Genomic DNA, 288,358 nt, shown 5'->3' on the forward strand with positions numbered 1-288,358 from the left:
GATGCTGCATCCAGTCTCCACCAGTTTATTCCCCACCCCCATCCCACTCCTCAGTCCCAGAGCAGTTCAGGACAAGCGCGGTCCCGGCGCGACCCGGAGCCAGGCTGCGGACCCAGGACCAGTGCAGCAAGGGAGCCCAGGACACCGCCTCGGGCGTTCCCCTCCCGGCCGCCTGCGGGACTCCATGGCAACTGGAGACCCAGGGAGGTGCTTGCAGCTGAGGCCGAGTCGCGCCTTCCATATATGGGAGCCGGCCCTGGCCCCGTTAGAAGTCTGAAAAAAACGACATTAATAATGCAGGGCTTCCATGGTGAATGATTCATGTTCTCTGTCCTCTGGCTTTGCCACACACGTGCCACTGGCACCTGTTAAGGCCTGGTTAGGCAGCCGCTGTGTCGACCCAATCTTGGCAAGCAGGGCAGTGATGTCCACAGTCACTTGGTCTTTCCCTGAGCCAGCACTACGATAAGTACTCAAGTTCGCATCTCCTTTCTCCTCATAACTGAAACATTTTGCAGATAAGGAAAGTGAGGCTTTCCAGGTTTATGTGATCTCAATATCGGACACACAAGCAGGTGAATGGGGTAGCTGGGACGCCTACACAGGTGGCAAATACCAGCTATTCCCTAACTTCCTGAGATGGATAGACGGTATCTGGCAAAAGCCACCCAGGGAGGTTTGTCTTGCAGCCAGGTTATGCTAATGGAGTGGGTACAGGGCTGCTGGGAGAGCCCAGACACTGGGCTCTGCTCAGAAGATGAAACTTGGTCTGGGGACACACACCTCAATGGTACACTGTCTGCCTAGCATTCACCAGGCCCTGGGCACAATCCTCAGCACCAAGCACCAAAAAAAAAAAAAAAAGAGAGAGAGAGAGAGAGAGAGAGAGAGAGAGAGAAAAGAAAAGAAAAAGAAAAAAGAAACATCTTCTATTTGTTGCATTAATAGTCCTAAATATCAGGGCTAGATTTGTGGCTTAGTGGTAGAGCACTTGCCTGGCATGTGTGAGACCCTGGGTTTGATCTTCAGCACCAAATAAATAAATAAAAAAGATCCATTGACAATAAAAAAAAAAAGTTCTAAATACCCACTGTATGTAAGTCCATAGTCAAGTTGTATAACCAATCTGAGCTTTAATACCCCCATCATTGAAATGGGTATAACAGGAGAATCCATTCAAAAGACTGAAGAGGATTAGATGGTATGCTTAGGTTGGGATCTAGCACATGGTAAGCAGTTCAAAACACATTACATCGAGGAACCTTTTAATGACAGACCATGGCCAGCTGTGCAGGGCATTGGAGGAGGTACATGGAAGGCACTCCCAGGGTGGACGGTGAATTCCCACAGAGCGCACTTTCTCTACCAAGACTGCTTGCTGGTTGAGGTAATACCTGCCATGTCAGGCAGAACCCACAGCGGGCTCCCAGTGAGGGTCCTGGAGACCAGGAGCCTATGGCACCCAAATGCAGACAGCAGGAAGGGTGGAGGCAGTTATGCTGGGCATAGGTTGGCCCAGCAGGCTGAGAACAAAGAGACAAAGAGGGGGAAGGACTGGCCCTGGCCCTTCATCCACATGCCACAGCGGCCTCCGGGTTCTGCTCCTATGTCCCCACTGAGAAAATCTGGCTGCGCTGAGTCTACATGAGTTGGAATGTAAGAGGGCAGGGACAGCCACCTGCACTCTGTCCACTGAGTACCAGTGTCCCATGGCCATATGTCTGGACATGGTTGCCCAACAGAGTTGGCTATTCAACGTGGTCCGATTGAGTCTTTCTTGTGTCAAACTCCTGCTGAGCTCCCCCCTCCCCCCCCCACACACAGGAAAAAGCTCTCACTCTTTGGTGACATACTGAACACCTTTGACACCCACAGCCCCAAACTTCCTCATCCGTAGTGTCTCCCAGGAAGTCTTCCTCCCCACCCTTCCTTGTCAGGTTTACAAGCTGCTTCTGTTTCTTATCTCCTTCACTTCCCTCCCTTAGCAGCCTGCATCTGGGCATCCTTCGGGGTCCTAGTCCTGTGCACCCATCCCCAGGCTCCTGTGGTACTCTGCACACCCACACACCTCTGTTGAGCTCCATCCTCCACTCTGTCAGCTCGGCACTCAGGAGGTTCCTCTGTCCATCTGTAGGGATGCCCACCTCTACACCCAGGGCTAGACCTTTCCCTAGGACTCCAGACCTACTGAGCAACTCCCAAGGGTATTACCCAGGGTGCTCATACTAGAGGAAAGCCCAGGCCATCCTCTCCTGCCCTCTCTCCTGGGGGTAGCATCTCTGTAAAAGTGGCACCACCCACCAGGGGCCAGGTCAGACACCTGGGCATCCACTAACTCTCCTCCCTCAGGTTTATCCAAGTTCAGTCAATCCCCAAGTCAAGAGTGGCCCTGTGGCTTCTGAAACCTTCTCTCCATCCTCCCTAACCTCTTTGTCCAGGTCCCCAGCTGCCTATGACCTGCAGGAGCCTTCTCAGTGGTCTCCTCTTCTGCCCCTGTGACTACTCCCTGTGACTCTGCCCTGCCCTGCTGCAGCTCCCCATCATGGATCCCGTCCCTGCCTCTCTTTTGCTGGGATTTCAAAGATATGGAAGTGTGTTGGATGCCTGGATTACAGGTTCCCTCACCCCCCACCACCACCAGCAACCTTTCCTGGCATGGACCTCCCAACTTCAGGAAGCCCTCTCCGCACCCCTGGGCTGGCCAGTGTGCCCCTCTCCAGCACCTGCATGGGACCCCGTCCCTCCTCATCAGGAACCTGGCCTGGCATCAGGACATTGGCCTTGGCAGCCTGTCAGAACCAGCAGGAACCATGCAGCACTCCCCCATCTGTCTCCTGCTGCGGAAAGGCCTTGGGCTCCATCTGCCCTCAGCAGCAACCCAGTCATCGCAGTGATGTGAGGGCGCATGAAGAGGATGGGAGATGACATGCAGGCCTCAGTGCTGGGGGCAGAGAGCAGGCGGTTTTGATATTCAGGGGAGCATAAAGGCAGTGTATGCTCTGCCTCATGTTTGCCTTTAAAATCCATCATGGAGGGCTGGGGTTGTGGCTCAGTAGTAGAGTGCTCGCCTAGCATGTGTGAGGCACTGTGTTCAATCCTCAGCACCATGTAAAAATGAAATAAAAACATTGTGTTTCCACCCACAACTAAAAAATAAATATATATAAAAAATTCATCTTGGAAATGAAGACGCACCCTGGTGAGCACAGGGTCCCCTGGCCAGGGGCTCTCGATCTCTCACCTAATTCTCCTGGTAGTCCTTGCTGTTTTCACAGGACAGGAAAGGGAAGGAGCCAAAGGCTGAGGTCACACAACATCAAGAAGGGCTCCCACCTTCTTCCCTTGATCCTGTGGTTTCTTCCCTAAGAGCTGACCGAGTGAGGTCACATCACTCTTCTGCTACCAGGTCCTACAGGAATTGGTCTCCTGATGCTTCCATGACTAAATGCCCCCACCCAGATGCACACAGACATCCCTGATTTGAATATAGCAAATCTGCTCCCAGGTCCCAGGAGGGAACCACAGACCTCCCTAAGCTATGGCCTCGCCCTAATGGAAATCTAGCCAGAAGCCCAGACTACAGCCCAACTAGAGCAGCACCTGGCATAGGAGGCCTGTTATCCACTCTTCCCCTAAGGTCTCAGTGTGGACATCACTTCCCCCAGGACACCACCTGGCCCTCCAAGACAGCAAGAGACCCCTCCTCTGTCCTCTGTGCCCAATCCCCAGTGCAATCCTGTCATTGCACGTATCACAACAACTCTGAGGTCAGGGTCACTATTAACTACATTGTACAGATAACAAAATGAAGGCCCTAAAAGACCCCTGAGCCCAGAAGCTGCAGAGCTTTGAGACTAGAACTCAGGTCTTTCCAACTTCAGGTTGCCCATCCCTTCTCCAGATGCGAACTCCTCAAGAGGACATCAGCTGTATCCACAGCCAGACCCTCAACAGTGCCTGGCACAGAGATCCAAATAGTCGAGGAAACAGCCCCCTCAGCACGGGTTTTTCCTATTCTCTCCACGCTCCTCTTTGCCAGCCTGCCCACAGACACTTCTAACCAATGACATCCCCTCCCCCACCACACCAACTCATGTGCAGAGATGCCAGAACCCAGAGGCAGGCCCAGCTAACTCCACCAGGCAGCCTGGACACCCTGTCACCAGGCAGCCTGGACACCCTGTCACCAGGCAGTGGGGACCTGGGAACCCAGGAATACACCTCGCTGAATCTGTTTCTTCACCTGTAGAAAGGGCATGATGGCTACAGGGAGGATCATTGTGGGAGACACACATGTAGAACCTTAGCTGAGGGCTAGACTACATACAGCCTACAGTGTTATATAATTTTCATATTTGGACCACAAAATGCCTTTTCCTTGTAAAGGTTACAGAATGGATTGAGGCAAAATGTCCTCGCCTGATGAGAACACACGGAAGATATGGTCGGGGTAAGTCACTTTTTTTTTTTTATGTTTATCAAAGTATTTTTTTTTAAGTTTAAGAAACACTAAGACTAATTCAAACCTGAACTTTTACATAGGAAGCATCCAGGAAAAAAAAGCCGCTTTGGAGTTTATGATATGCCTCTAGAATTATGTCTAAAAACAATATCATAAAAGCAACTCCTTTGTAACAGGACCAAGACTCGGATGTCCAAGGAAACAAATTGCAGGAAAAGTCTGGGCATGTGTCACACTCCTTGTCCTCTGACCTTCAGCACATTCTGAAAATCCAATCTCAGAACCAAATCCTGGTGGCCAGTGTATACATCCTTTCCCCCTGGTCTCCCACCCCATCTGGTGTGAGTCAGCCTCTCCATTAACATTCCAAAACACCCTTCACATATACAACATGTGCTGCCACATGACCCTTCCAGGGCAAAAATTCAAGGACCAGAGGAAATTATTTCTCTAAATATCACAATCACTTGGGCCTGCAATGTAAACTTTTGAAATGCCTGCTCAGGTGATAGAGGGTTATCCAAATATTTTTCAGAAGTATTTCAAACAGCAGAGGGATCTGTGGTTACTTTCTCAGCAGCCTGCTCAGAACTGCTCAGACCCTGGCCCTGCAGAACTCCTTGTTCACAATAAAATGGGGCATTCTGAAAGCCACATCTCAAGGAAGAGAGAGCAAATGAAAGACAAGGTTGAGAGAAGGAAAACTGAGATGATTGCATGGCTGGGAGACCTTCCACCAGGGCTGCCAGGACCCAAGATGACTACAGCCAAAGGTTTCAGGCATGAAGCACAGCTACTGTGACCCTCTCTAGCTCACAGTCCATGCCTGGCTTGCAATGGGTGCTCAGTAAGAGTTTGTGGAAGAAATAAATGGATGATCCAGTACACAAATAATGGAATGAAAACCAGAAGCCAGAGAAGCTAAATCTCTTGTCTAGGGTCAAGCCCTCCACTTTCCAGCTTAGCTTGAATCTCATTGACCCTCTCTGTGAAGTGCTGAATGGGAGAATCCTCACGCCCAGAGGAAGCACTCAGCTGCAGTCACCAAGGAGTAAGTGGCAGAGAAACAATTTGTCCCTCATCAGTCTGCTTTTAGTAGAGTGTCCTGGTCTATCCTCCTGCACTGAGGAATCTGTGCAGGGCTGTGTCTCCAACATCTGGCACAGCACCTGGAAGGGCCCCCAAGGAACGTGTCAAATAAGCAAATGATTCCACTGGAAGAGAGAGTGACAGTTTACAAAGCACCCTCACATCGCCTCTTGCTCAAATCCTACCATCCTACCGCAGCACAGGGAGGGAAGCATCCTTATTCCCAAATTTTTTAAGATGAAAAAGCAGCAGACCCAGTGAGATCAAGAGCAAGCTGGGCTTGCAGTCATGATTCTAAAGAGCTGCTTTGAACCATTTGTTTCTTTCAAACCTTGTGCTTTATTTAAAAGTTGCATTATATTTTGCCTTCTATTGCGCTCCATGTCTATGTTTTCTAAGCAAAAACTAACATCTCAAATTGCTATCAATTGCTTATAGAATGTTTTACTGTGAAAAATTTCAAACATCCACAAAAGCAGAGATATTGCTATCATGAGCCCCCAGGTACCATCACCCAAATTACTTAATTTTAAAAAACCAACTTGTTATGGTTTAGTTATGAGGTGTCCCCCAAAGCTCCTGTGTTACTGTGGAAGGTGAAATTACTACATTATGAGAGCTGTAACCTAATCAGTGGATTAATCCACTTTCTGGATTCATAATTTGAATGGACTAACTGGGTGGGAACTGTAGGCAGGTAGAGCATGGGTGGAAAAAGTGGGTCACTGGGACATGTCTTGAGGATTGGTCCTGTTGGCTCCTCCTCCTTCTCCTCCCCCTCTCTGTTTCTGGCTGCCATGGCTTGAGCCTCACTTTGGGCTCAGAGCAATGGAGTTGGTAGTTCATGGACTGAAACTTCTGAAATCATGAGCCAAAATAAACCTTTCCTCCTCTAGGTTGTTCCAGTTCAGGTATTTTGGTCACAGCAACAAAAAGCTGACTAAGACACAACTTCTTAAGTAAATTGACTCCCAGGAAGAAATCACAGCAGCTGCCATTCACACTTTACATGCAAACATGATCATTTAATTGTCACGGTCCTCTAAGAAGTGCCTACCTCTACTACAGCAGTGGCAGAGCTGAGAGTCACCCTAGGCAGTCTGCTTCACCACCATGGGGCTGGGCCAAAAGCCTTGGAGGCAAAGTCTCTAAGACAAGGCAACAGGATGGGTGCAGGTCCTCTTTCTTTTAAACCTAAAGCTTCCATTAAAACTGCTTGGTTTCTAGAAGCAGCCCACTCCCCATCAGCCAAGCACATGGATCCTCTCCCTCGCCATTGTCTCTCACCCTCTTCTCCATCAGACTCAGGCAGAAACATAAAGTCCACCCAGACACAGACCCAGCCCTCCAGGAGCATGGAGCCTTAGTTAAAAGAGAGACAGATGTAACCAAAATCCCTAGCAGAGTTGGTGAGCATCCTAGAATGTGAAATTTACAAGGATATTGCTCCAGGCCTTGCCCACCTTCTGTCTCCTCCATCAGGAAGCAAGGGCAGGCTCAGAGAGCAGAGAGGGTAAGGGTGTGGGTTGCAGAGTTAGATTATACCTGGGTTTGAATCCTGGCTCCTTCCCTTCCCTGCTTTGCTGCCTTGAATGAGTCACTGACCCTCTCTGATTCACTTATTTGAAAAAAAAAAAAAGTTGATAAGACCCCCAGATGTTATAGCCGTTGGGATATTACATGATAATGTATGACCCGGTGTCTGCAGCAAAGCCAGGTCTTCATCCATGTTGCCATTATAATTGGCTATTACCCATAACCAGTACTCACTACTCACTACTCACTACTCTCAGTAACAAAAGTGAGCTTGCCTAAGTGAAGCAGAAGTTTGTAGGAGGGCACACATCTGCATGTCCTCTAGGGACACAGTGCTAGGGACCAAACCCAGGGCTCACACAGGCCACACAAGTGCTGGACCACTGAGCAACATTCTCAGCTCCCAGGGTGTTTTTCTTGACCAGCTCCCTTAGGAAAGTCTACAAGTTTGGAAAATAAATAAAATAAAACCCAGCCTTCCCCACTCGGCTGGCAAGGGATGTCGGCCACGTGTGAGAACAACAATCTGGCAGTGAGTGGGGCTAGGACAAAGATACCCTGTTGTTTCCCAGGCTGGTGCTGGCACTTTGGCACACTGGCATGCCAGCAGGCACATTCCATGATCCTGCTGGGCAAACCCACGCACAGTAGAGCTGGAACACCCAGAGTGAGGGTGTCAGGCGTGGGCAAGCCCAGGTCCCCTGTAGCCTCTCTCCAGGACCTCCTGTGGGTGGATAAGGACCAAGAGCTTGCAAACAGCAAGCACTCATAACTCAATCATCACTATGAACCCTGGTGACAGGGCCTCAGTCCTGGCCTCAGGACACCTGGCTCCAAGACCAGACTCTGTCATGCATTTGCTGTGTGTCTTTAGACAGTCACCTAGCTTCTGATGTCTGGGCATATTATTGTATAATGCTGTAAAACTGTGCCTTTTAGGGGTAGCTACTGCCCACAGAAAAATCAGGCAGTCATGCTAAGGTGTGGGGAGAGTGAGGGGGCCCTTGTCCTTTCCAGGCTTCCTTTAGGACTTTATCATTCTCCCGGCCCCTTCTCTAAATGTTCTCCAGAAACCAAGGCCTCACTTCCGGGCGGGGCCTGTATCCCGCCTCCATGACTCCTCTTGCACCAAGCTCTGGAAACAAACTGGCCAGCAGGCATGTGAGAGCAGACAAGGGATCTCCTGCAAAGATCTTCAGTCGGAGCCAACACACTGCAGGGAAAGCTGCGGGGGCCCAGGACTGTGAAATGTCAGTCCCCAAGAAGGCCTTCTGAGGCCCCCAGAATGAGCTCAGAAGGGCTGCCCTTCCCCAAGCTTCCTGCCAGGGCAGGCGCACAGGCTGGGCCCATGCCAGGGGAGGCTCACTCCACCTCTATCTCCACAGGCCCGTGGCCACCTCTCAGCCTAGACTGGAATGACAGGAGCTCACACTGTGCCAGCCATTCTGAGGGGCTTGGGCTACATGGTGGGGGTCCTTCATTCATCCACTCATTTATGCTCTCCAATAAGCATATATTGGGGAACCTATTATGGGCCAGGCCCTGAGGATAAATACGACAGTGGGAAAAAGGGCCCCTGCCCTGAAGGAGCTCTTGGTCTCAGGGAGAGACAGAAAACAAAAAGATACAGCTCCCAGTGGATCGAGGTGGGGCCAGTCCGGGTGTAAAGCTGAGCCAATATCAGAAGCCAGTATCTACTGAGCACTGACTAGATACTGGACAAGGTCCTAGGGCTTCACAGAGTAGATAACTCTTTGTAGATCACTTACTCTCTCAATGACCCTAGAGATAGGTCACAGGGTTATTCTCAAGTTACAGATAAGGTCTCGGAGGGTCAGAAAGGTTTGACAATTTCTTCAAGGCTGGTCCGTGAAATCTGAGGCCTGGGGCCCTGAGCAGGACTGTCCACTCCAGCACTCAGTGGATCGAGGTGGGGCCAGTCTGGGTGTAAAGCTGAGCCAATATCAGAAACCAGTATTTATTGAGCAGTATTTATTTACTGACTAGGCGGGGAACCAGGCAGCCTCGGCCACAGTATGGCTTATCAGGGGGAAAAGGGGTGATCTGGAAAAAGAAAGAGCCCCCGCCCCCGACGGGTTCTGGGGTTCTCTGTGTGCTATGGTTCAAATATGATTTGAAATCATGTTGAAGTCTAATCCCCATTGTGAGGCTGAAAGGTGGAAACTTGATCAGATATGGCATTTAAAGGTGGGCTTTGGGGAGGTGTTAGGATAAGGTCAAAACCCCGACCCCATCCTATTCAGTCCTAATGGTTTTATAGGAAGAGAGAGACCAAAACACAGCTATGCACTCCTTGTGGGGTGGCATACGATGCCCTGCCCTGCCTCTGGACTGTGCCAGCAAGAAGGCCATCCTCCAAAGTGGCCCCTTGCCCTTCCACCAAAACTATGAGCCCAAATAAACCTCTTTTCTTTAAAAATTTCCCAGTCTGGGGTGCTGCGTTATTAACAACTGAAAACAGGCTAAACACCGTGAGGACTGTACACCGGTGTCCTGAATCCTAAATCCTGCGAGTTGGGTTAACCACATGAGTCTGCAGATCAAGCAGACCTCAAGTGGGCTAAGTCCCCCCGACCCGAGCAACAAGACTAAGGATCAGGCCCAGACATTAGGAATCGCCCACCTGTGTAGACAGCCACACCTGTCTCCCAGATCACCTGACCTCCCTGCAAATGCCCTCTCCCTTCAGCAGGAAGGGTGACAGGTTAGTTTCACCGAGTCCACGTGAGCCTGGAGACACACTGCATCACATAAAAAGACAGAATGTCTTCTGGGCTGACACGAGGGCAGTAGAGAGGCAGGGCAGGGTCAAGAGCACCAGCCTGGGTTTCATTCCTGGCTGCATCCGTAAATAACGACTGCACCTGCTGCCCAGGGACGGGTGTGAAGAGTATGCGAGCGCATACCTGTGCACAGAGCAGCGCTGACGCCAAGCCAGTGCCAATAAATGTTAGCTTCTATTGACTCTGGATTGAAAGAGCAGAGCCACTGGCTAGATAAGTTCAAATGCCATTGATCTATCTATTTTTCTGTCCATCTACTAATAATCATACAGCGTATGCGTTTAATAAAAGACTGGAAAGAATGCACTGACATATTGAGTAGTCATCTATCTCTGCATACTGAGATTATGAGTGATTTTTATTTTGTTCTTTTCACTTCCCCCTTGTACAATATTTTCAACACAGAGCATGTTTTTCTTTTGTAACCAGAACAGAATACAGAAAGCATTCTTTAACATCTAACCCCCTCTAAAAAGGGGAACAGGTGGCTTAGAAACAAAGAGTGGATCCAAAGGTCTGCTTCAGTGCTCCGTGCCTAACATCATCCGAGGAAGGGACCTCTAGGCAAGGATTTCAGTCCCCTTAGAATCTTCCACATCACCCCTCCATTGACCCCCACCCCCTGCCTTCCAAGAAGCATTGCCAACTCTGCCCACCCCATTCACACTAGCTCTCCTTCCACCCTGCAGATTCCATACCTCCCGTAGACAATGCCTGTGACTTCTGGTGGCTGTTTATGGACTACCTGATATATGCCAAGCTCAAGGACAGTTACCATGATGGTCACCTCTGAGCTGAGGTTCAGAGAGCAAACAATTTGCCCAGGACCACCCAGCCAGGAGGTGACACAGCTGGAATTCAAATTCAGATCCTCTCACTCTGAGTCCAGGGCTCATCATTCTGGGCAGCCCCACGATCTGGAGAAGTCAGGAGCTACAGGAATATGGTCCAGGGCCAGAGGGTGTGGTGCCTGTTTCCTGCTTAGAATCCTTGCCTGGGATCATTTGGGTGTTAACTGTGCACAAGTGTGCTTGTGTACATGCATACGTATGTGTGATCTTGTGTGTGTCTTAGAGAGAATATATTTATCAAATGTTTTTCAAAGACTCTAAGAATAGATAGCAACACAAGCAGTTTGCTCAGGTTTTTCAAAGAATCAGAGAAACTGAATTTAAAGCCAAGAAAATAAAGAAGATGGACTCCAGTGAGTAGAAAATGGAAAAATCTGACCCTGAGAAATTCTTCAGGGAGGAGGCAGGCTTGGGCTGACTTTAGATCCTTGTTCCTGACCGCAGAATCCTGGAGGTTCAAGGTCATAAGGAACCTCCCTGGTTGATGTTGTGGGATCCAGCTCATGCAGAAATTCCTCCTGCCACACCTCTGACAGCCAGTTTGCTTCCATGTCTCCCTTGAAGGGAACTGAGTACCTGAAGGTGTAGCACGTCCCTTCATCTCAGAGTGATGACAGTGGCTCTCCTCTCATAGCTGTCTTTCCTTTGATCTATTAGCTCCATCCTCTGAAGTAATGTAGAATAACTCTGTCCCTGTAACCAAGACAGTTTCTGTATCCATTAGGATATCTCTAGCTGCTGGTAATGAGGAGTCCTGAGGCAATAACAAGCAATTCAGAAGTAGTTCTGGGCTCTGCCCAGTTCCACTGTTGGCTTGGCCTCAGGGGGCAGCAAGATGGCTGCTGCAGAGCCATGGTCCTGCTGAGCCACAGTGTCCAGAGGAAGAAGGCAGTGTGTCGTCTTGTGGGTCTTTCTTCCCAGAAGCCCCCTAGCCGGCCTCTCCTTACTTCTCAATAGGCAGCACTAAACCACATGACCACTCTGGAGTCACAGCCATCCATGGCCAAGGACAACAGGAATACCTTAGTTGGCTAAGATGGACCTGGGTTTACCCCTGAGCTGAGGACAGGCTCACTTTCCATGGGGAAGAACAAAACCAGGGTTCTTTCACTAAAGAACAAGTGGGAATTAACATTGAGTGAATAAGGGTAGCTTTGATCACTTCGATACTTGGTTTGCAGAATGAAAGACGTCTCCAAGGGTGACATTGATGCTTTGTGCCCACCCAAGATCCATTCCCTGTCTGCTGTTGGCAGCACCTTTTGTGGCTCTGAGGAATCACCTCTCCTGAGACCAGCAGCCCATCCTCTCCAAGGGACTGATGAGATTTTCTTGTTTTTCTATGAGCTGCCCATATCCTTCTAGTATGTTCATTTTTAGCTTCAATACCCAGATCCAGTCTCTGTTGCTTGCAGCCAAAGAACTCTAACCAGACCACCAGGTTCAAAGACCCTGAGAGCTCCTTGATCCATTTTTTCTGGGCTGGTGGCAGTCTAGAACAATGAGCAGATCCCTGGAGATTAGAACCTGGGATCAAGAGTCTGGATCTGGATTCTCAACAATCTCTGACTAGCTGTGTGACCACAGAGAAGACCACAAGGCATCCCCTTGTCTCCAGCAGGAATTGGTTAAAAAAAAAAAAAAGCACATGAATATTCTCATCCAACTCAAGAAATCTCACTGTAGTCAGAGCTCCTAATAATAAGCCACAAATCTCCATCTACTTGTTCAGTGAATTATCAAATTCCAAATCACATCACCTCTCTGTGCCTCAGCTTTTTCACTGGTGAAGCAAGGATACAAATAAAATCACAGGGTTTTTTTTTTTTTGATAAATACTTGGAATATTTATAAAAAACTCATTCCAAGTATGTGTTGGAAACATCAGCTTATTTATTCACATAATAACTAAATAATCAATATTAAGTGATAAATGTGTTCAGTGTCTCCCCGCCCTGGTTCTAAAAGGATGCTTTTTGCATATTTTCCTGGTGCTTGGGTTCCTAGGCTATTCGTGGAGATAAAGGGTAAGATACCTGCAAACATGTACACAGCTGGAGAAACCAGGGATGGGGAGGGACTGGAATGCAGGGGGAGAGAACTGCAATTCTCAAGTGTTAAAAAATAAAATTAAAATAAATGTTTAAAAACAGCCTTGATCGGGGCTGGGTTGTGGCTCAGTGGTAGAGCGCTTGCCTAGCACATGTGAGACACTGGGTTTGATCCTCGGCACCACATAAAAATAAAATAAAGGTTATTAAAAAAAAAATCCTTGATCAAAGAGGTGAAAGTGGAAAGTGAAAAAAGAAAAAACAGGTCTTAAGAGGCAAGTCTGCAAATTGGGAACGAGAGGAGAGGTGTCGGAAGCGGTTGTCATGAATATGAGAAGCAAGAGGTGGGGTGCGGGCAGGCAATGATCATTTAAAAAAAATGATTTATAAAAGTTTTTCCGGATGGTGCCCCTTGGCATTTTCGTGAGAAACTGCAGGAGAGTTTTAATTTGCTCTCTACTATTTTGGAATACTGCACTGATGCCTATTTGAACATACATGGTGCTAAGCTGGTTTGAGTGGCAGCCCAGTTTTTTATGGATTACATACAAATATTCTCCAAGCTCCTCAAATGTGCCAGACATTGTGCCAGCTCCAAACCCACCATGGCTCTGTGTTTGGGGGGCTTAGGGTGCAGCCCAAGCATCTTGGGCCCTCCCTGCCTCACCTTTCTCTCCTAGGTGTCGCCTGCAGATCTCCACAACTGTTCCTCTGCAGCCCCATAGGCATGTCTTCCAATCAGGCCCTTGTCATTTCTCACCTGATTACTCAGTCAATTTGTCTCCCTGGCTCTTGTCCCAACCCCTCACCCCTAATCCATTTTCTACACTGCTGCCAAAGTGTTTTTTAATAAGATGCAAATCCGACCATGGCTTGCTTCTATTTTAAATCTTGACTTCATCTTTGTCCCTTACAGGATGAAGTCATAATGCCCAAGCTCTTGGCATCTGGGCCTGGACTAGCCCATGACCCCTCCTCCTCCTTATCCGCTATGTCTCATGTGCATGAATTTTCTCATGCCTGGAATCCCTCTGTCCCACCAAAATCTTCCTTTTCACCTTAAAATCTCCTCTTGCTCCTTCAAAACCCAGCTCGACATTGCCAACCTCCTCTGGGAAGCCATCCTTCACCCTCACCCCTACCTCAGGCAAAGCTCACCTTCCCTGTCTAGGGCATTTCTCGCTGAACACCCGCAGTTGCCTGACTCTGACACCAACTGCCACCATGGTCACCTCTATTACAGCTCCGGGCATGTGTAGATGCACAAAGTAGTGTGTGGCTCACCGTGACAGAGCTGTCAGGGTATAAGGAGGGAGCTTAGCATTCACCTTGAACTCATGTCTGGTGGAAACTTGCTGAATGAATCTTGTTTTCCCCCATCTCATGGTGCATGTGGGCCAGGAGAAGGAAAATAAACTTTTAGCTAAAATTCTTAAAGAAAATATTTTCAAATGACACCATTGAAACACCATTATTTTCAAACACTAACCAAATAACAATAAATGTAAAGACAAAAATAGAAATCTCTATGAACATACCACCCAAAGACACCACTGTGACATTCTGATGGTGGTCTCTGCAGACCTCCTTCCTGTGCAGGTCATACGTCTGTATAATGTGACACGATCTAGTCTTTCCATGCCCACAGGGCCTCAGCTTCCCAGAATCTGGGTGGAACTGCCTCCAGCAGGGTGGGGCCAGGAGACCCTCTCTTAGGGGCCTTGGCCCTGGGCAAAGCCACAGCTGGCCCAAGTCCCAACTTGGGGCTTTCTCCAGGCAGACACAAAGGGGTCATTTTTCTTTCTCTTGGGTACAAAATGTGCTCTGGGCTGGAAGTTTTCCTGGGTTACGAGATTCAGCTCAGTAAGAAAAGATCATCTGAGGTTTTCCAAGAAAGTCAGATTTAAAGACAGCATAGACTCGAGCTTTACTTTTGTCCAAAATAACCATGAATTATGAAAGCTATTGGAAGCTGGGAAACAGCAGGCCTTTGTAGGGTATAATTTAGGGGCTGGTAGGAACCAAATTACCAGAGGCTCTGCTGAGCCCCTCACTTCCTTCTCTGCCTCCTTGGGTGGGGGACTGCAGGCTACAGGTAAGTTAGTGTTGGGAATCTCCCAGTGCCAGGGCTGAGTCTCAGAGGACTCAGGGGTGGGCCTCTGTCATGTTGAAGTCCTTTATAACCAGCTTCAGGGGGAGCCCATCCACTGGCACTACCCTGTTGTACAGTTATGACTGTATGTGAATTTACTCTTTGATCTGGTAGGTCCCACAGCTAGGAATCTACCTACAAATAGGAGTGACAAGGCAAAAGGTTATCGTCATAGAATGATTTGTCATTGCAAAATATTGGAAACAACACAGATGGTCATTCATAGGCAAGGTCAATCTAAACCACGGTACATTCACTCAATGAAATTCTATACTTCCATAGAAATGAACGAAGAAAATCTCTATGAATTGACACAGTACAATTCCCAAGATCTAAATCATTAAAGACAAGCAAAGTACAAAAGACTGGATAGAAAGAGTATTCTACATTGGTCACTCTGTCTTGGAGGGAGGCAAAATGTGTTCCTAGGGGATGTCAATCCTCTCCAGAAAGCTTCTGGGGATGCCCCTGCCCAAGCCTTAGCATCTGACAGACAGTAAGTGACAAAGTAGGTTTCCTGCCTCCTCAGACAAGGCTGTCCCTGACCTCAGGTCCCCCATGATGGCCTGATTCCCTTCTCAGGAGCATTCAGGACAAAGTCCTTTGCTTCCTCTGTGATTTAAATGCCGTAAAAAATTAACCCAGATTGTGATTTTTCTCCCCACAAGTCAGTCAGCGTGCCCTGGCTGTTGGGAATCCCATTCATTTAATCATGTTTCTCTTCAAAATCACTCTAGCTAGGAGCAAGGTACTCCATCCCTGTATCTATAGTTCAAATTGTCTCTCATCTGTTCTGACCTCATAATTTAATAAACCACCAATTCATACAGCAACTTCCTGTAGATAAAATGCCAGGGATTTAAAAAGAAAAAGCTAACATGAGCACCTGCAAGTTCCGGGAGCTCTGGGTTAGTGTCTACAATCATCCCCAGGCAGATCTGTCAGGCTGGTGGGAGCAGAGGGCTGCAGTCCCCTGGTGCCTGCTGTGGCTGCTGCAGTCTGCTCCTGGCTCAGGACCCTCAGGTGGGCCAGCTGAGGGATGGGGTAAGGGCTGCAGACCTCCTGGGGTTGCAGGAGGGGCCCCGGGCTGGCCCTGGCAGGTCTGATGAATTGGTTCCATAGTGCTGCCTTCTCTCCTGATGGACTGGGAGGGACAACTGGCCCAGGGACACAGGCCTTAGGAGGGGGCAGCAAAGGTGATCAGAGGGCAAAGACCTGGGACACTCAAGTTGGAAGAAGCAAAGGGCTGCATGAGAGAGGGGGATGTGCTGACTCCCCTGCACCCCGCTCCAGGTTCAGGGCTGTGAGTGACCCCACCCATAAAACTCCCCTACCAGGGATGGGGAGGAGACCAGCCCTGCTCTAGCAGGGTACCTCTCCCAAGGAAGGGCAGACAGGACACCAGGACCCCGCTCTGGGAACTCTCGTGGAGGCTCAGCCCTGGGACCTAGGGAGCCTCCCCAATATTCCTCACCACCACCCTGCCATGGTTTCCAGCCTCAGCCCTTCATTCCTGCCACAAACAGCCTGCGGGGAGGCATGGGATTCAGCCAGCTCTAGGTTCTTCTCCTAGGGCTCCATGCAGTCTCTCTTGGCTCTGTGTTCCCTCATGGTACCCTCTCTCAATAGGGAGTAATTACCTCTTCTATACCTCAGACCCCCAAATCTCACAAAGGCAGCCTTGAAAACAGTGAGGTAGTTCCTCAAAAGTTAGACTAGAATTATCAGTAATTCTGCAGTCCCACTCCTAGCTGTGTTTCTAAGAAACCGGAAAACCTAACTTTACCAAATACCTTTACATAAGTGTTCCCAGCAGTCCTATTCACAATAGCCAAAAGGTGTGTACGACCCAAATGTCCACCAGCAGATGAATGGGCAGATGCAACGTGGCAAGTCCCTATGATGGAATATTACTCATAAAAGGAATGGAGTACTGACACATGCTACAACATGCATGAACTTTGAAAATGGTGTGCTAAATGGAAGAATCCAGACACAAAAGTCTACATGTTGTATGGTCTCATTTATGTGAAACGGGCAGGGTAGGCAAATCCATAGAAACAGAAAATGGATTAGTGGTTGCCAAGGGGCTGGGGAGGGAGTAGGAGCAGGAAGGATGGCTAATAGGGATGCAGTTTCTCTTTGGGGTGATGGAAATGTTCTAAAGTTAGATAGTGGTGATGGTTGCAAAATATCATGAACTATATAGAAACCCCACTTTAAATTATACATGTTAAAATGGTGAAATTTATGCCATATAAATTATGTCTTTATTTTTAAAAGCAGCCTGCTGGAGGCCCCTGACTTGGACCTCAGCACAGTCCCACCCACCTGGGCCAAGGTTGCTCATCTAGGTCACCCTTAACTCCAAGTCCCTGCTTTCCCAGACTCCCCCAGCCCTATGTGTCCCCAGGAACACACTCTCTGATCGGCACTTGGGTTGAGCCACAGGATTGGACACGGAGATTGTCCCAGGCCCAAACATCCTCAGTGCATGAGAGCAAACTTTCAGGGCAGGTTTGGAGAGAAGAAGGGAGTGACATTCAGCACAGCCCGGTGAGATGTGAAAATCAGACCACTCAACTCCTCCTTGTCCTTGGAAGTCCCTTGGTCAAGCCATCACCAGTTCTCCTCAATGACCAATGGTGGCCTGGGCCTCCCATTCCTCCAGCCACAATCTCCCCCCTTTCAGTTAAATAGGCCTAAGGTGCGGCCTCTCTGGGAATTTTCTACAAATGCTTTCCTCCCCTCTCTGCTCCAGCTGAGGAAGCAGGAGGCAGCCATGCAGAGGTGGGGCCCGGCCTCCAACATGGAGCCCGGTCATCTCCAGGGAGAGACGCGGCCAAAGCAGGAGGAGCTTGCCCACAGGAGCTGTGTCCTCCTCTCTGGTCGTTACTTTTACCTGGAATGATGCTGTCATTAAGATTTGCATATCTGCCCCCATTGCCACCCCCACACCAGTCCCGGACATTTTCTTGGCCCAGGGAAGCCTCACCATCAATTTCCTCATCTAAGAGCAGGACTGGAGCCCCGCGTGGCTCAGAAACATGCTAATTAGGTTTAGGCAATAGAGCTCAATAAATTAGAGCAAAACAGCTATTGATTCTGTTATCAACTCCCCTGGAGATGCAGAAAGCCGTGCTCCAAAGACCACAGAGAAACAAACAAACACTCAGAGGCCTGTTTACTCTCCAAAGCTTTGGTCTTCACAGTAAATTTGCTTTTTTTTTTAAGAAAATGCAGGCCAAGGAAGACACCTTAACAAGTGCAGGCCTTGCTTTCTCCTGCTTAAAATTCCTCCCATCTTCCACCTGAGGCCCCCTCACTCGAGCACCAGCTCTATGGGATAAGGCTGCCAGAGGCCAATGGGTGCAGAGCTCCAAGGTCACCGGGGCCATTGTCCTGCCTTGGAGTGGCTCTGGGCTCCAGCCCTCCTCCATCGTTCAGAGAGAGGGACACCAACCGGCAGAGGTGTCCTGCTCTTACTCGGTGGTTCCTCACACCAGGCACTCAGCAAGGCCTATCTTGGCCCATCCTCCAAAGAGCCTAATGGAGGAGGTACAACAATGTGTGCTCCTCATGTTGTGGTTGAGCAATTCAGGGCTCAGAGAGGGTGTCCAGTCACACAGCTGCAGAGCAAAGAGCAGGGACCCTTAGCTGTCATGTAACTACCAAGAGTTTCCTTCTGTAAACCCCATGAGCCCTGTTGGTGAGGTTCAGAGCAAGTCCCCAGAGGAAAGGCCTCCTGCAGCTCTGTCCACAGAGGCAGAAGGTGCAGACACAGGGAGTCCCTCCCAGAACCACTCTTGTAGGCTTGTATGCCCTCTGTTTTAGTTGGGCATGTTTAAGAAGCTCAGAAAAGGGTGCAGAATGGTTCAGGACCATGACTCAGAGCCAGGAGATACTGAGGACAGCAGGAAGTGGACCGGGAGGCAGCAAGGTATGGGAAAGTGAGAGGTGACTGAGGTTAGGCAGGAGGAAGAAGGGCCACCTGAATGTGGATGCAGCCAGAGGTTGTCCTGGGCTCAACATAACCCACAGGCCTCCCATTTCCACAGTCCCGAGGCCCCACCAATTTTGCCCCCACCCTGAGTCTGAGTGGGCTGCCCCAGCGTCCTTGAGGTAAAGGAGGACAAGGACGCTCACTGGGAGCTGGTGCCCTCAGCAACCTTGGCTGAGGAGGACAAGCAAGGGATGGGGAGGACTGAGATCAAACCTGGAAACCTAGGAATGAGCCAAGCAGCAGGACAACCAGAGGCCGGATGGGGACATGCCTCCTGTGGGAGACAACTCGGGAACTGCTGGAGGAAGGGGGTCACCAGAATAGTTTGAGCTGTGCAAGAGGCCAGGGCAGGCCTGGGTCTGAATCATTTCCAGGTTGTGGACAGAGGGACCCTGGGAGGATGTTTCCGGAATGAATAAATCCAAAAGGATGGAATGGCAATTGCGAAATCCCAGCCTGGGGACTCCCAGTCTGCCAGCATTTTAAAAAGGGGTCACAGCAAGAAAAGGGGGAGGCTGGCGGCGTCTCCCTGCAGCGATGGAGGTTTCTCTCCCAATCAAAGGGAACTTCCCTGTCGACCCACAGGGTGGCCCAGGGAGCCTTGGATGGCACAAACAGAGCTGGGGAGGGGGCAGCTGTTCTACCCACACCGATACCAAGTCCAGTCCAGACAGGCTGCCCCAGGAGTTGGGCCCAACCAGCCCAGGACACGCTTGGACAGTCCCCACCTTATTTTCCTTTTCTCACACTTTCAGGTGAGCTACACTTGATGATCATGGTGACAGGTGACATGGGAGAGGGACAAGCACAGGGAAGAGGCTTGGGCAAATGGGCAGATAGCAGGGCATTCCCAGAGATGAGGGCACAGGAAGGCAGGAGTGGCAATGAGGACGATGGCGGTTCTACCTCGAGACAAACCAACCTGGGCATCTCTGGGATGTTCAAGCGGACATGTGTAGACAAGGCTGGGTCACAGGGGACGGTCAGCACAGGGGTGGGGGAGAACTTGACGTCAGCAAATGGAAGAGCTGATCTTGGAGCCACAGACACCCTGCCAGTTATGACTCTCCCACCACTCAGCGGAATGCCTTGGGAAGGTGACTTATCCTCTCTGATCTTCAGTATCGTTAGTGGTGGCATGCGGGTGTCTGTGATATCTGCCACTGAGCCCACTGTGAAGATCCAGGAGAAACAGGGCCAAGACCTAGGTCAGTAGCTCTCTGAGTGTGGTCCCCGACCACCAGCATACCGCGACCTTAATAGAAATGCAAGTTCTCGGGCCTATCTCAGATCTACTGAACCAGAAACTCTGGGTGAGGCCCAGAGATGTGCTTCCCACTGTCCCCAAGGTTTGAGAACCTCAGAGAAGGAGAAATGCCAGCAATATACTTCACACTCTTCAAAGATGTGGCCCTGCCAGCGAATATGCCTTTGAAGCAGGAGTTTGTGGCCAGACACAGCTCTTAGGAAAAAATACTACAGGGGAGATTGAGGGGATTTCTATGCACCCCTAATCCCTGCCACAGGAAAAACCCAAGGGTGCCATGTAAGAAGCTCCTCCCCTGTGGTGTGCCTTGCCCCTGAGCCCCTGGCCTGATTCCTCCCTGCAGACCTCTGGATCCCTGAGATCCCCCTGTCCTGGTCCCCAGCCTCTGCAGGTCCCACTCCTCCTGTCTCACAGCCTCCAGCTGGCATGTCATGTTGGTAGCACTGCCCAAGGCTTAGCAGGTCCAGCTGCTGCCCTGTCATTCCCTCCTCCCTCCTTCAGGCTTCCGGTCACCCCACTCCCCAGCTGACTGTGCAGCATGATCCCCTCAACAGGCTCCTTCTGCTGGACATGGCTTAGAGCTCTCCCCACCCACCATACCTCCTCCCAGCTGCACTACTGCTTTGGGGGACCCCAGCATTCCTTGCTCCCTCCTCCAGTCCATCCTGTGGCCTCTCTCTGCCCTCTTATTCTTTATTGATGCCCAACCATAAGCCCGGCATGGGTCCTCCCAAGGGACAGTGCCAGAAACCGATAACAGCAATTGCTGTCATTGACTCAGTAATTACCAGGTGCCAAGAAAATGTGTCCTCACGCTCATTATCTCCACGACTCACAAACCAGAAAGGGGGCACCAGGACCCCCACCTATATGTGGATGAACTGAAGCTCAGGAAGGAGACCCAGGGTCACAGAGCCATCAAGATGGGAGCTGGCATTTGAATTTCTGCCCATCTGGCTCCAGAGCCAGCTCTGTCACCCCATGGCAGCTTTTAGGAACCCTGCAGAGTGAGTGGGGGCCATCAAGTGGCAGCCTGAGGAGGCAGTCTTCTAGAAGCAGGAAATCTAACATTGACTGTGAACTTGCTTCCTGCCCTTCCTGTGTTACAACACCTTTCCTCCTAATCTTGAGGATGCGTCTGTTCCTGCTAACAACCTCATGGTACTGGACATGCAGAGCACCTGGGAGCCCTGGGAGGAGGCGCTTCCTTCTCTCCCCAACAGAGACGCTGGGGTAAGTGCTGCCTTCCCCCGGGGGTGGGTGGAATGGCACTGGGACCATTGCATTTGCTTTTAAGGGAGAGACAACACCCAGAAGGCCAGAGAACTTGGAGGTGTTGAGCAGGGAAGGAAGGTGGGAGATTCTGAGCCCTTTCCCAACTCCTCATGGATGGAAGAGCCTGGCCCAACCCTCAGCTCCAAGGGCTTCATCCAGGACATCCACGCCAGATACTTCCCCAAAGGTGGACGCACCCTGCTGCTTGGTGTGGAGCTACTGTGGCACATGGCTCTGGCCCCCTGCAGTTCCTCACAGCCCCAGAACACAGCCAGCCTGGAACAGACCTGCCCTCGTATGTGCTGCTTCAAGGACCAGCCTGAGCTGAGGGTAGCGAGTACCATCAAGGACATCAACGCAGCCTCAGGGTGGTGATAGGTGAGAGGGTTCAGGTCCTCTCTGGCTTCTAGTTAAGTCATCTGTCCTGCTCACATCTGCTCTGCTGCATTGACTACCAACCCCTACACCACACACACACACACACACACACACACACACACACACACACTTTGACTCTCCCCCACAACCCAGGGCGAGCTTCATTGCTTCTGGTTCCCTGGTCATGTCCTCAGGGGCCACCTTGCCCCAACCTGTCTCAGCATCTTCATGCCCCTCTCCTGGGTCTTCTGTGGCACATACGCAGGTTTCAGGGGTGAACACTGGAGCACGTATACATGGACACTTCCTCATCTCGGGATTTCTTTCACAGTGGCTGGGGTCGTGGTCCCTCAGCCCCTGTCTTGTCCCTCTCCCAGCCAGGGTAGAACACTGTACCCTCCACCAAGCCTGGGAACTTCACTTTCATCGCATGTTTTGTTGTAAAACCCTGTGATCAAAGTCTGCCAGTGTTGACTTTTCATATTCAGAGGGAAGCTTTGGAATTTAGAAAAATTTCCTATTTCTTAACAAAGCCCGGCGTTCAACACTATGGTTTTGCCAAGGAGACAAAACGGAATCAAGTCTAATTTGATTGTCAAAGCTGAGCGATGGCTTTATTATTATTCTAGCAGAAACCTACCCATTCCCGGAAGTACTTAAGTCATTGATTCAATGAATGTACAGAGCATCAAAATGTAAGGACAATTAAAAATAGATGATTTTTTAAAAAAATATTATTTCTGCATATGTTCAAACTCCAAAAACTGGTAATAGCACAGACTTAATGTAATCTCATTTAGCTAGAATTATAAACACTATTTAGAAATGTATTTTTTTGTGCAGGTATCTTTAAAAAGGTGATGTACATAAGATAAGTTAGGAATGGCGAGCATCTTATAAATTGGTTAACGGCTGTACTGGGAACCCGGACTAGGTTCAAGAATGGGAGATATTGACAACTTGGCCTCCGTTCAAGTTTGCTTTTAATTTGATTTACTCTTAAAGCATCAAAGAAGCAATACAAAGGAGAAATAGAAGCAAAGAAAGCTTCTGGGTGCACCGTGGTTCCGATGTATCCCACTGACTGCTGAGAGGTGATGGCCAGGCTGGAGGGGTACCAAGCTGCAGACTCTCCTTTTGTCCCACAGCCTCACCACCACCAGGGTGTTAAAGTCTTGCTGAGTGGCAATGGGCACTCGCCCCACATCTGAGACTGCACTGCAGTCTTTTCCAATTTTCTCTCTCAGGAACTTTCTGTGGGCAGCTCAGGAATGGCCTCCCACACTGACAAGTGACGGAAATAATCTAAATAATAAAAGAAGTAGTTTAAAATAGTATTTTTGGAATAATGATCACCTGTTTCTTTGCAAACTCCACATTTACCAAGAATTAGGAGTCCTCCGGTGAACAGAGCCACAGGGCAGCCACCTCTCCTTCCTCCCTATCTACTGTCTCCACCCTCACACCCTGTCAGTTCCAAGGAGCCCACACTCAAGCTTCCTCTTACCCAAACTGGACAGGGACATCTGCTGCAGAATGGGGCATGCCCAGAAGCATGTTTGCAAATGTTTAAAACTGGCTCTCTCGTGGCTTATTTCTGCATAGGGTTTGCAGATTTCTGGGGCATACATATTCCCACGATGGCAAATTTTAAGCTATGAACATGCTGTCACTGAAAAAGGAGCTGGCAGAGAGGCAGCACATGATTAATGCTACGGTACTACTACAGGAATGGTGTCATGCACCATTACAGCTCAATTACAGTAGCGTTTCCATCATTTAGCTACAATACAAATAACAAGTGCATAGATGATAAAATGTACGACATTAATTAGGATTGAGTTTTTGTTATTACCTTTGGTTTTAATAAAATTTATTTAATTGTAATATTCTTTCATTTAATTTTTAATAATGGCTGTATTTAAAAACTGGCTCACAAACTTTCTGCAAATTTAACATTATCATCTCTTAGGAGCTGCTTTGGGCTGACTCCAAGCCATCACTGGGCTATGGCCTCCGTGGGCAGGTTGGGGAAAGAAAAGGAAGAGCATGCCTCTGCCACTAGACACAAGATGACATTTACAAAACAATAGAGCTTTTAAATATGCACATTCTTGCTGATCTCTAGTAGGTTTTTCTCCTGGCAAATTCACTTAACATTGTGTAGCTGTTAATTCACAAAACAATGGCGCTGACTATGCACACTACAACCTCAAGGTGGCGCTCTAACAGCAGACCCTGAACAGAAGGATCAGAGAGGGAGCCAGTTCTCTGTGTTCCCGAGAAGGCTCAGTGCCCTGAGAAGCTAGTTCAAAAGGCGCTGCATGCAGACAGGAGCTTTGTGTGGTTTGTCCTGTCAACACAGGGACGGGAGAGTCTTCTTTCTTGTCCGTAGTTCTCATTACCCAAGCCTGGCTTCATCAGGAAGGCCATGGTAGAGTGGAAGGGTCCATCTGCCCTTCCTTGGGTGGCAAAGACACTGAATTTGGTTAATTCCTTTCAAGTGAGGCAACAAAACATCCTTCTTAAATTCTCAGCATCACTCATGGGGCGGGATTCAAAGCCAGCCCAGGCCTTCAGCTGCTGGCGCTCTTTGCTGCCTCACACATCACAGAATCATGGATGGACTTGGGCAGAAGGCCTTAGAACAGCTGCAGTGGGGACCTGTCAACACCAAAGGGCCAGCACAATTGAGGTCTGCAGTACTCTCAGGTACACAAACCAAGCATGAGAGTCTGAGAGTGAGACAAGTCCCCACTGACGGACCAGGCCAGGGGGTCTCAGGCGGGTCTGGGGGGATGATCAGGGATGGGACAATGAAGGTACAGCACCTCAAGGTCACAGTTCCCTCCTTCCGATAATGACATCCCTGGCCTGATGACCTCAAATGTGGTCACACGACTCTCTGTCCTAAGAGATGTGAGGGGAAGTGATACTCAATGCCTGGCTGCCATCTTCCTGGTCCCCTGCTAGGGGGCAGGGTCAGTCGATACTGGGTAAAAGCTGCTCTGTCCACCTCAGTCCCTGAATGAAGTCTACCTGGAGCACAGCTGCACCCAGCCCAGGAAGGGATCTGGGGTGTTTTGTTCCCAAAGCTATTGTTTGTCCATCCTGCCCCATATAGGAGCAGATGGAGCAAAGTTTGGCAGTGGAGGAATGCAGGGCAGGCTGGGGAACAGCACAGAGCCCAGTGTGGGTGGAAAACAGGGTGAGGCTTCTGTGGCCATGGAGGAGGAGGTAGAAGGAGGAGCAGGGCCAGGGAGCAGGGCTAGGAAGCCGGAAGGGCTGAGCACTGCATTCCCACAGTCCACCACCCCTCTGCACCCTGTGGGCCCTCAGCAACCCGGACTCAGAGGCTGCAACAGCCCAATTGCTTAGAACATGAACAGGTGCCAGTCTGGACGCAAGGACTTTAGATCTACTGAGATAAGGTGGACACCAGAGGAGCCACTATGAGAGACCAGAGCAAACTGCTGGTCAGCACCAACCCATTCTCAGCCAAAGAGCAGGGGCCTGCTGTCATCCACAGGGACAGTCCAGCAGGGAGCAATAAGGAACAGCAGTAATTGCCTGACAAGCTCTGTCTTCGACCTCCATCCTCCCCCTGAGCTGATCTGAGTGTCCTCCTTGTGGGAGAAGGGTCCTCACCCCAGAGTCTGATCCTCAGCTTACCACTGGAGAAAACCTAGGGAGCCATCCTCAGAATAATACATTTAAATACATAAAATACATCACAGGATTACCAGGGAACCTAATTATTTTGTCAATGAGAATACCAAATTCTTTTAAAAATTCTATAACAACCATAATCTCTAAGTAGGGTTTTTCAAAACATCGCCCAAAACAATAATGCCAGGGTGAAAGTATCTGTGACATCTATAGGTGACACTGCTGACACTGGTTTGTTGCCACACTCATAATTGGTAGGTAATGCTCAATTTCGGCCAGAGACTAATGAAAATAAGATCATAAATTTATTCGTACTCAATTTACTGATCGCTGGAGTGGAGCCTAGAGGCCCCTGCCTGGGGCTGTCTGCCCCCCACGCCCCCCCATCAGTGAGACCCGTCCATCATTGTTAGATCCACGCGGCCCAGCCAGCCCCAGGGCTTTCGCATCGCGCAGGCGCAGACGCTCTCCTGGGCGCTTAGCGTCCCCTCTTCCCGGGGAGAAGCACTGGCTCCAGGAAGGGGCTCAGTCTAGGCGGCGGCAGGCGTGGGGGAGGGGTGGCAGTGGGAGCCACGTGGCCGCGGGTCCAAGGTGAGGCCAAGGGTGCCCGCTCCTCCGCCTGGCTGCGGTGCTCAGGAAGTCTCTTCCCCTGCCTGCCCACGGTGATTGCTTAATTGTTGCTAAAAGGATCAAATTCAAAGCACTCAGCCTCCCTCTCCCTTCCCGGGTCATTCTCTCGCCTCGCTCCAGTTTTTAATCAATCTCCCAGCTGTCAGTCAGCTGTCAATCTCCCAGCTGAGAGCCCCAGGGGTGGCCGGCGGCTCTGCCTTCCCTGGGGGTCCTGGCCACCTGAGCTGCTCCGGTTCCTGGGTCCCTGGGTCCAGTTATTTAACCTGAGTCAATACAAAAAGGATTTCTCAGCACACGCATACCCTGACGGAGAAGATTGACTCATTCTAGTGGGTAAAATTAAGAACACAATGCTCATCAAAAGATGCCAAAAAGACAGTAAAAAGAAAAGTCCTGGACACGGAGGCGGGATTCATTACACGCGTAACTTACAAAGGACAGGGTGAATAAAAACGCCTACAGATCAATATTCAGAAGACACCGCACGTGAAACACAATGAAAAATAGTAACCACTTCCAAAGGGCACACAAAGGGCAAAGAGGCATTTGTAGAGATGCTCAATCTCAGTTGTGACCAGAAAAATGCAAAGACCACAACAGGCGACGTTTCTGTACCCCCTAGATGATCCATAGCAATTAATGTGATGATCTCAAGGGTGGTGAAGTTGTGGGTGCTCGTTAGGAATCCTTAGGCAGAGTTGGTGAGAGGGTAATTGATTCCAACCTTAGGAGAGAAAATTGACAGAGTCTGGAAAAGTTAAAGCTACCTGAACTTTTACACAGTAATTCCACTCTTGGCATATCCTAGCACCCGCACCTTTCATAATAGCCAAAATGCCGGGGGTCAGGTGGGGGGCAGCAAAACACAAAAACAAGATATCCTTTGAATGGAGAATAGATAAATACATTGGCATCGGCATTCCCATGGAATACTATATAGCACTACAAAGGGTACCCTGGCAGGTGTACATGGCCACAGGATGTCTCAAGATGGTAATGGCCGACAACGGAAAGAGCAAGTCGCTGAGGGACACCCGCAGTGGTCCCACTTTTATGAAGCTCAAAGCCAAGCAGACTGAACAGATTGCTCAGGTGAGGCTGGATACATGTGCTGTGAACTGCTTTTTAAGTAATAAGGAAATAAATAACAGATCATTGGGGTGGTGGCTCGTGGTGGGTGGGGGAGGGAAGCACTTGCATGGATAGAGTCCCAGGTATGGCGAGGGATCACTCCTTGGGCTGGGCAGTGGACTTCCAATGCTTGTTTCACAAAATCACTGAGTGACCCCCAGGCAAGGTGCCAGGCAACCTGCAAAGTCCAAGAGGACACAGGGCCACTCTGGTGGGGTTGGCACTGCAAGTCTTGGAAATAACCCAGAGCAGCAGAGAACAGCCAGTGCTCAAGGTGGGGAAGGGAACCCACAAATACCCAAGAGGTGATATGTCCCTTTACATGTGAGAGAGAGAGAGAGAGAGAGAGAGAAGAGAGAGAGAGAGAGAGAGAGAGAGAAACGTGTGAAACGAGTGCCGATCACACCCAGTGCAAAGATGGGCAAACTGAGGCTCAGAAAGGTTGAGGCACTTCTGGAGGAAGAACGGCTGAGAAGTACTGAGGCCGGGTCTCCTGCAACCCAGGTCCCTATGACTGCGTGGGCTCTTCTCTTCCCACACCACCCACATGGCCCTGGGCTGATCTGAAGAAGCTCGTGAGGAGGTGGCTCTGGAGACGGGCCTGGAAGGACATGGGCGTAGCAGCCAGCAGAGGAGCCTCATGGGAGGGAGGCCTGGCCTGGACCAGGTGCAGCAGGCATCAGTAAGGTCCGGGACACAGAGAGCAGGGACAGCAACGGGGTCTGGTTTATGGGGCCAGCCTGGGGCCCAGGGTCTGCACATGATTAATGACCATCAAACATTGAGTATGAGCATGTGGGTAGACTTGGCCTGAGCACAGGCTGCACGTGGACGGAGAGCCACAGCCCACCCAGAGGCAGCTGCGGCAGCCACCTAAGCAACGTCCTGCTTCCCTTGTGCCCTCTCATCCCACCAGCCAGAGTGAGCTTTATCAGGTGTAAACTGGAGCACATTTTCCCCCAGACTATAAACCTCCAATGGTGTTCGTGAGATTTTTTTAATTATTATTTTGATTTTTTTTTCTTTCGTGATACATTCTTCAGTGAAAAAAAATGTGCAGAATAGTGTGAATAGTGAGCACAGTGCACCACCGTTTATTGTTTTTTGAATTTCGCACGTGTAGGTATGTACTTATATATCCACGAGAGCTCTCGGGAGCAGCATAGAGGGGCCTGGTTACAGTGGTGACCTCTCAGGGAACCAGGTGGCTGAGTGGGATGGAGACTGGCCATGTGTTCCTGGCCAGTCTCATTTCCTCTGCCTGCTCACACAGGAAGTCCACATTTCCCAGCTAACCTTGTGGTTCCAAGGGGGCCATGTGACTAATGCTGGGCAACGGACAGTGGTGGAAGTGATGCCTGTCCCTGCAGGCCAGGCCACTCCTGAAAGATTCTCTGCTTCCTGTCCCCCTCCCACAAAGCTGGAGGTGATGCACTCCAGGGCAGAAGAGGTGCTTGATGGAAGGAGATGGATCTCTGGGAACCATTTAGGGGCTGGAGGCAGTGAAGAGGAAGAGGATGCCATCCAGGGAGCCTGTGAACTGTCTTGAACAAGATGTGCTGCTGGTGTGCCATGTCATTGAGATTGGGGCATGTTTGTTATAGCTCAGGGGAATTTCCCTGACCGATACAAGAGGAAAACTTCACCACATACTTTCATGTATTTTAAATTTTGTGCCATCTGCATACATTATATATTTTTTAAAAAACCAAATACAGCTGAAAGAAAATAACTTTCCACAGGCTCCTCATATGCTCATAATGAAATCCAAACTCCACCCTAAGCCATGTCCTAGCCACGTGGCCCCACATGCCCTCCTGCTGGTCTCCCAACACTGCAAGCTTGACCCCCACTCCCTCAGACCCCGTTCTCACTGTACTCTTGCCTGTGGTGTTCTGCATGTGATCTTAACCCAGGTGACTCCTTGCAATTCAGGTGCCAATGTCAAGGGTCTCTGGCCAGTGTCTGTAGCACACTGCCCTGTCTCCCTGTCCTGCTGGGCCTTTCTCCTGTCCTGATAATTTTCTTTTTTTTCTTCTTCTTCTTCCTCTTCCTCTTTCCTCTTCCTCTTCCTCTTCCTCTTCTTCTTCTTTCTCCCTTCTCCCTTCTTTCTTCTTTCTTCTTTTTTTTTAATGGCCTTTCTCTTCCAGTGCAGCAAGAACCTTATCTGTCTTGGTCACTCTGTAAGCCCAGCACTTAGAGTAGTGCCTGGACTCTAGGTATTCAGTGAAGCCTTGTGGATGAACAGATGGATTAATGGATGGACAGATGGATGGATACAGGATGGATGGATGGATGGATGGATGGATAAATGAATGGACAGATGGATGGATGGATGGATAGATGGATACATGGATGGATGGATGGAGGATGGATAGATGGATGGACAAATGGATGGATACATGAATGGATGAATGGATGGATGGATGGATGGATGGACAGATGGATGGATACGTAGATGGATGGATGGATGGATGGGTGGAAAGATGGATAGATACATGGATGGATGGATGGATGGATGGATGGATGGGTAGATGGATGGATTTCTAACAACCAAGTTTCAAAAGTCAAGCTGGCTTATGTTTGTCCCTGTGAGGTCAGCTGCCCAGCCCCTCCTTAGGAAAGACTCTTCCTGTTCCTGCTGCATGTGGCTGCCCTTGGAGTTACCATGTTCTTAAAAGGGTCTGTGCCTCTGGGCCCATCTGATTGAAGAGTGAGTCCCTTCCCTGGGATCTCTGAATTGAGATGAGATGGGTAGAAATCCACATAGACAGAGTCTCTGTGTGTGCTGAACCTGCGCCACTAGATCCTGAGCTGTGTCTGGCTGGTGAGGCTGAGCGTCCTCCTGCACAGGGCCAGGGGAGGAGCCAGGAACCAACGGAAGGGCCAGGCCTGCTGCCCAGGGCTGTGCTGCGTCCCGCCGGGGGGCATCTGGGAGCACCGTGATCTAATCACAAGACCCACTGGCAGGGGAGTTCTGGTCCTCACACCCAAGTGAGTCCTGAGCACCAAGGGCCAGCAGCAGGCCCTGGGGCTGGATTCCAGAGGACACTTTCCTGGAACCCTCACAGTGCCCACCTCTCAGCTGGCCCAGAGCCCTCCATTTCCGCTCCTGACGCCTTTCCTTCCTCATCCTCGCCCTGCCATGGTTAGAATGCTAAAGCCTGGGGTGGGGGATGTGATTTCTAGAAAACAGGCAGCCGCTGATTCCTTGTTTGGGTCCCATCAGAGCCTCGGGCCACTGTGGGAGGAAAGGCTGGGCCCAGACCTGCAGCAGAGGGGCAGCATGAGCACCCTGAGCCATGGGCACAGGGCAGTCCTGGCACCAGGGAGGCAGCCAGAGAAGCAACCTGGCTCAGGCCCTGCCCTGAACTCAGGACCCAAGTCCTTTCCTGCCCCTGCCCCTCCCTCCACAGAGTTGTCTACAGGTGTCCGTGGCAAACACCTGCTCCTCTCCTGGTGCAGGGGTACAGTATATGCTCTGCTGTCCACCCCTACCCTGTTGTTTATGACCTCCTGATGCATGCCCTAAATGTCCACTTGCTCTCTTAGGGCCTCTGTCACCTGTTCCCAAAGGTCCCAACCATCCGCTGGTTACCTCAGCCAGTAGCCAGGTGTCCAGCTGGTCCTCCCACTAGCCCACTGAACTCTGCTCTCCTCATCCTAAAACCCCAAGAAATAGGCTGTTCCTTCCCTTGTCCCTCCCACCACACAGACTGCTGGTCCCTCCCATGGCCCTGCCTAGACCCTGACAGAGTGGCCCAACACAACTCCCCTTTTCTCCTCCCCCTGTGGCCCAGAGACATCCCAGCTAATCCGCCAGTCATGAGTCTCTCAGCAGAGAATCAGCCCACACATGGGCTACGAGTCTCTGCTGTCCCTCGAAGTTCACCTGCAAGGCTGGCATCAGAGGAGTCCCCTGGAGCATCTTGGGCTATTCTGCAGGTGACAGAGGGGGCTCTGGAAAGGAGCCTTCAGAAGATCTCAGCAATGGGACACAAGTTAGGCCAGGTCTATGTAGGGCCCCAGGGAGAGTGTCCTGGGCCTGGGCACAATGGGGTGGGAAAGGCCAGGCCCACCCACCGGGCCCTGCCTGTATTCTGGGCCTATGTCTTCAGGAGGTCAGCTTAAATCACACGTACACGCCTGCACACATTTTCCTGGACATTAAGATTCAGTGCCTTTGTATGCTTACGTCTATGATCCAAGCAAGATCTAAATCACTGTTCTCAAAGAAAAATGTTCATCTTCATTTATAATTAAAGAAATGTAAATTTAAATCAACGAGATATTTTTCATCTGGTTCAGCGGTGTTCAGCCATGCCTGCCCCTTAGGATCTCCTGGGAAAAAAACATTTAAAGGCCAACGTCCAGCTCCCTCTTCCTCAGAGATACCCCCCCCCGCCACACACACACACACACACACACACACACACACACAGAGTCAGATTCTGCTTTGATCCATCCATCCGGCATATAGAGCAGGGCACAGGAACTGGCCGTTTTCCGAAAGCTCCCTGGGTAATTCTGATTGGGATCAAGATTGAGAACTAGCGGCCCCTCCATTTGGTAAAGTGTGAAAACTTCAATGGCATCTCATGCATTCCGGGTGAGAGTGCAAACCAGTTAGAAAGTTCTTTGGAGAGCAGTTGGCAATGCCTACTAAAGCTGAAAGTTCTGGCAACCTCTGACCAGCAATCCCACTCCTAAGAATTCAGTAGATCTTGCTCCAGTGCTTCATGCTCTGTACACGGGATACCCCTTGCCCCCTGCTCCTAATAAGCAAAGATTGGAAAGGGCCCAAATGCCGCCCAGTAGGGGATGGTTAAATCAAGCGTGGCACATCCACATAATAGAATACTCTGTAGCCAGCAAGAAGCCCCCCCCCCCCCCCCCCGCAGGCAGCTCCCTGTGGACTCCCGCAGTTTCCAACATCCCTGGGAAATGCTGGGAGCTGCGTGGGAGTGGGGTGTGGTTTTTGAACACAGACGTGCGCATCTATATTTGGATATGCACTCAGAATCTCTGAAAAGGTATGCCTTTCTAAAAGCACTTAATGGTTATTGCCTTTGGGGAGAAAACCAGCAAGTTGGGGAGGGGGGAAGGGGGGACTTGGTTTTCACCCAGTACCCTCTTTCACACTGCTTGACTTTTTGTCATGAATATGTACTATTTTTTCAAAAGAAAAAATTTAGAAGGTGAAGAAGAAGAGAAGGGAGGACAGAAGGGAAGGGGAGGCCTGGCAGCTTTGGCACAGGAACTAAGATGACAAGGACCAAGTGACAGAGCTCCAAAGGGGCCTCAGCCTAGGGGCAAGGGACACCGTAAGGGCCCCCTGTTCAAGTCAGGTCCCGGGGGTAGGAGAAGTGCAGTGACACTCCTGTGGAGCCAGAGGGGTGGGTCCTGAGGGCAAATCCCTTCCTCAGGTCACCTCCGTGGGACGCCATCGAAGTACATTTTAAATTGCAACCCCGAAAGTAGAAGTAGGAAAAATATCTGTGTCACGGCGCAAAAATGGAAGGCAAAGGACGTACATCCCGTCTTTGCTCTGGCGCTGCCCAAAGCACACCCTGCAAAATCTAGACCCCTGAGAGCAGCGGGAGGCGGCCGGGCGCTGAACGTCCTGCAAACACCGCCCTCTTGTGGTGCGGCCGGCGAACTGCGCACAGGTCCACAATCTTGCGGCTTATGCGTTCAGACCTGGAGAAGAAAAAAGTACCTTCTGACGGGAGAAGCACCCAGCAGCAAGGAAAGTACAGACTCCATTCAAAATGCACATCTTAAGAGTGGTTCATGGACTGACTTTCAACTAACTCTCCTACCAAAATAAAATAAAAGAACTTGTTTTTTTTTCTCCAAAAAATCTGTGTTCTTGTGGAAAAAATAATGCTGAAAGAGAAGAGACACCTGTGATCACCAGACTGTGAGCATTTTGGTGCACAGTCACCCAGACCCTCTATCAGTATGGATGCTCAGACATGCATGCGAATTTACAGCAACGGGCCGTGCAGTACACACTGCTTTTTAGAATACTTTTTTTCCCTGTCTCAATAATATACTGTGGACATCTGAACATTAAACACGTTATAGCCTCATTTTAATGTCTTAAATTGTAAAAGTTATATTTGTGTAAATATATGGAGAGATCAACTCCCACAGATGAGTGGCTTATAGTGTAGCCAGGTGGGAGAAAGAGCTAGGACAGACAGACAGAAACCCCTCCGAGGCCAGGGTTTCTGGATAATAGGGCTCAGAGACCACAGACACAAACCAGGCCTCATCAAAGTCAGGCCAGATCCTGTGTAAGCAGAAAAACTGATTGGACCAAAGGGCATATGAAGAGGTCAGAGACACCGAGTGCCTTACCCGGGGTTGAGTTGGAGGTTAACTTCCTAAACCCTGTAGATTCATATAAACCCGGAGACAGCACACACCCACTGGCAACCCTCCCAGGAAACCCCTCCTGCTTTGGGAGCTTGGCTGACTTGCTTTCTCTTACTCTAATAAATCCTGGTACTTTGGTCTCACCCTTGTGTCCGTGGATTTCATTCCAAGAATTTTTGAGATAGAACCCACCACCCATGCTCCCTGCACCATAGTAAATACATTCACTAAGCAACTACTGATCTAATGTGCTGGTGTGGAAATGTGTCTGATACATCACATGATAAAATAAAATTGTACCATGAAATTATGTGTGTTCAAGTATCCTGCTTTAGCTTACAAAGATTATTCAAATATTGTCTAGTATTATATTACATATAGAAAGAAAAATATGCCTGTATCCGAGGAGAAAGTGTTTCTTGAAGGATACTCCAGAAACTCTCTAAGGAAATAGGATGGAGAGCTGAGTACAAATTTCACTCACCTCTGAGTGATTTTAGGAAAAAATATTATCCTTTATATTATTTCGATGCTGGAGGCTCTGTTCTTCTAGCCCAACTGTCCCCTACCAAACTGCTGCTATGTGTGCCTACATCTCCCTGTCTGCTGTCACCCGAGTCTAGTTTCCCTGCAACAGCCCGTGGAAGCCTTCTACAACAGAACCTGCTCAGGGGCTTTATTCCACAACGCCAATCAACCCGAGGTCCAAGGTCCATGAAGCCAGGCACAATGTCTCCCAATGACTCTTCCAGCTTCATGTGTTCTTCCTCTTCCTGCCTTCACTCTGCTTGGGCCAGATACGGACCAGCTTGCTGTTCCTGGAACTCCAAGCATTCTCTAGCCACAGGGCCTTTGCACTTGCTCTTCCCTCTTCCCACAATGCCAGTCTCTTTAAAGAGTCACAGTCTCTTTCCCTTGCTGTGTCGCCATCCCAGCTCAAGTGCTTCTTCCCCTGAGAAGCTGTCCTGACCACTTGGCCATGAAGGGCACTCTCCCTTCCCAGACTAACCAGATTGCTTTCTCTTCACAGCCCTGAGATTACAGTCAACACCTCTGTGTTTACTGGTCTTTGAAGTTCCTCTCTAAGTTAGAAATGATCAACCTCCCAAGAGCAGGAGACAGTCTTGTGGTGCCAATGCACCCAGACAAGGCTGGTGCACACAGGCCCTCTGTAAGTGTATGGTACTGGAGCCACTGGGAAGCTGTCACCCCCTGGGTGGCCGTCGCTTGAAAAGCCTAAATCTGCCACTTTTCTCGACTGCCCCAGAATGAGGTCAGGCGTGTTGAAATCATCTCTTCCCTTTATCAGGAAGACCTGACAGAACCTTTTTAATGCAACAATTTGGGAGAAAATTTGCAAATAGGTTATTACAGGGGGAAAAAAAAAAAAAAAAAAAAAAAAAAAAAACACCTTTCCTCTAAACCCAAGCAGCACATCTACCCAACGCACTGACTTCTTTAGAGAGAAGCAGAAAGGTTAATATCGCCCCGTCAGAGTAAAGGAGCCAATTAGTGCAACTGTGATTCAGAAGAAGAATAGAGGTTAATTGCTTGGCGTCCACATGTCTCAAACGCCTAATGCTATCTCATTATTTTTTAGCTACATATTATTCACTTCATACACCTAAGTCTTCCGCCTTATTACTAATTAGTGATTCCTTATCCTCCAATCTTACCCAATTCAGGCTGTCATCATAGGGCCCTCCTCAGCCCTCATTCTCCCCAAGATGGAACAAAACTGTTGGGGAGACGTTGGCACCTCCTGTTCCCGGCTCCCACCTCCGGCTCCCACCAGCATCTCCTGGGTTCCCCTCTCCCCTCCCTGGGGTCCGCAGTTCCCCTGGCCGCCGAATGCCCGGATGTTCTGTCTCTGCACCCAGCCTCACTCTTGCCCTGGTTCTCAGCATCTGCCCGTGTCCAGGCGTGGTTCCAAGCTTATCTCTCAGGTAGACAAAAGATGCAAATTATTATTGTCTTTTTTCCCCCTCAGGTGACCTTGTTCTTTTGAAAAGACCCACAAACTTGTTGCCTTGGAAATGGTTAATTCAACGAATCAGTATCTCCTGGGAGTGTAATGATAACATTAGCAAGAAGCACCATGGCCAGACAGACCTTTGGAACCTCTTAGGTCCTGGCAGGGCACTAGGAACTCCACATGTGTGATGTGACCCATGCGGGCCGTGCGCATGCTCGGCAGATCTGTGCACCCACCCAAGGGTGGCAGCCTGGAGTCCAGCCCCAGATCTGCAACTGTGGGGCCTGACAGAGCCACGGGAAAGCTGCTCTCTTGTTCAGGTCCCACTTCTGTTATTTGAAGTCTGTGGCCTTTGCCAAACCTCACATCTTAAGAGGCTGCCGGGTGGGTAGGAGCTTTTCGGGGCACCTGTCCTCTTTTGGACTGGTCTCTCTCGGGGATTAACACCATGCTCTTCCTTCTCCTCATCAGAGAGACATGGGTAAGGAGAGGCAGGATGCAACCCCAGCCAGAATCCCAGTCCCACCTTGGCCTTGCTGGAAGGCGGCAATTCTGCCCTAGGAAATGGTGGATCTTCAAAGTTGTCTGTGGAACCAGAGTTGCAAATTGAGGAACCTGGGGTGGAGGCCCGAGCTGCCTCTCCTCTTCCTGGGGAAGGATGCTTCTGATAAAACGAGGGGGGCAGTGGTCCCTCCTTTTCTGGAATTAACAGTCGTAGATTGCAAATCAATGATGTTTACCCAGAGACAGGCTTAGATGTATGGGCAGGGAACAAAAAACTCTAAAGAGAGACCAAGTTGACTTGGGAAAGAACAAAGGTTTTCTAGCCCTGCAGGGTAGGAGGAGTACTGGCACACCTCCTGGGTAAGAGAATCAGTGACTGGGAGGTACATCCCAGCGGATTATCCATCGAAGAACAAGAACCAGACAGCGTGAGAGGAGGTGAAGAGACACAGTATAGATCAGGGCTCTAGGAGGAAAGTGGTGAAAGAAACAGAGGTGATGTGAGAGGAGAAAAGGGTGAGAACTTTCCGGAACTGACTAAAACTATCAATGTCTGAATTTAAAAAACCAATAAATGCCAACCAAGAAGAACAGAAAGATGGGCTGGGGATAGAGCTCAGTGGGTAGAGTGCTGGCCTCACGTGCACAAGGCCCTGGGTTCGATCCCCAGCACCACACACACACACACACACACACACACACAAGAACAGAAAGAAATCCATGCTTGACACATCACAGTAAGACTACTGAACACCAAAGACAGAGGGGAGATTCTAAATGCAATCAGAAGAAAAGCTAGCCACCAACAGAGGAGTAGCAGCCTGACAGCTGGCCCCTAACGGGCAAGAATGGGAGTCAGAAGAATGCTATGGAACATTCAGCGTGTAGTGCAGAGATAACCGCACCTGGAACTCTGTGCCCGTGAAACCATTTCAGAACAAGGCCAAATAGAGGCATTTTCAAAGCAATAAAAGAATCTGCTGCCATCCCACCACAGTAAAGGAAACGCTGAAGGATGGATTTCAGGCAGAAGGAAAGTGATCTCATTCTGAAGACTAAAATGTAAGAAGGAATAAAATGCACAGAATTTAAATAAGCATTAATTGCATAAAATAACAATGATTACTGTGGAATTAAAGAAATACAAAACAAAAATTTACAACACAACAATAGCCTGCAAATCAGAAGAGGGAGACTGAAACCAGAGTGTTCTGAGATCCTTGGACTGAGCAGAAGGAAGGCAGAGTGTTGATTATCCTCACATTTTGATAAGTTAATATGATGATTTCTAGGATAACCACTAAAATAACAGAGACACAATATATAGCTTTCAATCTACTAGAGGAGGAAAATAAAATGGGAAAGAATAATCCAAAAGATAATGAGAAAAGAATAGGAAGGAAAAAAATCATACAGCACAAAATGAGATGGCAGGTAAAAGTTTGAATATATTAATAATTACAATAAATGTAAAGGGACCAAATCCTCCTGGTAAAAGATAAAGATTATAAGTTTTTTTAATCTACATACTTTCCACTTATCAGAATCATAACAAAAACTTAAAGATATAAAAAGGTAGAAAGTAAAAGAGTGAGAAAACATATACAAGGAAAACAAACATAATACTAACAAAAATGATCATAGAGTGTACTTTAAGCCATTCCCAACAAATCTCAAAGGCTTGAACACACACAGGTCACATTCTCTGATCACAATTTGTGAGCCCAGAAATCTATATCCAAAAGATAATTATTTTAAAATTCATGTCTGAAATTGAGAAATACATTTTAAATAACAATTTTACCAAAGAAGAAATCATAAGTGAAATTAAGAAAAATATTTAGAATTAAGCAATAATGAAATAAATACTCTGTATCAAAACTTATGGCAAACAGAGCACAGAGTAAACTATAGCATTAACTGCTTGTATTTCATAAAAAAATAAAAGGAAGAAAAGGTGAAGAATTAATGAATTAAGTACCATCTTTGAACTTGGACAAAGAAAAGCAAATTCAAACGTTTTCAAAGGTCTGTGAGGGGAATTCAGTTCACCTTCACACCTGAAAATGGAGGATGGCCTCTCCCACCTGCAAGAGTCTTTTCCACTGGGAAGGGGGTGTTCCCCCCATCCCAGTAGGCTGTCTGCTGGCAGCACACAAGATGATTTTCAATGATACTTGGGCTCATGGTTATTTTAATAGATTTTTTTTGAATCAATTTTTCCTACTTAAGATGGGTTTTCCATTTATAACAGTGAAACAGCTTTCCTTTAAACATAGTTATTTGGGCTGGCGTTGTGGCTCAGAGGTAGAGTGCTTGTCTAGCAGGCGTGAGGTCCTGAGTTCCATCCTCAGCACCACATAAAAATAAATAAATAAAATAAAGGCATCCTGTCCAACTACAACTAAAAAAATATTTTTTAAAAAATATAGTTATTTACCAAGATGATGAAATTAAAAGGAACCTATTAAATAAATAACAATATAGTATTGTTTGGCAAAAAAAAAAAAAAAAAAAAAGCTCTTTTCTAAAGTGGAAGCAACAGTTCTTGTCTCATAGCATTGCTACTGGGATAAGTTATAGGATAAGTTTACAACATAAAACCAAACGTCACCAATTATTACTTGTACAGCAGTCGAACAGTCCCTGGTACTTAGTGAGAACTCAGTATTTTTAGCTGTTATCCTAATAATAACTTGAGTGATTAAAATTTGAGAAATGCTATTCCAACTAAGGCTCCAAAAATGAACTTTAGATCAGAAATGAAACCTGCAGAGCGAGAGGAGGAGGCTGGTCTGGTCTCCCGACACACACTCTCTCCCCTTCCCCTCCCCAGGGTGTGGGGCTGGCTGCCCCGGGGATCCGCCATCCTCCGACTGTCCTGGCCCCGGGCTGCTCCTGGCCGACCAGCTGTGTTCATACCACGGGGCCCAGTGCAGGACTGACGGGGCCTAGAATGTTGCCCCTTCTAAAGAGCCTCACTTCAGAGGGCAAGAGCAATCCCCAGTTGGGGCTCTGAACAGCTGAGCCGCAGGGCAGAGATCTGGGGGCAAGGTGTCCGGTCCTGGGACATCTCCTAGAGCCGAGATCCTCAGTCCAGCCTGCCCTCTGCTTGGAGGCAAACCGTGTCCTGGGAGCAGCCCGGTGCTGAGGGCAACTGGCCCGTATACTTTGGCAAGAGTGATTTCTTGAGATGGTTGCAGCCCTTTTCGCACCAGGAAAACTTCCAAACTTCCCTTTTGCGGGGAGGGGGTGCTACTGCGGATGGAAGGGGTGGGGCTCTTTTCCATTGACCTACATCTTCATCCCATTTCACATCTTATTTTGAGACAGGATCTCGCTAAATTGCTTGGGGCCTCGCTAATTGCTAAAGGTGACCTCAGCCTCCGGAGTCTCCGGGATTAGAGGTGCACTCTGGCTCTCAGGCCAATCTTTCGTTTTCCAATACGCTCTATATGATTTTTCCGCATCGTTCCAAGATGATTAGCAGAGACAGTCCGTGGGTCCTTCCTTTGCAACATTTCCCCTTTCCCTTAATTATTGTTCCTGCCCTTGGCGGCGTTCTTGAGGTCCTCCCGGGAAACCCCACTGAGCGAAACTCACCACCCTGGAATGCGCTTCCCATCCCAGCAGCTGGCTGGGAGCACCGACTCTCTGCAGCCGCCAGGGGGAGCTATAGCTTTCTCTTTGGAGCCCCTGAACTCAGCAGCCTTAGTTTCTTGTCATTTTGCTAAGCAGAGAGGTTCCTGGGACACCAAGAGACTCACGAGGGGACACGTCTTTATGAACCCGATCTACTCCGGGGGCGGAGGCACAGAGCAGGCAGTTTCGCTAAGGGCTGCTTCCTCATTGGGGAGACTTAGATTGTGGGCCAGGGTCCTTGATCCCACAGGACCCAGCGACCAGGAGTCAGACACTAATGATTTTCAAATGCCTGTCATGAATAGGTATTCTGCTCGCCCAGGGAGCCTAAGGGAACGACAGTCGTGAACATGTCACTTGTAATTAAAAGCACAGGGAGAACACACACCACACCCTGGAGCCACCAAGGAGGAAAATACATCGGCTCCCTCTAAAGACTGGGCCTGGGGACCAGAGGGCACAGCAGGCTTTACCAGAAGCCCAGACAGAAGGACATCCCAGCAGAGGGTAATTTGGGCAAAGACACAGCAGTGGAAATTATGCAGTTTCCATTTGGGGGAAATAGGGGCTTTGGAGGGATGGTAGAGGCCAGGACTCGACATGCAGGACCTTCCAGGCCAGGCTGGAGGGACTGGCTCCGTTGCTGCAGTGACCATGTGGGCTTTTGGAAGGGGAGGGACATGATCAGGTTACTCGCTGGCAGTGTGGATGACAGGGGACAGGATGGGAGGCAGGGGGAGAGGCAGGAAGCTCCTATAATCTTCTAGAAGCCCTCTGAGATTATGTGGCCACCAAGGTGACCAGCTGTTCTGACTTCCCTGGGATGAAGGGGGACTTCCAGGATGCAGCTTTAAAATCTGGAAAGTGCTGGGCAAACTGGGGCACGTTGGTCCCCTGGCTAGCCACTGTCAAAGCTGTGCCCCTCACTCAGCAATGGTGGAGGGAGTTTAGTAGCACGGCACCATCTTTAGACACAGTCTTACTAAGAAACAACACAGAAAACACAAAAGTGCAGCCACTTGGGCTGAAGAGGAGGATGGAACAGGATGGGAGAAGATGGACCTGCCATCCCGGGGCCCCAGCTCACCTCTGCAAACCCCCAGTGAGTGTGACAGTCACTGACCTAGACAGCAGAGGGTTCCACCTGCTTCATGCCTACAACCATTTGTTGAACTGAAAACCCAGTTGATTCAAACCGATGTTCTGGTCCAATAGCAGGCCAAGGAGTAAAATTTAAACCCACTCCAATATTTGGCCCACCTCTTTGAACTGGAACTAAATCCATATTGCGTCTCCGATTATTGTCTGGGACTTAGCTCCAATCCCCCTGTGAACTGACCTTGAACCAAATGATCAGTTCCTCTGCTTGAGTTGCTGACAGCACACGGCCCAGCCAGCTCCATCCATGAGCATTGTCTTCAACCTGGGCCATGGTCAGAGAGGGCAGAGAAGGACCAATGATGAGACGCTCCTGGTGTCCCTGACACTCATTGAGCCTTATGCCACCCCTAGGGGCCCACTCCTACAGCCTGGTCAGTTTGCCAGGTTCAGAGGCATCTTCTGCCCCTGGACATGGAATCAATTTTCTTTGCCCTGACCCTCAGCCACAAGCAAGGGGCCATCTCTGAACCCTGACCTGTCCTTTCCCCCCACCCCCAGCCATGTGCACAGTTCTTAGCACAGTCTCCGCACAGAGCTTCCTGTGCTCACTTCCAACCTGTTCAGGGCTGTTCCCTGAAAACAGGGGCTTCTGTGGCTTCATCCACTGGACAGCATCTTGGGGCCCAGCTTGTGAATCAAACAGCACGTCTGGAGGCAGGAGAGATGCGGGCAGTTCTAGCTTCCCACATACTGCTGGGTGACACACCCACAGACACACTGGGGTTATTCTTCTGTTCTTACAAGGACTGACCCAGTGGAAATGGACTGGAAGATCCTAATAGAAACCTCGTAGCTTTAGGAGATCTCAGAACATGCTGTGCGGTCTCCTGAGAGGTCCCTGCTGAGCCCACACCCACACGGGATCACTGCCTGTCTCCTCGAACTGCAAGCTCACTATGGGTTGGGCATGGCAGCCTCCTGGTGCCCCACATGGAACTGGTGCTTAGCACCTGCCTGGTGAACAACTCACTTCCCTTCATGCAGAATCACATGTGGGAACTTACAGGCCAGGCCCTGCACCCGGGGCCAAAAATACAGCCGTGGAGAGAGCAGGAAACCCCCTCCTCAGTGGTGCTTAGAATTCAGCCAGCAAATGAACAAGTGGGCAGGTGAAGGATATTTGATGCTGTGGTTTGGTTTTTTCCAGGAAAATCCATTAGGAAAACCCACTTCCTCTTACAGGAATTCCATCTCACCCGCCTAATACCCAAAATGGAAAAGGATGAAATAGAAACCCTCTTCTCCCAGAGAATGAAAGCCAAGAAAGCTGACACCCGGGAGCCTGATCCTCGCTCGCAGAGAGTTCCCGGTGAAAGCCATGGCTTCAGTGAGAGCAAGTGCGTCCCTTCAGTGACAAGACGGCCCGGTCTTGTAGGGAAACAAACGCTTTCTTGGTGGCCTCAGCCTTGCCACCCACTCATCCCAGCTCCCAGAGCTGATGACCTCCGACCCCAAACCTTCCCTATCACAGGACAGCTTGGTGTGTCACCATGTCCCGGGCCACCTTATGAGTGGGTTAGCCTGCATGGGTTCTCAAGTCCAATTCAGCTCCTAGATCCCACTGTGTCCCGAGGGCAGGGGTTGCAGCTCTGTATGAAACCCTGTCACTCCCTTGTGGGTACAGAGGCTGGTGCATGGGCGAGCAGGAGCCCCCAGCTGCCCAGCACTGCCTGGCTTTGCAATCACCATGCTAAACCCAGGGGCGCCTGCAGTGCCTCACAGCCTGTCTCTTGTCATCTGAGTGCCAGCTGACCACAAGAAGCCCAAAGGGGCCTTGGACTTTGTCTCCCAGGGGGAAGGAAGTGGGGTAACTTAGAGGGTGCACCTTGCCTTGCTGTCCAGGGCAGGCTGGGCTCTGAGGCACTGTCCTTACAGGTCTCGAGGCGACACCAACACTTTCTACATTCAGACGAAGCCCCTCATCAACAGCCTTTCTGAATCAAACAGCAAAACAGTCATCCAAAGACGCAGCCGTGAGCAATTCTCATTTCACCCTTAATGTACCACAACTGCAGTGGGGGCAGGGCAGAGGCCAGGTGGCAGCGCACATGTGCACAAAAATCTCATTTCTTGGCCCAGGACACTGCTTGCCTGCAATTTGCTCTGACTCTCTGATGCAGAAGGATATGAATCACAGTTAAATTCTGCCCAATAAACAAGCTACGTTTTAAAGTTCTGTAAAACCTACAATTTTAGAAAAGCTCGATGGAGTTGACCCTAAATTGAATCCAACATGTCCTATTTCTGGTCTAATGCCGGGTTCCTTTCATCAAGAACAAACATACCCACAATGGCTTGATTCTGCGAATGGACTCTGTATAAATATGCAGAAAGCGCACGCACTCACGTTAGTCCCCTGCCCCTCGCCGTTTTTTTTTTTTTTTTTTTAATAATAATAATAAAAAAAAGATGGTGTGCTTTGCTTCTCAGAGGTTATTTCCCACCAAGTTTCCCTGGCATGCCCATCTGAGGTTTTCAGGTGTCACCGTCAATCACGCTGCAAACTGGAAGCCCACTTTGGGATTTTCATTTTAGTGCTTGCTAAGGTCAGAAGGTGTCCTGAGTGTCAAGAGACCCTGTCCTGAAGGTGACTGAGGGAACATTGGAGAAAGTGAATTCTTGGTACCTGGGCACCATACTGAAAAACTGGACAGCCTGCTTTGTCCTGGATCTAAATTCAAGCAAGAACTCGGAGGAAGGGCGTGGCAAACAAAAATACATAAGGGGGGGGGGCGGGGCGGAGTTATTTCTTATGAATATACCTAACATGTTTTAAGTTTTAAAAGCTTTGTGGCAAATTTATAGATGTGATAAAATCTTATAGAACTATTCACCAAAAGGGAAAAAAAAGAGTGCTTATAAAACTGATGAAAAACAATTGAGGCGTAATTCATAGTATGGTAGCAAAGTCAATTTCCTGGTCCGGGTCACTGAGCTGAGGTCATGTGAGAGGCTGTCTTTGGAGGGTGCTGGGTGAAGAGTACACTGATTAGGCTAATTTTTCTGTATAAAAGAGTACAACCATGGGTTGTTCCATGCTTGTGGCCTCTAAAATTATTTCAAAAATTATTTCAAAATGAAAAAAAAAAAAAAAAAAAAAAGAAATCATATGGGCTGGGTAGAGAGAGAGAGGCATGCTCACTCACCACGCTGGCTGTGGGCACAAACCAGCACAGTCTTTCAGGAGAACAATCAGACAATATCCATCTAAAGGTAAAATATACTAATCTGGCCATCCCACTTCTAGGAATCCAGCGTTATCAAACTACGTGTACGCGTGCATGTGAAATATTCTTCGCAGCATTGTTATCACACGGCAAAAGATGGAAGCCAACTCAATCTCGAGGAGTAGGGAAAGACAAGCGTGGAACACCAAGGAAACAGGCACCCAGAGAGCCCAGGGAGCTCCGCGGGAAGATACCTCTGATTCACTACCATCCACACAATGTGGTCACAAAGCCCGCATAGCTGTGGGTGTTGCCCCCATCTCCATGGAGCCTTAGATATGTGATGCACTGATGTAGTTCTGCGAGCATGGAAACATCTGGAAGGCACACCCTCGACAGGCCAGAGCGATTGCTTCTGGGATAAGATGTTCTTCACAGCTATGATAAAGGTCACTTTGACTTTGTTTGAAATATATGACAGTGAGAATGTGTTACTTTCAAAATTAGACAACAGAACAGAGAAATAAGAAAGATAATGGCGGCGTGGTGGGAGACCATGAAAAGTGTGCAGAGACTTGACCTGAGAACCCAGGCAAGGCTGACCCACCAGGCCACAAGAAGGAGATGGTGTAGCCCAAGTGGCTGCGCACCAGAGGCAGGCTGAGCCCATCCTGGCTCACTTGCCCTTGTCCCTGTGCAAAGCGAGAAGCTACAGATGTCCCCATCTATGGCCATGAGAGATGCAGAGGCCTTCTCAAGGGAGGAATCTCCTTCCCTGCCCTGCTGTTAGGTTTGCATGCATGACTGGCTTCTGCCAGTGGGATGTGAGCAATGGAGAAGTGTCGAGTCTGAGCAGAAGTTTTAAGAGCTATTGCTTGGGTCCACCAGCTCTGGGCCTCTTGTCCCTTTGCATGTCCCTGAAGGGAGATGCCCCTTTGGTCTGGGCCCTACAAGGAAGGAGACTCAAGTTGCAGACTGACAGGCAGCTGCCAATGGCCATGTAATGAAGGCAAGAAATAAAGCACAGTTGCCACAAGCCACTGAGGGGGGGATGTCTGTTCTTGGATGCACTGGCATGGAGCTTCTGGGGTGCATGGGGAGAGAGGGATGGTGGGACTGGAGAGAGACACCCTGAGGAGGAGGAAGAGCCCACGTCCCAGGCCCAGCACCCTTTGTGTGTCTGTATCTGACACCACAGGCACTGGCCAGGCTGAATGAGGGCACTAATAAGACATAAAAGCAATCAGACAGGTTAACCCTCTGCCCTTCAAATCAAAGCTCCCGGGGGGGAATGCTCAGCACTGGAGATTCTGGGTGGGCCCTATGTTCCAGGGAAATGGACTGACTACGCAAGAGCCCTCTGGGTGATTATGTTCTGTCTTGGAAACGACCAGAGTGTGACTTGTTTCCAGAAACCAGCTGTTTCTCCTTAGGACAAGGTGCACCTTTCTACGGAAGCCATTCTCTTACAGGAGACAGAGGGAGGGGAGCCCCACAGAGGGTGTGAACTCCAAGTGTCCCCTCGTCTCCCTTCACTGTGTTATCATGGTTCATTCATAATCTGTTTCCGACCAACGGGCTACTTGTAACGCTGTCCTCCAAACCTGGACATTTCTGCTTAGACTTTCCCCACTCCTGCTCCTTTCCAGTAATGTCACAGGTAGGCCACTAGCAGGTTCCTCTGTAAAGAACCGTCCAGTGAATACACAGAGCAAAACCTGAGCCTCCCCACCCAGCCTCCTTCCCCGCCCCACTCCCCACTCTCTCGGCCTCCTTCCTGAATGTCTCCTTTGTGGGGAGGTGAGAGGTACCTTTGCAGCCCGTTTCCCCTTCCTTCCCGTGTTTCCTCTTCCTCTCAGAAGTGCACACTTTTCTTTCACACCGTTTGTTCCTGATTCTCTTCCTGGACGTGTCTAGGGCTGATTCCTGAAGCTCTGAGTGTCTGTTTGCTCGTGAGCAGTTTGGGCGGCTGTCAGCTACTACACTCACAAAACACCCAGATGCACTCGGTTCTGCAGGGAGATGCCAAAGGAAAGGAGAACAGAAGCTGGGTTTGCCATGAAGTTATCCAGGTCACCTTCAGGCAGAGGTGGCACCAAACTTCCTTGGCATCCTGCTATGTCTGAGGGGTTGGGCCTTAGAAAGCAAAAAATCGGGGCGACCTCTGAGTCTCAAGCTCCAGAAGGGGCTGAAGAGTCTTCGCCCTGGGCCGGCTGTGCCCTCCCTGAGTCCCTAGTTCCCAGCTGAGTGGGCCGCAGTCTGACCTCTCACCTTCCCAGCCCTGCCCAGGCCACCGCAGGACCACTCAGCAGAGGTTTGTGAGAAGAAATGTTCCCGTGTGTTCCTATGCAACAAAATCGAGGGTATGTGTAGGGTTCTGTTTTTACAAACTCTCCTCCTTGGTTGTTATAAGATTAAAACAATTTTCTCCCTCAGTAAATGCTTCCCTTCAAAACCACTGGAAGCACATAATTCGCCAGCCCATTTGCAGCTCCTATTTTCTTGGGGCTGGGAGGAGATCGCAATTGTGGGGCCCGTTTCCTCAGAAGAGGCCAGGTTGGAGCGAGTGACGGACATGAAGAAGTAATGTTTCCATGACAGCTCTGATCAATGTTTCATTTATTTCTGAAGTTCAAAAAAGATAGGTGAGCATCTCAGGGCCTGTGGGAAGGCACGGAGAGTGGATTTGGAGGTAAATTACTCTTTTATCCTCACTAAATTTAATGGACACTTTCATTAAAACTGCAGGGAATTTTAAGGTAGTTCAGTGCCTATTTTAAAACTACAGTTGAGGATTTTTCTCCTTTTTTTTTTTTTCTTTTTCCCTTTAAACTCCTGGATCGTTTCTGCTGCTGAGAAATCTAAACATTTTAGCCACGCAGCCCATTTTATTTTCTTTCACAATGGTGAGAGATTCACACATACCGGAGGACATGGAAACACTATTTAAAACCACAACAGATTTCAAGGGAAAAATGTATACAAAGGAGAAAATGGAAAAGCTGGCCCGGCTGATGTGGGGTGGGGGAGACACCAACTTATGTTTGTCCTTGAAAAAAAAAAAATACATTCACCTGTCACCGTGCAGCTGAAAGTATGCCTGCCGACTGCAAACGGCTCCGTTGTGTGACTGTTTACATAATTACACGGCAAAACATTGCAATCTTTCTGATTTAATACGTGTTTTAACAAGCCCTTCAACTCTGGTGTAGGCTTCTATAATCAAATCAAGTCTTTTCAATTAAAACACAATTAGAAAAGGTGTCATGGTGTCACTGCTACACTTGGTTGCATGAAAGGATTCAAGAATCACTTGGCTGGAAATCTGAGCTAACCGGGTTGCCTGCGCTGGAACACTGCTTTGGACCACCTGGGAGGGCACCCAGGCTGGGATGTCAGTCCCCGGGGAGATGCGGAATGTCATCTTTGGTCTCTGTGTGATCAACCAAAGGCAGCAGATGAAAACCCACGTGGCCCTAGAGGGCCTGAAGATGTCTATGACTCGGAACTTGAGCTCCGGGTGCCAGCAGTGTGTCTGGTGGGTACCAAGCCACCAGAGAGATAACCCACCTCGCCCTGGCACGGGTAAACCGCCCAGTGGGGTTGTAGGGGAGTAAGCTATTTTAGACATCCTTGATCTCACCGCTTCATTTTAAAGATTGTCAAATAAGCCTCATAGACGACACCTGATTTGCCAAAGGCCGTCATGCGAATGATTTTGAGAAGCAAAGGAAAATGTGCAACCCCTCTGCGCCCCCCCCCAATTGAAGGATCATCATTTAAAGCAGACATGCAATAGAGCTCTCGCCCCAGCCCAGTTCTCAGAGGCCTTCAGGTGACAGATGGCCCCTCCATCTCCACACCTCAGTAACCAAGGTCGGATGCGGAAGTTCGGTGCAGCGGTGGGAACAGTGGTTTCCAACATGGATGTGCTTATGTCAAACCCTTGAACCTGGGAATGTCATGGTGTGGGGAGAAAGGACCTTTGGAGAGGTGATTAAATTGAGGACCTTGAGACGAGGAGATCAGCCTGGACTACCTGGTCATGAATCCAACGAAGCGTCTTTAGAAGAGACGGACACACAGACCCAGAGGAGAAGGTAACGTGAAGATGGAGGTGGAGATCCGAGAAACACACAGGAAACCAGAAGAGGCAGATTCTCCCCTGGAGCCTTCAGAGGGATCGTGACTCTGTCAACACCCCGATCTTGAACTTTTGGTCACCAGACTGTGAGAGAATAGATTCCTGTTGCTTTAAGCCACCAGCAGTGGTTATTTGTTATGAGAATCACAGGAAACTAATAGGGTGGGCAGCACCCAGTGACCCCATGCCCGCTCTGCCCTCCATCCAGGGAAGCTGACTTGAAGAGTCACTCGGTGGGCCCACCTAGCTTCCGGCTGGGCTCCTAGAGATGTGAAATGTGTCTCCTCAGGGAAGTGAGCCGCGACGGCCTTCAGCCCAAGGGTCCTAGCTCCCCTCAGCGCAGCTGTCTCAAGGGATTCCCAGCTCCTGGACCACTGGACTGGCCCCTTCCTCTCACCTTCCAGCTTATCAGCTCTGCTGCTCATCCGGGTCTTACCTGCTGTTCTGCCCATTCCTTTCTGAACAGTCCCTTTATCAGAACATCCTCAAGTTAATTGAGTTGAGTTCTTCACGAGCATCCTGCCAAGAGCCTGGTTCATATGGTTTACTGAAGTAGCAGTACTTCTTATTTTATGGTGCATTTTATCTGTTTATGCCATATTTTATCTATTTTATGGCACGTGTGATTTATTGTACAGTACACCTACTTCTGGATGTTTCACTCAGCACAGGTCAGTAGATCATTCAGTCTGTTTCTCTGTGAAATAGGGGTGGTGGGTGCCTCAGTGAGGATCACAGAGGTGAAGTGTCTCCGCGACTGTTGTGCTGCAGGTGTGGAGCAAAGCAGGTCACAATGCAGCCGCAACCCCCATTGCCAGGGTCTTTCCCAGACTAGGTTGTAGTCCAGGAATGGCGGCACATCCCGGGTCTGCTGCCTGCTAGATCCTCACATCACTACCAGGGCAACATCGCTAATCAATCATGACATTTGCTCAGACTGAGACCAGGCTTGTCATTCTGTAGCGCTCTGGGAGGCCAGATAATAGATCAACATTGCTACACAAGGATGCCCTCTCTGCTCCTATCCAGTGGGCTTCCCTAAATGCCCTCTGGATCCCCCACAGATGTCTACAGGGTAGGATTTCCCAAGGACACTAGTTTTCTAGGTTCCAAGGCAATGCCATCTTTTTCTTTGGAGAGAGCTGTGGGTATATGGATTATCTGAGGGCCACCAGGCTTGAGGGGCATCAAAGGGCACTCAGAAGACTGGCTAAGGAGCCTTCTGGGGCTGGAGAGGACCATCGGCCGAGGGGCTCACAAGGTAGAGAAAGGAGCTTGGCTAGTGGTCGCTCTGAGATGGAAAAGAAATGCCTGCAGCCACTTGGGAGGGAGCTTTGGGGGAGCATCTGGAGAGCCCAAAAAAGGGAATTTTAGGAAGTTTAGAAGCAAGCAGGATGATGTGACTACCTCCTCCTTTGGTTACCCCTAGAAACCTTTGGTAAGAAACCACCTTACTGTGATTCCTTTGCCATCTGATATGTGTGCTCATGGATGTGCCATGGTACGAGGTGGACTTCCAGGCTGAGCTCTACAATAACCCGTGAGCACATCAAGGGCTCCGTGAGTCCTGCGGTCAAGGGCCTGCGAGGCTTCAACACAGCATTTCCCTGCACCAGCATATTTCCAGAACCTACTTTTTTGTCATTCAATGGATTCATGTCCAGTGTGCATCCTATTCCACTGAACAGCCTGATGTGATTATGACAGGATCCACAATGCTGCTGCCTTCTTTCTTTATTTGAATTATGATTTAAGAGTTCTTTGGAGGACAAATGACTTTCAAATCCAGGTGGCCCTTGACTTTTGCAGCTCATACTCTTGTACAGTGTTTATTTATGGATATCCCTGCGCTGCCTGCCCTGTGTCCTGGTCAGACCTGACCAAGGTAGGGCTAGGGCATGGTGGCGCCAGCACCAGGCAATGATTCAGTGTCAGTCCCCCAGCCTGGTGCGGAGGGGGAGAGAGGCCAGGAGGAGCTTCCTTCCCTAGTTTTCCTCCTCCTTTAATGATTGCCATCCCCAACTCCATTGCCCCCAGCTCCAGAAGAAACCAGTCTTGGCTCCTGCTTCCCAGGATGCTTGCCCATCTCTGGAGAAAGGGAAGACCTGTGATCATCAAATATCCCCTGCAGCTCTGCTCATTTAAAAGACTAGAAAACTGAGACCCATGGTAATGTGGTCTAGCTCATTTGTTTATTCACCCAAGTATGCAACACCATGCTAGGGATTAGAAATCTATGCATGAAAAAGACAGATGTCAATGTGGCCCTGTCCCCATGGAATTCAAAACAAACAAACAACAAAAAACAGCAAAAAAACAAAACACTAAACAAAGAAGATCACCACAGGGTGTGATTAGCGCCAGCAGGGAAATAAGCACAGGGATAAATCTGAGATGAACTGAGAAAGAGCTTCCTGGGACCAGGTGGTCAGGGATGCCTTCCTGGAGGAAGCGGCACTTCCACTGGAGCTCCTTTACAGGAGGCAGAGGCCAGAGCTTAGGCAAAGGCCTTGGAAAAGGCTTGGCCTCTTCCAGAAAAGGAAAACGCCACTGGGACTTGGTGAGCAAGGAAGGGACAGACAGACAGACAGACATGGAGGAGGAGGTCATCTAGGGCCTCTGGGCCACACACTCAGTTCCCAACAGAGCCACACTAGGAGCCTTGGCCCTCAGGTCACCTCCTCAGGACCCTGCTACCTGCCCTCAGACTCCACCTGTTGGAAGGGCCTTGGGTCCAAAACACCAGTCTATCTCACCTGGAGGAAAGGCAGCCGGTCAAGCTCTGGACAGTTCTCCTGTTCTCCCTCCGTGGGTCTGACTGGGATTTCTCTCTTTTGGATATTCAAAGAAGTGATCAGCTTCGTCCTTCCCACCATCTCTTAATGCAGGCTGGACATCTCCATGTCCATCACAAGATGGTGTGACAGTGTGGTGAAGAAAGTGAGTCCCACAATCAAACTGCCTGTGCCTCAGTTTCCCCAAGTGTAAAATGGACTTACTGGTACTAACCCTCGTGCTGTCACTCTATTGTGATGTTTAAATGTCCTGATGGGATCCAGTAGGCATCCGGTGGGGGTTGGTCACTACTGAAGTGCTCAAAGGCTGCTTCCCATTCACCGCACCCCACTGTTGGGCACCATGGATCAGCAGTCACTCCCAGGTGGCGAGGCCAGGCCAGAATATGTTGGGACTATTCCTGCTCCCTCTGGCCATGTGCATTCTGGAATAAAACCAGAGTCTGACTGAGAGAGAAAGAAGGGTTGCCACTATATTCCTTCAGGGAAATGACCCCTTTTCCAGAGGCTGTGACATAAACACATTTTGTATATATTTGCTCCTTGTTCTGATGAAAGAGCTGGACCCCCACAGCACTCGGGGAAACTGGCTTTGTCCTCTGTGTGAGATGGAGTGGCTCGCAGCAGACCTTCACCGTGATTCACACCAGCAAGCAAAGCTGAGGTCAAATCCAGGAATCTTTGCACAATGCAACTGGAGAATGCAGCAGCAACCTGGGCTTACGGGGACAAAAAGTCTCAGAGGAGGGGCGAATGGCTGGTGAGATGAGCTGACACTCTGCTGCTGTTTTCTACTGCAGGGAATTTGCTAATCCTGGGTATGAAGCAAGACGCTGAGGAGCTGGCAGTGTCATGGGAATGAGACCCCCAAATTAGGGATGTGTGGGGTTCAGATTTCTCCGAAAAGGCAGGGCAGATAAGTTATCCCTACTTGCTCCCCCTTTCCCTGTGAGATGTTTGCCAAGTTCTAAAACTAGCGCAGGTGGGAGACGGCTAAGATGCTAAGCGGGACATTTTTGAAAAGCCAGAGAGGAGTTTCCACCTGTCTTGGGATGCTAAAATGATAAGGACCTGTTAGAGAAGAGGGGCCCTGTGAGCACTCTAGGCTCAGTTGTAGCACCTGTAAGTATGACCATCCAACAACAGCAAGCTAAACACAGAAAGAGCTAAGACCTTGACAGGGTTATAGTCCCCAGCTGCCACTTCATCTGCCACAAAGGACAGAGGCCCCTTCAGAGTTCTTCACATTTTTATACACAATGTATAAAAATTCATATTAAAAAAAAAAAAATCTAAAAACATCTAGTAGCAGACTAGACAAGCACTCAAACAGAACAGAATCATCAAAATCAGCCAGGGGAAAAGACAATAGAAACTCACAGGCAATCCAGACGCTGGCATTAGCATACATAGGTTTTAAAGTAGCTCTGATGAGAATGTTCAAGAAAACCGAAAAACAGATGGAGGAAATAGATGGAGAATTTCAGCAGAGTGTTAATACAAGTGTTTAAAAAAGAGCTAAAGGGAAATTCAAAACATGAAAATATAATAAGTAAAATTAAGAAGTCAAAAGATGGTTTTAAGGGCAGATTAGACCCAATAGGAGAGAAGATCAGTGAATGTGAAGATGTGAGAAGAAAATATTCGGGGAAAAAAGGCGCACAAGGAAAAAATAGGAAGAGCCAGAGAAGATTATAAGAGACTTATGAAAACTTGTGAAAAGGTGTAAAATGTAAGTGAGGTTACCAAGACAGAGGACCAGCTGCCAATGGGTGTCCTTACAGAGACCCTTCTTTTTGCCTCCTAGCCATTCCCTTATCTTGCTCACCTGTGACATATCTCAGCAAGTAAAAAGCCACATTTGTTATCTACACCATAGGTGTATGTTTTGCAACCATAGGTGAATGTTTTTCCCATTTGACTTGGTTCCAAATTCCAGTCAAAGGTGGGCTTCAAAATTTTTGCTAAATTGGAAAAATTGGAAATTCTCTGCTAGAAACACATCCCTCTTTTAGCTGTGTCCTAATGAAAGGGCCACGCCAGACTACTTAATGCCAAAAGGGGAAGGACATTTCTGGGACCACTGAGCCACCTCTAGGTAGGGACAAGGGAATAAATGCCACAAAACAGCGAAAAACTGGTATCATACCTCATTAGACTCCCACCTTCCTGTTACAACCTAGTAACGCTCCTGTCCTCTACAGAAATGATGATTGGTGGTAATTCTTTTTTTCAGAATAGAGCCTGTGCTACAGAGGGGAAAGGAAGTCCCAGAGCTATAATTTAATTTCCTAAAATCCATCAGATGAGGAAGAAACCTTTCAGATGGCCCCCTCATTGTGTAGCTATGCAGTGGCTTTATGCTGTTGGCTTTGGAACCCAAACACGGAACTCTAAATTTATCCAAACCCAAAATGTTTTTTGTTTTACTAGCATCATCAACTCTTTTCAATCAGCCAGCCATCCTCTCCCAACTCTGAGTCACACAAATCTGGCTAAAGTAGTGGATTCCATTTGCCTCCGGTCCAACATACAAAAATAAAATAAAACAAACAAACAAAAATCCTGGAAAGGAGCTAGGAGATTGTTGCCATTTCACAAAATTGTGCGGATTACCCAGGATAATGCAGGCAGAGCCAGGGAACCGCCATTTTCCTTTGGACCTGCTCACCTCCACCCCCACCCTGAAGCTGCCAGTCACAACTTCTCCCTGTGTTCTGCCAGCTGCTCAACTCCTGCTGTTGACAAGGCTCAAAAACAGAAAGATGCAGCTGGGGTTGAGGCTCAGGGGTGGAGCGCTTCCCTAGCACGCCTGAGGCACTGGGTCCAATTCTCAGCACCACATATAAGTAAATAAAATAAAGGTCCACTGACAACTAAAAACAAACAAACAGAACGATGGTGGGTGGTTGGAATTGTTGCACTCCTCTCAGACACAATATGCATCTACCAAGGATTCGTGTTTCTGCTCTGGATCTCAGCTTCCTCCTCAGCCTTGGGCTCTTATTATAGGAACAAATGTTATTTGAGCATTTATTTAGTGTGGCCAGGTGCTATGCCAAGCTCCACAGTCTTTGTCAGGCCTCCTACACACTCTCTCAGGTGAGGACATTATTTCCCCATTTTAGGAAGGAGGAAACCAAGGCCTGAGAAGTCAAGGAAGAAACAAATGCTGGGGAGGGTGTGGAGAAAAAGGATCCCTTATGCACTGTTGATGGGAATGTAAATTAGTTCAGCCGCTTGGAAATTGGCAGAAAACTAAAAATAGTACTACCATCTGGTCCAGCTCTCCGGTTCTTGGGTGTGTACTTGAAGGAAAAGAAGTCCGCATGCAAGAGACACCTGCATGCCCATGTTTATTGCAGCACTATTCACAACACCCGAGACATGGAATTAGCATGGGTACCTGTCAACAGATGAATGAGTTAAAAATTAAAAACCAAACAAAATCCTTAAAGTCGAAAAGAAGGTAAACGCAATCAAAGCACGGATATTAGCACGGATGGAGATGCCCAATGAAACCCATTACCTTGTACGATTAATACATGATAATAAACATTCAAAAAGAAAAAGTCAAGGCAAGTGCAGGCGCGTGGCAGTTAGTGCGCGCACCTCCCATCCTGGGTCCTCCCCATCTGAGTCACCGCCCTGAAGCCTGAAGCCACCGGTGTACCCTTTCTGCACCACCTCTGCAGCCCCTTCCAGCTCCAGATCATCTATTCTTTCTGCAACATTTGTATCCCCCGGCCCCCGACAGAGGAGCGACTGCAGACATCCCAGAAACCATTGTTCTCCAGCTCGGCTGCCACCTCCAGAGGCAGAGGACGCCGGCGGGTCTCCGCACCGGCACCCGGAGCACAGAATGTTGGCCAGGTGCCAGGCTGACGAGGCTCCAAATTAGAGTTTGATCAATGCACTCACGACCTCTTCCCCAGGCCCCGGAGTTCTCAATAGCGCCCACCCCCGACTCCGCGGCGCCCAGATCCTTGCTCTGAAGGAGCGCGGAGGAGGCGCTTGACGGCTCCGCAGACTTCCCCACCCGGGCTGGCTGACACGCTGGCAGCGACGGGAGGCACGAAAGGTGCCACCTGGCTCCAGAGAAGCAGCGCCCAAGTGGAACTCAAGGCCTGAGCCGCCCATTCCCCAGAAATGTGTTGCTGCAAAAAAAAAAAAAAAAAAAAAAAAAAAAAAAAAAAAAGCCTTAAATCAGGGGTCTCCTTCTTTTCAGGGAGATGTCATCTTTCTCCTGAGAGACCTCACAAGGTCTAAAATGAATCCTCAACAGTTGCGGGGATTATAGCCTAAGAGGCTCCTTTTCCTGCTGTGGGTTACAAAATGCTTCCAACGACACATTTGCTTAGCCATTGTATCGTGATGGCGTTGATTTTTCTGATGGGGAAATTCACTGTTGGGGTGTGTGAGAATAATTCCAATGAGGTGGGGCGGGGGGGATAACCAGTCACCCAAAGAAAACAGAGACACAATTTCAACAACTGAAGTCATGACATCCATGATTAGTATCGTCCTTCGTTTAGACGTATCAACTGTACTGTGGAATATTGAAAAAGGAAACCTGCAGTTTGCCAGAATCATCTGGATTGTTAATTTTAAACTGTATTCTTTAGTCAGATGGGAATAGTATTTATTGCAGCCTATACCCCTTCCCTCTGATCAGACTTAGTTCATATTTTTATCATTATTATTATTTTACAATTAACAAAAGGAGAAGCCCAATATGCTATTGGGGGGGTGGTCTGGGTATCGAATTGAAACTTCTGCTAGTGGCTTATGATTTTCTCTGGCTCTTTTGAAGCCTCTGAGATCAGTTTTTTTGTGTGGGTTTGTTTTTTTGTTTGTTTGGTTGGTTTTTTTTGTCTTTTTTTTTTCCCCAAACAGAGGCTTTGTCTGTAGTGAATGAACCCTGGCCACAGAGTCAGCTTTCTTAAAACAATGGTGTTCTGGAGACAACCTGAAACAAGGTGCTGCTTAATGTGCTGGGCACTAGCCTCATGCAGCCATCTCAGCCCAACTGATGATGCAAGTTCAGGAATGGGCTCTTCTTCCCTGGGCTCCTCTACAGCTTTGGCAGAGGAAGTCCAATGCAGCATTCTCATTTCTACGCATAACGAGTCTCTGTTCAATATTTCTTTGTGCTCCATCACCCTAGCAACTTATCACTGATGGTTCTTGGGATTGTATTTTAAAAGGGATGTGAAATGAACAACCCAAAAATGAAAATAAGAAAACAATTACATGCTGGGTACGTGGTGTGCACCTGTAATCCCAGTGACTCTGGAGGCTAAGATAAGAGTATCACAAGTTTGAGGCCAGCCTCAGCAATTTAGAGAGGCCCTAAGCAACTAAGGGAGACCCTGTTTCAAAATAAAAAATAAAAAGGACTGGTTATGTAGCTCAGTGGTAAAGTGCCCCTCGATTCAATCTGCAGTACCATAAAAAAAAGAAAAAAATACAATTCATTTAATAATATCAACAAGAAAAAAATATATTAGGAATAAATTTAACAAAAATGCAGAACTCTGAAAACTACAAAACACTGTTGAAAAAGAACTAAGGAAAAAGAAGGATATTTCATATTCATGGATCAGAAGATTTTTTTTTTTTTTTAAAGAGAGAGTGAGAGAGAGAGAATTTTTTTATATTTATTTTTTTTTTAGTCTTGGCGTACACAACATCTTTGTTTGTATGTGGTGCTGAGGATCGAACCCGGGCCGCACGCATGCCAAGCGAGCGTGCTACCACTTGAGCCACATCCCCAGCCCCAGAAGATTTTTTAATATGATTAAAATATCAATATTCTCCAAATTGACCTATGGTTTCAACACAATCCCTAAATTTATAAGGAAATGTAAGGGATCAAGAATAGTGACAACAATCTTTAAAAATCAGAAGAGAGTTGGAAACTTACTTTCTGATTTCAAAACCTACTACAGAGTTTCAATCATCAAGATAGTGTTGTACCTGCATAAGGCTGGAAAATAGATCAAGGCAACAGAATGGAGAGTCCAGAAATAAAGCTTCCCTGTTATAGCCAGTTGAATTGTGTCTCTGTGTGTGTGAGTGTGTGCGCGCGCACACACACAGGTGCATGTATACTGGGGATTGAACACAGGGCCACTTTACCAGAGCTGCATCTCCAGTCTTTTTTCTTTTTTTTTTAATCTATTTAAGGTAACGTCTCTCTAAGTTGCCAAGCCTGGCCTCAAACTTGCCATTCTCCTGCCTCAGCCTCCCAGGAGTTGAAATTTCAGGCATGTGCCTTAGTGCCTGGCATAGAGTCAATTGATTTTTGACAAAAGAATGTTAAGATAATTTAATAGGTGAGAGAATAGTATTTTAAATAAATGGTACATGGACAACCAGATAGCACATCTACTTGCTGGAACAAAACTGTATGAAGAAAAAGTGGAACTGGACTCCTACATCACACCATACGCAGACATCACCTGAACCTATTGTGCTTCCATTTATTGTGCTTCGCTGATTTTTCAGTTTTTACGAATTAAAAGAGTGTGGCAACCCTTTGCCAAGTAAGTTTATCAATGCCATTTTTCCAACAGCTCAGATCATTGTTAGTATTTTTTAGCAATAGTTTTAACTCAGACATATTTTTAAAATGATGTTATTGCACACTTAACAACAGACTGCAGAGTAGTGTAAACAGACTTTTATATATACAGAGAAACCAAAATTTCACATTACTAGATATATTGAGATATTCACTCTGTTGTGGAGATCTGAAATTGAATGGCAATATTTCCAAGGTGTGCCTGTATAAAAAAGAACTCAAAATGGGTGAAAAAGGCTGAATGTAAGAATGTGAAGTCACAAAACTCTCATTAGAAGAAAGGGAAAAGACATAGATAAAATTTTGTGACCCTATTATTATACAATGGTTTCTTAGAACATGATACCAAAAGCACCAGCCACAACCAGGAAAAGATGGATACTCTGGATTTAACTGAAACTGAAAGCTTTTGTGTTTTTAAAAAACATCATCAAGAAAGTGAAAAGACAACCCACAGAATAGGAAAAAATTACAAATAATATATATTACAAGGAAATTGTATTTAGTATATATAAAGAACTCTTACAAATCAATAGTGGAAAGACATAACCCAATTTAACATTCGACAAAGGATTTGAATAGGTATTCCTCCAAAGAAGAAATACAAATGTCTACTAAGTACATGATGAGATGCCAATATCATAAAGTATCAGTGAAATGCAAATCAATGAGCTATCACTTTGCATCCATGAGGATGATAATAACCAAAACCACAGATAACATAAAATATTGGCAAGGACATGGAGACGTCAGGACCCTCAGACACTGCTGGTGGGAATATAAAATGGTGCAGACACTAAGGAAAATGGTCTGGCAGTTTCTCAAAAGGTTGAACGTAGAATTACTATATGACCCAGCAATTCCACTCCTATGGATAGACCCATGAGAAGTGAAAAGATATGTCCACATAAAAACTTATACATGAATGTTCACATCAGCGTTCTTCATAATAGTTTTTAAATGGAAACAACTCAAATGTCCATCAACTGATAACAAAATATGATATACACATCCATCCATATATATATGAAAACAAGATATATATATAATTTTATATACATGCATATATATATATATATATATATATATATATATATATATATAAAAAATATCTCCAAACATACAACGGAATACCATTCAGTAATAAAAAGAAGTTCTGATATATACTATAATATGAAAAAACTTTAAAACATTATGCTGATTGGAAGAAATACAGCCTATAGTTTAATTCCATTTATATGAAATGTCAAGAATAAACAGATCTATTGCAGTAGGAAGCAGCAATTAGTGGCTTCCCAGGGCTAGCGTTTTGAGGGGAAATGAAGGAAGAGTGACTGTTAATGGGTGTGGGGCTTCTTGCGGGAGGATGAAATGTTCTAGAGCTGCCTGTGGTGATGGCTGCCCGACTGTGGCCTGCTCAAACTCCCTGAGTGGTACCTTTGAAGCAGTGGACTGTGCAGTCTGTGCATGAAGCTCACTGAAGTCAGAATTCTTAAAAAGGGAGGGGGTGTGAACACATGGGGTCTCAGAAGGTTGGAATCCCGTTCCAGGAAGAAAAGCTGAGGAGGCTGTAAGGGAAATGGAAAGCCTCCGGGGAAGAGGCCACCTTCAGGGAGCTGCAGCTCCATCATGTGGGAAGGGAAGTGGATCTCTGTGGCCGGGAGGCAGCCTCTGCTTCCCCGTCTACACTGATTGCCACCCCACACACCCAAGAGCCCTGAGGCACCAGTCACGTCTCGGCCTGGCTGTCACCTCCCGGAAAGCCTCCCTTTGCGCCCTTGGCCCTCAGTTTTGCTGCACGTTGCCCATGCTCCTCACCTTCAGAGCGCTTCCCCCTTGTGATGACAAATTCACAGAATTATTAGATGACAGCCTGAGAACCCCATTAAATAACCAGCCCCTTCAAGGGACCCTGGTGTTCCCATGTCATTCATCTCCCCAAAACTTATCCCCATGCCTGGCATGTAGGAGGTACTCAAGCGTTTGTAACTGAGTGGATGAATGAAGCCTAGATGTCGTAAACAGCCTCCTGAGAGCCAGCGCTGCCCACAGGTGCGATGCACTGTCCCATACAGCTGCACCTCCCTGCCCTGGAGCCACTTGAGCACACAGGGCCAGAGGTGTCACCTACCGAGCTGAGGAAAGCACCAAAGAGATGATCAGATGGGATCAGATGATCAGATGGGTAGCATGGGACGGCCTGGCTTTCATCTATGCAACAGCATCCCATTATACACATGACCAATACTTCAGTTAACTGGGGATTATGTCACTGGTTGCTTAGTTTGTGCCAGGCACTGTGTTCCACACTCCAAGTGCACTCGATTCTCCTAAAACCCTCATATTATCCATATTTCATATTACAGACAGGGAAACTGGGGATTGGAGAAATGTGCTCAAGATCATAGACTAGTGAGTGGCAGAACTGGACTTTGACCCCAGCCATCACTCACTCATGAATGAATGTGCACTCAATTGCCCCATCAGGGCTTCTCTTAGTCCCTTATTAAAGCTCTGAATTTCATGTCACTCGTATCTTCTGGGTCACAGTATCCTGAGGCTAACAACGGATAATTCTGATAGTACCAAGAGCTTTTCTTTGGCTCCTGCTCCCCAGTTACTGGAGAAGTCTTCCTTGAGAGGAACCTCAAATATCTCCTGGAGTAAGACTCTCCATGCCTCCCACTGTCCAGACCACTGGCACCCACAGAGCCATTCACAGGCCTCCTCTGCTGGTAAAGGCCATGTTTGGCCACTTCTGGCCACTCCCCACCCTCCACTTCTTGCTGCTGCTACGTTGCTGTGTCCACTTCAAAGATGCTGGGGCCACCTTTCCTGCTGGTACAGGTGCTGTTAGTGCTGGTGCCACCGCCACCGCCAGTGCTGGTGCCACTGCCGCCACGCAAGTGCCACCAACACTGCCAGCGCCGGGCTCACCGCTGCTGCTGCTAGGTGGCGTAGAGGAGCGAGGAGCTTTTGTGTGCTGTTTGCTCAAGTTTGCAGGCAGATGGGGGCAGACTGAGTGACAGGACACCATGAAGCACAGTCATCCCTCGTTATCCAGGTGGGACTGGTTCTAGGACCAATGCAGTTACCAAAATCTACAGGAGCTCAAGTTCCTTTACAGAATGTCCCAGTGTTTTTATGTGACCTGTAATCCCCTCCTTCATATTTGAAATCCCTTGAGATGACTTACAATACTTAATACAGTGTAGGTAACTGCTATGCCAGATTTAGAGGAAATGACAAGAACAAAAGGAGTATAGGTGTCGAAGGACGATGCACATTTTCCCACAAAATATTTTCCATCCATGCTTCAGTTGATCAAATCCATGGATACGGACTAGAGGATGCTAGGGACCCGCTGTACTCAAATAAAGCTTCACTGGGGACTCTCTTGGGATTTTCAAGAGACAGATTACTTAGTCCCCCAGGCAAACAGATTCCTAGAATGCCCAACTCACTTCCAAGACATCTGTACAGGTGGGGGAGACAGTGAGGGCCAAGTTGAGACCTGCTTCCTGCCCCTCCACTCCCCCACCCCCACCCCCACCCCCCTCCCAGGTGCAGCCCATCAGGTGTCTCTTTGTTATGCTGTTAGGAAGCTGAGGACACATTGGTGGCCCACCTTTTAAGAGTCAACAGGACCTCATGGCAGTCAAGCTTACCCTTGACTTTGCCCAGTTCTCCTGTCAGTCCTGTTTCTCAACAGTATCTGTATCATTTTATTGTAGTGTATGTCTAGAAAGTCCCTTGTGGAATAATACAGAAGGCTACATAAGCAAAAGAAAATTAAAAACAAAGAGCTGGAGTAAGAATGTATGTTACACATTTTAAAAAGAAAAGCCCATTTCTAAATTTGTTGTGTTTCATTAGGGATTTTTTTTTTTTTTTTTTTTTTTCCTGTAGGCTTCAAATAAGCTGAAAATCTTGGCCAACTGACTTGGTATTTCCAGATAGAACACAGAGCTCTGGGACGCTTACTGCACCAGAATTACAGGTGACCGTTCACCTCTACGCCCTTGATGGAGAGTCATCAAGACCACCGCTGGGCCTGGCTGGCACAGCCCCACTTTCCACCTCTTCCACCCAGACTCCTTTCCTCAAGTCCTGCAGCCCAGGTGGGCTGGAATAACTAATTCACGGTTAGGTTTTAAAGCTGCAATTCCACACCTTGCCGGCAGACAGGTGGCACAATCCCCAAAGGGGGGGTCACATAATTCATAGAACTCAATGTAAAATGAAAATGCAGGACCCCTCATTCGAGGGGCTGCAGGTGTACCTAAGTGGTAGGGACATGTCTAGAGTGTACAAGGCCCTGGATTTCATTCCCAGAGTCACAAAACAAATACATCAAATTCAAGATGACAACAATAGACCATTAGACCTCCAAAGGGCCTTGTGTGACCACACAGGCAGGTGTCCAGACAGCCTTGCATATATACCATACATAAAGGTGGACTTCAGGAAGTTATTTTTATATAAAACCACAAGTTCTGATCTTCATGGAAGAATGTTGAATATTTGCAAGTATTTAAAAAAATTGAACAGAAAACCTTGCAGTCATGCCATTCCTACAGAGGTACCAGTTGGCTCAGCACTGCCATCTGGATTCTTTGGGTGCCAAAGCATGAGGAACTCCATCATACCTCTTACCATGTTTTCATCCAAGCCTCCATACCCTTCCAGAGTGCTGCAGGGAGGGCAGGGGTGAGGCCCCTGTTCCCGCCAGAGACCATCAACAGAGGTGAAGGAGAGGGTGCTGTCCTGGAACTCTACCCGACTCTCCAGATCTCATGTGAGTGTCATATACACATACATACACATATGCAGTAATTAATTTCAACTTTCTAAAATTTGACCAACATTGACTTGTTTTGTACTCAGGCTGTCCTCGGTACTTGGTCATTAGTCAGCCTGGCCATTACAGTGGGTGTTTGTGGCAGACACTGTGGGTGTTTGTGGCAGACAATGGCACCCGTGCCCACCATCATTAACAAGGGCAGGCTCCGGGAACTAAACGATGGGAGGAAATGCTTGAACAAAGGAGGACTTGTCACTACCTGTGACAGTGCAGGGAGAAACCTCTAGATTACTGTCCCACCTGGGCCTCCTCTTCCTCTGCTGAGCTTTGTGACCCACACATATCATGATGCACTTGGGCAGAGCTTGGGCCAGGGTCACACTGCATCATCCCAGCTACCAGGCAGCCAGAGGAAAGCAGGATGCAAAGTCAAAGAGATCAGGTAACACAGGTAAATTCCAAAAGGCTGCAACTGCTTTTGTCTCCCCACCTCTCTTGCTCTCTTTATAGATACAAATACATGAGCATGTTAATTTATATATATAGCTATATGTGTAAATTTTGGTACATGTATCTCTATGTGTTTGGTATATATGTTATATATGTGTATATTAAATATTAAATATGCATCTATGTGCATATATAATAAATGCATACATAAGGCAAGAAAACAGGAATATATATGTATGCATATATGTGTAGATATAAAATATGCATATGTGTATATATGTGTATAGAAATACATAATAAACATGAATATGTTATATTATGCATATATGCACATCTATGTGTATATATAAAGAGCATGGGAGGCTGAGGGAGAATGTGAGTATGATATACACATACATACACATATACAGTACAATTAATTTCAATTTTCTAAAATTTGACCAACATTAAGAGTCTCTGCCATGTCTAGGCCTTATCCTGGGCACAAGAACACAAACTTCAATGAGTGTCACCCACCTCAAGGAGCTCACCATCCAGAGAGGAGACAGACTAAAACCCCTAATACCTAATCTATCAGCATGGTGGCATTTAAGGCAGCATAACTTGGTGGATCTGTGTTGAGGGTGGTTGATGACAAGGACTTCAATCAGCCACGCTGGCTGGTCCAGCTCCTGGCCCACCACTTTGAACCAGTGCAACATCAAACATGCAGCTTGAGCTGCAGGATCTTCATCATCAACATAAAGATCCATAATAGTGCCTTTGTCACACCGGCTTCAATGGCATACCAGTGGAAAGCCCTGATGCTTCCTGGCATCCAGAGGCCCTCAATAAAAAGAAGCTGTCATGATTACTATGATTATTGTTACAATGATTAAGGACATAAGGTTGTGTAGGGGCACCAAAGAGAGAAAGGTCAATCTCACTTGGGAGGGATCGGGAGCAGCTTCATGGCAGAGGTGAGATGGAGGTGAATCTTCCCTAGGAACAGGTGCTTGTCAGGAGAACAAAAGGGAAAAGGGCTCATTCTGAGGATAAGGAAGAGCTTGTTCAAGGGCTCTGAGGCATGAAACATCCCAGCATGTCCAGAGAACTGCAGGCAGATCAGGACCAGAGTAAGAGTTCACAGACAAAGAGAGGCTAGAGCCAGCTCTGGAAGGGCCACCCCAAACCCCTTCACAATGGAATAACAACTCAGATGTGCCTGTCAGAAGGTTTAGGAGATAGTCACCAGAATGTGATTTCACTTTAGGAAGGCAGGCTCCCCCCTGGGATCAGGTATCCTGAATACCCCAGGAGGACATTATGCCTTAAGGCAGAGGACTGTTCATCTGCTCCATCCTCCTCTGCTCACAAATCTTCAAAAGCTTTTTGTTTTAGTTTTTGTAACTAATTAGCTTATTTTTCCATGCTCATCTGGATGCTGTTGAGGGCTTTCATTACAACTAATCCTTTCCAGAATGATTTTTAAATACTCATCTTCCCAACCACAAGGAGAGTCGTAAGTGGCCACTTTTTAGCTCTTATGAGAGCCACCCAAATCGTTTGCCCTCGGAGAACAAGCAGCAGTTGCAGTTCTGCAGGTCAGGACTCAGAGACAGAGGTGGGTGTGGGGGGCAGAGCCAAGACAGGAGTGAGAACGGGTTCCTAGGAGCAAACAATGCCCCAGACAAAACCAGCATGAGAAAACAACAGTCCATGCACAGGAGCAGCCGAGAGACCAGGAGGTCACCCAGAAAGAGGAACAAGAACCTGTGCTGTGGACGGGAAAGGGGCGGACCCAACAGGACAGGGCAAATGGGCAAAGTAGATCTTTACAGGGAAGTTGGTGACAAAGGAGGTCCCTGGTGGTGGGGACTTTGAGACAGTCAATGAAACCGTTGGACCCTGTCTCCATCAATCTGTTCACTCATCATTCATGAGGTCAGCCGATTAGTCAATTCTATTTATTTCTCTTTGTTCAAACGTGTCCCAGACTCTGAAGCTGCGGAGCCCAATCAGCCTCTGGTCTGTGTCCTGGAGCTCCCCCGCTGGCAGATGGAAAAGGTAACTCCACACCACAGGACTTGGGGGCGACCACGAGGGTCTGTGAGGGCGGGGAGGGGGTCACCTGGCGTGTCCCAGGTGTCGTCCTAGGTGTGCTTACCTCATTTCATCTTCTTCACTCTCCTTTGTCAAAAATAGACAATCTACTTTTCCTGGCCCCAATTTACACTGTGTCATATTGGAGAACAGAGAAGCAGTAAGTGGGAAAGGGGTGCTCAGACAAGGAAAGGAAGAAGAGAGCCCAGAGCTCCCGAATGCCTTCATGTTAGACCTCCCCTCCTTCCCAGGACTGCCTCTGGATTTGGGCTTAGATTTTCATAAAACAAACATTGACTTTTCCATTTCATGCTTTCCTTCAATTTTAATGCAGCATCCCTCCCCAGATGCCCTTGTGTGAATCCTGTCATTGTGTGACAGGCCCTGTGTGAATTCAGTGGTTCACAGACCCACTGAATGTACTCGTGAATTTGCTCAGACCCAGCAAAGGAGAGCCATCATCCCTGCAGGACCCGCCGAAGCATGGAGTCCGAGAGCTGGCACAGGTGTCCCATCACCGTCATGGGACCATCTCCTTGTGTTGTAGTTGCTGCAGCCTGGGGGTGACATTATGCTTGTTTTGTGATATTATCAAAACAAAACAGAAAGCAAGAGCATATCAGCCCATAATGTGGGACTCCACCTCTGCAGGTACTTTATGGTCAAGTAAGAAATTCAAAGAGCACTTTACAATATTTATTAGAAGTTACCAGGAGAACCTCATCTCTAACAATCATCATTTGTCTCTCAGGCATCATTTTTCTCCTGAAAAATCAAATCAAACAAGAAACTATTTAGTGAGCACCTACTATGAGACAGGTACTGTCCAATCCAGCAAACCTTCTAGGATGTTTTTTTCATTATCATCTTTTCTTTCTTCAGATATTTAAGGTAGAGATCAGAATACTTCAGTTTTCCCTTTAAGCAGTTTTATTATTTGCAATGTCTTCAGAAGTTTAACACTTTAATGGGTACCAAGAGCTTTCTGTGGAGATTTTTGTTTTGTTTTTTCTTCCTGCTGTTGTTTATTACCCAAAGCATTCCTTTTCTTTTCCTGCTCTCTGATTTTTAGGGAGAAAAAAAAATCTAGCATCTGGGGTCTGAGACCACTTGAAACAGTCTGGGCTGGGACTGCTAATGACCTCCCAGAGATAACCCAAATTGCTGATTTAGCAAAGCCCATTCTTGACCTTGACACAAGACAAGACAGGCAAAGGGGAAGGACTTGGGAGGGGGTCGTGAAAGAAAAAGGATCATAGAAGCGCTCAGATCTCGCCAAGCCCCCTCCCCCATTCAGCAAACACCTGGCTGAGTTGGAAAACATGACCGGTCCAACCTTCCTATTGGCACCAATTGAAGCTGTCAGCTCTCGCTTGTCACCAGTTGCACTGGGAGGCCCCGGGCAGCCACAAGAGCCCTAATTAGGCAGAAATGACACTTCTACAACTGACCTGCCAGGACCTTTGGCAAACCATTTAACATCATTAGTTAACATTTTTTAAAAGTGTGAATGTAAATGAACAGCCAGTGGCTTTCAATGGAGTTTGTCGGTGGCATCTCCCCCCTCCTTACTCTTTCTCTTTTTACATGAATAGTCCACTTGTTTTCTCCAGAATTGGAGGGAGGCACCGAGGAAGAAGGAGGAAGAGGACTGGTCCTCTGAGCTCAGAGACATGTTAGAGCATAAACAAGCTCAGAACAGCAGAGAGACCACCTCTTCCTGCCTTTATAAGGGCTTGAACAGAGACAATCTCCCAGGGCCACCTGAGCAGAGCAGGGAGACGGCATGACACTCCCCCACCCCACCCCCGAGGCCAGGCTGCAGCCAGGTGCCCTCCAGTACTTGAGTGTGGCCAGCTACAGCCCCAAGAGTCATCTCCTGGCTCAAGGGTAACTCTGAAATACCCTCTTCCAAACCCCTTCTGACTCGTTGGCATTCTGAACAGCAGACTATGTGGCCGTGACTTAGCAAATGTCTTGCGTGTGACAGTTCTTATGTACCTAGTCCCTCTGGAAAGGTGCACAGTTCTGGGGGTGGTTTTCTCAGACACCAGTTGGATACTTACACAAATAAGCTCATTTCCTACCTGCAGCCGTTATTTCCCACCTCGAATCACACTTCATTTTGTTCTTTGCTTTACACCCACAGAATCCGTACACGCCAACACTCTCCATCTGTGGGAGGGGAAAAGAGTTTCACTGTGAACAGGTCGTTTTGTCGGTTTCCCCCATGGCTCAAAAGTCGCCCACTCCTGCTGGCTGACAGTAGGGAGAGGTAGAGAAGAGTGAAGTTGAGGGGGACCGCAGAGGAGGTGGGCTTCTGGGGGCCTTTGCACTTACCACCCACTTGTTGTTGTGTGGCCTTGGGCAAAGTGTTTGGCCCTGAGTCTCAGATGTTTTCATCTGTAAGACAGAGATAATGCCTCACTGTGTCAAGTGAGAAGAGAATAGATGAGTACCACAAGAACCGGAAAGCACAGTGTACCCATAAGGACTCAGTCGATGGATAAGAGCTGCTAAAACCAAGGAACCGCACCAGGCTCTTGTCACTCTCTTATCCTGGAGAGGTGGCATGGAGAAAGTGTCCCCTTGCTTCCCCAGGCACACTCCTCCAAGTCACCAGCACATCCATCCCAGGCCCCCACCTGTCCTGTCCTCCCCCCTACTCTACTTATTCTCAAAAGGGCTATAAATACACCGAGACAAGCGCAGCTGGGTAAAACAAATGCCTCAACACCAGGGACCCCTTAGTTATCACAGGGCGGAGGCAGAAGCCCTGCACACAGCGGCGGGCCCATTCAGACGCACAGTGGATGTTTAACCAAGTTCAAATGCAAGAACGCAGCTGCCAGATGTGGCTCTGCAAGGGCGGCCCAGGTCCTAAATTGGGAGTTGGACTTGTCCCTGAACTGAAGATGAGTAAAACCAAGCAGGCAGTGTGTGCTGAATGCCTGTGACTAGCCGTGAGAGCCAAGCCAAAGAAAACAATCTGAGTTTGGGGCAGAAAGAGGGAAAATACTGAAAAACGTCCTTAATAACAGCAAATGGAGAGGGGGAAACTGCTCATCACGATGGAGCGTTTAGTGCTTTTAAGCTAAATACCTCAGCATATTAAGCAAATAGAGAAAAGCCAGCCAGAAGATGTCATCAAATTGAACCGCGCAGTGCTCAGAAAGCCTCTAGGAGGTGTCTGCTTTGACCCCTTTTCCCGTCACATGCCTGGTCCCAGCCTGCTTGTTTAGTATTGCCGCTCCCCTCCAGCTGCGGGGCTTATTGAAAAGCTCTCACTCCCTGCCTGGTTTTGGCACATTTTCCGCAGGTGCCTCCTACTGCGGCCACAATGGGCTGCTCGGGAGGTTTAGACCTGTCAACAGCTACGGGGGAGGCGGGCAGGAGTGGAGGGGGCACAGTCATTGTCTTAAAGGGCCAGTGACATTGTGTGCCGCCACCGCAGAGCCTGCAGCACTGGCACCTGCTAATGAGATGAATCCTTTCTCCCGCTCCGTCTTTCTCTCTTTAATGATTTAACTTGATCGCTTTGGTTCCTTTCTGGAAGGGGAATTGCTCCATTGATCATATAAAGTAATTGCCTGTAAAACACTGCTCTGCAGCAACTACGACTACTTCCCTGGCTGAAAATGTCACAGCAATTGAAAAGCTCTTAGCCCAGTTCAAGAATGAGGTTGCTGAAGAGAACAGTCTGCATTCAGCCCCCAAGTATTCGTGTGTTCGGAGAGTTACAAGTTTTGGGGTGTGACGGATTTTTTTTTTTTTTTTTTTTTTTGAAGACAGAGGATTTACCTCTGGTGGTAGGGTGTGATTTTTGCACGAGATTGTGGGAAACTTACCAGACACATCAAAACCAAAAGCGAAAACTAACAACACTAAAAATCAGATATTTTCATTCAGGAAAAGAAATTGTTTTCTTAATTTCCCATGGGTTCAGAAAGACACCCCATGACCCAGGGCGGGTTAGGAGGAGAGAGAAGAAAACAAGACCCTTGCCCAGGAGGGGGCGGGGCCTTGGTTTTGGAAGCAGGGAATGATGCTCTAGTTGTCTAGGGTTGATGCTTCTGACCTGTCACTTGGCGGCAGCAGCGACACACTGTGGGAACGGGGACCACACACTTGAGGAGTTCTCATAAATAGCTTTATTAAATAGTCGTTGCCACACCAATGTGAGGGAGTAATTCACCTGGGGGAAAAATCACTTTGTGATGGGAGGAAACTGCCAGGGAAATAAACATGAAGCCTATTAGTGATGGTGTCATTTTCCTCTGACAGGTGAAAGCCTCAGTTTGTATCTGCATAAGAGAGACTTTTTCAAGGTAATTGGTGGGAAGCACCACTTGCTGCATGTCAGGCTGCCAGTGACCAATTTAGGAACAAAGCTTCAGGTGAATCACCTTTCATCTGCACGAGCCAAGGATTTTTTTTATTTTTGGTAGCTGATGAACTAAGGCAGTAGATGTGCTTATTACTGTACTTTCTTAAAAAGGCAAAAACATCCACCTGCTTATTGACAAAGAGAACTGAGCTATAAAAAGACTGTCTACAATTATGAATCTGAAAAACCTGTAGGACTTTTTACATTGAAACTTTGTGAAAGGTCATGGTACAAGTTCCATAATTGTACATAGATTTTTACATTTTATTTTCTTGGAATTTAGGGACTTGGGATCTTACATTTTAAAGTCTTTTAATATTGTAAGATTATATAGGATACTCAGGGCAATTGCACGTACAATACCAAAATATACAACATACACTAAAATGTATTTTTTTTTCTCATATAGTGAGAATTCAAAAGGAGGGCGAGGTATCTTTAAATTTAAGTCCATTAAGTAAACTAATTCCTGGATATGTAAAATTAGGTTGAAACCAAAAGCTTAAATTTTAACTGTTATTGGAAGATCTTTTATTTTTGTCTGTAAAATGAAATAATAAGATATATAATTAGACAATTACTATAGAACTAGATAAAATATAGAACTAAATGACTTCAAAAGTTCTGCCTGGCTTTGAGTCCCTTATCTAAAAAACAGTTTAGATAGCCTCTTATCGAAAAAAATATATTATGGGAAATAGATGAGTGGTAAATACGATCACAAGATTATTCTTAGCAACTTTGCCTATTAGGAAATCAGGAGAGGAAAGTGGGTTGAGGTTAGCTCAAGAACAGGGGATCCTGGAAGATCCTGGGGTAAAACCAAAGCCCCACTGGCTTGAGAACAGCTCAGGCAGCTGGAATGCACAGGGGAGGCCCGGGAAGATGGCTCTCTGGCTGGGAAGGAGCCCAGGGTGGCCTGCCTGCTGCTGGTCCTTGGGCTGGGGCTGCATCCTCTGCAGGACTCTGGGAGAGAGAGTGCGTGTAAAGAGGAGAAAATCAAGCCACACAAGCTCCACATCAGAGGAATGACTGTCAAATCTGACGGATGGGCTCCACTTCTGCATCATCTTCTGCTTTATTTGTGCATTAAAAGGTCTGACTGGCATCCAAAGTTCCGCAACATGAGATCCTGCTTTACAGCCTGCTCTTCACGGGACCTCTGCAGCACATTTTAGACCACCTGACTCCACAAGGCTGAAATTAACCTTTAGCTATGGAGGTTTTAACTTCATACTAAACAGGGCTTGTAAAGATAAAAGAATGCATTTTCAAATGTTACGTTATTCCTGTGCCCATGTACACCTAACTGATTAAATGTACCCAGAGTGATGAGAATTCTATCCCAGGCTAATATGGGATTGGCCTGAGTGGTAACTGCTAACTCTTCCTAACTCAGACCTGTAAGTTTGCTCTGTAGTAAGAGTCACAGACACTTCACCCTGAACACTTTATTTACTTGGTATATCCATGTGTTAACATTTATTACAGACAAGGATCTCATCCACCAAAAGTTAACACATAGAAATGCTAAGATCCTTTATATAAGAAATAAAAAGCTAACTTCAGGCCGATGGGTAAGGGTACCTATCCAGACATTTGTATCCAGTATAGAAGGTACATGTGTTTTCCAGTTAGAGATGATGTCAGTCTGAGCTTTGCTTTGTAGCTCCTGAATGAACACAGAACCACCAGCTCAGGGGAGAAAAAGACTGTACAGTGTTATGCCTCTGCAGAATGCATGGGATTGTTCTAGATGAAGATTTCAACACGATGTGTGTGCTGCAGGCAGACATCACTGAGGTTGTGGGAGCTCAGGCCACTCCCTCCTTCAGGAGCAGGCTTGCTCCACGTTTCTGTTCCCTACTTTTTTTTTTTTTTTTTTTTTTTTTTTAGTATTCCATCAGCAAAGCTTCCATTCTTTCAAAAGTCAGAGAGCACTGAGTAACCCAAGGAATTTCCATACTCCTGGTTTTCTCAGCTTGAAGCAGATCACAGCTTCCTCCTCCAATCAGATCCTTCCAGAGTTACAGCTTACTTAAAAATATCCACTTAAAATGGATGCACTTTACGAGTAACACAAATGTGGCTGATTCCCAGGACCAGTTACAGATGCCTCCTCTAAACAAAGCCTAAAATCTTATTTACATGTTTTGTCAAAAACAGATGAGACAGCAGGATGTAATGAGCTACGTAATCCCCAAGCCCAAATTTAAAGAGCCAGGTAAATCTGTCATAAACGAAAGAATCATAATATGGATCAATCTGGATGTGACTGCTAAGCCTTAACCCCAGAGGACACGGGCAAGTGTATGACATATCTGACCACCAGCCAGGGTCTAGTTTGTGCCAAGGATAGTGCTTTTTTTTTCTTTTTTCCCTTGGCATTAAGGCTTGAAAAAGAATGTGAAAAGTTCAAGGCAGGCCCTTAGTGAATCTGAGTCAAACACACACACACACACACACACACACACTCTCTTTTTGTTCTTATACAACAAATAATATTCAGGGATAAAGTCTATTGTACACATAAATCAAAAAAGTTCATATAATTCAGAATTCTTTGTTTTGATTCCATCTCTGGCTTTTGCAGATTTATAATTATCTCTCCCCAAAAGGCAACTAATTTTCCGTGTGTCTGAAGCACAGAAAAATATTAATTGAACGAATAATATTTTCTTTGCAAACATCTTCCTTAAGATTTTTAGGGCTGGGATGTAGCTCAGTGGCAAAGCGTCTGCCTTGCATTCGCAAAGCCCTGGGTTCACCCCTCAGTTCCAAAAAAAAAAAAGAGACAAAAAAAAAAAAAGATTTTTAAATGGCTGTATTTGTGGTAAAACAATAAATAATGATACACAGAACACAGATGATACTTTAGAACACTATTTATTCTAAAGCTTATAAAGTGATAAACATAGTTTATTTATTTTAATATTCTTTAAAATGAAAAAAAGTAACAATTGTAACTTTGTTCTTATCTTAAAAATTATGGCCTTTGATTCTGACTTTTTAAAATTAGTACAGGAACTCTATTTTCCTGACAGTTTGGCTATAAAGAAAAACATTTAAGATCAGGCAAGAAGTTCAGATTAGATCCACAAATTAAGTCCCAGAAATTGTTGGCATGAAATAATTCTATACCAAAAAAGAAATGTTAGTAGTTACCTCAAACAGGAATTCTGCTTTAAAAATTCTAAAGGTAGAAAATTCCCGTAGGAGGAACAGAGATCTGAGCTTAACTGAGATGGCTCTTCTCTACAAAATGCCCTGCTTTGGGAGTTTGTTTCAAATCTTGTCTATTTTCAAACTCTCGTCAAGGTTAAAAGATTAGAGTGCAAATATCTGGATGTTAACTCTGAGAAGGACGATCACCTAGGAGAGCTTGGTGATACTATAGATCGGACTGTTCTTCTGTCTGACAAGGGAGGCGGCTGCTGGAGTTCAGAGGGAGAATGTAGACCTGGGTTGCTTCCCCAGCTCACCTTGGCCCCATTTACAGGCACAACAGAAGAAATGGGATCAAGGCAGGCACCCAGAAATTTCTACTGCAAACCTCAGCTGTGTCTCAATATTTATTTCAAGTCAAAGTACCTTCTCATAAAAACCTCCTCCCACCATCGACTCAGTTTTCCACCCTGAGCACCACTGCATTAAACCCCTTGGACTTTCCTATCTGCAAACTGCAGCAGTTGAAAGAGCAATGCAATGACAGTCCAGGCCAAACGTGAGCATTGTTAGTGGCGTGTTAAAAGCACTTCCACTTGAGCAACATCTCAGTCTTTCATCTCAACAAACTTTTCTCCTTCAAGTATTAATGGAAATACCATTTTTTGAAAAAGCGATTCTGATCACACTACTATTTCTATAATATCCACTTAAGGTTTTGAATGCACGATCACAAAATATAACTATTTTGCCACTGAATCATACATTATCAGGATCAATCACATTCTCCTTTGCTAGAATATAACATAATTAGGTGCATTTTCAAAATTTCATTATGGAAATTTAACCAAATGCATTCAAGATTCATTTACATGTCACCTTAAATGGGTCCAATGATGATAATTTATATGACAGTCATATATGAAAAAGATGCAGTTAAATCAGAATTGAGAAATTTGCTTAAAATGATCTTATTTGCTACAAGTCCTGGGAATGTACTCCCCCAAATCATAATTCTTCAAGAAACATAATTCTCATTCTGCATTGTGGCCGGTCTTAAAAAAAAAAAAATACTGAAAGAACTAGAATTCTCAGATTGCTTAAACAGAACAAAATAGGTGTCATTTCCAAAGGGCAAATCAAAGCAGAAAAAAAGAGAAAACAACAATCATGACACAAAACAACCACCATCCTATAGTTGGCTAATAATTAATGTTAAAAGTCTTGTCTCAATTTTTTGACAACTGATTTTTTTAAATGCATAATAATTTGGGGGGAGCTTTAATACCGCCATGAGATTCATGGCCAGGCCTGTAGAAATCATCAGATATAAAGGCAGAGACAGTCTTTTGATTTTGCTAAGAAGAAACAGATAATTCCTCTTAAGCAGATTAACTTAAAGTACATTTTCAGGGAAGTTAAAATCCCCTTCAATCAGGTTCTTAAGTTTAATTACGAAAGTCAAACAATTTGTTAACTCTCATTCAAGCACAACAAGACAGAGAGGCGCGCAGCTCCCAGGGGCTGGGACACCAACCCAATCGATATTCGCAACAGTAACAGTGGAAACACTTTCAGCCACAACTTGATGAAACGTCTAACTGGTCCTCTTCATTCAAATTCTTTCTCTTCTCTGCTGCCCCTATGTAGAAAATATGTCTAACATTTTCTTCACCCACAATAAGTTAATAGCCATCTTTATTTTGCTACTTGTATATGAAGAAAAGAAGTACAGACAAAAAAACTTGGGCTTTACAGGACATTTCATGAGCAATTCTTTTCTTTGTCCAGCACTTACGCCATGAAAACACCAGTAAGTTGTACCTACTTCTATGAGGTTAAAAAATCATCTACTTAAAAATGGCCAAATAGCTTGCTTAAAGAATGTCTTTGCCTGATCTCTTCCTCTTCTCTCTACTGTCTGAATTCACTGGATAATTGCCCTACTTCCAGTTTCACTCTGCCCATACAGAAATCGTGTGTCTGTTCCCTGAAAAATACCAATTAAACTGCCAGCGTAGCATCTCCAGCAGTATCTTTGGGTCTTCAGTGTCAAAGGCCTTTGAACAAATGACCGGAAGGCTGAATCTAAAACAGCCTTTGATGGGATGCCAGCTCAAACACTCACTTCATGATGATGGGCTCCAGCTCTCTGCTTTACTTGGGAAGCCAAGACAGAAATAACACATCAACTTCATAATTCTGCATGAATGTAAAAGGTTAAAATAAAAGTGTTAGATTGCCAGCAAATTTAATCCCACCTGAAAGGTCACAAATGTTGTTTTTAAAAGGAGGCCCTCTTTATTCAATTAAATCTGGATTCCTGTACAAAACTAAATAAAGGTTTTAAAAAATACTATAAAATGAATAAAAATGTCACATCTCCTTTTCCTTTATTTTTTGTTATTATTTTCAATAATAACATTGTTTACTCTGTGTAAGGCACAATAGGAAGAAGGAAGCCTGCATGGATTTTTATTTAATCTCATAATGATTCTATGAAATGGAAATAATTCAACGAAAGTCATCTAGGAATTGGGTTCAGAGAGGTTAAGTAATTTGGTCACACAGCTGGAAACTCAAAAGAACCAGGATTTGAACCCATGACATATGATTCCAAGATTCAACACTTCTAGGCTTTCTTGGCTGCATCCATTAGCAAATCATTCCCAGGTGAAGGCTTGGTCCATCTTTTAGAAGAGTGGTTCTCAACCTTGGCTGCATGTTAATAGTAATACAAACACCACACAAATATGTGTGGGCCCCATCCTTTAGAGATTCTGATTTAACAGGCCTAGAAAAGGCCCAGGCATTGGTATTTTGCAACATGATAGCGGTGAATAAAATCAATGTGTGTCTTTATGGTGCTAAACTTCTAGTGGTGCTTTGATTCCAGTAAAATCTAGAATAGAATCCCTAGGTAATCTAATGTGCAGACTGGGAACGGTGATGGAGAGAGTTAACACCACTTACTCAGAGTCCTTTCTCTAAGACCTCAAGGTGACCAACTTTGGTTCCTCCAGACAAGGGCACAAGAGTCTAGAAACAGCAGAACCTAAGAGAATTCTAGCTTGCAGAACCTGTGGAGCAGGATGGGAAGGCAACCCACAGGCATCGGTGCTGGAATCAGCTAGACCTGGGTTCAAGTTCTACCTCTGCTATTTATTAATAGTGTTAGCTTGGCCCGTGACTTACCTTTGGCAGTGGCTCTACAGATTCAGAGGGACGGTGGAAGTAAAGTTCCAGGCTTATGAAAAAGCTCAAAAGCAGCTGCTGTGTGTGTTTGTGTTTTTGTATATAGTATTACTACCACAGGGGTATTGACTACTGTCAGGAGATATCAGCAATTAAACAACAAAGGTTTAAAAAAAACTACTTTTTTAAAAATTGTTCAAACCATCCTAATACTTTTACTTAGCACCATTTGTTTTACAGGGACCCCTGGTTGGCGATCCTGTTTCCCATTCTACTGGGCGGGGAAGGTTAGCACATCATCACTTCCATCTTCTGGATGAGCAAAGGCAGAATTTTCTGTCTGTTCTGTCTCCAATTTCTATGATTCTGTGATTAAAGGCACCTGCAATCATGCTCATTGGTTCCCTATGAAAATGATATTCAACACAGACGTCAAATGCAGGGAAGAAGAATTAATAAGCACTTGATGACAACCCCAAAATAACATCCAAATAATCACTTCTGAACATTAAAGTTGTGGCAAACAAGTTCCAATTTAAATGAAGGTATTGGGTAGGAATAAGGGAAAATGAATAAATATATCTCCCTTTATCCTTGTTCATTTAGGAAATGTCTGATAGAGTTAGCAATTATTTTTGAATAAAGAATGATTAATTTCCTCTAAGAAGGGTCTTCCAGTAGCAAGTTGGAATAGACTAATATATCCTGATATTTTATCATGGATCAGAGCTACAAAGGAGAAGAGATCCAAGATGGAAAGACCCAATTCAGTGGTTCTCAACCAAAGTCACAGAGAATATCCTGGACTCTGAGGAAGGGGCCCCCAATTCCATACATTTACCAAACAACAACCCCCAACACTGAGTAAGGGCTTATTGGTACATGTGTTCTTTTTCATGTGTATAGAGTTTCCTTAAATGAAATACAAAGGCGTCTAGAAGTACTACTGAATTTATGGTCATTGTATGAAACTCCTGTGAAATGTTGGGAGTGGTGGATGCTTCATTTTTGTTGTTAAAAAGGAGACTTCATATCTGAAAAGTTACAAAACCTGATCAGTCCAAACATCCTCCCTCTTTACTGAGAAGTCAAGATCTTTGAGATGACTGGGATCCCATTCCAGGGTTTCTCATTCCCAAATTGTCCCTGCCTCACATCATGCACGCCTTCCTGAGCAGGCACCAACTCACAGGATGGCAACAGTTGGGCCTCTATCCTCTCCCCACTTTCTCTTTCTGAATGAGGATAGCTCAGTCCCACCCTCTCTACTTGGATAAGTTCTAGGAACTTTCTAGATCTACCAAGCCTCTCCAGACTGATTCTTTATTTTCCTTTCTTCCCATCCCCAACTCCCAGGTTGATAATTTAAGGCTTAGCAACACCCTCAACCCCTTTCATGCTTTGGAACTGTTCCAGGACATTGAGTATCGGTGTGAAATGGAAATTTGATCAGCAAGATGGTAAAACAAGGAATATGTGATGTTAAAAAAAAAAAAAAAAAAGCACAGGTACAAGCAAAACTGCTGGTGCTTCTAATAACTATGGAAAATAAGAAAATGAGAATACTCAAGAATCATCATTTTATTGACTCTGGATCTGTCAACACTAACAGGCTGCTAATAAGTCCATGCAAACAAACTTCCAAAAGGCTTTCACTCTATTATTTCAGTTTATTGCATAATGTGCGTGCTACTAGACCACCAGAACTTGTAGTGTCACTAAGTCTCTAAGTGTCATTGCTCTTTTATCAGTGCCTAGGACAGTGCCTGGCACATGGCAGGCATTTAATGAGTATTTGTTAATTGAACGATGAAAGAAGAACAGGATGGCAGCTCACCATTATCACTGTTTATCTTCAAATAGTCTCTTCTCAGTCTTCAATCCTCCTATAAAATTTGACTTAACATCCTTCCCTCAATGTTTTTTAATAACTTCTTTTGGTACTGGAGATTGAAACTCAGGGATGCTCTACCATTGAGCTACATTTCCAGCCCTTTTCATTTTGAGACAGGATTTCAATAAGTTGCCCAGGCTCCCTCAAATATTTTTAATGGAATTTTTTAAAGTTACACGAGAAACTCATTCATTTTAGGAAAACTAGATATGACCCATATATAAAAAGAAACTAAAAGTTCCCTACGATCCTATCCCCCAAGGGCCACAAAATTAACTTGCTCAGATCCAGCCTTTCAGACTTTGTTCTACGCATATGCACCCACACAAACACCCACTCAACATGTTCCCAAAAGTCTTTGCCCTGGACTTTGAGATTTAGAGTTTTTCCATTCTCCTTCTGTCTTTTTTTGTTCATTTCCCAGTAAGGCTCCTTGTCCTTCTCCTACAACCTAAATCTACTCCTTCTCTAATATTTATATCCTTACTTCAAGAGGATTCTTCCCCCCTCCCATTACCCTCCAGAGCATTCATCTGTCCTTATTCCAACTTGAAACCCATTAGGATGACTTTGATCAGCAACTTGGGTCCTCCCATTGCACTGCGATGCCAGTGCTCCTCAAGTCCCACCTATCTTTAACCCAGTGCAGCATGTTCCATGGAGACAACTCATTTAACCCATTTCGGACAAATGCAGAGAACTAAACCCTACCTCAGGAGTCTTTGGTTTCCCATCCCCATCCAATCACACAGAGCCTTTTACATCCTTCCTTCCTGTTCTGGCTCATCCATCTATTCTCATTCCTACCATTATCATTTAGACCCTTATACCTATATTATTTTCTACCTGGGTCTCCTACTTTCTGTACAACCAAACTCCCATCAATCCTACCTATCACCGCCAGTTAACTGCTTCTATCTTGTCCATCCAGTATTCAGATATTTGTGCTTCTCTCTCCTACTGAATGGGACTTTAATTCCTACATAATCTCCCCAGACAATTTTATCATCCTAATTTTCATTATTCCTCAAAACAAACCCTTTGCTCCAAACCAGGTTGGTGTATCATCCAACTCCAAAACACTTGTGAGTTAAGCATTTATTAACCAATTATAGGTAAAACTCATTAATTCATCCATCAAATATTTACTGAGCACCTGTTCTGTCAAGTGATGTACCGATGCTGTAGACACAATGGTGAAAGAGACTCACCAGGTCTCTGTCATCAAAAAACTTAGAGGTCAATGGGTTATGAGGGCAGCCCCTGAGACTTGATGGTCCTAGCCCAGGACACTTTCCACTCTTCCATTAAAATGTCAAATAAGTCAATATATCCGTGAAGACTGAAATTTGTGATTTAGGCTGAAATTGGGGAAAGAGTTCAGAAGAAAGGAAGGGCTGGCCAGAGGGAGAGTTGTGGCTTGCAGCTTCTTTAAAGATGTGGGATTCAACCTAGATCTTCAAAGATGGGTGTAGGAGAGTTCTGGGTATCGTCCATCTGGGGACAGAGGAAAGGCTCAAAGGTGGAATGGAAACAAGGGCAACAATATTGGCTCCATTGGTATAAAAAGTTCCCTGGGCCCCTAGTCAGCAGATCACAGACTCTTTCTTGGCAGGGCCCCAGGCTCTGCAGTGGAGGAGCAGATGACTCAGCATCAGCTCCTAGCATCAAGGGATTTCCATCCAGCAAGGAGGATGAGGCAGGTCGGTGATGCTCTCACACCACAGAGAGGGAGACATTTCATGAGAGATTCAGAGAAAATACAGAGGGAGCATATCTGTGGGTAGGTGCATAACTGTGTTTGTATACAATATTTATAGTCGCTTAGTTTTATTCATCTACCTTCCAGGTGCTTTCTAAGTTGATTCCTCATTTTATGCTAAGTGACTTATGAAGCAGGCAGAGTAGGTAAGATAATATTTTCCAGACTAACAAGAGCAATGTAGATGTTTTAAGTGAACTGCGTAAGTTGGGAAAGTAAACAGGCAAAAGTAGAACAAGTACACCCTGTCCATCTCAGCCCGTTTTTGCAGCAGTGGAAATATCTAGAGCAGAAGGCGCACTTTAGGAAGGCCTGCAACCTCATGAATGATACCTGTGTAAGGTACTCAGTGAGGTGTAAGGAAGCCAGGCTGGTAGTTTGGACTTAAAAAGGAAGGAAGTAGGCAGCCTCCCAGAAAGAGAACATGACCCAAGGCCCTTCTTCCATTCCCCTTCATCTTCCAAAGTCCTGCCTGCATTACCCCACTCCTAGGCCTATCCTAACCATAACCATCATTTAAGGTCCATTGCCCCCCAACCATTTTTCAGCTCACACTGTGCTTTCCTCGCATTGCTTTCACTCCCACTAACCTCCCCGGGGAGAGTGCATAACCGTTTCTCTCCTGGGCATCACAGTATGTGCAGCCAGCACATTGCTCGGCTCAGAGCAGGTTGTTTACAAATATCAGCTGATTGAACGAATTTTTGGGACCGCCACAGTTGCGTACCGACAGCCTGGGTTCTCATGTCCCTGCTCCCAGGGGACCAGGCCTGCCTGGCGCGGGCCGCCCTCGAAACCAGAGGAGCTCGCTGGCCTCGAGGAGGCGAATGGCAAAGGCTGCACCGCCGAGTCCCAGGGCCACTGGGAAGCCGACGCGCCATCCGGGGTTCGTGCCCGAAGTGGAAGGGGGTCAACGCTCCCCTGCTCCTGCAAAACGCCCTTCAGGGAATGGTTAAATGTTTCCCCCATCTGGAAAATCGTCGGGGAGAAGTGGTGAAAACGAAGCTGGGAGAGTCTCAGAGCCCAACCCCTGAATCAACCCCTCAGGAGAGGGAGGGAGCGGGGCGCCAGGGGGTCGGGAAGGAGTGAAAGGTCCCAGCTGCAGGTGGAACCTACGGCTGGAAACCTCGCGAGATCTGGGGTCGGGATCTCGTTGCGTTGCCTAGCGACGAAAGGACGCTCGCGGGCCCCCAGGCTAAACCCCGCTGTAGCCTTAAATCTCCTACCATGGGGGAAGAACGCGGCGGCGGCAGCTGTGGGATCACTAGGGAGCTGCAGAAGCTGAAGCAGCAGGCGATGGAGTACTACCGGGAGAACGACGTCCCGCGCAAGCTGGAAGAGCTGCTCAACTCCACCTTCTACCTCCAGCCTGCCGACGTCTACGGACACCTGGTAGGGACCTGGGACGCGCACCCTCCTCCCTCCAGCCCCTCTCCCCCCGCCCCACGCTGCGGCAACGCGCTGCGCTTGCGCCAAGAGCCGCGCATGCGCGGCGGCGCCGGGGCTGGTGGTAGGGGTTCAGAGACGTTGGAGGCGGCGAGAGAACGTGGCTACGACCTCTGGGGCGAAGGGCTCTCCACAGGGAAAGTGCTGGAAAGGAGGCCGCCAGAGCACAAAGGACTGTATACAGATTTGTAGCTCCGGCGACAGCTCAGAGCCTGGCTGCCCCTGTGCCTTCCTGCCCCGTGGTCTTTTACATGCGGACTTGAGTGGCTCCTTCTCAGTCATCAACCTTCAATGGCCCCATTTCGACCATGGGACCAACGTCCTGGCATTTGCTAGGATTTGGCCTCAACCCATCCAGGGCCTCATCCAGCTGGCTCCCCTTGCTTCCAAGTGTCACTCGAATTTCAGGCCTATGCTCTTTGGCTTGTGCCAACTCCTCTATCAGGGCCAGCTACTCCTTAAACTTCACCTTTCGCGCAGAAGCCTTGTCCACATTTTCCTGCACCAGGAGTCTTTGGGTGGATCTATCGCATTTCCTATGTGTACTGTATTCCTTTGCATCAGCTCTAGAGAACTGAGCACAGGGACCTTTTCTTACCATGTCCCACAGTCCTCTGCCCAACCCTGAAATCTGGCACATGCCTTAGCCTTCCTTAAGTGGTGAGCAGTTGAAAGGAAGGCATGTGTTTACAGATCCCTAACTACTAGGCAACACAGCATCTGGAAGGCAGTGTGGTTGGGCTGGTGGAAGTTTGGAAGGAGGTGGCAGAAGGACAAGCAAAGTGTGCAAGTGCTGCGATGGAGCATGATGTGCTGTGAGCGTACAAACCTATGTCTGAGCAGTTGGCAGAACACCGTGAATGTTCCTTCCCTCCATGGTGTATACATCAAAGGTTTTTGGAGGGTCCAGGTGCCTTATGTTTACTGAGACCCTGTGCTTTGTGCTGAATGTTATCTCACTAATCCTTAGAACCACAGTGAGGTAAAAATGATTCTCCTTTTCCAAACAAAGAGCCTGTGATCCTTGAATTTAAATTATTTTCTCAGTGATGAGGGGAAAAAAATCAAGCCAGCTCTGCGTCCTTTTATCTAGCAGAGTACAGGTATCTGGCAGCTTATAAACTGTTTAGGGACACTAGTCACTGATATAATAAATGGAGTAAAAGCTATGGTGATAAAGGATTGTGTGCTAGATTGAGGAATAGCTCACTTTGTCTATTAAAGGAATTCTGGGATGGGGAAGATCCCTGTAGTCTATTGGCCAAGAGAGCTTTGAAAGATGTTCAGGAATTGCAATGGCAAAAACACAGCCTCCTTTCATTTTCTTAGTCATTCCCTAGTTTGGGCCATCCCTATTTCATCTAGTCTTTCAAGTCCATTCTTCACAGTGCTGCCTGAGTTCCTCACACTCTCTCACCCTAATTCTCTTGCTCAGAAACCTCCAGAGAGTTCCCTTTCCTTGCTAAATAAGATCACACACTGTGGTACATGGTGTTTAGCCGCTCCCTCCAATAACAGGCTTATCTTCTACTCCCCAATCCCTGCTCCTCTACACTGGACTGCTGTCCCCTACTGCCTGAAGTTTCACCTGCTTCCTCTTGCTCATCTGCCTGAAGTATCTATCCTCCACTTTCCTGCATGTCTGCCTGTTGAAATACTATCCATCATCTAAGTGTTCACCTCAATTATCATTTCTCCTGTTTCTCAGGCTTCATAGGAATTCAGGGATGGAGAAGATCCCTGCAGGCAACAGCAATATAGTGTGTTTCCTCATCATAAAACTCATGAATGAAGGAGCCTTGGTTGGAAATCAGGCAGATCTGGGTTTGATCCTTAGCTCCAGCACTTACTAGCTGTGGGGGATTATTACATTTCTGGGCCCCCAATGGACACATCTCCAGTGTGAACCCTCTGATGGAAGTCCCTTCCACATTGACTCTAGGCTCAGCCATGTGACTGGCTTTGATCAATAGGACCTTGGCAGGCATGTCCAGAGGCTTGGTAAGTGCTGGCATATTTAGACTTGTCTTCTTGGAAGCTAGTCCTCATGCTGTGAGGAAGTCCAATTATCCTGCTGGAGAGAGAGATCATACAAAGAGGCCTTGGCAGATGTCAGGCAGCCAGGGTCCCTGTGAGAAAGACGGCTGCCCAGCCAGCCCCTGGCTATTCTGGCCCTTGTCAAGCTTCCAGGTGATTTCATCTGCATAGGAGAACCCAGACACAACCAGTGAAAGAATGCCCCAGTTGAGTGCAACTCAGCAGAATTCTGAGCCAATAAATGGTTTCTGCCACTAAGTTCCAAGGAGGACTGTTTAAAGCTTTAGATCATTAAAACATGGGAATGCGATCTTGGACATTTTCTCTGGAGCTCAATTTGCTCCTCTGTGGAATGGAGATGATACCACCTACCTTAACCAGATTGGGAATCTGGTAATAAAATATACACAGAGTGCCCAGGGATGGGTCTGATAATCATTAATTTAAATAATAATTCTATTTAAGCCAAGCACTATGGTGTGTGATACCATAGTAAAAGGAAGACATAGTCACTTTGAGGTCCATAAGAATGCTTGCCAGAGCTGGTGGAAGCAGAGGAGGTGGAAAGGCCTGGCAGTGAGCATGGCCATATAGTGGGTCAATGAAAAGTATTAAGCACTTGGAAATGTTAGTTCCCTTCCTGTCCAAACGCAATATGATACATTGAAGGTCCTAGGCACTTGGTACTTGTTGAACACAAATTATATAAGCTTAGTAACATTTTTCATCTCTTAAGTATATCCACATTCATTTAGGCACTTACTTTGTAGCACACAAACCACCATCCTTAAATGCTCAGATGGCTGGAAATTGCTTCTGCTTCAGGTCTGCAAGGCCCCACCTGTGAGCTGGCTTGTTGCTGTGGGTGTTAGAATACCGGTTGTCTAGGCTGAAGCCACTGACTCTTGAAATGAATGATCAGAGACCTAATCTGCTAAATGGAAATAAAGAGAGTGAGGATGGTGCAGCTTCGCTTTCCTTGCTTCTATCCTCTCCTCACCCCAGTTCCTCTGCAGTAAACCACCACCTGGAGATTTTTCACTCAGGGTCCTGGAGAGGGCTTTCCACCTTAGCTTCCTTCTCTTTCCTCACCCTCTTCCTTGGATCACTTCCAGTTGGCTTCTGCTTTTCCATCTCAATCACATGACTAGTTCTAAGTTCCCTATGAGCTTTTTTGCCCACGTGGGACTACGCATGAGCTAGTGAGATGCAGTGACCGCAACAGTCTTCATCCTTTAAAGATCAGGTGCCTTGCTAGGAGGGATAAAATTCAGTCCTCCTCAGGGTTATTAAATTTGAACGTGTCACAGAGTTCTAGAGATATATTAGGGAATTGAGTTGACTATCAGAAGGCTTTCAGGAATGACATGAGACCTAAAAGTTTAAATTAAGAAAAGTATCATGGTTTCCATTGAGATTTCGAATGACAACACATTGCCCCATGTGCCAGGGACTTATCGTCGGGTAGAATCCAAATCTCGATGATGGGAGAGCAGGGCTGTTCCCGTGGAGCTGTAGCCCTACCCTGGTGCCAGGAAGGACATTAATGGAGAGGTTTTGTTAAACTAGTGTAAATGTGAACAATCTTTTGAAGATAAATTAGATGTGCTATTCTGATTTTTGTTTTTGTGTGTCTGTGTGTGTTGAAGGCAAACTATTTTTCTAAACTTGCAAAGCCTCCCACCCTATGCAAAATAGTGGGGAAAAATGTACTGGATGGATTGGGGCTTCCAACCCTACAAGTGGAAATATTCTGCACCATTCAAAATCTTCCCAAGGTATGAGCCAGTTTAAAATGTGTTCTTTAACACATCTTGAATCCACTGCATTTATTAGCAACTTTTGTCTAAACTGTAGAAAATTAATGCTTTGAAATTCTGTGTTTGTAAAAAATATAGTTCATAGCTAGTCGTGTAAATGTGAGTCAACCAACCATGATTTATATTTTTGTTATGTTTAAGTGTAATTTTGATACAAATGTGACATGCTAACCTGAGGAATATCCAAGGTGAACAACAAAAATGAGGTAAAAATAGTTTTAAAACTCTGAATTACTAATGTGATGAGTTTAATAAATCAACATACAGGTTTATAGGTCTGTATATTTATATATAGATTTATAGATATGTAGATTGATTTAAATGACTCATTTAAATAATTTCAGAAATTCATTTTAATTCACCTTAATTGCACCATATTTGTTAGAAATTAATTTTGCTACAAACTTGAGGAGAATAATTATGATTAAACATGTTTATATCCTTATAGCTATTTATTGAAGAGGTAGTGATAAAAAATAAAGTTCAGTGTAGGGTTTACTACATTTTAAGAAGTAGTAATTTTAAATGTTTCATGAAGTCAGGTTTTACAGTTTCAACAACTATAAAAATATCTCAAAGAAAATTATACATATTCTCATTTCCTTTGGAATTGGTGATAAAGACCATGCACGTTAAAAGATGGATTAATCCAATTTTCTATTTTCTGTGAGAGATAGGGAAACCATAGATCACATTCATGTTATTTTCAGAACATCTGCTCCGTCATGATCCCCACTCACTTTGAGGTCCACGAGAATGCTTTGTCAGAGGTGGTGGAGGCAGAGGAGGTGGAAAGGGGCCTGGCAGTGAGCACAGCCATACAATGGGTCAATGAGACCATCACCGAGGAGTTGCGGGGCCTGGTGCCCTCCAACCAGGCCCAGGTGGATCACATGCTCAGGTACAGCCTCCATTGAAGTAGAAACCATCAAGAATATATAGAGTCTATTGTCTACATTTCTCCTGCCAATAAGTCAGAAATTTACAGAGTTGGGAAGTCAATTTAAAAAGCATATATTAAGGCAGCAAAATTTAACATAAAATATTGTCTTTCTGCTGAAAATACTGCTATTAAAATCTTACTATGTAAGGTTACATAGGGCCTTTTTGTCTTTTTTCAGGCGTAGAGCATCCCTAGGATTCAGCACAAGTTTTCTCAGGGAAGGATCAAGTTACAAATCCAGATAATGTTCTCCCTCTTCTCACCCCTTCAGGGGCCACCTTTTGAGCTGCTCATGTCCCTCCATGTAGTCACAATGGCTATTGCTTATCCCTGTCCTCCAACAACCAAGTCTTTCATGCTTAGCTCATGGGTTGACTCTAAAATTCAAAAACCAAGGAAGCATTTTTCAGAAAGGGCTGGGTAAGTATGGCTCGGTACTGCACCAAGTAACGGGTTAATCACTTTTCCTGTTGTGCAGTCCTAAGGCCTCAACCCCCTTGGCCAAGCAAAGGCCAACTGGATTCTCTTTCCTTAAGCTTTATCGCTTTTTAAATTGTGTATAATGTTTTAGTTTGCCTCAGAGTCTTAAAAGACTTGGTAAAGTAGTTTTTGGTTCTCTTGGAGGTTTTGAATGCCATTCCACATATTATTTGGGGGAGGGGGGCTTGCTCCTGGACTGGTTCCTCTCTGGGTCTACCACAGAGATATCATAAAGATTTATGTTCTCCTATTTCTGGATTCCATATTTTCCTTTTTTGACTTGATGGAGTCTATTCTTGGAAAGTACAGGTGAGAGAGGGTATATGCGAAGTAAGGTTGTTGAGTTCTGATATATGTGGAAATGTTAGTACTTTGTTTTCATGATTGATAGTTTGGCTGAGTATAGAATTCTATGCCCAAATCAATTTCTCTCGGTCCATTAAAGGCACTGCCTCACTAGCATCTAGATTATTCACAAATATAATGTAAATCCGATTCCCATGTCTTTTTTATTTGCTTGCTTTTTGTCTATGGAAATTTTTAGTCTCTTTTTTAAAAAATTTATTTATTTTGGGGGAGTGAAATTGTTGCATAGTTGTACTTAAGTAGCATTCCCCAAACTTTTTTAAAGTATTCCCTTTAAAGACCCCCAGTTTCCTCTTCCAAAAATAAGACATTAGCCACATATTGCTCTTTGTGTATTCCATTGTGTATTCTTGAAGGATTTGTCTTCTGAATGTCATTTATACAAAAATAATTGAGTAGCCCTTCATCAAATTAGGTCTTTAAATTTTTTTATATTTATTTTTTAGTTTTAGGTGGACATAATATTTTTAATTTTATTTTTACGTGATGCTGAGGGTCGAACCCAGTGCCTCACGCATGCCAAGTGAGTGTGCTACCACTTGAGCCACATCCCAGCCCCAGGTCTTTAAATTTTACTTTGAAATTGCAAACAGAGGGCTGGGGTTGTGGTTCAGCGGTAGAGCCCTTGCCTAGCATATGTGACGCCCTGGGTTCAATTCTCAGCACCATGTATAAATAAATGAATAAAATAAAGGTCCATTGACAACTAAAATGTGTGTGTGTGTGTGTGTGTGTGTGTGTGTGTGTAATTTTTAAAAATGCAAACAGAACTCAAGTAATTTAAAAAATGAGCCCCTGAAAATCATTAAACATTTCTTTCTAGGCCAAAATGAATCTCAGTTCTTGAACACAGTTTTATTACAGTGGCATTCTTTTTAGGTCTTGGAAATTAAAGCTGATTTGTCCTTAAGTTGCCACAGAGCATATTATTGAAGCACACTGGGGTCAGGTCAACTCTAAAACTCAACCAAAAGCACAGAGTGGTATTCCTAAATGTCACTGTAAAGCTGTGTTTTCTCGCCATTAAGGTTATTCTTCGTGAATAAAGTACAAGAAGACAAGGAGAGGAAAGAACTAGAGAAGAGCCTGGAAGAGTCAATAGTGCCAGTACCTCCACCTGTAATGCCACCACCACCTCCTCCACCTCCTGCCAAAAAGAAAGGGCAGAAGCCAGGTTGGTGGCCAGACATCTTCAGAACCTTTAGTGACAAACATGAGGAAGAAAGGCTGGCTGGCTCCCAGCCAAGTGCCACCCACCCTCCATGCCATGTCCCTGCTTGAAGCTGCTGTGCTAAGTCGGACCCACATTACCCTCCATTTTTATTTTTGAGAAAAAATGATTAGTTTTTCACTTAGAAGTGAGCACTTGGTAAATAAAGTGCATTGAGGACTGTGGGTGAAGGTCAGTGTAGAGGTTTGATCCCCAGCACTACAAAAAATAAAGAAAGAAAGAAGTTAAAGTACATTGAACAGTGGCAATGAGTGGTAGGGTGGGGATGGGATGACACTGGGGAACTTTCACCTCCTCAGTAAATTGCCATTAAGTAATCAAAGGGCCACTCCATATTTTAGAATACTGAATCCTTTGATATAATGTAAATCCGACACTTTCCGAAACCAACACTTTCTCGGGCTTATGTCACACATAAATAAACATTTTCTTTAAGCAACTTTAGTATTTTAAAGCAAATTATACAGGGTATAGCCCTTTGCTTCCTGTCTTCCAATAGGTAGCTAACATTAGCCCCTCCGGTGTGTTAGTGCTGGAACTTCTGGTGTAATTGTGCTTTTATGTCTCCTAAACTGAGGGTTCCCTGCAGGGATGAGTGACTCCTGCCTCATTCAGCTTGCCATTGCTAAAATCTAGCATGATGCCAGGCACAGCCAACCACCCAGTAAATGTGGGTACCGATGAATAAGAGAGCACCAGACCAAAAAGTGACCAAAGAGACCATGGAGACAGGTCCTTTATTTCATTAATAGCAGCTGCTGAGGTCCAGCAAAGGGAAGAGAATTGACCAAGGCAAAATGTTCCTGGGACCCAGGCCAGAGGCCTCCCGGGGTCCCGACTGACTAGATTCAATCACCCACCCAAATCTGAAATGAGAGAAAATGATACAAAAAGAAAAATGAATTTAATCATAATTTGGCCCAAACTGGAAAGACAGCTAATCTGCCTTCTGAATATTATGATTTATAGGAACAAAGCCAGGAAATATACATATGTAGATTCAGCCAGGCTGTGCTAGCTGAAAGATTATGTTATGATTCTGATTTTCCAAATTGTGCTGGTGCCAGGGATTTGGGGGCAGGGGTAGTTTAGCTTCCATTCTCAGTGTGAGACTATCACCTATAAGAAGCTGTGACGGAGAAAATAGCTTAATGAATAGGTTAAGGGGAAATGGCTGAGGCTAAGAAGGAAAAAACAATTTGGGGCTTTTAATTTTAAATGGGCCCCATTACGAACAGAATCATGCTAGACCTGTCTTCTGTCCCAAAAGTGAGATGGTCACTATTGAGTTACAATACAGGCCACCAATGGATGTTCATTTGGCAGCTGCTTTTGACTGAAAGAACTTAGACTTTATGAGAGGAGAAAATGTAGGAGGGGACAGTAACTTGCTAGGCACTAGATATCTAGGTATCTGGATATCTGCTGGCTGCTTAGGCATCTCATCTCCACTGGGGACCTGAGCCAGGGTCAGTAGCTGTCGTGGGGAGGACAAGAGAACATTACAGGTTGATGATGAATTCTGTGGTACCTGATCAGATAGCATGGCTGAGAACCTGTGAAAGATGGCAAAGATTCTGGGTAGACTATTGGGCCTAAGGCATTTCTAGAGATGGTACACGGAAGCAAACATGAGTTTAGGATTGGTGAAGAAGGTGGCAAGTTAGGTATACACATTGACTAGATGCTTAACAGAAGGTGGGGTATGCAGCAGCTCAAAGAAATTCAGAGAAGCAAAGGAGTTAGAATTCAAAAGACCATCCAAATCCTTTCTTCATTCACTTTTTGTAACATATTGCACAAGTTTTTTCATCTCTTGAAGCCCCAGCTCACGTAGGATGCTGGATAACAAACATCTACCTCATTTGACAACTGAAGGAGTTGATATTGCATTGGCCTCAAATTGCTTAGACAAAATTCACAGTTCAGAATTTTGGGGGGATCAGTAAGTGAAATCAAACAGAAAACTTCTGGGCACTTGAAGTGGAGAACAGGTTCTTCCTAGCCTGTTTTCAACCTTCATTTTTGCTGGGCATTCCCAGCTGTCAGTGAAGCATTTAAGATACAGTCTTGTGACAGTCCAACTTCCTAGAATCTTTTCTCCTGTCTTTTTCCTCCAGGAAGGAAGGACACCATCACAGAGAAACCTATTCCACCTGCAGAACCTGCTGAACCCGTGCTCTGCGGCAGTATGGCCATAGGAGCTGTGTCACTAGCTATTGCCAAAACCAGCGCCATACTGGGCAGTATTCCTCTGTACTTGAACATTGCATTGCTAAAGCACAATCAGGTTAGGATCTGTTTTATTCCACCATGAGAAGCCCTGAGGGGCTCAATGTGAACATGAACCACATTTCTCATTTTCCCCTTCTTTTGTCTCATTTTAGGAACAGCCAACAACACTAACTATGCCTTTGCTGATGGTATCTCTCGCCAGCTGTGGGAAGTCATCACCTGGAAAATTAAATTTAATGAAAGAAGTGATTTGCATTCCCCATCCTGGATTGACAACCAAACAAGTATCTTATATTACTCCCAGACTACATTTTCTTAAAAAAATTTTTTTAAAAGTAAAGAAAAAACCAAATACTCCATCATTGATGATTTTTTTTTTTTTTTAGCATAGCTCCCTTATGACACCAAAGGGAAAGAGAATTAAAAACAAACAAGAAAATATATTTTAGGGAAATCAGGGAAGTGGGAAGAAAGTAAGACCCCCAAAGGGAGCAGACCCCATTGATGTCTGGTTTGACACAGCACTGGCTCATGCCTCTGAATCACAGAGAAGCCAGGAGAGAGTGACTCTGGAGACCTCTGTGGTGAGGGATGGTTGTTACCTGGGGGAGTTGGGAAGTCTGTGCCCTTCATTTTTTTTTTTATTGGCAGTAGCTAGTGGAAGCTGGCACTTTCCTGGCAGCCCACTCTGTGAAGAATTCTGGGCCTAGCAGATTGCCTGGCACATAAGGGATGTTTAGTGCATATATATGGAAGGAAGAAAGGAATCCTAAATTTCATCCTCATTTCTCAGAGGTGGGCTAGTGTTGTCTACGTTGCTCTTAGGTGGCCTGAAAGAGCCATTATGCCTCTTTAGATCTCCACGAATTGTTCTGCCAGTCAGGAGAGCTAAAGGTGTATGTTCTGCAGTCTACACGCTCAGAAAAAGTTCAGGAAGCTTCCTCCCACACCTCCCAGAATAAAGACTGTTATTTTTCTAAGTTAGTGGAACTAGGTTTAAAAATAAACCCTCAGGATGCTTTCTTTATGAGAATTCTTTCTTCAGCAAAATCATTATTACCTTACAATTGATTAGTCACAGAAGACAGATTGCTGTCTGGCTCACCATCTGCCAGGTCAGATTTGGATCTCCTCACCAGGATCTTTCCTTTGGATAGTACTTGTGCTGCTTGGTACCAGAGGCCTCAGCATGCCTTCTTTACACAGATGTCATCATCCTCAGAGCACACTCTTTAATTTTTAAGTGAAAGTGGATTTAAACTGATTTGGCCACTCTTATCCAGACTACATTGTTGACCTGTGACACGTACTGCAATAATGTTGACTAGGTTGGCTTAAAGACCATGAAAGAGTCTGAAATTAACTTGGTCCAATCACAGGGCCAGTCAATTCTGAGCAATGAGGAGGCTGAGACAGGCTTTTGCTCATGCTCAGTCAAATGCAAGCTGGGGGCTGGAGATTAACATTTAATCTTCCAATTCTGCAGCTCACTTGTCCACCAACTGGGGGCCATTTTCAGGGACTCTACAAATATTCTGAGTTAAGAACAAACAGGTGGTATAAGTGTTTGCATTTAATATTTGTAGACAACAGTTTTGTAAGATGATGGTTACTCTACTTACAGGGTGTGGAGATGCTTCTGGAAATTCGGAAACAAATTAACAAAGTAATGGAACCGGTAAGTAACAATTCATGGTGTCTAGTTATTGACCTTTGCCTTCTAGCATCCAACTCCTATTTCATTTTGGCATTAAGTCAATATTGGTATTACTGCTATGGAAAATACATTTATTTTTGGTTTCTTATGCAAACCAAGTGCATGCATTCCTCATTTGCTATGAATCCATCTTCTAAATGTATTAAACAATCTCAGTTTGAAGATTTATTTTTTCTTTTTTTGAGACAGGGTTCACTAAGTTGCCCAGGCTAGCCTCGAACTTGTGATCCTCCTGCCTCAGCCTCCTGAGAAGCTGGGAGGACAGACTCTCATTTTGATTTCTGAGGTAGCTGGCTCTGTGCTAACATCATCCTTAAGGAATTTGTAAAGGATCTAAGGACCATTGGCTATTTCCAAAACCCAAATCCACTCTGTAAGTGTGTTTGTGTGTGTGTATCACACATACACATATATATACACACATACCCTGAGAATATTAGAAACAATATGTTGGGCCTATAGAAGCAAATCCAGTGGTAGAAGGTAATAATACTCCTTAAGACCAAGAGGGGATTTTGCATCCTCTGGCAAAAGAGAGCAGGAGTTCCACTTGGTGTGCAAATACTTCATTCCCAAGAGTAGAAACCCAAATCTATGGGTATGCACACCCCTGTGTGTGACTGGGGGCAGAAGGTAAGGGTGAACTAAAGGAAATAATGTGCCTGGATTTACAGAATGGGACTTAAAATAGGGAGTAGCTGGACTTATCCTCCTTGTGTGTATGTGTGTGGGTGTCTGTGTCTGAGATTTGCAGTGTGGTTGCCCAGTCCCCATAAGTGGATAGTTAGAAGATCTTAACTCTTCTTGCTGCCACAGCTACGTCTCAAAATCCCAAGTGGTTATGTTTTTACCTTCTATTCCACAGCCCCCTCCTCCAAAAGTGGAGACCAAAAAAGGACATAATGGAAGCAAAAGAGGTCAAGTGCGTATACGAAGGCATTCACCACACTTCTGTAGGGTGCTTTACGTAACCTGCTTCGTTTTCTCTCCCATAGTTACTTTGCTTCAAGACAAATGGAAAACACAGGGTGATGTTGCTTTAAGGGCACCAACCCAGAGCCGGAACATCAGTCGGCCACTGCCTTTCCAGCAACAGGCTATCTGGCCATGGCTGCCAGTAGCTGTCAGCCTGCCAAAGTCTCAGAGGACTCGGGAGCATTTATGAGGAACAGGATTATATCTGACCCTACAGTGAAGGGCTTAGGAAGTTGAATGTCCCCATAACTAGCTGAAAGGCTTTTAGATGTTTTAGATTTTAATTCTGCCACTACCAATGATAGAATGAAAAAGGCACAAAAAAATAGCCATTCCTTCTCTCTGGTTCTGAAAAGCACTACGGGAGAGGAGCCATTGTGGGAACTCAAGAGTTTGCCAGTAGAGTTCAGGCAAACCATCCTTGTGAAAAGTGGCCACTTGGCCTCCAGGGCCTTGGGAGGTCAGCTAACTCCATTGGTCAGTCACTTTGGTGATTGTGGATGCTCTGATACATGTACCTATTATATATGTCTAACTTTCCAAAGTATCTTCAGTGAGAACCCTGGAGGTGATGCAGGCGGGTGGAGGCCTCTCAGGTCTACAGTGTCTCTGGGTAAGGCAGCAGTCCCAGCACACAGTCAGGGACTTCAGAGTCTGTTGAAGTCAACAAAGAGGGGGCAGCTCAGAAAGAAACTTAAGAAAATGTGAATAAATTCATCAGCAAGTAAAATCCTTGGCAGTTATATGTTGGAATGAGCACAACACTCTAATTAGGCCTTGTAAGAGAGGTGGGGATGGAGAAGCGTTGACCAATTAACATTGTCCTCTTCATTCCAGCAGGTTGTCTTGCATGTACTGAGAGGCTGAGGCCAAGATCTGCCCTGTGATCAGCTTCCCTTTAAAAAAATTTGTTTTTTTCCCTGCTAGAAACAGGTTAGATAATAGGTTCTGGAGAAGCTACCACACCAGAGTTAAGGGTGGATTCTGCCAGCATTAAAATCTGTCCCAGATCACGTCATCTTGGTAAAATGGAGATAATGGCAGTCCTGCTTCATGGTGTTAGCATAAGGAACAGCTGCATTTGCTTCATGAAATTCAGCTGTAGCTTTACTAAACTCAATCAATAGGCAAAAATTTCCCAGTTGTTTCTTTGCTTGCTCAATAGAAGCTTCCTATTATTGACATTAAAAATGTTGGATGTTCTTATAATTAGTGCCATTACTAATATTTATACCTAGGTTCACATCTACTCTTAAGCCCTCGGAACCACAGGTACTGCTTCACCTTGCAATCATAATGTAGCAATATAGGTGAGGGCATGTCAAGGCTGACCTTGCAGTAGAAACAGCTGCTTTTTCCTGGGGTCATTTGGGTCCCCAGATCTTCCTTACTAAAATCTATCCCCAGTAATGCATCTTTTTAACCAAAGTCTTCAATCCTTCTGAAAATAAAACTTATGCTGAAGGAGGATTACATTTTTAAGTTTTAGCAGTTATGTTCATTTACAGGAAAACAGAACATAAGAAAGGGCAAGTTTTGAGGAAGAGGACTGGTGAGTTGGAGACTGGTGGACATTTACAGGGACAGCCTGGAGATTTACTGACCTGGTGGTGGTGGCTTAGGCTAGCTAGCCCCATGCACAGTGACAGAGCTGATAAAACAATAATATAGGCAGATAGTGCAGGTAAATCATATGCCCAAAGTCCTGGAAGTGGGACCTGGAAGTAGGATTAATCAAGAATGGAAGGACTTGGTCTTGGAGAGCTGTGTCCCGTTATAAGCTAGGACTATCTCAGGACCTTAATGTGCTGGGCTGACACTCATCATTTTCTTCTGACCGTGTAGCCACCCATCACTAGCAAGATGTCCCATCTTGGTTGTTTGATCATTACCTGCGACACCGTAGAACAGCTGCTACTTCTAATACAGGGAATCTGTGCCAACTTGGGGCTGGAACTGGGAACCAATCTGCATCTAGCCATCAACTGTGCCGGCCATGAGCTGATAGACTATGTAAGTTTCTACTTGAGAAGATTCACTTCTTGTTAAGGTCCATGATTTTTAAATGAAAACTCAAAAGAAGGGCTTATTGGAATATTTTCCAACAGATGCCTTTTTTTTTTTTTTTTTTGGTTTTAATATTGTGTGAGGGATCTAATCTAAATGGAGTTGAGAAAGCCAAATTAGCTAATCACCAATGAATAACAACTATATAATTTTTAAAAATAATAAGATAAAATGCCATGTTCATATATAGGAATTCTATAATAAATGAATAAAATAGGTAACTTAATTTGCAATCATGAACGCTACTGAAAAATAACCAACTGTTATATTTTACTGAGTGTAGTCACTTGGTAAATGCTGAATTTGTCAAGTATGAAAAGTGGATCAGTTGTAGCAAGGACTTGATAGGCAAGTGGTTCTTAAGAATTTATGCTGTGACTCACTTCTTATTTTTGCAATTCTGGGGATCAAACCAGGGCCTCACACTCGCTAGGCAAGTACTCTACCACTGAGATGCAACCCCAGCCCTCACTTTTTATAGAAAAATATTTCTAGGTGATTTAAGTTTTTATCCAACTAGATACATTAAAGTATCATTCCCAGCCTTGGTTGGGGAAACAGACCCTCAGTGATGACATACTATCTGCTGATCAGGCCACTAGAGAGATCTTTTAAAGAGGAAGAAAATGGAAAACAGGTTCTGTCCTTACTTCCTCAGATTCATACAACTAAGTACCTTTACACTGGGAAATCTGTATTCTAGGAACTCTGGAAGCTTTCTGTCTCACACACATATATACTTCCCATTTCCAAATATACAAATACTGAGTCTCAGTTTTATAAAATGGCAGCATATTGACAGGCATTTATGGTGAGTTGGTAATTAATGTCAAATTCAGGGGACATGACAAAATACGTTTTTTTCTTTAACTGTGATCCTAACTTTGACTACAAAGGAAGTTTTGAATGGTATATAAGAGCCCTAAGTTTGGGCTGATTTCTAAAGTTCTTTTACTTTTCTAAAGAAACTAAGCACATAAAGGAATGTTTAATTCCCTATTCTTCACATAATGATTGGTTCCTAGGCATACCATTAAGAAAAATAATTGCATGTTTTCATCAGCAATGTATACCCAGAACTATGAAGATACTGATTGCTACAGCTGACTGGATGGGTATTTATTGCTTATATTCAGTAAAATGTATTAGCTTTATATCATATAATTCTTATAATCATATTAGTTCAAAGTCATTAGCATTTCCTCCCTGACAAGATAGGAGTTTAAAGTTATGCATCACAGAAGCTAAAAGTTCTTAATGCTTTATAAGGGAAGGAAAAAGTCCTATAAAATCTCTTCAATTATGGACTTCTTAGGAATCTTCTTAATTCCACGGTTTGTCAGCAGCAGTGGCTGGAAGCCATCAGCAAGCAAAACAGCCATCTCTCTGTCCTATTTCCCTCCCAGAGCCTGGATACCCCAGGCACTATCCCTGCACATAGCTTTGAACATCGGGAACTTTGGCAAAAAGACAACTCTGAATCTTCCAGCCCTGTTTATTTCCATACTTAATAATTCAGCTAAGTGGGGTTGCCCTAGAATCCCACTTCAGGACAGTATGGTTCCCTCTGGAAGTTTCATATTCCCTGAAAACAAAGTGCCTTTGTTCACATTCCATATTGGTTGTTAGTACTCCAAAGCCTAGCCCTGTTTTCAAAGTTTAGAATATTTACAGTAAAGAAAACAAATCATTTGATCACAGTGAGTTGCAAGACGGTGGGTTCTAGAGAGTGGGCAGGTTTGCACTGCTATTCTGTTCACTGTTTTACGAATTCATGCTATTGTCCACCTACCCAGGCAGCTGGGCACCTGGCACCATATCAGAAGTCTAAATAAAAAACAAGTCCCCTCCCACTCTGTACCTGTTGGGTTTTTGTGCAGAAGGCTCCATCCCATGTCTGTGGGAAGAACTCCAAAGGCATCAAGAGGAACAGTGACTTGGCTTCCCAGGATAATCTTTTAAAGATATTTGAAGCCAAATGCATAAATTTCTTAGAGGAATGTGACTTGAATCTGCTGACAGTATTTCATATGAAATGAACAGAAAGGAATTTGAATTGCATCTTTAACATCTGAAGAGTCCATTGCTTATTCTTTGTTTTACCGTTTTCCTTACACACATCAGAGCAAAGGAAAGTACGAAGTGATGGCGGGTGTCTACAAGAGCGCCGCCGAGATGGTTGACCTGTATGTGGATTTGATCAACAAGTACCCTTACATTATAGCCTTAATTGATCCTTTCAGGAAGGAGGTAAGCAGGGCCCACCTATTATACTTTATAACATATATTTTATACGCTATAAAGTAAGCAGGCTTACCTTTTGCATTTTACAACAAAACAGAATAAAACCTCATTCTTTTGGATCTCTGTCATTTGGAATGTGTTATAATTTGGACTGGGGTTAACTTGCTTTATTTTGGCATTTATGAGAAAGGCACTTACTAAGCAAATGAATAGCAGAAACACAATTACCTGGGAGCATGCCTGTCTGTGGAATGAAACAAGCCATTCGCCAGCCCTTCAGGAGTACCTGTGTATTTACAAGCAACCTAGCTGATGGAAGCCACCCCCGCTGCGCTCGCTGGTGCTTCAGTGGGTTAATCATATGTCATTTTCATGTGCTCATGGAAACAGGACTTCTGCGAGGCCAAATATTTTTTAACCTAAATCCAGTTACTATATATGCATAAAAGTAACAAAAAGCCATCTTTTTAAAAAGGGTTTGAGATACTGAGATTTTTGTCCTCTGTTTAAACAAATGCACCCGACAAGCATTGTCTATAGATCATAGAAGGTCATCTCTCCCCCACTTCAAACAAACTCCAAAATTAGAATTCTTGATTTAATGAATTTGAGAGTCCATAGTATATTGAAAAGACAGACAAACATCCTTTCTTATTGAGATCTGGGGACAGTTCCTTCCATCCTTTCTTGGCCTCCACTACTTATCAGTACTCTCAGAAGACACCCACTGAACTCATGCCAGACTCCCCTTGTGAGGACAGTTCTGAGGCTCTGACCACAGCTTTTTTTTTTTTTAATATTTATTTTTCAGAAGTAGTCGAACACAATAACTTTATTTTATTTATTTTTATGTGGTGTTGAGAATCGAACCCAGGGCCCTGCATATGCTAGACCAGCGCTCTACCGCTGAGCCACCCAGCCCCCAGCCTCAGCTTTTTTTTCCTGTGATAGGGGGCACCTGTGTGGTCAGTTCTAATGGGTTAGGTTGAAATTAGCCTAGTGGATGACCTTGTGTGTAGATTTGTGCATATTCAAATATATACAGACACACACACCATTTATTAAATAAGCATTTCATTTCATATGACACCCTCACCAATAAAAACAGGGAAGGGCCTTCAGAAAGATGGTGGAGAGCCCTGGCAAGGTCCTATCTTTTCAGTTTTATGTTTATCAGAAATAACAGAAAAATCTTCTATCCAATGAGTTGTGAACAGCATTAGGGGTGGTACAGTGGATGAGAACAGCCTGGGTTTGCAGAACACCACAGTCAATGTGGGAATGGCATTTAGCACATTAACATTTTATTCACAAGATCTTTAAATTCAAATTAAATCACTTGAAGTTTATCTTCCATGAAGCTTGCTAATTTGTGTGGCTAAGGTACAGGAATCACTCAGGCATGGATGTGAAAGAAAATGTTTTGTGTCTCAGGAAAAGTGTATGACTTTGACTATGTTCTATATGACTCCTGTAGCTTGTGATTGTGTACTGTACATTAGAATGATCAATTCTTAAATATTTACCCAGGACGCTGAACAGTGGGACAGCATCTATAATGCTCTCAGTTCCAGGTGCTACATAATTGCAGGAACTGCATCCAAAAGCATTTCTAAACTTCTAGAGCAAGGAGGCATCGGCAGCCCCAGATCCCATGGACTGATCATAAAACATACAAACCAAACTACTATGTCTGACTTGGTGGAAATAACCAACATTATTGACAGTGAGTAAAATATAGATCTGAAAGACTCATAATGATTTGGTTATACAAGAAGCCAAAAATATGAAGTGTGCCAAAGTTACTAAAAAGCAAGGAATAAATCTCCAAAGAAAAGAAAACCCAGCCATTTTATGGGAGATTCAGTGCTGGAAAACAAACCATAACTTGGTGATTCACAAGGTTCCAGAAACAGCCCTAATCTACCAGGTCATCCCCCATACTGAGGGCCACCACACAGGTGTGGTCAAGGCTACCCCATCAGCTTCACAGTAGGAAGGGCTTTTCAGCCCCTAACAGGAGGAGCAAGGCCTGAGTACAGAGTAAGGATGTAACGTTACTTGATTGAAATCAATTTAGCCACTTGAACTTGCCTTGCCTTAGGGAAGTCTGGTGGAGGGATCAGAGTTTGAACTGGATCACTTGCAGCAGGGAATGGGTCTACTTCCCGAGTTAAGAAAACAGGCAGCAAGAGGACCCCCATCAGCACATCAGGCAGTTTTCTGTTGAGTACAGTGACCAGGGGCAGAGGCAGGTTCACCTACAGCAATGGGAAGCTGCTGGGCAGGGGGGCAATTGGGTAGCATCAAGGAAGCATCTGGAAGCAGGTCCTTAGCCCAGCTCTGGGGACAGCTGAAAAGTTTTTTGTTTTTTTTTTTTTTTTTGATGGGCCTAGGATGGCAGAGAAGAGCATCTTTGTGTAGTACATAAGGCGTTTAGCTTTGGATTTAATGCTCACAGCAGCCCTGTGAAGTGCACAGCACACACTGTCCCTCCATTTACCTAAGAGAAATGAGCCATGGCGGGGTTAAATAGCTTCCCCACAACACTGTGCTCATCCCACTGCCCATGCTTACTTTTTAAATTCTGCAACTTTCAAACTCTTTCCTACCTCTCAGCCTGCACATGCTTTTCCTTTGCTCTAGAATGCCTTTCTCTGGGACATCTACCTGGCTAACTACTCATCCTTCAGGTCCTAAGTGAAATGCCCGTGAATGCATAGGCCTCCTCAGACCTCCCCCACCCTGATTCTGCTCTGAACCTCCCTTGTACTATGGTATATTTTCTTTTTGCAGTGCTGACCACAATGTCTGATTATTTAATGGCTGATATCTCCCACTGGACTGTGAACTCCAGTGAGTTCATGGGCATTGTGGGTCCTTATGTACTGTGCCAGACACATGAATACCATGAACAGGCTTTGGAAACTAGACACGGGGCAGTCTCAGACCCAGAGCAGGACTAAGAGCCTGACTGGCAGCCAGGGGTCAGGGCAGGTGCCAGAGGACGGAATGGCAGGCAGGGCAGTCATCTGAGTCAGATGACCTTTCCCCTCAGGCCCACCCCGCAGTAGACATTGTGTCATCACTGCAGATGGCAAACTGTGGCCACAGTAAGGACTCTGGCCTGTGCCCTTCATAGGCTTTGGCAAACTTTAAGGGTCCCAAGGCCTTCAAATGATTAAATACTACCCATATTGCTCTTCTAAATATTCATAAAGACAGATGCCTTTGAATAAAATTCTATATGAAGTGAGAAAGTCATAATACAGGCTATCAACTCCAGAGTTGCTGCCCATGTACTTATCACAGTTCACTGACTTGAAGATGCGTATTTTCTTATGTGGAACAGCAACAATATGAATCATGTCTTGGAGCTGAGGTCCTAGAAACATGTCGATCCGAAGTGAACATTTCTTCCTTTCTAGTGGTGATAAAATGGCAGTGCATCTCATAAGTAACAAATCTTAAATGTGATGAAATGTGGTATATAGTACCCACAGCATCTAAGCTACTAGAAAGAAGACTAAACAGATAAACCCAGTGCAATGTTCAGATGAGAAAATGCAAGTGTCTACCTTAGAATTCTTAGGTGGTCAAATAATTGACTCTGCTCTCTGTTCTTAAAATTAAAAGTTTTAAATTCTTAAAGTTTAAGTTTTAAATCTCTGGCCAATTTCTAATTTGGACCCCATGGCTGTTATGTGTGAACTGCTTCTGCCACCACACAAAACTGACAGGAATTGCTCTCCCAGGTAAGAAGCACCTCACCATCCTTGGAAGTACAGAAGGAGAGTCTCCTGATGACAGCCTTGTCGATTTGGTAAGTGCTGAACACTGGTCAATTGCAGAATTGCCAAAACACTGCTTTTATCACGAACTGGTATTTCAGAGAAATGCTGTCTTTGGTGGAGAAAGTCATGTAACCTTTTATGAAATAGACTTGCTTCCTCCCAGACTGCTACCTTTTGTAAAGAGCTAATCTTTGAACTTTTAAAAAAGAAGCAAAATTGAAGTCCAAGGAAAATGACAAGCGCACTTAAATGACTGGGGTGTGTCCCTGCAATCTTCCCTCCTAAAATGAAGTGAGAAAGGCCAGCCTATTCTTAGATAAAATCAGCATGCTTACACGACTAGTAAAGCGCCCGATGGACAGTCAGTCACACCATCTGCCTGCCTTTCAAACTCTCGGCTTGTGAGCAGGTCACTTTACTTCCATAAAGATACAATATGAAGATACAAGGGGGAAACCCCAGCACAACACCGAGACAGCTCTTCTCCTCAAATCATTGTTGTAGCTCAGCAAAACATGACCCTCCCATCCAAAATGTTTCCTCTTCAGGCCGTTGGACTCGGGGTCCGGTTTATCAAGTTGGGGGGCCTTTCTCGTGGTGAATGGGTGACTAAATACAACCGCCTTCTGACTATAGAGGAGGAACTGGTCCACGAGGGAACGCTGGGTACGTGCTGCCTTCTTACTTTGTTTTCACTTCGCCATGAATAAGAGAACAAAGATTGGACCAGGGGGAATAGAAGTCCCTCGGTAGGAGGGCAGGGGAATCCAAAGACTATAAATAAGTGCTGACAAAACTAAGATGGCACTTGCCACAATGCACATTGTTGCCTTAATGGATTATCTGTTTACCTGAGTGTTAAAATCTGGCCTGATGCTTTTCAGTAGAATTAATTGATTGGAATCTCCAAGCCTACCTTTTGTCATGGTCCAAATTATCCTTAAGGTTTCTTTGCACAGTCTGAAAGTTAAAGGCAGATGTTTTTCTGATGGTTCTTGGAGGCAACTTAGTTTACTTAAAACCAGGAGGCAGTGTGCTAATTCTACTGTATACTGGGAAGGCTAAGATCTCAAGAGAAATCAACTGATCGTTTAAGAAATGCTACCTTTATAAATCTGCATATGAGGAAGCACCTTGTGTAGTGGTTGGAGAGAAACATCCTAAACATGCATTTTTATTTTTTATATTACTATTGTGATACCTGAAAGGAGACCATGGCATGCAGGGACATTTAAAGAGACCAGTAAAAATTGTGATTTTAAAAAATTTTGTCATGTTTATATATACACAGATCCACAGAAAATGAAAGTATAATTGAGAGACCAATTTTGAGTCATATAAAGGCATCAACAGTAAATTTGGTTGTTTAAAAGTGTGTATCACAAAAGCTCATTTTTTTTCAAATGTGTTAAATTATATTGTTCTACATGTTGTCTGTCATCTTGACTAGAAGAGGCCACAGCTTCCTCAAATGGCCTCTCACATTTCCAGCCACTTCACAAGGAACACAGCTGCTTCAGAGCATCACAAACCTAGGAACCAGAGGGACACGCCCTCCTCAGGTGTTAGTGCAGCCATCTGGGGGTTCCAAAATGGATTAAGGGATTAGTTGAGAATTTCTCAGACACTGGTCACTACATGCTAAGAGGACCCAAAACAGGCAAAACCAGTCTCTTCACTACCACCTTTGATTAGAGGATATTGGCAAAATCTCAACCACTAAAACTACCACTGTGGGCCTGATTGGAATAGTCCAAGTCTGCCCCTGGTCCTCTTGGAGCAGGTGGTCTGCATTCAAGCAGTGTGGGCCTGTCCTCTAGTTTTTCCTGGTACCCTTTTCTGCTAAGCTCTGTCACAACACATCAAACACTGTAGAATGCCCTGTTAGGTGTGTATGGTATAGCACAGTTAATGCCTAACCAAAGACCGGCCTGGTTTAAGTGGTTCTGGGTACTTTTCTATAGTGATGGGACTCCTATAGATAGTTTTGACGATGATGTCATTCAAATCATGTGATATATAATATCAGCACGGCTACATTAGACAGTAAACTTATTTCTGTTGTTTTTAATAGGTTTCAAAGAAGAACACACTTTTTTTGACTTTAATGAGGATGCTGAGAAGGCCCTTGAGGCGGGTGCTGGTGAGCTGCTTGAGCCTCCAGAGCCCATCTTCCCCACGGAGGTTGTAGAGGAGTTGGCCAAAATGTGAGCCTCTTCCAGAGAGGGGCAGTAGTGCAAGGCAGGCGTGCAGTGAGTGTCGGGCTGGCAGCTGTGAAGTACATCCCTGCACGGAGTCTGCTCTTAAGCACCACTAACTCAGGCGCTCTTTTTTTTTCTTTTAATTTAGCAGTTTGGTAATATATGGTGTGTTTGCCTGAAATTCTATCTGTGAACATTTTTTTTAAGCCATCATATTTCCATGGGGACACGGGATCTTTTGTCCACTTTTCAAGATCATGTTCTGCTGTTATCAGAGGCTAATACTTGTACTGTTGAAACAAAATAATTAGTTTAGCTCTGGTTTCATTCATTTAGTTACAATTGCAGTCACACTTTTGGGGCACCCTCTTCTGTGTGACATGTTGGCAATTAGTCAAACACCTCATCCTTTACCGAGCAGAACATCTCAAAAGCAAAAACCTAATTCAGCAAGAAGCTCTTGGTGCCGGAAGTAGGTGCCATCTCCTGGGCTCACCTGCTCCCCAACCCTACCTGGCCTTTCTGTGGCCAACCTCTTAGGAGCACAGAGCATCGCCTTGTTTTCAACCACCAAACAGCTTTATCTCACTTTCTACAAGCAATTTTCTTTCCTCTCCTTCCTGCTTCCTCTTAAATTTTCGTTTTCCTTATATATTATCTTGGTAAATCTCCTTAGATCTGTTTTAGAACAAGAATGGGTATAGATTAATAAGTACATCAGTGAATAATACTAATCCTGTGGTTCTTAAATATCCAGTTGTTTATACAGCACCATTTAAAAAGTGATCAGCGAGTGTTTAGAAGTGAGATGCTGCTGACCTGGCTCTCTGAAAGCTAGTGTTACAGCAGAGGAGATAGTAAATAAACTCAAACACACATCTATAGATATGATCATGTCCCACTGCTTTATATGGCTGGGTTCTCTGTTAAAAGGGCTACCATTTCCTTTAGTTAAAATTTACATAAATTGCCATGAACTGACCTGTAGGAGAGTTGGCTGAACTTGGACTTCAGACACAGTCTCTACATTTTTTACCAAGCACACAGAGGGCCTCTCCTTTTGAAAAGTATGAACAAGGAGACTTAATGACTTTTTGGCAGAGCCGAAGTTACCATCTAAAGTTGGCTCCGTGGCAGACTCAGAGAAGTTCAAGTTGGACTTGGACTGGGACAGAGAACTGGTTGGTATCACTCTAAGCTGGGAGAACTGTGTCCCAGTTTGTGGCTGCCACCACCTCTCCTGAGGCTTAGCAACCAACATTAGGCAGGACAAACTGGAAGGAAAGTTCATTTTAAAGGGAGGACGAATATCCTCAGATGCACACACATACATAAATCCTAAGTGTGCCCCCAAACTGTGACATGAATTATAATGAAATCAATGAAACCAGAGCAAAAACTAATTAAATTCAATTAACCAAAGAGGTGACTTATCACCTTCACCAGATCAGCACTTTAATTTCAACACAAAGCACAGTCCACTCACACTAACCTCACTTGAAATCTGGGCTCACCTATGGACAGCAAGCATTTAAATTTAGACTTAGGGCCCCAAGAATACTTTCTATTTATAGTCTCTCTGTTATGTAATATAAAACATATATAATAATAATACCACTATCTGCAAAATAGATGAAAGAAACTAGGCATATCCCAGTTTAAAAATGAGAGGGATGGGGAAACGCGAGTGCCTGGAAGAAACTTCCAGCCATTCTGACCCTGTCGTGAGGACTGCCTGCCCTTCTGAGGTCAGTGGTGATGGCGGGCGGTTACACACCACCCATAGCTGTTGGCACAGAAGCTGAGGTTATCACATGGTGAAGTGATTACACACACGTAGTGTGCATTTAGGAAAATAACCCAGGCTCTGTTTTTAAGATTCCCTGACACAGACTTATCATTTACCTGACACTCAACCTAAGAATGGTCTGGAAAAAGAATCAACAGTAATTTGTACTTGTACTACTCCATTTCCAACAAACCTTTTACTGTTAACAAAGGTAAGGAAGGAGGAATTATTGATGAACAGTCGGAGCCAAAATATCCATCTTCTTTTTACTCAGACCAAACAAGGCTGGGTGCTAATGGCCCTGGTGACCCCGATAATCAGAACTTCCATGGGGCTGATCAATTGCTAAAATGACTGTGGGTGAGGAGTTTGAGACTAGCTCAGACACAAAAGGTGCAAGAATTTTAATTCAATTCTTCTTATTCTTCCAGAGAAGAGAAAGACATTTTTTCTTTTTTTAAGAAGCAACAGCATAAAGGACCTCTATTCCTCTGTCTCACTGTGGTTATGAAAGTATATCAACGTTAGTTAAGAAAACTAGCAGAGATTTAATCTATTATCCCCCGGACAGAAGGAAAAACAAATGCCCCTTTAGAGAAAACAAAACATGCGGTTCCTCTCAGTTTTAAAGTGGTATACGTTTTGGGTTTAAATAGCCAAGAACATACCTTAAAGACAGAAACACTCGTCTCCCCATTTCTTACTATCTGGGACCAGCTGCTTTGTTGACAGTTACCCCCAGCAGGGGCAAACCTGAAAACTGAGGTGAAAAGGGAAAAACTGTAGGAAAAAGGTGAGTAAACGATCTTCATCAAATATCTTTATGTCACAGTAACTTAAGGTATTTTGTGGTCACGGGGGGAGTACAGTAGGCAGCTTGGAAAGAGAACATGGAAAGTACCAGGTGCAGACTGCAGCCTGGCCCAGGTGGTACGTCTCACCAAACAGGAAGTACTTTTGCTGGACACAAAGGTGTTTTTATAACCATGTTATCCTGCTGGTGTGCGTGGTGTTCATATTCCTAACCGAAAACAACGCACATACCAGCAGGCCATGGCAGAAACAGAGGAGAGCTGCTCAGTGGAAACCATTCTGTGTGTCATCAAAAATTACTTAACTCATCAACTTATACAAATAACTTATTAAAGAATGTCAAGGTTGGCTGAGTTTTGGGGTTGGGGATGTAGCTTCGAGGTAGCATATGCAAAGCTCTGGCGTTCAGACCCCAGCACCACCAAAACCAAAACCAAAACAACAAGTCAATAACCACAATTGACCCTTAATGGAAACTGTTGGTGCTTTTTTTTTTTTTTTTTCTCTTTTAATACTTTCTGGTGAGAAGAGTTCAAATCACAGCATAACAGAACTCATCTAAGCGAATTCATCAGTTTGTAGTTAAATACCATATAGCAGTATTATTCAGTTAGGGAAATACACAGTTGAAAATCATTACATTTTAATTTCCCACAAGTAAACTGATAGGAAACTGGAAAATCATCACTGGAAGAACATGGAAGGAGTTGAGCATAAGGAACCTACAGGAAGATAATTGTCTCCACTTGGAGGAAGTATGTTCACTGCCTCCCACCTCTCCAATGTCAAGCACACGTGCAAAAATACAATACGACTACTGCAATTATTACTATCATTTTCTCCTGCCCTTAGGTGAGAAACACCTGACAGCTACATGCTGAGTCATGCTAACAAAACTAAACCTTTCACTTTCTTTAATAGTAAAATTACCATTACTGAATCGTTGTCATAAAAAAGTGCATTCAAGTACATTACCACTTATTTTAAATAAACACCAATTTTGAAACAATCAACTTTGAAAAGCTGCATAAGTTTTTTTAAAAAAATCCCTGATTACATTTCTATTTATTCACTGTGGTAGCCTGAAACATTGTATTTTTAGAGACTAACTACCACTTAATTTCTTTAAGGGAAAAAAATAAATAAACCTGTGTAATGTAGAACAGCAGTGAAGCAAGAAAAATGTGTGCTTGTCACTTATCTTCACTGTACATAAGAACTGTGATAAAATATGATACTTGTGCCACATTCGTATTTGGGAAAACACAATTAACTCATAGGACAGAAAACATGGTTTACCAAGATATTACTGTGAAATTCGAGGTTTGGACCTGCCCCTCCACTCTCTATTCAGGCAACCAGAACATTCCCACTGAAGTCCCTGGGAGGCACTGGGCAACAGTTAACATCCCACAGTTAACAACAGTTAACACAGACCCAAGGGACTACTAGTTTGATGCCAGCTCCTGAGTTTGAAGTTTATCTGCATCTACCCTTGAATACAATTTGTATGCCACAGCACCCAACCATTCCCAAGCTGCTGCAGTTTGTCCATCAAGAGAGGACCAGACCCTAAACACAAGCTTCTTGGGGGGGCTTTTTAAATCATGTGGAGTTGGTCAGTTCTGTTTACCCAATTATCTACAAACACCTTGAACTTTCAGCCTTACTAAAATTGATGAGTGGTATGCACATTTCCTAAAAAGATATCAACATCTGAGTCTTTTGTAACCTTCTAAAAGAAGTCATACTTAATACATATAGTAACTAGGAAATACCTTATCCCTATAAAGATCAAAAACCAAAAACTACTTAGAATGTGTATTTTGCTAAATAGCTCACTTATGCTTATAGTTGCTACTTACAAAAGTGACACCAGGAAAGACCTATTGAGTACAGTGACCAGAGAAAAGTGTCTATAGCCCTTGACAATACACCAAGATGAGTCATGTGCTTATTGAAAAGGACTTCCCAACAGCCAGCCTTCTGGTTTGCAGATCAGCAGCTGGAGCTGTCCGTCTCTCTCGTTGTTTCAACGCTGTCTTCTTTGAATTCTGGTTCAGTTTTGCCTTCCTCCTCCTTGCACTGAGTTGGATCTTTTTCAACAACCTGGTCTTTGGTTTGGGGTTCGTGTGAGGAAACAGGATCTAAAACTATAACTGGTTCATCTTGTTTTTCACTGCCAATGTATTTTCTCCTGTATCCAATGTTACTGGGAGGCCTGTGGATGAAGAGTTAAAAAGAAACATAAAAAGCAGAGAGAGAAAATATTTGTCTTTTATATTTCTGAATTCAGACCAACAACAACAACAAACTATAACGTTCCAAGTTTAATCAACATGCACATAGCAGTCTTTGAGAAGACAGCCATTAAAGAAAAAATAATAACGAAGCTATCAGATTACATATTAGGAGCACAAGGCCAGAAGGAGGAAGGCAGAAAGAGTCAGAGCGATTAACTACAGGAGCGTTAAAAAGCCAAAGCACCTACCTGCTTAATGGCTTGCTCTTCTTAGGAAGTGCAAAGCTTAGGGATCCCTTGGGCACCCCCCCCACCAGGGCCTGCTGCCCAGACCCCTTCCCTGCTGCCCTGCTTAGTTGGAAGAAGCCAGTCTGCTCCCTACCTCTTCTGGCCCCTGGGTACAGCTGGCTGCAGATTAGCTGTAAGGAGACTGCATGGAGAGGTGAGGAGTGCCAGCTGCAGCCATTACCAATAAGGACAGACCTGACCTCAGGGGTGGCAGGGGATGAATCAGAGAGTTCAGGAAATAGGCTCAAATGCTAAGACACCATCGACTTCTCCAACTAGGAGGACCTAGCTCCTTGAGAAATCTCTGACCGAATTTTCAAGGCAGTTTATTTTCCCACAGAAGCCATCTGTCTTCTGATGCAAGAAACTATTGCTTCTTGGGCTGGATGGGTGAGTTTCCTTGTGGAAACAAGGTGTCCCTAAAGTGTTTTCCTTGGAAATCAGGCTGCTGGCACCTAGTCCTCAGAAGCTCTGGCCTGAGTTCCCATGGGAGGCATGGGCTGCTGCACGGTGCCTGAAGGTCAAGGCAGCCATGGTGGTGGGGCTGGGCTCTCCACACTGTTCTTGTCCTCCTGGATAGTTCTAGAATTAAGCCTTTTTGTTCAGAGGACTCAGTGTTAGCTGTTAGCCCACACTCCACTGTCCTGCCTGACCTGTGCTGGGGAGCTGCTGGTCAGCCCCTCCTCAGGAGTTGGATCCCACTATTTTGGCCTCTTGAGCTGGTGGGATTGGCCGGCAGAGACTCTTATCACCTAGTATTCTCCCTTGGTGGACTTACCACAGTTAATTAGTAGGTGTTTCATGTCTGCCTCTTCCGATAGAATGCAAGCATCCACAAGGTGGGGGTGTTCAGTTTTGTGCACCTAGCACGGATCATTTTTGGAATAACCGAATGCACAAATGCTAACAAACCAGCAAAGATGCAGAATGAACAGGGAGAGACCAAGGTTTGGTGTGAATGGTTGGAGGTCTCTCCTATACAACAAAAACAACAGAAAAAATGATCCACTACAAGAGAAAGTAGCCTGCCTGACCCCATTCACAGGCAAAAAACACTAAAATCCAAGGACCACATTTTTATTAAAGGCTTGGAAATCATTCTCTGTGGCCACTGGGTTATATTAACCACATGGCTTGGCCATCATCATACATGAGTAATATGTGAGTTTGTATTCCTTGGAGGTAGTGAGATCAAAGAGATCATCAGGAACCCAAGAGGATGGGCCGTGCTGCAGGGTGGACAGATCATTCATCTGCACCATCATGACACTGTCCATCTGCATTGGACAACAAGCCACTTTTTGAGACATATGCTACTATGCTCTGGGGATCAGTATGGGATGTAGTTTCCTCACTGGTACCATTTTGACTTTCTCTGACCCAGGCAACATGTAAATGCTGATGAGAGAAGCAGAACTAAGTGATGTGAAGAATCTATCACAGGAATTAGACCTTAGGCCGCGGGGAGCGCTAGCAGACAGTCCATAGGAGTCTTTTACCTCTGCATGTGATGCAGGCCCTGAAATCAGCTATTCTGGCAACTGGGGACCTGGGGTGGGGGGATGGCTTTAAAGTGGCAGAGACTGAGGACAAATTAGAGATGCATCTGTCACCCACAAGCATTGATCCTGATGATGCACACACCTGCAGGATAAGCTTGCACATGCACCTGGCCCCAGGATGTGGAGGAGCTGAGGAGGAAGTTGGTAGAGCTGGAGAAACCAAGGGCCAGCCACTGCCACATGCCAGTTAGGTATGCTAGCACATCAATGACACTGCGCATGGGCTCCCCCAGAGCCTTCCCCATACAGACCTTCACAGGGCTAAAAAAAAGTTCATTTTAAGGATTACAACTTCACTTCTGCCATTTAAATCTCATGCAAATTTCTCTTCTGGCCAATTCTGAAAACAAATGGAATGGGTAAGCAAATTCTAGGAAGCAAAGCTGAAGCCTAGCTTAGGTTTCCACGAAAGCCACAATGAAGTCTACAGGTCAAGTCTGGCCTGACTCCACCAGATTAAGTCCGAGACCTCTGCTACAAAAGCCAGCCAGTCCACTCAAAGCATGCAAAGGAGGTATTTGTCTCATTTGGCATTCTGGGTGGGCAACTTCCATGAACCCATACCAACCTTCATCACTTTGGCAGAACACAGAGGTTTTCATGTCCTGTGTATCTGCAGGTGAACTATCCTTAGAGAAAGCTGTTGTCAGCAGCTGGGAGGTAAACACTGCAGGCAGTGCTCTCAAGTCTCCACAATGACAAAAAGGAAAAGGGTTGATTGAACTGAAAACTCAGAAACCTTGTATTGTCAAACTGCAACTGTCCTGGAATCATCTCAGTCCAGAGAACCATTCATCTGTCCTGAAGTTAGCTTTGCAACTGCAGGTTAGCCTCCTAAGTCACTTGTGGGCCAGTCTGAGAACCCCTCTGTTGGCTGTCACTGAATGAGGCACAGTGCACAATTTCTCTGAATCTTCACTGAAGCAGAAAAAAATGTCTTTTCAAGGGTAATGACCACTGCCTTGGAACCCCAGTGTGTTAAAGCAGAAAGGGACTGGGGCAGTCCTGTAGTCTCATCTGTCCTGCAATGAAGATGACAAGGTGTGCAGAAGAGAGGAGAGCCTGGCCTACACCACACAGCTCAGCAGCAGCAGTCAGGGTAAGAGTCGGGCACTGGCTCCCATCTCCTGCCTCGTCCACAAGCACCATGCTGTTTCTCAAAGGCATCTTCTCCTGTGGCATGGATACCACAGGCTAATTCTAGCCTCGTTATGGATTTATTTCCTTCTGAACCCCCATTTACATCTGCGTCTTTCAGATCTGTAAAAAAAATAGTTCACCCCTCAGGCTATCCCTTGGTTTGTTTTTCTTTCCTCTGTAGTTTGGACTCCCCCTGGTTTGATATCATTAGGCCCATTCTTTGTTTCCCTGGGGAGCTGCCCAAGGTTCCTTCTGGAATGAGGGGCCTTCCTGTGCCTCATTCTATTCTATCCCACCCTATGGGACAGCGAGAGAGCTGTCCCTTCAGGGATAGTACCGAACCCAGGCTCTTGTTCAAGGCAGCCACAGTGGCAGTTCTAGAGGGATAAGTCTAAGCTTCTTGCCCAAACAGAAATCCTGGAAGCCCAACTGCAGCAATCCAATAGGGACTGTGCTTGACTACTATTCTTTTCATTTTTTTCTACTTTAATATAGCAACTAAAGACACTGACCAAAAATTAGCAATGACAAGTCAGTATTCATAAAAAGTAATGGCAGCCCTCCTCCCGTATGCAGCCAAGTCTGTAAGTAAAACTTACATGTTATTGGTGGCAGGAAGTCAGACTTCAACCCTGGGACGCTCTGGCCAGAAGGGATCACTGATGTGATCCTTGTGTTACTTGTCAGAAGACTCCAGAAGAGTGAGGTGAAATGATTTGTCCAATAGCACACACTTGTTAACAACGGGTAAACGACAAAGACTCTGGAATCCTGATTTCCTGGCCAATACTTTTTCTTGCTACAACATACTGGCAGTCATTTATAGTCCATTCAAACAGATTATTTTTCATGAGTCATTTTAGACCATATGCTCAAAGGTGATTTTGAGACAAAAACAAAAAACAATAAGCAAAATAAAATTGAGGACACAATATACCAATCTACCCTACAAAGCCTAACGCCCAAGAACAACGTGGGTGCCCTTTTAGAAAGCAGCTACTGTTCCCAACTGCAGGAGAGCCAGGATGGCTGGCGGGGCTCCTTGCTGGCAAAAGGAAAGACCTGACTCCAAAGTGTACCAGTACCAGAAGAATCAGAACAACTGCAAATGGTTCTGCCAAAGCTGAACTTGATAAAAGGATTTGGTGATTTCTCAAACTGTCACAAGAGAGGAAAGCGCAGCATTCTAATTTTTAAAAAGCACATCATTGTTTGCATTCAATGAAATTCCTTTCAAAATCAACTTTCCACGTTCCAATTATATTCAACAACATTCGAGCTAACATTTCGACTGCAATTCAAATTAACTAATGCCCAAAAGAGCCCTAATCGACATGGTTCTGAGCTCAATTGAATACAATCAAAGCTCATGAAATGAAGGGGGAAATGCTTATTTCATGCAAATTCTGCATATCACTCAAGCTTAATTTTACTGATAATATAAAGGTGGGACATTTTGAACATTACAGTGAATGAAACTTTTAAGCGGTAAGAGTTATTTTATAAAATGCTACCTCTGAAAAGCTGATTGCCAAACAGTATAAAAATGGTTTGAGGCATAAATGCCAAGTTCATTTTTATTTCACTTCTGAGGTAACTATCTTTCAAATCGCAACAGCTGGACTATTTAACACAATCTGGTGAATCAAAGTATAGCTCTTCTCTGGTCTCCCAGTGGGACGTCTGCATTAGTCTGTGGCAGCCATCCAACAAATGACGCACAGCCGGACGGTCTGAACTCTGTTTCATTTTCAATAAAAATGGATAAAACCACAATCATATTTACCACCTTCAAGGCCAGAAAACAGAAAGATTTAAATTTGTCTTTACAAAGTAGTTTCCTGGGAAAACTCCAAAGAGGAAGTCAGCTTTCTATTTTCCCTAGTGTAAAAATAAGTCTTACTTTTTTTTTTTTTTTTTAAAGCCCTTTACAGATACTAGAGCAGTGAACAGAAGTGGCATTACAACTGGGATAGTTTTTATTACTTCTTTCTGAAACTCTATTTTGTAGGAGCTTCTCCCATACCTATCTAAAATTTTACAAAATAATGTTTCAAACATAAAGATGAAATTCTATCAGTTCTAGTACTTACAAAGGAGGCAGAACAAAGCTTGGTTTCTTTGGCTTTGTGTACTTTAAAAAATCTCTTTTAGGGCTGGGGGGTAGCTCAGTGGCAGAGCACTTGCCTAGCATATGTGAGGCACTGGGTTCGATCCTCAGCACCACATAAAAATAAACAAATAAAATAAAGGCATGCTGTTCATCTACAACTACAAAAAAAAAAAAAAAAAAAAAAAAAAAGAAAGAAAGAAATCTCTTTCAGCTTAAGATGTATACTACTTTTTCAATTTAGTTCTGTTTATTTGCAGGGAAAATAAATAAAAATACATAATTTTTATTTATAAATAACAATGTTGTTCAACAGAATATGACTGTTTAAAAACCTAATAGCTTTTTAAAATGATTTGCCCTCAAGATTAACAAGAGTTCCTCTGGAACACAGATAAAAATGGCTGAACAAGGACCCCCTGTGTCCACAACTCAAGAAATATTTCCTTTCATTTGGTGACTGCCATGCAGGCATCCCAGCCTTGGGCTTACATCCCAGAGCATGGGGCACACTACAAAGCCTGTTCCAATTCTTTTCTTCCTCTTGTGTTACATGGACTGCAGACATTTATAGATTATGAAACTGGACCATCGTCACCAGCAAAAGCAACTCTGATAATGAGACAAGTAACTGGTTTTAGCTCAGGCAAAGGTTATGGAACACTTGCGATACTTTTTAGAGGCTACTTTTTTAGCTTTCTGTAATTCTGCACAACTTTAAGTCAGCATGAAAAATACATCCAGATCCAAGATATTAAAAGCCGAGTGTTGGTCTAGGCATGTAGCTCATGGTGGAGTGCTTGCCCAGTGTGCAGGACTCTAGTCTGATCCCTAACACCACCAAAAAAAAAAAAAAAAAAAGTCGGGGGCTGGGTGCTGACAGGGCTGAAACAAAGTCTTCCACAAACCCACCACACATGACACTGGCTCCCTAAAAAAGCTGCCAGGCACACACTAAAAAAATGCTTGTATTTTCAAGATAATATTTTTTTGATTATAATTTTTCTTTTAATTCATATTCTATACTTCAAACTCTCTTTTAAGATGGAAACTCACAAAAACTCAGTTGGCCCACTTTTCATATACTTATGTGAAATGATAAAGTATATGCCCAATGAAATGGTGTTGATCAGCTTCTAAAGTTAGGTCAGTTTATGCTGAGATCTGAAGTTCCTTCCGCTCTAGTGGGCTACTTCTGTTTGAATAAGTTTTTAAAATGACTTACTATATACAAATAAAAAGAAACATAAATACTGCAAAGACTATTGAAAATTGGTTTCAAAAAAACCTACAAAGTACCAAAAGCAAATGATACATTTTATACAAAGTCTTGTGAAATCCTAGGTGCTTGACTCTGCAAGGCAGTTAATTCTTGGGGAGAACTGAGTTACTCAGCAGCAGGGTGAGGGCGACTTCCAGATTTACTGGGCAGCATTTACCAGCCACTTTCACACTCGCTGTAACACATCCTCAACCACTAACCTGCAAGGAGCTGCTGTCTACACACACGTGGAAGACAATACCGGCTGCTGATCTTTCCGGCAGCCCACAGGATAACTCCTTGGGGGTGGGGGGAGGAAGAAAAGACTAAGTGAGGGGATCTCAACTTCCAGAACATCCAGTTGTTCTGCTAATTTTGTTGTTAAAACTTAATTGTCCATGTACAGGCCACATGGAGAACCATTGTAGTGGCGCTTGGCCGAACAGGGCTGCTTCCTGCAGCGTCAGTACACAATTCAGCAGTACTGAGATTACAGGCGAGAGCACAGCAAATCCTTTAATTGTGTAAGAGCATCAGATTAAGCAGCAAAGTCCATGTGCTTCATTCTGCGGGCCGGCGGACCTTTTGAGGAAATAAATGTTTACTAAGTACCAGGAAGGTGCCTCCCCACTTCCTGCCATGCAGGACAGAAGGAAATAGGAAGTGATGAGGAAAATGGAAGGGTTGGGAATAACAGGAGGAAAACCAATCCTTCCATTGCAGAGCTAAAACTTCCCTGGTCTCCAACTGAACAAAATGGGGACCTAAACCTCTCTGTAAAAATGGTTATTTGGCCAACAAAATTAATTTTCAGCTAAAAGCAACACTGGAGAGAATAATTTTATGCCAAGTTTCCCTAAGAGAAAATTAAGAATCTCAATTTCTATTTGCTAATATCTTTCAAAAGCTCCAACTTAAAATACAGGACTTTCCAGTTCATTTTTCTGTGTTAGCATCACACTGTAAAGAATGAATAAAACTGAAGGGCCAGGTAGAGGTCAAACAATGACAAATCAATCCCACTTTTAATTAAAAACCTGAAAGGCAATTAGATTTTTTTTCATGGAAATGTTTGATTGGTCACACAAACCACGAGACATCTAAAATTTCTGTTTTATCGGCTACCCTTTGGTATTCAGTGAATGACCCCAAAAAGATGAACTCTTACAAAAATAAATTTGTGTGGGGCCAAAAGTCACATGATATTTAGAGAGACCATAGATACAGAAATTAAAGGTGAATTAAAATAAAAATGGTTTCACTGGAAATGGGACATTTTTCTATGGAAATTGAAGTCCTCTAATTGCTACATGGGTTTTTGTTTTTTAAATTATCCTAGGGCAGGATGTGACCTCTTTTGACCCCCTAAACAAAAAAGCAAGCTAACTGCCTGGTGGTTTAAAAGGAAATTGAAAAGCACTTGGTGAAGCCTACAGTTTGGGGGCACATGGGGTGGAAGAGAAGGTGGTAAATTAGAGAAATGTTAACTGGAAGAGCCTTTGGCAAGTGGGCCTCAAGAGGACCTTTGAGAGTGACCGGGAGAAGAGGACAGGGCTGGGAACCCTCACATCACACGGGTACAGGGGAACCTAGCTCCCTGGACAGGGGGTCTCCCTTTTGGAAAATCATCTTGAGGCTGACCACCTTGTTTAATTGTAACTGCTAAGAGTCATTAGTGGAAAATGTGGATATGGATGAAAAAGCTCAACTGAGAAGAGCAAGGCCACCTCCAGATGACAGTTTCAGAGACAAAAAGCAAGATAGCAACAACACAAAACACCCCAGCTCTGGCCAACCGTGAGGCAGAAAGCTCTACAGTCAGCGCCACTCTTTCCATGCTGCAGGCCCATCTGTCCTGCCTCTTGATAAGGTGTCCTAAACCTCAGGGTCAGAGGACACTGAAGCACAAACTCAAAGGACTTACTCAGTAATGGGACCAAACACGGTGCTCTCTCAAAAGGGCACAGTGCAAAGTGGACACAGTGATCAAATTTATGTGGGGCTTTAGAATATATGTTTTTAAGATAAGTAGATTCACAGATAGTGATGCACCTTAAAGCACCTTCCTAATCCAATGATTAGAGCCAGACAGTTCAAAGTATTTGACTTCTAGAAATAAACTATTCTTTGACATGTTTGAAGCAGCCAATAAAATAAAAAAGGTGTAAATGAAACATATACTGAGGACTAAAGTAGCTTAGGCTAATTTCCAAAGTTCATTTGGAAGCATCCCTCTTCACTGGGTATTTGGCATGAAAAATGTTAAAATGATCTCTTCCCAATTATCTGTTAAGACTCTTGCTAATTCACATTGGCTCTCCTTTTCAGAAATCTTGGTTTTGAAGGTGACCTTTTCATTGCTTAGACCAGTCTTAGGAGGGGGAAGAGCAAAGGAGGAGGACACTACCCATTTGTGTGGAGGATCCGAGGGCAGGATGTATTACAAGGCCAAGGAAGTGACGTAACTGCAGAAGTGCTGCTTCCTTGAAGAGAAAGCTTTTGATCATTCGCTCCTCTACCCTTCCTCAAGCTCTTAATACACAGAATGCTATAGCTCAAAAAGTATGGGCTCGGGAGACAGAATAAAAAAGGTTCATATGCAATCTGACCCAACTATCAATTAAGAGTATCATACTGTGCAAGCTGTTTATCCCACTGAGCCTCAGTTTTATCATTTGTGACACAGGGATAATGTCTAATCTATAAGTTTGGGAGAATTAAAATAACACAAGAAAATGCCTGGCTTAATAAACTTTAGTGAAATACAGTGACAACAACAAACCATCATGGAAGCAAATTCCCAAACCCCAGACTTTCAAACTAGAAGCCTGTTCTATTGCCCATAGTCTCTGTCTCTTAATCAGCAAATACCTCCTACTTGCTACAAGTCCAGCACATTTCCTCTTGGATGTATATTGTTTTACTATGACTATATACTGATGAACAATAGAGAAAATATTAACTTCTAGCACGTGCACACTGTGCTAAGCGCACACACTCTAACGATGTGGAGTTTTTCTAATTTATTGTGGCTACATCAATCAAGAATATCAGACTTATGCACTCTGTTGATAACAGAGTTTCAGAATCTTGCATAGGATTAAAATGGAAGACAAAGGTCACCTACATCTAAGTCCACTGGGTTTTCTTAGTTACTGTTCAGCCTGTGCTCCTGTTTCTGAAATACTGATCTTTTCCTTGCCCATCAGTCAATGTGCAGTGTGCAGGCACATGGGACCAGGCAACCTGAGTGAAAGCAGGAAGGCCACCCAGCGCCAGGTTCGGCCTGACTGTGCCGCATGGCATTCTGTGTGTGTGGCTGGGAGTTTTACCAGGGGTCTGTGTCACAATAAACCACATACATGCCAGCAATGGTGGCAAACTGATGGTTACTCCCCTACATTAAATTCACTTTCAAAAGCCAAAGTCATTTGGAAACATGCTGAATAGTGAGTGGCAATTAAAATGGGACACATCATTTTTTGTTAAGTACTTATTAAGCAAATAAGTACTTAACTAAGTCTCTTATAGGACCAAGAATGGCTCTGAAGTGGTCTTTCCTTCTCTTCTACTTTTTCTACCACAAAACAGTCAGATAGAAAAAAATTTCCAATTATTTCCTCTGAGACCAGGTGTTTCTAACCCAAACAGGTCTAAAAGCACTTGGGACAACAGTAATTTGAATAGGACTTAGGTGTAAACCCTGTGAGTTCTGATCATTTAACTTGAATATTAATTATTTTACACTTCTAGGTTTGTGTGTGTTTTACAGTAAGTTTATAAAGTAATGAAACACAGGTTGTAGGCAGAAAATATGTACTTACATCTTGTTTCTAATTGAACATTTCTACCAAGCAACCATGTTTGTTAGGAATTTGGAGGGACCAAAAGGGACTCAGCAGACTCAATGTTAGAGCATGAGGAACACAACACAAGGAAAACAAGACATGAGTGACATCCTTGGCTGTGGGGTGGCATGGCAGTAGAGCCCCTGCCTGGCATGCACGAGTCCCGTGGTTCCATCCCCAGCACCATACCTACTCACTAAGACTTGTCCAAGGTCACCTGGCCCACAGTGACCAAAGTATCCAGTATCTTAGCTTTCAGCTCTAACTCTTGTCCTTGGTGATCCATTATCCCAGCATTAGAATTTTAAGATAGGAATGTACTGAAATACTTTTCATATATTATCTGATTTAAATGACAACCATGCAGGGCAGAGGTTACCAAACACAATTTATGTAAGAGAAACTAAGTCATAGATTAAATAATTTGTCAAGGTCAAAGACGTGAATAGTAGATGAGAGATCTGAACACTACTCTATCTGATCTGATGACAGAGCTCAGATTCTGGGGGCAACAAGATGCTCCTTGCCACCCTGAGCAGAGGTGGAAAAGGCCAGGTTTAGAAAACTGATCACACTGTTTCCTTGTTGAGTCCCCTTTCTCCCAGGCTTTTGTTAATAAAGACACTACCATTCTAGTTTTTCAGACTATGCAACACTTGGATAGCCTATTTTCAGGTATTACGGCTGCCTGAAAGTAATAAGATAGTTTCTTTTCGCCACACTGGGGATCACGCAAGTACTCTGCCCTGAGTTAAACCCCAGACTCCAAAAGATAGTTTCTTTTAAAAATTCCTGTAATTTAGAACTTCCCCTCTTTTAATCTGACCATCTCACCCACTGAATAGCCTGAATCAAAGAATTTACTACATTTTTTAACAGGATCAGGGGAAAGAGCACAAAAGCAAAAATTAGGTGTAAACCCTGTTCATTGCAAAGCTGACTCTTCACCCATCCAAACATAAAAGGAGGTTGCGAGCATAATTCCTATCTGCATTACAGCCACTCAAAGTTAATAAAATTTAGATTCACCCTGAGATTTAAGACATCATGACTAGGTAGTATATACTTACTGGAAATAATAGGACACTGTATTTTAAAAGTTATTATTAAAACAGAAACAGAAAAAATAGGTTTCCATGCTCTGATTATCTTTTACCTTCTTGTTTCAAAACAAAAAACAAACAACAACAACAAAAAACACCCCCAAACCTTGCTTTGCTTATACTGGTGACAAGAACACTGATTCTAATTAATCTTTGTAATTAAGTATTAAAAGTGTCTCTTGCTTTCTCATAGGTCCTTAGGAAATAAACCAATATGTATCTGACACATAATTTTCACATAGGAATTACTTACATGGGGAGCACACATGTGTTGATTTTAGGAACTTATTGAAAGGAAAAAAATTTCCAGGCAGAGTTTGAAGTTATTCAATTTTCCGGGTAAGTGAAGACCTTACACAGAAAACACCTTTATGTCTACCTTCACCTGGAAAACTTTCTGGTTGATTAGCAAACTTTCCTGTCTATATCTGAGCCGTCCACTGTTTTATTCATATTAAAAAACCCATTCACTTGAGAGCCTATTGCAGGACAGGAATGGCCCCAGGTGTTTGAGAAAACCAGAGAACAAATCAAACCAAAAAGTCCCTAAAAGTCCACAGAGCTTACACTTCAGTGCAGGGAGAGAAAAAGTGAACAATGAAGAGAATCTGTGTAGAGAAAAACAGCAGGTGACACCTGCCAGCAGGCGGGGTGGGCACCCAGAGTTTAGAGGAAGAGGGGCTACAGGTAAGCAGGTGGCCGGGAGACTGCATGAGAAGATGGGGCCCAAGCACAGAGCTGACAGAGGTGAGTGGGTGGGCCAGGCAGGTCTGGGCGAAGTGTGCTAGGCAGAGGAGACCACACAATCAAAGGGCCCAGTAGGGAATGGGACCTGGCCAAAGAGGCCAAACTGGAGAGAGGAGAGGAGAGCAGGAGGGTGAGTGATGACGAGTAGGTAAGGGGCACACACACATGCTGGGGAAAGATGTATGTACTAGAGGCCCCACTGACTGGCAGGCACCCTTGACCCTGACTCCTGTCAAGGGCAGAAGGTGCACTCACCTGAAAAGCCATGGTGGTCTTGCCACTGATCTAAACCAAAGTGCAATCCTTGGGTGTGAAATTGCTTTTTAAAAAGTAAAGAAACATTTCATTTTTTAATTGCTGTCCTGACTTCCTAGTGCTTTGCTAGTTCAAGTCCATAAGGTGGGACAATGTGGTCGTGTCACAATACATATTAGTATAGCAGAGCCAGCCAGAAGCAGCCCTGGAAATAACCGTTCTCATTCCTGATTTCAAAAGATCCTAACAAATAACATATGAGTTTTTACTTTTAAAGCCTGCAGGTAACTACATTAAGTTAAACTTTGAGTCATTACACTGCTAATCTACACACAGGTGAATGAAGAGTGCCTGTCTAGGAAACGAATAATTGCCCTGTAGATACCCCAAATCCTCTGATTCCTTTGGTCTAGCTGTATTGAGGGAACGGAGTTCTCAGAAAGGTACTCTTATTTGCTGAACGCCTGTCAATATGAAAATAGGTGGCAGTAGTTATTTCAGCTACAGAATGTCAAGAACTGAATAATCATGCATTAGGTTACAAAGTTTAAAAGTTAATACAGCAGCACAGAGTATTTGTATTAGTGCTTTAAGTGGATAAATTAAATTGAAATGTGTCCCTTAAGCAGTCATTGAACGAGCAAGATGAGAAATAAATTGAGCTTCACATCGGCCTTTATGGCATCTAACAACTGTGTCTGTCAACACATGGATCCTTTTCACTGTCAATTCAACGCACATTTTGCAGACCTTGGGCCTGCAATTATTTCATTTCCTTTCTTGGAAATGTAATTTCCACTTACTTTTGGAGAATAAAAGGCAGACAAAAGGAAGAAGGAGTTGCAGTATTTTCTGATTAAGATTATCTGGGTAAAATGGTAAAGGAAAAAAAAAATCTATACACACACACTGAAGCATTTCTCAGAAACTAACTTGTCTCAGCTAAATTGCTTTTGTGTCTGGGTATTGGTTCAAATGTAGCCAGACTGTTGATGTCAAATTAGGTGTTAAACAAATTTAATAGGAAAGATGAAGAGTGAATATAGATCATCTTTCTGTTAGAACTGTGCAAATGACTCCAGTCAAAAGAAAGGAAATACACGACTGCAGGAGAAAATGTGCTTTTAAACACAATGAAATTAGATAAAACTGTAAATCAGCAAGGAAGGCCATTCATTCCAAAAGAGGGGGGAAAAGTTAATAGCACCAATGAGAGAAACGCAAAGAGAGGAAGAAAATACCAGTTGGCAAAAATAGATCCAAATTGAATTTCAACTTCATTTGTCCAGGTTTCACCTTTTAAGCTAAGACAGTTAAAGCTACAAAAAAAGGGGCTCTTTCTCTCTTGACAGAACAGGAAATCAGAGGTTTAATTAACTGCGATTACAATATTCGGCTGATCTGATTTGCCTCACCTCTTCCTTTTCTTCAGCTGACAAACTAGCTGACATCCTGGCAAGAGAACTAAAGCAAAAGTGTAGACTAATTTCAAAAAGAGCTTGCCATTGTTATAAAACAAATTGATCTTCCACGAGAACTCACTGACAAAGTGTCACTTTGGAGCCAGTCTGCGTACACGACTCCTTACATAGGATGTTTTCATCCCAGGATACAGCAGGGTGGAGGCACATCTTTCACAGAGGACCAGGAAATAAGTCTGTACAAAAGAACACTTCAAAGTGGCTTCTGCAAGATCTAGCACCTTCTCCGGCTGCTCAGGAACCATGAAAGACAGATGAACCTAACATTCAACTTTGAAGGACTAGGTGTCTCCTGATACGGAATTTGAGTATCAGCCAGGTCAATTCTTTGTGTAGAAAAAGAACTTGTTGCCAAACCAGTTTAGGGAAGGAATTCCCTTTAGACATGGTATTTGCTCTGGATCTGAAGGAGAGCTCTGGGGCAGGAGCTTAGAAGCAAAAGTTGGCTCATCAAAGGAAGAAGAGAACTGTCTAGCCAAATCAAAACCTCTCTGAAGAGAAACAAACCAAAGAAACACATGTTAGTCATTACAGATTCTTCTATATACTACTTAGTAAAGAGCATCGTTACTTACTGAAACGTAACCTTGGAACTTGTGCATCCTTCCAATTTACGGGGCCCTTCACCTGGCTCAGGTGTTAGGGGGGACGAACTGTTGAATTCTGCCTCCAGAGTTTTCTTGGTCAAGGCTGTTTTTGTTACACTGGATACAGAACCCAACACTGGCATGGATTTGGACTCTGAGGTGGCTAATATCCCGGTAGGACCTTAAAACCAAACACATACCTCAAGTTTAATTATTCTGTGTGATGCTTATTAATATGGTACTGAAAAACAGATTAGGTGAAAACCCTCAAGAAGTGAAAAGGACAAGTTGGCTAAAGAATTTCAAGAGCATGCTGAAAGTGCTCCTATTGGAAATCAGCTGCTGCTTTTCAAAGTACCAGGAACACGCTGAGGAATTGTGCACAGAGCTCTGGGAAACCACAAACCCCAGCCATGGTTCCCTTGCAGACCAGAGTCCGCAGTGACCCTGGAACTGCGAAAACTCTTTTCTGCCCCCAGAGTATGGCTTTCTGGCAGCCCTTCCCAAGCCATCTTGCCTTTCAAGGGTTAATTCTTCCCAAAACTTGGCTCTGTGTTTTACATGGAAAATGGAACGATGTCAAAAGGCTCTTTTTAAAAGGCTCATGAAGGCTTCTTGAGCATTAAACAGCTTTTATGAACATTTTCATTTTAATGTGAATGAGAAGTAAGTGGATTTATTGCCTCTTAAAATACAGACACAGGATTATGAAAATTAAGAGGCAAAGGGTTTGGCTTGTTTACCTTTTTGACTTTTCTGTTCTTTGGGATGGCATTTAACAACTACAATAGGGCTTGTTATTGAAATTACTGGCAAACTGGTCTAAAAATGCTGGGCATGTGAACAACACCTCATCCTGGCTTCCTTCTGTCTTTCTATAGAAAGACTGTATCCAAGGCAGTTTTTCCTTAAAGCAAACTTCCAGTATGTCTTTCCTGAAACTTCAGAAGGCATGCTTTTAAAACAAAGAGAGTTACGAGATAAGCCATAGATATGAAAATTCAATGACAATTTCTAAAAGTTTGTTTGAGAACAGCTTTGAAAGGTAATACTAAGAGGAGGACATAATTTGGGAGTCTCCATATCCATAAGAGATGTCAGATCATCTCTCAAGATGGAGCTTCTGGTGAGTACAGTCTATAAAATGCTAGCTCATCCCTGGTCATTAATATTTAGCTCTGGAATTTTATTCTTAAATTTGGCTAAAAATTTGCCTGGGAGACACAATCCTCCTGACTGGAGAGAGTGCCAGCCCACAAAGCATTGGTGTGTAACTTCCTTACATATTTCATCTGAACCATGTGGGCAGACGGTTGGTGACACTACTGAATATTCAGACTGAAAAAGCCTTTTCCTTTTGGCTCTGTTAAGCCTTGTGTTGCAGGGGGTGTGAGAGTAAAAAGAGAAGGGCAGAAAGACCCAGAGCGCTAGCTCCTGGAAACACAGATAAGAAGCTGAATCCAGACTTTCTGCAGAGCAGCTCTCTTCTGCCTCCGGGTACCTGATGACTTCAGCACTAGATAGCTTGAAACAATCTGCCCTTGTGGGAAGGCGTGATGCGTTTCTGAACACACCAACCCTGCTGCTTGTTCTGCAACTGAAGCCAAATCAAAAGGAGGAGAGTAGTGAGCTGAGCCAGAGCTCTTATTTTTCTTACATACAAAAAGAAATCTTAAAAAATGCACGATGTTTGAGATTATTATTGCTGCACCCTGCTTGAGCCAATCGATGCTCTCTAAGAGGCACTGGCTGATCTTTAAGTCATCAGTTTGGCAGGCTCCAAGGCTAAGGAAAGCAGGGGAACATCACTTAGCACCAGAAGAAAACTCAAGAAACAATGGTGCATGCCTGGCTGTTGGGGTGACACCCTCCAACCTAGGATCTGAGTCCTGCCCAGTCTGGACCGCCTCCCTTTTGATACTTCCTTTGTCCAGGGTGTCCTCCCATGTACTTTTCTGTACGATTTTGTGTGCAGAAGCAAACAATGTCAGAGACTTCTCTGCACCAGAGGCACAAATCAATCCAAGACCTCAGCTCTGTCATTTGACCCCTGCCACGCAGCTGCCAGGCTTCAGCTGCTTCCTCAATCTCTTCCTTGGAACTTTACACTTTGCCAGTCCATGACCTCTAGAAAAAGATGCAGGGGGTAAATGCCTCTTCCAGACTGATGCAAGGAAAATGTCTGCACCACCAAAACAATGGTATGATTTCATTTGGATGAAGAGAGCTTGCCAGTCTGTTGTTTCCCTTTTCCCTTGGATATTAGGAAGCTCTAAGAAAATTTCTGTTCAATTACAAGTCACTCTCTCAGTATATCTCCACTTCACCTCACCAATGATAGTTCTTATTTCTCTCTTCAAGTATTAGTGGTTCTACTGAATTTATATCATTAATTCTAACTTCCCTCAAGTGATACATTGACTATTTGGACACTGGTGAAATACAATCACAAAAGGTCCTCACCACGCCTCTAAAATATGTTCCTTTCTCCACTCTTAGAATTATTCCTATTTCCAATCTGACTAAAATGAAACTGTCTCTTCATTTCTTCCAATGAAAACTAACTGAAACTGTGAGAGTTGCATATTTGATCAAATTTGTGAATGAAGAAATACTTCTGGAGAACAAAAAGGTCTATGGCAAAGCACGAAATGTAAATGACAGCAACTAAAATGTCACCCACAAAGTCCTAAAACACTAAGCTGAAATACTGGAATGAGTGACTCAAGCACAAGACACCAGATGAGTAATAACTCATATAGAAGCTGCATAAACACTTGTATAGCAACCTAAGAAAAGAGTGTCTCATGCACCCCTTTAAATTTCCTGACAGGTGGTTATTTTAGGGATAAAAGGAAGAGTCCTTGCAGGATTTTAACAGGATTTGCAAACCAAACTGCAGACTGAATAGCTAAATTTAAAACAACAACAACAGAGGCTTCATCCTTTTATAATAAAGTTTGGCTGGAATGTTGCAGATTTTGATTCAAGGAATCAATTCACTCAGTTGTGTAAGTAAAGTCTTTAAAAAAAACAATACTAGTGCTTGAAGCTGGGTGGTACACACCTGGAATTCCAACAACTGAGGCAGCTGAGGCAAGAATGCAAGTTTGAAGCCAGTCTGGGCTACTTAGTGAGACCCTGTCTGAAACAAATAAATTAATTAAAAGAGCTAGGGATGTAACTCAGTGGCAAAGTGCCCCTGGGGTCAATCCTCAGTGCTGCAAAAACAAACAGAAAAAACTAGAAGCTAATCACCAAAATCCCACCTTTAATTTTCTTACAACTTAAATTTGGTCAACACAGCTCAATTGTCTGCAGATTTAAAAGTTACAATGGACTATATAGAATCAACCTAGTTGAGTCTAGGAGATTCAGCCCATCAGCTATGGCTGTAATTTCCACCTCCACCTCCACAAGGGGGAACCTCATAAAGGCTTCTGCTAATTCCCAGGACCAAGCTGATGAAAACAACCAAAGATATACATTGTCAGTTCTGGCACACATTTTGAGGCCTAAAATGTGGCTAATATGACTGGAATCCATACTGAGCCCAGGCCTTGTTCAGATGGCACACCTTTAGTCTGGGACAGGGTTGGCCATGAAGAGAAAAGATAGTCTCTCTGCATTTGTAACTAATATGTAATTACTACTAAAACTACCAATTATCAGGTGCTTACTTGGGCCAGGCACAGTGCTAAGCACCTTTCCTGTATTCACTTCCTTAACCCTGAGAACAAGCCCACGGAACAGTGCTTTCATTGTCCTTATGCTATCAATAAAGAAATTGAGGCCTAAGGACAATCGGCAAGCAAGTGACAGAGATGGGATGCAAACTCGGGCAGTCTGGTTCCAGAGCCTGGACTCAATGCTATATTCTTGGCCAAACACCAGGACATCTCACATTAAGCAAATCAGGTCTATAAATGCCTGATTACCTAAAAATGAATAAGTAAACAGACATACCAATGAATAAAAATATGTGAGTTCTTATGAGATATCCATGAATACCTTTGCCCATCCACTACTTCTCACTCATATTAAAAATAAGCATTTTAACAGTAATTTTTAAAAGATTATTTCAAGTTAAATAGGGATTTAAAGGAAGAGGTTTCAGAGGTGAAGAGCAGAACTATGGAGAATTCAAACGGCTTACTACTGCTATCTGCTTCTGCTGTCAACTTTCTGCGACGCAAAATCCTTTCTAACTCAGTTTCACTGTTTTCAGGGTCAAGGGATTTTAAGCTTCTTGAACTAGTGGATTTGTTAAGTGTCCCCTAAAGTAAAAACAAAACAAAAACAAAAAGGTTAATGTCTTAATACAATATACAAAAAAATTACAAAAATCAAACCAACAGAACATTACCAGAATTTGAATGGAATTAGGAAACAAATTTGCTGTACATATATTTTAAATGTGCACATCCTCAACAGAGGGTCGAGCATTTAAGAAGATGTTGCTGACGAGAGAGATGCTGGCTTTGCATCAGAAGAGCAGAACGAGAACACCTCTTGATGATGAGATGAGTATGAAATTCAGCACTGGGAAAGTCCTTGCCCAATGACCTTTAAGATTCTGATGGGTGCTGATCGGTGGAGAAGAGAATGGATTTATTAAACTCACCTTAGAAGGGTATCTTGATACAGCAGCCATGAGCCACCGAACCCAAATCCTTGTGGCACTAAAAAAGTGTGTGGCTGATTCTTCAGAGAGAGGGACCCCCCATTGCACACTTGGTGACAATGGTGTTGCGGCTGCAAAGGAAGCAGGCTATGTTCTCCCAGGTGGCCTATCTGAAGAAGGACTGCCCTGATCACACCTTGACTTCAGTGTGCAAGAAGAGAGTTATAAGCACACAGGGAGGCATCCAACTCCATGTTCCTAACAGAGGTGACAGTGGATGTACTGTGCAGGGCCCAGAAGATACTGGAGGAAACAAGAGAGGCATCCCGCTGTGCTCCTGCTTAAATTGGCACTGACTCTCAAGAAGACAAAGATCCCTGCAGGGGTTCCCTGCCCCTGCGATGGAGGGAGAGCTATGCTTTCCACCTCCACTTCTAGTCAAGGGTTTGTAGAGAATATGGGTGATGTGCTTCTCTACTGTATTAGGGATTTAGCACTTCAACATTACCAGGTTTTCAGAAGAAAGGTCCACTCTTTCTGTGAAGTGGTTCTCCTCAGGTATGCCAGAGGCTTGGGGTGGAGGGAGGAGCCAGGAGAACCATGGTCTTCTGATAAGAGGATAAAGGAACTCAAGTCCAGACTTCATGCCTGAGTCAGAAGGAGCTTTTGTCCACCCTGGCGTCTGAACAGCTGAACTCACTAAGCTCTTGCCTCACTCCTGTTCCCTCCCTAATGCCAACTTCTGGAAGATTCTAAGAATTCTACCTGCTAAAAAAACGGTAACCTGTGTTTCTTCTTTAGACTATAAAACAAAACAAAAAAAAAGGTCCTTGTAAAATCAGATGTTTACAAATTTCACATTGATATAGGTTATTATGTTGCTTTTGTTTAGGAAAAGTGCCCAACTCCCCCACCCCCTGCTATCTGTTTGAAGTTATAAAAAAAGTATCCTGCTGTCTGGAGGGAAATTGACTAATAAGATTAGGAGACTATATTATTTTGCTGTCAGCTACCTTTCACAACTCATGTGTGAAATACTTAGATAAGGCTCATATTTCAATCAGATAAGGCTTATATTTAATATAGTACTTGTTTCTATGGAAGTACCTCTTTTTGCTTTGCACTTACTACAAAAATTCATAAGACATATGAAAAGGAAAGTCACATCACATATAATACCACAGTAGCTTATTTTATAATTAAAAACCACGATGACCTGTTGAATTTAACATTTCAAGTCAGTATCTAGTTATTGAAGAGAAACAGTGTGAGGTATGATTGACATTGACAAAACAGAACTATAGCTACTTTATAGAACTTGAAAAGCGAGTACTAGAACAACTATCCCCATATCATGTGTATTTATAATACTTAATAATCCCACTCACTTAAAACTTGCTATTAGAAGTTTGAAAACTTACAGTTATCACTACTGAAATAACTTATAAAATTAATACTTTGTTTGAATGTCAAGGATACTATGGTTTTTCCTAATGGCTGGTATTAATTCAAAGAAAAAGTGTAGGGTATTTTCTATTGTTAAATTTATCTTTCACAACATCATCTAGTTTTTTTTCATGTGGATAACAGAATTATTCCCCCAAACTCCTGACTATAGTAAGCTATCCTGTCACACCTGAGATGGAGGAAGTCCACTTTCCAAGTTCTTACCTTTGAGCCCCTAACTTCTTCCTCCACTTACTGCCTGATGTGGTTCAGTAACAAATACAAAAGCAAACTTTAAATATACAGGCAACTGTGGATGACAAAGATTCTAAACTCTCAGCAGAAACAAAGAGTTGAGCTCATAAAGTATGGGAGATTATCTTGGTTATCTATGGTAGAATAACAGAATTTGAGAATGAGAAATTGGCTCATTAACCATGTGGTACATACAATTCCTTCATTTTACAAAGGGAATTCAAACTCAGTGGTGAGCTGCAGGGTCTGGGCAAGGTCCAAGGCTGGACCTCTTGGACCAGATCTGTTAATTCCCAAACCAGGGCTCCTTCTACTTCATACCACCCTGAACACAAAACCCTCTTAGGCTTCATGTTTGCTAAGTGCTCACTACACTGACTGATCTCATCGTCAGATGGCAAAATGAACTGTTCAACAATTCCTACATACTTTGAAAAACTGAAAATGTTTGAAAAAGACCCATAAGACAATTTGTTTAAAGTTGTTTTTGTTTCTTTGGTTTGGAGCTAACTGAATTTGAGAAGAGATATTTAGATTAATTTATATTGATTTATTCTTCAGGAATCACCACTGCCACTTAGAGTGGTTTTAAAATGACTGAAGTGATTTGGTCATTTCCTAAACCTTAAAACTTGTGTAACTATGAGAGATGAACTATACATATTTTATCTACAAAATATACAGCTTTAAAAATTAACTGGAAGTAGGTTTGGAATAATGAGTTGCACCATACTAATACCTTAAAAATTGTACAACTCAAAATATAGAGTAGAGTTTTCCAACTCCCCCCAAATCAGACATTTGTTCCTTCATGTGAGATTTGCTCAGCAGTGGACCAAATCTCTAAGGCTTAGTTAGACCTTGAGTCACATTCCACTGCAAAATATCCTTTACTGAGTTGCTTCCTGGTTCAGTCCTGGAAGAGAACTAACTGAACACATATTTCCTAGTGCCTTTTGGCACAGGTGCTTGCTCTCCACTCCAGCATGAAACTTTGAGCTTTTTGGTGGTTTTCTACATTTGCTTCTCATTTGCTGTGATTGTAACGCTGGGTACTACCTTGATAATCCTAATAGTCGGAATCCTGGCAAGAAGCACCAGAAGCAGGGTGAGCTGGGGGCTAGTTCTGCCTCTCTCATAAGAATGTGCCTGGTTTCCTGACTTCAGTTGACTGGGAGTTATAGTCTGCCATCCCTCAATAGAAACTTCTACTGGGGTACAGGAGATTTGCAGCTTACTGAAGAGGTGGGGACAGGATCATGAGGTCCACTTTTAAAAGATACTTAATACAAAGAAATTATATTGCCAAAAATAATAACTACTAGAGATCCACTAATGCCAAATAAGGTAGAACAATCTAATAATAGATCTAGGGCAAGAAGGATGGGAGCAACTTGCAAAATATGACTTTTTTTTTATAATTTGTAAATAATTTCTCAAATTTCTCTCCTTGGAGTGGCAAAAAATTATAGAGAATATTATACTCAAGAATATCATTGAAGCTAGGGGTGTAGCTCAGTGGTAGAGCGCTTGCCTGACAAGGGTAATGTTGTTCTGGGCCTCCCTCTCCCCCAAGAAAGTATTGCTGAGATCCAGTAAACTTGCCACCATCCAGCATTGTCAGGGAGGGGAGTATCCTGAATAATCAAGTGTTACCATGTTTCTCATATAAATTTCTGATTTTAAAAATAAACCAAACACATAAGTCAAGTGCAGTATGTTCTCTGTAGTAATAGAGAGGATCAGAACTCTCTCCAGCACCTCATAATGCTCCTGGGGACATCTTCATCAACATTAATTAGCATCTTAATGCAGAGACAATAAAAGGGACTGTCCTAGGCAGTGCTCCTTAACTGAACACTGGGTAACAAAATCTTCTGATCAAAGAAGCCATCAGATTATAACCACATAGCTTTTTTCAGTGGTTTTAATCCTTGATTCTGTAGGTAGACCACCACTGTTAGCCAGTGATACCTCTCTTCAGGGCTAATCCCACTCACTTAAAACTAAAGCAAACTAATTAAGCCATTCTACGTTAAGTCTACTGTTTGAAGACACGCTTGATGAAAATAATTCTGTTTGCCGTCATTATGTGATGTCTGCACGCATCGCATAATTAGCACAGTAACAACAAACAGGGGCGTATCAGTCCCGCACCTCCGCCCCCACATCGCAGACTCACTGTGCAAAATAACGGGGATTGGGACTGGAACAGGGTCTGAAAATAGAGCTCTGTGTCTGAAGCACATGCTACGTGAGGCATTTGTCTCTGAAAGGGACATTTGGAGAGGGCAGCAATTTCCTCCATTGGAAAAAGCTCCCACTTTGGAAAACAGAAATAGAACTAGAGATGGACGTTATGCATACTTCCAACAAATATGAATTACCTTTAGAAAATGAAATTAGCATATAGAAAGGGTCTCTTATTGTACCCTCCAATTTTTCACTAAATAATTGCTTCAACTGTGGGAAAAAGCAGACTGTGACCCTGAGATGAACATATCTGGGTGGGAGCTCAGGTTTACATGTAGGTGTCAAGAATCCCACTTTCACCCATCAAGGGAAAGCGCTCTCCATGTAAAGCACTACCCATCTATTATAGTGCTGTTATTCACAGACACGTACTGATCCCCACATATGGCCAGACACTTGACCTTCATGCTACAATGCCAGGATTAGAGGGCAAGAACAGGAAACAATGATTTTGGTGGAAGTGTAACCACTCTTTCAGAGTAGAAAGAGCAAAGTGATATTTGATACATTATTCGCACATGTGATAGAGGAATCCATAAGTATAATCAAGTGAGCTGTGGAAGGAAATGAGGTGAATTAAATGGAAATAAAACAGACCAAAACAATCACCATAAAAAAAATAGACAGTAACAATATTTTCCTTTCCTTTATCCATTAATTAAAAAATAAACCAGTATCTATTCTTACCAGTATTCCTTTTAGTTCATTCACTGCACTTTCAGAGCCTTTTGAAGATTCTGGCTGCAATTTTGAGAAGGAAAAAAAAATTACTAGTTATTCAGTTTAAAATTACCAACGATATTTTGTATTGCAAATTGTTGACAGCTTATATTGGTGCAATGTATGGCTATATAATTTTAAATTACATCTACATCTTAAGGTTTGGAAAAAATATTAGCCATGTTAATGTTCCCAAGCTTGAATCGAACCAAAAATTAGAAGTTATACATTTAAAACAAAAGGGCTTGTGTTACCATCTCCTAAACATCATTTTGTACTTCTTGATTATCATCATAGATGGGAAAGACTTGGCAAACACCAGATTTGAAAGATTTGGTTCCAAAATGCTCAGAATTTTTTTATATCAACTGTTCTCTACATGCATGGCTGGACCTCTGCCAATAAGCAAGGAAGAAAGAGAAGAGGGTGCAGAGCAGGGAGCTGGCGAGGGGCTAAGCCTCTCTCTGCTCCAGTAGCTCCAGGAGGGACTGGCAGGTCTTGTTTCATGAATCTCACAAGAGGACTGAGTTAGGAGAGAAGGAACTGGGAAGAATACAGCTCACATGTTAGCATGCCCGGCTGCCAGAGCAGTCAGGGGCCTCTGAGGGGCAGCCCAATTATTGCATCTCATGAGGAAAGGTAGGATTTGAGGCAGGTGTTTAGAATCCAAGTCCAGCTCTCTTCTGGACACACCAACAATGAAATAATTTTAAATGAACTTCTGGGTAATTTCTGCCTATTCCACAATACCTAACAGTCTCTGAATTCTCAGCTACCTTAAAGGAGGGCAAATTGAGCCTGGGCCCTTATGAAAAGCAGCTCAGGAAAGGCCTCAGATCCCCTGACTCCCACTTCCTTCCACAAAGGATTGAGATAAAGAGAAAACTTGGCAAGATATAGTGATGGGACCCTGGAGCCTTCCATGCCCAGAGAAAGAGTCAAGAAATGGGAAGCAATCAATAACACCACATTCCTTTCCCCTCCAAAGGTAGTAAAAAAATAAGATCCCATTTCAATTTTTTCAAAAATGAAGATAGAAAAAAACCAGACTGAGGTATTCAGTTCCCATTGGCTGGGTTTTCTGTGAATCACACACGCCCGCAGTGGAGCCTAAGCTCTAAGACACCAACTCCAGCTGTCCATAGGCACCACTGCAATGTCAAGGAACTTCAAGACCCTGCAGTTATGTCAGTATTTCCCAAGGCAGCGGGACTCCTGCAGGGAAGCTGTGCACATCTCAACTCTAACTTCTGAACAAACTGCCCTGCGAGAGGCATGAAGGTGCTGCCTCACCCTGCGAGCGTCCCTGAGGCAGCCACCTCTGGCAGCCTCTCACATGGGATGGCTTAGAAAAGCGCTGATGGCACTGGGGAGGCAATCCACACTCCAGCAGGCAGTGACCCTGGCGGTCACTCAGCCCTAGTCTACACAGTTTAATAGTTACCAGCGAATAACCCCGGCATCCACCGATAAGGGACGTTTTCTCAACTTTGAACTGACATTAAACAATGTATAACTGCTGGAAGAGTCATAGGAGGAAAGAAAGATCGCAGAGTGATATTCTGAAAATGAAAGGTATATGTGGAACATGAATTGCTTTTGGTTTAAGAAGTTTCCAACATTGTTCTCTAAACTAATTTTGCTTCTTTATGTCACTGCATTTTTCTCTAGTAATAGTCTGGTTTTGCTTATTCTTTCCATAATAGTTGTGACACGAAAGTCGTAAGAACGTATTCTGTTTAAGGCGGCACTTAGACCCTGCATTTTCTAAAGTGTTTTCATATTTTATTTCATTTGATCCTGACAACAACTCTTGAATCAGAGAGGGCAGATGCTGTCCCCATTTTCTACAGGAAAAGCTGTAGGGAAGCTGGTGGCAGTGCCAGGGCCCTGATGCCAGCCCTCGACCCGTTACATGGTCATTCTACACTGCTTCCCTTCTGGTTTATTCTGTGACCTTTGCTTGGGAAACGGCTTCCAAGTCATTGGCACAGACTGACCTGCTCTGCCTGGCTGGCTGAAGTTTCTGTCCCACCAGGTGCACCTCCACTCTTGGAGCTGTCATTCTGCCCTCTTTTTCATCACCTACCCATGCACAGCCATGCCACAGCCACCCTTCCTTGCCTGAGTATCTTGCCTGCCTGTGACAAAATGGTCACTTAACAGTTCACCAGAATTACTACTAGTCACCAGAGCAGGAGACATTCAGGAAGTGCAGAGGGGTACCCTTGAGTACAAGAGAGAAAAAACAGAAAGTCTGGTGAAAAGGAAGAGAAAGAAGGAAGAAAACCTGTCTGTTCACACCTGATCACAGTAGGAAAAGAAAGAACATTTTTCAAGAAAAATGTCAAGAATTGTTACTGGGTCTCTTTCCAGGTGACACACACTTAGGGAGGGGAGCAGTACTGACTGGACTCAGCACCTCGGCAGACCCCGAGGGCTAGCTGCATCTGGGTTAGGAGACAGCAGATGAAGTACAGGTCGCACAGGCAGACCATCCTCGCTCGCTCCTTCAGTTCTGTACTGCCTTAGCTCTGCTCTCCCCTGATCCTGTGACCCCACTAACGTGGAGCCTCAGAAGGCAAGAGTGCTGTCTGTTCTGTCTACTGCCTCATCGCCCAGTGCCTGGCCCAGAGGACTCAGCAGATTCCTGACAAAGAAAGGAAAGGGAGTCACAATTGTTAATCCCTGTTTGATGTGACAGTACATATCAGAGTCCCTCTAGAAGGGACAGCAGCTCCATGCAATATACATGGCTTACTTTCTATCCTGATTAGGTTCACATCAAGGGTCAAAAAGTCCCCCCAAAACAGGCTTATACGGAAGTAAAAAGCTTTCATGATACCTTAGCCTTATCTGACACTCAAAAGTTGGTCCTGTAGCTTTCAAATCTTTACATTAAAAAAAGGAAATATCAAGGGGAAAGGAGCAAGTGGCCACTGCATACCTTTGCCTTCGGTCTGGCTGTCTGATTAACAGGTCTAAGATGAACTCCCTTCTTAATTCTATCCATCATTTCTTCGACTGCTTGCCTCTTCAGATCCGTGACTTCCTCCGCTGTTCAAAGAACACAGACATAAATCATCTTAGGTTACAAGAAAACAGCTAATTCCTATCTTTGGTGACTGAAGATTGCACTATGTAATTAATCACAGTGATTTTTCAGACAGTTGCTGAACATAATAATTTACTAAAGTTAGCAGTCACCAGGTAGAAATGGGTTTTTAAAAAAAAAATTTCTTAAAAGATCTGAAGAGTAAAACTTATACCGATTAAGATCGAATTTGTAACATGGAAGTAAATATTGTTTCACCTAGGTTAAAGTAGATTTTGTTCATTCATCAACATAAGAATAAACTTGGATATCTCTAGGTATTTTAAAAATGAGACTTTGTCCCTTTCCAAATAATCATTCATCTTTTCCTCAAAGTTCTTTCTTATAAGTTACAATACATTCTATGTCAAAGAAATCAGTCCAAAGCCTATTTGAAAAAAAGATCAAAGAGATGTTTTTCTTATTGGAAGAAATCCATAGTCAAAAGATGGATAGCAGAGAAATAAAATCTATTTTTAAACTCCCACCTTCTGTTTAGGAATCATGTGGAATGGAAACATTTAAACAAACCTTTTCAAGTCTTTTAAAGCTCTTTATGTTAAAGAAAACATACAGCCAGAAATAATTGTGATTAGGTAATTAAATGTGATTAAAATTTTCAACTATTATCTAACCTTTGAATTATTTTGCTGCAAAACAAATAAATTTGTTGAGATGTATATCAACTAGATGAATGCAACTGAGGTAAGCTTAAACCTGTTGATTAAACCTCTATCTTGTAGAATATCTTGGCCAAAAGCACAGAAACACTTTGGAACACTTGTCACCACTGATGTGGTTCTAGAAGTTCTGTTTATCTCCATTTAACTCAGCCAATGTATTAAATTGGGGTGTCTCATGAGGACCTTCTAGTTGGTGTCTTCAGTAGATACCACATTGCCTGACAAATGGTACTTGACAAGGACTTAACTGACAGATGACCTCTGAAGTTTTGGCTTTAACTGGATATTAATATTTTTACTATTTGAGTGAAAATAACCCCCAAAGGCTGGCTTCTAACAGGAGGAGATCACACTGTACCCTCCAGCAGATTGGCACTTGTGTTAGGCCTTGGGCCACAGAGGCCTAAATTTTGGCTGGTGCTTTTGGAAAGGTCTCAGGTTAACTACGGGTTAACTCCTCATACTGGAGTGCCCAGGGGAGTAATGAGGGAGTCGGGAGGTTCCCCCAACCTCTGCAGCAGCACAATGATGGCATCTCTACCACACTCACCATGCAGGCTGCTGATGCACTCCTCACTTCAAAGAGCATTTTGTCATCCTAAGAAGTCACCAAAAAGCTGGGAACTAAAATTTCTCAATATCCAAATAACAATTTTCCCTTCAAAAGTCAAAATAGTATCTTTATCAGGCAACATGGGAAACCTGGTCACCAAAGGTAGAATACATCCACCAGTAAATGAAAAGTGACAAAACTGCAGGCCCATCAATCATGGGCCCTTAAGGGCATCGTCTTCCAATAGTCCGCCAATACCATCAGGTGGACAGACAACACATTGCTATGGGTGAAATTTGTTTGTTCACCGACCGGCTCATTCATGCGCTACCTGAATCTCTATTGATACACTCTGGTGCTTTTGCTGACCCTGTTCAAAATCAGGAGAGATAAAACCCACATCTGCCATGAGTATGAGATTCATTCCTGGGAACTGAGAAAATAGCTCCAAAACACATTTGATTTTTCAGAGAGGCTGCCATTTTGAGTGAGACTGGGAAGAGCTGCGTGGCAATAGGAACACCGCCTACAAACAGATTAGCACTCTGCAAGGAATGACTGAAACCCAATTAAATGCACCATACAAAAACTAATTAAGGCAGACAGATGGAGAATTATGGTCAACACCATTCAAATCTGCTACAGCATCTAACATAGCAGGAATTTAAAGTAGTTTCTTATATTTGCTTGCCAGAATCATAGTGATAATTCAGAGAAGTGCCACTATCTGTATTGTGTACAGATTATAAACCAGGCTTTAATTTCTCAGCCTTTTTTCAAATGTAAAAGCTTAATTGGTCTTAAGGAAAAGAAATCGCTCTTATCAGATTCCCTACTCAGGCGCAACACAAGGGCAGAGCTAGGCTGGCTGCACAAGCTTTCTCTCTCACCGACCCTGTTTTTGAAATCGCAAAAAGCAATCTATATGAACTTCTAAACTATTAAGCAGTTCTAATAAATTGGCAAGAATCGCCTACAGAGAGCTCATGGTATGTTTTGTAATTCTTTCTGCAATCACGCAGTTGGTAATTGTCTCACAAAAGCATGTAATCAGGGGGACAATAGAAATATGCAGGATACTGGAGATTAAAGAAAAGGGACAAATGAAGACAACAGGTCTAATGTTATTGAACTGCCACAGGAAAATAAAATCAAATGTTCTTTGAGTTAGTGCTTCAAGGTCAGTCTTGGATCAGAAAGCTACATGTAATTAATTGGGGCTTAAATTTTAAGACCCACTTGAAAAATAAGTTAGCTCCTCAAAAGAAAATAAGAAAGAAAGGGAAAAAAACCCCACAGATGAAACCATCACCTTGTTACTCAATAAAATCTTCTGTTACTACCCAGAAGAAGCTAAAATAAATTTCTAAATCCCACAGGATTATTTTTCTCTTTTGCTAACTTTCTTTAAAAAAAAGAAAAAACCCTCATGGCATTATGCCATGATGTACAAAATTTCTATAAAAAAAAACACATTGTGGCTGAATAAATTTAAATTTTCTGTAAGGTCACAGAGTTCAAGAAATTCACTTAACTACAATATTGCTAGAACCTACTGAAATCAGCACTTTTCTTGTCTTCACTTAGGGTAGGTGCTATCTTGCCCATTTTCCTTAGCTACCATTTTGAGTATTGTCTATGTGCTGGGTCCTACATTTTTCATGTTATGAGACCCAAAAATCCTCAGGAACAACTCCATAAAATAGGAATTATAGTATTTCTCCCTTACCTACAGGGAATGTGTTCCAAGACTCCCAGTGGGTGCCTGTAATCTTGGAAAGTATTGAACCCTTTGTATACTATGTTTTTCCCTATGTATACACACTCTGATACAGTTTAAATTAGGCATAGTGAAAGCCTAGCAATAATAACCAAACCAGAACTATGATATCAATATAATGTACTAAAATTCATATGAATGTGGTCTTTTTCTCTCAACTGCCACTGTGTTGGTAGCATATACAGTGTAGATACACTGGGAACATGAGATTTCATCACAGTACTACTTTAAATAAGCAATTTAAAACTTATATTTGTTTCTAGAACTTTCCTTTAATAGTTCCAGACTGTGGTTTGATCAAGGGTACTGAAATACAGAAAAGTAAACTATAGAAAAGAAGGACTACTGTACTATTATGCCTGTTATAGAGATTAGCAAGCTGAGGCAGAGAGGTTAAAACAAAATCAACAAATTAATTCCCGAAATACATCATAAACTGCAGGCATAACTTTGAAATCTCAGAACTGACCTACTAAATATTCTTGTAAAAAATCAGCGCTATTAATTTAAAGTTTATAATAATTTATTTTATTCAAATCTTAAAACTACAACTAAAATATTCCATTGACCACCTAATTTATTACCAAGATTTCTAAGGGAATAAAACCTAGGAATTCCCCACTCATAAGTTCTGAAAACCTTATCAACCAAATTTTAAAAGCCATCATACAGTACTGACATAAGAAAGAAAACATAGTGATAGTGTGACAGTCCCTACATTATAAATGAGAATCCCAACATGTCCCAGATGATCCTAACATTTGATGCTCTGCATTTGTTCACCGTATATTTAATAACCATGTGCACAATTAAAGGAGACCCTATCAGTAACCACTCTGCCAGACAGATAGGATGCTGCTCCGGCCACCTCTAGCTATAGTACATGTCATTAAAGCTGCATAATTTTTAGTCTCTTCATTGCAAAATCTCATGAGCAACTTCTGTGTCAGTAATTATTTAAGATTCCCAAAATAACAATCCAATAGCTCAAGGATGTAGGAGGAAATACTGCCACATTTCATGAATTGTTAATAAAATGTCATTTGCATGAGAAAAATACTATGGGTCCTGATGCTGAGGGTTAAGAAGTTCTAGAATACGTTTTTTAATTAGAAAGATTTTAAATTAAAAATCTTAAATTTTTTGTTGAGATTGACAAGACAATGTGATCTATTTTGAAGGAAAAAACATTCTATTCTGACTGCCCTCCTTGAAAATATACTAATTGTTCCCCTAAAAATATGAAAAAAAAATTCATTCCTGTGTCAGGCAAAATCAATAGCAGAGCTGCCCTGGAAATCACCAAAGGCCTCAGGACTGCTTGGATTCCTGCAATGCCTCTTGCAAAACAGAATTTGCCTCAAAGTCCCGTAAACATGCAGAAGAACAGATTCCAAAGGGCAACAGGAAGCAGGCATAGAAAGCCAATTCCCAGAGATGAAATCAGCTTTCATTTGTTTTGGTGTTGCAAGGTTCCTGATCAGAAAGAAAAGACTAAATCCAAACCCATTCAATACCATGAGCACTGTGGGCAGCTGCAGAGAAGAGTAAACCTGCAAAAAGCTTGTAATCTGCTCATGGAGCAGACAAGTAACTGGAAATATCTCCAACACCAGACTCCAGAGTAGAAGACATTAAATACTTAAAGGAAAAGAATATGAAGTAGGACTGGGAATGTGGCTCAGTGGTACAGCATTTTCCTGGCATGCATAAGGTCCTGGGTTTGATCCCTGGCACCACCAAAAAAAAAAAAAAATTAAAGTGAAATGTTATAGTAACTCATACTAATGAGTCATTCGTTTGTATCATTAATACTAATTAGTAGGAAGAGGAGAAGGAGGCTCCTGGAACACATAAGTAATCTATAGGCAGAATATAAAATGTGGGTTCTGTGCTGGTACAAGGAGAAGCATGAAAGAAAATGTAGGACAACACAATTAGATCTATGATCAGAAATTGTCACACTATCAATGACATGCAACAGCTGGCCTGAAGTAGGAAAAAGGGGTTTTAGAAGGAGCTCATGTGTATACCTGGGCTCCATCTAGGCAAATGCTGATGCTTTCTAATAGGTCAGGTTCTACAGGCCTAAAGTGATAGGGACAGACGTGAGTGGTGGGAACAGGAGGCTAAGGGGATAATTCCATAAAGTGGGCTTACTATGCTGATCTCCACATGCTTTCTTTTCCAAAAATCAGTTTACCTGCAGCCCTATCTGGCTTAAGTGGACAGGATATATCACATTCCTCAGCAGACTACCTGTTATCTGCAGGAGAAAAGTACGCCCCAAATAATGTCGATAAAAGGAACCCAAGCTGGGCATGGCAGCGCATGCCTGTAATCCTGGCAATTTAGGAGCCTGAGGCAGGAGGATCAGGAGTTCAAAGCCAGCCTCAGCAAGAGCAAGGCGCTAAGCAACTCAGTAAGACCCTGTCTCTAAATAAAATACAAAATAGGGCTGGGGATGTGGCTCAGTGGTCGAGTGCCCCTGAGTTCAATCCCCAGTACCAAAAAAAAGGAACCCAAGTTACCCTGAAGGGGGAGGCTTTTGTGACTCTTTTCACAGATCAGATTCCAGAACTCAAGGAGATAAAGATAGTTCCTCTTAATCATAAAATCTGTAAGAATGTATGGTTAAGAATCCAATTAGAACCAGTCAGCATGGGCCAAGTGACCTAGAGTTGTCATGGCAGTGGGGACTTGAAAGTCTGATGTCATTCTGCTGTCAGTCACAAGTCAAGAGATGGACCTGGGCAGGACTCTCTGGAAACTTCTCTGGAATTCCCAATAAAACTAGAGTTCAGGAGAGGCATGCTATCCCTCTCCTGAGAGGACGTCTCCCTTGATACTGTCCCCTTTCCCTTTTCCTGTCCCCTCAATAAACTCATGCTTGTTATTCTGAGTGACACGTCTGTAATCTTGTGTGCTGCCTCAGTTTCCTGGAAGGCCCAAACCTTAACAAAAGGAGTAAGATCTGGCCCTGCAATTTTAAGCCTTTGCTGTCACAGTGGCTGTCCCCCAAATTGCTGACAGCTCTGTGCATCTTCTCCCCCCATTCTGTCTACTGGTGCTGTCTTCTATTCCTCCATCTCCAATGACTTCTAGAGTCCTGTGGATTCTGCCTCTCTCAGCAGTTCCTGAGTTCATCCATCATGCCACCATCTGATCAAAGCCACCATCAACATCCACCTGAATGGCTACAATCTCTTCTTGTCTATTCTCATCCTTTACAGTCTATTCTCTGTTTCTTATTGCAGACAGTAATTTTTTTCTTAATTTCGAAAAGACAAACCTCATCATGTTATACCCTTATTTTAAAAGTTCTGTTCTAGGGCTGGGGTAGTGGCTCTGTGGTAGAGCGTTTGCCTGGCTCGTGTGAGGCCCTGGGTTGGATCCTTAGCACCACATAAAATAAATAAATAAATAAAAGTATTGTGTCCAACTACAACTAAAAAATAAATATTTAAAAAATAAAAAGTCCCCTGCTCTTAGGAGAAACTCCAAAATCTTCTCTCACCTCCAGAATCTGGCTCCTGCCTACTATCAGTCCTCCTCTCCGGCTCCCATGCTGCATCCTTAGCAGTGCTCCCCTGGTTTTCTAGCACACCAAGCTTCTAACTCACTTTGCAGTTTTGAACATCCTGCTCACTACCTGGACTGCACTGACCCTGAACACCTCACCCCGATGTCCTAAATGTACAGCCACTCAGCTTGAGCATCACCTCTGACACCAGTGGTCAAGTCTATAACCTCCAAGAAACCTGTACTCCTCCTCCACCATACTCACCAAAACCTGTATTTAAACAATCACATATTTGCACAGATGGTCACTTGTTCATACTATGTGTAGTCACAGTGGAATGTGACTTTTATATCTTACATTTCCAGTACCTGACACTGTTGTAGTCCACTCTTAAGTCCCTGATAAAGTCCCATTCGCTTGCTATCAATTCTACAAAGTCTTTCCTCTAATCCCTCATTTGGGATCACTCCCTGTTACACCCTAAAGCACTTGGTTTTTAATGAAAACATATTTCCCAGTGTACCTTCCATTAGAGTGCCATGTGCATGCACTTATCTCCTCCAATCAATGGGCTGCAGGAAGGCAAAGACAGTCACCTGCTTCATTCTTTTTTTTTTTTTTTTTTTTTTTTTTGGTGCTGGGGATTGAACCCAGGGCCTTGTGCATGCAAGGCAAACACTCTACCAACTGAGCTCTACCCCCAGCCACCTGCTTCACTCTTACAGATGCTTTCACTCTTCCAAAAACCTGTTCACAAAGTCATATTATTCATTTGACAAATGTGTGAACTGTTGAAAATTTGACATCACCAACTGCTTAAGGTAACCCAGATGGACACGATGCTTACTTGTTTCTGGTGGAGTTGCCTTTTCTTTCTTAGCACCACTGCCACTGGGGTGGGACCGTTTCCGGATCATAGACATGAGGGATCTTTGGTAAAAAGAAAAAGACCAACAGATCTTACTGGAGGTTATTACGTACCACACGATCCAATAGATAAAAATGTACAGATCCTAAATAATCAGTAAAAGTCCAACTCTTCTGCAGATGCATGAACACAGAATTTACGAAGTCTACTTTCATTTTTGACAGTGTTAAATTTTTTCATCTTTTTGAAGGAAAGAAATATGTCTCATTCCTTTCTGTGCAAAACCAAAGTAATCACCAGAGGAAGGGACTGCTATGGTTACTGAGACAATGCATACATATTTACAAAGGAAAACAGATACAGGAAAAAATTCACTACGTAAAAATTCATATGTAAAATTCAGAAATGGCTATCGATTTACTACATTTTAGGGAAAAGAAGAGATGAGAGAATTAGGAAATGTTTCATATAAAAAAGCAGTATATGTTATCAATAAATCTCTACTTGTCAAATATTGGCATAAAAATATCTGAATCTACATGCGATAGATCAACTATTTAAGGATAAAATATATTTAGACCACTGTTTCTCTAGCCTATTTTTAAAATGTATATAAAATTCAAATTATGATAAATTGAACCACATTAAAGTTTTAAAACCTCCATGTGTTAAAGGATATTATAAGGACTAAGAAAGACAAGTTACAAAATAATTTTTAAAAAATCAATGAAAACAGCAGATAACACAATAAAAAAATGGACAAAAATACTCAGCTACTGTAGAAGGACATCCAAGTTTCTGATATACAAACAAGAAAGCTGTCTGATTCCCTTAATTTTTAGGGAAACACAAGTTAAACCCATACTGAGATAACACTATTTGCTCATCAAGTGTGAAAAAAAATAAGTCTGATAAGATCAAGTGTTGGTGCCGAAGAATTTCAAACCACAAGGTGCCATTTTGGAAAATGGGCATTATCTGGTGGAGCTGAAAATGTACATATCCTGTGATCCAGATAATCCACAACCTCAGACTTCACAGAATCGAAAGCAAGCTCTTGTGCTCTAGGATACATGTGCAAGAATGTCACACTGAATTTCTATAATTCCCTGAACTGGTAAGGACTCAAATGCCCATCAGCACCATGATGGATAAGCACCTTTTGAGACATTCATCAAGTGGATTACATATCAATGCACAGGAATGAACCTCAGTCACACAATATAACATGGAGAGTCAGAATCTATTGTGGTCTAAGAAGAGCAAGACACAATGGACATATGAAAATTCCAATTACACAAACTTCAACAACAGGCCACACTGATATTTATAGTAGTATAGAGGCCACTGGGTTTCAGAACACACTACTACAAAGTACAGCACCCTGGCATGCTTAGTACTTTAAACTGAAGGACACTGAGATGGCCCTGGAGGGTCTCTCTGACCTTCTGCTGCCCTCCTGTCTCCCGCCCCTCTTCTTCTCCCAGAAGGTAGGTAGGACACAGAAACTAGCACCTTCCCTGGTCTTTCTATGTAGGAACTGGCCATAACGAGATCCTCTGACCTACTTGTCTGACAGTAAGTCATGACACTCTCATTCTCCCCAAGAGGAAGGAATGCTACAGAGGCCAGGAACGATTGAGCACACAGGCCTTGCTGGGTCCCTCCTCGGCCTACTACCATTAGCTCCTACCCCTCCCTCCAGTCACGTTTCCATGTGGCTGGCTGTTCCTCCTTAAACCTAAGCCTATCAACAGTTTCCCCTACTGTTAGGACTCTACTCTCCAGACATTTGTGACATGATCATCTCTTGTTAGCCTGTCTTTTGTTAACAGGAGTGTCAGCAGTGACCCTTAGCACCAGTGAAGAAAGGTACGCTGCCTTTCTCTATCCCCACAGGACACACATGTAGACAAGACAAAAGTCCATTTAATAAAGGCAAGAAAACTATGCCTCTGTGCATCACCATTTCAATTTCACCATATCAAGCTTCAAGCAACTGTCACCCTACATGGAATTATTCAGTGGCGATTTCTACCTCCTAGTTCTTCAAGAACAGTTCTTGTTAGAAGTGGAAGATACACATATCCTATGAACTACGGAACACGTGTATGTCCACCTGACTGGGCCAGAGAGTGCCCAGGTATTTGATCAAAGGCGTCCTGGGTGTTTCTGTGAGGGTGATTTAAATGAGATTAACATTTAATTAATCAGAAGACTGAGCAATGACGACTACCTTCCCTGATGTAGGGGGCCTCTTCCAACAGTGAGCACAACAAAAATGCTGGCCCTTCCCACAGTAAGGAAGAACTGCTCCTGCCTGACACTCTTCAAACTGGAACATCATCCTTTTCCTGCTTTCGAACTTGAACCATCACCACGTGCTGCCTCTTGAGCCTGCCAGCCTCTGGAATGGAACTGTGCCACAGGTTCTGAGGGCTCCAGCCTCAGAGTGGAACTGTACTATCATTCTTTCTCTATGGTCCCAGCTTGCTGACTCCCCTGCAGATCTTGTGACTTATAAGCCGCCCACAACTACATTGGGCCAGTTCCTTGTAATGAATGACTGACTCTACTTGGTCATGTGCCACATAACAATGTTTCAATGACAGATCACATATACAGTGATGCTCCCAAAAGCGTATATTATTGCCTAGTGACATCATAACCATCTTAGTTTGTGTAAGTATACAGCATAATGTTTGCAGATTGAAACTGTCTTAATTTGCATTTTTCTCAGACGGAATCTCCATTGTTAACAACACATGACTCTGTTTATAGCTATCGACATCTACATCTGTACACACACCTCCTGCTGGGTCTGGAGAATTCTAACTAATGTACCCAGCCCTCTCCCCAGGAACCAAACTTGTCCAGGACCTGTCCTTCCTACACTCCTTGTTATTTAGGTTGAGGGGTTCCCCAAAAGCTCCTAAGTGAGACAATGCAAAAAAGTTTAGGGGTAAAATGATGGGATTATGAAATCCTTCACCTAATCAGTATGTTAATCCACTTGAACATTAACTGGGTGATGAGGGTGGTAGGGTTTGGCTGGAGGTAGGTCACTGGGGGTGTGCCTTTGGGGCACACATTTTGTTCCTGATGTGCAGAGCTCTATTTCCTGACTGCCATGTCCTGAGCTGCTTTCCTCCTCCACACCTTTCCCCTGATGTGCTGCCTAGGACCAGAGCCATGGTATCAGCCATCTAAGGGCTGTCACCTCTGAAACCAGGAGCCCCAGAGAAACTTCTCTTCCTCTAATTGTTCTTGTCAGGTCTTCTGGTCACAGTGCCAAAAAAGCTGACTAAAATACTCCTCTGATACAAAATGAATAAGGTATGCCCTCTTCCTCTTTCTCCTAAAAGGTAATAAAGCCACTTAAGCCATGGGTCTTAGCCCTCAACCCCCCCCCCCACACACTTTCCCTTCTACCTATTATCTATACCAGGGTAAATAAAGCACATGGCTCAGGAACAAAGTTGGAAAACCTTGACTGACAGGTTTGAAGTCCATCAAAGCATTTAAAACACATGCAAATATGTTTCTTTGACAAGAAAGTATTTCTCATGCATAAAAAATTTCTGAAAATTATCTCCTCTACTATTTAAACCCATCTTAAAATATAAGCCATTCATTCATATTATTCAATAAAAATTGTATTGAAAGAGGCTTATGAAAGAGTTCATGTCTGAGATATACAAAGTCCTGAACTTATATCCATTTCTCAGTCTATTTGCAAAGTACTCTTTGGGGGAAAAAAAATTCTATTTAGGTAATACTTTACTTTTAATTCTAGGGGCTCTCAACATTTCTGAGACTAAAAATTACAGGCCAACAGCAAGATTGTAATTGCTTTTTAACAGTTTTCCCTCCTCAGAGAAGTGACCTTTCTTATCAGCTCAAAATTCTAGACCTTAGAGAAAGATCAAAGTGATGAATGTCTAATTTTAAATGTCAAATTTGGAATATCTCCTACAGATTTAGCTACCCAGGAGAGAAAGAATTTCAAATACCTGAAATTCTTTCAATTAACTCTTGGATCGATCACGTGTAAAAATTATTTAGCCTTAGCTACTTCAATGGCTTCAAGTAGATTATGTCATCCCCTACTCAGTAAGGAAAAGTAATGAGAATCTTTTTAAAAGGCAAAGTTCCATTTTCATAGTCATGTGGGAGGAACATGCTACACATTCTATTCAGATGGATCAGCAAAGGTGCAAAGCAGGAACAAATGGCCTCTCTGTGTGAAAGGATTAAACAAATCGCATGAGTTAATGAAAGCTAAAAAAATCTTGCAAAAGTTTAAATGCCATTTGTTCAGGAATAAAGTACACAAAGCACCTAACTCTGTGGCCTGAGGAGGCAAGTAGTCACCACTGCAGGTAGGCTGTCTTCTCTAATTGTGCATGGCTGTCTGGGGAACCACAGAGGCCAAAAATGACTCTGGATCTCCTGAGTTCATGATGCTCCAGAAAGGCACTTCACTACCGTCATGTACCTTGGTCTTCCGAAACAGTGAATTCCTGTCTGCATATGTGATTTCCTTTACCAATAATTTAGGTGTAAATTATTTTCCTTATAAAAGGTTCCTCTTTCAGCCTTATTCAAAATTTAAATATGTGGCTAAGGATTAAAAAGAACAAGCACTTCCAGATTAATTTCTAGTTTGTGACAATTAGTGGGCTTAGGTATTAGCTCAGTACTTCTATTTTAAAAATAAGTAAATCAACTACAACTTTTCAAATTCAAATTAGTGAGAGAAAATGATGAAAATATCCTGGAGACGTTCCTTGGTCCTACAGGAATTTTACAAAGAAAATCCCAGTGTCATGGAATGAAATTTTGAAAGTGGAGTATCCAAGATTAAAAATGCAAGATTCCAGATCCTGGGTTTGGAACACCCACATGGAATCTCAAGGTCAACAACAGATGAACACGTTGGCCACGAGAACTTCTTTACCAAGTGGTTTTTTTTTTTTGTTTTTTTTTTTAAGCCAATACTCTACATATTACAAGGAGGGAATAATACATTGGTCTTTAATTTTTTTTCCCAAGAGAAGCACCCGTCACTCTTTTATGCTTTTTACCAACCCTGTCATGATTCAGTATAAGCTGGTATTCAAAAGAAAAAGGCGACCACCAGCACTACCACAGCAGTCCCTCTAGCACTTACCGGATGGGATTGGGTGGAGGAGGGGGCAATGGTGGTGGAGGCGGAGGTGGAGGAGGGACTGAATTCTCAGACTGGTTCACCCGTTTCTGGAGTTCATCGACTGCACAGAGGCAAGCATTCAAAACAGAACAGAAGTAAGCAACCTCACATCTTTTATCCATGTAGAAGAAAAAACATGACCTCCCTCAAAATCAAGTACTTTCCATTGAGACAAAGTTGGAAATTTCAATATGAAACTGCAGGCATTTAAAACTGTTCATTATCTAGTCTATCACTAAGACGAGAAAGGTCTTCCATCTGGTACAACAAAATGGTACAGTCTTTCTCCTGCATATGCAACTTCAGAAAAAAATTCAAAACTAAGGGGTGGGAAGTAAGGATTGAGTAGGTTGAAGAAATATTTGTAACAATGGAGCGCATACTACTGGAACACTAAGAAATTGTTAATGCTTGACTTTAAATGTGTGTGGATCAAGAGTTACTTTTAAAGATGACATTTAGTGATGGATTTTAATAGCTGCATACTTCTCTCCTCCGCTTAATTTCTTTCAGAAACTTATTGTAAATGCGAATGTCCTTGATTTTAACCAGATTCACATTCCTAAATGCCTGTAACTCAGAAACTTTCTGCTCTTTTGAAGAGCATTCTGGAGATATAATGTATTCATTCCATTCATCCAAGTCACTAATGAGACACATTTATTAAGGACCCACAATGTAAAAGACCCCATGAATAGTGTTATTGGAGACAGTAGTGTTCCTGGCTTTAAGGAGCTCAATTTAAATGTATATCACAGGGCTTGAGATGCAGCTCAGTGTATAGCACTTGCCGAGCAAGCCCATGGCCCTAGGTCTATCCTCAGCACTGAAAAAAATGTTTACATACAGATGCTAATCCTGTCATATGGGTTAATGGGTGACAGATACCACGAAGTACTGTGTGCACCCAGAGGTAGCGCATACTGTCCGTGACTGACTTCTGCTTTCCCCTACACACTACAATAGGCAGGGTGGACCAAGCTCTCGACACCAAGAATCCTCTAGTTATTCCCTGTGCATGCCTCACTCTCTTTAAAGGGATTCTGAGATCATCAAAGACAAAAGGCATGGTTTCTTTTCTTCTGTATATATTTTTTTATACCCTGGAGTAGGACTGAGTACACACACAGCAGATTCTACATAAAAGCATTTAAATTGAATTTAAATCTCTGCCACTTCCATTCATCATAAAGATGGCCTTGGTTACTCTGCTATTTGCTTTAAAGAATGGAAAAATTCTTAATTTTGGATCAATTTTTATAAAACAAATTGCAATCAATTTTCTCTGTGGATTAAAAAGCATTGAATGTTTTTAAAAGGGGAAAAATCTACATGGTTCTTCTGCAGATTTCAAAATTCTAGTATAAAATTAACCAAAAATATCTGAAGCGAATATTGAAGCTGTTATAAAGCGAATAGCCCTGCCTTCTTAAATTACCCACCTTCTCACAGAGACTTAGACTTACGTTGCGTAGTAATCCAACTTGCACATTCCTGCTAAGCCTTCCAGCCCTGAATGAATAAATCCTTTGATTTAAGCATCTCCTGGTGCTTTAAAAGTTTTTCCATTTAATATATATATTGTTGCCCACTTCATTGTTAGGTGTGGCACAGGAAGTATTATTTCAGGTGTATAATTAGACACCGAAGACAAATGGAAGTATAAGCACCAAAGATGAAGGTATTATTTTTTAAAGTTTAATTCTTTTTAAAAAGCACTCTAAAATGAACAAAATAAAGTACTTAATGAACACTCATCTCTGGAGCCCTGAGAAATGCTGACATTTTTGGTCTCCCCATGCTAATGGCATCTTTATGTCTTAATTCTGTACGTGATATTCACAAAGGCTCCATGTCCCAAATTGAAGTCTAAATATTTGTGAATGACTGTATTATAGACACTATTCTGCTGAATGGTCATAGTTAGAAATGAAGGGATTGAAAAACAAATTTTGGCATTTTTCTATTCAGTATAACTATACGCCAGGTTTCGTCCCTGGCATGAGATCCACAGGTGAACAGAGAGAGAGAGGAGCCTACTCAACAAGTTTACCAGAGTGCTTTAAGTTTCTAGCCTTCTCCTCAGAATTCTGGTATTTCAATTCCAGTTCCTTCTTATCTTCTTCTAGAAGCTCCAGTTGCTGTTTGAGGTTATGGATCTCTTTGTGCAGTGTTTCATTTTCTAGTTGTTCCTCTAATTCTTTGACCTGTAAATTAGAAACAAACAATGTGGTTTTAAGTTTTCCTTTGTTGTCAAGTAGGGAATTTTCATGTGGCTTTACAGAAAGATTGTAACCCATCTTAAAGTCTCACAAATTCTGATTATAAATCATTACCGGTTCTTTGATTTTATATAAACTTACTAAGGAGTTATATACCAAACACTTAAATTTTTAAATGTGAGTCACAAAAGTAAAATAATACCTAAAGTAGAATCATATACTTTCATGCTCATTTTCAAGATAAAAATTCAAATAGTAGCTAAAAAGGTCCCTGAGGAAAAAAAAAAAAAGTAAAAGAAGAGGAAAGACCCAAAGGCCTTTATGATCCAGTAATACTTCTTTGAGGAATTAAAAAAAAAAAAAACTCAAATATACAAAAATGTACAAATAGATTCACTAAAATGTTCCTTATAGCAGCAATGAAAGGCTGGAAATTACCTGAATGTCTACCAGTCTCTCTACTGATTTATGATATCAGGATGTGTCATTAAATGTAATACTATGCAGCCATTTAAAATCATATAACTTACTATATACTGAAAGGTGAACTGAAAAAAATCAGGTTATAGAAAACTATGCATGGTATGATTCCATTTAAAACACACAAATATTCATTAAATCGTCCACTTATATAAAGTTTAGATATGCACCAAAATATGATATTCTTCGGTAATGCTAATCTTTTCTATATTTCAAAAAATTTTTATTAATGACCAAATGCTATTTTTATAATTTCAAAAAGAATACAGCTGTGTTTAAAAGTTTTTACTGATTTTTCCTAGGGAATTAGTCAAGAAGAAGGAAATATTTTAAGCCACAAACATGAAAGATTATCCAAAATAAGTGTTCAGTATAACAACTGTGGAAGTAGTGATTGCTACATCATTCCTAACTCTTATCTAACTTCAGCATCTCTACCTCTTCCAAAACCAATTTAGTCCTGTATTCAGTTCAAGTCTGTAGGTTATATGTATATATGTATGTATATATTTTATACAAAATAAACTATAAGTAGTTCAACTTTTCAGAACCAAAGGTTAAATTCCAGCACAAACTGGGCTTGGTGGCAAATTCTTGTAATCCCAGCAGCTCAGGAGGCTGAGGGCAGGAGGATCTCAAGTTCAAAGCCAATCTTGGCAATTTAGCAAGACCCTAAGCAACTAGTGAGACCCTATCTCAAAATAAAAAAATAAGAAGGGCTTGGGATGTGTCTCAGTAGTTAAGCACCCCTGGGGCCCCTGGTTTCAATCTCCAGTACCAAAAAAAAAAAAAAGTGTGTGTGTGCGCGCATGCGCGCATTCCAGTATAAGCTGAACAAACGCATTTTCTCCCTCTCTGTATTTGAAATCATGGAACAGGAAAAAAGAAATTCCTTCTCTCCCACCTGTTCCCTAGTCCTCTTTCCCTGGGGGCAATCGCTGTCACCACCTGTCCACCAAGAGGTTCTCCATACCTAGGCCAACATTTCTTACTGAGGAAACAAAACATCAGCCAGACCTCACTACTACCTTGGGGAAAACTTGAGAAGTTCCAAGGATTACATGTCCATATTGTTGCTCAGGGAGAATCTGACAGGTGAATACAAACAGAAGCTCACAGCCTTTCCTCACTGCTAGGTACATTATAAGTAGTATAAATATTAGTGTGATTTTCCTTAAGTAGCTCCTTTAATTTGCAAGTCTTTATTCCACCTCATTCCTGCTCCTTCTCACCAACCACAATGACTGTCCTCTCTGTCCAGCACAAAGGTCAGCTGAAGACCTCCACTTGTGCACTGAAATAACCACAGAGGAAGACTTTTACAAATATCCATTTATGCAAAGCTGCACAATCAGAAATTCTCTAAGCAAATCTTTACTACTAACATGGATTTTTCTTTCTCTCCCTGTTTGAATAAGAACTATGCCCTGCAAGCTCTGTGAGATTAATACACCATCCTCATGTATGTCATCTCTAAAAACCAGTTAAGTTCTTCTCCATCCCCCCTCTCCCCGCCAAAAAAAAGATTTCTAGACTATGCATCACCAGAGACATTTTTTAATCATAGCTCTTTCCCCTTGCTTCTTCAAGAATATTCTTCAATGACTGTTTTCAAGATCTTTATAAAGTCTACAAAAGTGTGCTGCAAGGCCAAATGTGGTAGTGCATGCCTGTAATCCCAGTGACTCAAAAGGCTGAGACAGGAGGATCATGAGTTCAAAGCCAGCCTCAGCAAAAGCAAGGCACTAGCATCTGAATCAGACCCTGCCTCTAAAAAAAAAAAAAAAAATAAGTGAAATCAGCCAGTCCCAAAAATAAAAATACTGAATGTTTTCTCTGATATAAGGAGGTTGACTCATAGTGGGATTGGGAGGGAGAGCATGGGAGGAATAGATGAATTCTAGATAGGGAAGAGGGGTGGGAGGGAAAAGGAGGGGGCAGGGGATTAGCAAGGATGGTGGAATGTGATGGACATCATTATACAAAGTACATGTATGATGACTTGAATTGGGTGTCAAAATTCTTTATATACAAACAGAGATACAAAAATTGTGGTATATATGTGTATTAAAAGAACTGTAATGCAAAAGAAAATAAGAATAGTGCTACCTTAGATTAGGTAGAGGGAATTGAAAGGAGGAAAAGGCAGGGGATGTGGGGATATTAAAGATAGTAGAATGAAACAGACATTATTACTGTATGTATGTGACTGTATGACCAATGTGATTCTAAATATGTATACTAGAAAAATGAGAAATTATATCCCATGTATGTATGATATATCAAAGTATACAAGTGCATTCTACTGTCATGTATAACTAATTAAAACAAATAAAAAAATTTTTTTAAATACAAAAAAAGGCTGGGGATGTGACTTAGTGGTTGAGTGCCCCAAGTTAAATCTCTGGTACCCCCTTCCAAAAAAAGTGTGCTACAATTTCAATTGGGCAATAAATTAATTCGGTAGTTATTCTTTCTCAAAAGATGATTGGAAGGACTTAGTAACTAAGGTCAATATGGAAAAAAGACTGGACTGACTCCTCTCATTTTAATATGTCTGTGTAAGTGTGTGTGTGTGTGTCTCAGCCCCCATAATAAAATCTGTTACCTTTTGCTGATGCTGAATTCTCTCTTCTTCAAGTTGCTGGGTAAGTTTTGCATTTTCATCTAAAGCTTTCAAAAGCTGCTGGTCAGGGACAGAGCTCTGAAGCAAAAGGTGGCTTTGTCTCTTTAGCTTGTTTTGTTCTATGAACATCTGCAAAAGTTAATTACAAAAATATACATACCAACCAATTCCACACATGTCCTCAACTGCAACCTAAGCAACAGGAAAGTATGTGGAGTTTTTATTCAGACATCAAAGGGAAGTCCTGAATTGTGTAACAGTCATGGAGGAGGTGACTGCTAAGATTTCATTCCCAACATTTTTGCAATCCTCATATCTTCATCTGCCTCAAAGAGGACATATATACAACAATCCTACCCCTTAACTGTCTAATATTTTATTATTGCCTTAAAATACAATTACTGTCATAGATAATATCGAGAACTTCTCTTGTGCCAAATACTCCACAGAGTATTTCACAGTCCTAATTTTAATCCTTACATCAACTCTGAGTTAAATACTTCTGATACAAATAGATAATCTTTGCTAAATGCTACATGATACCCATAGTTATAATCATTACATTATCTAATCCTTAGGCCAATACTGTGAAGTAGAGACTGTCATCCCATTTTACTGATAAAGCAACTGAGGATCAGAGGGGTTAAGTGACCTTCCCAAGGACACACATAAATAGCAAGACCAGGATTTAAATCCATATCTGTCTGATTTACAAGCTCAGATTCCTAACCACCTGCCTAATGCCTGCTATTTACTAGACTTAACATTTTAAGACAATTTGTTTTCCCCTCCAGTGATGAAAGTAGTTGACAGTAGGAAGACAAGGGGAGAAGGGAGTCAGTATCCTATTTGCTGAGCATTTTATAAACAACTTACACGATTATTCATCTAATTCCCACAACTTTACATGTTTGAAAACATTACTTTCTATTCACCTATTATTTCTTTTCCTTAATACCATATCCAAGTTGGCCAGTGGGTGATTCCAAGCACAAAATGTTTCACAAACTCTGAAATCTCTAAAGAGTAGAGTTTCACACTTTCAGATTCTTAACAGCATCTTTAAAAAAACATTTTAACTTAATGGTAAGATCTGTATGTAAAATGACTTTCTGTACAGCACATATTCGTTAGTCCAATAACTTCCATTTAACATGTAACAGAAAAAGTCAGCGAATAAAAATCAGGACAAACAATTACTTTCTATCAACCTTCATATGGAAAGACCACAGCTTTAATGACCAATGCAAGCCTTAAACTTAATCCCTGGTCAGTACTGATTTCCAAATCAAAATCAAGTTATGAACACAGTATATTAAAATGCTCACACTGTCTTCCCATTAAATCTTCCTATGAGAAAGAAAAACCGTCTGAAGCCAGCACTCTTTGCCTGTGCAGGATTTATGAAAAAGCTCACTCAACTCTGACAGTGTTATGCAAAAACCAGAACTCTGCAAAGCCAAACAGGTAAATCCAGAATTATACATAGTATGTGAAATCTGCATCCTTCCACTTGACTCCTCACCTCTATAGGAATAAGCATGAGTGTGCATGTGCACACGCGGGCAGGGCTAGGGAAGAAGGAGCCTAGAGGCTTGAAAGTACAAAAGAGTAATCAATAGTTCATAACAGTACCTAGAATTTTAGACCAGTAGTCTAACCAAAGTAACTTATTTCTGATTACCATTACTATTATTATAATAATTTCCTTCTTATACATTTCCCCCCTTGAAACGTAATTAGCTGGGCTCCCGGGCCCACCTCAGAAAGTGCCTCAGGCAGTCAGCGGGAGGGGCCTGCAAACAGCCACTGACCTGGGGTTCCCTTCCACCAGGTGTGTTTGAGGCCAAGCCAGCAGGGTGACCACCCAGCAGCAAAACCTAGCAGGCACAAGCTGCCCATCAAGATAGCAGGGCGCCAGCTTTGGACTTGGCTCTCTCTTGGCAAAAAGGAGTGCTCCTCGTCCAGGCAGCGCTCTGGAAAGCTGTTCACGATCGCCTGAGTACAACCACCTCAACTGCATCATCAGCACATGTGACATCGAGTCAAGGTTGTTAATAACATGAATTCCTTTTGCAAAACCTCACAATAATCCCTGAACAGTAGTATTGTAAGAGGAAGACATATATAGAAGATTTCCTTTAATAACAAGAATAACTTGAAAAAATCACACATTAGACTATCTTCTCTGAACTTCAAGATGCCTAAATAAAAAATTACAAATAACTCCTCTTCTAAAAATAAAAAATATTTCAAGAGAATTCAGTCACCAAACACCAATGAATTTGATTTTCAGCTCTGTAAGAACTTGCTGGTTCAAATCAGGAAGCTGGTTTCATTTCAGATGAATAACACTGCAGGAATAAGAATTTCTGAGAAATTTTATAAATCTTTTCAAAGAGTAATGATGAAAAAAAATCTTATGTTGTTAATTTAATTCATTCTTTTCAAAATAATACTCAAATATCTAAAGTATTCAGAAAGAAAAAAGAATCATGTAACAGTCTCATAGTTTACTGGGAATACAGGTAGAATAAAGCATCTGTATCTTAGAAAAGGAAAAAACTATACTGAAGAGAAAAAAAGAATTTTTAAAAATTATACAAAAGTCTTGTTAAAATTTCTGAATATGTTAATGAAATTCTAAAAACTTAACACAGCTAAGAAAACATCTGACTTTTTGTTGAAGGGATTTGTGTTTTTCAAATGAACTAGTATGAGTAGAAGTTATTATACATTTGAGGATTGATTTGTGTTTTTTACAAGTACAAATATCCCTTTTGCAATTAAAAATATAAAGTAAATAAACTTTAAAAATTGATTTCTAGGCTCGAGATTCTAAGATCCAAAAGGGCAGAGCTCATCCTGCTTTCTTCAGCATTTGATCATCACGTCAACAGCGTCTAGTGCAATCAGATGCTGCTACAGGTACTAAGAATAAAATGTAAAAGAGGGAGACCCTCGTGCTAAACTAAGCCATGTGTCTCTTAGCAGCAACTGTCTGCTGAAAACCTGAGAATCTGCAAGCCCTGGGCAGGGGAAAACATACTGGCTCCAGTCGAGCACTATTTTTTAAAAAAGTTTTCTTCTCACTATTCTGTAGATCAACGCTAGATGTTTTTGCCACCAGTAACATAAGCACCAACCCTCTGGCCTTCCCTCTTCAGGGGTCCTCCTCCTCACTCCAGGCTAATACAGTGCAGCATGTTCGCTCTCCTGCTACAGCATAAGGCCCAGCAGCTGAATGGCTGAGTAAATCATTCACTTCCAAGCTCTTGCTGTAGTCTTGCTTCTCCTATCTATCTCCTCTGCTGCTCCACTGCCTTTGAGTTTTCTTTGAGCTGCTTTGTATTATAACATCATTTTACAAACAACACATGGAAAATTGAAAATGTCTTGAGATAAGACCCTGGCATCTGGGTCAAACTCAGTCTCTCTTTTTCAGTTTTGCAATGGAGGTGTCTTTGCATTCTCCCCATCCTCCCACCCCCTCCACTGTTTATCTGGTTGCATTATTTATTCTGCTAAAGCTTTTCCACAGGGCTCTAACACACTTCAATTCTGTTTTCCTTTCTACCAGTAATAAGAACAGTATTCACTCATCTTTCATTAAACTCTCTGAATAAAATGAATCATGATATTTCAAATCAGATGTACTTGGAGTTAACCCTCGTGTAGAGTTCATTGCTAGCACAGCTATGCTCAAGCACAGAAAAACCCCACACACAAAACCATAATCTCATTGTTCAAACATCATTCCCATAAAACCCTGTCTTCGTCTACAGCCTTGATTCCTCTCCCTCGGTCTGTTTCACACCTCCTTAGCTTTTTCCTTCACCCCAGGTTATACACACAGATACAAAATACTTAAACAACTTGGAGATCTCACTGCAGATCAGCTCCACTCCATGACTTGAACCAACTAGCGATTCCTCATTCCCCTGGAAACCATCCCCCGATCCAGGGGACACCCAATGACTGTATATCAACAGAGTCAGAACTAGAGAAGCTCAAAACTTATCTCTAACATGAGAGGAAAATCATCACACTGGTGAGAGGCTGAGACAATGGAGGTACAAGATGGTGGTGTTCCATAGCTAGTGGAAGAATCAACACACGTAGTGAGTGCAGTAGAGAGAAGCTGGAGAGAGAGGAGGATTCCGTGGTACTGTTATCTCAGATGACAGGTGGACTCAAGCCGGACTTCTCATCACAAGTGATGGATGGGTGCCACTAAATGCAATTCCTTCCTCCCATAGAGCACTTTATAGTTTAAAAAATACTTCTTAAAAATCATGCCATTTGGTTCTAAAATCCTTTTCGTTCAGTTTATGTATCAGTATCTATTTTACAGATGGTGAAAGTGGACTCTCAAAAGAATTAGGGTTGTTCTAAGATTATAAGACTAGAATCTGACATGGCCAGAATCTGAACCCAAACCTTCCTGCACCAACTTTGGTGAACTTGATACCATTCTATAGCTATGTCTTGACCCAGGTACTCCTTATTGCAAACTGGTAGGTTTTTATTTAACCTCAAAAGGTATTTTCCCCCTTATTTCTAACTGATACACAATAAATGTGCATATTTATGGTGTACAGTATGATAACCCGAAACTTGTGTATGTGCACATGTGTATGTATGATGATTAAATCAGGGTAATTAGCATTTCCATGTCCTTAAACATTGATCATCTCTTTGTGCTGGGAATCTTCAAATGCCCCTCTTCTAGTTCTTTATGAAATATATAATAAATTGTAAACTATAGTCATCCTACTGTGCTGCAGGACTCTAGAACTCACTCTTCTTAATCTGAATGTATTCTCATTCTTTTTTTGTTTGTCATCAGCAAAGTCCCTTGAGAAACAAAAACAAAACACCAGTTCTCCGTGAAATACCCACCTCCTGTGCAAACGACTCTGCTTTCTTTCGGAGGTCCTTCTCCAGCTCCAGGTTCACTTGCATCTCCTCATACTCTTCCACTGCTAACATGGACACTTAAAAAGAGGAGGAAAAGTAAGACTGTATGCCATACAAGTTATCAGGAACACAGACGGGAAATGATGTGGGAAAGAGACTTAGGCCTACGGGACCCTCATCCATTCCTGCTTGGCATGTAAATTGATAAAAGCTCTTTGGAGGGTGTCCTGGTAATGTGAATCAAAGATCTATAACTATTCATATCTTTTGATTTGACAATTCCACTTCTGGGAATGCACATCCTGAAAGAATAAATCACATATATACACACACAGGTATGGATGCAAGGATGCTATGTGCACTATTGCTGAAAACAATGAAATCATCTAACATCAAAGGATCAGCAAATTGTAGCAAAAAATTATTATGCCACCAAAATTATAATATTGCAAACACATAATTAGTGAATGAGAAGACATTTATGATATATATTTTAAAATAAGTAAATTTCAAAAATTAGTGCAAAATTAATTCTTCTTTTTAAGCCACAGAAAACACATCAACAGGCATGTCACAGGACAGGAAGCATATAAAAAGTCAATAAACATGTAGAAAATGCTCACTGTTATTAGGCATCAGGAAATGCAAAGTGAAGTACTTTTCTTTACCGAAAGAAGAAGAAATTTGCAAAAATTAAAGTGTGGATATCTTGTTTGGGAAGGGATCAGATATACTGCTAAGAGGAGTGTAAAATGACATCTATTTGCAAAATAATCTGGCCTTACACAGAGAAACTGAAGATAGAATTTTACATGTGGCATATATATTAGAGAAATGAGGAGACATGTATGAGAATTTTCATAACACATAACTTAGAATAGCAAAATACTGAAAATAACTCAAATATCTGCAAAAAGATCAATGCATACGTGAATTCTGATAGGGTTATCTTGTGGAATATTAGGTAGTAGTGAATAAATGCCCCAACGTGAATAAATCTGCAGAGGTTATAGCAAAATGATTCTGTTATATCAAGTCCCAAAACATGCAAAATTAAACAATGTACTATTTAGGGATACATATATATTTGGCAAAACTATTAAATAAGAGAAAGAAAAAGATAAAATTCAACAGAGGGGAATAAGCAGAGAAAGATGGTTATGGGTTTGTCAGGTATCAGTAGGTAAAGAGAGATTTCCTTTACTAGTATTCTCTTCCATATATATTGTAAACATATGTAACAAAAAACTTAATGGATACATATGTTTTTTAATTAGAAGAATATATCCTATTCCTGATCATCATGTGAGCTGCTTCCCTCTGCCACACTCTTCCACCATGATGTTCTGCCTCACCTCAAGCCCTGAGGAACGGAGCCTGCTGTTTATGGATTGAGAACTCTGAAACCATGAGCCCTCAAATAAACGTTTCCTACACACACACACACACACACACAAAAAAAAAAAAAAAAAAAAAAAAAAAAAACCCATATCCTAAAATGTCAATAGTGCTTATCTCTGGATTATAAAGCTTCCTTTTCCTAGAACAAATTTAAATTTTCTACGAAAAAAAGTGTCACCTAATAAAAGGAATATATATATATGTGTAAACACACACACACACACGTATATATTTTTACGTTACATATAAGTTTTAAGTTATGTGTGTATCTGTGTGTTATTTTCAAGTATTCTCCATGTTTACAAAGAAGGGAAACAGCCTTAAAGACATCCAGGGCCCAGAGGACCAAATGATTCCACAGGACAGACACCTTCAAGAAGAAGGTCCTCTCAGATAGAAGTGACACGCCTTCTTTCCTACTCTTGCCATTTAATGGCCTCCTTTGTTAAATAATGGCACAGACAGAATGAAGGGGATAGTGACGCCACTAGAATTAGGAATGACTCGGGTGGCACCACCCAGTTGCTTCTGGTGAGGCACCTTGTCCTGAGCTGAGTCATGTCACTAAAACCCTTCCAAAGGCCCTCTTAATGGCTGCTTTCACTCACTTTTCCTCAGGCACTTCAGTTCTAACTGACTAAGGACGGGTTTGCTGTGTAATGACATAGTATTTCAAACTCCACTCTGTAAATCTACTGCCTCCTCAGACGAAGGACGAATAGTCTTACTCAAGTAAAGTAATGTAAGTGGTGGTTTGTGGTGTGAATTATAGGTCCCCGAGAGCTAAATGATTTCTAAAATCTATTTAAGAAAAGAAATTTTGTGAAGAAAACAAAGAAGACTACGACTATCTGAAGCCCTGGGCAAGATAATTGACTCTTTTCTATGTCCAGAACACTATAATAAAAAGTGAATTTTCACATGTCCAGGTCCCTTTGACTTGGATTCTGAAAGAAACGAGGTTGGTCCTGGTGCTGTGTTTATTGATAGCCGCCTCTCTGCCCACACGGGGGGCTCTCTGAAGGCAGGGCTGTGTGATCCACCTCTGCAGAACCCTGTTTCCAGCGCAGAGCCTCAAGCTGGCAAATTCCTCGATACATTTCTACCTACGAATGAATCAGGACCTAAAGAAATGCCACCATCCAATGCATCTCCCACACTTAACCACCAGGTCTTTTGTTTAAAAATCCCAGCTGATAAGTGGCACGGATTGACAGCTGTCACCAATGACAATGTGGAAAGCCCTAGGTCTGAAAGACTTCCTGTTAGTATCACAGCTTCTAGAGTAGGAAGCCAAGTGGGTGGGGGTGGGGGTGGGGGAGAACAAGAAGCATACTGGGGTCTCTGATACAGTCTGCATGAGGTTTGCCTCCCAAAGGTTCATGGTCCCCGATGTGGTGGTATTAAGAAGAACCTTTAAGAGGAGGGGCTTAGCCTCAGTAATTACCTCATTGTGTCTCAGAAAGAAGCAATCTTGTTCTGACAGAATAGGTGAGTTCTCACTAGAATGGACTGTTATTAAAAGAGCAAGACTGGTCCCTTCCTCAGCTGCGGCTTTCCACCTTGCCACGTGATCTTGCCCTCTCAACCTGCATTCCCACCATGATGCCATCCATCATGCTATGACTCAACCAAAGGGGGCCCTCACCAGCACCAAACACATGCTGTGCCATGCTCCTGAATCTCTCAAACTGGGAACAATAAACATCTTTTCTTTCTCAAGTTTTCATCCTTTGGTACTTTGTTACAGCAATGAAAAATGGACTGATAGAGTCCCCTCCCTTGGAATAAACTTTCTCCAGATCTGTACTTAGCATCACTCCCTCAATTGGGGACATAAGCAACAGCCCCCAGAAGACTCTTACGTTTTACAAGAGTGATATGGTCACTGTGACAATTAGAATTACACAGTTTTCCTTGGAAGTAGTCACTGGAGACATTGTCTTCTCACCATGAGACCAGGTCTGACTTTCCTGATCATTAGTTTGTTTTTATTAATTCGTTTAAATGGTCATGAATCCTTCATGACCTGCAGCCCAGAGCCGGATTTCAGACACAGACCTGAGAGCAAGCATGCATCCACTCTCTACATCAATTTATACTCTCAATTCCCCTTTGTTCCATTTCCCATCCTCATAACTTAAAATGTTATCTCTTTGCAAGTAATCACTGTAGATGTCCCAATCTTTGTACTGAGATTCACTAAATGACCTATCAAATGCATAAATACAGAAGGGTCAGCCCAGATGACTGTGGTCCCAGGACACATGTAGGACAGATGTGGTATTTATGTCTAAAGTTGCAAAACAAGTAGTTTCTGAGCTCCTCAATGAAACCTCTTTCACATGCCCCCAATGACAAAGGAGTGGGAATGAAAGACACCCACTGCTAGGAAAACAGTCCAGGAGACTTTGGACTGTGAGAGTCTTTAGGTAAAATGACACAAAATACATGTAAAAGAAACAAACGACATACGCGGTCGGTCGAGAAGAAAGACTGGAACGACATACCTCTGTTGCATTTTTCTAAGACTTTTCTCTGTTCAAGAACTTCTGAATTTAAAACAGCCTTTTCTTGTTTAACTTTATTTACCTAAAAATGTAAGATTTTGAGGGGAGAAAACACCCAACATTGTAAAACGAGACATATGGCAACGTGTGATTCTCAAATGGCTGTTCAATTTTCAACACGAAGTTTTCAACAGGAAGCTGCAGTGCTAAGCGAGACGGTAGGCATCGCCAGCGCTGTCCCCACAGCTTCAGAGGTGGCTATTCGAGGACGATCCCTTGGTTCCTAACTCAGACAGTCATGCTGGCACAAGCACCGGTTTCGAAAGATGACCATATCCTAACCCTTTAATGTATATATTTTGTATTTTTAACACAAAAATCTAATGATGGGTCACCCAGAAAATACACAAATCATTTAGTGAAGAGATCCAATACTCAACGAGGGGAGGAGTTTTGAACTTTGATGACTGTTTTCCTTACATAGAATACACATGAAAATATTCTCCCCCAAACTTAAATTTCTGAAAGAACATTTGACATCCATCACCACTCAAATACATTAAGCAGGTCTGTTTACGTAATCTAAAAATACTCCAAACACTATGGATTGTACTAAACTTATAAATGCAAATGGTGAGCACCAAATTCGGGGGAGCTGGGCACGAGTGAGAAGAGGCAGCTGGAGAGGCACCAGCTTCCTCACTCACCAATCTGTGCGTGCCCAGCCGGGCAGCGGGTAGAGGATGCTCATTATTGTGCTCGTTGTACCTTTTCAGATGTCTGAGACAGTCACAATAAAAACACTTTCTGAACTGTCTTCCAATAACTCCTCTAGGAGGAAGGAGAGAGAATCATCAATAAATGACCCCCACTATGGTATGGGGGGCAGAAGAATGCATTTCCTGCCCCTCTCTGGTGGTGACTCGACAAACAAGCCAGGATGAGGATCCTGAAAGCAGCCGTGAGTCCAACAGCACCTCCAGAGAGACTGTGAACTGGCATCTTTTCCTAGAAGCCTTACTTTTGCTTTTTGTCACTATCCAACAGGAAAGTTCCTACACAAGTATTATCACCCTTCTTCCCATTCATTATAATGTCCTGCCACAGTGAAGGACAAGCAGCAGGGCTGGGGAGGTTGGTGGGCACTGCTTCCCAGTCTTTCTTACATCATGGCCTTCAAGGAACTGGTGATATATGTACAGGAATGGAGGAAACTGGGGAAGGCTGCTCGTTGGTGGGATCAAACCCTGGCACGTTTGGCAGGCACCTGAAGTGCTGTTGCCCATACGCTGCAAAATTCTTGAGCTACAGAATCTGAGAACCATGCAGACAAGTTAAATCCATATGGTGAAATTAGACTCTCAGCCTCAAGCAAATACAAGGCAACTGTGTGATCCTTATCTTAAAGACACCTCAAGGGGACAAGAGAAAGAGTCTCCAAATCCCTGCTTGAATCCCCTCTTACATCTACCCTATATCTGCCTGTGCTAGAGGGACATAAAGGGACAGCCCCTTTAAACGGAGCCAGACCATCCCACTGGAGAAGCAAGATACTCTCTTCCTTCTTTGCTAGAAGCAATGAAGTGCGTGACCTGAAACCGCTACCATTCTTACAAATCTGCCCCATGTAAGAAAAAAAAATGGGGACAACAGGAAGCGTGTCAATGCTATCTAGTATTGCATCATTCAGCTAGGTAATGGGTACCTGAGCGTTCAATGACCATGTTTCCTAACCCTTTTTGTATGTCTGAAATGGGGCAAAGGAGAAGATCAAAATTGGTACACAGTTCTTATATCAAAAATTAGCTAGCAATACCAAGTGTTTGATATAGCCAATCCCAAAAACAGACTTTTGGTTTTGAAAACACATAAGGCCTTGCCTTTCAGGCCTAAGATACGTACTTCTTCAATTACTTCTACAAGTTTGCTCTTCAGATTTTCCAACTCAATGGCTAATACCTTCTTTTCCTCCTGAACAGATACAATTTGATCTCGAAGTTCTGCATTTTTAAAGGAAAAAAAAAAGGAAAAAGGTTTAAAAAATAAATAAATCAAACATATTCAAAAGAACTGAAAATGCCAGCCATACAGCTTATGATCAAGGTTATTTGGCAAAAAGAAGGAAAATAAAGAAGCAGAGGACAATGGGAATCTCACCTGCATGCCCCACCCCAAACACTCCTGGTTCTATACCAGGCAATCTCACCATGTTAAATGTACCAAAGTGAGTTTTCTTTGCAATCGATCAAACTCAAATTTGAGAAAACTATCCAGCAATTGGGAAGTTAAATTTCTTCGGCTTATGCTTAATACACCATACTAGTTTCTTTTTTATTTCATAAAGACCATGGCTCTTGTCACAACACAATATAAACAAAAAATTGGGCAGTTAATAATTTGGAGATTTTGATTTGAAGGAAAAAAATCCTGACTTCCTGCCAATTTATAGACCATAAGCATTATTCCAACTGACTCAAAAATGTAAAGAAGGGTTAATTTTAGTAATTTTCTCTCCAGAGTTATGGGTGTTTCATTTCTTAATTTATTTCTACTTTTTATTATTGTGATGTAAAGGTAAATGTTACTAGAATGCATATATTAGCAACTTTAAGTACAAAAGCTTCTGATGTTAAAAGTTACCTCTGCCACTCAAATGTTTAAAAATACACATGGATTAGCACAGATTACTTAAGTTTTTATCCAGGCCTACTGTTTTGCCACTTGTTTTTAATTGCTTTTAATTTCTTACCCTTCTCTGAGGGCAGTAAGAAACCTGCTATGTGGTTATTTATAAATTGCATTAAACTTTGTACGTGGACCCAGCTTGAAGAAGTTCTCAGTGATTCGATTCTAAATCACTTTCTCCACTGGCTGGCTAATTACCAAGGAAGAACATGAGACCATATTGCTCAAGACCTAAAGAAAGGAGAATAACGAACAAAAGAAAATCCTTTAAACCTCCTCTCCCTCTCAGGCAGCATCAACTCTATTTTGTCTTGGGTTAAGAGGCTGAAGAGTCAGATAAAGCCAGGTAAACCCTTCCATGTTTCTACCTGTACCTGAAATTTTATCTACCAAATAAACAAAAGAGTAGTACTTCTGAATGTGTACCAGGTTAAAATGCTCTGATAGTCATTAAGCCAGAAACTGCTTTGTGACATCTTTAACAGAAACAATGTGTGTGTGTGCATATATACATACATATATTATACACATATACATATATGTGTATATATATGAACATAAATAAAATTAATTTGCACTGAAGAGAAGTCTCCTATGATCTTGACTCTATGGCACTATTTGCTAGCCAACACAGTTGTTTAATACTGAGTACGTTTTTAGCTCATCGCTTAAATCAGATATTCTTAGAAAGCAGAGACTAAGTAATTTAAGGAGGAATCTCCTCCAAAGATTCCAACACAGAACTAAACTGAAAGGAAATGTTAACTAAACACATAGACACATATCTTTTGGTGCTAGGAATAGGATCCAGGGCATCTAGTGCGCTAAGCTCATACTCTACCACTGAGTCAGACCTCAGCCTCAGAGAAATGAATTTCTATCTTGCATAACACATCTAAAATCTTCTTAACACCCAGTCCATATTCTTACAGATGTGGTCTAACTGGCTGTTTCTGGAGACAACACTCTCAAAGGTGCAAATTCCAAACAAGAAAGCCACCCATAAAGCATAAGTGCTATACCCTGTGATTCTCAAATAGCCTCTTGGGGTGGGCCTGAGGCATCAGCGTTTTTTTTTAAGTTAACTACTTGGCATTTTACAGCTTCTCACATGGCTCTAACGTGCAGTCAGGGAGTTGGAAGCATGCTCGGTAGTGAGCAGGGTCCCACCTTTGATCTGCCTCTGACACTGCACTGACACACAGGTCTCCGCAGCTCCGTCTGTGTCCCCAGCAGGGTCCTCCTCGTCAATGTTTATCTCCTCAGTTATGACATCTGGTCCCAGCTTGGCCATGTACAACATGCTGATCCTTTTCAGTGTTTTATTTTCTTTATTTAGCTAAGAAAAAATGCAAACATAGTTATTTTAACAGCAGTCAAATAATTATCTTGGGTTTTTAAACAATAGACAAATTAAGCAGGTTTTTGTCTTGCATATTCACAACAGTCACAGCAGGACATGAGGATTAGCAGATTCACTAAACAAGGTTGTGTTCACACGTTTTAATATTAGATGTGTTACTTTAAGTAAGAACTGGTACCTGGATTACAGCCAGCAGCAAGTGGAAATGCTAGTTATGACCAAGAGGAAATACATATAAGGAATTAAAACACCAGTATTTCTAGTTATTAATAGTCTTAATATACATTCTTTATTTAAAGTAAATTTTCATCTTGATGCTGTACTGAAAACACCTCTTAAGTGTCTGCTTGCTTAAGTCCTTCCTTTTCTGGACATTTCCACTCATCTCCAGTGAGCATGTGATTTCTGTGGGAAGACCACACATCCCCAAAGCCTTCCCCAGCCATTGCCATAGCTAGTAAGTCCAGAGATGAGACACGTGACCCAAGTGTGGCCAATCAGATCTCTTTTCTAGGAATTTGGAGGCTGGAATAGAAATGAGTTTCCATGTGTCTGGACATAACAGGGGCTGGCAACCACACTCTACTACTGACCTGAGGAAGAGAGAAATGCAGTGTGTTGCAAAGGTGAAAATGAAGCTGATATGGAGAGAGAGGCAGAGAAAAGCAAGGAGAGAGGGTTCCCCAAGCCCCAGTCCACTCCCAAACTGCTCCTGACTCACAACTGGGATTCTCCAATATTCATCTCTAACAAGTTGCCATATCTTTCTCTTTTCTTGCTTGAGCGTGTTCAAGATGTGTTTCCACTACTTGTACACAGAATCTTAATAAATCACAATACAAGAAAATTCAAGATAGTTCCTATTATCTCTACAAAAGAGTTCTAATTCATGGCAGTAAAAAGGAATCCTAATTTGTTAATGTATTTGTTATTCCTTAATAAAGAATAGGCAGGTTTGAGTTTAATAACTGACATTGGAAATAAATGAACATAATGTCACTGGGGTGCTAGCTTATCTTCTTTATTGTGAACTTGACACCAGAACAAGAAGTTTAGTATGACACACATCTGGCTTCAGCCCATTTGTGATCATACTTTGGCCCTTCTGGGTTTCTCACAGCCCACTTCAGTCTGGAAGATCTGATCCTTACCCCAATAATTCAGAACACAGTGCCATGGTCTGGAGCCCAAGAGGTTTCCCTAACTTCCCTGAGGAATCAGGAAGAATCCCTTAGAAATAGCTGTAAAAATTCCATGGATTCTCCCAGGGAAGACCCAGAAGCTCTACTCAGGGAGTCCCTTTTTCCCAGTCCCTAGGCCCTATCTCCCCATGTTACTCTACGGGATCAGGGATAAGAGATGAGGCCCATAAGCCCCCAACCCCTCTTCCTTAAGATGGAAAATTCCAGGAGACGCTGTCGTGGGTCCTGTGAACCATGAAGGCTGCAGCACAGCCTTCCAAGAGGCTCAAGGAATCTTCTTGTCAATTCTTATTCTATGACATCTTTTCTGAGTGTGAAACATCAATTTAAGAAGAAATTTTTTAAAATGAAGACAAGTTATAACTCTGCCTTCTAATATTTAAAGGAAAGACTCCCATCCCTGCACATTACAATCTCTGGAGAACAACAGATTCACGTAAAGAAAAAAAAAAATCCTTAAAAATGCGCTGTAACTTATCCAAGTCTCCGACCACACGGCCAGCACAGTACTGTTTCAGACTCAGTGAATCAACACTGAGCATCACGGATGCAGACTGACGGAATGCCTTAGCACACACGTCTCGAGAACTAACCTAATCCTTCAGTGTCTCACTTCTCATCAGCAAAGTAAGGATAAAAACAGCTTCTATCCCCAATATGAAGATCAAATGAGATATTACAGATCAGGTTAGAGTTCAGCAAGTGGTTTAGCTACTACTACTAAAAAAGGAGGCTTAGTTTTTATTTTTCTTTGAAAAATCATTTATCAGCTATTTTTCTTCAAATAAGGTGTGCATCTATACATTTTCTTCTTCCAGGATATTCATTAAAATGCTGATTTTTGCCATGTGGTCCTTAATATATTTCTTCCCAGACCATCACAGTACTACTTGATAACCTGAGAGCTAACAGTTCTATTCTCAAAAGAGCTTCAAGCCTCTATCAAACCAGGCACTCAAATCCATCAGCTATGGGTCATCTGTAATACAACTACTCAGTAGTCATTAGCTTGAGGGAAAAACCCAACCACACAGCATCCTAAGTCTTCTCTCAAACACCATTTTCATATTTTGAAAGAAGAAATACAAGATTTGCAATGCCTGATATCTTATGAACATTTTTGAGAAGTCTGTACTCACTGATTTTGGCTAAGCAATTTCACTGCAGCTACTCATCAAGTTACAGATTAACGGTACACTGCCTGTTGTGTGGACTCCTTGTAAGTCATGACCGCCCCCACCAAATGAACCTATTACTGTATTCAAATTTAAATAGTTTTTATATTGTCATAGTTTAATGAATATTTAAAGAAACAAAGTAAGCAAATTAAATGGCTTTGAATTTTCTGACTTAAAATAATTGGTATACATTTATCAGTTTAGCTTCCACATTTTAGCAAACTATCCACACTTTTTTTAAGAAAATTATGAGGTCAAATTACATTGTAAGAATTAAATATTCCATATGTCATTAATCTGAAGGCAAAAGTTTAGGAAAATAATTAACTTACAGAAAATTCTCTGCTCAGAAAATGGGGTCTACTTTCAAAAAATGAGAATTGATACTGAAACAGAATGTTCTATTATCACTTAGTGTCACACATAAAATGAAGCTTCCAAATTCTGCTTTCACATCTGCTGAGCATATCTATAGATTAATAGGTTAATCTATTAATTAATGCTGGATTAATTCTGCTTCTTGATTTGTTTTTCACTCCATTCCCTATGAATTCACACCGCACCCTCAGAAACAAACTACATGTCCATTTTCAAGAAGGCTTCTTAGGATAGGAAACAAGTGATATAAGTTAAAAATCCTAGGTGCAAGAATGACCTTAGGGATTAGGCAAGAGTGGTTTCTAAGTGGAGACAGCACTGGACACCTGGCAGCTTTCCAACATACACATGCCTGGACCATGCTCCTGGACCAAGGGGATCTGGAGAATGCCTAAGATGACAACCCTGGTCCACACAGACACTCAGAACATTTGGACTATATGGCTCAGAGAGGCGAATTCTCTTGCCAAAGGCTACCTGTTTAATAAAGGTGGGCCACAAGCTCTGCCACCTGAGAGGTGTCCAGTGTCTATACTCCCACTGGAATTAATGTTAAGAATAAGAGAGAGTATAGAGACTATCTGTAGGCCCCAGAAGAGTCACAGCAGCTATTCTGCTCTGTATACGATTTTTTTCCTCTGCCTATTTCAAAAGAGATAAAGAAAATGGTAGGAGAATTTTTACACCATCATGGACTGGGGAACTCTGGTGCTGTTGCCCAGAGTAAAAGGAAGTAAGAGCACCCACGCTCTTGGTGTTTTCAAAGCAAGGGCCTGGGTTGCTATGCATCCTTCAGACAAATAACAGGAGAGAAGTCACACACACAAATTTATGTTCTTAGTTAAGTTCTGATTGAATATCTTATGAATTCTAATGCAGTGTCGTTATGCAAACAATTAAGCAAATACCTCTCGCAAGCACACTGCTAATGCACACAAATTAAATTTATTTATTTATTTATTGGTGGTAGGATTTCAGTCACATCCAAAGAAATACTCCCAAGGTGGTGGATGTTGGGGGGTTGGGGAGGAAAAGAAACACAACCAGCATTACTAATGAAATTTGGTTGAAAATTGCTGTAATCCATTTTCTGATGAAGTGGTTCAGATGCATTTTACCCAACCCAAAATACATAAGACAGAGATAAAAACATTCTTTAATAATAATGTACTTCTGATGAGACAGAATATAGAAAATTACACACTTGGTAAATTCATCAGCTAGAGGCAATCAGCAGAGCACCGAGGTCACCTTTTGCATGCCCTCGCTTTGCTCTCACAAATAATCACCTGAAATGTAAGGCTGGAGGCTGGCTTTCCTATCAGCCCCAGCAGGGCCCACTCACTGCTCTTTCATGTCACACCTGGTTAGTTTTAAACTCGGTTAGCACTGAACCAAATGCAGAGGTGGAAAGTCCAGCACATTAACAGACTACTCAGGAACCCTGGTCCCAGGCAAAAAAAGCACAACTGTGAAAATACACACACGCAAACACTCCTTTTACAATCAAAACCACCTATGCATCAAGGCAAATATTTACATAATCCCATTCCAGGATTCTGAGACCCGCATCCTTCTCCTCACCCTCAGAGTAGGGAGATGAGTGACTGCAGTACTGGCAGAGCCAAACAGGGCAGAAGCCGCTCTCCAGCAAAACAAGCTGAAATCTGAAAACTCAAGAAATATCCCTACCTTGAAGAGAGACTCACCTTTGTGGCCAGAGCTTCAGCGCTTTCTCGACAAGTCTTCTCGATTTCAAGATGGTTCTGCATGAAATTAACTTCCTCTATAACCATGTGAGAAACTAGGAATGAGGGGGGAAAAAGTCTCAGCATTCAAGGATTAGTCAGCTATTCCAGAAGCCCACGCATTGTCCCATGATTACGAATACTTCAATTCTTTCCCTGGCTAGCCTTTAGCCATTATCAAGAAAAGTTTTTAAGAAGCTGCCCTGACTTAACTTAGTTCATATTTGAACACAGAAAGAAAAAAATAACACAACAAGGAACAGGCACTACTCTAACATACATTTAGGAGGTTTGTAAAGCATATATTTTCTATGTGGCTATGGACACTATAGACATATCGGCTAATTTAAATAAAAGACTCTCCCACAAATGAACAGCAGCAAGATGTCTTTCTTAGAAGAATATAACATGTGGATCTAATAAAGAAAATTAGGTAATAAGAAGTAAAATGAAAATAAATCTTAAGTTGACTGACATAACTATGTGGCAGCTTAACTAAGAGTTGTAATATTAGTCTGTAAGAGTGACAAGCCAGTCACTGTTATTTCAAACTCCAGAGCACAGAAGCATAGCACTGAGATTTATGTAGCATGTGATGAAAACAGGGGTTTAAATTGTTTCTATCATAAGCTATCAGTAGGAATAAGGGGAAAAAATCAAATTTTACTTGATTTTTTTTACCAACTTTTAAAAAACTGTTTTAGATTTTTGGGTAGCTGGTTTATGTAAATTGAGATTTTAAAGGTACAGAGTCATTTAGAACTTGGATTATATTTTGAGGCTCAAGATCAAGTAAGAAAATGCCAATTCCACTCACCCACATTTCTTGTTAAAAGAAAATCCCCAGAACCTTACACCTAACTGTAGACATGTATATTTATTGACATTTGTTTGGTTTTAAAAAAAAAATTAAAGGACCCAAATGTGAAACTCAACAAAGTTAGGCAAAAAGCTCTGGGCTCACATAACACAAAGAGAGATTACTTTTGCTTCATTTAAGCTTAATTAACCTGCAATTATGATTAAACTCAGAGGGAAAAAAATTCTCTCCAAATTAAATACAAAAAATGTATTACTTCCTAAGTCTGTCCAAAGTTCTTATTATGTTAATATTCAAATTCATAAAGCAGCACTAAATGGCCAGAAACATCTCTAACCTTGACATTTTTTCAGGGGTAATAATAATCTGCCGCAAATGCAGGCCAACCAAAAACCACTTAACTAATTAGTAGTTGCAGTCACCGAGAAAAACATGAATCAACACTGTTATTACAAGTGGCACATTTGAGTGGCATCTAATTATGACTTGATGAGCACGATACTTGCATTATCAACATTACTACTGCATCCCATCAGGGCCTAAAAGCTGCTGATGGCATTGACTTCGAGAAACTCCCACTCAATGGTACAGCAGCACCCAACAATCGGCTTGGCAGGGGCCCCCCTCACTAAATGACACGTTAAGCGTAATTACTGGTAGACATTGTAAATAAACAGGATTGGAAGTGAAAATTGTACCAAGTGCATAAGACACAATCTGACACATTGGAAGTGGCAGCCTTAATTGAGAGTTTCTTTGACTGCTCAAGATCATTTCAACTGCATTTCTCAGAGGACAGTGATTATAACTGTGGAGACAGACGGCATAATGGTATCAGCACTGCTGACAGAGCAGTGAATTAAATTGTATCTGCTGTGGTGTGAAAGCCTTGATGAGAGGTACAGATGCCTTAGTGGTCTTATCATTACAACACAATGGTCATGTTGTCATCAACCTTTCTGGCTCCAATTGAAAAGAAATGATTGTGTGTTGAAGCTCCCCCACACCACCCCCCTTGTCCTCTTCTATCTCTTGTTCTGAATAGAACCAATTTTCAGAGAGCTATGAAATCACGCAATAGGTCCTAAAATGCAGCTGCTTGGCATACAAACGGGTCCCCATTAAACTGGAATCACACACAATATGTGTTTATGCCAGAAGAACAAATAGAAGCTGAACACAGGCCAAGTTTATTCACACACACAAAGCCCATGTAGCTCTTCATCAATATAATTGCCTTTTATATTGTAGTTTAAATAATAGGCTCTATTATTTCCTTAAAATCCTAATATTCCTGGCATTTTATCACTGTGTTTACAAGGTAGGTTCTTCAAAAATGTGAAGGAAAGAGAAAAGAAACCTATACAATTTTTACAACATCAAATATTACTTTGAATTTTTAGCCTTAACTACTTGACATCTTCTGCCACAATCTGGTATTCCTACTCTCATAACAAAAACATAAACACTCTGCATTTTTCATAGGAATTTGACTTTTTATTCAATAACATTCTTGCTCATGAAAGAGTAAGAAAAATCATTCCACGGTATTGAGGTTTAGGCCTAGCAAAAGGGGGCGGGGGGGCATTTATTTTCTAAGTATTTTGTAAAAGCTGCGCTATGATTTAACTTGATAGACTTGGCCAAGGAGTACCTGCCCACATTTTCTCCAAGGCTGATGTGGTAGACTCCATCAGGTGGGGTCTTCATTTCTTCCTCAAAGAGGGAAGAGTAGGAATTCTTCATTGTGCTATGATTTTTAGTTTAAGAAATTATCCCAATGCTAAATTAGATAACTCACTTACCAACTTCCTGGGTTCCAAAGGGAAGAATACTTTAAAGGCCATTTATATTTTTAGAAAAGCAGGACTCCATTTCCAAATGCAAAAGTCAGGTCACGTGAGATAAAGCAGAAATAGTCTTAAAACAGAAATTTATGTGTATCCTTTCAAAGAATGAAAGTTTTTAAAACCTTTAGCTGTGTATTTTTATGGTCCTGAAGTAGGTCTGCTTTCTAACATCCATGATCTACAGCTACCATACCTATGCCATTGCACATTTTAATGAAATAAGGTTTAAAAAAGAAAAAAGATAAACTTTAAGAGAACTTAATACTGCAGTTATGCTTTAAAGAAAAAAAAAACTAATCTTTTAGGAGTCCATAGTAAAATAGGTATTGAGAAAACATTAAAATGATATAGTTACTGGCATCAGTTGTAAAGTAACAGGTCAGTAGTAAGAGGGCCTGTGTACACAGAGAAAGCATGATCAGCCAGGCTGACAACTGTTGACGCTGGACCATGGACATGCGAGGGTTCATTGAACTATTTTCTCAGTTTTGAAAAACTTTGAAATTTTTTATAATAAAAAAAGGCCCTAAGAACTCAATAGTATAACTAAAAGCACATAAGCTGTTATTTCCACCAGTCTAGCTGGATTAGCAAAGTTGGTCTCTCCTCATCTGTGACCTCAAAGCACTCTCACCTTTATGCCACCCACAGGACATGTCACATTGCAGGAAAATGGGGTGGCTTTGTTTTAATTTTTGCTCTTATCTTACACTAACTGTGACCATTAAAAGAGGGATTTTTGTTTCACGTGTCCTTTTGAATCCAGCATGATGCTATGTACAAAGGAGGTGCTCCTGTTTGTGGGGAGGATGGAGTTCATCGTGAATACCCTCTGACAAGAACGTTCCCTGTAGTGGAGAAATGCTTAGGCAACAACTATCATCACCATTTACTGAGCGGGATTGTATCCAGCCTCGTGCTAAACCCTTTATACCTGTTCCCCTATAAATCCTCACAATGATCCTACAAAGTAGGTGTCATCACAGTAGTTTTATATCTGACAACATCAAGGCCTCCTAGTTGTTTAGGAGGCTGAGGAGAGAGGACCTCTTGAGCTCATGAGTTTGACATATGCCAAATCACAGAGTTCTACCAGAAAAAGCCAAGCCAAATTCACCCCAAGGTGACTCCACTTTTTCACTATCCATTCTAGTTCATTATAGTTAAAGGCATCATTTTAACTACAAGGTGTTGTTTCCTGAGCAAAATTCCTGTCCATCTCCACCTCCCAGCAATATGTAGAAGGACATCTCTGCAGCACACACGGTGAACACAACACAGCTTCTCCTTCAACATCAGACTCCTCAGGAAACAGCCAGGAAGTGGGGCGTGGTGGCGCACGCCTGAAGGCCCAGATGCTCAGGAGGCTGAGGCGGGAGGATGCTGAGCTCATGAGTTTAAGAACAACAATAGTGAAACCCCATCTCAAAAAAAAAAAAAAAAAGAACCAGCCAGGAAGTTGGCACACATGTATGAAAACTGGTATGACCTAAAACAGAACCCAGACTCCAACTCTGGGGCTTCAAGTACTTGAAAGGACTTTACTTACTTCTCCTTTCACAAGAATCCGTGTTTGCAGAAACATGGCGTTGCTCTGTGGTGGTGTTCTTTGTGTAGAAAGACCAGGAGGCAGGCTTAGGGAGAACTGGCAGAGGACCAAGAATGGCATGGAACTATGGATAGGAACATATGTCCCCTAGGAAAAGCACACTGACCTGGGGCCTGACAAAGGTATTCCTGAGCCTTACTGAACTGCTCTTCCCACACTTGGAGAGCGAGGCCTGGCCCATGAATATCACAGGGATTCCAGATTTCAACTCTGTGCCAAAAGAAACTTTCCCCCACAGCTGTCCAGATGTACAGACCCATATACACCAACTTCCTGAAGGTCAGCAACATGAACTCTTACTACTTAATGGAGTCCTGACATTCTGGATGGCTTAGGAGATAACATAGTGGTAGTAGCCACTAACATTCATTAAGCACTTACTATATGACAGGTATAGTGTTAAGTGTTTTTACATAAATTGTCTCATTTAATACTTCGCCTATAAAGCAGGACCATTAATCTCAATTTTACTAATGCAGATAAGTATCTACTACATGGATTCACACCAAATGGAGCTCTTCACTGGTGAAAAATATGGCCAAACCCCCTTCCAGATCTGAAATTCTACCTCTGTTCAAAAGTCATGAATTGTTTAGCTCAGATACAATTTTTTAAAGAAATATTTAAGGTTTTCTTATTCCTCATTTTTTTTTACTTTAATTAGTAGGCCTAAAAAAGGTAAAAATTAAAGGCATACAACGATACTGACTGTTGTGCTAGCTTCAATTAATCCTTTCAGGTCTTAACCTGAGTTTCTCAGAAGGAAAAAAATGTAAATTCTTTAAACTATCAAAGGTGTTTAGAGGAAGACACAAAGGAAAGGGAAATGGAAGATGGAAGCAGAGTTTACATGTTACTCAAAAGGCCGAGGGCGGGGGATTTGCTTCCATTTTTGCATAATGCAAGAAGCAAAATCCTTACCATCATCTGGATCAAAATCTTTTGTGATAAATCCAACCATAGGAAACTTGAACTATCCCCACTGTACACAATACTCCAATCCTCTATCAATAATTCAAGTACATTAATTGGTAACAATGCCAATGGGATCACTGTTTCAGAGGTGATGGGTGCCAGCACAGTGTAAGCATATCCCACTGATCCTGCACTAGCCAAGGAGAAAGTCACGTGCAACAGCAATTCATGCATTCACAAGTAAGAGGTATTTCTATCACAGCATACCAGCCTCCCAAGATAGGTTATACCTGCAAGATTACCCTCAGATTTTCTTTCTTGTAGTCAGATGCTGAAATAAAGTGGTTATTGAAATTTAACTATAATGCTGCATTTTTATGGCTGTTTTGCCTTCCAGAAGTGTCTAATGTTTTGAAGTGCCGTTACCAAGTCAACACTTTATGATATAATCAAATAACCTGACTGAGATAGCATCAGCAGAATGACAGAGAAAGCCTTTGCTTCCAAAAGAAGGGGGCCACTTTCCCTGCTACTGTCTGCCTCTTTCCCGGTGACATATTTCCATCTGACACTTCTGGGTCAGATTGGCTATGTTCTATCTTAGGGAATAAATAACAGATTTATGTCACATAAAAAAATAATAGTAAAAATTTAGAAGAATATTATTATTACTTTTGTGGGAACATAACTTTCCTTGGTTGGTGAAAGTGCTATTTCAAACATTCAAACTCTTAAACATATCTAAGCTCTGTGACCCTATAACTGCTTTTCTCTTTTTTTAACCATTTTATTAAAGCATTAAGTGACATGTAAAGCGCTATATGTATTTGATGTATACAGCCTGATGAGTTTAGGGGCAAGTATACACATCCATGAACCATCACTCACCATTAAGTCCTAGATACATCTATTACCTCCCACAGTCTCCTCCCACTCTATCTATCCATCCATCCATCTATCTATCCATCCACCACTATGCCTCATGCATGCTAGGCAAACACTCTACCACTAAGTTATATCCCAACCCCTATGATTTACTTAGAACACTTAACATAAGATCTACCCCCTTAGTACATTCTAAGTATATAACACAGTATTGTTAGTTATAGCCACAAAGATGCAGAGTAAATCTCCAACATAATTCCTTTCTAAGAATTAACCTAAGAAACTAATCAGATTACTATAAAGCTGTGTACTTTATGTACTTGCCATGACATCAATTATAATAGTTAAAACCCAAAAATAATCTATTAATGAAAGAACATGGTACCATTATATGACGGAATGCTATGGGCAACAATTAAAATGTACAGCTCTACCGACATGCAAATGTGATAACGTACTGTCCACTGAGAAAAGTAGGCCACCAGACCAAATGCAAAATATGCATTTTGATATAAACATATTACACAAATTTTTAAAAAACAGGAAGGACAAGACTATAAAATGGTAACATTAGCTTTTCTCAAGTAGCCAATGTAACAAAGTAATTTTTTCTCTTTTAACTTTTTGTACAGTAAGATTTTCTACTAAAACTATAATAATAATGCCCTCATAAAATAATAATACTATTCCATTTCTTTAAAGATCACAGTAATATGGGCTGGGAATATGACTCAGTGGTAGAGTACTCACCTAGCACGTGTGAGGATACTGGTTCAATCCTCAGCACCACATAAAAAAATTAATAAATAAAAATAAAGGAAATATGTCCATCTACAACTAAAAAATGTTTTAAAAAAAGATCCCAGTAATGTCAAGGCACCTTTTGGGCAAATGGAAAGACAATTTTAATTATAGATCTCTACTCACATAATACAAAAATAGGTATATATGTATAATAATTCCACTGAAGTGCTTACATACTTTTCTGAAATTCTTCCAGTTTTTTAACAGCTTCATCTCGTTCTTGCCTAATTTTGTCACACTGAAATGAGAAAAAAAAATGTTAAATTTATATCATAAATTTTAAGTTTGGAAAGGTGAGCAAGAGTAAACATATAGGCAGCAACAATTTTCTGAAAACAAAACAAAACATCTTTAAAAGTCACCAATAGTACAAGATGGCTGTTCGGCTCAACTAGCAAGGAACTGTCCAATTTTCTTAGACCTTCTAAGATGATGAGTCACCCTATGGCTCATTATCCCCTCAGTAACAGACCAATTTAATATCCTTGAGTTAAAGTGTACTCGTTCTTTAAGAGAATGTTTGCCCTTCTTTTTAAGTAGGGTATGTTTGTACCATTTTTTCCCCAGAGTAGGGGATCAAACCCAGGGTGTAGCACATGCCAGGCAAAGACCCTTCCACTGTGCCACTCTGTGGGAGTGTGCATCTTTCTCAGGTGCCCCTGGCAGCCAACACCCTGCTCATCCACAAGTTGAGTTCCCCATGGTTTCAGCAACCCAGCTCACTGCTGTACTCTTGGGGGCCAACAGAGAGAGGACTGAATGAAGGCAAGGTGCTGCCACACACCCTTGCACACTCTCACCCAGGAAAACACAACACGCCATGCCCCCACCCACACCCCTCAGTATTTTGGCTGCAAGGTAGCAAAGGAGAGAAGATAAACTTATTTCACAATAAGCATGTATCATTCATAAAACTGGTTTTTAATTCAAAAAGGTGAGAGAAGTCCTTGAAAAGACTTTGAGGGACAAGACCATAAAAGGCAAAAATAAATATTAAAACGTGACAATCTTTTAGGCATGTTGTATAGAAACAAGTATCTCCTGTTTCAACAGCCCAGGATGGTATTAGTGATATTTTTTAGGAATCAAAAAGTTCATTATGAGAACTGAATTCAGTTCACCCTGAGTTGCATGAAACAGGGAAGACATGATTAGAGATATTTTTATCAAAACTACCTGAAACTTTAAAAAGCAACTTTTAGTTATCAGGATAATAATTTAAAAATTATTTTTTACCTGGCATGGTGTACACACTAGCAACTCGGGGCTGAAGCAGGAGGATCATAAATTTGAGGCCAGCTTGGTCTAATAGCAAGACCCTGACTCAAAATTAAAAATAAAAAAGACTGGAGATGTAGCTCAGCGGAAAACGTCCCTGGGTTTAAGGCCCAGTGCCGCAAGGAAAATAACTGAATTTCCTGGGAATACTTAATTCCCTAAAAGAACCAAATAAATAAAGCAGAATTTTAAGATGCATTTGATGACTAACACGTCAAATAAATACAGTGGGATTTCAACTCATTTTTAAATTTCAAATTCCAGTGATTTGAAAATTATGATGCCACTAATAATTTGACAAATCCAGATTAAAATAGTGAGATCATCTATTCTATTTGACTAGCAAAAACTAAAAAAAAAAAAAAAAAATATGAGCATTTGAGCATTCTAAAATCTGGCAACTCATATGCTGCTGTATGTATAAATTAGGATAACTACTTTGGAAATAATATTCTATCAAAATTGATAACACACATCCCCTCTGAGTCAGCACTGCTGTTCCAGGTGTCTACACCTGGAGAATTTCCAGCCATGTTACAAGATGAACTGTACAAAAATGTTCAGGTCTTTTTTTTTTTTTTTTTTTAGTACCAGGGATTGAACCCAGAGGCACTTAACCTCTGAGCCACATCCCCAACCCTTTATTTTTTATATTGAGAAAGGGATCTTGCTAAGTTTCTTAAGGCCTCACTGAGGCTAGCTTTGAACTAGTGATCCTCCTGCCTCAACCTCCTTAGCCACTGGGACTGCAGGCATGCATTACCACACCCAGCAAATGTTCCGCATTTCCAATAATGACAGTCTTGGTATATTCACAAAATACACTACAGAACAGTGAAATGAATAACTTAAAGCCATATATACACACACGCACATGTATATTATAATGTTGAATAAAAGGAGTAGCAGAACACATATCAAATGATGTCTTCAACACACAAAAACATTTCATATATTTATATTATATGTACATATATTTTGATATGTATGGTATTTACAAAAATATGTGAGCATGAAATAGAAGGATAAATATAAAATTTATGACAGAAGCTGTACTCTAGGAAACAGGGAAAAGATTAGGGATGAATGGCACAAAAAAATCTTCAACCTGTGACTGGACTCAAGGGCCTGAGTCATGAGTGCTGATGAAATATCTATATCTGCTGTATAACTTCTGGATTAATTTTGTGTTGATTTTCTGTTTTACTTCTGAATTAATTTGGCATTTCTGAAAGCGTGGGATGTCCTGTGAAAACTGCCATCATCCAAGAGGTGGTGTTTGAGAGTGGTTCTTCTGAAGGAACCAGAGGTTCATCCAAATCTCACATAGCTTGAATTGTCACTAAGACTGCATGACAAGAACATAAACAGGAATCTCCATACCACTCACCATAATGGTTGCGCCAATTTGCAGTCCCACCAGCAATGTATGAGTGTGCCTTTCCCCCCATATCCTCACCAACATTTATTGTTGATGATTGCCATTCTGACTGGGATGAGAGGAAATCTTAAGAGTAGTTTTCGATTTGCATTTTCTAGTTGCTAAAGATATTGAACACTTTTTCATGTATCTATCGATCAACTATATTTCTTCTTCTATGAAGTGTCTGTTCACTTCCTTGGTTCATTTATTGAGCCAATCCCCAAAAAACAAAGGTTGAATGTTTTTTCTGACATGTGGATGCTAATTCACAATAAGGGGTGTGAGGGGATAGAAAAGAATATTGTTATTTTAGATTAGGAAGAGGGGAGTGAAGGGAGGAGAGAGGGCATGGGGGTATGAAGGATAGCAGAATGAATCAAGATGTTATTACCCTATGTACATATATAACTATATGACCAGTGGGATTCTACATCATGTACAACTAGAAGAAGGAGAAATTATACTCCATCTATGTATGATGTATCAAAGTGCATTCTACTAGCATATTTAACTAATTAGAGCAAATTACAAAATAATAAAAAATATTTAAAAAGAGACATGAACAGCTAAGAAAAACAAACAAACAGAGACCAACCACCAGCCACCAACACAGCTACCATTTGCTGGTCAACTCAGACAGGCGGGTACCAGTTACCCAGAAGACAGACTTTATGTCTATGCTCTCTACTCATAAGGCCCAGGGAGACAGGCTCTAGCTAATAATAGGTCTCCACATCAATCTCAGGCTGCCATGCAGGTAAGCAGTTTTGCAGTCCAGCTCACACTAGCCCTCTACTTAACATCAACAGATTCACATGGTCTCCCCCCAAGCCCAGCTGTGTTCCATCAGGGGCCTTCATATTGCTTTGCTTTCTATTTTCTGCAATCACATTATGATAGAACTGGCAGTCACAGAATTTACCATCTGCTATGCTGAAAAGGGTGTGTGTGTGTGGGGGGGGGTGAGTTTACACATGCTACAAATGCAGCTCACTTACTCCAAACTAGAACTGATCAAAATATGAAAGATGTACCCATTTGCTAAACAAGAATTCAAACACCCACTTATTTCATTTTAGGTAGATCCAGAAACATCTCTTGCAATCTATCATTCTATAAACAGGGAGAAGTTAGCAAAGATTATGGGTCTTTTTGGTAGAGATGCATCTTTCCGCCACACAGAGGCCCCTCACCCATCCCACCCTTTGCTCTGCCCTGCCCATGCAGCTGCACCATCTGTAAAAACTGCTTCTTTTTGTGTTGAGAATTGCTCATGAAGACTTTGCAAAAGCAACAGATGTTCCTGGGCCCACGTCATTTAATTAGGATGCCCAACAATTCTCTGCAGCTCAAGGCTGGGGTAAGACTTAGCAGCGTGAGTGCTGGCTGGTTTAAGCAAGCTGGGTAACACTACAGCTATTCTAGAGTTTCGATTGGGCTCTCTGTGGAGTAGTGAATTGACCAAACATTGGCCTCGCTAGTTTTGAAAATCCTTAATATCAGAAGCTCCGGCTATTTTCCGTATCTCTTCCTTGAGCCTCATCCAGGCAGATAAAACCAAACCAGGATCTCAGAGCGCTGGCAGGCTGCTGTGCAGAGCAAAGTCCCTTTAGTGTGAACTAGCATCTCCGTACTTTCCCCCCTCCACCATGGGCTACTCAGTTCTTTCCCCCTCGACGATCATCCAACTACTGCCAACACTAAAGTGGCTGTTTACCAGGGCTCAGCTGAAGCACAGATAACTGATACAGATAGTAGCAAGACAGCTTTATCTTTTGCTTTGTGTATATTTTATACAAGAAAAACCTTCAACATTCTCAACTGTGTCTAATTTTAGTTACTATAAAATTCATTTTTATCTTTCTGGTACACAATGCAATGGAAGGTTGCCATCTTCTAGACAGGACAGTTTGCGACCCAAGAAGCAGACACACGCACCTGCCTGCAAACATCACCAAGAGGGGACAATCTATATACAAATACCTTACAGTTGACTGAATTGAACTTCTAATCACATGCCACCTGTGATTATTGAATATCTGGACTTCTGTCCTCAGAGCACTGAACAAATTCATGCCAAACCTATACCTGCCAGGCACCGTGCTAAGCACTGAGGGAAGTGTGGAACCCCACAGACACTGTGTGCTCACAAAACGTATCTTTACCAAGAGACCAACAATAAAACAAGCAATTTGTGAGGACACCTGGTAAAATGAGGAAAAATGCCACACTGCTGTAGGAACACAGAGCAAAGGCAATGGCACCAGGTATGGTGAGGTCTCAACCCTAGGCCATCTCTCTTGCAGTTCATTTCTTTCACATCTGGTTACCATATTTTAAATTGTAAACACGCATAGCATCAGAATTATGCAGAATTACTTATTTACCTGCTTTTAGAATCCTTGGTGATATGGTGAGAGGACCATCAAAACATTTTTAGTAACTGACACTTCTACTGTTCCACCTGTGTAAGTCTGGCTAGTACTCAACTGTGCTTTCTGGATTTCTACAGGTGTAGCCTTAAAGAATGCGAGACATTAAATCATTCCTACTAGCATGGAATTCCTTTCACTCTCTTTCTCTTTTGGTGTTCTTTCTTCCAATTCAAAGTTCTTTCCCTCCAATTTTCATAGGCAATAAAGAAGTAGTAGCTGTCCCCCCAAGCTGTCTCATAGCATTCTCCAAATTCTAGGTCTTGTGTGTTAGATGGAAACACATGTCATCAGAACTGAGATCCTTGCTCTTTGTTTCTGGATAGATTGCTGCTAATAAGAGACTCATTTTCACTTTCAAACTGCTAAGTAATTACTTTTTCTCTGGCACAACCACTTGCCACTCTGTCTCAAAGAAACTGCATGTATGTGGATGTATTATGCATGAATAGTTAGCATAATGGATGCATATCTTGTTCTTTAAAGTGGCTTCTTTATGTTTTTTTTTTTTAAATAAAATACTTTGGGACCTTCACCTCTGAATATTACACAAGAGGAAGAAATTTTAACAATAGACAACTGAGCCAACACGCAAACACTATCATATAGCCTGCTTCTTGAAACACAACTCTTGGAAAGTGTCTGCCTCATTCCCTTTTCAGTCATTGTTCCTGGCAAGCTGACAGAGCCGCCTGATGCACTGGTACAGCGGCTCACCCAAACGGCTCCTAATCAGCCACTTAAAACATTTATGCATTTCAAAACTCGATCTCTGAACATAATATTAAACATAAATACTTACTATTTAACGACAGACATTCTTCTATTATACAGAGTTCCTTCTTTCTCTGCACACTTCACACACACCCCCGCCACCCTGAGAAATGTGAAAGCCATTCCATTCAAAGCCCAATAAGACTTTTCCCCCATATACGCAAAAAACCCAAAGGATTATGACAAAAATCCTGAGTGAGTCAGAAGAGAATGCCCTTCAATTATAAAAGCATGGCTGACATTTAAATATGGTGACTGCTACACAAGCAAAGGGACACACTTTTATTTGGCTGATTCCAAATATATCATCATCTATTTTGCCAGGCCCCCAAATACAGACTTAGAAGAGTTGCTACCTTCAATGTGATAGGCTCTCTGATTTTTTCACATACAATTGATGATGCTACTTAGAAAATGGACAAAAATTAATGGTAAAAGTAGCAAATAGTACTCTTTCACAATTCCCACTTACCTTGATGTTAAAACACAAAAGTCTCAAGATTTTTTTATACTTTAAGGCAACCTGAACCAACTGCTTAGAACCTTTTTAATATTTTGATAATAATGAATTCTGGCTGATAAATGTGACAAGTATATAAGAAATATGCAGATGGTTTACTATAAAAAGCAATTAATTCTGCTTGTTAGAGAGTTCGAAGAGATTAAAAAAAAATAAGTGACATATAATCCAAACATTCAAGTTGACCCAATTTTGTCACTTGGGAAGAACAGAAACCTTGTCTTTTTATGTTTTATTCCATTCCACCACCAGGCTCCAGACACCTGCTTATACAATGACTGCTAACTCATCATGAATACTTGTCAACTTGTCTGTGCCCTGGACAGAGTTTTAACTCAAGAGTAGAACATTCATGTATTTTTCGTTATATTTTGGTACTCAGAAGGCATCTGACAAAAAGGTTTTCCTTCAAAGAAGCTTTCCTTATAAACTCAGAATCTGATTCCATCCTTAAAGTTATTGATAAAAACCATAAAATCGTCAACATTCTGTTGCTCCTAGTCAGAATCCTGCAAAAGAGGGAGGGAGACAGACATACAGAAACACAGACACACACAGACACACACACACACACACGAATTCTTCTGACATGAGACTGATTTCATTTTTCAATTTTTCAACACAAACTGATAAATGGTAAAGGCACATGACCCAGAAAAGTACTGAGTCTGACAATTTGCTGTGGGAAATTCACACACCAATGATAAAGAATAAAATGAGGACTTTTGTGGGAAAAGAGTCACTTTGCTCCCATCAGTTTACCTGCTTATAAGAGAGCACTGTGTTGAAAGACCCATGTTTGAATCTTGACTCTGATACTACCTACCTGTTTGACCTCAGGAAACACACTCCAGCCGAGGTCCAACTCATGCATGGATGAAATAGAGCCAAATGGGGCTGTTTGGTGCATTAGATGAGAGAGATAGGAGGACAGATGTCCCACAATGGCTTCTTAATAAACAACTGCCTTCCCTGAAGACCATGGATCCTGACACTTGCCTCAACAGAGAAGACCCAAATCAGGTAAGAAGACCCTACCCAAAGGAGTCACATCCACTGCCTCTTCCAATTGACAAGGCTCTTGCCTGGCAGCTAAGATAATCAGACCTAACAGAAACACATGGAAGGGAGAAATACCTTACCATCTATTTTTCTTTTCCCCTACTCCTGCCGAATTTCCCCATATCAAATCAAATATAGGCAAAAGGAAAAAGAAAAAAAAAAAAAAAAAAACAAGCCTTACTCTAGAAGGCTATCCCTGACAGATTTAACTGGACTCTAGGTGGGGGCCATCAGACAAAGATGGCGGCTTGTCTTTCCTGAAGTGGACAGGACAAAGCTCCCCCAGCCCGGCACAAGAAAGTGCTTTCCCAGAGAAAATGGTGTCCTCCATTTACCACCTCCGGAACTAAAGCTGCTTTTACTCATTCTATGTTGTATAAAAGGCTTTTATTATATGCTTCCCTCCTTTGTAACACGGCCCCCCTTTTGGGGAAAAAAATCTGCAGTAATAAGCAAGCTAGTCTTTTAACAGGAGGTAAACAGAGTGCAGTGAACTTAAAACCACTCTACTTTGTTTTACCCAACCACACAGCATTCCTTATTGCTTTCATTTCTTTTCTTCCCCTTTCTGTTAATAGTTATTTTTAAGAATTAGGACAGAAGCAGGTCAACAATGCCTACAGATGTTACAAAAGTATTAGGCCACACTCTGCACAGAGACACATGTAAACAGTTAATGGGCTGGGGTAACGTATAATCCTTCTTTGACCAAATGCATTTTACCTATAATTCCACTTGCATAACAGACGGCTCACTTAAAACCTCCCTGCAGAAAGTGGCTCTCAGTTAAACAGTCATCACCACCACCAACAAGAGATGCGTACAGAGCACCTCCTATTTTTAGGGTGCTGCTAGGTCTACACATAGCAAGGATTAAGGAAGAAGAAAAGATAAAGCTAAAATGATTTATGATTTAGTCTTCTCATTCATCTGTTACTGACTTCTGTCCGCATCCTTCTTTCTCTACCACATGAAGACACGGGTTTGCTTTGTCCCTCACATCTCCTGGGGTGTGTCAGAGAGTTCTTCTGAATCAACCACCTCCCAACTTGCCTTGCTCTCACCCTTCCAGGGCCAGGAGCAGCTAAGCAAGACTCCATGAGCTGACGACCTGGCAGCCTCTTTCTCCTCCCTAGTGGGAGGATGGGTAACTCATGAAAGAGGATCAAGCTATCTAATCTAAGCACCATGCAGTACATATGTTTTGAAATTATCAGACTTCAGGCATTCCAGATCTGAGCACACCCTCTTCACCTGTTGATACGTTCAGGACATCTATTACTAGGGTGAAATATGGTGGGGGAAGTAGAAATATCTGGCCAAGCCAATTTCCATGGACTCTTCCCTTAACACAGAGGTGAGGACCAGCCACTTCTATCACGGACATTTTAATCATCCCCACCTAGCATTCCCTGAATTGTATGATGAAGGAAAGAGAAGAAACTTGAGATTTCACCGACCACCAGGGGTTAACTTATAAAAGAGCAAAGGACCCTTAGAAGTAGGTGGAAAGCAATTCTCCAAAAACCTATTATAACCTGCTTTGAAACAGAGTACTTACTGTTAATATCACTAACCATACCACAACTAAAGGTGGCAAATTAATATGAGTAAAACAGTTAAACACGATTCTCAATGGCCCAATAAATAATACCAAATAAGCCACAAGGTTTACAACTATTTAGCTCACTACCAATTTTTATTACAATGTTACTCTGAAATTTTAATGATGAGATTTCATAATTTATAGTAGTGACAACTACCTTCTTATTTAATAACCACTACGGACTTTTTTTATTAATTTCCCACTAGGGTTATAATGCTTTAAAATAGTTGGTCTATACAAAAAATAATAATTTTTAAAAGCAAATTTCATTTATATCTAAAAACAACCACAGACAATACTGTTTGCGACCTCTTATTTTTCATTTTCTACTCACTCCCTCTACTTTTCTGACCTTCTATTTGTCCTCCCTTAAATTTACAGGGGGCTACAGACATACACATACACACATGCATACATGACACACATGTATGTATATGTGTGTATGTGTATATGTAGGTATGCACATGTGTGGGCGGATAGATACATAGACAGATATCAGCAAACATTCCCAAATCTTATATGGACATTGCTAGAGTCAAATGGATACAGTTTATAAAGAATTCAGCTACTTAACAGTTAAAAAATTAAACTGCCAGACTTCCCCTTCACCAGGTTTCCCTTCTTCACACTGGGTGCTTTTCAACTTCTCTCATATTATTTATACAGGCAGAAGAAGTATCTATACAGAAGGTTTATGGCAGTATCTGGGCTAACCACTGAGCACTAATTCCATGGAGCTCTCTCCAGGATCTTACATGTCTAGGTCCTAAAGGCAAATGTCCCAGGCCTTCAATTTCACCCCCAGAATCACAAATCTAACTGTCAGGAAAAAGTGCAATTCTTGGGGACTCGCTTGCTTGGCCCAGTGCCTCACCACACATTTAGCTGTGTCGTTAATCTCCCAGAACTGCGCCTACTGTGGCATGCCTGCTATTCTTTACCATCTGGAGCCTGGAGTTGATATTAGCTTGAACCACACATGCAAGAGAAAAGAAGGGGGAAAAAAAACCCTCATTCACATTTAACTGAAATTGGTGGCTGAACAATACACTAGGCTGCCTAGGCTTTCACACATGGAAGAAAAGGGAAGAAAAGGGTAAAGTACAAACCTTCTCCTTTGTTTTCTGGTTCTCTGCTCTGAGGTCTTCATATTCGCCTATTGCTAAAAGAAAAAGGAAAGCAACATTACAACTCAGGGGAAAGTTTACTGTGGGAAAACCCAAGAACCCAACTAACCCCACCGGCTCTTTACTAGGCTGGGAAGGATGGAGAAGAAATCAGGAGGGCTTCTGCTTTGGAGTTTAAGGAAGAAAACATGGCCCACCACGCTACCTTCAGCATTCCCGGGTCATTAGGAAGGTGAGAGCCAGAAGTGCCCCAGGACAAGCCACTCCTCCTCCTCCATACTCAGCACCCTATCCTGTGAAAAGATTCAGGAGGTGTTCCCGGAAGTTCCTCCAACACTGAGTCTGTGGTGTCACAACCAAGAGGTTTATTTGGGAAGGGACCTCTAGAAAATGAAGCATACCTTCCAATGTCACATATCAGCTTTCTCCAGAGCAAAAAGTTGACCCCATGAACATCTGGCTAAGAACAACCATTTCCAGGCAAGACTGGCAGTCACCAAGCCACCACCAGGAATTGCCAGGCTCAGTTCACTGAGTCAGGAATACGTGTAAATCAGACATATTTCCAACTATGTGGGGGGAAAAACAGTTCCCTACTTAAAATTCCCTGTAGGTAGAAAAATAAAATAACTGAACCCCTTCATTCAACTTTTAGCAAAAAAAAAAAAAAAAAACATTCTTAGGTATCCTCAAGGTAAACCTGAGACAAAGTTTTGGGCAACCACCTAAGATCATGGAGGGAACAGAACATCTAAGGTAAATCTAGAACTGCTTCTCACCCACCCCAGCTACCCGATACCACAAAGCCAGTGAATTATCAGGCTAGACGTTCATCTTTTGAAAAATTAATTGGGATTTAGCTCCTAAAAAACTCTGTTTTTCTTTAAAAAAAAAAAAAAAAAACAACTTCCTATCTCTATGAACAATCTGACAGAAATAAAAAATCTGAAACCAGTGGCTTCAAGAACATTCCAGATAATGTGGTCACTGGTTCTAGAAATGTATGATTGTGTTCTAAGTACTGGAGCAGAGAACATCCCAGAAATAAACAACCAACATGGGAAAGGGCACTCTGCTTTTTCAAGTGAGCCTACAGGTTCAGAGAACTTGCAGTGATGGCAGCACCTAAATCTTAACATCTAATCTAAACTTCTTCCATTTAAAACATCCGATAATGGCTTTGCAAGCTTTTCTAAAACATGCATGCTATTCTTCCATTATACTGCCAATTCTATCCACAGGAAACACTTCAAACTCCCAATCACTGGGTCTTTATCACTCCCAATCACTGGGTCTTTATCAAAGGCATTTATTAATCCCACGTTTATGAGATTATACCAACAATGTCCAGAAGTTTTATCAGCACCCCGTAAACATGAAATAAAAATTAATGTCAACTTTATTAAAGCCCCCCACACCCCCAAATCCTTGAACATTAGATAGCTCACTAAATATCTCTGAATGTATATCCACAGAGTTAAGAGCACTCTGAAAACAATTATATTTTCAACAGAAAAGATTTGACTGACCTCAGATTGAAGCCCTTTACACTTCAGCCCCTCATCAGCCCCCACCACACATGCCCCCACCACTGAGGATAAACTAAAGTGTCCTTGGATCTTAAAAATCAATGAGATGGGCCCCCTTTTAACTAAGAAAGAGATTCTACAAACATCCACTTCCGCCATTGGTCATGGTCCCGAATCTTATTAATATATCTAATACTGCTTCAAAAAAATAAATACAAAAATATTTTATTAAGAGACTTTGATTTAGATTACTTGACATTTAAAAGTATCTGTAGATGAAGTTGAAAAACCAAAATTGATTTAACACTCTATTATTGGTGCCCTACTTTATAGACCTCCGCACAAACAATAAAGGCTTATAAAACCATAATCTCATATTGACATTAAGAAATTTTTTTCTATTTAAAACATCGGATAATGGCTTTGAAAGCCTTTTTAAAACACCCATACTATTCCTCCATTATATTGCCAATAGAACCCAAATGAAACATTGTAAACTCTCAATTACTGGCTCTTTATTAAAAGCATTAATTAAGAACCCTTCACCTATCACATTTTAGTGCAAAACACAGAAAATATGCTTTCTTGTGACTACATGAGACTCAAAAAAAAAAAAAAAGAAAGAAAGATGCAAGGAAAGGAAAGTATTAAGAATTCAACCACTTGGCACCAAGCAAGGGATAACTGAGAAATGGGCATAAAAGAACAACAAAGCATGTATTTGGGGTTTAAAAAACAAGTTTGCTGCCATAAATAATACGTATACATGCATATACACAATGCATATACACAAGTATCAAGGGGACACACAGGTAACCCCATCCTCAGCAAAACTTATGAAAACTGAAGTAACCTATATTATTATTCAGACCTTTTTTGGCGGAGAGCATTGCTAGGGGTCATAGGCTTCTTCTTATTTCAGGACTGGCTCAGAGTTTGCAAATTTTAAATAATAAGATTGCACAGCTTAAGTGATTTGATGACAGAGATCCTCCAATCCTGGATTGATCAATGCCTAAGAAGAGAGGAATCTGACCCAACTCTCTGCCATAGGACAGATCCTCACAGCTTGGGGAGACTTCATCTCCTAGGTATACAGGTATAGTAAATGTCACTATACTAAAGGGTCATCTAGGACAGTCATTAAAATGTACAGCCTACTTTCAGCTGAGCACTCATTGGCTATAGTAGCTGGGAAAAGTCAGTTACTCTCTCAGAGTCTCGGGTACCTTATCTGATAACAGCGTCTCCCACAAAGCTGTTATTAAGAGAAGAGTTAACATGTGTGTCTAGGCACATGAAGTGTTCCATACATGTTAGCAATCGTTATTGCCAAACAGTAAAGTACACCAAATCCTGAGTGCATGACAAAAGAGATCAGGTTGCCCTGATATCCTGGGTTACTTTTGTCCCACAGGGCCCATAAAGATGGCCAACTGGAAAAATCTGAAACCCAGGGCACCATCATCCTTCACCAAATAGAGGGAGGGGGAAAGGGGTTAAAGATCAAGTGTGAATCATTTGTTGTAAAGAAACGTTTGCTACAAAGCAGTGGAAGCACATCTGAGAGTCATACTTTTCAATCCCGCTGCACATTAGATTGGTCTGGGCAGCACTGCAGTCACAGACTCCAGTCCCCTCACCTCCGACACCAAGATTCTGATTTGACTCGTCTGGGTGGGGCTCAGGCACCCTTTGCTTTTCTTGAGAATTGAGTGCCCAGGTAATTCTAATGTGTAGCCAAGGTGGGGAACCCCACATAACTGTACGGAATGGAAGAAAAAGGAAGATGGTGGAGAAAACAAGGAGAATAGCAGGCAGAGCACGTGTATCCAGAACCATGCTGGTTTTCCATTTTCTAACTCCCTAATACCAAGAAAAGGAGTTTTCATTCCAAGCTGCAAATCATGACACAGTCAGCTCAGGAGGCAGCTGAGTAGACGTACTTGTTTAAAAAAATGTGACAACTAAAGTCCATAACCACAAGTCAATAACTATGCCTCTGGCGAGAGTTAACAACCTTCATGGCTTGCCTGGGACTGTCCATTTTAGCACTGAAAGTACAGCATCCCTGCACACTTCTCAGTCCCATGTGGACTGACTGACTACCTCTACTGGTATCTCCAGACCAGCATTTCCAACTAGCACTTTGTAAACCTGCACTGTCCAATAAGATAGCCACTGGCCACCAGTAGCCATTTAAATACTTATCAATTAAAATTAAAATGTAAAGTTCTGTTCTTTAGGTTCATTAGTCACAATTCAAGTGCTGAACAGCCATGTGTGGCTACTGGATACCACTCTGGCATTGGACACAGAACCTTCTTAACATAGCAGAAAGTTCTACTGGTCAGTACTCTTCTTCACATCTTTGTCCTGATGTCCTACAAGCGCCTCAACTCAACATGTTAGAAAGTGAGCTCAGCAATCCCCCTTCACTCAAACCTCCTGCTTCTCTCTTTCACTGGTGTCACCTTCCACCCAGCCCCCAGGCTACTACCCACAGGGTCTCCCTTGAGTCCACTTCCCTCTACCTCCACAGTATCAAACTCCTATATCTAAAAATGTCTCTCCAATCTTTCCTTCCTCTGTAGCCAGTATCTCTGTCCCAATTCAGACCCTCAATATTAACAAAACCCTCTGATCCAGTTCTACCTTCACTTTATCCCAAGTTTTTTCTTTACACAGTGGGTAGTCAGCATATTGACAAAAAAAAATCCTCTTCTTCCATCTTCTTGTTTAAAACCTCCAAAATCTTAGCTTCACAATCTGGAACCCACTTGACTGCCTGCCATTCAGTCTCAGAGTCCACCACAAGCTACTCCATCACACCCAGAGTCCAGGGCTTCCCTGAATCCTGCAAGACCTTTCATACATAGGTGCCTCTGCAAATGTTTTCTCTTCTGCCTGCGAGGTCTTCCCCATCTCCTTCCTTGCAATACAGGTCTTCCAAGAGGCTCTCCTCACATATCTCAGGCAAAGTCAGCACTTCTCTTTTAACACCAGAAGGCCCTATTCATATAGATTAAGCAGCCCTAATCCAAAAATCAGAAACTGGAAATGCTTTGAAATATGAAACTTTTGAGCACGAAAGTTTCAGATTTTGGAACATTTTGGACTTAAAATTTTCTTGTTAGATATACTCAACTAGTAATGTCTATGCAAATATTCTAAAATTTTAAAAATACAAAATAAGCACCTTGGATACAGGAACTAAATCTGTAGCTCTGTTAGAGTCCCTACACACAGCCATCATAAATTAGCTGCATACAGGTTGTTTTCTCACTTTTCTTTCCACTCAACTGACTGAACTATGCCTGTACAAAATACCAAACACAGAGTTCTTGCCTATGCTGAATGAAAGGCTATGTCCACTCGAATCTGTGATGCAAAACAACTGAGCCAAATATTAACATCCCCATTTTACAAAGGAAGACAGAAATCCATAGAGAAATCAAATCCCACAGTTTTTGAAAGCAGAACCTGTCTCTTGATTCCCAAAGTCATTCAGGGAAGAAGACAGTACTGAGCATAACTGTGCACAATGCAATAAAGCACTAAGTCGGAAATAATCCTCTAGGGTGAAAACAGTGCCTTCATTCATCCAGACACCCACATCCACATGATGCCTGACATATAACAGGCATTTGATAAACTGAGCAGGAAGGAAGAATGACTAAGGATTCACACCAGCAACTCATGAAAGAGCACATACTCTCCTCCCTGTAGGTCTTTTGCATCCTATGTTACATGGAAATCCTTAATCAAAATGAAACTTTAAATAGCCACCAAATGTAACCGGAGAAACACTGCCTCATGAGATCTTCTAATGTAGCTTTACATTCATTGAGTCTGTACCTTTGAGACTCTGGGAGCCCTGAAATGTTACTAATGGGGAATGAGGACATGAGTCACAAAAGACGGTGTTCAATTAGGGCTAGATTCCCTTCTGCACACATCCCAATGGGTCCTCCTCTTAAAGCCAGAGTAGAAAGAGAAGTCATTTATACCTCACTTGTTAATTAAATCACTATAAAAGCTTGGAAAAACACTGCTGGAAAAAAACTGATCAAAAAACAAAGGTAACAGATTTCATATCTGAAAAGAAATTATGGCAAAACAGAAATTCATTCAATACTTGGTAGAACATACAGTCCAGTGTTAATGAAGTAATGATGATTAAGAAGTACTCTCCACAAAACTGTATTAATGACTTCAAATTAACCAACAGAAAAGAAGGAAACGGAGTATCTTTAAAATACATATATGTCGGATTTCTAATCTGGCATGTGAGGACCCTATAAATCACTTCTTTCTCACAAGAAAAAAAAGCAGAACATGCTGAAAATCAACAACTCCTCTTAGGTCTGTCAGAGAACTAATGTCACAAGGCCACCCCCCAAAATTAGAGGAACCCACAGGCAGATAAAGACAACTACAATATATGGGAACAGATCCCAGGGGCAGAAACCTCCTCAGAAACCAACAGCAAGACAGGAAAATCTAAACTATAATTGACAAATTGCTGGAGGCTCCTTTTGGACAAGTGTGAAAGTTAAAAGTGGGTGTCTGGGTGGGGGTGCACACTTGTTGGTTTTACTTTCAAGAACCTGGCCAGGTTTGTATAGAGAAGATCAGAGAGAGCAGGCTGAGGAGGAAAGCAGCCATTCTGAAAAAATGCTCAGGGCATTCTGTTCTTAAAGCCTGGCCTCAAGAGAAACAGCCGCATTAGAGTCTAATGGATTTAAGGCAGGGCAATGTCCAGGTCCAGCCTCCTCCAGCTTCCTGTTCCGCCTAACTGGGGAAGTGGGAGCTGAACAGAAGTGGGAGGTCCCAGTCCAGGAGCACAGCCTCTTAAAACCCAATCCGAAGATTCTGACCTAACCAGAACTACAGACTAATTTCATACCCTACCACCACACACCAATGTTTAAAACATCATTATTTATCATTGCTCAAACTTGGGAGGAACCAAGATGTTCTTCCAAGATGTGAATGAAAAACAAACTGTGGTATATCCACACAACAAAATATTATTCAGTGATAAAAAAGAGATAAATGAGCCATCAAGTCAAGAGGGGAAACTTCAATGCATATTGTTAAGTGAAAGAAGCTCATCTGAAAAGGCTACATCTAATATGAAAACAGCTATGTGAGATTCTGGGAAAAGCAAAACTGTGCAAGAAACAAGAGAGATCACTGGTTGCCCCAAGTTCTGGGGGAAGGAACAATGAATGGGTAGATCACAGGATTTTTAGAACAATGAAACTATTCTGTACTATACTGTATGAGACTTGTATGTACATCATATGTTGGTAAAAACCCATAATTGTACAATACAAAGAGTGAACCCTAATGTAAACTGGACTTTAGCTAATAATAATTTATTAATATTCACCTATCGGGTCTAACAAATTCACCACACTAATTAAAGCAAGATATTAGTAGAAGAAATAGGGCTGAGGGGAAATGAGGACATATGCAGGAATTGTCTACTTTCAGATCAATTTTTATGTAAACCTACTTCTCAAAATAAGTCTTTTTTAAAAAGAACCCTAAATGAGCAACACACATTGCAAGCAGAAATCATACCTAGATTTGTGTCATATAGGATATGTGACAAAACCAAGTTACTAAAAGGATCTTGTACGTTACTCTTCATGGTACCATATAAAAACTTCAGAATGTATGTCTGAAATGTTTAGCCAGCACAGCAAGGAAGAAAAAAACAAAAGTTATATGTTTTACATTTTAAAGCAAAGCCTAGCTGTGTAACAGCTTTAAAGAATAAAATCTAGGGCTATGGATGTGATTCAGAATTTGTCTAGCATGCATGAGGCCTGGGGTTCCATTCTTAGCACCACAAAAACAAAAGTAAGAATAAAATGCAAAGCAGGGCAAAGTTTAAATGTTTTAGATTCCTCAGTTTCACTTTTAAGAATTTTTCCTATTACCCATAGATAAATTTTCCCTTTTACCCATGAATATATACTATTATATAATTTTTTTAAAAAATTGATGTTTTTAAAAAGAATTTGTCCTACAATTGTAGTTACAAATATATGTACAAAAATGTATGTAGCATTATTATTTTAATAAGCTTTAATTTTTTTAAGCTTTAGAGATATATAAAAACTCAAAGATAGTAAAATCATTCCTTGGTATTCACAGGGAATTGGTGGGTTAGGTGGATACCAAACTCTGGAAATGTTCTTATATAAAATGATGTACTATTTACATACAATCTACACATACACTCCCACATTCTTTATATCATCTCCAGATCACTTACAATACCTAATTCAATATAAATGCCATGGAAATAGTTAAATGTTGTTTATTTAGGGAATAATCATAAGCAAAAACAATACCTGTACATGTTCAATTTTTTTTCAAATATTTTTGAACTGAAGTTGGTTGAATCCACAGATGTGGAACACATGGATCCTGGAGGGCCAGCGGTAAGAGTTCCCCTGTCTTCCCCTGTCATGAACATAAGCATTACTATGGCACATTTGTTACAACTAATGGACCCATACTGACACCTTATTATGAACTAAAGTCCATAGTTTATTCAGGTTTCCTTAGTTTTTACCTAATGTCCTCTTCCTCTGCTCTGGGATCCCATCAGACATGCCGAATTGTATTTAGATGTCATAGATCCTTAGGCATTTCTTGACCTTGACAGGTAGACTGGCTTACAGGTTTTTAGGAGAGAATCACAGAGATAAAGTGCCATTTTTATTATACTGTATCAAAGACATGAGTTATCCACATGACTTATCACTGTTGATGTTGACCAGCAGCACCTCACTGAGGTAGCGTCTGCCAGATTTCCATGGAAATTACTCTACTCCGCCTTTCTTACGCTGCAATCTCTGGAGAAAGGTCACTGCCAACAGCCCCCACTTAAGGATGGGGGAGTGAAGACCACACCTTTTTAAGTGGGAGGAGCTACATAAATTATTTGAAATTGTTCTGCATTCGAAATTTTGTCTCTTCTCCCTGCTAATGTATTGAATTACTTCTATTAGTACTGACTCAGAAATATTTATTTCATACTTTGGGTTACAATATTTTTTTTTTTCAAATCGTTCTGTCTTTGCCCACGGGAAGCTCCTTCACTTGGCTCCTGTGTCTCTGACAGCCCCATCACTGTAGGGTTATTAGTTTGTTCACTTCCTTAGTTTCGAGCACTACCAGATGCCTCGGGCTCACCTTGTTTATTTCTTTCCTCATTCTAGAATCTGCCGTTTCTCCCAATAACCCTGTTCCTTTCATGGTATTAGTACCCAGCTCTGGGTGCTAGATGTGTTCATTGCTACCAGTGCATCCTGACTCTCATCTGGCAGAACAAGAAAACACATCTGTCTGCACTAACCCAACAACCCAACTGTAAGAATTTTAAAGATAACCATCTTTATCTACATTAAACTAAATATGAATTCATACTGATGTCTCCAACTTGAATCCATTACTGCAAACATTACTTTAAATAGCAAAAAAATAAAAACAAGAAACACAGAAATATCCATCCAGAGGACATTAAATATACTGTGGTAGATGAATACAGTGAAACAACTATCAAATCAATTTTTAATAATGTAACTCTCTATGTGCTGACATAAATTACCTATTAGGTAATAAAATATGTGTGTTTCCAGAAACACACAATTTCTGAAAGGAAACACCGCAAAAGATTAACAGTCAGAAACTGTGAGAAATGGGAATGGGGTAGAGCAAGCACTGTCAATAGGGAGTAATATCATTCTCAACAAGGCAAAAAAAAATATCTTAGATATTATGATGGTTTGTGGCCCTTCAAAGGGTCACAGTACATAAAATGTCTAAAAAGGCTCCTGAGGAGGAGAAGAATAATAAAAGAACTACTGAGAAACAATGAGTTAGACAGAACAGATAATTGTATTTTTCACATTATGAACTCATTTTCTATAAGCATGAGATTATTTTATGATTTAATTTTTTAAATTTATTTTTTAGCTTTAGTTGGACACAATAACTTTATTTTATTTATTTATATGTGGTACTGAGGATCGAACCCAGGGCCTCGCATATGCTAGGCGAGCGCTCTACCGCTGAGCCACAACCCCAGCCCATTATGATTAAATAAAAAAAAAAAAAAAATACAAGACTCACCTACCTACGGGAAGTATTAAGTGAAGAGAGGAATTCTGACTAGAAGATGCTATTCGCCAGCCATGCTAAGCACCGGTGTCCTGGAGGGCTGCCTGCCTGGCGTCTCTTCGGCAATGATTCACGGACTCTGGGGTTGGCATAACTACAGCCATCCTCCTTTCCCCACCCCCGCTGTTTGAATACTGTTCTTATTCTCAAGAGATAGAAACTTGCTAGTCTGTGTTCTCTCCTTGAGAGATAAAAACCTGCCGGTCTCTGTTCTCTCCTTGAGAGATAAAAAGTTGCTCTTCTCTGTTCCCAAGGAACTGTAACTTGCCTTCCACAAAACCAGGTGATGCTTGCTGGTCACAAGGGCTAAACCCACCTCTAAGGGCGGCCATGATTCTGGCCTCCAGAAGTCATGCTCAAGGGGGAGATGCTGCTGCTCCCCCCTCCCGCTACTCTCCCTTCCTACTGCTGTTCTCTCTGAGCCAGAGAGAGCCTTGTCAGGTGCCTGGCAATAAATCTGCTTATGCCTACCTTTGATGTGCCCATGTGATCAGTCCTGCACCCATTTTCTTTCATCTGGGAGGAAAGTAAGTTTCTAATACATATCTGGTAACTCAAAGGTAGCTGGTCCCTGGACCACACTTAGGAAAACACTGGTGTAAGGCCAAATTTGTGCTTGAAACCAAAGCAACCATTTAATTCCAAACTGCTTTCTACTGAGTGACTTCATGTGGATCAGTGACTGCAATGCTTTAGCTTTTCCAGACTGATAGGGCCACTGTGACAGGCAACAGTGTGGGCCCCTTCTGTCAAAAGAATGCTCCTCTGACCCAGAAGCCAAGAGAACACTAGAAGCATCCATAAATTACTAGCTCAGCTCTAAGGATAAGCTTTACTGAATTTCCATCTGAATCTTAAGCGCCAGCTCAATAACTTGGGGGAAATGATATTATAAAAGTGAAAGGAGGTTTCCTTGTTATAAAACCAATCATCTGAGCTGAGGATGCAAGCTCAGTGGAAAAGCCCTTGCCTAGCATGCACCAGGAGCTGTGTTTAATCCCCAATACTGAAAAAAAAAGCTAAAGAAAATCCATTTTAGATAGTATTACCCAAGAATGATCCATACATTCGGGGGATTTGTTGTTGTTTGGTCTTACATGAGAACATCCTTAGTAGGGTTAGGGCTACAGCTCAGTGGTAGAGTGCTTGCCTAGCATGGCTTTGATGCCTAGCACCATCCACAAAAAAAGAACATCCCTACCAGTAAGCAGCAATCACTCTCTTCAAAACTTTTGAGCTCCACAGGGCGGCCATTACTATTCTGACTAGGTTAGTGGGCACCTGTTGTTTATGTCACCCCAGTTGTATCCTCTCTTCTGATGATGGCAGGTCATTCTGCTTTGGACAACTACTCCATTGCATGGATCTTCACGGAGGCTGCCAATCACAGTGCTTCCCGGCCAAAGGATGTGAATCCATGACCCCCATCTAGACCAATCAGACACTCTTCCTGGAATATACATGCCTGCCATCATCTTCAGGCCAGGAACTCCTCACCAGCAGGGACCAGGTCTTACTCATCTCTCTATCTCTGATGCCTAGCACAGTGCCTGGCCATGAATATTCAGCACATGCCAGTTCAATGAATTACACAGAAAATCAGGCACCTTAAACAAATGCTGAACTAAGTCTATCATTTTCCAACAGAATTCCGGAGCGGAGCAAATTGTGTGGTGTTTTGTAAGGGAAATGTCCACTTTAGTAGCTAGGAAATATGCATCGGAAATAGTATCCAAAGTTGCCATCTCTCTGTGCATTGAAGATGTCAATCAGTCCAATAAAATAAAGCCAGAAAAAAAGACAAAAGGAGAATTACCTCATTACCTCAACATCTGCTTGAACATAAGCAATCACACACTGGCTAATTTTTTTTTAAGGGACATAATATAACTTTCTAGAAAGACATAATATAGCTAATTATACCATTCACTAGAAGGGAACATACAATGTTTTGAAGTAATTCAGAAGTGGGTGTGATTCATAAGACACAGAGCTTAGGGAATGGTAAGTATAAATTAGAGATTGTTCATATTATGACAGACTCCGTCACTGCATTTCACAACTTTTGTCAAAAGCAACCTCATTCACCACACCACTGAAGGCGTCACATGAGGGAAACTGCTGTCAGAGCTGCAGTTTAGACCTTCTTTCTGCATACCCTCCTGAGGAATGGGTTCGAATTTGAGACTTAAAACTCACTAAGGAAGGAACCACATGATGAAACTCAAACGCCCGATAAGCACATAAAAATACCTCCAATTTCACCAATAACAAGGGCAATACAAATTTTTAAAGGTACCATTTTGCCCACTTGGTTGGCAAAAATTCAGAAACTTGTCAAGCTGTCAAATTAGTAAGGATGGCTAACAGTCAATGTTAACCAGCACGAGGGGACAGAGAGGCTACTTGGGGAATGTGAACTGATATAGCCATATTAGGGGGCATTTTTTTCAATATTTATTTTTTAGTTGTAGTTGGACACAATACCTTTATTTTATTTATTTATTTTTATGTGGTTTTGAGGATTCAACCCAGGGCCTCACATGCACTCCACCACTGAGCTAAAATCAGCCCCCTATAGGGCATTTTTTTAACTGTCTAGAAGAACTTTATTATGTACATGACCTCTAACCCAACAATGTCATGTCTAAGAATCTATACTAGAAAAAAAAAATGGGTAATTGTACATTTATCAGTGTGATTATTTGATTAATAATGTCTATGAGACAAAAAAAGAAAAAAAGCAAAGACAAAAATTGTCTAGTTCACTCCCTGGGCCCCCAGTGCCTAGCACATGGGCCCCACCTGTGGTAACCACATGGTATTTGTTAAAGGAAGGAAAACATGTGTTTACTTGGAATTAAAAAAGGAAACTAGTATATCTACTCAATGATGGTTCTTCTCCTTCCTATCAAACAGGGGTAGTGAAATGAGGACTCAAAGCGTTAATGGGTAGAACACACTGAAATTTACAAAATTGATCATAATACTGGAGACACCCAAAGAGCCTGAGTTGTCATTTCAAATCCCTAGCTTTCCAGTTAGTTCCACAAGTCAAGTAACAATTAAATACTCTTGAAATAAGTTAACTGTTATCACAGTCAATGATCCAATGGTAAATGCCCTGCTTTGAGATATATAAAATTAATACTATGGGCTGAAAATAATCCTCACACCTGGATAACTAGACTCAACATCATTTAAAAAAAAAGTGTACTTTTAATAAACACAAATTTCAAAGTCAACTGTTCTATTACCTTTGATATGCCTTTAATCAAGGAAATATAGCCTCTGAAAATACCAACACCATGGATGTTTCCCAATACAACAGAAGAACCATAAACTTAGAAACACACCTTTTCCTCACTCCTTAATCCAACATGGAGACAGAAAACGTGTTCCAAAATCAAATAAAAACAATTTGTGGGTTACTTGCATTGTTATCTACCCTTAAAAATATATACAGAATGAAAAGGAAGTAACTTTTTATTATTCGAAGACTGAGCATCCATCAAGAGATGTGATATCCAGTAATACTAATAATGATAGTTCCATGTGTCCAGGAATATGAATCAAGAGTCTAGAAATAACATTCAAATAGAATGCAGCCCTTACTAAAACTTGAGATTGCCTATAAAGGAAATTCTGCCCATCCAGCAGATTCACTGGTTCTTGACTTCAGGCCCTCAGGCTAGTCTGGGCTGAGAAGTGAGGGTGCTAGGACCAAGAGGACTAACATCTATGCAGCACATTCCAGATACTAGATATCAAAGAGAAATGTGCAATGTCCACTTTAAAAGTTAAGTAATTTCCCCCAAGGTCACACAGTACATGGTTCTGTTAAGAATTTTTTGCAAGGAGTACCCTTGCAGATGGGAAGATGGTGTAATCAAGAAGCAACAGGTTATACATAGTTCTGGACAGGACAATGTGACGTCTGGTTTAGTCCTTGTTTTTAGACAGGTAAGGCTTGACTGAAACCACAAGATCCAAGGAAGGGTGGACATTCCTCCAAGTTCACAAAGCTTCTGAGCTGAGCCAAGAGAAGCAGAAGAACTGAGACTAAACACAGGGGTTAGCCAAAGAGCAGGGCCCCTTTCACTTTCTGGCCATGTCAGCAAGTCACTTGGAGAAGCACAAGTACCTACTCGTTTTTACTTCCTAAATCTCCATGTTCGGCTCCTTCTTGACCCACATTCTCAGACCACCCTTTGATCAGGGTAATAAGAATTTTTAAAATGTGTTAGATTAACAATGGCTCTCTGATCTGGCTTTGTTCAAAAGGGTGGTAATGATAAAAATGATTGAAACAGCTCTTTATTGAGGGATAATCCCCAGTTACAAGCAGTAGAGAAACGTGTGCACAGGGCCTGGGTGCCCTGTGCCCAGCGCCAGCACTGTTCATTCAGGAAACCAGGCGCACAGACAGGGTCTTGATTCACTGACTAATACACTGCTAAAAATGGGAAGTGATAAAAACACATCGCGGCCTGAAAATCCTGGCTAAGGAAAGAGGAACTGCACCGACCCCAATGAAATGCTGGAAAGGCTGTGAAGCAGTGCTGCAGGCCCGCGAGCGCCCCAAATGTGCAAGGGTGGGGCCAAGGCCAGGAGCACGGCCAGCTGAGCCGCCCAGAGCCGCCCAGCGTCCTGCCCCACCCGCTTCTCCCGCGCGGAATGGGTGTCGCGCGCCCCGGTCCGCGCCAGGTCCTTGTCCCTGGCCCGGATCTCCAATTGCGGGCCAAGGCGGCAGCGCCTCTCCCACTGCGGGGCCCGACCCTCCCCGACACTCGCACCTCGTCTCGGCCTGCGCTCTACTGCAAGGTGACGGAGCTACCGGGTGACCGCGTCGGCCGCAACGCCCCCCGCCCCGCTCCCACCTGCCGCAGACCCAGCTCGCGAGCCGTCCCCGCCCACGGGCCGCGGCTCCCACACCTGGCGCCCGCGGGCCCGCCTACCTTGCTCCTTCAGGCTGGTGATGAGCTGCAGCTGCTTCTCCTCGTCCGAGCTGTTCATTTTGGCGGGTGGGGCTGGGAATAAAAGGAAAGGAGGAGAGGCGAGGGGGCCCCGGGGGAGGGGGAAGAAAAAGCAAGATGCCGGTGGCGTGCGGCGGCACTACCCGGAAGTTGGATCCGCTCCCGCTCCTCCTCCTCCCGGCGCCGAGCGCGCGAGTGAGATCATCCCCACGCACCTTCCCGGCGGCCGCTTCACCTGCAGCGGGCGGCGGGCGGGGCCCCGAGGCGCTGGGCTGCGGTGGGGGCGGCGGCTGGCGGGGGCGGGAACAAGTGTCCCAGCCCGCTGCGGCCGCTGCGGCCCGGGATCCCCCCTGGAGGCCCGCGCCCTGGACGCGCAGGCGGGGGGCGCGCGGCCCTGCGTGAGGCCGCTGGGCGCTCCTGCACCCTTCTCCCCGCCTCCGCCCCCGGACGCGCGCGTTCAGAGAAACCCGGCCTTGGGTTCGCAGCGCCTGTGGGAACTCCACTTTGGACGCAGCGCGAAGGTCACTACCCGCGCCACTAAGAGCCAACGATTTAGAGCGGGAAGTGGCGGGTACTAGAAGCCCCGAGTTCCCACGCAGTGGTCTATAGGGGCGACCTTTAGGGGATGGAAAACCTAGGGGCCTGCAAAGGCAGCCTCAGGTCATACCTCAAGCACCTTGCGAAATAGAGCAAGGAGCGAAATAGGCCGTCCTGCACTTTGCGGGCCGCCCAGCTGGTATGGTCACCAGTTGGGAGAGAGGCGTGGTAGTCGGATAACAGTTCCTGGGGCCCTGGCGGGCTTCTCCACCAGACATCAGGTTTGAGAGGCTGGAACATGGGCCCTGAGGCGCGTAGGGATCTTATGGTTGGCTTGAGAGGACCTTCACTCTAGGGGGGCGACCACTGCCTCTCAAATGCCTGAGGCAAACAGCTACCTGGCAGGAGAGCCTGGTGTTGTGAAATGAAGCCCAGCACTTGTTCCCCTTCACTGCCCTCCTGCCCACTGCACTATTTAAACCCAGCTCTAGAATAGACCCTGACCAGGAGAGAGGCTGTAGGTCTGCCTGGTTGAAGGGCAACTTTCCCCAGGCCCAAGTTGCTGGCTAACCTTTGGTCAAGTCTCCTGTGCTCTTTGAACTTCACCTAAAGGATGGGAAGAGTAATAATGCCTACTCTCCAGGAGAAGGGTAAGGATTAAACAGAGAAGAAAAAGATCAAAACGCCAAACCAGAATGCAGCATTTAGTTGCTCCTTTTTTTTTTTTTTTTAATTACCGGTATGAGAAAGGGTTATGGTTGCTAATTATAAACTGAAACAGGCAAAGTTCTTTTACACTGATCAGTTAGCATAGAAAATAAATCCAACCTGGATTAGACCTATTGCACATCTTGATTTTTCTATCCTAAGCTCTTAGGTAGGACACCAGCACAGTGCTTCTGATCACTCCTCGTTTGATATTTTATGCAAATGTCCAACTCCATTTGCTGTGTCCCTCTCTCTGGGATAGATGGGCAGGAGGCCTGGTAATTTGATGAATCCTGTAACCAGTATCTTTCTGATATTCATTACTAACTATTGACTCGAAATAAACTGAAAAAATGGTTGCACAGCTTTCTGCTTTTCTAAAAATGGCAATATAGTGTTTTAGCATGGGTCATTTGGTGGTAGAATGATCTAAAAATAGCAACAAAGTATTTTTTAGTGGAGTGAATTAAAAATTAAAAAATAATTGGTTTGAGTTTTTAATCATTCAATCCTTTCCCTAATTTTTCATAAAATAATTCAAAGTACTTGCGGATCAGCTGCAGTGATGGTCCCCAGAAGGCAACCACGTGGCCTTTTCCCTGAAACTGCATTTTAGTGCTCAGAATTGAAAGAAGGGGCTAGAAGTATGAGCCAATCCAAACTCAACTCCACGGAAATGTCCTGCCACTGGATATTTTGTGAAAAGAAATAATTTCTTTCCAGAGGGGAGTAAAATACAGGAGAACTGAGTGTCAAATCATGGCCATCTAGCTTTTGCATGGCAGTGGGGAAACATGCTAAACCTGAGCTGTCATTCTGACTGCTGAGCAATTTGGAGGAGTTCCTCCAAACCTAAATAACCAGAGTATTTTCTCACACTCTACCAAACATAAGCAGAGTGTCCATTAGGTATTTGTATTCTTTTACAAAATTCCATTCTCTTAAATGTCTGGTTTTATTGTGTACTCCAATTACACTGTAGTTAGGTAATATTTTTGGAGTTTAAGGATGAGTTAATTATCAAATCTATAATCAAACTAAGTGTTCTGGTCCCACACTCAATTCGAAGCCCCTTGATATTAATTCCATTTATCCTCCTTGAAATTAAAATAGTCACCTGAAATACAATATGGTATTATCCTGAGGGCATGGTATGAATTATTAGGATGACTATTAGAGTTACTTACTGGGATGCAGATCTCCCATTACTTTATGGTTTATTTATATGATATGAATATTGATGAGCGGATAGAAGTGATATAATTAGTTTTTGTTCTGTTAAATAATGCACATAGGGATTTATGTTACAGGCATCACATTGGAGCTATTAACCTGCACACAACATGCAATTTAAAACATTTAAAATTGAGTATGTTTACATACATACATATATATGTAGAGAGAGAAGAAATGCTTTCTAGAAATGAATTGAAAATATTTGTACAAAGTTCAAGAAAATTACTTTCTTCAGGCTACAAGAACAGGTCCAAGGGGACTGGGTGGAGTGGGAGAGTGCTGTAGTAAAAAAGGATTCTTTCTTTAATATTTGTTTGATTTTTTTCAGGTAATTAAAGTAAAATCACATTACATATAATCCTTTGAAGTAAACAGGTAAACAAGATTAAAATATTTTTAAAAGTTGGCCCTACTTGATCCACTCATTCTATGTTAGTGGGTCCATCTTAAAAGGCTTCAGTACAGAGCTACTTATTGTAATGATAATTATGATGCAAAAATGCAACATTGGAATACTATTTGGCAATAAAAAAAAACAAAGTACTGACACATGATACAACATGCATGAACTTTGAAAACATTATACTGAATGGGGAAAGACAGAGAAGTCCAGATAGTGTATGACTGCATCTATATAAAATGTTCACAATAGGAAAATCCATAGAAAGAGAAAACTGATTAGAAATTTGTATGAAACTCAAGGCAGGGTGGGGATTGCAGAGAAAATAGAAAATGGCTATTGATAGGTATGTGGTTTCTTTCTGGGGTAATAAAAATGCTCAAAAAATGCTCCAGGCAATGACATTCTCAATAAGGCTCTGAAAACTCAGGAGATAATGCCAAGAATTGGTAAATGGGATGGCATCAAATTAAAAAGCTTCTTTTGCACAGCAAAGGACACAGGAATGAAGAAAGAATTTATAGAATGGGATAAAATCTTTGCTAGCTACTCTTCTGACAAAGGATTAATATCCAGAATACATAAAGAAATAAAAAAACTCAACAACAAAAAAATTAAACAAATGAGCTAAACAGACACTTCTCAAAAGAAAAAATACAAATGGCCAAAAATATGTGAAAAAAAGATTCAAAGGGAAATGCCAATCAAACTACACTAAGATTTCATCTCCACTCAAAATGGCAGCCATCGAGAATAGAAAGTTAAGAGTTGTATGTTTTCTCTCATATGTGGAAGCTAGAGAGGAGAAAGGAAAAGGAAGGTGGGTGTGGGGGTGTCTCATAAAAACTGAAAGGAGATCAGTAGAGGAAAGAAACCAGAGGTCCAGGGATAGGGAAGAGAAGAGGGAAAGGAGAAATACTGGGGAATGATATTGGTCAAATTATATTGTTATATTGTGTGCATATATGAATAGTAACAACAAATCCCACCATTATGTACAACTATAATACACCAATAAAAATACAGAAAATTGTGCTCATGGTTGCACAATTCTGTGAATGGATTAAAACTATAGAACTATACACTTTAAATGGGAGAATTTGATGGCATGTGAATTATATCTCAATAATTATTAGTTATAAAAGAACAGATTTTTTCAGCTATAGTAACAAAAACTGAATGGTACTGGTATAAAAACAGACTCATAGACCAATCATACAGAATAAAAGACATAGAGACAAACCCACAGAGATAAAGTCATCTCATCCTTAACGAACATGCCAAAAACGTAAATACATTGGAGAAAAGACAGACTTTTCAATGACTGATCCTGGGAAAACTGGTTATCCATATGTAGACGAATGAAACTGGATCCTCATTTCTCACAAAAATTAAATCAAAATGGATCAAAGACCTAGAAATTAGATCAGAAATTATGTACCTCCTAAAAGAAAACGTGGGGTCAACACTCCAGCATATAGGCACAGGCAACGACTTTCTCAATGAGACCCCTAACACTCAGGAAATAATGGCAAGAGTTAATAAGTGGGATAGCATCAAATTAATAAGCTTCTGCACAGCGAAGAAAACAACTGGGAATGTGAAGAGAGAATCTACAGAATGGGAAGAAATTTTTGCTAGCTACTCTTCTGACAGAGGATTAAAATCCAGAATAGATTAAGAACTCAAAAACTTTACACCAAATAATCAAATAGCCCAATTAACAAATGGGCAAACATTTTAAGCAAACAAATCTCAAAAGAAGAGATTAAATGGCCAACAAATATATGAAAAAATGTTCAACATCATTGGCAATTAGGAAAATGCAAACCAAAACCACACTAAGATTTCATTACACACCAGTCATAATGGCAGGCATCAAGAATACAAATAATAGATGTGCTGAGAGCCAAGGATGAGTCTGTATGGCCCCTGGCATTTTGCCAACAGTATTGATTGACAGGCGAGGCATTACTATCCGCCTCAGCAGCTACTTTTGAGTTCTGGCGCTACTTTGGAGTTCTCAGTGGGGATTCCCAGGGATTTCCCGAGAGTTCCCATTGGTTGGGGAAGTGCAGGAAGAGGGATTTCCGGGAGAGATATTTCCAACTGGGGGTTCCTGGATGAGCCGAGTGGTGTTCGGGAGAATTCCCCGGGAGCGTGGGTGAAGTGTTTTCTTGCAGTTCAAAAATAAAGTTTGTTCCTGCTTCAGTGGCTCGTGATTTGTGCCCAACCAGACTGTGGCATAGATGCCCCATTTCAGAGTTTCCCCAGAGCACCTCCTTGGATCTAATCCCTTTTTCTGAAAGTGGCTCCTAGAGGCCTGGCTTTATTTCCTAGTTTGTATCCCTAGAGACCCTATTTAGCCACTAACTTTGCTGCCTCAGTTATTTAATATAAAAAACTAAAACCAAAGCCAATCAAAACAAAGAAACATCTCCCCAAATCCTTTTGGAAGTATCTCCTCTTCCAGAAAGACTGGACTATGCTGAATGATGACATCTCCTCATGAGGCAAAAGAGTTCCTCATAAGCACATCTCAAAGTCTTCAAGATGGTTCTAACAGACCTTGGAAGAAAAATAACATCATTACACTCTTTGGGCATTGCCACCATCATCAATGAAGAGGTATTAAGTGCTATGCTAAAAGAAGTATGTAGAGCATTAAAGTGGATGTTAAACTAATGAAGCAACTAAGATAAAATGTTAAGTCTCCTATTGATCTTGAAGTGATAGCATCTGATCTTAACAAAAGAAAAATGATTCAACATGTTGTCTTTAAAGAACTTGTGAAGCTTGTAGACCCTGGAGTTAAAGCATGGACACGCACTGAAGGAAAACAGAATGTGACTATGTTGGTTGGATTACAAGGGAGTGGTGAAACAACAAAGTGTTCAAAATTGGCATATTATTACCAGAGGAAAGTTTGGAAGACCTGCTTGATTCCTGCAGACGCATTTAGAGCAGGGGCTTTTGACCAACTAAACCAGAATGCTACTAAAGCAAGAATTCTATTCTATGGAAGCTGTACAGAAATGAATCCTGTTTCATTGCTTCTAAAGAAGTAGAGAAATTGAAAAATAACCTTTTTTTTTGAATTATTGTTGTTGAGACAAGTGTCTGCCACAAACAAGAAGACTCATTATTCAAAGAAATACTTCAAGTTGCTAATGCTATACAACCTGTTTATGTGATAGATGCCTCCATTGGTCAGGCTTGTGAAGCCCAAGCTAAGGCTAAGATAAAGTAAATGTAGCCTCAGTAAGAGTGACAAAACTAACAATCAATGAGGTGAAGAGAGAGCCTATATTTTGGGAACAAATTTTTGCCACACGTATATCAGATAGAGCACTAATCTCCAGGATATATAAAGAACTCAAGGGGGCTGGGCTTGTGACTTGGGGGCTGGGGTTGTGGCTCAGAGGTAGAGCGCTCGCCTACCATGCTTGGGGTACCGGGTTTGATCCTCAGCACCCACTTAAAAATAAAATAAAGATATTGTGTTCACCTACAACTAAAAAATAAATATTAAAAAAAGAACTCAAAAGACTTAATACTAAAAAAACAAACAACCCAATCAAATGGGCTAAGGAGCTGAACAGACACTTCTTAGTAGAAGATATACAACCAATCAACAAATATATGAAACAATGTTCAATATGTCTAGTAATTAGAGAAGTGCAAATCAAAACTACTCTAAGATTTCATGTCACTCCAGTCAGAATGGCAGTTATCAAGAATATAAATAACAATAAGTGTTGGCAAGGATCTGGGGAAAAGGCACACTCATACATTGCTGATGGGACTACAATTTGGTGCAACCACTCTGGAAAGCAGTATGGAAATTCCTTAGAAAACTCAGAATGGAACCACCATTTGACCCAGCTATTCCACTCCTCTGTCTATATAAAGCAGCCACATCAGTGTTTATAGAAGCTCAATTCACAATAGGTAAACTATGGAAGCAACCTAGACACCCTTCAATAGATGAATAGATAAAGAAACTGTGGTATATATACACAATGAATATTATTCAGCATTTTAAAAAGAATAAAATCATGGCATTTCCAGATAAATGGATGGAATTGGAGAATATCCTGCTAAGGAAATTAAGCCAATCCCCCCAAACCAAAGGCCAAATGTTCTTTCTGATAAGTGGATGCTGATATGTAATGGGGTTGGGGGGAATGGGAAAAATGGAGGAACTTTGATTGGGCAAAGGGGAGTAAGGGGAGGGGAGGAAGTATGGGGGCAGGAAAGATGGTGGAATGTGATGGACATTACTACCCTAGGTACATGTATGACTGCACATAGAGTGCAACACTACATCGAGTACCATCAGAGAAAAGTTATGCTGCTATTATGTACAATGAATCAAAATGCATTCTGTTGGGCTGAGGTTGTGGCTCAGTGGTAGAGCGCTTGCCTAGCACATATGAGGCACTGGGTTTGATACCCAGAACCACATAAAAGTAAACAAAATAAAGGTATAAAAATATTTTAGAAAAGTGCATTTTGCTGTCATTTATACCTAACTAAAATAAAAAAATATTTTTTTAAAAAAAAAAGAGTGATGAAACTTGATGGTCATGCAAAGGGAGGTGGTGCACTCAGTGTAGTTGCTGCCACAAAAAGTCCAATTGTTTCCATGGGTACAGGGGAACATATTGATGACTTTGAGCCTTTCATAAGCAAACTTCTGGGTATGGGTGACATTAAAGAACTGATAGATAAAGTCAATGAGTTGAAGTTGGATGAAATGAAGGACTCATAGAGAAGTCGAAACATGGTCAGTTTACATTGCAAGACATGTATGAATGATTTCAAGATGTCATTAAAATGGGCCCGTTCAGTCAGATCTTGGTGATGATCCCTGGTTTTTGGAACAGATTTTATAAGCAAAGGAAATGAACAAAGGAGTCAATGTCAAGGATAAAGAAATTAATGACAATAATGGATAGTATAAATGATCAAGAACTGAACAGTACAGATGGCACCATGGTTTGTAGTAAGCAAACAGGAAGAACCCAAAGAGGAGCACAAGGATCAGGCATGTCAACAAGAGATGTTCAGGAACTTTTGACGTAATATATCAAGTTCACACAGATAGTAAAAAAGATGGGAGATATCAAGGGACTTTTCAAAGGCGATGACATGCCTAAGACTGTGAGCCAATCACAGATTGCAAAATTGAATCAACAAATGGCCCAAATGATGGATCCAAGAGTTCTTCATCACATGGGTGCCATGGGAGGACCTCAGTCAGCGAAGAGGCAGTTTCAACAGGGTGCAGCTGCCAGTGCGAAAGGCATGATGGGATTCAATAATATGTAAAGAAGATACTTTAATATAAACTGACTTGGTTGATTACACTATGTGCTGAGACCTCAGAGATTTGCCTCCATTTTGCAAACAGGGAAAAAAGAGTATTTTTCTTGCCTTCTTTTTCTTTGCGTTTTCACACACACACACACAAACACACCATTTTTTTTCCTTTCTTTCTCCTTCCCTCCCTTCTTTTCATGTAAGGGAGGAATATAGGGTTTTTGTGAAAATTATATTTCTGTTTGAAAATTTTTCTTTTAGTTTTCATCATCTTAACCCTCCTTAAGTTAAATAAATCACGATGTCAAATTTTAGTACTTCAACGGTTTTAGTTGTCTCAAAGGCCAAACATTACATTTGTAAACAGTCCTGGTCAATAAGTTACATGATGTCTCAATAAAAGTGCTGTAAAATAAACTTCAAAATGATTATTAAAAGAAAGAATGCAAATAATAAACTTGTCCAATCTCCCCCCAAGATTCCTTATCTTTCACTGATGATCATTCAGTTTCTTAACATTTGCTTCCAGTAAAGGGGTACTTTTGAAGCTCTCAAGCCAGTTTATTCCATTTTTAAACAACTCTAATTGCTAGAGGATATTAGTTAAACTGTTCCACCATGCCTACTTCTGTCGCCCTCCCGCCTCCAGAATGAAATAGGAGAGTTGTCGACAGGACTGTCTTAATGATTCAAATTAGTGAGCATGGATTCGCTAAGGTTTTCTTTTTTTCTGTTCCAAACACCACCAAGCCTGTCACACATTCCTCAGACGTGAAGATTTTGGAAACCCTCCCCATTCTTGTCATCTTCCTCTGGATATGTTTCAGACTCTCGCTGTCCTTCTTAAAATTCACTATGAAATAAATACAATAAATGAACAATATATAATTAATACCATTGCATCTGAAGACAGCACACGCAAGGAAGCAGAACCTTTGGTGATTTGGCAACATCAATCTCCCTAGGGGAAGTAAAATGAATAAACTTATTTTTAAAAAGAATACAAATAATAATACATGCTGGAGAGGATGTGATGAAAAGGAATTTTATACTGTTGATGGGATTGTAAATTAGTACAACCACTATGGAAATCAGGTTCCTCAAAAGGCTAGAGATGAAACCACCATATGACCCAGCTGTACCACTCCTGGGTATTTATCCTGAAGAATTAAAGTCATCTTACTACAGTGATACATGCCTGCCCATATTTATAGCAGCACAATTCACAATAGCCAAACCATGGAACCCAGCCTAGGTGTCCATCAACAGGTGAATAAATAAAAAGAATGTAGTTATATATACAAAATGGAATTTTATTGAGACATAAAGAAAAATGAAATTATGTTATTGCAGGGAAATGACTGGAACTAGAGAATATTATGTTAAGTGAAATAAGTTAAACTCAGAAAGTCCAGGGTCATATGTTTTCTCTCACATATGGAAGCCAGAGAGAAAAGAGAAAAAGAAAGGGGGAGGTGGATCACCTAAAAATCAAAGGGATATTAGTAGAGAAAAGGGACCAAGGAGTGGAAGGTGGGGAAGAAAAGGGAATGTGCTGGTGAGGGATATTGGCCGAATTATATTATTGTACCGTGCACATGTACAAATATGTAACAAATCCTATCAGTATGTACAACTATAATGCACCAGTAAAAAAAAAAAAAAAAAAAAAAAAGTGGAAAAAATCAGATTTTCACATTCTTAAATATGTTTCTTCTGCAAATATTTTAATTTTTCAAATATTTGTGTACATAATAGTTTGTTCTACTTTTTACTAAACAGTATTTCTTTGTGTAGTACTGTGGTTTGAACTGAGGGCCTTATGCATCTACACAAGTTCTCTGCGACTGAGCTACATTTTTGTTCTTTTTGTAATTTTGAGGGAGAGGCTCACTAAGTTGCCCAGGCTTTCCTCCAACTTGTTATCATTCTGCCTCAGCATTTCAAGTAGCCGGGATTATAGGTGTGTGCCACCACACCCAGCAACTAAACAGTATTTTGTATGTACTTCTTAAGCAAACTTAGTCCTGTTCTTCCATTAATCAAGTAATACTAGCCATTCTCAAATTCTTAGACATTGGGTTGTCACTAATATTTGTCTGTTTGTAAATAATGCACATGAATACAAGGCCCACATCTAGACATATTGTAGTGGAGCTGCTAAAAGATAATATCAGCCACAGAGGACGGGAGTTGTAGCTCAATGGTAATTTTGTGCTTGTCTAGCACATGTGAGGCCCTGGGTTCAATCCCCAGCACTGGGGGAAAAATAAAAGCAAAAACCAAGGAAAAATACACATTATGTATACATTTACAATAGCACTAAAAAATGTACTTATGTATAAACCCAGCAAAATTTGTGGACAATCTAGATGCTAACCAAGTATAAAGCATTGATGATAAATCAAAGACTAAATAAATGGAGAGATATATTCATTTTGAAGACTATATTTCTAAGACATCAATTCTCCTCAGTGGGTCTCTAGATCCAATATAATCCCAATCAAAATCCCTCAAAGCTCATTTAGAGTCTCAATCCTCTGATTCTAAAATTTGTATGGAAAGACCAAAGATCTAGAATAGCCAGGATGACTCTGAAAAAGAACAAAGTCGGACTTTGTTTAAACAAACTTAAGCTACTGATTTCAGGTAGCTGATTACTGTAGCTTTAACTCAGCATAAAGCTACAGTAATCAAGGCAATGAAGTACTTGCAAAAAGACATACTAAAAATTGAACAGAATGGCCAAGTCAGAAGTGTGTCCACAAAATGCAGTCAACCTGTTCTTTAAGCAGCAAAAGCAATTCAATAGAAAAAGAATATTTTTTTTCTCACAAATAAGTGTAGAACACCTAAAAATCCACATACAAAAATAAACCTCAACACATACCTTACATAAAAATTAATTCAAAATAAAATATAGACTGAAATTCAAAACCTAAAACAGTAAAACATTTAAAGAGAAACACAGAAGAAAACCGTGTAATCTAAGGCTTGACAATTAATTCCAAATATAATACCAAAACATGATTAATTTAAAAAGTTGATATTTTAGGTTCTACTAAGATTAAAAGAAGTTGGAGATTATGAAAACTTGCTATAGATTAATATATTTGCAAGTCACATACTTGATAAAGTGTTTGTATTCAAAATATAAGAACTCTTAAAACTTGATGATTAAAAAAACCAAACTTTTATTGGCAAAAACATTAATAGATATGTTACCCCCAAAAAAGATTCTTAAACAGCAAATAAGCATATGAAAAGATGCTCCACATCATTTGAAACTAGAGAAATGAAAATTAAAACAACAATGAGATAATACTGAATTTCTGTTAGGATGGCTAAAATCGAAAAAGGACAATAGCAAATGTTGATAAGAATTCAGATCAACAATAACTCTCTTATTACTGAAGTAACTTAAAATGGCACAGCCATTTTGAAAGACAATCAGTTACTCCTTATAAAATTAAGTACACCAGGTGTAGCACGCTTGTGATCCTAGTGGTTTGGGAGGTGAGGCAGGAGGATCACCGGTTCAAAGCCAACCTCAGCAATTTAGCAAGACCCTAAGTGTTATGCTTTTGATGTGAGATGCCCCTCAAAAGCTTATGTGTGAGACAATGCAACACCGTTTGGAGGAGCAATGATTGGGTTATGAGAGCCTTAACCCAATCAGTGGATTCATTCCCTGATAGGGATTAACTGAGTGGTAACTGAAGGCAAGTAGGAGATGGCTGGAAGAAGTGGGTCGTTGGGAGCATGCCTTTGGAGTATGTATTGAGTGAGCTGAGCCCAGTCTCTCTCTGTTTCCTGATCATCATGTGAGTCACTTCTCTCCGCCACATTCTTCTGCCACCATGTTCAGCCTTACCTGGAGCCCGAGGAATGGAGCCCGCTGTCTATAGACTGAGACCTCTAAAATGGTGAGCCCCTGAATAAACCTTTCCTCCTCTAAAACTGTCCTCATTGGGTCTTTTAGTCACAGCAGCAAAAAAAAAAAAAAAAAAAGTGACTAAAATACTAAGCAACTTAGCGAGACCCTATCTCAAAATAAAAATTAAAAAAAGGGCTAGGGATATAGCTCAGTGCTCAAGCACTCCTGGGTTAACTCCTTGGTATAAACAAACAAACAAACAAACATTTAGCATACAATCCAGCAATCTCACACCTCCCGATTTATCCAAATGAACAAAAACTTATGTTCATAGATAAATATATATATAATTTTTTGTAAATGTTTGATTCATAATCACTAATAACTGGAAATGACCAAGAAGTCCCTCAACGGGTGAATGAATAAACAGATTATTGTAAATCCACAAAATGGAATATATACATTGATTTAAAAAAATGAGCTACTTAGTCACACAGCAATCTGGATAGATGTTAAATACATTTTGTTAAGTTGAATAATCCAGACCCCAAAGACAGTATTACTAATGTATTACTTCACTAAGGAGGAACAGTAAAAACAACCTTACCTGAGTAATCTAAGAAAACAGAATTTTCACTGAATACTGTAAATCTAAAGAGAAAAGAAACTGTCCATAAATACAAGTTGATAAATTTGCCTCATACTGGAGTATGGATTTGCGATTCTGAAACTTCTCTACAGGTACAGTAGAGTTGAATAAATAAGTCAATAAAGCATAGATGATGGGCCGTGGGTTTCTCACTGTCAGATAGATAAGTTAGCCAGCTCTGCTGCAGCATGTCTTATGCATTCTTAAAAATCATCATGCTGTGCAGAACTGCACAATAAAAACCATAGATGTCATGGGGGAAATGAGATTAGAAACACAGCACTTAAATGCTTCTCCAACCACAAATAAATAAAATATAGAGAACCTAATAAAATCACTAGCATCATTTTACACAGGTTAAATGATTAAGAAATGCATAATGCTACAATTAATTGGGCATTTGGCTTGAAAAACACCCAGTGTTCATGAGCATGGGCATCCTGAAGGCTGCATCTTTGGAGTCATTGTGAAGTGGTGGGGGAAGGGTTGTCTGAAATCCACTGGGAAAGTGGTAACACTGTCTGTGGATGGGTGTAACTCCTTGTCCACAGTTTGATGTTTGGTCTCCAACATCACAGTCTTTCACAGTGTTATTTCCTGAGGCTTTTTTTTTTTTTCTGAATTTGATTCTTAGGTCTTTCAAGGAAAGCATTTATAACCAAATTAGAATACCAATACAATATAGAGCCTTCTCCAATTAACTTCTATACCACCATTAGAACTTCTTTTGCTGCTTTCTCAGCTGGGCTTGCTTTTCCCTGCTGAACTCTGAACCTACCAGCTGAAGATTTTGGAAATTGTGGTCATATTTGCAACCACTAACCCAGCCACTATCAGTACCAAAAGAAACCACTTCTGCAGGATGTGGCAATTTCAGATATCCTGCTTGCTTTGTGATTGTGAGAAAAGATGCTTCTGTTTTTTTCTGTTTGTGCTCAATTCATAAACTCAACAATCTTTCATTTCTTCTAATTCTTTAGACCTTGTTCTTATTGACGTCACAGTACTTGAGGTTATGCCATTGTAGATTATTTTTATTTTCATAGTATCATCTCTGATGGTCCACATGTGGATCCTTTTATGCTTGTTGAATGAGAGATATTATTTGTCCTTTTATTTCTTTCAAAAACGCTTTATTATTCCAATCTTCTCCACAATACATATGGCTTTCCCTTTGCATTCATTGCTTGGTATTTTTGAACCAGGACACTTAGATGTGTTTGGGGTATAGGAGGTGTGATGTATATGCTCCCTCACAAATGCAAAAGAGCAACAAAAGATAACTTTGTTGAAGACACGTGATGACTAAGGTAGCTATTGAAATGTGAGTGCGCACACAGGTTTTTTTGTATTCTTCAGCCTAATTACACTGGGTGTAGTTTCTTCTATTGATTTAGCATTCCTCAGAGATGAAATCATGCAAAAGTGAATTTCTGTTTCCAAAGCAAACATTGCTATCAGAACCATATCAATACGGAAGAAAGGAAGTCTAAAATGAATGTTGTGATGCTGGAGTACAATCAAAGATATCAGTGTGAACTCATGTTTCTTTTAATAGTAGACAAATAGGTGAGCAGATGAAGATGTGTGTGTGTGCATGGATTAATGCACATTGCTATCTCCTCTCTTCATCCACTGAGAAGGCCTAGACACAGAGTTATACCAGTAGCGATGAGCCCAACCTAAACCAGATCTTGATTTCTAAATGCGATTATGGAGGGGAGGGGGGATAGTAGAGGATAGGAAAGGTAGCAGAATACAACAATCACTAATAGGGCATTATGTAAAAAAGTGGATGTGTAACCTATGTGATTCTGCAATCTGTATTTGGGGTAAAATTGGGAGTTCATAACCATCTTGAATCTAATGTATGAAATATGTCAAGAGCTTTATAATGTTTTGAACAACCAATAAAAAAATAACACAGAAGGACATAAATATTTGCTTACTCATTTAAATATTTCTTATAATTTGCCTTCTGCAAGGCACTATTTGAAAGCAATGGTTCTCAAATTTTGAAATGCACCAGAATCAACTGAAGGACTTTGACACAGATTACTGGGCCTCCCTCCAGGGGACCTGACTCACTAATCTGAACAGACAAGAATTGTCAGGTCTTTCTTTTTGCGGTACTAGGGATGGAACCCAGGGACATTCCAACACTGAGCTTCATCCCCACATCTTTGTACTTTCTTATTTAATTGATTGATTGATTGATTGGAATTGAACTCAGGAACACTCAACCACTGAGCCACATCCCCAGCCCTATTTTGTATTTTATTAAGAGACAGGGTCCCACTAAGTTGCTTAGTGCCTCACTTTTGCTGAGGCTGGCTTTGAACTCGAGATCCCCCTGCCTCAGGCTCTACAGCTGCTGGGATTACAAGCGTGCACCCCTATGCCTGGATGCATGTTTTATTTTGAGACAGGGTCTGGCTAAATTGCTGAGGCTGGCCTTGAATTTACGATCCTCTTGCCTCAGCCTCCCAAGTCTCTGGGATTACAGATGTGAACCACTGTGCCTCACAAGAATGACAATTTCTAAGGAGTTCCCAGACATTACTCAGTCTGATGCTGTGGGAAACACGATGTGAACCACTTCTCTAGGCTATGAAAGTCCAGCAGAAGATGGATCCAAACCCTTCTCCCATGGAGCCTGCATTGAACTGCCGTGACAATAATAAAGTCTAAAACAATTTCAGTTGTGGTAAATTTGTTCTTTCTCTGAAAATTGCATTCAGAAGAGAACTGAAGATGATGGCGGAAACAGGGATCATGTTTTCCAAGAAGACATTTGGAGGAGGCATCTCTGGGGTGGTAATAGAATGAAGTGGGTGAGTAAAGAGGAAGAGAGGAAGCCGTTCAATACCAAAAAGAGAGAGTTCCAGGCAAAGAGAAGCACCCAAGGGGTCCAGAGCGCCCAGCATCAGGAGCAGCAGGACCAGTCTAAGTAGAGCGGAGAGCAGGGGAGGAGTCAGTGCCAAGAAGCCAGGAGGGAGACATACTTCCTAGTGGAAGGTCAAGGTGATAGGGAGAGAAGTGATGTGAGTTGGTTCATGTTTGAAAAAGAGACCACCGCTGCTATTTTAATTTGCAGAAAAAAAGACTATTCAGAGAGAAAGACAGAAGCAAGAAGAACCGTCAGTCAGGAGACCATCGTGGCTGACTAGGGAGAAAAGATGGCAGGGTGGTCGTGGGTAAAGAGGGCAAAGAGGGGCAGACACGGAAGATGCTCTGTAGAGGGGGCTCAGAGGCAGCCAAGGGGCACAGTATGTGGGTGTGAGGGTAGAGAGGGCTCCAGGACAAATGCAGTGTTTAATAAACATGTTCTTATTAAAATAAAAAAATGCGATTATGTAAGAAAGGGAGCCAGAACTCCTGGGGAAATGGCTAATTCTGAGGCTGGAGCAGGAGGGATAGAAGATGATACAACATGAGCAGAGAGTATATTGTCCATATTGATAGAAGTTCAAATCATTATGTATAATTCCTCATAATTAAAATGATGAAGAAAGAACTCCAACTAATATATAGTTGCAATTCTCCATGAGGCAGAATTTAATCTCCTTCCTTTATATGTAGGCTAGACTTAGAGACTTGCTGCCAAATAGAAGAAATGGAAAAGGAAAAATAGTAACTTTAAAATGGAGAAACTTAGCAAACAGCACTTGAATGGAGTGATCAAGGTTAAGTCACAGTGATATGTCATGTTGACAGCTTGTGCCCACTGAAATGACGTGATAAGAAAGGTATTCCCTTTCTTGGTATTTTTCCTAAACCAATAACCTCAATCTATTAAGAAAAAAATGTGAAGGAAGCACAAATTGAGGGACATTTTACAAACTTCATGACCGGTACTCTTCAAAATTACTAGATCGTAGAAAACATAGAAAGACTGTCATAGAACAGAGGAGAGGAAAGAGGCATGATCAAGTGATGTGGTTTCCTGGAGTGGACCCTGGAACAGAAAAGGGGCATTAGTGGGCACACTGGTAAAATCCTAATAGAGTTACATTTAAGAGGATTTGTGCTCATGTTAATCTCTTAGTTTTGACCAATACAATGATCATTTACCTCGTGGGCTAAGTAAAGGGTACATAGGAATTCTAGGTATACTTGTACTATCTTCACAAGTTTTCTATAAATCTAAAATTATTCCAGAATAAGAAGTTAAAAGTCAATTGACATTCACCATATTAATGGCAAAAAATAAAAATCAATATGATTCAGATCCCATATAAATAATTTATATGTCTATGTAATTACAATTAGCAGAGTCAAACTTTAAAATTATTCCAGTTTTAATAACACTGAAAATAATGAAATCATTTAGCTTTACCAAAAATGTTATGTGAGATCTATACACTGAAAAATTTTTAAAAACTGCTGAAAAGTCAAAGACATAAATAAATAAAATGTTATACCATGCTCATGGACTAGAAGACAATATGGTTAAAATACCACATTCATCTAGGCACTTAATGTGATTCCAATTAAAATTCCAGTAAGTGTTTTTTGTAGAAAATGTAAAGTCAATTCTAAAATTTATGGCAAAGAAAGGACATAGAACAGCCAAAGAAATCTTGAAAAACAAGAATAAATTTGGTTCACTTTTATAAAAGGAATTGAAGACTTAAGCTACAATAACAAAGACAGTGTGGAACTGGCATAAAGATAGACATACAGATCTTTGCTTAACACAAAGGGGCTGAGGATATAATTCAGTGGTAGAGTACTTGCCTAGCAGGCTCAGGGACACAGGTTCAATCCCCAGTATAAGGGACACAGAATCCTTTCCACAGAGCTCTCAGTTCCAAGTTGGGCTGCAGAAGCAGTGACATCATCAGCATTAGCTTGCTTAGTTAGATTGTCCGACCAGCATCCAAGGAGCAACCAACCGTCCTGGCACACATGCAAGAAAGTAGCTTTCTACAGATAACACTAACTTGCCCTGATTCCCAATGTGCATGACAGAAAGCCAGTGCCCTTGAAGGTAATCTGGACCTTGGACTTTCTGACCCAGGCTTGCCCTCATTGTTCTCTTAATTTGGCTCAGTGTAGAGAACAGAAAAGAAGCACTCAGGGACAACAGGGTGTTTTACTGTCCTCCTTTCTTTAAGAATGAGACAATGTGTAAATAGAAAGGAACTAAAGTAGCCAAGATAATTTTTTTTTAAGTGGACTCAAGGGATCCTCCTGCCTCAGCTTCCTGAACAGCTGGGACTACAGGCATATGCCACTATACCTGGCTCACCCATTTTTTTTAAATATAATATTCAGTCCAGCATTATAGCTAAGTATGACTTCATTAATATATTTTCCTAACTTAAGTTCAACTATTGAGATGCCAGACATTGAAACAGAAAGTGATTGTTTTTTATTTGACTTCTCAAAATTAGTAGCTACCCGTTTTTTATTAAAACTGATCTTGAATATTAAAAGAAAAATAAAGTCAGTAAATAAGTGATACTCTTAATGAATCAGCATGTAATACCTGGGAGCCCAAAAGCTTATTTTTAGCCCAGGGCTCAACCCTACAACATGTAATTCTTTTCTGTATCCCAACTGTTTGAGTGATAGACATTATTTCATATGAGAATACTCATAGACTTGGAGTCCAGGGAAGAGGAGAGGTTCCCTGGCTTAAAACTCACTGTCATGAAAAATCAGATTACTTTCTCAGATAAGCACTCGAGAACTAAAAGCACTTGTGATTTTCTTAGTTTTCTAGAGATAAATTAGAGTGCCTCTCATCCCACAGGTCTACCATTAGCCAATTACATGAGCAGACCTTTATTATCATTAGTATTATTGCACAGATTATACAGATGGAAGACGACATTATTCTTTGCAAAAATTCAAACATGGGGTTATTCATTCTCTAAAATAACCAATATGACAAATCATCTAATTTTAAATTTCCAAATCCTTTTTCTGATAGAACTAACCAAATGATAATACTGAAAGAACCTAAAATATCATCTGGTCCAACTTTCTCATTTTTACAGAAGTGGAAAATAAGATCCACAAAGATTAAATGACATGTTCTCATGTGCACGGGAAAATCAAAAGCTAATACCCAGCTTTTCTGTCCTAAGCAAGTCAGTTGATTTCAGGTCTTCCGGTGTATCTATGCTGGTGGAGAAAGGGAGGAGGAGGAGGAGGAAGTTGTGAGGAGGGAGAGAAGGAAAGCAAAATTGCATTTCGGTTTTTCACAGCATATTTTTGCCATTTTTCTTTACATTTACAGGCCATCTTTGCCAAAATTGGTAGCTCACTGGCTTCAAAACCAAAGGGCCATTTGATGTTCAAAACAACTGCTCAAAAGTAGCATTTCCTATATAATCAGGCAACTCTCATGCTGAGGAACTCCACCCCCTCATTGCGGGGTACATCTTATTGCCTGTGATAGAATAGAACTCAGGCTACTCCCCAGAGCCAAGGATACATTCCCTGGTGATAAGTCTGAGATGTTCCTTCCACTGGCCTCTATCCTAATACAGAAAGTCCCACAGCAACATTAGCCATCTTTCAGTAATTACATTTGATAACCATTCAGTACACTCATTGACTTTTCTAGAGAGAAAAGTAAATGCCTCCTTTTATCATGAGAACCATCCAATCCAATGATGCAAAGCATTCCCAGATAAGGCTCCCTCGGGGCTGCCTTTTCTTTATGTGTATGATCAATAGCTCGTGCACAACTCCTCTTTCTTACTCTACCAAATAATGTGGCATTGATAAACAGAATCACTTAACCTGTATGGAGTTGAAAACCTTCCTAATAAGCACAGGTCATTGAAAGCAGTATTTTAAGTAGTATTGAAAGATCATTGAAAGCAGTATTTTAGATGGACATGATAGATCCATTCTTATTTTTCCATGTATTTTTTCTCATTTATTTCACTTGATTTTCAGACAAATTTCCATCTCCTAAAAATGGAGCTTCATTGTTTACTGGGTACTGAGTTTCAATTAGGAAGATGAAAAAGTTCAGAGACAATTGTACTAAGATGTGAATGTACTTACAGCACTGATCTGTAACTTCACACAGGTGAGTATAACTTGATAAAATAGAGAGGGGCTTTGTAGAGGAAAGGAAAACACAATGAAAATTGTATATTTGGAGAAGAATGAGAAACAAAGGGGAAATTTGCATATGTTTTCATGCTGCAAACATTAAGTGATTCTCCAGGGTCAGCTTAGCTCCAGAACTATTTTATTAGTCTGTAGATTGCATGCCACGTTGAAAATTGATTTTTAAAATAGTTTTTGAAAACTATAAAGGTAATGTTTGCTTTTTTGGGTCCAAGTATTTTAATAAAGTGAGTCTTTGGCTCTTCCCCGACCCATACACTCTACCCAAGCATGACTGTTACTGTGTTTCATAGATATTCTTCTGGAAATGTTAATACATACTTCCATATACATATTTTATAAACATGGCTCATTTGCACTATTCTACCCTCTGCTTTTTCACTTTATAATATATTTTCGAGGTCTTCTCATATTTTCACATTAATTTGCCTTTTAAATTTTTTTTATTATTTAAACTTATTTTTATTAGTTCTAATCAGTTACATTTGCCTTACTTTTAAAGCTACATGGCATTCAACTATATGTACGTAGACTACTTGTCTACTCATCTACATAAGAACCTTACAGATATTGAAAGCAAGAGGCCTTAAAACTGAATAAAATAGATTATAAACAACTTTGATGATAATGATGCAATTTGTGTCTGAATAAGATATTCCATGTAAGATATCATTCTCAAAACTGCCATAAATATAGGATGTAGAGAATCCATTCTTGAAATCTATGCTGACTATTCTATATCAATTTGAAGTCTAAGAAGCAATTTAGTTGGGAACCTATAAGTACCCAAACAACAGGGTCAAAAGCATTATAGCTTGGAATTTTTCTGACCTAATAGAGTGGAAACATCAGAATTGAAAAACATGTCTCTGAAAACCTCTTGGAAAAGTTGAGCCAGGGTGCCAAAACACCACGAAGAAGTGAAAAGGACAGGGCTGAGTTGTGGCTCAGTGGTAGAGAGCTTGCCAGCCTGCAGGAGGCACTCACTGGGTTCAATTCTCAGTACCACATATCAATAAATAAAATAAAGGTCCATTGACAACTAAAAAAAAAAGTTAAAAAAAAAAGAAAGAAGAAGTGAAAGGACAGTCAGAATATGTCAATGTAAAACCCAACAAGGAGAAACAATGAAATCTCATCATTGGCTTATAATCTTTTTTCATGAAAGTTCCAATTTTGTCATACTAAAGCGCTAAAAAGAGGGCTGGGTATTGTGGCTCAGAGGTAGAGGGCTCGCCTACCATATGTGAGGCACTGGGTTTGATCCTCAGCAACACATAAAAATAAAATAAAGACATTGTGTCCACCTATATTTTAAAAAGCGCTAAAAAGAAAGGATGTTTCTGAGTGATTCATGTCATTTAAAAATTCAGCTAAGTTACATAAGACTATATATATGGAGAGGGGAAAGGAGAGACCAAGGGCTTAGATCAGACTCCAAACCACATCTTAATTAATATTAACAGGATATTCTAACAACTTCCCAAACTTACAAAATCTATCTTGGTGGATTATTACTGTCAAGCCTTTCTATAAGAAATGGAAATTGTATTATTTGCAAATTTTTTCTTTAATTTTTTTTAGTTGTAGATGGACACAATACCTTTGTTTTATTTTATTTATTTGTTTGTTTATTTATTTAAATGTGGTGCTGAGGATCAAGCCCAGTGCCTCATGCATGCTAGGCAAACACTTTATCACTGAACCACAATCCGGGCCCTTATTTGCAAGTTCTCAATTCATTATTTAAAAATAGTCTGGAATGGCGTTGGTCAATATGGAAGAGTAACAAAACCTGGAAATTCTCCTTTTTAAAACAGCAATGAGTAGATGGAGGGAAACAAGGGAAGGGGGAAGGGAAGGGAACGGGGGAAAGCTGGGGAATGAAGGAGGGTAAATTCCATTAGGTGTGTGTCTGAATGTTCCACAGTGAGTTCCAATACTCTATATAACTATAACACATCAATTAAAAAATAAATAAATAGAAGGAAAACTAGTATGGTAGAGGAAGGGGACAAGTGGGGAAGGAGGAGGAGAGAAGGGTAGTGCTGGAGATTGAAAGGGAGAAAACTGTTATATGCATTTACAAATATGTCAAAATGAGCCCCATTATTATGTATAATTATTTTTTTATTGATCAATATGAAAAGTTATTTATTTATTTATTTTTAATTTTTATTGTTGGTTGTTCAAAACATTACTTAGTTCTTTTTTTTAAATTAATTTTTATTGTTGGTTGTTCAAAACATTACATAGTTCTTGATATATCATATTTCACACTTTGATTCAAGTGGGTTATGAACTCCCATTTTTACCCCGTATACAGATTGCAGACTCACATCAGTTACACATCCATTGATTTACATATTGCCATACTAGTGTCTGTTGTATTCTGCTGCCTTTCTTATCCTCTACTATCTCCCCTCCCCTCCCCTCCCCTCTTCTCTCTCTACCCCCTCTACTGTAATTCATTTCTCCCCCTTGTATTATTTTTCCCTTTCCCCTCACTTCCTCTTGTATGTAATTTTGTATAACCCTGAGGGTCTCCTTCCATTTCCATGCAATTTCCCTTCTCTCTCCCTTTCCCTCCCACCTCTCATCCCTGTTTAATGTTAATCTTCTTCTCATGCTCTTCGTCCCTACTCTGTTCCTAGTTACTCTCCTTATATCAAAGAAGACATTTGGCATTTGTTTTTTAGGGATTGGCTAGCTTCACTTAGCATAATCTGCTCTAATGCCATCCATTTCCCTGCAAATTCTATGATTTTGTCATTTTTTAATGCAGAGTAATGCTCCATTGTGTATAAATGCCACATTTTTTTTATCCATTCGTCTATTGAAGGACATCTAGGTTGGTTCCACGGTCTTGCTATTATGAATTGTGCTGCTATGAACATTGATGTAGCAGTGTCCCTGTAGCATGCTCTTTTTAGGTTTTTAGGGAATAGACCGAGAAGGGAAATAGCTGGGTCAAATGGTAGTTCCATTCCCAGCTTTCCAAGAAATCTCCATACTGCTTTCCAAATTGGCTGCACCAATTTGCAGTCCCACCAGCAATGTACAAGTGTACCCTTTTCCCCACATCCTCGCCAGCACTTACTGTTGTTTGACTTCCTAATGGCTGCCAATCTTACTGGAGTGAGATGGTATCTTAGGGTGGTTTTGATTTGCATTTCTCTGACTGCTAGAGATGGTGAGCATTTTTTCATGTACTTGTTGATTGATTGTATGACCTCCTCTGAGAAGTGTCTGTTCAGGTCCTTGGCCCATTTGTTGATTGGGTTATTTGTTATCTTATTGTCTAATTATTTGAGTTCTTTGTATACTCTGGATATTAGGACTCTATCTGAAGTGTGAGGAGTAAAGATTTGTTCCCAGGATGTAGTCTCCCTATTTACCTCTCTTATTGTTTCTTTTGCTGAGAAAAAACTTTTTAGTTTGAGTAAGTCCCATTTATTGATTCTAGTTATTAACTCTTGTGCTATGGGTGTCCTATTGAAGAATTTGGAGCCTGACCCCACAGTATGTAGATCGTAGCCAACTTTTTCTTCTATCAGACGCCATGTCTCTGATTTGATATCAAGCTCCTTGATCCATTTTGAGTTAACTTTTGTGCATGGCGAGAGAAAGGGATTCAGTTTCATTTTGTTGCATATGGATTTCCAGTTTTCCCAGCACCATTTGTTGAAGATGCTATCCTTCCTCCATTGCATGCTTTTAGTCCCTTTATCAAATATAAGATAGTTGTAACTTTGTGGATTAGTCTCTGTGTCCTCTATTCTGTACCATTGGTCCACCCGCCTGTTTTGGTACCAGTACCATGCTGTTTTTGTTACTTTTGCTCTGTAGTATAGTTTGAAGTCTGGTATCGCTATACTGCCTGATTCACACTTCCTGCTTAGCATTATTTTTGCTATTCTGGGTCTTTTATTTTTCCATATGAATTTTATGATTGCTTTCTCTATTTCTACAAGAAATGCTGTTGGGATTTTGATTGGCATTGCATTAAACCTATAGAGAACTTTTGGTAATATCGCCATTTTGATGATGTTAGTTCTGCCTATGCATGAACAGGGTATATTTTTCCATCTTCTAAGATCTTCTTCTATTTCTCTCTTTAGGGTTCTGTAGTTTTCATTGTATAAGTCTTTCACCTCTTTTGTTAGGTTGATTCCCAAGTATTTTATTTTATTTTTTGAGGATATTGTGAATGGAGTGGTTGTCCTCATTTCCATTTCAGAGGATTTGTCACTGATATACAGGAATGCCTTTGATTTATGCGTGTTGATTTTATATCCTGCCACTTTGCTGAATTCATTTATTAGCTCTAATAGTTTCTTTGTAGACCCTTTTGGGTCTGCTAGGTATAGAATCATGTCATCTGCAAATAGTGATAATTTAAGTTCTTCTTTTCCTATTTTTATGCCTTTAATTTCTTTCGTCTAATTGCTCTGGCCAGTGTTTCGAGAACTATGTTGAACAGAAGTGGTGAGAGAGGGCATCCCTGTCTTGTTCCAGATTTTAGAGGGAATGCCTTCAATTTTTCTCCATTCAGAATTATGCTAGCCTGAGGCTTAGCATAGATTGCTTTTACAATATTGAGGTGTGTTCCTGTTATCCTTAGTTTTTCTAGAGTTTTGAACATAAAGGGATGCTGTACTTTGTTGAATGCTTTTTCCGCATCTATCGAGATGATCATATGGTTCTTATTTTTAAGTCTATTGATGTGGTGAATAACATTTATTGATTTCCGTATATTGAACCAGCCTTGCATCCCAGGGATGAATCCTACTTGATCATGGTGCACAATTTTTTTGATATATTTTTGTATCCGATTCACCAGAATTTTATTGAGGATTTTTGCATCTAGGTTCATCAGAGATATTGGTCTGTGGTTTTCTTTCTTTGAAGTGTCTTTGTCTGGTTTAGGAATCAGGGTGATGTTGGCCTCGTAGAATGAATTTGGAAGTTCTCCCTCTTTTTCTATTTCCTGAAATAGCTTGAAAAGTATTGGTATTAGTTCCTCTTTAAAGGTTTTGTAAAACTCTGCTGTATACCCATCCGGTCCTGGGCTTTTCTTAGTTGGTAGTTTTTTGATGGTTTCTTCTATTTCATCAATTGATATTGTTCTGTTTAGGTTGTCTATATCCTCCTGACTCAATCTGGGCAGATCATATGACTTAAGAAATTTATCGATGCCTTCACTATCTTCTATTTTATTGGAGTATAAGGATTCAAAATAATTTCTGATTATCTTCTGTATTTCTGAAGTGTCTGTTGTGATATTGCCTTTTTCATCGCGTATGCTAGTACTTTGAGTTCTCTCTCTTCTTCTCTTCGTTAGCATGGCTAAGGGCCTGTCAATTTTATTTATTTTTTCAAAGAACCAACTTTTAGTTTTGTCAATTTTTTCAATTGTTTCTTTTGTTTCGATTTCATTAATTTCAGCTCTGATTTTAATTATTTCTTGCCTTCTACTTCTTTTGCTGTTGTTTTGCTCTTCTTTTTCTAGAATTTTGAGATGAAGTATGAGATCATTTATTTGTTGGTTTTTTCTTTTTTTAAGGAATGAACTCCAAGCAATGAATTTTCCTCTTAGAACTGCTTTCAATGTGTCCCATAGATTCTGATATGTTGTGTCTGTGTTTTCATTTATCTCTAAGAATTTTTTAATTTCCTCCTTGATGTCTTCTATAACCCATTGATCATTCATTAACCTATTGTTCATTCTCCAAGTGATGCATGATTTTTCCTTCCTTCTTTTATCTTTGATTTTCAGTTTCATTCCATTATGATCAGATAAGATGCATGGTATTATCTCTACTCCTTTATATTGTCTAAGAGTTGCCCTGTGACATAATATATGATCTATTTTTGAGAAGGATCCATGTGCTTCTGAGAAAAAAGTGTAACTGCTTGATGTTGGGTGGTATATTCTATATATGTCAATTAAGTCTTAATTGTGTTGTTGAGTTCTATAGTTTCCTTATTCAACTTTTGTTTGGAAGATCTGTCCAGTGGTGAGAGAGGTGTGTTGAAGTCTCCCATGATTATTGTATGGTGGTCTATTAGACTCTTGAATTTGAGAAGAGTTTGTTTGATGAACATAGCTGCACCATTGTTTGGGGCATATATATTTATGATTGTTATGTCTTGTTGGTGTATGGTTCCCTTGAGCAGTATGTAGTGTCCCTCTTTATCCCTTTTGATTAACTTTGGCTTGAAATCTATTTTATTTGATATGAGTATGGACACTCCTGCTTGTTTCCCAAGTCCATATGAGTGATATGATTTTTCCCAACCTTTCACCTTCAATCTATGTATGTCTTTTCCTATCAAATGCATCTCCTGTAGGCAGCATATTGTTGGGTCTTGTTTTGTGATCCATTCTACTAGCCTGTGTCTCTTAATTGGTGAGTTTAAGCCATTAACATTTAGGGTTATTATTGAGATATGGGTTGTTCTTCCAGCCATATTTGTTTATTTATGTTACTAAACATGGTTTGTTTTCCTCTTTGATTATTTTTCCCCCCTTTACTGTCCTATCTCCCACTGTTGGTTTTCATTGTTATTTTCCATTTCCTCTTCCTGTAATGTTTTGCTGAGGATGTTTTGAAGAGATGGTTTTCTAGCTGCAAATTCTTTTAACTTTTGTTTATCGTGGAAGGTTTTAATTTCATCTTCCATCATGAAGCTTAATTTTGCTGGATACACAATTCTTGGTTGGAACCCATTTTCTTTCAGTGTTTGAAATATGTTATTCCAGGATCTTCTAGCTTTCAGAGTCTGTGTTGAAAGATCAGCTGTTATCCTGATTGGTTTACCCCTGAATATAATCTGCTTCCTTTCTCTTGTAGCTTTTAAAATTCTCTCCTTATTCTGTATGTTGGGCATCTTCATTATAATGTGTCTAGGTGTGGATCTCTTATGATTTTGCACATTCGGCGTCCTGTAGGCTTCTAGGATTTGGGATTCTGTCTCATTCTTCAAGTCTGGGAAGTTTTCTCGTATTATTTCATTGAATAGATTGCACATTCCTTTGGTTTGGACCTCTATACCTTCCTGTATCCCAATGACCCTTAAGTTTGGTCTCTTTATGTTATCCCATAGTTCTTGGATGTTCTGCTCATGATTTCTTAACAGTCTTGCTGAGCTATCTATGTTCTTTTCAAGTTGAAATACTTTGTCTGCATTGTCTGATGTTCTATCTTCTAAGTGTTCTACTCTGCTGGTAGTATTCTCAATTGAGTTTTTAAGTTGGTTTATTGCTTCCTGCATTTCTAGGATTTCTGTTTGTTTTTTATAACCTCTATCTCCCTGTATAGTTGATCTTTTGCTTCTTGGATTTGTTTATGTAATTCATTGTTGAAGTGATCTTTCATTGTCTGATTTTGCTGTCTAATGTCTTCCTTGAGACTCCAGATCATCGGAAGCATGTATATCCTGAATTCTTTATCTGACAATCCATCTGCTGCAGCTATTACCTCTTCTAAAGTTGAGTTGACCTGCATTGCTTGTGGTCCTTTCTTTCCTTGTCTTTTCATACTGCTAGCGTTTCTTTCTTCTTGGTGAAACTGTTGTGTTTTTGAAATTTCCCCCCTATATGTTTACATTGCTCTTGTATAGTTGAAAAGTCTCCCTTGCAGGGGTGGGCGGCGGCTGTGCTCCTCCTCCAAATGGGGTGATCTGTCTACCACGCTGACGGGCCGCTGGGCCTGTTCTGCTGGTCGGTCACAGGTCTGCCTACCTTGCAGGTGCGGGTGGTGGCTCTGCTCTGCCCCTCCTCCAATTGGTGTGACTTGTCTACCACGCCCCCGGACCCCTGGGCCTGATCTGCCTGTCGGTCACAGGTCTGCCTACCTTGCAGGCTCGGGCGGCAACTCTATTATGTATAATTATAATGCACTTGAAAATTAAATGCAAACACTGAAAAGAATTGCAAAAAAAATTAACTTTTTCAGAAACCTAGAAAATAAGCAAAAGTTTGCATCAATCTAGTGAGCATGTATTAAAGAAAAATGATGGAATCTTGGTAAAAACTATAAATTTTATGGCATTTGGGCTGGGGATGTGGCTCAAGCAGTAGCGCGCTCGCCTGGCATGCGTGCGGCCCGGGTTCAATCATCAGCACCACATACAAACAAAGATGTTGTGTCCGCCAATAACTAAAAAATAAATATTAAAATTCTCTCTCTCTCTCCCTCTCTCACTCTCTCTTTAAAAAAAATGTATGGCATTTTAACTCAATCTATTCTCATCCATCTCTCCCCAACTCCATAGTAGTCTTAATTAAATACCAGTAGTCTTTTTTTAAGGACATTAAAGCAAGCCTGGGCTTTGATTCTGTAGCCCATATCACATATTAAAGAAGAAGCAAATGACCCATGTCCATGGATGAGAATTAAGGCCCAGGGTGAATCACCTTGCAGTGTTCCAATTTCTATAGCATGGAGCTCAGCAGTCACAGGTCTTTTAGGTCCTTCTGGATGTCCCACAGGGTACCTGCACTTTTCTTGAGCTGAGCATCCTCATCATCCTTCAGCTTCTGGCTGATAATGCTGGTTAATCCTTGAGCATTGAGGACTTAGGGAAGGCTCAGAAAGATTTCATTCTCAATGCCATACCTCCCTGTCACCATGGTTGAGACTGGATGAATCCTGGATAGATTTTTAAACGTGGTTTCAATGAGGTCGACCACACTTCACTCAACAGCCCAGTTTGTGTATCCTTTTAGTTTGGTGACATCATAGGCACTTTCAACCACCATTTTATGTACTTCCGTCCAGTTTTCACTATTATTGTTCCCATTTCTGGATTTAGTTCCTGGAGAGAACTACCAGCCACGTTTACTCCACTCCACACAGCCACACTTGAGTTGCCATGTTCTCCCAGAATCCATTCATGGCAGCTGCTAGGATGAATGCCAAGTTTCTCAGCCATAAAATAGCAAAATCTAGCAGAAGCCAGACTACACCCCCTTCTAATCACACGGTGTTGGGTAATCCACTTAGTTTCCAGGTAACATATGTAAGAATGTCCACTGGGTTGGAAATCATTGAGAGACTGTACTTGATGATCTGAGGAATAATGAATCCGAAGACATTGACATTTCTCTGCACCAGATTGAGACAATTGCCCCCCTCCTGCCGAAGGACTCCTGCAGTTACTACCACGATCTTAGAATTGGCAGTCACTGACTAAACTTTATCTGCTACAGTTTGGGGTGTTTGAAGAAATAAGCTTCATGCTGCAGATCCATCCTTTCTCCTTTGAGCTTATCTTCTAAATCATCCACCAGGGCAAGTTCATGAGCCTGAGAAGTTCCCAGAAAGCTGATTGCACACGCCATATCGACTTGTCCAACAGCCATTACAGTGACCTTATTGTTTGGGAACTGCTTCCTCTTCTTCTGCAACTGGTGCAACGAGCTTTTCCTTAAGGGTCACAACTTCAAGCAGGCGAGAGAAGGCTCTCCAGACCACTAGAAGAGACTTGTGAAGGCAATGTCAGAAGCGCGCAACTCCTCAGGTGTAGGATCTGCAGTCAGTGGTCCTAAAACTACAGTGAAAACAGTATCATAAGGGCCTCTGGAGGAAGCAGAATGGAGTTAGAGTTCCTCCACAACCCCTTTTCCAGATACTGTTACCCTTTGGTCTGTATGGCAGTTGCCCAGAAAATCCCATTCACAAGGCTTATCTTTATTTGCTCCAACTCAGAGTTCACCCATTGCCAACAATCACAGAGCATTTATTGAAAAGAATCAGCAAAAACTCAGGTGACAAAAACAGTTGGGGTAACCAATAAGCCAAATGAAACACTTGGAAGGAACACTTAGGGAATGAGAGGTACTTGGGTATATTAAAAAGTTCTGAAATAAGGACTGGGGGTGTAGCTCGGTGGTAGCATGCTTTCCTAGCACGCGGGTTGGTTCCCTAGCACCACAAAGGGAAAAAATAGTTCTGATATAGTCCTAAAAATCTAAAAGGTTACATGAGTGCTTAGGGATATAAGTCTATTCAAGAAGTTCAATAAATCCTGATAGGATAAACTCAAAAATCCACACCTAGTTACACAAACTGTCAAAAGTCAAAGAGGTCAGACAAGTAGGAAGACATACTCAATATGCTTAATAAAAGATTGCCAACCAAGAATTCTGTATCCAGCAAAACTCTTCTTTAAAAATGACAGAGATCCCCAGGTGCGGGGGTACATGCCTGTAATCCCAAAGGCTCAGGAGGCTGAGACATGAGGATCGCGAGTTCAAAGCCAGCTTCAGCAAAAGCGAGGCACTAAGCAACTCAGTGAGACCCTGTCTCTAAATAAAATACAAAATAGGGCTGGGATGTGGCTCAGTGGTCGAGTGCCCCTGAGTTCAATCCACGGTACCAAAAAAAAAAAAAAAAAAACTCAGGGCCACCCAGGTGTGGCGGGGAGGGGCCCACATTTTTGTGAGTTTTACCATTAGTAACCCTACAAGATTCTCACAGTGAATATGGAAGAAAAATTCCCCTGTACTCCCCCCAAGGAGAGCAGAAATGTAGCCATTTTTAAATATGTCCAGGGCATTCTTTCATCCTTAACAAGGCCTGCCTTCAGAAGAAAGGGTTTTATCAAAGTCCAAACAGCTAAGGTTTTATCGGAGCCTAACCGACCAGGGCAACGAAATTGCCCAACTCTGTCCTGCTCCAGCCTGCCACGTGGTGCCAGAAACCAAACCAAACCAAGCCCAAACAAAACCAGCCTCTTCATGCCTCTGATTTGGGGAAGGAAGATACCCAACGCCACTCCGCTAGTCTTCTTGTCTCTCTAACTAGAGGGAAACTAAGAAACATTTACAAGGTGGTAGCCTAAGGGTGTAGGCTCACTGAAAGACTGAAGCCTAATCATAGGACTGCAGCATACGGGTCCCCTCTTCTCACACCCCACCACCTCTTCTACATTTGACAGGGCTCCTGTGTAATAGAGGGAACTACGGTGGAAAGAATGTCACGTCTCAGATCTGATTTAAGGGGTCTTGAGTTCATAAGCAACAGGGGAGACAAGAACAAAGGAAAACTTAGCTTCTGATACATGGAGCTAGGGCAGACAATAAACATAACCTGACTTCTAGCCAGAAAAACCTCACACTGAAGGTCTATTTACCCCAGTTATTTTCACCCAATATATCTTGTCTAGTTTTGAAAGAAAAAAAATTACAAGGCACACTAAAAGATAAAAACAGTCAGCTTAAAGAGATAGTAAACATCACAACCAGTTTCAGATTTAGGGATCATCAAGCAGGAGATTTAAAATAAGCATGGTATGCTAAGAGACCAAGTGGAAAAAAGCAGGCAACATGCAAGAAGAGATGAAATGTGCAAGCAGAGCAATAGAAGTTCCCAGAAGGAATAAAAAATAAAAGTTTGAAATAAAAATATTATATTAGAAATGAAGAATTCCTTAGATGGGCTCATGAATAGTCTGGACACAACAGGAAAGAATCAATGATTATGCAGATATGTTAATAGAAACTTCCCAAACTAAAAAACAGAAACAAAAGTGGGGGAAAAAAAGGAACATGATAACCAAGAAGAGCTGGATAATTACAAATGGTGTAACAGGAAGATGTAATTGAACACCAGAAGGAGAAGAAAGAGGGAAAGGAATAGGAGAAATCTTTGAAGAAATGAAGGCTAAGAATTTTCCAAAATTAATATCAGAGACTGAACTGTAAATCCAGCATCTCAGAGAAATTCAAGCTGGAAAAATACTTTTTTTTTTTTCAAAGAGAGAGTGAGAGAGGAGAGAGAGAGAGAGAGAGAGAATTTTTTTTTTTAATATTTATTGTTTAGTTATCGGCAGACACAACATCTTTGCTTGTACGTGGTGCTGAGAATCGAACCCGCGCTGCACGCATGCCAGGCGAGCGCGCTACCACTTGAGCCACATTCCCAGCCCGGAAAAATACTTTTTTAAAAAAAAATCTACACCTAGGCACATCACATGTAAAATGTCAAAAAAGCTGAGGCCCCCAAAATGGCAAATAATATGTGAAAGGTGTTTAACATGATGAGTCATAGGTAAATACAGATAAAAACATCAAGGATACCACTTCATACCCACTAAGATGGCTGTAATCAGTAGGACAACAATGACAAAGGTTGGGGAGAATGCAGAAAAATGTGAAGCATCATCCATCGCCAGCTTTGGAATATAAAATGGTGTAGGCATTCTAGATTTCTGTTTGCTTGACTCTTTCTTGGTTGGTTTGTTGTTTTCAGATAGGGTCTCATTATGCTGCCCAGGCTGGCCTCAAACTCCTGGGCTCCACTCATCCTCCCATCAGCCTCCCCAGGAGTGGGGACCACAGGTGCACCCAGCAGTTCAGCCATTTCAGAAGTGTTTGGCCGCAACCCAAAAAGTGCAGCACAGAGTTACCATAAGACCCAGAAATTCCACTGCCAGGAATATACTCCAGATCATAGAAAGTGTGTGTTCATAGAAGAACTTGTACATGGATGTTTGTAGAAGTTTTATTCATAATAGTCAAAAAGTGAAAACCACTGAAATGCCCATCAGTTGGTAAGTAGATAAATAAAATATAATATATCCACACAATGGAATAGCACTGGGCAGGAGCGAAGCACCTGTGCATACAAGGACATGGATATCCTTGAAAATATGCCATGGAACATTATATGACTCCATTTAAATGAAATGTCCAGATAGGAAAATCCATACGGACGGAAATCAGAGGAGTTGTTTCCAGGAGCTGGGGAAAGAGGGCATAAGGAATGACTCCTGCTGATGGGATTGGGGTTTCTTTCTGAGGTGATTAAAATATTCTAAAATTGGGTGGTTGTGATGGTTTTCCACTTTGCGAGTACATTAGAAACCACTTACCTGTACACTTTGAAAGAGTGAGTGTATGGTATGTAAAGTAGATCTTGAAAATTATTTTTCAAAAACTGTCAATCAGCACTGAGAACTATGCACTGTTAGACTTGGCTGATAAGACAGACGAATACAACAGACAAACCAGTCTGTCAAGGAAAGCAAACAATTAACAAAAGATAATTGCAATACAATATATCAGGGCTGTGATTCTACTGTTTATTGATGTTCAGATACAGCCCTGAGAGAAAGGAAGCAATGGTTAACTCTCTCTGGTAGGATTAAGGACTATTCCCCCAAGAAATGGATTTCAAAGATGGATAATAGCTTTTCAGGGGATATACAGGGAAAGAAAACTCTAGACAGTGAAAAAGAATATGCAAATACACAAAGGCAAAAAAAATACTATTAAAAATTCAGCTTAACGGTACAGTCTTAACCAACTCTGTGCAACTAAACTGAGTTTCCTTTCCTTTATTAGATGTCATCAGAATGGCTGAGAATAAACTAAAGAAGATTAGGTTTCTAGGAGTAGAAATGCATTTTATTTCTGTAAAAGGGGCATAGTCCAGTGAAAGAGAGGGAAGCCATAAAATCCCACATGGATAAACAAACTCTAATAGTAAACACGGTAAATAAGAGCACAGCAGTAACTCTTGGAGTATATAATTAACATTATGAATAAGATTAAGTGGGTCTGTGTGCTGAGGTAATGTGAATATCCCCATCAGCTCAATCAGACCAAATAATGACTTCGGCATAACTTATCTGCGTAAATAAACGCTCTTATTGTTTTCCTACTTCAACAACTAACTAATCAGCCCTCATTCATAAAGAGAGCATCACTATGATTAAATATAAATTCCAGATAGGAAAGATTCATTTTACAACTTTCCCAGCTGATTAGACACATGGACACAATCTTGTTACCTACCCCCTTCTCTCAGGCAGACTTCATCAATCTGGAAAAATGAAGGCAGACCACTGATTGGAGGGCAAACCTGAAAAGGATTAAACACTTAGCATGGCATTCTAAAATACTGTAATTACAGTGCAATTAACCATACTGCATATTAAACGTGCAACTCTGAAATGTGTTCAGACTCCCCAATTATAACTAGTTATTCTTCAAAGAATTTTGCCGCCCACATTGAATTTCTCTAGTGCTTCTTTGTTATAATTCAGGTGTGACAGTCACTAATATATCTAAAAGGACAGTTAATAAAAAGTAGACATTCTTTACTGTAAACCTAACACATGCATGCCAGGTAATACCCGACCATTAGCACTAATCATCATGTTTTAGACAGGCAGATCTATTATGCAATTGGACTTTGCCCTCTTTAAAACATATTTAATGGTCAGCTATGGGGAGGCAGCGAGATGGAGACAAGAAGTAAAGGCCTGGTGGGAGTCTAGAAACCAGTGTCTGTTCTTGATTTTTCCCACCTGGGAAAGCTGCTTAGCCTCTGAGTCTCAATTTCCTCATCTGCCAATTGGGGCTTATTTCTACCCAGGATTTTAGGGAGGACCAAAAAGCTTAACTAACAAAAGAACTCCTCACTAGTTGGTCATTCTATCCAATTCTAAGATGTTACTCTATTGTGGGCAGAGATTGTATCCCCAAAGAGGAATCAGTGGGAAGTGACAGAGATGTTTGCAATCATCAAACCAGGAATGTTCAAGCCAGCGATGCTGTTCAAGATATTTGACCACAGCCCCCACTAATCAGAAAGACGACAGTTTTAAGCAACTGGTGTAGCCTATAGAGTGCACACCGCCTAAGGATCACCCTACATCAAAGCACCAGTTCTGGAAATAGGGTAGAAAATGACAGAATGGTTGGGAGGGAAAAAAAAAAACAAAACTCATGGGATTTAACTATCTTAACTACCTTTTTGTTGATGGGAATAGCGTTTCTGTAATAGGGAGATAGAGGTCACCCCTGAAATTATTCGATTATTTGTCATCTCTGTCAGGTAGGGTCATTAATAATGAATACATCTGCTTTAATCATCTGTGTATTCCTAACCAGCACAGTTCCTGGTGTAGGAACTCAGTAATTTCTGTTCAATTAATGAATGAGTAAATGGATGAAAAATAATAAATTGAAAGTCCAAGTCTACTTTTTTTTTAAGAGAGAGTGAGAGAGGAGAGAGAGAGAGAGAGAGAGAGAGAGAGAGAGAGAGAGAGAGAATTTTTTAAATTTTTTTTTTAGTTATCGGCGGACACAACATCTTTGTTTGTATGTGGTGCTGAGGATCGAACCCGAGCCGCACGCATGCCAGGCGAGCGCGCTACCGCTTGAGCCACATCCCCAGCCCCCAAGTCTACTTTTGCAATATCTGGAACAATCCAGAATTCTACATTCTAGGGACCAGTGTTTAAGAGAAGTATGAATAAAAGAGAGGGGCTGTGGTAGAGAAAACTAGGGATCATTAGCCTAATTACTATAGATTTTGTGATATAATTGGTATCTTAAGTATTTTTCTGTATGAAAGTTCATGTCCAATTGTGTGGGGCATAGCTGAAATAATAACGAAAGGGAAATTTATACTGCTAAATGCTTACATCAAAAAATAGGAAAGATGTCAAACCAATAACCTAAATAATCATTTCAAGGAACTAAGAAAAAAAGAGCAAATTAAATCCAGCTCAAGCAGAAGAATGAAATAATTAAAAGAAGTTGAAAACACAAGCAATAGAAAATCTTAATAAAGCAAATGCTGCTTCATTGAAAAAAAAATCAATAAAATGGATCAACATTTAGCAAGATTGAGAAAGATAAAAAGAGAAAATACATAAGTCATCAATATCAGGAATGATACCAAGAATATCACTATAGCCATTAAAATTGTAAGAGGTTAAACAACCAGGAGGTCAAAGAAGAAATCACAGGAGTAACTAGAAATACTTTGAGATGAATGAAAATGAAATAACAAAATATCAAAACACATGGGATAGCTGGGCGTGGTACTGTGGAATCCCAGTTACGTGGGAGGCTGAGGCAGGAGGATTGAAAGTTCAAGGCCAGCCTGGGGAAGGCAGTGAGATCCTGTCACAAAATAAAATAAAAAGCGGTGGGGATGGAGCTCAGTGGTAGAGCACCCCTGGGTTCAATCACCAGTACCAAAGGGGTGGGGCGCTTACAGTAAACGCAGTGCTCAGAGGGAGATCCACAGCTGACAATGCCTACACCAAAAAAAGAGAAAGATCTCAAATCAATGTTTTTAACTCTGCATCTATCAATACACCATTGATAGACAAGGACTTCCTCAACCAGTTAAAGGACATTTACAGAAACCTAAAACTAACAGTATCAGACGGAAAGTTTTCCACCTACAATCAGGACAAAATAGACTGAAAGCTTTCCTGACCTCTGCACTGAAAGCCCTAGATGGAGTAATTAGGCAAAGGAAAAGGAAAAGTTATCTAAATCTATTCTCAGATGGCGTGACTTTACATCTAGAAAACCTTACAAATCCACAGGGAAAGCACTAGCGGTAATAAATGAATTCACCAATATTGTATGATACAAAATCGACCCATATAAATTCTTTATGTGGCTATATAAACAAGCAACGAACAACGTAAGGGAAAATAAAGAAAACAACTCCTTTAATAAGAGCATAAAAAAGAATGAAGCCAGATGTGGTGTCGCACACCTGTAATCCCAGCGACTCTAGAAGCTGAGGCAGGAGGATTGCAAGTTCAAAGCCAGGCTCAGCAATTTATTGAGGGCCTAAGCAAATCAGTGAGATCCCGTCTCCAAATAAAAATATTAAAAAGAGATGGGGATGTGGCTCAGCAGGTAAGTACCTCTAGATTCAATCCCTGGTACCAAGAAAAAAAGAAAGAAAGAATGAATGAATGAATGAAATACTTAGGAATAAGTTTAACCAAGGTGATGCAAGAATTACACTGAAAACTACAAAACATTACAAAAAGCATTTTATTTTATTAAAAAAAAATATATATATATAGTTGTAGTTGGACACAATACCTTTATTTATTTATTTTTATGTGGTGCTGAGGATCAAACCCAGCGCCTCACGTGTGCTAAGCCAGCACTTTACTGCTGAGCCACAACCCCAGCCCCAACAAAAAGCCTTTTAAAAGACCTAAATAGATGTTCATGTATTAGAAGACTCACTATTGTTCTTATGACTATATTCCCCAAGACTATCTATGAATTTAGTGCAATCACTATCAAAATTCCAATGGCTTTTTGTCGCAGAAAGAGAAAACCTTAAATTCACGTGAAATTGCAAATGATTCCACAATTTTCCTTCTGGGCACATACGCTAAAGAATCGAAAGCAGGGTCTGGAAGAGATATTTGTACACCCATGTTCATGGCAGTATTATTCATCATAGCCAAAATGTGGAAGCAACCCAAGTCTTCATTGGCAGATGAATGAATGAGCAAGATGAGGCACATAATCACAATGGAATACTATTCATCCTTAAAAAAGAAATTCTGACATGTGTTACAATATGGAGGAAACTTGAGGAGATATTGTAAGTCATAAAATGATAAACACTGTGGATTCCAGTTACATGAAGCACCTCCATGGTCACATTCATAGAGAAAAAAGAACATGGTTGCTAGGAGCTGGAGGGAAGGAGGAATGGCGAGTTGGGTTTAAAGGGTGCAGAGCCTCCATGTGTGGGATGAAAAGAGCTCTGGAAATGGACAACAACGTGAAGGGACTTAACACCACTGAACTGCACACTTGCTATGTCTTGTGTAGTTGACCATAATTATAAAGCTGAAAAAATGGCAATTCACAAATAATAATAATGGTAACACTGAATGAATGCTGGTGAAGATACAGAGAAACTAGGTCACTCATGCATTGCTGGGGGGAATGTAAAATATTTCACCACTCTGAACAGCAGTTTGGCAGGGTCTCGCAAAACAAAAACATCCAACCACCATATAACCCAGCAGTTATACTCTGGGGCATTTATCCCAAAGAAATTTAAAAAAAAAAAAAAACCAACTCATGTTACTTAAAAACCTGCTCTGTTCACGGCCGCCATGTATGTAATAGACAAAAACTGGACCTTGAATGAGCAAATGGCCAAATACTTTGTGATACATCCACACGGTAGAATGCTGCTCAGCAATGGAAAGGAACAAACCTTCACACATACAGCAACATGGGTCTGTGTCCAGAGTGAAGAAAGCCAATCTCATGCTTCCATACTATGTGATTCCACTTACATCATATTCTTGAAATGACAAAACTATAAAGTGGAGGACAGATCAGTGGTGGCCAGGGCTTGATGGTGGAGGCAGAAGGGATATGACCATACAAGGCAAAAGAAGGAACCTTGTTGTGATAGATCTGTTCTGGATCTTGACCGTATCGATGCCAGTATTCTGGTTGTGATGTTATTGTATCACAGTTTTGGAAGATTGTACAATTGAGGAAAACTGAGTAAAAGATACGCAGGATCGATCTGTATCATGTTTTGCAACTACAAGTATCTCAAGATAAAATGTTAAATTAAATACACTTAGTTACTTGCCATTTAAAAATGTGATTAACATGCAGCATGCTTACTATAATTTTTAGTGAAATGAAATATATTTTAAAATTTCTAATAGAATAAATGTTGATAAATATAATTGGCTGAAAAAAAAGCTTTTGGGGCATCCTGAATAATTTTTGAGAATGGTGTGAGAATGGTTCCCCTGCAGTAGGCCAATAGATTTAGAAGCACTTCTCCATTTATGGCAAGACAAGAGTAGTTGCATTTAACCTAGAACACATGTGACTTCTAAGAATTAAAAACAGAACAACATAAATGTAATGGCTTTCCACCCTGTTTGTCTCTTCAGCAGTCATCTACATAACCTAGGAGACCTTCCAGAAATGTATACCACACCCAAGAATTTCTTGGGTAGATAACATGGAATACAAAAGAAATCAAATTCCAAGCGGGGTGGCACTGTTTTCAAGATAACTCCACTGTCTTGCAGTTTGTTGCATAGCCAGGAAGTCTTTCAAGTACAAATGTTACAGAAAGCTTCTGGTATTTTTTTAATATTTATTTTTCAGTTCTCAGTGGTCACAACATCTTTATTTTATTTTTATGTGGTGCTGAGGATTGAACCCAGCGCCCTACGCAAGCCAGGCGAGCACGTTACTGCTTGGGCCACATCCCCAGCCTTGCTTGTGGTATTTTTTAAGTGGTTGATAACAGGGGAAGTGAGAGGATCCTAACAGGGTGCAGTGCCTAATACAGAGTATCGCTACATGCTTGGTTCTGCCAAAGACCTTGGCTTCTAATAATTTTTTTTTTTAAATCATCTATTGTTGAACTAGTACAGGAACCTAATTTGGAAGAAACGACAACACATTTTTTGAACAAAATGGTCAAGGCCTGCTGATATTGTTCATATTATGTTAACACTCCATTATTATGCATATTCAAGACAACTCCACTGTTATTATATCGCCTGAAACTTTGGTGTATGTCTAGATAACTGTTTCTTTTTCAATAGGTTTTCTACAGAAAGGGCAGGTCATTCCACTTAAGCCTCTGAGAAAACGAACAGTCAGCAACAACCAACTAGCCTACTTCTACAAACATATATATCAAGATAGCATTCTCTTACTAATGTGTGTGCAGTTATTTCTTCCTCTGAGTTGAACTGTAGGTAGGTTATAATGGTATTTCATGCATTTGCTTTAGATTTAAATGATCTCCAAACACTATTAGCTTTTGCATTGCCATTGAACTCAAAAAATGGGGTCAGATAAGTACTAATAAAAAAATTCAGCTCTCCCTCAAGAAGAATTCCTTCCCATTCCAGGCAACGTGGCCTCTTCCAATTATCTGCATAACATTTCACACTGGTCTACCTCTTAACCCAACTGTGTATTCTCTCCCCAATTAAAAAAAAACTGATTATAAATAAAATACTAATAGTAGAGTGAAGGGGAAAATAAATCTTAGCTCTCCTCTGCCAGGAAGAGAATTATATGATTAACTCATAAAATGAAAACATTTGCCCTACAGTCAAAAAGTTTTTTCTTCATAAATTTCAAGTATTATTGGTCAAATAAAGTTCAAAACACACACACACAAAAAAAATCCTGAAAACTATGCTTCCTCCTCACTAAACTAGGTTTCCAACCATGAATCTTCTCACAATTAAGAAATTGGACATCTGAGAATTAACTTCCATCTGGAGGTTTATGTGGAAAAGATCTCCCCAGATTCTGGGCTATGATGAAAGAGCATAGGTTTTGGGTGAGAAAGCCCTGGATCAAACATCAGCACTGACATCTCTGGGGGTGCCTCCCTTTACCTCAGCTACCTTTAGTATAAAATGGAAATAATAATAACATTGTTGTGAGGATTCACTGAGACAGTGCAATGGTACCCAATGCTCCCTGATCTTCCTGTATAACTCACTGAAAAGAAGACATAAGATCAACAGGCTTTGAGTTAAGCAAGTGGGCATTCTCTGGAGAACACTACCCACACATGGAGATGATTTTGTGAATGCCAGAAGAGAAATTGTCATTAACATGATATCAGTCCTTTTGCGCTTCAGAAATTCTTATCCCTCTCTTCGTTTAAACCTTTTACTAACTCATTCTCTATTGTTGTGTCTCTTAGTCCCCAACCCCCCTTTTTTTCACTCTGCTTCATAATGCTGTGGCTAGGAGTCTAAATGACACTTCCTGTTAGCCTCTATTAATAGGAAGCATCAGCAGGTCAGCAGAAAAGAGAACGAGGGGAGCCCCACTTTATCCCCAGCCCACACCTGCTTCAGACAGCAACTTTGGAAATTAAAACTGGATCTGTCCTTTAGCGATTCCAGTTTCAACACCAGGACCCCCTACTCCAATATCCCACCATTTGCCACAAGGGTCCTTCTGGGTTCTAGTTAGTGGAGTGGAGACTCATAGCACTAATATCAAGTTCCCTCACAGGCTCTCTGGCCCTCTGGGTCCTACAGTACAATGGACTTCCTGGATCAAATTCATTCTGCTGAAATATGTAAAGAGGTTTCTGAGTTTCTTAATTGTCTTTCATTGACATTGCTTCCTATTTCTCTTGGGAAAAAGTGAAAAACCCTTGGTGTGGCCTCAAGGTTTCCAAGCCTCAACTAGGACCTTCCTTTCTTTCCAGGGCCTTTGTTCTTTTTAGAACACTCCAGTTTCCATCTCACCTGATTGTATTGACACCTGTGTTTCCTTCTTCCCTGGAACATTCTTCCCTTACACCACTTACCTGGCAGTTTTTATTCACCCTCAGGTCTTCATGCCTGAATGTTAGTTTCTCAATATGGCCTTCCTTCAGGTCCTCAAATCCTATTTTGATTCTTTTCCAAACATGTACTAAGCTGAAATAAAAACAATATACTGCTGGGCGCAGTGGCATACCTGCAATCCCAGGGGCTTGGGAGGCGGAGACAGGAGGATCCGGAGTTCAAAGCCAGCCTCAGCAATGGCAAGGCACTAAGCAACTCAATGAGAACCTGTCTCTAAATAAAATACAAAATAAGGTTGGAATGTGGCTCAGTGGTCGAGTGCCCCTGAGTTTAATCCCTGATTAAAAAAAAAAAAAAAGAAAACACATACTTCTCACCATACTCCACCAAAGGAAAAAAATAACCAAAGGGGTAACTTCAGATTAAAGGACAGTCCTGGAGAGTAAATATTCAGCTTTATGAAGAAGTCTCTCTGCTGTGCTCATTTCCTCCTGCACAGCTAGGCTCAGGGGGCACACAAAACAGGAGGATGGGGGTCATCCATTCTTATTCTTCAATTTTCTAGTCATCTATTCTTATCCAATTGTCAGTGAACCAGATAAAACAAGTGTTTTGGTTCTAAGCTAGACTTGCAAGTAGATGTGCCAACCCTGCGGTATCTGTGGCTGCCAAACAGACACTGTTCTGAAACCACCCAGGGACTATGGAAGGGTCAGGAGGAACCCAGGAAGAGCATTTAATCCAGCCCTCCATACCCGCTCTCAGAGCCTCGGGCTCCATCTTGTCTCTGAGGACAGAGCTTCTGCCTCTCAACAGGAATGTTCTTTCACAAACCGCCATCCTCCCAGGCAATCTCCCCTGCCCCACTGTCATTACTGTCCAAAGTCCCACACAATTGTATCAAAAGAAAGCCAGTGTCTAATTGAACCCGACTGATTGTTTTTTGGGCAAAATCAATGAGACTCGCATGAGTCTCTGCAAGCTGGTTTTCCAAAGCTGACGTAGGCAAACTGCTGCTGCTATCGTTTGTTAAAAGGTTTCTTTCAGAGGGCTCCCTGATTGTTTTTCTTTTTCGTGAGCGCTTCTCCCAGTTCTTGCTTCTCTTATGGTTCTGCTAATATTAGCACATGATCATCATCCCACTTAAACAAGGTGGCCTAATGGACAGTGTCCAGCAGACAGCTCTTCACAGCTCCTCAAGAGAAGGAGAAGGAGGGCTTGGGTGTAGCTCAGTGATGGGGTGCTTGCCTGGCATGCAGAGAATGGATGCTGTGTGTGTGTGTGTGTGTGTGGTGCTGGGGATTGAACCCAGGGCCTTGTGCATGAGAGGCAAGCACTCTACCAACTGAGCTATATCCCCAGCTCAGTGCTATATTCTTTATCCCCATACCACATTATTGTCACTTTCAACTATTTTCTGAAACTTAAACTGAATTTTTGAGTTTTCAACAATGGATACTTTGATGCCATAGCAACTGCTTATGACCTAAAATACAGTTCAAAGAAAGCAGTGGTATACTGGAAAGAACATGGGGCTTAGATTTCATTCACTCAACTTTAATGTTTATTGAGTGCATTTGCCTCATAGCAGACACTACTCTGGACACTAACACCAAAAATAAGACAGCAGACAGCAGATAAACACATTATTGTAAAACTGTGGAATACGTGCTACCAAAGGAGTTAGAACCAGATACCTACAGATGCCCTAGTCATCCAGAGAGAGGGCTCCTCATTCAGGCTTGGGGGGGCGACAGGCTTTCCCTAAGGTGTTAAGCAAAGATGGGAAGACCAGCAAGACCTCATCCAATGAGGAAAGGAGAGTGGGAGAAAATGAAGGAGCATTCTGGACAGAAGGTCAACAGCGTATGGCCCACGGTCAGAAAGAACTAAGATCATCAGGGGAATGTGTGCCTGAAGGAGAAAGAAAAATGAGGCAAGGAAGCATTAGGTTCTGAAGGCCTCAAGAGTTGAAATTTATCCTGAAAACAATGGGGAGAGTTTTGAGAAAGGGAAAAACTGGAGCAGACTAAATGTTAGGAAGATTCCCAGCAGTAAGGAGGAGAACATTTGGAGGGGGCAGGACTAGAAATAGTGACCATTTCAGGGGCTCCTGCAGCAATCCAGGGGGAAAATGATGAGCTAAATCAAGATAACGGCATAGAAGTGGAAAGGCAGACTGAGAATCTATTTGGGAAATAGAATTAGTCGTATTTGGCAATGCGTTGGGTGCAGGAGGTCAGTGAGATGGAGCTATCAAGGATAGACCTTGGGTTTCTAGTATGAGCAATTGGGTGGACCAAGGTGTTATTTACCGAAAGGAAACATGGGATAAAGAGTAGCTCTGTGTGCCAAAGGAAATTAAGGTAGACATGTAAAGAATCTGAGGCAACTTTCTAGTCTCCAAGTGAAACTGTCAGAGGCCAGATAGACATTCAGGTTTGGAGCCCGGCAGAACTAGAAATGGAAACCAATGTACATGCAATCCCAAGAGGCTGAGGCAGAAAGATATTTTGGATCCAGGAGTTTGAGGCCAGGCTGGGTAACATAGCAAGATCCCATCTCAAAAAAAAAAAAAAAAAAAGTAAAGAAAAGAAAAACCATCAATTTCTTGTTTCAATCTGGGTTCAATGTCATTACTTAATGACATTAAATAATTACTGTTAACTTTGCATAGGTATAAAAATGGCATGGCAGTTGTGACTTTCAAAGCCATATGAAATGGTATTTGCAAGCGCAACTACACGATGGGAAACAGAGATGACACAAGATATGCGAAGTAATTGCTGCAGCTGAGCCGGGGCACATGGGCATGTATTACACTGTTGTCTCTACTTTTGCTTGTGTTTGAAAACATCTGCAATAGTTTTTATTTTTTTTTCCAAAGACTCATTTGCCTATAGAGGAAACAGTGAGAAACGGATAAGATTGCTCTGGAATAAGAAGGAGAGGGGAAGGAGAACAAAGGAAAGGGAAGTGAGTGGAAGCTGGAGTCCCGAGGAATCTCAGTGTTTAAGGAAAAACCTCAGGAATAGGAATTACTCAAGAGGAAACGAAGACTCTGCTGAAGAGGTTGGAGGAAGCAGGCGAGGACCCAAAAGCCAAGAAAGAGCCACGGACAGCAGGAATAATCCATAATGTCAAATCATACAGTGAAAGGATTGAGAAGCTGCCAGGATCCCAGCATAGTAGCAGGCACCAACCCGGGATTTCAGGTTGAATGGGAAACCAGGAAGTGGGGAAAGGGGTACAGACCACTCTCAAGTGACTTAGACTTAAAGGGGAGAAGAAGAGGATTGTGGCTCAATGGGAGTGTCAGACTGTGAAAGGGAACTGTGGTTTTTTAGATGGAAAAGAATTGGGGGAAAAGAAAAAGAAAGAAAAGAATTGAGTGTGATTAAAGGAAGTGGGTGGTAGCCTGGGTCACTTACTAATCATGAACTTGTGTGGGTCACGTTTGTAAATTGGGACAATGATTGGGACAACCCTTCATGATTCCAAGAAGAGAATACAAAGTAAGGTCCTCAGTTAACTGTCAATTGCTGATGTTATTTAAGTAGGTAAATGATAACTGCTAAATGTAGGAAGCCAAGCAGCCTTAGTGTTCTTCTGGTTTCCACTCCGTAACCAAGGAACATTATATCTTCACTAGCAGAGAGGAAAAGAGAAAGATCAGAGCAAAATAGCTAGTGACTATAATCGAGAGATAATACAGGCCATTTTTCTGTTGGGCATGGATGAGGTAGTGATTTATTCTTCAAAGCAAATGAATCAGCAACCATTTTTTATTAATGATAAACAGGAAAAATATTTAAAGCCTAGTAATATGCCAACAGATCGTACACGTTACAAAAGCAAATGTAATAATAAAGGAAGTAGAGTTCTATAAAAATGAAATAATGAAAATGGTATTCAGAAACCCATTAGCAAGGAAGTATGGTGCTAGAAAAAGTAGCACTTTCAATGTAAGCAAAGACCTTTGCTTTTAAATCCTTAATGAAGATGAATCCAAAAAAAAAAAAAAAAAAAAAAAGTACTAAAAGCTACAGGAAAGTCTTCAAAATCAAACTGTCAAAAAAAAAAAAAATCCAGCTGATGCCTTGATGTTCATAATGGACCCTGAAGTCAATATTAGTTCAACTGCAGCAAACCATCACTAAGTGGATATGAGAGGAACATTCTGTGTGTCTGTTCTGGTGGGATTTTTTTCCCTGTTTAAATTATGGTCTATTGCTTCAACTAAAAATTTTCAAAACTCCAGATTCTATTTTAAAACCACAGTCAGTGGAGATTTTCTTTTGAGTTCCCTATCGACTGCCTGTTTCCTTCCATCCTCATCTGCCATTCTGCCCATGTTCTCTACTTTCTTCCTCACCTCCCTATCCCCAGCAAGGTGACTGCCAAGAATTGAACAAGAATTTTTCTTTCCAAAAGAGGTTTTGAAAGATCAAAGCTAAAATACAATTGTGCTTCATTTTTAAAATATTCTATTTGTTTTTTCTACTTGCTATAACAACAAAACAGCGATTATCTTACATGAATCAGAAATATCATCTAATAAAAAGCCATTTTACAAAGTTTAAGCAAAATGAACGTTGGAGTTAAACTTTCGTTTTTTAGTACTCTGCTGTGCCCCCTTGCTAACAATGATTATGCTGTTCCCTCGTATGTGACACTTTGCACTGGTGAAATATTTATTTTATCAGATTTGAAAGTGTATGCTCAGTATCTCCTGTATAACTATACTGTCAAAATAAGATATGTGTCAGGGCCCCCTAAATGGTGATTTGATAGTGAAGGGAATGAAATCTACTGCATGGAGGAACTGTACTAGGACCTCCAATGGCGTTACTAATCCAGCCCAATGGATTTTATTATCCCATCATACAGATAAGAGGACCAGGGCCAAGAGAAGTTAAGAAATTCCCTAAGATCACTTACCTAATAAATGATAGAAGTAGGATTTATCCCTGTTCTCCCTCTGAAGTCCACATTCTTTTCATATGTATTAATGAACAACAAAATGACTTAAAACCTGAGATTTTTAGCTGCAGGTCAGTCCAAAGGGCTGGGCTTTGGGGACCTTAACTAAGATAAATAGGCAGCCACTTACTTTGCTTCTGATAATGGTTCTCTAAGCTGACAAAAAAATCATCAGAGTTGTCTTGAAGCCTAGGAATCTGTTGCAAATCCTTCTATCTATTGTATATGTCACTGCAAATGTATTTGTGCTAGCAGGGAATATTTGATAGTACATAAATTCAAATTTCTGTGGCTTTCTTGAGAAAGACAATAATCTGTTAGCTCAAATAAAATGCAGACCCTTTCTAAGGGATGCCCTTCTATAAGATTAATAACCAAGACTTTATTCCTGAAAGGAAGTTTGCAATTCATACTTAACTGTGGATGTCAAGACAGTATTTCTTTCTTTTGAACAATCATGTCTACAATAAAGGAAGGAAACTTTAGTTCAAATACATGGGTGATTTTACATAACAATAGGACCAGACAGGACCCCCAATTAATGAATTGTGAATAGTTCAAGCAATCGTTTATTTATTCAATCATTTAAAAAATAATTTAAACCTCTTAAGCACTAAGTCCTATGCTAAGCCAACCAGAAATATAAAAATTGCTAATATTTATTGAGCACTTAGCACATCAGGCCTTTTTCTAAAGGCTTTACATCTAATATATTGTTTAGTCCTCCTAACACTCTGTGCAGTAGACAGGAATAAGAACAAAGAGGAGGACCCTCGCCTACTCCTTCTCTCCTCATCCACAGAATCATTTCTGCACCACACAAGGAGGTCTGCATCAGTGGGTGGCCCACATTTAGATGCTTTGGCCACCCTCCCACTGCAAAGAGCAGACCCTGGGTTACCATAAAGTCTCTGGATATGCACAATACTGCTGTCATCTATCTCCAGGAGGATGACCTAGAGCAAACCCAGCCATCTCTAGAAGGGTGCTTAGAGCTATTTGGGCAGGAAAGTTTTTATTAGAAGTATGATCTATACCAGGAGATAGAAGCAGATTCCTTGAGCCCTGTGTACTGCTGGAGGGCAAGAGGGATGATGTAACCAGGGTAGAATGAGTTGTATCAACTAAAGCGCAAGACCCAGGGCAGGAACCTGGTTACCCAGGTCTCAATAGCAGTATCAGCAAAGAAGATACTAATATTATCCACAATTTGAAGATGAGAAAAATAAGATGAGAAAAATTAGATGAGAGGTTAAATCGCCCATCTCAGGTCATGTAGCTAATAAGTGCAAGAGCAGGCATTTGAATGCAGGCAGGATTTGGAATCAGACTGCATGCATTTAAATCCTACCTCTGCTCATTAGGTTGTGTCGTCTCTCCATAGATTAATAAATAAATCAGCCCTCTGTTGAAGTAGAATACAGTGAAGGCAGACAACAAACAAGTTTTTTTTTCAAAAAAAATATATAATTATCTATTTTATAATATATAAATCATAAAATTATAAATGCTCTGAGCATTTATAGGGATAGGTAAATGATAGTGATAGAAAAACGCAGGGCTGGATTTGTAACTCCATGGTAGAGCACTTGCCTAGCATGTGTGAGGCACTGAGTTCAAACCTCAGCACCACATAAAAAAAATAAATAAATAAATGATGGTACTGTGTTCATCTACAACTAAGATATATATATATGGCAAATGCAACCAGTGGAGCAGGGATAGCAAGACCTTTCGGACTGGGATCATCAGAGGCCTAAAAAGAGGTTGCTCTAAGATGATAGCTAAAAATGAGAAATGGTCATGTAAAGCCAGGTGGTATTACAGTAAAGCACCTGGAGAACCATTCTGCTAATTTAAGCAGTGGATTTTGCCCCTTGTCATGGTCCTTGAGATGGCCACCAGCATTAGCACCCTGTAGACATTATCCCTCTCCTGAACTAGCTGAGGTTTCTGCTCCAGCTACCCACAGCCCAGAATCCCACCAGTCCCCACAAAATATGTCAGGATTTTTAGAATGGGGGAAGGGCAGAGTAAGCACTAGGTGGGGCGGAGGGGTAGAGGGCGCTGCTCTATTAAAAAAAAAAAAAAAAAGTCCAGGCGTTTGGGAAATATTAGTTTAAAGCACATAGTTTTCTCCCTTTTAGCTCAATTTAGCTAATTCTCTTTTTTCTAATTGTACATCCATATATTTTCATTAGAAAGCTAATGGTCTCAAACCACTCTCAGCAAATACCAAATGACCCTGTTGTGACTCCCTAATAGTCTTTGTGCTGACAGTGTCAGAAATTAATAAAGCATGTGTCAATGCGTATAATCAAACTCTGTGATGGGGTGCATGCCTTTAAAATGTATTTCATTTTTAACAACAAATTCATAGGCATAAGCATCTCTAATACTCCTCATCCCCCAGGATCCAAATCTTAAAACTTAGGAGAGTCCTTCAGTTAACACATCCAGCAAAAGTCCTTAATTTATAGTTATATGCAAAATTATATGCATCTTGTCAGGGAGAGGATCTGTAATTTCCATCACATTCTCAAGGAATCCACCACTTCCCCAAAGTTAAGAATTGCAGCATTTCAGTAGTATCACTACAAATCTTAGTTCCTCCCTTGTACACTTTTGATGTATATATAAATTTATTTCTGGACCATTTTGGGGAAGTATAAGGATTTCGATTTTAGTACTTTGTGTCATTTCTATCAGGATAATTAGAAGAACAGGAAACCAAGGATGGGAACAGGAAATGCAGTAGTCAGGAGGGCAGGAGTAGAAGTTTTTATGGTACCTTGGGGGACACGTAAGACGACCAGGGAAAATGACCTGCTTTTGCACTCACGGTCCACAGGGAGCACAGGCAGGTGGCATACTATGGCTCTGGGTAAAGGTAAGGCTCTACCAGAGGAATCCAGACAAGCACTAGTGTTGCCTGGGACTGCATTCCTCAACACCTCCAAGGGAATTTGGGATAAAAAAAAAAAAAATCTTAGAAGAAAAAGATCCTTTTGTGTATTATAAAATAAAAATATAGACCTAATGAACTGAACTTTACACATCTTAATTAGTAGAAATAGAAATGTACTATTGTTTTCCATTGACCTTTTCCCGGCTGGTAGAAAGGTCCTAGGATCCCCTTTATCTGGAGTTCCAACATAGCACTTAGGACTCTGCTTTGCTTCACTATAGACACTAGGTCCTGAGAATCCTTTGTCCCTCAAGTCCGGCTCTCCAAAAAAGGGGCTCCCTAGGTTACCAATTAGAAAAGGCAGTGCTGTCCATTTCTATACCAAGTTCTATCTGTGAGTCTTACAGTGATCCCAGTACAAACCACAAAATACCACAAAATAGCTTGTGTGGTTAAGTCATTGAGTCAGCCCGGCACCAAAATCACAAGTTCTTATTCTTCGGTTATTATCAGATAAATACTAAACACTTTCTTCATGTCAGGCTTTTGCTAAGCATTAAAGGTACAGCGGTAACCAAGACCAGCCAAACAGTGACCAATTCCATGGGACTTCATGGAATTTTCAATCTGGTGAGGCATACAGACCAATAATTAGAGGCGATTATCATGCAGTTTAATAAGCATTGTGGTGGGAGTGAGGGTACACATTTAAAGGGGACCTAAATGTGGCTGAAAGTGGTCAGAGGTAGTAGTGGTTTAACTGGGACACGAAAGAAAAATTGAAATTAGTTAGAAAAGTATGGGTCAGAGGAAGAACTGAGAGCACAATGGCTAATAACAGTATTAAGTGCAGTAATATTAGAAAAATCACATAAAGAGGTAGTAGCTAGAGGGCTCAGACTGTGAAATCTGTGGGAGTCGTGTTAAAGAACTGGGACTTTTCCCTGAGACCAATGGAAGGATGTTGAAGGACTTTAAACAGGATACTGAAAGAATGATTTTAGCAATATAACTTTGGGTTCTGCATGAAAATGGGTTGAAAGGGCCAAGATGAAGGGCAGAGAACCCAGTTACTAGGGGGAAGCGATGGCTGTCTAATTTAGGAAAGCGAGAATCAGTAGGGGTAGAAAGAAGCTAATGGATTTTATGGGTGGTCAGTTCCATCTGTGGTGCTACCTGGTAGAGTGCTGACCTAAGGCTCAGATTCCCTCTGCTTCAACTTTATGTCTTTTTGTTAGGATTTCACTGGAAAAACTAGAAAAACCTCCTCCATCCCTCACTTTAAAAAAGTGAGCAATGTCCATTCCCAAACTCATCATCTGAGGATATCAACATAAGGGAAATATATCATAACAGAAATTCTCAAGTCTGCAGATGAAACAATAACAAGGATCAATAAACACATGCATGCCACAATTTCATATATGGTAACAGATTACTATGCTTACTCAGTGGCATTTAGGTATGGTGTATAAAAGTCACCAAGAATTGTCATCATTTCAAGCATTCAAAGTTAATCTGAATTTCCAACTCAAAGTTGGGGCATCTAGAAAAAAGATCAGCATGAATTCTGATTCTTAAAATGTGAAAAACACTTAACATTGTGGAAAGAGAACAGGGAGGAAAAAAATGCCTCTTGCTAATTGGTCTGAGGTCACGTAGAAGCCTCTGAATTTTCATGTTATGTGCATGAGAGTGAAACCAATTTACAAGTTTCTGGGGAAAAAAAAAACAAACGGTGGCAAACAGAAAGTAATTGCACAGTATCCATTATGATTAATTTGAGATGCATAAAATCTCATTAGTGCTGTCTTTAGTGTGCTAACTTATTGCTTTCTTGTAGCAGAAGAAAAGTTCTTAGAACTTTCCTTGGTATACTCAGACCCCAGTACCTCTTGTTTTATTTCTTCATATTATCTTAAACTTTCCCAGCACAAAAGAAGGAATATGGAGTGACAAATATTAAAATGCCTCACTTCTGTGAACAGGCACAGTATGTTGTGGGTTTCATAAGCATTCTCTCCAAGTAGGAAGCGTGGTAGAATGCAAGCTTTTCCCAACTGCTGATGGGAAAGAAGAATGAAAGAAGCTAAATGTGCATTTTGACTGACGATCATGGAGAGTTAAGGTAAAAAGACCTAGTTTGGAATGGCATGTGACTTGTAACACGTGACGAGGTCAGCCTTATCAATGGAAGTTGTGGAGAATGACTGGACCAAGGTAAACAGGGATTTTCATTTTGCTTTTCTTTCTTTTGTGATACTAGGGATTTAAACCCAGGACCTTGTGCATGTGAGACAAACACTCTACCAACTGAGCTATATCCCCAACCCGGAAAACAAGGCTTTTGTTGACAAGTTTGTCCTCAGGAGAAAGAATGACTAGATATTTATAGCAATCAGCCACTATGGAGCAATCACTCAAATCTTTAAAATTATGATTTTGATGGACAAGGTTCCACTTTGGAGGATTCATCAGCTGTATTTATGTTGATCACTAGCTCCACATGCCCAAAAGGAGAAAAGAATAAACTGCAAAAGAACGAAAGTCCAAGTCACTTTCTCTCTATCCTCAAAACACCAAGTAACAAACCCTTCTAAAATAATACTGATGCTACAGGAATTTTTAACTAAATAAAAGGTCACATATTAAGTTGTATGTGGAAGAAAGGTTCATAAAATGAATTTTATAAAGTTCATTATATAAAATAAAAGGTAGAATTTTAAAAGAGAATCTTTAAACATGAAATTGAGCTTTAAAAGATGTGGGTTAGGAATTTTATATTCTATTTCATTTTCCTCAGATTCTACTTGAGAAGTCAGGAAAGAATTTATAACACAACTTAATTTATTAAGTTGGATAAAGGAAGTAGAAAAAATAATTAAGCCAATACATACTCAGTACCCATGAATGAATGTATCCCATGAATGAATGTATCATTTTATTTAATTGCTCCAAAAGATCCATGAGCTAGTGCATCAGTGTTAAAGAAAAGGAGACAGTAAAAGGCCACATTCCTGAAGACCTCCTTCTGTTCCCAAAAACCTAGCCAAGTTAAGGGAACAATGAGAACAAGTCTGGCCTAGAATTTCCATGTACATAGTATCTTGTAGGAACACTGGCTTTTTCCTATGCACATTGGAAGCTAGGAAAAGCAATGTTATCTGTAGAAAGCTACTTTCTTGCATGTATGGCTGGACAGTTGCTCCTTGGGATGCTGATCATACAAGCAAACTCAGCAAGCTAATGGTGATGGTGTCACTGCTTCTGCAGCCTAACATATAAAACCCCCTTCTCAGTGGTTATTGGCATGGAACTGAGAGCACCATGGGAAAGACACATGTCACACATCCAGCCACCACTGGACAATACATGGTGAGGGTGGAGGTGTTATCTGTTCAGCCTCTTGCCACTGGACCTCCCATAAGCGCTTCTCAATAAAACCACATGCCTCATATGCCTTTTCCAGGTGATTTCTTTGGTCTCTCAGCAACCTGTCCCACTGCTGTGGCACATGTTGTGTGGACTTGACAGGGAGGTAAGTATACATTTTACAAATGAGAAAACAACCTCAGTAAGTAATTTACCATAGTGATACAGCCAGTGTCTAGCAAAACAAAGATTTGAATTTAGATCTCTCTCTCTCCAAAGGCCAAGAAACTAACCTCTATACTTTGAAATAGTAACTAAAATCAGTAAATACATGAGGAAAATCAGACAAGGAGGATGGAAAGACTTAGGAATCAGCCCCACCCACCATGAGACAGATTGGGAACCTGCCATTGATCCTGTTTGTAGACTCTAAGAGATCATCCAACCATTTAGTATGAGGTCCACAGTCATGCAACACTAATTTTAAAAGATAAGATTCATAAAACCACAGTCCTGAAATGCTCAAAAAGGCACATAATCTAGGGCTCTTCTGGAAAATCCACAAGACATGTTAGTATATTAAAAGACATCAGTAGTCCCCATATTGATGAAACCCATTGTGTTTGTGTCCCTAGCAGGTAAAAGATGGTACAAACAAAAAGGCTTTGCCTACTGGATAGAGAGCAACTGCAGGACAGATGGATTTTCAATCAAAACAATGGAAGCCAGAAAACTATGGAATAGCATTTTTTAAAAAATGCTGAAAAAAAAAAATAACTGTCACTCTAATTCAATGCCAAGTAAAATTAATCTTCAAAACTCAAGTTGAAGTAAAGATATTTTCAGATCAACAAAATGTTACGCAAAGGGCTGGGGGGTATCCATCAGTGATAGTGTGCTTTCCTAGCATGCACAAGATCCTGGGTTCAAACCCCAGCACTGCAAAAAAGGAAAGAAAAAGAAAATGTTAAGCGAACCAGCCTGCCCAGGCCCTGAATACCTCCACACATCCTTGCTGTGTATGCCAAACTTCAAGGCTTGTCCTGAGCTATTTCTGTAGCTATTCACAAAGGCAATTAAGTAGGTCACATGACTATAGCATGACTACCTTATAGCTTGTCACTTCCTGGGGGAGGGGTGTGTCATCCTTGGAGAAAAGGAGGACAATTAAATACCCTGTCCCTGAAGTGGCCCTCTCTGTTCCAAAGAACCTAACCAAATTAAGAGAACAATGAAAGTAAGCCTGGGCTGGAATGTCCAAATAAATATTATCTTGAAGGACACTGGCTTTTTGTTATGTAGGCCGGGAATTAAGTAATTAGTAGTATCTGTAGAAAGCTGCTTTCCTGTATGCATGCCAAGTTCCTTAGGGCTGGTCATACAATGGGACAAAGCAAGCTAAGCTGATGTTGTTTTTAAAACCTAACTTCTAAAACCCCCTCCCTGCAGTGGATCAGAGCACCTTGGAGAGTGCTTACCTAGCCAGCTGCCACTGAACAGAGGGAACGGAGGCATTATTTTCTGGTGGAGAACCAGTGGCACTGTGTGAATCAGAAGAACAACTTTCCAGCCTGTTGCCACTGCATCTTTCTCACAACCATTTTTTCATTAAACCTTATATCTTACCATCAGATCTCCAGGTGGCTTCTTTTGTCTCTCGACCACCTATTCCACTACCCTAGCACAACCGGGTCATGGACAGTACAAGGGGGTTGGCTTGCTTATTGCTTTCTATAGCCTTTGGCCATGGGTTCTTCACACCGCCCGCCATGTTTGTGACCGTCATGTGAATCTATTGATGGCAACGTGCTCCATTATTGTACCAGACGACTTGTGGGCACGGAAACCATTGCTATCACACTCAAACTAACACAGCTTGCTGTGCTGTGAGTAATCAGTTTTCTTGAATCTACTGAGTCTTGTTATCCTCTTTGGGTACCCACAGAGTTTTGGTAAGATTGAGTTTCTTCCCTGACAAAATTGGAACAGTGATTAGGGTACCAAGATAGATAAGAATTCATGAAAGAAAAGGCGAGGATCCTGTACCCTGGATTCTGAGATATGACAAAACTCTCTGGCAGAAACAAATGCTCTCACCCGAGTAGTGGGTTAAGGGAAGAAAAAGACATGGCTCACTGTACTATCTGTTAATATAGATGAACCACGTCAATAGTTTGCAGCTAAGTAGTGACTGGTGTGATTGAAACAAGCTTCCCAAATGATATAATTGTTGGTGGCTTGCTCTTCTACAGAATAAGGATGAGAAAAGTGCTCTGAGTACAAGCAATGAGACTCAGGACTGTAACGAGAGGGAAATCTAGGGCTGCTTGGGTACTATTACAGATTCACTGCTAGGTTTCTGGAAAGAGGATGAGAGAGCCAATGGCAGCAAGTAGACTATATCATATGTGACCCTTCATACAGACTGTCCAGCTGGGCCAGAATCATGACACACAACAAGATTTGCTACTTTGGATTCCCTTGTCAATCACTACATGACAGCCAACCTGGAGAGACTTCCATGAAGCTCATAAAATCCATGGGAGATCTATTGTATTAGATAGATCTATCTAATATCCTTTGCTCTAGATCTGTATATCCTTTACTCTTAGATCTATAGGACTAGATAAGTCTACCTATCTATCTAGTGTCAAAGCTATTCAAAACTTTGGGACTGGATGCCATAAAAATAGAGAGGCGATATATGGAGTAGAGGAAAGGGATTGAGGGAGAGGGAGAAGGGACAGGAAAAGGAAGGAGCCATGGAATGAAATAGACAAAAGTATGCTAGGTACATGTATGAATATGCCATAGTGAATTCCACCTTTATGCATACCTATAGAGCACCAATTTAAAAAAAAACAATCAATAAATAGAAGGAAGAAGTGGAGTAGAGGAAGGAGAAGGGGGAGGGAGGAGGGAAGGGAAAGAGGAGGCACTGGATTGAAATGGAGCAAATTATATTCCATGCACCTATGATTATGTCAAAATGAACCCCACTATTATGTATCACTCTAATGCACTAATAAAAACACTAAACCAAACTGTGAGGGTGACAGCTGCTCTAGTCTGGCTGTGTAATGGTCAAGGGATGAATCCCCTAGGTTGGCACATTAATCTTGATAAGATACAAGAACCAGCCACACAACTTAAATTTGTAGGAGCAATATGGTCTGAGGCTGAGAGATCAATCCCTAAAATAGTAAAAGAAAAGTTTCTTACTTATAGCTTCCCATTACCAAAAGGAAGTCTAGCATTAATTGAACTGTCTGGGTACCAGAAACAGTCTCTGCCTCACCAATGCTTTTTGCTGGCCCCCATGTAAACTTCTACCGGAAGATGTGCCAAATTTAGCAGGCAGCATTATAAAGAATACCACAGGCTGCCTTAGTAGCCCTGTCCTTAGGGCCTGAAAACTCAAGAACCCTTTTGAACTATAGGTATCTGTTGCTGATAACTAGTCTGATAAGAGCCTCTGGCAAAGGGAGCAGCTTCCATCCAAAGGTGCCATCATTCCAATATGGTCAACTACCATATTCCATTCAAGAAACAGCTATTGGAAGGCTGTTGCATAACACAAAGACCCAATATCTTACTCAAGATCTCCAAGAAACACTGAATCCAGATATCCCTCTTCCTGAGTTGGGTCTACTCAGATGAAGTCAGAAAGGAGCAAAGAATAATCAAATTGGACCCTGTAGGTATAAATTCCTTCCAGGACATGTTAAGAGCTCACAGGGGCAGCATTTGCCTTCCTGGGGACTCTGCTTCCATGAAGTTTCAAAGGCTGCTTTGACTTGTTTTATTGATGACTGAGCTAAACTAAAAGTTGATGGTGTCCACTGGGCAGCAGTAACCCTCCAGCCTCAATGACATGAGTGTCCTGAACCCTTGACTGTGGTAAGGGCCAGTGAACACAATGGGCAAAGTTGAAAGTCATTCCCCTGATTCCACCTAGACAAATGCTAAAGACCAGATGTGTCATTTTCACTGACTCTTAGCCTATAGCTAATGGCTTAGATACCTGGTTGGACCCTTGGCTGATGACTAACTGGCATATTAAAGATATTCTCTGTCATGAGCACGAGAAAGCCACTACTGCAGCCCAGTGAGATATTTATGTAACCTACATGGATGCCCATGGGAAAAATCCAGACCCAGACAAGATTAAATGGAACAAAGTGGCCAATAAAGCCAATACAACATGGCAGCCAGCATCATTACCCAATTCAACATTAGACCAGGCACAGCAAACCTATCAACATAACTCAATGGGCTCAAGATATGGGCTTCCATCTGTAAGTAAAAGAAACAAATTGGTCTGTAAGAATGGTTGAGTCCTATCAGCAGTTGACTCACCTCTTTCTAGAGTGAGTATCTGCCTATTCCTGCCACAGGATTTTGTGCCTTTAATATTTACTCTGGCTATGGAAGTTTCATAACTATGAGAGTAGCAGATTCTGGTCACATCATAATAGTACTTGAGAATAAAGTTCTGCCATAATTTTGGAAACAAGGGTGCCATGTTTATGCTCCTGGGGTTTGCTATCCTATGAGTAATAAATAATCTTGCTCTGATCCATTGTGTCTACCTTTAGCACCTATACAGTTTAAAAAACTTTTTTTTTAAACTATCTTTTGGTGTCATTGATTTTATCTACTGTTTTCCATTTCATTTATTTCAGCTTTAATTTTTGTTATTTCCTTTCTTCCAATTACATTGGATTTAATATACTTACATTTTTCTGGTTTCTAAAATTCTTATAGAATATTAAACTGCTGATTATAGACTTTCCTCCTTTTCTAATATGTGCATTCAATGCTATAACATTCCCTCTAAATGGTGTTTAGAGGGACTGCTCTCAGAAATTGTAATGTTTATTTTCATTTTTACTTAACTCAAAATGTCTGTATATTTTTCTTGAAAGTTCTTCTTTGATGAGTGTGTTATTTAGAAGTACATTTTATTTTTCTTTAATGTTACTTCTTGAGATAGGTTCTCACTAAGTTGTCTAGGCTGTTCTCAAATTCCTAAACTCAAGAGATCCCCCTATCTCAGCCTCCCATGTAGACGGGGCTACAGGAACATGTCACCTGCCTAACTTAGAAGTGTTGTTTTGTTTGTTTGTGGTGCTGGGGATAAAACCCAGAGCTTCACACATATTAGAGCTAAACTGCCAACACCTAGAAATATGTTTTTCAATCTGCAGCTATTTGGGGGATTTTTCCAGCTATTTTTATTCTAGATTTTAGTTTAAGTCCACTGTGGTCTGAAAGCATAGTTTTTGAATTTTTTAAGAAGTGATTCATAGCCTAGAATGTGATCTATCTTAGTGATTGTTCCATTTGAACTTGAGAATATATAGTCTTCTGCAGTTGAATGAAGTATTCTATAAATGTCAACTAGATATAGTTGGCTTGATAATTCAGTCCAACTATGTCCATACTAATTTTCTGCCTGCTGGATTTATCAGTTACTGATAGAGGGGTGTTGAATCACCAACTATGATACGGGATTTACCTGTTTCTTCTCACAAGTCTCAATTATTATCTCACATTAAAATTGTTGTAGCTTTTTGAAAAAAGGAGTCTTTTATTATTATCCATTATCTCCATATCAATGACAAATTTCCCTGATCTTAAGTCTGCATTGTCTGAAATTAATATAGCTACTCCAGCTTCCTTTTGATTAATGGTAGTATGACATATCTTTCTCCATTCTTTTAATTTAAATCCATTTGAGTCTTTATATTTAACATGGATTTTCTGTAAGTAACATATCATTGGGATTTCTTTGTTTTGTTTTGTTTTTTTAATTGATATATTTGGATCATTCACATTTAAAATGATTATTGATATATTTGGACAGGTATCTACAATATTTGTAAATGTTTTTCATTCATCATTCTGTTCTTTTTTGTTATTGTTCTCCACTGTTTTCTGACTTCTCTGGATTTAACCTAGTATTATATAAAATCCAACTTTCTCTCTTTTCTTATACTTCTCAATTATACTTCTTTTAGCAAGAATGTAGAGAAATTAGAAAACCCTCATACACTGCTAGTGGGAATATAAAATGGGGCAGCCCCTAGGAAAAAGTGTGTGGTGATTTCTCAAAAGTTAAACACAGAATTACCATGTGACTCAGCACTTCATTCCGAGGTAGATACCCCAAAGAATTGAAAACAAGGATCAACAGATATTTGTACACCAGGGTTCACTGCAGTGGTACTCACAATAACTTGAAGGTGGAAACAACCCAAATGTCTATCAACAGATGAACTGAGAAACTAACTGTGACAATATACATATAATAGAATAATATTCAGTCATGAAAGGAATGAAGTTTCGGTACATTCTACACCATAAATGAACTTTGAAGACATTACACTGGAGGAAATAAGCCAGACACAAAAAGACAACTATTGTAATTCCACTTATATGAAATATCTAGAATATGCAAATGTATAGAGACAGAAAGTAGCTTAGAGGTTACAAGGAGATGGGTGAAGGGGGAAATAGGGAATTATTGCCTAATGAGTACAGTTAGGCACCAAACAGGCAATAGGTTTAGGTGTTGAGGGTAATGAAGACATTCTGGAAATACATAATAGTGATGGCTAGCTAATATTATGAATAGACTTTAATGCCACTGAATTGTACACATAGGAATGGTTAAAATGGGGAATTTTATGCTATGTGTATTTAAATCAATTACTTTAAAAGAGCATAAGGAAAGGTAAGTAGCCCTACTATGTGTGAAGACTTTGTTTAAAAAAAAAGCTTTAATAATTAAGACAAAAATCAGGGCTAGACAAACGATTAACAGAGAATACAAAGCAGACATATTTATTTAAAACTGACACTTGACAGATGACATGGCAGATCATGAGGATAAGGGGTGACTGATAAATGGAATTAACTCTACATGTAAGAAAATAAAAATGGATTCCTAACTCACACCATGCACAGAAACAAACTAAAAGTGCATTAAGATTTTAATGGAAAGTAAAATTTTTAAACTTAAAAAAAAAATAGGTGATGGAGAGAAAAAGAGTTTTTAAACAAGACACAGTATGAGTTATAAAAGGTTATAATTAACAGAACTGGCTACTTTAAAACTGAGAGTGCCTATTCATCAAAAGGTGACTTAAAGTAAAAAGATGAACTATAAAATTAGAGAAGATTTTGCAATATATCTAACTATAATAGTTCAATAATATGGATATACAAAACATTTTCTACAGAAAAGATGAAGATTCAAAAAAAAAACAAAAAACACAACTAACTGAAGAATGGCAAAGTGGTGGAGCACAGTGGTGCACACACACCTGTAAACCCATCTGCTTGGGAGAGTGAGGCAGGATGATCACAAGCCAAGGCCAGCCTTGCAAACTGATAAGAACCTGTCTCAAAATAAAAAATGAAAAATGCTGGGGATTTAACTCAATAGTAGAGCAAACCTGGGTTCTTTTTCCTGCATTGAAAAAACAAAAGCACATTTGTGCCACAGAGAGTTTTCCCCTAACCCCATTTTTCTTGTAAGCTCCACCTTTATTGGGTGATTTTAAATAGTCCAGTAATTTTTAGTACACAAGTAATGTGTCAGAGCAGAACTAACAATATATGGGTAATGGAATCACTTATATTTGGGTATTATAATTCTAAATTGGCACAGTCCCTTAGAAAAATAAATTTGACAGTAGCTTGTAAAGCTGAATATTGACACATCTTATAATTGATACATCTTATAATTCAGCAATTCCACTCTGACCTGGACAGCTGAAAGAAAGCACTGCACATGTCACCAGGAGACAGGCTCAAGAATATTCATAACATAAATATTTGTGATCTCACAAAAAAATGTGGAAACAGTACAAATGAATACTGAAAGGGAAACAAAAATGTGAAATAGTCTCACAATGAACTGTGACATCGTAATAAAATGAAAAACAGACTGCAGGTGGGAAAAGGGAAATCATAGGAGACTTTATGGAACATGAGGTGTGTTTATAAAGTTCAAAGACATGCAAAATTAAAGAATGGATTGTTTAAGCCTGTGTGTGTGTGTGTGTGTGTGTGTGTGTGTGTGTCTGTGTGTCTGTGTGTCTGTGTGTGGTGTCTAACTTTAAAACAAAATAAAGCCAGGTAATGATGGACACAAAATTCAGGATGGTGCTTACCTCTGAAAAAGAGATTAAAGAGTGGGGTGAGGGAGAACATTCAAGCAGCAGTAATTGCTATTGAAAATTTCTAGTTCCTGAGCCAACTTTATATTCATTATAGTAATCTAATTTGTTTAATTGGGGTTCAAATACAAAGTATCAGGAAAACACATTCTCATTGATAAAGGAAAGAGCAGATTTTAATGCTTTCAAATATAATTAACATTTATTTTTAACAAGTATAGATAAAAATACTTTAAAGGAAATGAAAATAATCACCTTCGTCATAGTAAGATGGTCACATTTATTCACAGGTGATTAAAATTTAGAAATGTTCCATTATAAGGCATTGCCTAAATTTTAATATTGGGAGAATTGGTTCACATAAAAGCCACTTTTCAAATTATACCTTCTAACTTTTCTTTTTGCCTTTAAGGAAATTTTCAGTAGGCCATAAGGTGAGAAATAAGCACAAAATATCAACGAATCCATTAGAAAAGAAACTGAAATTCTAGCCTGAGGGGAAGGAGAAGCTGAGTCATTCCCAAAAGGATGAACTCCCAGCTTTCACAGATGCAATTTCCTTCCCCTTAATTTGTCAATTTCACGGCCATCCATTAAGAAGTCAGAATGTCTGCACTCAGCAAGTCCTCCAATACAGGTGTGCAGACGACGGCACCTGTAATATGCAGCCTGTTTACTTTGCAAGAATTTCGTCCACAGCATTATCGCTTGTGTCTCTGGAAAGAGTCTTTGATCAAATTCATTCAGGTACGAACTTGCCTTAAGTCTGCTGCTGAAACACAGATACTTGGGTCTCTTTTTAGGCCCATTTCCTAGACCACACACACATAGGGATCTTGTCTGGGGCACTTTCAGTAAAGAGGACAAAAGTAGCCTCCTAACAGACCATGAACATGAAAGTGCCAGGTCCCATGGCTCCTGGTGTCCCTATGGCCCTGCACATTATTGATGAACGCTGGTGCTACAGGGAAAATGAAATCCTATCTCTATACATAAATAGAGCTCTACAGACCCACCTGTGCCTAATTCAGGGACAGGTGAGTCAAAGACTTGAGTTCAGGTCCAGTGGACACAAATCACCGTCTGAGCAAAGACAAGTGAGTCAATCTCTCTGGGCCTCCGTCTTACTATCTATTTAATGAGGTGGTTGTTCTTAATCTTCATCTGGGTGCCCTCAAAAGTCTGTTTCGAACCCTAAGGTTGTAAACTCAGCGAGTTAAATCCTACTGACTCAATTGGTTCCCATTAACTAATCAGTCAACAAATTTGGAAATGTATCATCAGGAACCATAAATGGTTTTGCACCTAAAGAGCTTAGAGTCCCAGAATTCACATGGAAATGCAAACAATCTATAGTAACCAATACAACTTTAAAAAATAAAAGGGCTAGAAGATTGACCTAAGTCTTTAAGCCTTGGGCATGCATGATCTAAGTTCAAGATTTAAAAAAAAAGCCAGGTGCAGGGCTGGGGTTGTGGTTCAGCAGTAGAACGCTTATCTATTGTGTTCAAGGCCCTGAGTTCAATTCTCAATACCACATATAAATAAATAAATAAATTTTTTAAAAGGTATTATGTCCAACTACAACTAAAAAATAAATAAATAAATAAATAGATAAATAAATAAATAAATAAAAAGCCAGGCGCAATAGCACATACCTATAATCCTGGTGGCCCCGGAGGCTGAGGCAAGAGGACCATGAGTTCAAAGCCAGTCTCAGCAACTTAGCAAGGCCCTAAGCAACTTAGCAAGACCTGTCTTCAAATAAAAATATTTTTAAAAGAGCTAGGGATGTAGCGCAGTGGTTGAGAGCTTCTGGGTTTAATCCCAGGTACAAAAAAAAAAAAAGACTTAGTATAAAGTTAAAGCAATCAAAATAGTGTGGTATCGGCCTAAGGATAGACATATACAGATTAATGGAATAGAAGAGAGTTCAAAAGTAGGCCATGTATACATCAACTGTCAATTGATTTTCAACAAAGGTGACAGGAAAATTCAAGGATAAAATACAGTCTTTTCAAAAATGCTACTGGAGAAAGTCAAAGAGAGAGAGGAAGGGCACATAAATTCAGTCCTTACCTCACAACAGGCAAAAAAATTTACTCAAAAAGGATAATAGACTAATAGACTTAAATTTAAGAGTCAAACTTATAGGCGCTGGGAATGTGGCTCAAGCCATAGCGCGCTCGCCTGGCCTGCGTGCGGCCTGGGTTCGATCCTCAGCACCACATACAAACAAAGATGTTGTGTCCGCTGAAAACTAAAAATTAAATATTAAAAAAATTCTCTCTCTCTCTTAAAAAAAAGTCAAACTTATAAAACTTCTCAAAGACAAAATATGGGAAATCCTTTTGTAAATTATTTTATTTATTTTTTTATGTGGTGCTGAGGATCGAACCCGGTGCCTCAGGCAAGTGCTCTACCACTGAGCCACAACCCCAGCCCAAATATGGGAAAATCTTTATGATCTTGGGTTAAACAAAAAATTTTAAGTGGGAAAAAACCTAAATCATAAAAGGAAAAGAAAAATTCATAAATTAGGTATCTCTCCAAAGATGCCTGAATGGCCAATCAGCACCTGAAAGGATGCCCAACATCACTTTTCATTTGGAAAATACAATTCAAAACCACAATGAGGTGGGAGAGTGAACACTATTTAAAAAAAAAAAAAAATGAAAATAACGGTAGCTGGCGATGATATGGAGAACCTGGAACCCTTGTGCCCTGTTGGTGGGCATGAAAAATGGTGCAAACACTATGGAAACACTCTGGAATTTCTTTAAAAAAAAAAAATTAAACAGAATTCCCATACAATCCAGCAATTCTACACGGAAAGAACTGAAAGCAGGGTCGTGAAGACACATCTGAACACCAGGACAGCGGAGGACAGCAGCATCCCTCACAATAACGAAAAGGCGGAAGAGATAAAGGTCCATCACTGATGAGTCCTGTAATGGAATGTGTTCTTCCTAAAGAAGAAAGGAAACCCTGACCCATGCAGTATACAACCTGGAGGGACCTTGAGGACATCCTGCTAAGTCAACTTCAAGTCATAAAAGACAAATATGATATGGTTCCACTGAAGAAGCCCCATTCAGAGGCAGAATGGTGGTTTCAGGAACTGGAGGCAGGAAGGACAAAGGGTTGTTTAGTATAGTCTCCGTTTGGCAGGATGAAAAGTTCTAGAGGTTGGTGACACAAAAATGTGAATATACATTGCTAAACTGTACCCTTAAAAATAGTTAAAGATGGTGAAATTTATGCTATGTGTATTTTACTGCAGTTAAAACCATAACCAACGAGTGGGCTCAGACAGGAGTTGAGAATTCAGAAGGAAGCGGGGCTCTGGAGCTCACACCTGTAATCCCAGCAGCTCGGGAGGCAGAGGCAGGAGGATTGTGAGTGTAAAGCCAACTTCAGCAAAAGCGAGGTGCTGAGTAACTTGGTGAGACCCTGTCTCTAAATAAAATACAAAATAGGACTGGGGATGTGGCTGTCAAGTGTCCCCAAGTTCGATCCCCAATACCAAAAAAAAAAAAAAAAACGAATTCAGAAGGAGAGAAAGCCATCACCTGTGACTACAGGTTGTCCTGCAGCAGAGCACCTAGCTAGGGTCTAAAATCCAACTACACTCTGTTCTCCAAGCCAAACACCCTACAGAAGGAAGGAAGGGAGGGAGGGAGGAGAAGGGAGAAAGGGAGGGAGGGAAAGAGGGAAGTAAACCATTGCAGCGAGGGAGGAGTGGGGCGGCCTGAAGAAGGACAAGGTCCTGCCATGTCTGGTGGGTTTGTTCCCAGGACTTTTGCTTTAAAAGCATCTGAACCTATGAGAGAATAGCACAGGGTGGCTCAGAATGACTATTTAGGATTTATGCTTCCCATTTCAAACTGTATTGTGTGTGTAGCTGTAGCAGATTTTTCTTGGGAAGGTAAGGTTGAAGACCTGGATGACTTTTTCTTCCTCCCACTGACCTCTTTTTAAACAGCCAATGACATCGCGGTGAACAATTCTGCCCTTTCTTTCAGTCAGATACCGCCTTCTTCTGAATGGGAAAACTTCTGGGAATAGTCAACATATCAATGTTAATATTAAAGCTTATTTTTTGTGCCAGGGACTGGTCCAAATACTTTACTTGGACTGTATCACTTAATCCTGAAGCAATTCAGATGAGCTAAATAGTATTAATATCTTTTTCAAGTTTTTTTCTATTTTTTTTTTCCAAATCTGGTGGTGAAACCAGGGCCCTGTGCGTGCTAGGCAAGTGCTCTGCCCCTGAGTTGCACCCCCAGCCTGTATCATTAAAATGTTAAATATTGTAGATGAGGAATCTGAGACTCAGGTTAAATAATTAGCCTGAGGTTGCACAGTCAAAAAAAAAAAAAGATCTGGAAATACATACTTGATTTTTCCTTAAATAACAGACATGACCTTTCCTTTCAAAACAGAAAGTAAACAAATTAAAGGCTGGCATTCTTTGGAGGCCATCTCCTTCTAGAGGGAGCTGGAACCTGCTAAGTTGGCCTGAGGGGAGAAAAACAAGGAGGCAGCCTGAAGATTGCCATCCACCGGCAAGGGGCCTCTTCTACCAGGCCAGCTCTGCCTCAGGGCTGGTGGCTCAGAGAGCACTGAGTTTCTTGCAGTTTCTGGCGTAAGACATTCTTCACGGCATTTGATCTTGCTGCCTGTTCCCCTGGGAGGACAGAGACCTTGCCCCACTCTACCTGAAGGACTCTGCCTCATCTATCAGGATGGAGGTCAAATACCATGGTCTGTAGGAAGACTTCCTCCTCCTCCCCCCCACCCCCAGGATGAGCCCAGGGCACTTACCACATGACACAAAAGTGATCTCTTTTTCGTGTCTGCCCCTCCACTTAAAGCAGAGACAATATCTTTTTTTTTTCTTTGCAATTCTATGGATTGAACCTGGGGCCTCCCATGCTAGGAAAGCACTCTATCTCTGAGCTGCACCCCCAGCCAAGGCTATTTTATTAGCGACTATAATTTGTGCGATCCCTGCTTTACATACAGCATCTCATTTAACTCCCCAAACAATCACGAGGTTGGTATTCTCAACCCCTTCCTTCAAAATGGGGGAAATGTTTTGAAGCAGGTAGGTTCTCTAAGCCAATAGGAGACAGATAAAGGCTGATCACAGGTGTGATCCCAAAACATGTACATGTAATCTCTATAAATATTTCCCACATTCAGCTTCCTATTCTCTATGTCCAACACCATAGCTTGCAAATAACTGATGTTTAGGAAGTGTTTACTGACCTGATTTGAAGCCATCAGCTAAATGACCTGGTATAAGGATATGTGACATGTTAGCTGAACAGATTCTGGTAAATGAAGGATGATGTTTCCTAGCTTACCACTCTCCCACACCCTATGTCCAGAATTTTCATCAAATGAAAAAGTTTGATAAACCTGTAGGAAGAAAATATCTTTTGTCTTTAAAATAAACCAATCCACACAAATGTAGGTACAGTATTTAAAAATTGTGGAACTTTATCCCCTTTGGGGGCAAATTAAACCAAGAAAAACACAAAGGGGCGAAGAGGGCATTCTCTAGGCCCATCTGGCTGCACCCAGTACATAAGGATCTGCCAATCACCAGGCACAGTACCCAGCTGGTCCAGGTCATTGAGAGAAAAGCTGCATGCAGATAGCTCATATACTGGAATAAATCAAGATACATAATTACCATTTTCTGGAGAAGAGCAGACTTATTCAGGGTAAGCGTCACCCTGTTGCTGTCTTTAGGAACAAATTTTAGGAAAAGTGAGGGGCAGAAAAGGGAGGGACTGAGCCTACATGGTTTAAAAGAGAGGGTCGGGGCTCATGGGTAATACTTTCTTAACCTCCTAGAGATGAAAAGCTGGGTTGAGGAACTGTTTTACCAGGGTCCCCCAATAGTGATAAGTGAAGAATCTGGCTCAGCTGAAATTCAACAACTCTGAAAGTTTCACAGTAAATTCAACACTAACTAATGTTTGTGTTGAAGATTCTGTGCAATCTGCATGAAATGAGATAATGTACGTCAAAAATTTAGCATGGCATCTGGTACTGAGTTTCCCTTCACTAAATGTCAATAGACATTATTATGTGTATTAGTGTTAATATTGCTATTGTTGGTTCACTTGTTCCTCAAAACACTATGTCATCTCCATATTACATATGTGGAAGCTCAGACAGGTTTAGTGGCCTGTTCAAGTATATACACTTAGAAAACAGAGGCAGCAGAGCCCAAGCACGGTGCCTTGGAGTGCAGGAGCTACCATCATAAGAGTCATGGTGGCCACCATTTGTAGAACAGCCACTAAAGGCCATCTGTGCTGAGCATTCACAATCACCTTTACTGACCAGCCCTGCAAAGTATTATTATTCTTCCCTTTAAATTAAAAAAAAAAAAAAATGAGGCTTGAAGAGGCAATGCCCAGTCTTTCAGCTAGCAAGCATCTAAGGATGAATCCAAACTCTGTTCTACCTGGACCCAAAGACTGTGCCCTTCATGATACCTAGGTCACTCTCTGTCAAACACGGTGAACTTGCTTGGGCCCACATGGACTGGCCCTTCATGGCCCTGCACTCTGCAGGTGCTGTTGTGCAAAAAGGAAGGAATGTGGCCAGGTAAACACTCAGTGAAGAATTTTCCATGCATGACCCCAAGTTCAAAAACCAATGCTTCCTGGCAGGGACGGTTGTGTGCTTGAGTGACAAATCTGGATACATGAAACATGGGGTTTTCCTGGAAAAGTGATTTCTAGGGAGGAGACATATTCTTCAAAGCAATTAGTTTTTAGAATAAATTATATTCATATATATTTTGAGGTGCGCACTAAGCATTCACTCTCACTGAGCTACACCCCATCCCAAATTTGATATTTTTGAACTGAATGTGGAACTCAGGATATGTGGTCTTCCCCAATTCAAGAGCTTCCCAGACACTTCAAATCACAAATGTCACAAAACAAATCACAGAATCTCTCTCCCTGGCACACTCTGCCCCTCTGCCGCTACTCTGGGGCTCTGCACTGCTCAGATGGAAAAAAATGTACTGCCCCCAAAAGACCTAAGAAATATCAAAAGGAGCATAAATGACAGTTTCTGCCTTGATTTATTTTGGTGTCACAGATGTTGCCACACGGTGCAAACTGTATAATATTTGCTGATTACAATGGCAAAGCATAGACTTCGGTTTGGATTGAAGTATTATCAGCACCACAGGAAACTACAGGTCTTACCCTGCAAAAATAAATGTTGAAATTCAGTACAATCTGTTAGTTCTTCCTAGGGTTTCACCTTCCCCAGTTTGCCCCTCCTCAGGAGAAAATCTTTAAAACCATTTCGTAGATAAAAATAGGTTTGGGGTTTCACAGGGGTAGCTTGTAATTCTGGGCCTCTAGACTAGGACTACACATCTCCTTAGAATACTTGGGTCAGTCTAATTGAAAAGCTCAGCCGACATCCCAAAGCAATTGTTCTGATCATTGCTTAACACACTCCTAAGAAGCTTCCCGAAGATAAGCCAAGTTCCATCCTCATTTCTCTGGTTTGCACTCAGAAAGAAATGTAAGTATATGTTATCCTTCAGTGTGAGTTGCGATTTTAATTACTGGAAAAAAAATGTTATTAATTCTGATCAGGTTTACTCCAAAGGTAATAAAGATAAAAGCTGTCAAAATTAATTAAGCACATATTCATTAAACCCAAGGTAGCGTCAGTTTCTTTATTGCTCAAATACAATTAACACTTAATCTCGGTAAGTTACATAATCATGTGCCTGAAAATAAAGGGAGGATACAACCTTGGCCTTCTCCGTTTTACATGGGAAAATATTAATGACGCTGACATCAGAGACAATTAGACAGTGTCAGCCGATTGTTTTTAGCCAGCTTTCTCTCACATCTGTGGTGTCTACAAGCAAGAAGGCTCATTGTTTCCACAGGCCTCCTTCGGGCCTTGGCTTTTTGTGTAAACCGTCAATCTCTTGGCGAATATCAAAGCCGTGAGGAAATTAGAACAGACCAGCTCTGCTGCCCCGCACTAAAGCTTAGCAGGGTGCATCCACTATGCTACTAATTAGGCAGTGACCAACAAAATAACCTGTCAATGTCCGCTAGCCATTTCCCACACACCTGCATTTCATACCCTAATAAGCATACAGCAAGAGAGAAAAAGGCATAACTGTTGAAGTGTGAAAAATGAACAAAATATAACAATGTTTCCATCCCCACCTATACTTCTGGCAATTACCATTTAACATTAGGGGGACTCAACATGTCTGAGGACTCACAATACAGTATCTGAAACTAAAACCCAGGGGGCAAACCACACATTGAGACTGTATTAAGGTTTGCTTCGAAAATATCACACTAAGAAGAATCTAGAGTTATGTATAAAACCCAGGAAACTGAAAATGACCATAATTTAGATTAGGGACCAGGAGGCTGACTTTTTAAAAACATTTTCCATTCAAGTCATTGAAAGAGAAATGCATACTATTCTCTTCATCGTTTCCTTCCATAAAACCAAAATATATAACAGGACGGGAACTAGAATATCAGGTAGTCCCACTTTTCCTCATACGTGCCACCTGGATTCAGTAAGTTTGGGATCCATCGTTCATCTGGTCTCCCATATATTCATTAATTTCTCTTTTCAGGTCTCTATATTTTTTCTCATGAGTTCCTACTGTCTTCTTTTAGACAAGATTCTGAAAGCAGCAATTTTAGCTTCTAGTACTTCCATTCATAGAGAAAGCTACATGCCTTGCAACAGAGGGAGCCCAGAAGGTGCTTCGCTAAGTGGATTTAAAAACACTCCGACTTTGTCCCTTGAGCTTTAAAATGTATTTGGAAACTCATCACCCACGTCCACACGTGTAGAAACAGGTTCCATTACACCTTTAACATTAGTCGTCTTCAGAGATTCCACCCAGATCTCTTTTTAAGACTCTTCCCAATGACTTAGTTCACAAAAATCTCTTTGGTTTTTACTATCTTATATTATCTTTAATATCTTTATTGATTCCAGTCTTCTTGAACATAGAAAGATAAGAGTGCTGCTATCAAAAAAAAAAAAAAAAAGAAAGAAAAGAAAAGAAAAAAAATGGTTACTGTGCTTAAAAGGAAAACAAAAATACTTTGACCTCTCTCAAACTGAAGGGTTAAAAGCAAACAAACTTTGCACAATGACTCCAGTTTATTTAGCCCCAAACAAAGATTTTATGGTACAGGTATCCATATGATAGATTTCTTCTGAAAAGGCTACCAGCTTTTAAGACCATATATCTATGGAGCAGCTCCTTTTTTGTGCCTTTGGATCCAGCTGATCTTTTTTTTTTTTTTAATTTAAGCGGGAACAAGAGAAGTGCAAGGACAAAATTGTCACGGGGAGCAGCAGCGTCACCACATCACAGTGTGTGCCCAGGAACCTATATTGTGAGTGCATCCTCCTTGATGGAACTGCAGACAATCTAGACCAACATCCAAATGGTATTTGTTAGATCCTTCTGAACACTGCTTTTCTTTCATTCGACTTTATCCAAAAACAGCGTTTTCAATTATAAATAAAAACTTTCTCCACCTCTTCCTACTTGAACCCGAGTACAGAAGGCCCCTATTTAAAATGCAGCTCCGGAGCCGCCACCAGGCTGCCTGTTCAGCTGCCAGTGGCTTTTGTGTACAAAGATGTTAATTGGTCCTAATCCCCTCCTAGAAGCTGTTTTGGTAGCCTGACCTGGCACCCTGAAGAAGGACACCTTGGTGTGAAGAACTAAAGGGTCCATTGAGGAGGGAGTGAAAGGCAGCCACGCATTCCAACACATTTTAATTTCAGGAATTAAAAAAGAGGAACATCATCATGGAGATCCTAGAGAAATCGCACAAAGCTTTAATACCAGTGAAGTGAGTTCTACAAACACCCAAGCTGTACGCGCGGGCGCACACACACATACACACACACACACACACACACACACACACACACAAAGAGAAGATAGGAAGCCCCAGAGTGGGGCAAAGGGAAATTTGGATTCTCAGATTCTCCATTTTATTACTTCAGCTCATAATCTGGTTCTCTGAGAGCTGAACTTGGCTAGTTGTGACATTTGTTTTTTTCTATCCTAATTGACCAAACTGACATGCTTATGAAAATCAGATCCCCATCCTGTCCCACCCACAAGGACTGCGGGAATGCATGTCTCATTTGGTTGAAGTGTAGCATCCAACTCAATGACTTCCTTTAAATTTGTATGACAACTCCCAGTTTCTGGAAGAAAAGGTGAAAAGAAAGAATAGTAATTGTTGCAGAAAACTTTTCATTCACTCGATCACCTGTCCAACAAATAACCTTCCTTCTCAGCACATGGTCAAGTACTATCTATGCTGCGTGCCAATTTAGAGAACATACATTTACACCTTGGGTGGCACATTATGCTAATGAGGTGCCTGGTGGACAATGGTGAGATTTTGAAGTTTTGACAGAGTTCAATGATCAACTTCTTGGGTCAAAGGAGCTCGCCTTTCACCTAATAAAAGCAGAAAGATAAGGTTCTGGATTATTGAAAGGGTACCAAATACCAGATTTTCAACCATGACCCAGCTAATACTTTAATCTCCTCACTGATTTTTGAACACCACCACCCTCCCTGCCCCTGTTAGCACAAGAGATGCAGATAAGGGCAGAGAGTTGGGAGGCCCTGCTGAGGACTCTGCAAGGTGCTTCATGTGAAGCAAGTAGCCTCAGGACTAGAGAGGCACAGAAGATAAGGTTTTCCGCCTCTAGGAGCCTGCAATGTGAAATGGCCTCACATATGGAATAAGAGATTCCGATATCAAGATGCGGTCTCTATAATGTAATCAAAGACTAAAGACAAGCCCGAAGTATCAGCAGTCCTGATTTGGTCAGAAACTCCTTCCCAATAACCTGAACTTCTTCGGCGGCATTTTTTTTTTTTTCCTAAATGTCCACAACCTGTAAAAACCACTGAGCAAGCCCACAAAAGTCCATCTGAATATGAGTATGTCCCTTTGAATATAAAATCTCTTTTAAAAATTATTTAATGGAGGCCTAGCATCAATCCATGTCACATTGTTTGTTTTTGGTCTCAGGATACTAAGGCTAGAACTAAGGTAACTTTCCCAATTCACAAAATAATGAGGTTAAGATTTGCACCATATCTGGGTCATAAAAACTCACTTTTTTTTTTTAACCACACTTTGATGCCTCCCTAAATTATTTTAAACTCTTACTTACTAGAGACAAGTGAGATCTAAAGATGCTAGTCATTCCAAGTGTCCATCACTACCATACTCATATAGCAAATGCTGAATGAGTATTTGTTGAATTCAATTTTATTGATCCTTCCTTGCTCTAACCTTTGAAGTCTGGTTTAGAAGTCTAATTGTTTCTTTACAAAGCTAAGTGGCTCCAGACAAGTTACTTTAAGTCTCTCATAAAATGGATAAATAACTGTCTATCAGACTGTCATAAAGAGTACATGCATGTAAACCACCTGGCACACAGAGGTCAGAGCCCAACAATGACCATCAGGCCAACACCCCCAGTTTTGTATTTGTGGTGCTAGGGATTGAACCCAGGGCCATGCATGTGAGAAACAAGTGCTTTACCACTGAGCTCTATTCCTGGCCCCCCCACCTGCTTTTATGAATAAAGCTTTATTGGAACTCTGCTATACTCATTTCTTTATGCATTGCCTATGTCTGCTTTCACACCATGATGGCTGACTTGAAAGGCTGTAACAGAGACAGTAGGCCCCAAAGCCTACCATCTTTTCTATATGACCCTTTACAAAAAGAAAGAAAGAAAAAAGAAAAAAGCCAGAACTTGAAGAAGATAACTCCACACTGGGGACCAAGCTTCCAACATATGAATCTTTTGGGGGAAAAACCAAATCCAAGCCATAGCAGAAAAAAAAAGGTAAAAATTGAGGGTGGGGTAGAGAGGATCACAGAGGACCTTTTAGGCCTCAGGAAAGATTTTGGATTTTAGGCTAAGACCTAAGCAGGAGGATTTAAAGTGACATAATGTAATAACTAAATGGGTAGAAGAGACCAGAGTTGAAATAGGGAGTTTCGACAGCTGAGAAAAGGCTAAACTCTAGGTCTCCTATGTCTCTGTTGATTTTCTTTTTACTACACTAGGCTGTTTTTGAGAAGGCAGTCACATAATATGTATATCTGAGTGTTCTCCAAGCTTTGATTATTTCATCCAAATGGGGCTTCGGAGACAGGCAGTTACATAGACAAGTCATGTGGGTGTGAAGACTTAAAAGACAAAGTGGTGGCTACAAGTTCTTCTGTTGCAAGCCTCGGGAAATGAGGCAAGTTGGAGAAATTAAGTTCAATATCAAGAGACAAGAGAACATCTGGAGAGTGAAGAGCCACAGCCCTGACCCAGGGAAGCAAAGTAACATGTATCTAGGATGGGAAGGGCAGGCCCTGAAATGTCTTGTGTTTAATTCTGAGAAATCAGTGAAGAATTCTCAAGCGGAAGGGGGACCCAAGAGGGCAGAGCAGGGGCCAGTGGGTGACAGGATAGAAGAGGGTCCCAGGGGAAAAGGAAAACACGAGCAAGATGTAGTTTATCTCACTAGGAGTAAGAACTTTCTAACTCAGAGCTGTCCAAAGAGAGAAGAGCCACCCTGGCCAGGTGGCTGAAATTCCTTACTCAACCTCATTCCAAACCAAGTGCTAGAAGGAAGCTCCCTGCTGGCTGAATTAGGGGACCCTGGAGTCCATTCCAACATGAGATTTGATGGTTGCCACAAGATCTGAAAATGTCCTGTGCCAATTATAAATATAATTGATTTTTAAAAAAATGGTATAAAATAACACCATGAGGGGAATCAAGCCTTTGTCCCTGTTTTGAAAAAACAACCTATCTCCATTGCAAGACTTGGATTCTGGCTTTCCCATGTCCGGCTGGGGGATGGGCACTGCTCTATCCTAAGGAACACCGGACCTGCTGAAGACTCTAATCAAAGTGCCTGGCATGACAGAGAATAGCCCAAGTACCTACATTTCTAACAGGATGGTAAGTCAGCCATCCTTTAGATTCTCGTAAACCAAATCTCAGATACCAAAGTATTTCTCTTAAGGCAGAGACCAAGATTAATTCCTGATTAGGTTCTGTAGAGACCAAGGCCTTGCTACTTAAATCTGACACGCTGAAATGAATTTGGCCAAGTGTTCAGGGGACTTGTTTTCCTCTCACTTCAAATACCTGAGGAAATGGGCTGCCAGTGAAAAGCCCTGCATTGTTAGAAAATCCAGACCACGAAGTGCTTCCTGGGATCTGAAAATTAGCAGGCGCACCCTGAGCTTCCTGCCCTAGTGTTTTCTTGCCTTTTTTCGCCCCTTCACCAAGTGGATCTGGTTACATTTGTTTCACCTCTCAGATATTTTGGCAATTTTCCTTTTAGAACGGAAGAATTCAAGTTCCTTTCTTAAGAGTCCAAGCAGGAAAGGCAGGTGAAAAAGTTAACTGAAAAAAACTTAACAGTGCCAGTACCATAATTACCCAAGGAATAGAAAGCTCTATTCTCTCAGTGATGAAAAAGGGGAATTACACATGTAACTTCCATTAACATTAATGGGACTTACCTCCATAAATCCCTTAAGCATCAATGGGAAGAATGGACCCCGCATAACTATTGGCCCCAGTCCTTCACTCTTTCAGTCACTTCTATTATCTGATTAAAGGGCAAGGAGAGCGGCGCTCGGCAAACCAGACCCACGTGAAGCTCCACACCACTGAATTTATCGTCACCTGCCTCTTCAGGACCATTTTGGCAGAACAATTATAAAAACTGAGGTCTTTCTTTTCTTTCTTTCTTTCCTATTTTCCCTGCCTTATTCTTTTTTTTTTTTTTTTTTTTTACCTGATGGAAAGAGAACCCAATAAATTACATGAGATTCTTACGTATGTTTTACACAAGATTTGCCTTGATAGTTATGGGCTTTGAGAACTCCTGATCCTGCCCTGGAGTGCAGTTATTAGCAAATCTATGCTGGACAGAGATGCTTACCTGGATACAAGGCTGAGGATCACATTGATGGAGAAGACCCTGTTGTACCCAAATAACACAAAATGAAGTGTGGTGTATTGTCGGGCAAGTACAAACTACGAAGGCTTATTTCTTGACATCCTTACTAAGAAAAACTGCCTACTCAAGATAAAGGGAAGATTTCATGGAAGAGGTAGTATCTGTACGGGGCCTTGGAAGCCAAATGAAATGATTTCTACCACAACCTCTTAGATAGAAATGAATGCAGAGAACACTTAAAAAAAAAAGATGAGGCATAATAACAGAAGACAGTGGGTTAGACAGATAAACCTACATATGACTCCTGGTTCTGACCACCCAGGGGCTCACAATAAGCTTGTTTCCGCACCCACAAGAGGGAGATTATACTACTACATCACCAGGTTGTCAAGAAACGTAAATGAGGCAATTGTGAAATTTACTAAAAGCTTTAGCCCTAAGACTGATAATATTAATTGCTCACTAATTTGCAATTATCATTAAAATTATTTGCTATTAATAGTCTCCAAAGTGAAAGTCTGATATGTCTGACTTTCTGTGGGAAGTACATGGTTGGATGAGATCCTAGCTGGGCTATCTCCCTTACCTCTGACACCTTCAGCCCCACTGCAACCACCTCTGGTCACTACCACACAAGGCTCCCTGATCTCAGGTGTGCACCACTCCACACGGCCCAGATCCACATCTCTGCCCAGAGAGCTGTCCCAGACCACCTGAACCCACAGCGATGTCCACAAAGCTGCCCCTGCACATCTCAGGTGTGGTGATGCTACGTTTATGTGAACACATCACCTCCATAGCTGCCCAGCCAGTGTTCTGAGGCAGAGCCTGGACCTTTACTGCAGAGGCCTCAACAGCACCGAGCACAATGACATCTAAAAGGTATACAATACGTATTAGCCACTGATAGGTCCTAATAAGCAAATGCTATAAAATAACTATATTCATTAACACATGTGCTTTATGGTAAGCAAACATCTTTTCCTTGGATGATCATACAGAGTATTCCTGAAAATCTTATTAAATAAACAAATTAACAATTTTTGTTCTTATTCATTGATGAAGGAACCAAGATCCAAAAGGTCAAATGACGTGCCACAGTCACATGGCTGGTATTTGGCTGGTCTTTTTATACTAGCCCTATTCCTCATAAGCATAGGACCTGTTTGCTACTGTAGGTTTTACCAAATTAGTCCAGTAATAAACCATGCTGATAGTATGTTTTCTAAACAAGGTAAGAACATTTATGCATAGGCTTGCTTTTCAGTCTTTCTGGTTTGGCCTTATCCCTTCAAAATGATCATGATTTTAAAGTACCAGATCAATGAACTGAATTTAATAATGAAACATAACAGTGTCCTATGTTGAGGCCAGAGTCACTGAGGGGCAGCAGAAACAGAGCTTCCTAAGGAGTCCACCTGTGTGCATTCTTCTCAGCTGTAAGCCTTCAGGATCAATAACCTCGGAAAACAGTTGGGAGTCCAAAGCAGCAGCTCCTGAAGGCTGCAACGTGGGCTCCCCAGCCTGATGATCACAGTCAACAAAAACAAGTTCCCTTTCATACTGGGTTTGAATTCCTCCCTTCCTTATAATTCTGGGGAGCAGGTCAGATGTTGGTCATGTTCCTTACACATTTTTGTCTCCATCCCTGTAACCGAGTTGCATTGTTCTCTCCAGGGTGCTTTTCACGCTTATGTCTCCCAAGATTGTTCTTTAAAAGCTGCCAGATTGGGGCTGGGGGCTTAACTCAGTGGTGGAGCAGTTGCCTAACATATTCAAAGCCCTGAGTTGGATCCTCAGCACTGCAAAAAATAACAAACTCTGGGCTGGGGATATAGCTCAGTGGGTAGAGTGCTTGCCTCACATGTAGAACACCCTGGGTTTTATCTCCAGCACCACAAAAAATAAAAAAATTTAAAAACCTGGCAAATAACTTAGCCTCTCTATATCTCAGTTTCCTCAAACTTAAATTGGGGGAGGGGGACGAACCTATTTGCATGGTTGTTTTGAAAAATAAATAAGTTAATGCATGTGAAGTGCTCAAAACAATGCCTGGTGTGGTAAATTCTCAATAAGTATTTGCAATGAAGATGACTTTAAAGAGAATACCTTAGCCAAAATCCTCCACTTCTTTCCCCAGCTTTGGCTTATCTCTAGTAATGAAGACCATAATAAAATTAGTGAAGCACTGAGCATATGCTGTCTGCTGGGTGGACAGCAGAGTGATTAAATGATTCCCATAACAACTCTAAAAGGCAGGATGTCATTATAGTCATTTTACAGATCAGGAAATAATCTCAGAAAGGTGAAGTCCTTTGCCCACAGTCACACTGCTCGGTGAGGCTCAAAAGACCAGGATATTGGGGCTGGGGGTGTGGCTCAGTGGTAGAGCACTTGCCTAGCATGCAGGAGGCCCTGGGTTTGATCTCCAGTACTGCAAAAAAAAAAAAAAAAAAAAAAAAAAAAAGGCAAAACAAAAACACCCAGGATATTAGGATATTGATATTGATGCCCACATGATGTCCTCTGCAGTCTGTCCCTCAGATTGCAGCCAGCAAGCCAGTTTTCGGAAGCCCTTCCCTGGAAAGAGAGGCAATGAAATACAACCCCATCCTCCCCTCTACTGTCACCAACAGCAACCACGCCAGCTCAACAGCTCTCATGTGATTTTTGAATCAGTTTGGAAAGTATGTGCAATTATCTAATTTACTCCAGATATGTATGTCAATCTGGGTTTAAACTGTCATAATATGATGAAAACCAAAGACTGAAAACCACTCAGAGTGTGCTTGACAGCAGCTGCAACTGAGGCAAAGCCCTACCTACCCTGTCTCAGGAAAACCCACAAAACCCAATAGGTAGGAAGAGCAGGCGAGAGGACAGCAACCCTAACTCTGTAACTCAGTGGACAGCTTGTTGGAAGTCTTCAGAAGTCTGGAGAAAAGCTAAGGTGAATTTTCCCTAAGCGATTCTGTGAAGTTTTCATAGATTAGATGAACTTTTCCCTGAGTTGCCCAATACTGGTCACTTTTGAATAGTGGGTTAAACTTTGCATAATATTACCCTGGGCTTCTGATTACTATTTTGTTCCCTAGCTTAGCTAGGGAGCTATTTTCTTAACCACCACTTGAAATTATGGAGATTGCCTGGAGATGTGGCACACATCACTAATCCCAGTGACTTGGGAAGCTGAAGCAGAGGGATCCCAAGTTTCAGACCAGCCTTGACAACTTAGGGAGACCCTGTCTCAAAATAAATTAAAAAGGGCTGGGGGTATATGTCAGTGGCTGGGGGTATATCTCAGATTAACTGGGGTTAATCGACTGCCCCCCCCCAAAGGACAGAGAGACTGGGAGGCTTAAAAAGTTTATATTACCACAGATAAAACTTATTTTAAATTAGTGGACATGAGTAAGTGATCCTGATGAGAAGAGGGAAATTGAGAGGTGAAAATTTTAGGCATTGTACCAGCTCAGGTGTATATTCTGGCTCTAGAAATCTTTAGTTGTATACCTTGGGCAAATTACTTATATGAATCTCATTTTTTTCCCCTCATCTGTAAAATAATGTCTATATAATCCTCCTTAGAGAGTCTCAAAGTGGCGTCTGAACCAGCAGTGCACACATTACCTAGAAACCTGATAGAAATGCAAGATCCTCCACCCCTCCTGCAGACCTGTGGATGAAAATGGAGGAGACAGGCCACATGCACCTTCACAAGAGCCCCTGATGATACTGATGCAAACTAAACCTTTGAGAACCACTGGTCCGTAACAGATTTTTAACCTTGATTGTGTATTGGAATAATCTAGACAATCTCTAAAAGAAATGATGTCTTGGTCCCAGCTCCATAAATTTTGGTATAATTAGTCTGAGGCATGGGCCATACCCCCAGGAAGCGTGCACACGTACACACACACACACACACACACACACACACACACACACACTGCTGCTGCTCCAGGTGATTCTAATATGCAGTCAAGGTCAAAACCTTTCCAGAATTATTTCAGCATTAACTGATTTAATATATCTTCAGAAATTAGCAAGCTGTCTTTCACATGGTAGACACCCAATACATAAAGGCTTTCCTTCATAATATCTTTTGATTTGATACTGTTTTTATTAAAAATCAAGGTAAGAAGGAAATTCACCAAAACACCAACAACGGTTTTCTCTGAGTGGTAGAATTAGGATGATTTTTAAACTTTCTTATTTTTTTTTAACTTTTCTAAAGTTCTACAGAGGTATAGCCATATATTCCATTTATAATCACAAAATTAAATGAAACTAAATTTTAATAGAGGAAAGAGTCTTTTGAGGTTCTTACCTTATAATTATCCTCTCTGTGTCAATTAATCAATGAGGAAATCACATTATTTTAATTTTACAGATGGAGGAACTGAATCATAGGAGAGTGTGCCAAGTTTATACCGGATTCTGCTGGTTGTTATGGTCAAAAGAGATAATGTGATAATTGCAATTAATTACTCTTCTTTGGAATATCTCTCTTGTCCCTCAGAACAGTCTTCTTTCTCTGAATGACACAAAATGGGACCAACAACACTCGGTTGTGTAGGTGCAGGCACCAACTTCCTCAACTAGACCTGTAAAGCTCAAGAAATAAAACCAAGAATCAATACATGAGATGTTATCAAATTAAAAAGCTTCTGCACAGCAAAGGAAATGATTAAGAGTGTGAAGAGAGAACCTGCAGAATGGGAGAAAGTCTCTGCCAGCTATTCCTCCAATAGGGGAATAATATCCAGGGTATATAAAGAACTCAAAAAACTTAACACCAAAAAAAGAAAAATAATAATAACTTGATCAATAAATGAGCAAAAGAACTAAACAGAAACTTTTCAAAAGAAGAAATACATGGGGCTGGGGTTGTAGCTCAGCAGTAGAACACTCCCCTAGCATGTGGAGGACTTGGGTTTGATCCTCAGCACCACATAAAAATAATTAATCAATCAATCAATTAATTAAAGGTATTGTGTCCAACTACACCTAAAAAATAAAAATTTCCTTTAAAAAAGGAAGAAATACAAATGGTAAGAAACATACAAAAAATATGCTCAGCATCCCTGGCAATCAAGTAAATACAAATCAAAACTACATTTAGATTTCATCTCACTCCAGCCAGAATGACAATTATGGAGATCACAAATAATAATACATGCTGATGAGGATGTGGAGGGAAAACTACACTCATCCTACAAATTAGTACAACCACTCTGGAAAGCAGCATGGAGATTCCTCAAAAACTAGGAATGGAACCACAATATGACTCATTCCTTAGTATTTATCCAAAAGAACTAAAATCAGCATATTTTAGTGATGCAGCCACTTCAATGTTTATAGCAGCATAATTTACAATAGCCAAATTTTAGAATTAGCCCAGATGCTCATCAATAGGTGAATGGATCAAAAAAAATATATACACAATGGAGTTTTACTCAGCCATAAAGAAGAATGCAATTATAGCATTTGCTGGTAAATGGATGGAAATAGAGAACATTAGGCTAAGTGAAATAAGTCAGGCTCAGAAAATCAAGGGTCAAATGTTTTCTCTAATAGGTGGAACTAGAACAAAATAAGGGAAAGGAGGTGGTGAAGGGGTGGAAGGGAGGTATCAGATATCACAGATATACAGGGAAGATCAGTGGAGTAGAAACAGGAGATTGAGAGAGAGGAAGGACAAAAAACTGGAGGAAATATGGAATGAATCAAACACAACTATGCTATTTGCATATATAACTATACCACAGGGAATTTCACCTCTCTCTATATATATGTAGAAAGTACCAATCAAAAATAAATAAATAAACAAACAAAAGGAAGATTAGTAAAGGAAGAAGGATAGGGAGAGGAAGAGGGGAAGGAAAGTTGAGAGGGGACGAGACCTAAATCAAATTCCATGCCTGTTTGATTTTGTCAAAATGAACCCAACTGCTATGTAAAAGTATAATGTTCTAATAAAAACAGGACCAAGGGCTGAGTCCACCTATTACCTAAGCACTACCTTGAGTCTCTGTCACCAACTGGTCATGTCACCCTCCTCTTCAAGACAGCCCAGCAACTGCACTTACATATTGCTGTCACCACAGAAGAACTGGCACATCATGCTACTTGGATTGCTAAGGAACACTGCAAAAGTCTCAGCCAGAAGGTCCAATTTGGGTTCTAGAGCAACCACTACCATATACTCACTATTCACTAGGTATTGGGCACTAGGCTCAAAATTTTATAAGAATTTACAAAACGAGGAGCTGGGACTGGGACTCAGTAGTAGAGTGCTCACCTAGCAAGCATGAGCCACTGGGTTCGATCCTCAGCACCAATAAAAATGAAAGAGATATTATGTCCACCTACCCCTTTTCCCTTAAAAAAAAAAAAAAAAAGAATTTACAAAATGAGGCTGAGAACAGTGGTTCTCAAACTTTAGAGTGTATCAGAGTCACCTGGAGGGCTGGTTACATAGACAATCAAACTTTAGCCTGAAATTCTGATTCGGCAGATTCTTAGGATGGAGCCAAGGATGAATTTCTCACAAGTTCCCTTAGTGATGCTGATGCTGCAACTCAACCACACTTTGAGGACACTGATCGTCTGTAAATACTTTCTACCTCTGACACTCGTCTGAACTCAAGCCCCCAACTCTCATCCTAGGTTCCAGCGGAACCCCATAAATCCCCAATGTTTTGGTCACAATCCCCCATAATCTCCCAATGGGCAGTTTCTCTTTAAATATGAATCCAGCAAAGTTAATGCTTCAGCCCCTGAGGTACTTGCAGGGACCCTCCACAATGGGGAAGGCACCACCAAGTCCCAACCCTGGGAGCACACAGAATTTCTCTTAACAATCTATCCCTGGTTCTCATAAGCAGCACTTCCCGTCAATCCCAGACACGGGCAATGAAGCACCCTGGCTCTGGTTGGTGTCCTTTTCCACCTCACTAAGGCTGACATTGTACATGAAAGCCTTTTCCTCCTTCCACCGACAGAGGGCCTGGCCTGCTATGAGGAAAAAGAGAGCCCCACACTCTAAAGCATATGCTTTAAAATTTACAAAGCACTACCACACCCAGCCTCTCATTGGGGCTTCATAATAAATCTCGGAAGTAGGCATTATTATTTTGTTTTCTCACTGGGGAAACAAAGGCTCAAATAGGTTTAACAATTTGGCTAAAGCCCCACAGTTAATAGGAAATAGAGTCGGGACAACTAGAACCCCTGTCCCCATAGCCCTAGACATATTTCCACAGCCTCTTGATGCAAATTATGAAAAAGTTCCAATTAAATTTCTCTCCCTGACTCCCTTCTTCCTTAGCATATTACCAAGAATGAATCATTATGGGTAAGTAGACGAAGAACTCTAATTGTAGGTCTTGGAATGGAGATGTTTAATTACATAGTTACCCATGTGATTTATCAACCAGTTTTGATCGTTGACAATTCTCTTTAAAGAATTCTTTTCCACTAAAAATTAAAATAATATATTTTTTAATCTGCCCTGGAATGCTTTGTTTTCATTCAAATAAAGAGCTGACTGCTTCTTATGAGTGTCATGATTTCTAGGCAATTGGTCTAATGTCAGACAGGCATTAATTCCTAGTAGATTTACCACGATCAGGTATGAAACTGCAGAGGCTTTAATCTAGAAACAATAATCATTTTCTGGACAGAGAAGTAGCAGGAATTTATCTCAAGTGGGAAGGGCCATTTTTAAGAAACCTTAAACCTTCACCCTTGATTCCCTTGAGCAGGAATATCCTCTAGATACAACCTAAAGAATCCTAAAGAATGATGCTGACACAAATTTGATTTCACCTGGGAGAAGGGAAAGTTGGAGGGCTTTCGAGTCAAAGCAGCAAAAAAGGTCAAAGTTCCCCTGCATTACTGAGGCAGGACAAGAATCAGGAATGAGCTCCACCTTCCTAAAAGTGAGTTCCAGCTTAATCCCAAGATCAGATCTGAGGACACTGACCCCTGGAGCATGTTGGAGCAATGCTGTCAGTCTGCCTCTACATTCCTCTAGGGACCAACTCTGGGCCCAGGTCCCAAGAAGGCTTTTCTTGACCATCATGGAAATCATCTGTTTTCTACCCAAGTAACCCTATGTGTTATTGCTCAGAGAGGTTGACTTTTTATTAGAAGAATAGCTGAGCTGGGTTTGTAACTCAATGATAGAGCAGTTGCCTAGCATGTGTGAGGCACTGGGTTCTATTCTCAGCATCATAATAAATAAATAAAATAAAGATCCAATGATAACAACAACAACAACAACAACAACACAGCTTATAAGTAGAGGAACCAAAATTCAGCTGCCCCACCACTACCAAAAAAAAAAAAAAAAAAAAAAAAAAAGATTTGGACCCAGGTAGAATCTCATCCATTAATTGAGTCAGTAAATATCAATTAAAAGCCAGCTAGGGGATGGGTAGAATAAAATGATCCTGAAGAGGGCATTGAGGGCCTGGGGCTGTAACTTAGTGGTACAGCACTTGCTTAGCATGCCCAAGACCCTGGGTTCTATCGCAGTATTACAGGTGGGAGGCTGAGGCAGGAGGATCACAAGTTCAAGGCGATCCTCGGAAATTTATCCAGACCTAGCCTCGAAACAAAAATAAATAAATAAAAAGGGCGGGAGATGTAGCTCAGTGGTAGAGCGCCCCCTGGGCTCAATTCCCAGCACCGCAAAATAGAGGAGGGCAAAGACACCGTGTAGACAAGGGGCGTAGGTTTCAGGCTGAGAAGAAGGTGGGGCTTCACAGAAGAAAAAAAGTGGAGGGTCCGTGAAGCCCAATTGCACTTACTTACATTAAAGTCACTCCTGCATCCAGACAGAGTCCGGGCTGGTGCAGAAAGCAGCTGGCCCTGCTTCCCCTCAGGGCAGCCTCCTGTAAGGCGCCTGACTTCCCACAGCACATTCAGCGCCTCGTCTACCTGGGGAGAAAACTATACACTCGGCAGGAAGCAGGCCCTTGGATAGCCGGGTTGCTCTTCTACACCGCAGCTCACATTAGAGCAGTCACTTACTAATGGTACCCTACAAAGTGGCAATTTACCCAAGGGTACTAATTTAGTACCTGGTCCTAGAAGAGTTCACTCACCTCCCTCTAGAGGTACCTAAGTGACTCCTGGCTAGAGAGGTGGTCCAGAGCACTGCAGTGCCCCCAACCTGCCCCAGGCTTCTGCTGCCCTCCGGTGAGGCATCAGAAATTGAAGTGCAGCCGGTGGGGGTGGCACATGCCTGTCATCCCAACTCCTCAGGAGGATGAGGTAGGAGGCTTAGCCTGGGCCACTTAGCAAGACCCTGACACAAAATAAACTATTAAGGGCTGGGATGAAGTTCAGCGTTAGAGCACACATGGGGTAAAGTCCTGGGTACAATCCTCCTGACCACCAAAAAAAAAAAAAAAAAAGAGTCCCTTTTTAAAGCAGTATTTCAGGAGTCCAGAGGACAGGGTTCGAATGGTGGTTCTGCTGCCAAGTCCCTCTGTTACAGATCCTGCCCCTCTCTGTGCTTCTGTTTGCTCAAGTTTGAAATGAGGGCAGTGGACTTTTGATTTCCACGGTCCTCCTGACAGTCTAAGAGGATGATTCCTCACTCTTTTGGGGTCATAGATTCCTTTTAAGAATCCATGCTAAGTGCCCATCTCCCCATAAAATTTGGCCTACAGTTTCAGAAAAGGCATGGAAATTCTAAAGTTCAAAATTTTTGGTTCAATATGGGCTCTGAAGTCAGACAGGACTGGGATTGAACTCTGGAAATACCTCTCTCCCCCACAACCCATCCCAGTCTCTTACCTTTGAGCCTCAATCAGAAAAATAATACCAATAATACCAATAATACCTACCTTGCAGTATTGTTATGAGAAGGAAAACCAATTACATATAAGAACCTGGCTCATAGCAGTTGCCCAAAAAATGACAGATAAAGAAGAAAGGAACGGCACTTGTGATAGGTGCTCTGGAACTGTGTCATGTTCCCTTTGCCCACAGTAAACCTCAGTTATCTGTACACTTCAGGTGTCTGTGAGTACTGTTGCTTGATCTTCAACTCTAGCTTCTCTCTGCAGGTAGTTCTCTTCACTGGGCCCTCTCCTTGTGCTCAGCTGGACTATCACAAGTCTCCATCTGTCTTCGTGTTAGGCCCCTCTGTGTCCCATGCTTCTCAACAGTGTCACACAGAAATTAGCACTTAAATTTTGACACACTCCTCAGAGCACATGGATGCAAGTATCACTCTAAGGATTTCTTCAAGTGAAATAAAATGGCACTCACTTTATTGAGTTTTACTATAAACCAAACACTGATTAAGTCAACAGATTTCATTTAACCCTCTCAACAGTCTTATGGGCAATGTAGTATATTGTGTATAGAATATAATCTCTAAAATCTACTTGATATTGACCCTGTGTCCTTGATTCACTAGCTATATAATCTTGGACAAATCATTTGTCCTCTGTGCCCCTTCGCACCCTCATCTGTAGAGGGGAGATAGAAACTGGCTTACAGAGCCATTATGACCATCAAAGGAGATTATACATTTCTAAATTATATGTAATGTACATTATATTTTATAGAGATTTTATATTTATGTGTGGGATTCAGAAACTCTAAATTTGAATCTGCCATTTGGTAAATGCTCAATAGATATGAGCTACGTGAGCTGTTATTCTCCTATTCAGCTTACAAACAAGGAAAATAACACCCACATAAGTTGTAAAGCACCAGGCCTGAATCAAACTTCTACCCCTCCAAATCACTATGCATTAGAAAGCCAATGTCTGTTATGATGTCGTGAGTTATTTGGCCTTCATTCAAAGTCTTCCAGAACCTGACTCCAATTCATACTGTTGAGTACTTATACAAATTTTTTCTTCCCACCTAAATTTATTTTCCAACTTTTGAATGATGGGGCATTTACTCCTCAAAGGCCAAGCAGCCTGGAGTTGCCTAGATCGCTGCATTTCCAGTACCTGGCAGTGACCACGGCAGGCAGCAGCAACTCTGTATGATGGTGTTTAGATGTTTGTTAAATCACATCACAGGTCCATTGCAGCATTCATTCGACTTTTATATTCATTGCCTCCTAATGTCAGTTATCTTTTTAAATGTAATTTAGCAGCCAGCAAACACTTATAGAGCACCTACCTTGTGTCAGGGACTATGTTAAGCATTATTTCTTTATATTCCCCCATTTGGTCTAGCTTAGTATAGACTACCTACAGGAGCTCAGTAGAAGTGGATAATTGTAAGATTCCTTCAGAAACTCAAATTCTTCAGCTTCCTCAGACCATTTGAGAAGGTAGTTGCAACAAATCACCTATGAAATATTCTGGCCAACTATGTCTAAGAAATATGGTCATGAGAAATACAGGGGATAGAGAAACAAGTTAAATGACACCATGAGGAAACCATCAGACAAATCAAATCCATCCATATCACATTTTATTCTACAAGACAACTGATCCAGCCTTCCCAAAAGTCAATACTATTCAAGAAAAATAAATCAGACAACTCTTCTAGGTTAAAAGCAACACAGATGGCATAATAAAACAAATGCAATCTCTGAACCCAGAGTGAAACCAGGCTTCTGGATTTAAAAGACAAAGGGCTAAATAATAATAATAATAATAATAATAATAATAATAATAATAAATAAGAAAAAGGCAAAGGGCTAAATAATAATAATAATAATAATAATAATAAATAAATAAATAAACGAAAGACAAAGGGCTAAGGGCATAGCTCAGTGGCAGAGAACTTGCCAAGTATGCACGATGCTCTGGGTTCAACCCCGACACTGAAAAACAAAAATAAAAAAGACATCAATGACGTTGGTGAGACAATTGGGAAATTTCAAATATGTAGGGGATGTTAGGTGATATCTCAAAATGATTATTTTTTAGATGTAATAATGGTATTATTACAGTTGTGTAGGAGATACATTCTGACATATTTGATGTAAGTGTCATAATGTGAACAGCACATGCTCAGATAGTTTAGTAGGGGGACGTGGAGAGTGAAGTATGCATTAAAAGTGAGGGAGACCATTCACGTAGACATGTGTTGAGTTTCTTCCTCCAGCTTTATTGTGGTATAATTGACAAAACGTGCATTTATTTAAGGAATACAACACATTGTTTTATATAATATACATTGAGAA

At 41.9% G+C, this 288,358-nt stretch overlaps 2 protein-coding genes and 2 pseudogenes across 2 annotated transcripts; 2 read left to right on the forward strand and 2 right to left on the reverse strand.

The window, feature by feature from the left end:
• Positions 1-80,561: 80,561 nt before the first annotated feature.
• Eno4 (enolase 4) lies at positions 80,562-102,961 on the forward strand. The gene is made up of 14 exons (XM_076835034.1): positions 80,562-80,787; positions 84,528-84,656; positions 85,409-85,599; positions 87,516-87,661; positions 89,839-90,008; positions 90,106-90,237; positions 91,578-91,631; positions 92,536-92,592; positions 94,491-94,658; positions 96,837-96,962; positions 98,487-98,682; positions 100,712-100,779; positions 101,299-101,416; positions 102,825-102,961. The coding sequence occupies exons 1-14, from the start codon at positions 80,623-80,625 to the stop codon at positions 102,959-102,961; spliced, it is 1,857 nt and encodes a 618-aa protein (XP_076691149.1). The 5' UTR covers positions 80,562-80,622.
• Positions 102,962-107,551: 4,590 nt separating this feature from the next.
• Positions 107,552-201,735, reverse strand: Shtn1 (shootin 1). Its single transcript, XM_076834680.1, has 17 exons — positions 201,699-201,735; positions 186,989-187,041; positions 176,962-177,022; positions 169,863-169,957; positions 165,203-165,371; positions 163,250-163,347; positions 161,348-161,429; positions 157,419-157,513; positions 152,499-152,645; positions 149,242-149,395; positions 147,150-147,249; positions 141,956-142,038; positions 134,423-134,532; positions 131,443-131,496; positions 126,334-126,454; positions 122,166-122,358; positions 107,552-107,774 (listed from the first exon to the last, which is right to left on the reverse strand). The coding sequence occupies exons 4-17, from the start codon at positions 169,947-169,949 to the stop codon at positions 107,552-107,554; spliced, it is 1,716 nt and encodes a 571-aa protein (XP_076690795.1). The 5' UTR covers positions 169,950-169,957; positions 176,962-177,022; positions 186,989-187,041; positions 201,699-201,735.
• Positions 201,736-207,150: 5,415 nt separating this feature from the next.
• LOC143381358 (signal recognition particle subunit SRP54-like) lies at positions 207,151-209,931 on the forward strand (annotated as a pseudogene).
• Positions 209,932-230,007: 20,076 nt separating this feature from the next.
• LOC143381095 (L-lactate dehydrogenase B chain-like) lies at positions 230,008-233,723 on the reverse strand (annotated as a pseudogene).
• Between the last annotated feature and the right edge of the window lie 54,635 nt (positions 233,724-288,358).

Source organism: Callospermophilus lateralis, chromosome 15, assembly GCF_048772815.1.
Source record: "Callospermophilus lateralis isolate mCalLat2 chromosome 15, mCalLat2.hap1, whole genome shotgun sequence".
NCBI lineage: Eukaryota > Metazoa > Chordata > Mammalia > Rodentia > Sciuridae > Callospermophilus > Callospermophilus lateralis.

Coding starts and splice junctions, on each gene's coding strand:
- Eno4 (XM_076835034.1), top strand. CDS start 80,623: ATGGGGGAAGAACGCGGCGGCGGCAGCTGTGGGATCACTAGGGAGCTG. Junction 84,657..85,408: donor CCATTCAAAATCTTCCCAAG/GTATGAGCCAGT, acceptor TGTTATTTTCAG/AACATCTGCTCCGTCATGAT. Junction 91,632..92,535: donor TTAACAAAGTAATGGAACCG/GTAAGTAACAAT, acceptor TCTATTCCACAG/CCCCCTCCTCCAAAAGTGGA.
- Shtn1 (XM_076834680.1), bottom strand. CDS start 169,949: ATGGTTATAGAGGAAGTTAATTTCATGCAGAACCATCTTGAAATCGAG. Junction 161,430..163,249: donor TTGTAGAAGTAATTGAAGAA/GTACGTATCTTA, acceptor TTACATTTTTAG/GTAAATAAAGTTAAACAAGA. Junction 131,497..134,422: donor CAGCCAGACCGAAGGCAAAG/GTATGCAGTGGC, acceptor TCAAAATTGCAG/CCAGAATCTTCAAAAGGCTC.